Raw genomic sequence first — 219,211 nt, forward strand, 5'->3', positions numbered from 1 at the left:
TTAGTACTGTACGTCTTCAATAAATATTTCCCATAATGCGACCACTTGACCACTTAAATGGCAATATCCATCTTATAAACTCAAAAAAAGCTACTTTAAAACACCCGCTTAAACGCAGCTTCAAACTTAACATGAAAACTAAATAACGAACGATAACTCCATTCGCAGCTTTATCTAGATAAAGCGCAAACACAAACGTTGCCATATTGTGATAGATACGTCCGTTGTCATACCACGAGGGTCAGGCCGGGTGAAGACACGGGCCGTCACTCACGGGCCGAGGGCCGAGCACCGAGCGCCGAGGGCCCGCGTCACCTTATTCCCACACCTCGTTATTGTTTCAAATAAACCAAGCCATGATTTTATCTTCATATTAATTGGGTTACAGGATTCATTTTGATTAAACGAATTTTATAACTAACTTCCCAAAAGTTTCCCAATAGGTTCTCGTTTAGGATGTTTACATAAGCATTTTTAAGTACAGTTATTCACAACTTCATCAATTATCTGATGAGGGAAACCATCAGAAATCGAAGGCAACTATCACAATACCCACTAAAAACGATAAGCAATAAATCATAAAATTGAAATAATAATTAATTAAGTAAGCCGTAAGTAAAAGTTTAGTACGGGAACCTTGCCATAATTGAAAGAGTTTACCTACTGTCCTCTTTCATGAAACCATGGTGTACCTATTATATTAATTTATTTTAAATACTTAAACATACACTTCAGTTCCATACAATTTATGAAGCACTCCACCACTGACAATACAATTGTGTAAAAGTTTATGAAAGCAAATTATAAAGGGTAAGTTTTATTTTAAGAACTGAAGGAACAGTTCTGTACCTCGTTGCATTTAGCTAGCGGCGGTAATTAAGTATTCAAAATGCCTCTTTGTGATAGAGTTAAGTCGTTAACCCGCGACAAGATTTTACTCACTTTATTAAATTAACCAAGTTACGTATTGAGGTAACGAGGGATCCATAAGTTGGGTTAGAAAGCCAGTTACGTTTGTAATATCTTTGTCACGGCTACCTACATTTTGTAATCCAATTAATAAAATTCCACAAATTGGTATTCTTTATCGATATGGCCGGAAACTGTGAATAAATAAATGATGGTAGTCTTTAAAAAAAAATAGCAAAAGAGACATCAACTCTAAAAGATATACGGGATATGGAGTGACGAACATGAAAACATCTGCCTTAGGTACCTAAATACGAGTGAAGAAAATCAAACTCTATGAAATCATAAAATCATCGTCTAACGACACGAAAACCCTTAAAAAATCAAATCCTTATATCCATAATATGATTGCGACGATAGACACATGGATGAGGGTAGATAAAAACAGCCGTAAGCACGTAGCTAATGCGAAAGGGGCTCATTACATTGTGTTGACACCGACAAATGCCCCTTTACATATTCTCACTGAGATCCCGAAGATTGAGCCATGAAATTGAAAACGATCCCTCTGAAGAAATTTATTCCAGGCACGAACTGCTCTCCCACTCTGGCGAGGAGATTTGCTCGTTTATTTTTATGAAATTATTAAAGATACAACTCATTTTTCTTTCTAATGATCGATTCGGAATTGAAAAGAGATGTGTGAACTTGCTTATGAGCCGAAGTTTGTCAGAAGTTCGGTACGCAATACACGTTGGCTTAAGTATATAACTGACATAAAGGTAACAAAAAACTTAGCTCCTTATCCTAAGAGCCTAACCGATCATTACCCAAAAATGATGATAGTTCCCAAAATTTTATTTGGGATCACCGCAATATATTTTACGCTTTCATTCTATTTTGCCTGTTACTCTCATATTATTATTTTTTCATTCAATGTCATATAATCCGAAAATCTCTAAAAAAATGAGTGACCAGACTCAATTTTCCGTCCACAAAGAAACTTCAAAATAAAATTAAAAAATGGAACAAAGTACTTACTAGGTACTATTTTAAGCTTTTAACTTGCATTTAAGTTTTAAGAAGAATTATGAATCGGAATTGAAAGGAAGCAAAGTTGCGCCAAGTTTTATGAACTTATTTGAAGCTGAAAATATCAAACTTTTAATGTGTCGCTGTTAAAAATCCCATTCAAGTAAGGCTTCCATTGGAAAAAAAAAACTAGGCAGTTGAAAATTTTGAAAGCCGTTATCAAAACAGGAAGGCTCATAAAGTGATGTATTATTGCGGTAACACGTTTGTTCGCAGCTTGGTTTTAACGCGGGCGAACTCAACTTTTGTACTTTTTCACAGAGCCGCGCCGCAGCTTGCCAGCCACACGTTCTCTATTACTCGAAACTCGCGCTCTCCATTATCTCCACGACCGAATTTGTTTTAAAATTTCCTCGCCACTTAAAAAAAAAATACGCACTCATGTGTATTTAGCACGTTGCTGTTAAAGTTTTGTAAGCACTGTTGCACTTCAGCTGCAGGCTTTTCAGCAGACACGAGCGCTGTTTACTTTTCTAGTAGGTACAGCTTTAATCAGACACTATCTAATATTATATCCAAAGTATTCGGAAGCCATTACTTTCCGGCCTTTAGCGGCGTAACTGACGCGTAATGACCTCATCGTATAAAGAAGCAAAAATATCGCGAGCGCAATTCGTCATGTCATTATGCAAGGAAAGGGCGAACTTTACGAGTATAATAACGTGAGATGTCTGACTCGGTGCGCCTCATGAATGGTGAAACGTTCTTTATTGTGCCGTGTTTTATGTGAACGATTAACCTTTTAATGTTAGCCGGCCGCTCGATATGAAATCCCCTATCGAGACTCGTATCTATTCGCAGCTGAAAATTCATTATATGTGTGCTGGTCAAGAATACCTACATATATTTCCTAATTACAATTTTTATTTTTGAGGTATTGTCACAACATGCTACCGGAGTTTAAAAACGTAATAGGTAGGTAAGTATTGCTCCATGATGATAAATTGTACATAAATCATATAAACTCTTAGTGCCCCATAACTAGATAGATGACAAGTTTACATAGTTAAATATGCTTAGGTAATTTTAGATTTTAGGTAGAAATACTGGACCAACACCGTTATTAAAAGTGTCAAAAATCCCATTCATAATGAACGAACATCAAAAGCAACACACACAAGCAGGCACAATTAAAATACATATTTACATTATTTTTCGTAGATTTGTTAATAAGTTTATAACGAGTCCTTTTTATGTCCCGTAACTCGTACAACTACTGAAATATTAAATTGCAATTTACGCGTCGAGAAGCATTTTATAAAAGCGTATTATTTTCAGTTTACATGCGGCTAACGTTGTGATTATACAGCGTGCTTAAACAAATTTTCATGATATTACACTCGTATAAATCCTAAATTGTCCTGCAAATTCCTCCGGGAGGGCAGAACACGGCAACTTAATTTGTTTTTCATGAATACTGCTTAATCACGTTGTTCTTGTCAAATCATGCGGTTAATGAAGTTTCTTTACCCTTTCACAACGACCACTCCAGACAATACCAATTTGTAAAGAAATAGCCTCGGAAAATCTCAACAAAATTTAAAAATGTACCCACTCGTAAATACTCAAAGTGATTTTGAATTTCATAAAATTACTGAGAATTCGCCGAACATGGCTGCCCAAGTTCTCCGTAAAAGTTCTCATCAAAGTGCTCTTGAGATGTCACAATACCAGCAATCACGTTTTCAAGTTTTCTCACAACGTACACGTAGGTAAGTGGGTATCTAGACTAGACCACGATGAATCAATAGTTTTGAGAGGATCTCATTTTTTTTTAATTTTTATTCGGTGTTGATTTATTTTTATCTCGACTTCATATTATGAAGAATGAAATAACATGCTGATGCAATGTAGGTATAATAACTTTTTCATACTAGTATTTACGTGACTTGGAGTCGGTAACCAGAAATTTTGTTAGAATGTTATTGAATGTTAGGTAAATGAACATCAAAATTATGTATGTACACGCATCATCACACTGAGAAAACTTCATTAAGCCGAACATGTTCAATTAAACTGGCCAGCATAGGCCTCAGCACGTTATTGGCTGGATAGCACTGATACCGTGCAGTGTTCACGTTAACACGCCGATGGTGGGAATGTGATAGCCAATGTTCGAAATAATTACCTCCTTCAGATCTCCACTTCGTCATAAAAACTTTGATGGCGTATTTAGTGCACTGGTTTAATGATCATTTCAAGAAACAAGTGACAACTAAACATTTTATTTGCTTCACTAGGACGCCCCGTGCGATTCTTAAAGTTAGCAAGCTCGTAACGCTTCCTTTAATTGTTCTGTCTAGTGCTTACTGCTTGGATAGACACCTAAACGGAGTATGTAAGTAGTTAATTGAGTGAAGATGACTTGGAAATATACCCTACTTATCTGTAAGCAAAGTGAGAAGATAAAAGAAGTACCTATAAAAATTTGGTGTGGATTATAGGTAAAAATATTTTAATATTTCATTTATTTATTTATTTATGTCTTTCTTAATAAGGCTATCAAAAGTTAATTATATATGACTACCGACAAAAATAGATTCTCAAGAAGGTGGTCGCCCACTATGCGTCATAAATCTGTAGTTACAATAAGAGTCTGACATCTCATGTCGGTATCGCGATGTGTAATTTTCCGCTCCCTCGCTCGTAATATAGGCACAGCACTGGCCATTCAGAAAACTTCTTTATTTATCATCTGAAATTAAAGTAACTTTTATCGATGTTAATGATGATGTCCTCCTAACCGATTGTCGCCCCTGGCGGCTTGTCTAATACAAGGGTAAATATGAAAACTGAGTATGATGCATCTAATATAAAAACTGAAAACTTATTTTGAATATTATTTGGTGCAATATGATAGAGAAATTTCACAATTCAAATCAATCAATTCAAATTTCAGGAAGTAATAAATAGTTATAACTGCTACGATTTCTCTTCCCCTTAGAAATCACAATAAACAATTAGTCCTAGTTGCAGTTGTCTACAGTTTAGTTACTCGACAGTTTGTAGCCGCCAGTGACTCAGACTTAAAGAACAGTTTCCGTTCATGCATTAGAAATTAAAACTGAAACTAATTGTTGAAGGTTTTTTTTTTCAGTTGCAGAAGAAATCTTTCGATTGTTATGCCCACTGAGTATTTCAATAATTTCAGGGGTCAGATAGGTTGTCGTCTGTTGTATCATGTTAAACAGTCTACTCAGCTCAGCTGCATTTGGTTAGAATATAAACCCAACATAGTTCAAAGAAGTTGGCAAAGATTAAGAAATTGACGATGATGACGATAACCAACCTATAGTTTTTGTGTTGAATTTTGTAACCGCGCTTGAGCCCCTCTCTGTCGCCACCTCCACCAAGAGTCCCCATCGGATAAATAATTCTAGTCGCGCTTATCCACTTCAACTAGTACTAAATTACGTTAGTAGTGGGTGTCTCACCGCTCGTCCCTCGCCGGTGCAACGTACGATACGACACAGCGACCTGAGCACTTTTTGCTTAAGTCGAGCCAGTTAGTCTACCTATCTGCAAAATAGTATTAAAGTGCACTCGGAATGTATGTGAATGTGCTGAAAGCTAACAGAGTCTGTATAATTTTGTTGAACAACGGGTTTTTGTTGCAAGTCGCATTTCAGTTTTAGCACTTTTTAGCTATTCTTAGCAATAAGGTAAGTTCTGTAACGGTGAACTTTTTCTTAGAGAACAGAACAAGTTTATACCAAGATCGTGTGCCGATCTCGAAACCTCAAGAAAACGTCCTTCTGACTAAGCCAAATATTCAATAACCCTCCATAGATGGGTACCTATCTACTCCATGCTCTCCCGATCATAGAATTCTTTTAAATATTTTTACTTGGTTGGGGAGCTAAGGTATTTCAATAAAGCCAAGATGATTTTAGTCATTTATCTCATTGCGGCGGGGGTTAAAGGAGATATATGTTACTAAACCCGATTACCCCCTTGGAGTTTCCCTTGTGTTCAAAGTGGATGTATTGGAGCGGAATGTTCCACGTCAGAGGTAAAAGCAAGTATTCATGTTTAATTTCATCCCGTATGAGAGCACGTAAAAAATCTTTTATCTGGACCCGAATTCTTAACAATGAATTGTTTTATAAGTACCTCACATATTGCTACCCGCGTTGATATTTTGCAGTGACGTATTCGTTGATTTTCTTTGAAGTGATTGATAACACTAGTCTACAAAATTTTCCTTTTTTATTGTAACCAAGGTGAAACATATAAATTTTTGCACAGGACTGCTTTAGCAGTTCTAGTTTTGGAGAAAAACCAATCTGAAAATGCCTAAAAACGCTTTTTTAACGATATTTTTCTACAGACACTATTTTTTTTCGTATTTTCTAACTAAAGAATCATTTAGTACTGCTTTTCTCAATTCAAATCCAGTTTACTTTACATCAGTACGAGTTTCCATTCTCGTGATATATTTTTTCAGCTACGTCGTACGATTTTCCTTACATTACTTATTGACATTTTAGTATGGACAAAATACACCGTAAATGTAAAATGGTATCCCACCAAAAACATTAAATGTAAAAAAGAAGCCAATCCTCTACGCAATTCCTCCACCGTAAAAAGTTTTGAGATCGCATAGAAGCCAAGTCCTGTTCAACTTTGTTTGTAATAATAAATCAATATTTTGTGACTATATCAATAGTTTCGTTCATTTTACAATAATATTGACTTGGCCATGAGCTATATCTTGAGAAAGAAAACTCGTAATGATGTAAAGTAAACTGGATTTGAATTGAGAAGAGCAGTACTAAATGATTATTTAGTTAGAAAATACGAAAAAAAATTGTGTCTGTAGAAAAATGGCTTTAAATATCGTTAGAAAAGCGTTTTTAGGCATTTTCAGATTGGTTTCTCTCGAAAACTAGAACTGCTAGAGCAGTCCTGTGACAGACTTCGATTCTGTGATAGATAATCTGCAAAAAATTATATGTTTCACCTTGGTTACGAAAATGCTGTTGACTAGTGTAATACCTAAGTATTTTATCGAGTAAATATGCTATATAGTGTAATGTAGTTATTTTTAAAATAGACAAATATTTCTTAACGAGGCTAATTGTCCATATTGGGGTTTTCGTGAACGTCTTTCTTATAATTTCATTTTAAATTCTCAGTAACTATTTTTTTAACTTCAATTTAATATTATAACAATTGAAACAAATAAAAATAAAATAGATAATTTTTAGACCTATCGAACGTAAGACTGTTCTGATGTGCATAAGTTTAGTATTTTGTAAGTCTCCTTAAGGCAATTACTTGATAGGCAGGTAATCCCAATTCAACCACACGCCGTTAACACGATTTTATTGCAAAACAAAACAACAAGCAATCGTAATCCCGTAGGTGCGTGCCACGCTGTAGGGAATTAACAACTTAGATTGGTACAGCGCTGCTAATAAGACCAACTCTTTTATCCCGCATGCCTTTCACTATTTTGTTAGGATTGCACGACACCCACCGTAGCAGTAGATTAGCGTATTAATTTGTTGCGAGTACATATCTCTAAATTATAGTATGTATCATTAGTATATTTAATTGAAAATTAAACTCGGAAACTTAGGCTACATAACTCCTTCACGATTACCCGAAATTGGACAAGCAAACTAACATTTTGTATATGCAACTTACGTGCTTTAAAATCTATAAATATAGAAGGTTTTTGTAGATCAAAAGCCAACTGTTCTTAATAAATGCCCAGGATATATGTAAGCAACTCTATCGAACAATCCCGTAGCTTCGGCACTATTTGGCCATAAGGGGAGCCCAAGTGTGCTAAAATATCTTACCGTATTCGTCTTTGACCGTTTGTAACGGGTAGTCAGAAGCTAAAAACTCTGTTAACAGGAGATCCCATAATCAATCGTAACATGTAGAATGCAGATACTAAACTACATCTGATTAAATTAGAAGCTAGCAACCGACCCCAACATAGTTGGCTACAGGCTAGGCAGATGATATACAACAAAACTATTTTATTTTTTAATTTCCCTCTCTTGTCCTCACATTCGCCTATTTTTCAACCATGATATATGAACATTGGCAACACAGATCAAAAATGGCAATTTCATCAACTGTCATTTTTTTTTTTTTTTCAACTATCAAATGAGTTTCTGTCAGTCACTTGTCAATGTCATTGTCATTATAATATGCTATCACCAGCCAGAGTGCACCGTACTGATAAAATCTGATTCTGAAATTCATTCCTACAAGGAAACAGACAAACAGAAGCTTTATTTATTACAGTGAAAAATGATTTCACAATCGTTTGCAGTCATAGCGCTCCTGGGATTATTCAAATATGGGGTACTATTTTTATGTTACTCTTCCAATACTATGCAAAAGAAAATCCTCAAATTACAAAACTAATTGGATCGCATGTTCTATTACAGGCTTGTATTGACTATGATGGATGGCTGAACATAAAGATAGAACACTCATTAAACTGTGGAGATGAAAATTATTGCTCGAGGGGCAATATAGCTTTGAAGAGTATTCGAGCTGGTGCCTCAGTCATTGATCAAATTCCTTTTACGAAGCAGCATATAGAAGAATTGAAAGTATGTATTATTCAGTCAATCAATTAAAAACCTATTCATAAACTATACAAACCATGTGTTTTAAATAAATGAGCCCATTAACATTCTTAGTTGTATCAACAGCAGGAAAATGTGTGATTCATAAATTATGACACATTGTCTGTCATAATCACAATATTACTGAGAGAACAAATGTTCAATATAGTTTAAATAAAACTACTTTTACGGATTTTATCGCGGTTATATTATTATTATTTAATCCTGACGTTTCGGATCCTTTACAGCATCCATGGTCACGGGCAGACTAAGATGTTGGTTGTCTTGATATATTAGTTACAAACAGCTACCCTACATTTTGTTGATTATTATTGACAATCCAATTCCCGCAAAACGAGTTCACTGTATCCTTAGGTCGAGCAGTTGTAGGCTTGGATTTTAATTTAATAGTTTCTATGATGGGATTCCAAGCAAGTGGTATGCACCAGCCATCTTCTCTATTGAAATTTGGATGTTTTTTAATTTCAATAGCCTCGCGAATCATCCTAGGTAGGAATCGGTTTTCTTTTGCAAGGACTTGTGATTCATCAAATCTGATGTAATGCTGGGCCTTGTCTAGTGTGTGTTCACAAACTGCTGACTGTCTGGAACGGCGGTGTTTGACATCGGCGATGTGTTCTTTTACGCGGGTCCCTATGCTTCATTTACTTTGGCCTAGGTAAGAGAGACCACAATCACATTCAAGCTTGTATACACCCGTATCTTGTAGAGGTATGTGACACTTGACAGGTGGTAAGAATTGACTGATCTTCTTTAGCGGCTTGAAGTAGGTTTTGATTGAAGCTCGCTTCAAGATGTAGCCAATCTTGTCTGTGACTCCTCTTATGTATGGAAGAACAGCAGGTAGACGCTCAACTGTGGCTGGTTTCACACGGGTTCTGCGCACCCGCACCTTACACACCTTAATCTGCCCGTGACCATGGATGCTGTAAAGGATCCGAAACGTCGGGATTAAATAATATTAATATCATCATCATTAATTTAAGAGCCCAGCTCTTGTCGGTGCAGCTCCTTCCATTTACACCTATCTAGCGCCAACTCCTGAACTTCCTTATATGTCACGACCTTCACCTATTAATATAACCGCGATAAAATCCGTAAAAGTAGTTTTATTTAAATGTCTAATATTTGCGTAAGTGTCAGAAATCAATATGTTCAATATAGTTAATTTCGAGTTGTCAATCTGTCCAAAGATTATACCTTAGAAGACACCTTATTAGACTTAAAGTTTACCTAGAAATTCTACTCTTCTAATCTTTCATGCTTTATGCATGCAAAGCATGGTTTTTCATAAAATATTTAAAATTTCCAGAGTATTGCAGAAACTGATGGGTTCTACACCATAAGAACAGTGGTGACATCTGCTGAAAATAGTCATGGCACTGAATTCTTTTCATCAGTCAAGGCTGGAGCCTTCCTTGCAAATGGCCTGTCTGATGTAATTAATGCTTGGGTATTGCCCAATGGAGCAGTTATAGCTGTCAGTTTCCAAGTGACCAACTCCTCGCAGCCATTGCCCAGAGAAGGCAACAATTATAGAATTAACTCTAACTTCTACCTACGCTATGTTGAACAAGCCCCTGTGTAAGTTATAGTTCTGATAAATATTATATTAACTGTTTCCCATTGTAATATAAAATTCTAGCTTCCTACAGCAATTTCACTGACAACCTGACAGAACTTCTACCTAAAAATACATAAAAAGCAGCCTGTAGCCTTCTTCAGCAAATGAGCTATCTAAGACTGAATATTAATCAAATCAGACCAGTAATTCCTTAGATATTCTAATAAAGAGACCCTTCAGCTTAGTAATAATAATATACATAGAGATTAAGCTATACAAAATACTTTTTTCAACAGCCCTGACACAGCATCATACATCCAAAAACTAGAACGTGAAAGGGAAGCAAGAGAGAAGGGTGACATGAAAGACAACAAATCATTCTTAGCCAAATATGTAAGTATCTATTTAGTAAAGTATAATGCTGATTTAATGTTCTTGCAGTGTACCTGCGCTTCAGAGAAAACACATTCACTAGTCAATAAATTTATCAATTGTAAATCAGTAACTGAATTATAAGGACCCCCACAAATCTTTTATAAGAAACTAGCTTCTGCAAACGGTTTCACCCGCATCCCGTGGGAATCTCTGCACGAACCCGGATAAAAAGCCTATAGCCTTCCTCGATAAATTGGCTATCTAACACCGAAAGAATTGTTCAAATTGAACCAGTAGTTCCTGAGATTAGCGCGTTCAAACAAACAAACAAACTCTTCTGCTTTATAATATTAGTATAGATGACACGAAAATAATTCGTTATATGGATGGTAATTATTATACTATAACTACTAATCACCTCTCTCTCTTTTCAGTGGATGTACATTGTGCCTATTGCAATATTTGTCATGATATCTGGAGCAAGCAACCCAGAACCAGCTGCTCAAGGGGCACGATAAACCAAAGAACACTACAGTACATTATGAACTTCAATAACTACTAGAACACCTTTACTATTAAGTTTAATCTTATTCATGCAAGGTTATTATATTCAGCATTATTTAAGACTGGTCATTATTTAATGGTCTGAGACACATCCATAATCACCTGTCTAGCATTTTCCCTACGTTGGGTTCAGATATTAGTAAAGCAAACTGACGATTGCTGATATAATTTTTTATAATTAAGATGGTAGGATAAATTGGGTAAGGTTACATTGTAAACAATTATGTCATAGATTACAAACTTTAATGTGTTGGTCTAATCTAAAAGTACCTAAAAAGTACTTTTAGTTTTTTTGTGCTGTGTAGAATAATAGTATTATTTTCGGGTTATTCCCGCTCGGTAACACCCTTTCGTGAACACTGTGGACGATCGGGAAAAAACAGTTTCGTTCGTTCACAGTGTTGACGAACGCTAGTTATTATTTTTGTGTAAAATGGTTATTATGCACATGATAAGGCCACTTTTATTTTCTAGTTAATTGTGTTTTAAAAGATCTAACATCCATTAAAATATTTTAAAAATCCATGACATTTTATTTCCATATTTTAAAAATAAAAACCAGCATTCATGGACACTGCGAATGAATGAAACTTTTCTCGATCGTCAACAGTGTTGACGAAAAGGTGTTACTGACCGGGAATAACATTTATTTTCAGATTGTGTTGCAAATGTTACTAAATTATTTATGAACACCACTCTAACGTCCGTGGATAGTACAGTATCCAAGAAAAAAGTAGCGTCATACGCCCATGGATACTATAGTATCCAAAGCGACGAGTTGTGTTTAACTCCATCTATTTTAAAATACGGTATTATTTGTTGAGTTTTGACAGATTATCTATATAGCTGATGAAATAGTTCGACGAAAAAATAAGAGATGGTAGTGTAACAAGCTTTTGACAAAAAAAAAAAAATTTAAAATTCAGTTGACGCGTTTGACTTTCGTTTCGTTAAGTGTTTTTATAAGTGTCAACTATTATGTCGTTTTGTTTTATTTATTTTACAAGTGTTATACATCAAAATAAACTAGAAGATTTGGGCTTTACGATGATGTTTAAATATCACAGTTTTAACTGATAAATCTAGTCTAATTTTAACTTCAAACGATTGTTATTTCGAAAAAAGTCCGGTCAAGGTCATAGGCCAATCTTAGTTTTGTTTATACATATTTTACAAACTTTTCATTAAAATATTATATTTAATATCGTAATAAGCAAAATAATACATTTTTCAAACAGAAATATACTAAATTCATTGAAAATTTCGTAATAGCCTTCTCGAGCGCGGGAGACATCGCGGTAAAATTACGAAGAGTAGTGTTTTGTTTCGATTTAAATAAAATACTTAGAGTTAACCGAATATAATCAAATATACATCAGAAGAAAGGGTAATAAGCCTCGTTTGTTCTGAAAATATTTTATTGATAAAATATGCAACAGTTGTCCCTTATATTTTAAAATGGTAGAAATAAATGTGTTTTTTTCTCCTTAAAATCATGTTTAACCCGGATTTTAGTATCAAAGACTATAACTAACGATTTTAAAATATCATTAACTTTGATCTGTATTCTTTAACCATTTTTTTCGTATTTTTTTCTTTATTTTAGCCATTACGGTTCAGTAGCTGTATAGGTTTTTTGTTACGACGAAGTTGCGAGTCGCGCGTGGTTCGGGTGCCGCGCGCGGCTGGACGTTAGAGAGAGAAACGGTCGCGCGGCCCGGACGTTAGAGTGGTTATATTTCAAAAGTCTTTCACATGTGTTGGGTTATGCAAACAGTTGTGTGTAACTATTTATTAAAAATGTAATATTAATATGTTTCAGTTTTCATTTTTATTTATAAGTACCCAATATCCCTATATCATCTCAGTTGATAATATTGTCCATCTGCAACAAATATTAATGCAAAACTCATAAATACAAAATTAATTATTTATTCAAATATGTATGTTACTTAAACAATGTAGTACTTAAAATTTAAGCTTCAAGCAATCATAATAATCCTTAATATTATGATAACAAAACAAATGCTTCTCAAGCACCAATTTTTTCAATTTCTTCTGCATCTTCAATATCTAGCAATTGAATTTTCTTCCCAAAATGAGCTTCTATCTCTTTGCAAATATTCATGGTTTGAGAGGAGTCAATTAAATTTATTGCAATACCAGCTTTACCAAAACGACCAGTGCGCCCAATTCTGTGCAAGTAAGTTTCACAATCAGCTTTCTTTTCCATATCCATAGGCATGTCAAAGTTAACAACCAAAGTCACTTGTTCAACATCTATTCCTCGGGACAGCACATTTGTAGTTATCAGTACCTTTTCTAAACCAGCTCTGAAACGATCAAGTACTGCTATCCTTTGTTCAACTGTCAATTCACCAGATAATACAGCTACAGAGTGTCCATCTTTCGACATTTTCTCAGACAGCCAGCTAGCAGTTTTTCTTGTATGACAAAATATAATTGCTTGACCAATTGTTATTACACCATAAATGTTACAAATGGCTCTGTACTTCTCTTCTGGGTTCTTGCATTTAACATAATATTGCTTTATATTATCCAGAGACTCTTCTTCACGCAAAAGTCTGATAATGATGGGATTGGGAACAATAATTTCTGCAAATTCCATAACAGCAGCATCATAAGTAGCAGAGAAAAACATCATTTGACATGTTGAAGGTAAGCATTTGTGAATCCGAATACATTGGTCTTGATGGCCTTGTCTATCAATCATCACATCAGCTTCATCCAGTACAAATACTCTAATTTTAGTCATATCAAACATGCCAAATTTGACACCCCAATCAAGCATTTTCCCTGGTGTTCCAATTATAATGTGATCAGTGATCTTAGTTCCTCTAGGTACCTCTTCACCTCTCACAGCATACTTCAATTTGATCTCTGGACAGAATTTTGCCATTTTGGCAGCAACTTCTCCAGTTTGAATTGCTAACTCATAGGTAGGACTCAAACAAAGAACTTGAGGATAATTTTTACTGGAATCAACTCTGCTTAACATAGCTAACACAAAAGCTGCAGTCTTACCAGTACCTGACTGAGACTGAGCAATCATATTTTGTGGAGGGTCAGCTAACAGGGTTGGTAAGGCAGTCTCTTGAATTTTAGAAGGAGCATTGAAACCCATAGCATAGACACCTTTTAAAAGATTGGGTTTCAAGTGTAATGCTTCAAATGTCTTTACGGAATAAAGAGGAGAGTTTGGATCTTTTCTCTGAACTTCTATGTCCAACTTGGACTCAACTAAGCCTTGTCTTATAATTTTCATCAAAAGCGAAGTGTCGGCTGGGTTAGCTGCATCAGGGGATTCATCAGAGTCTGCAGACTGATTGAGAGGTTTTTTATTCAAACCGAGTCCAGCTATTTTATTTGAAACCTCCAACTCTTCAGCTTTTTGTCCCCATTGATTAGCCATTTTGAGAATCTGCAACAACATGAAATGTTTTTATCGTTTTCTTGTATCAATCAACAAAAACAATGATATGTAACATGATAGAAACATGCAACAATTTATTATTTAATACTGCATAAGGAGCAATTACAATTACTTCTAGAAATCAAGAATGACAATGTGAAATCAAATTTACAGTCACGGAAACTAAAAGTTTTCCGGTACGAAACACTGTGTTAAAAAAGTTAACCCAATCACCATAACTTAACTAAATCAACATCTTAGCTAGTCCAGTATACAAAAGAGACAAGTTGAAGTTGCGCTTACCTGTTAATTATTTGAGTGATATTAGAAAACAATATTCAACGGCCATTCAACTATAACACCTAAGCAATGCGTGCAACTGCAAATTTCTAGAATTTGACAATAGGATAGACAAAGACAAAAATTAAATGACATTGACGAGCGCGGCTGCGGCCGGCCACAGCTTATATAAGCTCTATCTCATTATATACAAATGTACTCTGTGGCTCTAGCTTCTTATTGCAAAATGCAGAGTATAAAAAGCTAATTAGAAGCTTTTACTGGACATCTCTAGTGCGATTAAAGAAAAGGAAAACGACCGCGACACAACCACCACGGTATTAGGCGCTCTCTAGACGTTCAATGATAGTGATCAATATTATTCGTTGTGCAAAATAATCGTTCCATTTTTTACAGAATTTCAATAAGTAAGTATCTGTCGTAAATAACGTTTAAAGAAACGGGAATAACGAGTTTTATCATATCGGGCGCAAACAAACTTTTTAACTTTATCTATACTAATATTGTAAAGCTGAAGAGTTTGTTTGTTTGTTTGAACACGCTATTCTCAGGAACTACTGGTCCAATTTGAAAAATTCTTTAAGTGTTAGATAGCCCATAATTATCGAGAAAGGCTATATATCATCAAGCTAAGACTAATAGGAGCAGAGCAGTAATTTTAACAAATAAGAATAAAAAATAACTTTCTTTGGGAAAGTTGTTTGGGTCAGTGGGTCGTCTTAGGGTAAATATATATATCATGGATAGAGTGACCTATTCAAGTATCGGTCTCTAATTACCAGTCAGCCTGTAGGTATATTCTATCTTCAACTAATATGTATGGACACAATGCAGAATTAAAAGCAACATGTATTTGTAAAGTATTTTATTATTAGATCAATAAAAAGTGAAAGAAATATTCACTAGACAGTCATATTTTTACATAATTCGTAGGCAGTTTATCTCCAGTTTTTACAAATCCGAGTCTTATAGCTGTTTATGAGTAGTTGGCGGGAATTTTGTCGTTGCTCCAGTCGATTTCGACAGATTGACCGGTGCGTGCGCTGTGTTCAGCAGCAGTTGCAATCTTACTGATGGCGAGGGTCTGGTAGTCAGTCACTTCCATTGGAACTCCACCTGTTGAATTGAAACAATTGTTTTACTATGACTACTTGAAAAACTGGGTATAAGAGTTAGTAATTAATACGGAATTAAAAAAAAATAAGAAAAAATGTGATAGGATAGGCGACGATCGCAAAAATACTTACGGGTAACGACGTCCAAGAAGTGTTCCAATTCATTTTTGTATCCTAGCTTGAAGCGCGATGGGAATGAGTAGTAGATGGGGGTCTTCTTGACTCCTTCGTGACCGAGGATCACCTCAGTTGAGTGGCAGGGTCGCTCGTTTTCAACCTTGATCATGCCTAGAAAGAAGATTAAGTTATTTATTTTGATGTATTTTACACTACTTAAGTTAACATTTAAACGAGTGTTCATTTTTAACAGTTTGATTGTATAACTAGCTAGGTACAAGTAGAACCGTTATAGCCCAAGTCGGTGAACTTGGACCTTAATATCTAGCTTTATAATTTTATAATAGAAATAGAAAACAAATGTGTGCAAAGGAAAAGTATTACCAACCTTTGTTTCCGAAAACTTCCAATCTCTGGTCATATCCATATGCAGAGTAGCGACTGTTGTCACCAAGCACGACAGTTCCAGACGGGAAGGTGAGTAGGAAGGCGATGGTGTCGAAGTCATCAATAGCCTTGACTTCGGGGATAAGGGCGGTAGCGGAGGCCTGTACGCGGATCGGCAGCTCGCCGAGCACCCAGCAGGCCATATCGAAGTCGTGCACCAAGCAATCGTGGAACACACCACCTTAAATAATGTGAAAAAAAACGTTGAACTAACTAGCGCCCTTAGATAATTTAGGGAGTTGGCATTGAATCGTGTGTAGTCAGGGCCAACGCGTATTTGTTATGAAAACTCGTAGCTTACTAATATGGTAATCTATGTATACTTCTACATACTAACATAATAAATAGAATTATTTTTCGTATGTCTTTACCTCCCACAAGACTCCGAAATTACTGAACCAATTTGAAAAAATATTTCACTGTTGAGAAACTTTACTATCTATGAGAAACACACACAGGCTATACTTTGTTCGGGCACGGGCAAAAGTTCCTCAGGACGCAGTGACATCATGAAAAAGAACTTGGACTAATCAAACAGTTTGTCAATTCCTTAACAGTCTAGCTACTTATATATATGTCGATGAAAATTTCCATACTGCGTCTGCTAATGACATAACAGCATCATGATAAGCTAGCTTTACATTATCTGCATAGTACTGTTGATGTTGGCATTGCCTACAAATAAATATCTAATTCTTTAATCTTGATGATTTGGTGATTTTTTTATGACCAATAATGTAATATATCATAAACATCAAAATAAATGTTTTATCTTTCGATATTGCTCTTTAACGCCTTTGGGCCAACACACATGATAACACATAAAGTCAACGCTGTGAGTCAGTTACCTATATGCGCCAGGTACCCTCTTAAAAGTCCTTCTTTAACTTTATTAAAAATACTATTTTGCCCACATCCCATAGTAACAAAGTCTACTAGCTACTTTGCACAATGGATAAATGAGCTGCCTAAAACTCAAAAAAAAAAAAACAAATTAGATCTGTACAGTTCCTAAGATGCATAACGTTCATCCAAGCAAAATCTTCAATATTATTATTAAAGGAACTTAGGTAGGTTTTTATATATCTTACCTGATGTTTTCAAGTAGTCAATGGACGGCAGCGGTGAGTCTCTGGCAGTAACTTTCAGGATTTGCACGTGTCCAACGTCTCCGTTCCTCACTCTTTCTTTCAAAGCCCTGTAGGCGGGGTCGAAACGGCGGTTGAAGGCGGAGAAAAGGACGCGGCCCTTGGCCTTGGCAGCCTCGTAGCACTTCTTGGTGTCCTCGATGTTTTCAGCAATGGGCTTCTCACAGAACACATCCTTGTTGTTAGCGATGGAGTTGACAACGATGTCGTGATGTGTCCATGTGGGGGAGCCGATGAACACAACGTTGACTCTATAAGGAATGCATAATCGTTGTTTAGAATACCCAGTCGTTTAATTATCGAATATTTTTTTTCCAAAATACAAAGGATATTCTGTATGTAGGTATATGGATGGTGTAGGTATAACGCGAGATGTGTAGGTATACAAGTGTCACCAGCACATGGTTAACGAAATAAGTACGAGTATAACTAAAAACTTACTCTTTGTCATTGTAGACGCGCTTCGCTTCAGATGATGGGATGAGAACAACTTTGTCGCTGAAGTTCCAGTATTTCTTGAGATCAGCAAATCTTTCGGTGCGGTCATCGACGATGTATTTGAGCACGATGCGGGGGCTGTTGATGATGCTAGACAAATGGATGGATCCAGCGCGGCCGAGCCCAAAGATAGCGGCGACCAACGGCTTACCCTGGGGCTTGACATCAAGGTTCAGAGTAACATTGTTCACGTACCTGTAAACAAAATATTCCATATTAAAATGACATAAATTAATAAATATTATCCACAGATCAGAAGTTAAAGAATTACTTGGGACATGCTCAATCGTCAATTTCGTGATGGACCTTTCCTGGCGGCCTCTTTAAATTGATTTCAGATATAAAATAGAGTTATAAGACTATTTAAAATAGACGTAAGTATTACTTATATAGAAAACTTAAAACTATTATAGGAAACATTAATAACTTACTCAGTGTGTAAGTAGTCGTCCTTCGGGTAAGTTTGAGGTAGGTTGTAAGGGGAAGGTCCGCTGAACTTTTTGGTTGCCATGTTTAACTGAAAAAATACAAAAAAAAATAGTTAATACCGTTAATCCCACTCGTCCATAGTCTTCTTTTATTTCTTTATTCACATCACTTCTCTTTTTTTTCAATTATGAAAATAATTAATATCTTTACGTATAAAAATGCGATTAATAAACTCCTTGTTGAATGTAAAATTGTCAATTTCTCAATTCGGATGTTTGTATATTTTTGAAATCTGAACAGTATCTAGTTAATGTATCTACATCATTTATGATAGATACCTACCGTAACACACTAGTTAGGTATCATTTATTTAAAAATTGGCCTGTTAGCCATTTCATTTTAAAGCGCTATAATTTATTTTAAAGAATGAGTTAGACTTCGAAATGGAACAAAAAAACTTTAGGCCCATTTTTATCGACAACATAAACAGCCGTTTTTTAAAAACAACTGTTTACTTTGAGAATTGGACGAAAACATTCATAGCCAACAGTTTATTTAGGAAAACTGACGTTTATGTTTTCGGTTTACTTGGGTCTTACCCATGAAAGCAAATAGGCCGATTAAAATTAATAAAAAATATATTGGTTTTGCTTACCAGAACGAATCGAAGGAACGATCTACTTACAACAGCCGCGCTGGGTATTGTGACATCTAATGTAGTACGATCTTGTTTTTATACTAACAACAGATACAGATATTCGCGATAACCGATGGGTCATCAAGACTATTATACTGTGGGGAGCAAATCTCTATCGAATTTTATAATAAACTCCATGGATAAGATAAACTGCAGAAATGAATCCACCTAGACCACCTGAATGTAGATATAATATGTATTACTATCTAAATCTAAACTAATAAATTACCTATACCTTACGATATCGGTGGAAAATAACTGTAATAAATTAATGCCTACATATCACCCCATATTTTGTTTAGCTTCGCTTGCTTCGCTTCGCTTGCTTCAATCGCTTGGCTTATTCGACAATCTTGAGTTTAAGCATGAGTTGAAGAACACTAAAAGGGATTTTAGGATTGTTTCACAATCTAAACACGTCTGAAAGATCTCTTGAAACCCATGCGGAAGAGATATTACAGATGCTCTCCACTGCCTGCGGCCTTGGAAAGAGAACATTGTACCGAGAGTAAAACAAAATAAGTAGAGGTACCTATATTCATCAATTGATTCAGTTTTACAATTGTTCATCTACACTTCTACAGTACCTAAGAGTTTTTCGTGGAAAGTTATATTTTTGTATAGTTTTTCAAACTTACACTAAAAAATCGCATTTATCACATCTTTTTCGTAAATACGAAAATTGCAGATCAGATTTTTTGTTCCTAATTCAGATCTGCCAGTACGTTCCTATAGCTAATCTCTACTAATATTATAAATGCGAATGTAACTCTGTCTGTCTGTCTGTTACGATCTTACGTCTAAACCACTGAACTGATTTTAATAAAATTTGGTACAGAGGTAGAGTTGACCTTGAGAAAGAACATAGGATGGTTTGTATCCCGAACTTTTGAAGAATTCTCTTGGAAACGCGATATAACCGAACTCTAAGCGGGTGAAGCCGCGGGCGGAAGCTAGTTGTATATGTAGTCCCTAAGTCTTCTGTCAGTCTATCAAGAATACTAAATATAGGGTGATGAGCTACTAAGCTGGCTAATAGACTCTACTTAGTACTTACGTAATATCTTACTATTCAATCATCTATGGTATCTCCTTTGTTGATTTTCTGCTTTATTCTGACTAGCGTAGGTACAGGTACTTACCTAAACAACGATCCGGAGAAGCTTTCAATAATCGAAAATGGGGAGGTTCTCAATTCACGGGATTGTTCGAAAGAGATACCGCGGCCCTGGTACATAAAAGACCTACGACAGAACACGGTGGTTTTTAGTCAGTTAGAGTCTGACACTCCCTCACCGCTGCTAACCCACAGCGGGAGGGGTCATTTGATGATTTTTGACGTCGTCAAAAAAAAAGACAGCTAATACGTAGCTACCTACCTATGAGCTTTTTATTTTATTTAACTTTACGCTACTAATCCCTTTCTTTCTATCTTGTCTTTCCTAGAGTTTGTTATCCGCATAACAATCCTTCTGATTTATAGATACCTACATAGGTATATAGGTAGGTAATAATAATATGTATTATGTAATTTTACGTAAGTACCTAATTGTAGTGATAACGGTTTGTTCTTAATTATTTTATGGTTGTTTTTCAAGTATGGTAGGTATGTTGATGTTTATAATTGTTATAGTGCTCCCTGATTTTGTATAAGGTTATCATGGCAAATGTAAACAATTGCCGATGACGGTGAACCGGTTAGCATCACCAGGGGCCCGATTCTCCTAATTTTACTTAAGCGACATACGATTCACGTTCGACTCGATTCGACTGAGATCCTGATCCCGACTCGATTACGATTGAAGCGTATGCGGCATTCCGCTATTTTTTCTTTGAAATAATCGTTTTTATCCTTTTCTGTCATTCAATAATGGATCATTTTGTCTGCAAATGATTTACGATTGCAAAATGATTGTACAGCAAACTACCGTATAGACCAAAATTACCAAAATAGCAGACCAATCGCACACCAATCAAATGTCAATCGAATACGATTGGTCTTTCATTAGTAGCAGAATGCCCGATATGGTTAAAACTGCTATTACGATCATATTGCGATTCGATTTCTATTCGATTTTGACATTATTAACTTAGGAGCATCGGGCCCCAGTTAACCATAGATATCAGTGTAAAGTGTAACCGATCAACTTAAGAAATACTCAATATTTGTCGTATATATTATCTTGTTATTAATTTTTGGTTATAATAAATGAGGAAACAAGTTGCTACTTAAGACCTGGCATATAGCCGCGGCAAGTTGTGGAGCTCCGCCCGAGCTCTGGCGCGATCTCATGGTGGCCTGGAGGGAGCGACTGTCGCAACCCAGTGCAGGGCACGCCACCATCGTGGCGGTAAGTCCCCTCTTTGAGGAGTGGCTCGGGAGGAGTCACGGCGCCCTCACGTACCGCATGACACAGGTCCTCACCGGACACGGTTGTTTCGGGAGGTACCTGCACCGAATCGGTCGTGACGAGGCGCCCGGGTGTCACCATTGTGCGGACAGACCCGAGGACACGGTGGACCACACAGTCCAGGTGTGCCCCGCATGGGAGGGGCACCGCCGGGTCCTCGTCGAGGCTTTGGGCGGCGGCGACCTCTCGCGTCCGGCCCTGGTTCAGGCCATGGTCCGGGGCGAGAGGGAATGGGATGCCGTCGCCTCCTTCTGCGAAGCGGTCATGCTCGAACGCCAGAGAGTTCGCACCTCTCATCCCGGCCGCCGCGCTGGACCAGGTAGACACCATGGGCGCCGGGTGTCGCGAGATGACTCCCGGCCACCGTAGGCGTGGGTCTGTGGACGGTGAGTTCGGGTGGCTCATCGTCCCTCTGTCTACTTAGACGACAGACCCGTGTCGACGGCGCGCGTTGTTCCACGCGCTCCTCAAAGAGATGTCAGCAACCCCAGCGGGGCCCAGCAGGGCCAAGGCCTGCCGAGGCTGCGGGTTGTTCGAAAGAGATACCGCGGCCCTGGTACATAAAATAGGCCTATGACGGAACACGACGGTTTTTAGTCAGTAAGAGTCTGACACTCCCTCTCCGCTGCTAACCTACAGGGGTCATTTGATGATTTTTGACGTCGTTAAAAAAAAAAAAAAGACCTGGCATATAAAATCACCGCAGAAATGCTACGTATGACGTTGTTTGGGTTAAGTGATTAGATACATTATTTTTCCATAAAAAAGTGGTAAGTAGGTATTCTTAAATCGTGTAATCTTGAAAAAACTACAGGGCTGTCAAAGAACAGACCCCGACTAACTAAAAACAAAAAATTACAGAATCGGAAATCGGAGTACGCGCCCTGGTACTACCCAAAAAAGAGTTTTTGAGTTTTGAGACCAGGTTCTGAATTTGGATGCTCGATTTTTTACTCGATTTCTCGAAGACGCCAGGGCCGATTTAGAAAATTGAGTCTTGAAAAACTGAAAGGTATTAAATAAAAATAAAACTTTTTACAAATTAATTCTTTTTTTATATAAAATGAATGATTTAAATGGATGATGTAGTGCGCGCCAGCCCTTAATTAAGTACCTTACTATATTAAATTAATTTGATTACGCCTGCCCTATTAGCCAGTCTGTGTTTACTGTTGATTATGATAACATGTCACGGTCTTAGTGCTCGCGATCCTAGTCCTAGTCACAATTTTAGACTTAACGTGCCCATTTTATTAAAGTGCGGCTGCAATTTCAAGTAATTCCGGTAATACATTTTCAGACTTCAGACCGTCAGCAAATTCCTTGTCTTTATCCATACACAACCTAAGCTGGTTTTCTTGTATCTTATTATAAACTTTAGGAGCGATCTTTTTATTCGGTATGTACAATAAATAGAGCCGTATTGATAAACTGTTTTTGTTTTGTGTTCCGTAGGTGAACATCATAGTCATAATTCTAGCTGGACTGGCCGTTTGGTATTCACTTGTCACCTAAGATGTGTAGGAATCATTAATTGCCAGTTGACCTTTTAATATAATATTTAAATTGAAGGTTAATATAATTAGAGACGTAGATACTGCCCGGCAGTAATTTACTACATCCCAACAATAATTTACGGCATATTTATACCTCTATACAATAAAGAGTACAACTATATCTACATAAGGTACCCTAAAAACATCGAAACTGCCGAACCGATTTGATGACGGCAGATAGAAGAATATGGAAGGAGTAAACACGCTGCGCCGATCCCAAATAAAATTAGGATAAGGACAGGAGGAGGATGATGATATACTATTGAAACTATCCCCGATCGACAGAGTATATATTGTTATTCCGGTACGGGAAATAATTCCCCTGAAATGCGAAAGTAACTCCTGTCTCTACGGCTTGCATACCAAACCTAAAGAACTTTTTTAAATGGGTACACTGAAAGTCTAGAACCTAAGAAAGGATATGCTACTTTTAATTCGAGAAAATCTAGAACCTAAGAAAGGATATGCAACTTTTTATTCGAGAAAAATCTTCAAAATATTTTTAATTTTCAAAACCTAAGAATTCATACATTTGTCTGTGTTTAGGTAATAAATGACCCCTCATAGTGGTTTTGTTTTTAATTCTAATGCTTGAACTTGCATAGGTACCTAAGTGTCTCACCTGTCAGATCATCAGAAGTTGTAACCTCCCCACTCAGAGGATTTGTATGACATTCCGTCACTAAGGAGTGACTTAAGTAATCATTAAATGTCTCTGAGTGGGGAGGTTTGTCTACAGTGCAATGAAAGCTTTGTTGTTGTTGCAAACGTGTTTACCTACATGTTTCGATAATAGTTTTTAATCTGAAATTTTGGGTTAAACAATCAAAAGGTTATGAGACCTCGGTCCACCAATCGAGACAGCAATCGATGGAATAATTGTTGCCTATTATGTAATTAGATTAGATAATAGGCTTGAAAAGTAAGTAGTCAATCTTTTTAATTAGCCTTTACTGGAGTTTGCATTTTCATTATCGCTAATTTTACTTAACACAGTTACGTACGCCCCCGCTCTCGAACTTTAATAGATTATTAGGGCCTTACTACAAAAACTTTAAACCCTGTTTTACACTTGTCTAATAAAATTTTGGCTGCAAAATGAACCATATGTCAACGTCATAATTTGACATTTTTTTAGACAAGGCATAAACTGACGTTTAAAAGTTTTTGTGGTAAGACGGTTTTAGTTTAGTTATTTTAGTAATGTATAGAACGCCAAGGTCCGGTTTCATTCACTGCCCGTCAATAAAGTGTCACTTATTTCACTGTTAATGCTAACTGGCAGATAAAGGCTGCTATAATTTTTATAATTTCTCCCAGGTAGGGACTGTTACCCAGGACCTGTGGGTGGATCCAAAAGTTATAGATTAGGTATCTGTCATATAAGTTCCTGACAGGCTGACAGCTATCAGAGACTTTATCAGTAACCGGTGAAACTGGCCATAACTGTTTCTTTCGTCGAGTCTCTCATAGCAAACCTACTGTAGAGTAGGTAGAAACTCTTTTGTCATAAGGTTTTATTCATTATATTTTAATACCTGACCGTAAATATATTGGATGTAAATAGAATAGGTTTTTATCCTGAAGTCGTCACTTCTCTGCCATCAGTCAATAAATCAAAGTTAAAGTTCTTTTAAATGTTTTCATTGAAATATCCCGACATCCCCGGTCCCTAGTGCGCCACGTCGCTACAGTACCTACCAAGGAACATTCTCCCAACTGCTGTGGTTCAATGGTTTCTATCTTTCCAGACGCAGTCGTTTTTGTTTTCGAAATAATATTTTTCTTTTTAACAAATCGGTTAAAATAAACAATTAATTTGTTATATCTTGGAGTTAAGTGATAAACGTGATAACTGTAACCCTATAACATAATATAATTTAATATAATTTGATAACGGACAGCTACTTACGTATAACTATAGCTATTCCATATCAAACAACAACATTTTATGTGTTTATGTGTTCTGTAAGCTATATTGTAAACAACGATGATAAAGTGTTATGCGATTGTCCAAAAATAATGGGAAAAATATTTTTTATCGTAACATTTTTTTACTGCTGATAATTTCAAGGTTCACCATATCTGCACCGACAGCCAAGCATCAAAAGCAGCAAAATTATAATACAAGAACGGAATTACCAACTCTGTTGCGATCGGCTTCCAGTTCCCATTTCTCTGCATAAACAAGTAGTCTTACTATGATCTATATCGGGTGTGTCGTACCTAATCACATTAAATCCGAATTGTAAAAAAAATAACCTAATCCATTTAGCGGTTTAACCACAGGAGTCATTTTTCGTTTTTATAATTTACATAATCATGTGCAAAGCAGATATAAAGTTAGGAGTATCGAATGTTTTGACCAGCTTTCAGCTTTCAAGGGAGAATTTCCGTTGTGTCTATTAACTGACTTTTAAATGGTGTTCTAATTTTCGCACATTTTTATTGCATTAATTTTGTTCGTAAAATGCATTTTTTTTGCGTATTTTCATTTCTTTAATTTCATTTTCTTAATTTAATGTGATTAGGTGCGACACACCCGATATAACATTTCATTATCAGCGTTCACCCGTCTCTGCCTGTCAGAAATAATCTACTCGTAATCACTAGGCATTTTGTTGGAAAAAAGTAGGCGTCAATTTTATTTTCCCGGTACATACCTTTCACCCCTCTGCTCGACAAGATTTTGACATATGACTTTACCGTTGATTCGGCGGGATATTTTGAATCGCGACATGGAAGTCAAAAATTTGTACTAACTTTCAACACATGAATTCTAAGTCCGTAATGCCTGATCAGAAGTATTTTAACTATAACTTTAGAGCTCACTTATTTGACAACAACGTGCAAAGGTCAAATGGGGTCAGTTAATTCAGAAAAAGATAATAATTACGGTGTTTTTAAGTCTATCGAAAAGTTAGGCATTTCAAATTTGGTGAAAACTTACCAATAAGTAATCGCATCACTTTCTCAAACACAACACAAACGTCATATTTATAACATTTTCAATCCGTTGCAATACATTTCGTGCACTTATTTATGTTCAATAACTAAAAAATCAGCACATAAAATACACAATAAAAATGAACAATTTACAACATCAGTCAAGTCACAGACAAGTAGAGTTTGGAATGGAGTTTTTTTTTTTTTCAATCAGCGGTGTGCATTCGATACCTAAATCGGAAATTTATTATAAATAATCGAATACCAATTTTATATATACCTATTTTTTAATAGCAACTTATTTCAATTTTATTTATTAATTTTAAATTATAGGTTCAATTTGTTTTTGTTGTTAAGAAAAAAGATATGTAAGTTTTTAGCATTAAATTTTTATATGTATTATTTATTTTGGTGTTGCGTCATTCGTAATAATTTTTAACTTTAATTGAATTTTTATTACCTATTACGGAATTTTAATTTATTCTTATATTATTTCTCAACAATTCTAACATTTTTGTTTCGGCGGAGGGTATGCGGGTGTTCTGAAATATAATGCAATTTGTAACTACCAAAGGTATGTACTTATTTGATGATGAGAAACAATAATAATAATTGATTGATTTGCCCCGCAGGGCATCTGAGGCGGATGACGGGGAGTAGCGACCCCGCGGGGCTATATATCCGAGTGCTCCAGGGAGAGTATACTGTCCCCCATCTCCGGCTTGCCGGAGTGAAGCATGACGGGGGAGAGGTCTCCCGCCTCTTGGCTTGCCTTCACCGGCCGGTCAGAGTGGAGTCGCTAGAGTAGGGTTAGCAGCCCGCTCGGAGGGTAGGTGCCTCGTGGTAAGTGGCGAGTGGGCCGGTGATGCTGGACCCACAGGGAGCGCGTGATCTGCGTTTAAAGTCCGCCGAGGTATCCTCACCCTTCAGCCGCTCATGTACCTGTTGCCCTCTTGTTGCGATTTAGCGACTGATTCCCGGGGGCCCAGTAAGTGAGTTGGCGAGTCTCCACCTGCCATTTTTACGTGTATTTATTACATTGTTATCGGCAGGTGCCATAGTTCCCGTAGTTTCCCCATTCCTAGTCCACTAGCATCCCATCACAATAGCCCAAGTAGTTTTCATCCATAGTTAGCAATAGTTTAGCACAGAACCGGGCATTGTCCTTGGGTACATTTCTATAGTGTATACAGGGATAATCGTCGGTTTTGTGTCACCATTTCATTAAAGTTGTCTCAAAAGGGCTTCAGCGTGTTGGCTTCGGCCCCACGTTCGCCTTCCAAAAATCCGGGACTCTGTAGTCCCGTGGTCGGTTAGAGACATAATAATTGATTGATTTTAAAGTCACCAAATATTTTTAACCGAATCCCAAAAAGGAGGTGGTTCTCAATTTGGATGTTTGTTTTTGGTCGAAAGGGTATATTCCCCATATTTGTTATTAGGTCCAGGATCTGATGATGGAAACCTTGAGAAATCGAGGGCAGCTCTCGAAAATTGTAAGCATAGATAAGGTTATAACTTGACACTCAGATGTATATCTGATAACACTATGAGACAGTAAAGGTTTGGAGCTGACCTGATGATGGAGACCAGAGAAGGTCGAGGGAACTCGACAACCGTACTTCTCTCGTCTCCATCTCCTTCACTGTTGCAGAGGCCTCGTAAATACGAATAATATAAGCACAAACACGAGAAAGTTTAAATATTCAGTTGTCGAGTTCCCTCGACCTTCACTGGTCTCCATCATCAGGTCAGCTCAAAGCCTTCACTGTTGAATAGTGCTACCAGGCAAACACCTGAGTGATAAGATTTCAACCTATGCATTTCTGCAACTTTCGAAAGTCGCCCTCGATTTCTCAAGGTTCCATCATCAGATCCTGACCTAATGATAATGGGACCACCTCGGAAGTACACGCTATCAAACAAAAAAAGAATCATCAAAATCGATAAATAAATGGCTGAGTAATCGCGTAACAAACATACAAAAAAAAACGGTCGAATTGAGAACCTCCGCTTTTTGGGAAGTCGGTTAAAAATAAGTCGGCGGCGGCCATCTTTCCATCTTGGACCAGCTTTCGATGAACAGCGAACTATTTGCCCTTCAAACAATAAAATCGTCATAAAATTTTGCGATAACTACACCTAACTACGGCTCTCGTCAAATAGCTTTGCCGCTCAGTTAAAAAGTTGGAAGTAACGAATCGCCATTAAGTTTGGCAGATCTACAGGAATCCTGCACATCAAACACCCGAAGAATAAGTCTTCATTTGCCGTCTTCAGAAACCCTAAAAACCGAAGATTTTTTTTATTCCGGCTACAACGTATTTTCTACCACTGATTTTCTAGCATTTTTTTTCAAAATAAATTAAGTCATTTTACTTTTCCTAATTTATTTTCAGATTATGGTAAGTATACAAAAGTGCAATTTAGTAATATTATAATATCAAATAATATAAAATTATTAAATCGATTCTTTATTTTAAGGAATCGGATCATTCGATGCAAAACTTCTATCACCGTCGCCATCTTGTCTATGCGTCTTCAAATTTAAAAAAACAACTAATGTAAACAAACATGGCGAGTTCGATCAGAATTCCCGGTAATTACGATTGGATTTTAAAAAGGTATATTTCTAACGGGATGCTAAATATGAAAGGTTTGAATGCGTAATAATAATTTAAATTTATTTAGTTATTTTATTTAGTACTCACAAATGTGGTTTGATTGGAAAGAAAATAAATATGAGCGTAAATAATTAGGAAAGTGTATGACTGATTCGCAGACCCCAATTGGGGTCTAAACCGAGCTTACGGTGACATTGATGTTCAGACCCCGATTGGGGTCCGCTACGGATTTGACGGTTAAAGAACTTATTCTATTTAAATTATTATGTCCATTCATGAATGTACATCTGCCACACAGTAAAGTTATAGTAGACATACATTTTTAAAGCGGATACATTCCTCGAGCAAGTTGAGGTCTTTTACGGGGCAGTTTTACAAGTACTAATTGTTTTTTAACAGTTTTATTATGTTAAAATTTTAAAAAGTGTTTAGGTATACATGACAACACTCAAAGGTTCACACACGGGTTCACACGACTCATTTGTTTGTGGGGTAAAATGTGACATAGACAAAGCGTAGCTCCGCGCCATGAATCAAGTAGGTTACGTCCGATAGATGCGCCGCTGTTATGCAATGGTTTTCTGTTTAGGAATTCAAAAAAAAAATAATTAACTAACTATAATAACCAAGAAAGTGATAGATGGCGTTGAACGTTTGCGAAAATACCAATGTTTGAAAAAAAACATTGCGCCGAACCCTTTACGTGGCTCGGTTCAAAAAAGTCAGATTTCTGGACATATTGGGCCTTGCTACAAAAACTTTAAACATCTGTTGAACACTTTATAGGATTTATTAGAACACTTTTCTAAAAATATTGTGTCAATTTTATTTTTGACAAAACTCATCACTCGAGTCATGACTCAAGTCTGGCAGATTCTTACGCGCTCTCTAGACGACCAATTAAATTGCGCGATACGTTACTATGCGTGGTGGTTGTCTGTTACTGTTATTATACTCTGTGGTTGTTGTCGATGTCGGGACGGGTTATTGACAATTGACATTGACATTTCAGTTAACCTATAAATAATTATTTATTTTATTCTGACGATATTTTTGCTGAAGTACCGAGTGTTTTTCACAGAATTAATATAAAAACTATTCCTCACAATGTTACGTAATTGTCGAAAAGTTTTTATTAGGAATAACATATTGTGTCCTGTCATTATTCAGAAGAAGAATTTCTTAACCAAAGAATACAAATGTACCGATGCTTGGAATAATATGAATTCTTCTCCTGTATTTAATAAAATAGTCATTCATGATTTCTACAACATACTCGATCAAAACTATGCTTCGAAAGGCGTAATCAGTGCAATAGATGTTGATTTGTTCGCAAATGCAATTAAAGATCCCAGCCACCTCGAAGAACTTAAGGACCTGCTCCATAAACTTAGGACAACTGCCGAGACAGGTAACATGTTAGACTCAACACATCAAGCCACTATAAGGCATTTTTTGGAGTTTGGTGATGTCAAAGAACTGATTGAAATATTAAAAGATCCTCTTAACTATGGTGTTTTTCTTGATGACTACACTGCAAATATGCTTTTGGACAAACTACTTACCATATCAGACTTCGAACTTGCTGCCAGAGTGGCTTCATTAGTAATGCTTCAAGAAGAATATAATAATGAAATAACATGCACTTTGTGTCAGTACGCTTGCTACAAGTACATCAATAGCTACACTCCCCCACCACCGGAAGAACCACCAGCGGAGAAAAGTAAAAAGGTTGAAGAAATTAAAATTAGAGTCAAATTCCTTCGAAACCCTTACTTTGATGATCATTTTGACATAAATGATACACTCACATTATCTGGTAAAACATTGGCATGGATCTCAGAAAGGGCTTCCAACAATTTAAACAATAACTTGCAACTTATCGGGTGGCTAATCTACAAAAAATATGATAAATTATCAGTTTTCTGTGAAAAAATTTGTACTGACAAATCATTTAAAGTTTACAAAGAAGTTATAGAACTTGTACAAAGTGCACATGATGCTGCAGAAGCTGAAATCAAGCCAACATTAGAAAATGTAATTTCAATATTGAGCAAAGTAGAACAGAATTCTGATGACAAATTGGAAAAGTCACTAGAAGTTGCTATTGAGAATGCTATCAACAAATCACATAAAAATGATGTATCTCAACAAAAACAGGTAACTGCTAATACTCTTCTCAAAAAAAGTATTAATAAAACTAACACATTACTAAAATATTACTTAATTATTTCAGCTGTTCCAATCATGGGCCAAATTAAGAGATGAAAAACTTGAAGAACAAGCTCAAAGACTGGACAGAGCACGGCGAATACAAGTAATCCAACAAAAACAAAATGAAATGAAGGATCAAGAACAAAAATTGTGGTTCTTTGAAAATGAAGACAAAATAGACCTTCAAATAGAAGAAAAAGAAAAACTAGTTGACAAGTCTACTACAAAGAAGACTGCATCTAAAAAGTCAGAAGAAAACTATATTCCACCAGAGATTTTGCCAAGAAGGAAGTAGTCATAAGTTGATAGAATAAAAGTTTAGAATACTTGAATATTAATTTTATTATATACAATAGATAATTTTAGCATACATAACATTTGATTTAGCAGATCATTTCTCATCATATTTATATCTAAAATCATATTAGAAAAGAATTTTTAAATTCAGAAAAAGCTTTACTTTCCAACTTATAACGTAAAATAAACGGTTTCACCAGCATTCTGGGGGAACTTCCTGTACCCAGATAAAATAAATGTAGTTTTAGGGTATCTCATATACACATAGATTTAAGATTCCACTACAGTTTGATAGACTGGCAATGCGTGACAGATAAATATATGTGGTATGTGTTACAAAAACAAAATCACTCAGCCCATATTTACACAGAAAAAGTCACTCAAAAATTACATGATTGCCAATCTATTTACTATTATATCTATGCTCATATACAACAAAATAATATACACTTCCTATTTTAACCTACTAATATTATATGGTGAGTAGATACCCTGGATAGACACATGGGCTACTTTCACACACCACGTGAGCAGAAGCTAGTAGATAAATATGTAAGAGGGAAATTATCAGTACATAAGCAACTTTAAAGTCTTATTTCTTTAAGCTAATCAAGATCAGTACTATGTCTGATGGATGCATAAGGAATAAATAAATTTCTTGATATCAATACTTAGCAATACAAGAACCAAAGAGAAAGGCCTGAGTAATAGTAGTGAAATGAAATGCTCCTTACACATCACAATTTTTGCACATGTGTTTAAAAAATAATTATCCCTCTTCCTGTATCTTAGCAAGATCAAGTTGTATTTTCCTTAGAGTATCTTCAGTTCTCTTGGCTGTCTCAGTCTGAATGTTCTCTTCTAAATCAACTATGTCCCTGGCCAACGTACCAGTATCATTGACAAGGGAAACAATAGTGTTGCACTCTGAATGAAGCAAGGCCAGCAACTTGTATGCCTTTTTAGCTTGGTCATCTTTTTTAGCATCCTTAAAAAAAAGAAAATAATTAATACTTATTTACTTTATGCACTTATTTCAAATAAATAATACTTACCCTAAAAAGAGTCTCATCAGCTATTGTAAAGCATCTATCAAGTTGACCTTCTAAGCTATTTATTTCTTTTTGCAACTGTCTTGTGTCATCAAGTATCTTCTTTATCTCCATGTTCTGCTTATCTACATTACTTATAATTTCTAAAATCCTTTTTGTGTATATGGACCTACAAAAATATATATAGTGTATGAAAAAACTGACAGAGGGTATCTGCAATTCAATAATTGTGTATATCCCACTACCAATTATGTCTTGACAAACCTTTTATTTCCGCCCCTTAGCTTGGCATAACTCTCCTTTAATTGGTTCCCTAATATTTCTTTCTTGTCATGTTCTTCTTTCAAAGCCTTAGCAGTCTCTTTCAAGGTACTCAAGATTTTTCTGCACCTGCTTCTCTCAGACTGAAATTGTAGTATGTTATTCAGCATATTACATGAATATTATTTATAGTGAATAATATAAGAACACAGAAAAATTAAACATACTTCTGTCAAGTTCATGCTATTAGTAATTTTGTCAATTTCAACCATAACAGACAAGTTTCTTGATGTTAGTTCCTCACTCTGTCTATGTAAGCTAGCGATGTTCATTTGTTCTTTTTCTATCAAACCTGCCACACCTTCAGCCTCAACATCAGTTATTCCAATACTATTGAGAATGTTCAGCACATTTTTTAGGTCTGCATCAGCTCTCTCAAATGACTTTTGTGCCTGAAACATAAAAGTGTAAATTGGTGATTATATTCTTATGTTTACAGTTATTTATAAAAAACTAAACAATATTACTTGACTGATAGGCTCATGTAGTAAAACCTACCTGTGATAACTCAACTTCCATCACATTCTTTTCGTTCTCAAGGGTATCCAACTTTTGCCTTAAAACAATAGCCGTTTCTTTTAACTCTTTCAGACTTTTAGTTGAATGTTCATTTATTTTAGCTGCAGGCTCTGTCTGAGTAATCTGTTGCTCTGTCTGTTTACTTGGTTGTTCATTAGAAAGCAGTGATACATTAGTTTTGCTGAGTTCTTTAATTTTTAACAGCTTTTCTATGACCTGTTCATCAGGTAGGCTTGTATAGCTACAGGTAGAAGTTATATCTAAAAACATTGAAAATTGTACTACCATTTCTTATTATTTTTAAGAGAGGTTTGTATAAAACTAATATGTATAAAGTTTCACCTGCAGAACTAAAGTCACCAATTTTATTAGAATTAGGCTTGCAACATGGTGTGATCCAAATAGACTTGAGTTCTTCTCCAATTTTATTGCTAATATTTCTTTTAAGTAATGATTTTCTGTTGGCAGATTGTATATTTGTTGGTGCTTGTTTCCCCTCATTTGGTAATCTTTCTATTAAAAACATAAACACTTGCCTCAACTCACACTCGTTGTGATATAAAAAAGTTTGATAACCAACATCATTCTTGTATCCAAGGTCCTGTAAAGAATAAAGTCATCCAAATAATTTCCACAAACTTTAGATCAATACATAATCAAGGTAATGAGAAATTACCTTACAAACAGAAGCAATCTGAGAAGCCACTTCTATTCTCTGCGATATACCCGGTGGCAGATTTTTTGTTACTTTAACAGACGGATTAATCGCGCTTAAACATGTCGACGCGGATTCGATAATGATGTGAACAGGTAGTTCATTAATGTTTTTGATCTCATCATCTATATTGCTGCAAAATAATCCAGAATTATGGTCGAGAGGTCAACAATTTCGTGGTTCTTTAAATTATAAGTACTTACATATTTAGCTGTCGAAGGAAATGTAAAATAATGGAATCAACTTCTTCCATTTTTAAGCTCACGTTCTTAATTTGTTTCAATTCTAAGCGGAAACTTAAATAAAAATAGCTAATCTAGATGAATGTATAACTTGGTTAGATATCAGAAAATAAGAGCAATAATATTACAATAAATAACTCAGAAATTATTATTTGGTACAACAATACAAACACTTCTGATAATGATTGATTCAATCACTTGACATTATTCTTGCTTGACAGATGTGACTGACAGGTTGAAATCGACCTGAATTATATTGAAGTCCAATGGGAATAAAAATTGTACAATTATTTTTTTATACTTGTAAACATTCTTTAATGAAATGTTTAATGATGATAGTATTGACTGTCACTTTAGTCATCAGTTAATCACACAGACTAGTTAATGTTAATCTGCAACTGAGAACTCAATAAAAAAAAAAGAGTAAAGTAGTCAAAAGACTCGTTCAGTGTTAACGAAACGTAGACAGACAGCTAACAAGGAGATTCGGTTGGTGACACTGTCAGACTGTCAGTGTCAATCAGTCAAAGAGTAAAGTAATATATAGGGAAAAGAGAGCCCACTCACGTGTTATTCTTGCAACCCAATTTGACAATGCGCCATCTTTCTCTAAATTGGCCCCGAACTACCTACATAGCTATAGCTATAAAAATATTATAATTATGCATCATATTCATAACATTTTATATTAGGGTAAGTAGCACCATATAACTATAACATTGGTTATCGTTATAGTTACATGGTGCTACTTACACTAATAGAAAATGTCATCGTTAATATAGTAAAAGTTCGAAGGAAAACAAATAATTATTATATATTACTTTTTATTTACGCGTGTATGCGGAATGCAAAAAACCGCCATATTGATATTATTATGATCGGTTTTGTTGTTACTTGGAATACTGACACCAGGTCTTTTTAGATGAAATTTGATATTTGTGCTTTTTTAAACCGTATTTAATTTATTCGCCTATTATATCTTTTTTTAAAGAGTCTAATATTTTCCTCATACTTTTCTCTAATTAATATTGCATAAATAATTTTATATTAACAAACAAAATCGATTATAGTGTAGTGCCATCTGTTGGTAATTTAAGGTATCTTTTAGATAGTAAATAGTTTCCGGGCCAAATAAAAGGTGGCGACTCTTCGTTTACTTAGCTGTCAAAATGTACGGAGTGTCCTCCCCCTGCAATCAGTGCTTGTTCGGGGTTGGATCGGATAGGACTTATTGTGTATATTGTTATTAAAATTTTGTATTTATAAAAATAATAATTTACTCTCTGACGAATCGGGAAAAACTGTCATACACTAAAGCCTGTGTTTAAAGAGCACATAAACAGTTTTTTGTTGGATAATAATATAACTGTTCAGTACTTTCAGGTCTTACAGTAACAATATATTTTATTACTTAGATTAAATTACAAATAAGCTATGTCGTCTGCTTGCCCAGCTTCTGGAGACATATTCGTACCAATTAAAATTGATGAAAATGATATTTATGCTGGTGTAACAAAACTTCTTAAAAATATAAGGCCAAAATGGAATGAAGAAAATATTAAACTTAAGGTAAGTCATATGGTACCTACTAGTAAACACATTGTAAATAATTTATTGTTTGAATCCAATTAATTTTACTATATACCTACAAGTTTCTAAAACACCCTTGAATTATAAGTACCTAGTATAAGTCTAAAATAGCATGGTAAATTAGGTAAAATGTTTACTCCAGATATTTTTTTTAGACTCTTACAGATGGGATAACTAATAAGTTAGTATCATGTCAATATTTGGAGCCGAATGAAAAACACGACATTGTGCTTGTTCGCGTATATGGAAATAAAACTGATTTATTTATTGATCGTACAGCTGAAATCAGGTAAATCTTTTTTTTTAATTTCAAACTTTTTGTACTTTCAGCCAGGTACTAATAAATAGAAAAAGTTGCATACTTCTTATTTGTGTTTTAGAAACATCAAAACTCTTAATGTGCTTGGGTTAGCACCTCAAGTTTACGGCGTATTTGAGAATGGACTTGCTTACCAATACTATCCGGGAATTACTTTGGATGTTGAATCTGTTACAAATAATAATATATGGCCTCTAGTGGCAACGCAAATGGCAAAAATGCACAGAGTTGAACTAGGAAAAGATGTATGTATATTTAAAAGTATTTTATTCATATTCATGGATAGAACAATACACTAAATCATTATTTTCATTTCAAGAAACCATTACAAGTCAGGGGTAAACATAATGCATAGGTTCTTGTAAAGTAATGTAGCAAACTTGGCTTGAAAAGAGTATAAATCAGGAGTGTCAAGTAAATAAATGGTTACCATTCAGGTATTGGCTGCATTGAACATAAGTTATCTGCATTGGATGGATCACCTGCCATCTTCACAAGCTTGTGTATGCTAAGGTATGATTTGTCCCATGTATGTTGCATATTCAGAATAACAAACATTTTTACAGTACAGCTATATCAAATTGAATATGTACAATTATGATATTTGATTGTACCATGCAAGTAGTGAATCCTATTTCCTAATTCAAATTATTATAAACTTATAGATGATTCTACATCAAAGTTTTAAGGGAACTACTTTCTTGTATCATACTATCATGGTTAAAAAGAGAGCCTATGACACTAATAAATTAAATGGCTTTCTGTTGCTACAAGAATTTAAAAAATAGGCTGAGTAGATCTGGAGGTTACCCCTACAACCTCGCAAACTCAAATTTTCGAAAAGCGAGGCTTGTGTGCGACAACGGAGTGCGGACCTCGCGAATGTAGGTACCTAGGATGCGTCCTGCGTGGGTGAATCGCCAACGCGAATGTGTTACGATCCGAAGCGCAACGTCACATTGGCCTTTTTGAACAGTCCTAAAATCTTGAGATGATATGGTAACCCTAATTATACTGGGTTATGTTTTGAAGTTTATTTTTACCATAATACAAGAAGTAGGTTATTGATTGTAAGTTAATAAAATTCCATTGATTCACCCGGTGGTGGGAGGAGCCTTCGGGAACGCACACCCACTTTACGTTAACGATTTCGGTTAGTTTGATCGCTTGTAGCAAACTCTGAAGCCTCCAAAGACTTAGACCAAGGAGGCAGAACTAGACCCACAACCCCAATTAAATGTGACTTTGAATTTATATGTACACACATCAAAAGTGTCTAGGGATCAAGCATTTTTATGCGGATTTCTTGAGATTGAGATGTGGCTTTGTAATAAATTTATGATTTTATAAATTTATATGGATCCTTTTTGGTGCATTTCATAATTTGAATCAGGAACTGTGAATCAAATTCGAGTAAAAGATGAAAATCAGCTGTCAATATTTTCCCTATAAACACATACAACGCATTGAAGACATTATTAGTGCTACTGTTTCCCTACTACTGATTAAAACCAACGTTATTATGGAGCGGCGACGTCATTTAAGCAGGGAAGAAATGCTCAGAGCCGTGGGAATGATAGAAGCTGGTTCCCGGCAACGTACTGTGGCTTTAGCTCTGAATACAAGTCAGAGTGTTATCAGTCGACTTTGGACACGTTACCGAAGCACTGGTACCGTAGCTGAGCGCCATGGAGGACGGTATCGCTGCACCACACGGAGACAAGACCGATACATTCAAATCTTAACTCGAAGAGCTCCAACAATAACCGCCATGATGTTAGCCGTGAGGCTTCATCACTCTTCAGGGAACTTAATTAGCGACCAAACAGTCAGAAACCGCTTGCATGAAGTGAACCTTCATTCCCGAAGACCGCTACGGGTACCACCTATAGCAATGCACAATCGTAGGATTCGATATCAATGGGCTCTTGAACACAGAAATTGGGCAGAAGAACAATGGCGTTTCGTGTGCTTTTCTGATGAGTCTCGTTTTGGTATGAGACCGGATACAAGACGTATACGACACTGGAGAACCCCTGGACGCCAACAGCGATTAAAATCCTGCCAGGAAGTCCATCCTTATAGTGGTGGAACCATCATGGTATGGGCGGGTATTTGGATCGGCGGAAGAACTGAGTTGATTTGGATCAGAAGCAACCTCAACGCTCAAATTTATGCTGAGACGATTGTATCAGACGTCATCGTTCCTCTACAAGTGCAAATCGGTCCCTTATTTCAGTTAATGCATGATAATGCACGACCGCACACCGCAAGAGTTGTAAGACAGACTCTCGCGGCAGCTAACATCAATGTCCTGCCCTGGCCTGCTCAGTCGCCAGACTTGAACCCGATTGAGCATGCATGGGATATGCTACAGAGAAGAGCTCTGCCGAATATGGAGGGTATCCAGTCGCAAGAAGACCTTTTTTTGTTGTTGCAACGAACATGGGCGGCCATTCCACATCGTGATTTGGATGAACTCATTTTGAGTATGCCAAACCGATGTTCTTGTGTTGTTAGTGTTCGCGGTAGAAACACGGATTATTAATTGTTTAAGTTACCCAATAAACTTTTAAAGAAAACTGTTATTTCAGTCTTTTTTTTCGAACTTTTGTGTTAGTGTTTCAAATGTCAAAAATCCCTTTATTAGGAAAATGGCAAATTTCTTTATTAGTGCAAAGGTGACTTGGTTTATCGTTACTGTGACAAACGAAAACACTTTATTTGATGAATCCTTAAAGAAAATTTTAATTAATATCAATCAGGAGAAAAGTTATTGCAAAAATATATGTTGATCCCTAGACACTTTTGATGTGTGTATTTTCGTCTTTTTATCGGGTCATTCGTCATCTCGACACACTTAACTCACCACGAATGTGTCCAGTTGGTGAAACTCAAAATTTTAACATTTATCATGTCGTCAACTTAAGATTTTGATTCGTCCAGTTAGTGAAACTTAAATTATAAATCTGTTATGTTTTTACCAACTCGACACGTTTTAGAATTTAACCCGATTTCAAGTAAAAAGTACAGTCAACTACATCCATTTTCTGTGTCACAAACATCATCATCGGCCACGCGAACATGGATTCCCAAACTACACTACAAGTACTAGGAAATCGGAAGTGCATTGAAGCCAGATGCATTAGCAACTTTTAATAATGTTCTACAATAAAATAATGGTACCTATTGAAATCGAATCATTGTTGTGTTGTTCCCTCCAAAAAGACGTGCTTTCGGATCTAAAATATTAAGTTTTGTAGTGGAGATAGTTTGAAACTTGAATATGGTTCACGGTTGTCTCTAGATAGGTTTATCCAAAATCGCGCACCACCTATGGCCTGTTATGTGTATGCCGAACATTGTTTGGCAAACAACCATATTGTGTCCCCGAATGTTTTTTTTGCCCTATGATGGAGGTTTTTATCTCTGTTTCCTCACGATTAGATACAGTTCTAAATTTCGAGCACAAGTCTACTTATGTGTCCACACCCCTCCGCAAGCCCCGCCACCCGCTGATACCTACAGGCTAGAATTAATTTCTGCGCATCTACTCGCGTAATGTGCAGTGACGATAAAAAGTTTGGGGAGAAATATGTAACCTATGCAATTTTCGGATTCGCATACCTCCCCTCGATTCCCTGTGACCATCCATCGGCTATACACATTAAATCCAAGGCCACTAACGACGACATGAAAACCGAATAGCGAGTAGGTGTATAACGTGTAAAAATAAACTCTCAAAAAGATTTTGTTAAGTCTATTATACCTACCTACTTATTTACATAAGCATTATGCCGATAACAACTAAGGTAAACGTACCAATAGTCGTCGGATTTCGGAAATCACTGACTTTGAAGCGCTACTGTGTGTTAAATATTCAATAGAAAGTGAAAATTTTTGCATGACGTGATAGAGTATTTATTCATTATTCTATGTAACTAATGTTTTTTTAATCATTTTGATGGGTTTATATACTTATTAAGGCAAAAGTAAAAAAAGGGCGATTTGTACCAATAGTCGTCTGATTTGTACGGATACTCGTCAAATATTCCCAGTACTCGTCAACTTTTAATGCTAATGTAAACTCTCTGCTCTTGAACATAAGGTTCAAGTTATGTACATTTTTTTTGTGCTTGAATTTGTTAAGCATAGTGCTTTTGAAATATTAGGTAGGTAGATAGATAAAAAACCAAATTCCTATTTAGAATAGCAGGTCATAATCTGTTAGAAGAGCAGGTATTCAATAAAACAGATACATGGTTGCATTTTAATTTATATTCCTATCTATCAAACGCTTGGAATTACAAAACCAGTCTATAAAATATCTATACTAATATTATAAAGCTGAAGAGTTTGTTTGTTTGAACGCGCTAATCTCAGGTACTACTGGTCCGATTTGAAAATTTATTTCAGTGTTAGATAGCCCATTTATCGAGGAAGGCTACAGGCTACTTTTTATCCCGGTACGGCAAGTAGTTCCCACGGGATGCGGGTGAAACCGCTGGCAGAAGCTAGTATGTTATATTTCTTAATCATAATAACGATGCAGTCATGTGCATATGTAGCACGAGTAAAATAATTACTTTTAAAATATTTAAATTGTAAAATAAAATAATTAGTATTCACAAAAAATAAAAGCCCCATTCATTTATATAGCTTTAAGCGAAATAATTACTAACATTCAGAGATATGTAGGTAAGGTTGTCATTTATCAAAACTTCTGAACTGCTTAGCGCATGCTAAGTACCATTTGCAAAAATCTCTATAGACAGTTTAAACTGTCTACTGTCTTAAAGGTATCAATCAAAAAATAAAATATGATTAGGTACAACTAACCGTTCAAACCCAATAATAAAAATATCTAATAAGCCTTACAGGGCATCTGAGGCGGATGACGGGGAGTAGCGACCCCGCGGGGCTATATATCCGAGTGCTCCAGGGAGAGTATACTGTCCCCCATCTCCGGCCTGCCGGAGTGAAGCATGACGGGGGATAGGTCTCCCGCCTCTTGGCTTGCCTTCATCGGCCGGTCAGAGAGGAGTCGCTAGAGCAGGGTTAGCAGCCCTGCTCGGAGGGTAGGTGCCTCGTGGTAAGTGGCGAGTGGGCCGGTGATGCTGGACCCACATGGAGCGCGTGATCTGCGTTTAAAGTCCGCCGAGTTATCCTCACCCTTCAGCCGCTCATGTACCTGTTACCCTCTTGTTGCGATTTAGCGACTGATTCCCGGGGGCCCAGTAAGTGAGGTGGCGAGTCTCCATCTGCCATTTTAACATGTATTTTATACATTGTCATCGGCAGGTGCCATAGTTCCTTATCATCATCATCCTCCGAGCCTTTTTTCCCAACTATGTTTGGGTCGGCTTCCAGTCTAACCGGATTCAGCTGAGTACCAGTACTTTACAAGAAGCGACGGCCTATCTGACCTCCTCAACCCAGTTACCCAGGCAACCCAATACCCCTTGGTTAGACTGCCGGGACCTACAGTTTAACGTGCCATCCGAAACACAGTCATTAGTGTCATTGCAGGATATACTTAGAAAGTACATACAAACTTAGAAAAGTTGCGTTGGTACTTGCCTGACCTGGAATCGAACCCGCGCCCTCATACTTGAGAGGTTGATTCTTGGCCCACCAGGCCACCACGACTTTTTTTCCAGGTGCCATAGTTCCTATAGTTTCCTATATCCTAATCCACTAACATCCCAACGCAATAGCCCAAGTAATTTTCCTCCATAGTTAGCAATACTTTAGCACAGAACCGGAGATTGTCCTTGGGTTCATTTCTATAGTATATATATACAGGGATAATCGTCGGTTTTGTGTCACCATTTCATTAAAGTTGTCTCAAAAGGGCGTTTTAAATTTTCTTGCTGCATCTGATGTTGTGGCCCTTTGATTTACAGCTTCTATGACTTTTGAAAGGCCCTCTTGCTTGTAGTTTCTTTCAGTCATGATCTGCTGTTAAAATTACGATCATGCAATCACTAAATACAGACAATTTTAAATAAAAAAATCTTACTTAAGATTACTCTTTACCCATCAATATCGAATACGACAAGCAAAGTGACAGCGATGGAAGCTATGTCATCTTAGTTTTAAAACTGGTTTAAATATTTTTTGCGTCAAAACTAGTTGAATGACATAATTTTTATACAGGCGCTATTAAGGCACGTTAAGAAGACGCGGTACAATACGCGTGACGAAATGCAGTTATTCCGAACAAAAAGCATAGTTTAAGAACAGTCAATTTTTGTTTGCCACAAATTGTAATCCAAGCGTAGTAGAAACAAAAGCTAGTGCTAGACCTACTTGTACCCAAAGCGGTAGATCTTAATCGAATGGCGGAGGCCTACAGCGGCCAATATATATCTGAAAAAACACTCGTAGAAAATGCATACTTATAGGAAACAGGAGATTTAACCATTAAGAAACATATTAATTGAATCGAATAACATGACTGTGTACGTGCATCTAGAACCAGGAGAGTAAAATGTACCCCTAAGAAAAAGCTTTAAAGAAACGCAGTTTTATCAACAAATGTAGTCTAAACCTTAAATATGTTTGTTCTAGAGAGATAACAATTTTGTAAAAGTCCCGATATTAGCTATTTATTCGCATTTTGTACTGTAAAACACAAAATATCCTCATTATGACGAGTTTAGGTGCAACTTTTGAGCATGTCCCAGTAGTCGTCAAAATAATTGTAAAATTGACGGGTTTTGGGTCAAATGGGAGTTTTGAAGTACCATTAGATGTCACATTGAAAAAATATATCTTCTATGTTAAAAGTATTCCAAATTGCATATTAAATCGATAGCAAATAAACTTAACTATCTAATTAAACAAAGAAACATACCACAGACCCTACTGGAGTTATGTAAATCAAAACACAAAACCACGTGCTGAGTTTCACTTTTGACAGCTGAACTTCACGAAAAAACGATTTTGTTAGGGCACACACGTTTCAAATAACATATCTTAGAAGCCGTGACTGTTAAAACCCCGTATTGTTATTTCAATTGTGCAAAATATTATCAACAATATGTTGATATATAAACCGGCCCATTTTAAGTTCAGTAGAAAATAATAATAAAAGTTTTAAGATTAATTGACGACTATTGGGGCATGACGACTTCACCCGCGTTTACCTTAGTCGTCGCCGTTATGACATAATAATCACTTTAGACTCATGTTCATTTCACAATTACAACAAATTTAGGTATTTTTGTGACGGTTATAACGTTTTCAGGGGGTTTCAGTTTACCGATTAAACGTTGCTTTATTTGAGTATATATCGTGAGCTTCAAATGATAGGGACATAACAAAAATACGATTCTGTTATACCTACCTACATAATGAAAAACTGAAGTCACGTAATGTTTAGCCTTTACCCAAGCATAACGTGACCTTAGTTTTTTCTTAAAATTTAATCTTAATTAGGCACTATTTGAATAAATAACTAAAATATTATTAAGTTCGATAGCTCAAATTTATTATCATATAGTCGTATGATATAATATAAATCACGGAGTGACGGAGCCAAGAGCCATATGTAATGTTATTTTGATTTTTCTACACAAACCAAACTAGACTTTTTCTTCAAATTTTAATTTCAAAATTGGGTTTAAAGGTCTGCGTCAGGACCCCTGTCACAACTCTCCGATCCTCTCAAAATACATATAGAGAGTTGCTACCTAATTGCTACCAGCTACCATTAGTTGCTACCAATTGCTACCCTCGTGGTCGAAGAGTTGTGACAGGGGTCCTGACGCAGACGTTTAAAGGCCTCATTTAATTCAAAATGTTTTTTTTTCAAAATCACTTAGATACTTAAATAAAGTTTGTTTGATAAGATGCTTGGATTTATATTCAAGCATTTACTGCCAATTAAATATAAATATTGTGTAGGTACATTGTATGTATCTTTTATAGTCCGTAAAAGTCGAGTGGTAACTAGGCTAAAAGAGTTTTAGCTCAAGGTTACAAATAATAAAAACAAAATCATTACTGAAATCGTTACCTACCTACTTACGTTTTAATTGTTTTAAGGCCTTTATGTTAACTGGACAAAACATTGGACTTATAGTAAGTAGGTTCATTATTATGTAGGCAGCGACAAGGTAATGAAACACGAGTATGTATGACTGAGAATAGAAGTGTTTGTCAATTAGGTACAGACATTAATATGATCTTCATATTTACATATTACTCTATCTCGTCATAGCATTGTGCGCTTCACAGTTGACATAATAATATTACACTGTAGAACTGTAGTATCACAATAAGGGGCCAAATTTGCGTAACGTTGACTGGCGGCTCGTTCTGCAGACGAGTCTGGTCCACGCGGTGGCATCGAAACGCAAATTTGTCACACGGCTTGCAAAATTTAGTTGGTTGATATTTTGATTGGTGGTGGATAGATAGGGTTTCCGATTTGATTTCAATTGAAAAAAAAATTGGTTGTTTGTAAAGTAGGTTTACGATCGAGATGTTTAGGTACGTGATAACGTCTTATTGGTGATATAAGTTTTTGGGAACTAAGGAATTAATGAAGGAAGATAACATTTTTTTCAAATTTTAAATTACATCTATCGTTTTATTCACACTTTTGATGATAAATTTCGGGTGTAAAATGACAAGTTTACTTATTCGACTATGATATACATTTTTCTTCATACATACATTCATACAAACATACTTTTATACATTTATCCGCACGAGAAAATCTCCATTCGTTTGTATGCCGCTAGAGTGAGAGAGACGGAAGATCGGTCCACTCACTCGAACGCTATGCCAGCCTCCGCTCGTGAGGATTCCGCGTGACAAGTTTCACGGAATGACTGGCAGCGCTCGAGATGAGACGGGAGATCGGTCCGTCTCTCTCTCGTTATACCTGTTATCGCGCTCGTGAGGTTTTGGTGTGACACAAGTTTCTGAACATGTCACCCGACTAAAACGATTTTAAAGACGTTATCACGTCAAAAATCGCCATGAACCGTATCAAGGTGCCTTTAGAAAACTTCGCCTTGGCCCAACTGCATATATATTAGCTGCGATTCGATGCAGTCGTCTTGCTGACGCGTGTAATTTACTCAACTCAAATTGTTAAGCCGTTGCTCATGGTTTTTAGTCGCGAATGAATTGCTGGCATTTTGGTTGTATCCCATCATAAGGTTTATTGGCTATTAGTCCTGTCTGTCATCACTAACACTTTGTTGTTTCATGTATTCTTTTCATTTTCCCTTAAAACTTAAAATTGATTAGTCACACATTCGCCACCGCAGACGGGGTAGGCTGCAAGATGGTGGGACGCGTATTTACAGAGTGTACATAGCCAAAACGCATCCATAGGAAACTGCTCGCTGATATTTTGTAATGCTGTTTTTTAATTTGTGATTTCAAAGTATACACGAATTTTGCGTACTGCTCGCGTATAATTCGTAGCTTAGACGTGCACATGCATCATTCCAATATATACACGGTCAAAGGACAATGGGCACAAATATATGGGACCTGGTATACCCCACCAATAGGAATGTCATATATATCATTGGTAGGCCTTTTTATGTAGGACAAGATTTACTATGACAGCTTTGCTGAAATGTTTGTCCGTTCTGAGATATAGATCAAAAACTGTGCTAAAGTTAGAACTAAGTAATCTATTGATACCTCAAGTTTTTAAAGGAAAATCTAAGTACTAATAACTTTAAGTCTTGTAAGTACTACTGTGCCCGTTAGGATCCATAATTGTTACTATTATGTAGCATTTCAACCTTTTATTGTATAGTAAGTTCAACTCAGTCTTGCGCGCGGCCTTATGTGTGGGTAACCCTTGTACATACACAGTGACTTTGTGTGCGTGACAAGAGGTACAGTCGGGTACAAATACAGTTATTTAGGGGTTACGGCTGTTTAAAGAAAAACAGTTATTACGTAATTTAATGTTTATTTATTTATAATGATTCTGAATCGCTACTTGAAAAATCAAATGATGAATTTTCGGATTCGCTACTCTCACCGAGGTAAATTATAAATTTTGACTCCATGTCAAAATGTCTATAGTATTTTTCTTTTTTCTTTTGTACATGTCGACAAGTATTACCCAACATCCCTTCATCAATATGACTTAAACGTTCATTTATGAGTTTCATTATTTCCGTCTTATTTTGGTCGACATTATGCGAAGCAATATTATTTTTTAAAATTCCTCACACATTTTGTTTACATTATTATACTAGATTATACGTCTTTTTACATTCTTAGTCCACACTTTTATTTATTGTCAGCGTATCCCGAGATCTAGAAAATATGTAAGGAGTATTTAATTCATCTTAGATAGTCAATTTGAAAAAACTTATGAGAAAATAATGAAAAACTGTAAAATGTAATAATAAAAAGCTTTGAATGTTGTTTCATTTTTTGAAACGCTACCTGACTCCTTAAACATTTTCTCCGTGAAGAACTAGACATTTTCGTAAACGACTGTACCCATAACAAAAAGCGATAAGAACACGTCATGCTCGGACGACGTCACTGTCACACGAATGAAAGTTGTATATTTACAAGCCGACGCACACATAGGGTCGCGCGCAAATCTGAGTTGAACTATGTATACCAACTGGATGTTGGGCGTAGTGAGAAACCGCACCAATAGGAAAGTCATACATATCATTGGATAGGTCTTTTTAACTGGTACAACATTTACTATGACAGCTTTGTTCTATTGTTTGTCCGTTCTGAGATATAGATAACAAACAATCTTAAAACTGATGCTAATCAATACTGTAATCTGATTTTCTTTCATATACAAGACTTACACTTAGTAGTTCTTAGATTTTCCTTTAAAAACTTGAGTTATCAATAGATTACTTAGTTCTAACTTTTGCACAGTTTTTGATCTATATCTCAGAACGGACAAACATTTCAGCAAAGCTGTCATAGTAAATATTGTTCTACATAAAAAGGCCTATCCAATGATATATATGACATTGCTATTGGTGGGGTATACCAATCTGCCCATTGTCCTTTAACTATACAAAATTTTTATTAGGTAAAGCATTAAATAAAAATGGCTTTGAATCTGAGTTTGTTTATTAAAAATGCTAATTAAACAAAAATGTATGTTGCCTTCTAAATTATTAAGTCAGCCACAATTAACGAGCATCTAAATAATACTATCTTAGCCACTATAGTTATCTTCTAAGTAAAACTCAGCATGATGGTTATTTTTTAGCATATTTTGTAGCAGGCATTCTAACAGTAAACTTCTAAAATACTATTAAATGACATCATAAAATATATTTAATTAGCTTCTAATTTTTTAACTCAGTACGTTTAAAATGTAAGCAAGCAACATGCAGCAAGCATAGCTTCTGTCACGGCTCCGGTGCTGCGGGGCTCCGGCGGTCCCATGCGAGCTTATCGTCGCAGATGGTTTTCACGCTCACCACCGCAGCTTCGGCTTGCTGGCCGGCTCTGCCGGCCAGCCTCAGCCGCGTCGGCGGGCGTTAAAACTACCTGCGCTTCAGCTCCGCGCCGCCTCGCCCCTCCGCGCCTACGCGGTTTTGAATTGCACTCTAGGGTAGGGCAGACAAGACTACGTGGAGTCGGTTTTGCAGCGATTCGTTTTCGTCACTATAGTTCGGCCATTCAGAGAATGCGTTCCTGACACGTCGCGATTGAACTGACGACGTAACTACATTCATTGATTATTGATATAATAATGTTGTTTTAATGCTCCTCAATTGTTAAAACGGTAAACAACCAGCAAAAATATTTTTATCGTAACTGCAACGCCATTGCAAAGTTACGTCGTCAGTTCAATCGCGACGTGTCAGGAACGCATTCTCTGAATGGCGAACTATAACTTCAATTTTTAATACAATGTTTTTTAATTGAACGAGCATTATTAATATTTAAATTAACATTAAATGCTAGGTCGTGTTTTAATCAAAATGGCGGGCATGCAACTGCTCGCGAATAGATTGGAATCGTAAAGTTTTTCGCGCCTATTCCAATGTATACACGATTAGTTTGCATGCGGACTAGCACTGTATATTATGGAACAAAGCAAGATACTTTGGCCACTACAAAATATATGCGAGTATTTGCGTACTGCTGCTGTATACATCGGAAGACTTTGTATAAAAAGTGAATTCCAATCTATTCGCGACTAGTTTCACACGCTTGCGTACTAGCCATGTATATGTTATGGACCAAGTGATAAATTGAGCAGTATACATAATGCCCGGTCATTATGAAAAATGCCCAATGTGAGAGCGCAATTTGATAATAATTATTCAAATAATCAAATTGACCGGGCACTATACATATTGCCCGTGACCTTTTGGGCAAAGTAATACAAGCAAAGTAATAACATATTTATATTCATTTTTTTATTGTTATTGCCATTTAATTTAAAATAAACTAAATATTAAACCACTTAAATAATCAGCCTCATGATTTGGATTAATTATGAAGGACTTCTGCCTTAAAAATCCACTAGTTTTTGCATTTAAAAGTTAAGGAAAGTCATATTTAAAGGGTGCTTATTAAACAGGCTCCTTTTTAATATAATTATTCGCCCCGAATAATGTATGTTGCCTTCTAAATTACTAAGTCAGCCACAATTAACGAGCATCTAAATAATACTATCTCAGCCACTCGTTATCTTCTAAGTAAACCGCTCTAAATACAACTCCGCATGATGGTTATTTTTTAGCATCTAAATTTGTAGCATGCGTTCTAACAGTAAACTTCTAAAATACTATTAAATGACATCATAAAATTTATTTATTTAGCTTCTAATTTTTTAACTCAGTACGTTTAAAATGTAAGCAAGCAACATGCAGCAAGCATGGCTTCTGTCACGGCTCCGGTGCTGCGGGGCTCCGGCGGTTCCATGCGAGCAGGCCGCCTCGCCCCTCCACACTTACGCGGTTTTGAATTGCACTCTAGGGGTAGGACAGACAAGACTACGTGGAGTCGGTTTTGCAGCGATACGTTTTCGTCACATCATCCTCCGAGCCTTTTTCCCAAACTATGTTGGGGTCGGCTTCCAGTCTAACCGGATGTAGCTGAGTACCAGTGCTTTACATGGAGCGACTGCCCTATCTGACCTCCTCAACCCAGTTACCCGGGCAACTGTTACGTGGGATACGTTTTCGTCACTAACTTCAATTTTTTGGTTTATTATCAAATTGCCCAACTGTCATGTAGCAATATAATAATGCCCGTGCAATGTGATAAATAATGAAGTTAAGATAGTTATTAATCACTTGGCCCGATAAAGCTAGACATTATTCATAATGCTCGGGCATTATTAATAATGCCCGAATTAATCACATGGTCCATAACATATATACTGTAAATACGCTGGTGGGACGACCTGGGCGCATACCTACAAACGCGATTTGTGGGCGCGAAAAATCCAGGATATAAGACATGAAGAGGCCTTGACCAGCAGTGTGACACAGTTCAGACTAGTTTTTTTTTCTTATATAACTGCCCAGAAAACTCTTAATCCAGGGCGAATCCTGACTTCTTTGTTCTATTATAGATAATTTAAGGTATTGACTACTGCGACCAAATTGCAGACCATTATCATTCCCTCGGGCCGTATAACTGTTCACTTATTCAATCATGGTCTGACTAGAAAAGATCTCGTTGGTAGTTTTCCGTCATTTTATTTAATCAATTGCCGGACGTAGGTATATCTTACTAGCTTTATATGGGAATGTAACATACGTAGATTTACAACTTAGAAGGTACCTAATGCTAATGTATTCGTGCAGTCTCAGGTCTAGGTGCCTACTTCAGACAAATACGTTGGTAATTAATTACTAGACAAAGTACTTATTACAATAAGTAAAATTAATATGAGATAGGTTTATCTCGCTGTACCTAATTATGTAAGTAGCTTTCAAATAGTTTCATTGTCTTATCAACAACGGCTACAAAAGTGTTAAAACATTATTAACCATGTTATCAAATGTAGAAACATTATCTAATGTAGAAACAACACAATCTAATGTTTTAGAAACTCTTGAAATCGACGTTTGATAAATCATCTTGCAAAAAAACAGGATTAACCTTTTTTCCAAACAAAACATGCAAGTAGGTAAGTATGTAAATATAAATAGATGGGGGTGTTAATGTACAACATATACACATGGCTATTTAGCACAGTATCTCTACCTATCTATAAGAAATTTTGACTACACTTTGAAGCTAACTTTTGGACCATTTCCAAAGTAAGAAGAAATGTGTCTTTGACTCCTTAGTTGTTTAGACTCGCGATCGTCGCCGTAAATTCCGAGAGTTTCAAAGCGCTCTAATGCCTTTATCGATAACGCTATTTCACAGCTCTAGCCCCTAAGCACGTCTTCCAAGCGCGCTCATGTCTTGCACAATAATACAAGAACGATTTGATTATTGTCGCCACGGTAATAATATCTTTCATGTAGTAGCTACGTGACGAACAAAGTCCGGCAACAACGCTCTCGTTATTTATCTAAAACTCTGAATAGTAGGTAACTACTAACTATACCTACTGCATTTCAGTGCAGTAAACTAAAGTTAAAATCATCTTTAAGAACTTTTAACACAAAGCTTAGGTATATGAAACAAATTATACAGTTACCGCTTAAATTATTGATTTAATTGATTAAGTAACTGTGAATATTGTGTTAGCAATGTTTTTTATCCATCCCTCTAATATTTTTTTATAAAAAGTCATAGGTACCTTTTTTTTTTAACGACGTCAAAAATCCTCAAATAACCCCTCCCGCTGTGGATTAGCAGCGGCGAGGGAGTGTCAGACTCTTACTGACTAAAAACCGTCGTGTCCGTCGTAGGCCTTTCATGTGCCAGGGCCGCGGTATCTCTTTCGAACAACCCGCAGCCCCGGCATAGGTACCCACTATCAACTAGTTAAGGGCAGCGAGTGAACAAATGATTAATACAGTACCTAGTACATAAGTAAATAGGTATTTTGTAAATATAAATGTATTTAAGAAAAACCTTTTGAACGATAAACAGAGTTTCGTCGGAAAACTACATACCTATTGGACATTTTAAATAAGTCAAAAATGTTTTTTTTTGCATAACTATAGTAGCTAAATAAGTCAAGCTACTATAGTTATGCAAAAAAAAACTTCAAAAATGTATCCAGTGGTAGATTAGTAATAATTTAAAACAAATAAGATTGTTAGACGATGAAGGTACTTACGATTATAATAAAGATCAACATTGTCTTAAATTACAGGTACCGAAAGAACCATTCGTATGGGATAAGATTGAACAATTTTTGAGTTTGCTACCCGATCCGTATTCATCTGAAGATAAGCAAGCCAGGTAACTATGTATATTATACCGACCCACAATAAATTCCAAAAAAATTACAAGGAGTTTAGACCTAGAATATATCAATAACACTTTGGTTGGCCCCAGCCGTTTCACTTCTTTTCTTGGAGGCGTTGTAAGGCCGGTTGCTTGATGAACGGCGTTCGGCCGGATTGGTCGAGGCTCGTAGCTCTGTGACGGCTTGTTTTGTATAGCATTCTAGCCAGTTCAACTGAGTTCCCAGTTTCAACTCTGTTCTATTAACAAAGGCAAAGAAACGGTAGGTCTGGGCTGGGCCCAGCCTTCTTTCTTGAGTGAATGTGAGCCTATTTTGGGCTCCCCGCAAACATTCTACCTAAAAAAAACATGATATGAAATTACTCTTCCAAAGCATATTACCTATATATTTCAACATACTATACTTAATTACTAGTATAAAAAATATATATTCTTTTCTCAATCCATACAAGTAGATAGCTGCGCCTTCTTCGGCTCCAATCAACTTTCGGAGTACCTCGCCGAGGAAATTCGCAAATAGTGTGGAAGTAACTACATTATATTGTTAGTATAAAAATGGACAATCACCTCCACTTAGAACGAAAATGATCCTCCAGTGTATTGATATCATTGATGACTCTTAATCCTACACATAATCCATTCAATCGCACGATATTGTTGATACTAAAAAACAATGTTTTTTTTTATAGATTCGCAAATAGTTTCGGCTCGTTAACAAAACTAAGGATAGAGTACGAGCGTCTTAAATCGCACTTAACAAAAACTGAAAGTCCTGTTGTGTTTGCTCACAATGATTTGCTTCTAGGAAACGTAATATACAACAAAGATGAAGGGACAATATCTTTCATTGATTATGAATATGCTGCGTACGGCTATCAAGCGTACGATATAGCCAATCACTTCAATGAGTTCGTTGGTGAGTACAAATTATTATTATGGCTATCTATTTGTATCTATACCTCTTTTACTACTATTGATTGGCACACCGTGCAATTGGACTAATCATAAATCTATGCGATTAGTCCAATTGTCCAATTCACTGCTAAAAGTCGCGTTTTTACTCTATTTATTTATAACTCGAGAACGGTTGAACCGATTGTGCTGAAATTTGATGGGGAGGACAATTATCAAGTTAGCAGAATCAAGCCCCTCCCCACCCTATATTAACAAGTTAATATATTATTTTATATAATCAGTAAATAAAATATTTTTATCGCATTTTAGGCCTGACTGTGGAAGACATCGACTACGACAAATATCCCTGCGAAGAATTTCAGTTTGAGTGGATCAAAGTATACCTAGCTATATACTTGGATATAAACCACCCTTCTGATGCGCATGTGTATAAAGTTTACACTGAAGTTCAGCAAATGTCACTGCTGTCTCATTTCCTTTGGGGAATATGGTCACTTGTACAATATGAACACTCCGATATCGACTTCGATTTTGGAAGGTAAATTTAATTCAATTGTATTCGTTAGATACTAAATAATTTTATTTTACGTCGGTACCTTAGTACCTGCATGCAAGCAGTGCCGTAGGCAGCTTTTCAAGCGACTTCTCAAAAAGGCGCAAGTTCTCAATAGGCATGATGACTGAAAAAAAGTAATTAGTGCGTCATTTTGATAACCCTAAAATAATGGACAGGTATTTTTTATTTTTTCTCACAAAAAATCTAACAACGAAGATATAACACGATTGAATTTTGTATTACGTCACTTCTGAGTAAAAGTTTGACACAGACGTGACGTCGCGAGCCCCCATTCTCAATCTTTGTAGAAAAAAAAATGTTTTGTTAAAATAAAAAAAACGTGTCTAATATTTTTGACCAATCTAAAATGCGGACTAATTAGAATCACTATTGATGACGGATAATTCTCAGAATTCCTAATTTGGTCCTATTTTCTGAGGTCTTATTTTAAATTATATTTCTTTTCAGATATGCTGAAATAAGATTGAACAGATATTATGAGCTGAAAGATAAGATCTACAAACAACTTAGTTGACTGAACGTTATTTAGCCATCAAGATGCTCCATTCATTTTAGTCGCTAGTTCATAAGATGCAAAATTATATTATATTAGGAGTTAAGATGAAAAGTACAATTATTATGTAAAGTAGAAAAAAATATTTATTTATAAATATTAGGAAATCTACCTACTTATTTAAATACCTACATTCCTACTTATATTTTTCTGTAATACGTATTATCAATTTGTAGTTATGTATTAAAATTTACTATTACAGTCATTTTTCTTTGTATTTTACCTTTTCCCTAATGCCCGTGGACCGCTCGCGATGGCCGCGAAAATCGCGAACGCCAAGTGTGGAGCCGCAGCCGTTTCGCATATTCTTCGAAACGCATTTCGCGGCCATCGCGTGCGGTCCGCCGGCTAAGGCCTCGGCCTCGAATTTTGCGGGCAGCGGGGCGGCAGCGGCGGCGGCGCGGGAGCGGGGCGGGCAACGCATACCTGTTCTCGAAACTAGCGGGCAGATCGCGCGTAGACATGGGAAAAACGTATTATTGAAAAGAAAAGATTGATATGTATCTTTTGATCACTGGGATATGTATCACTCTTTGGTATCTCTATATCCTTTCGAATCCGCGAGTGACATTGTACTGTTGCTCAGAGTGACTAGCTTCGTTCAATTCAATCCAATGTATCACTAAATCAATACGAACTAAGAGTGATAGATTCGTTTAGGATAGATAGATTCGTATATCAGTTTATAATATTTTTAAGTTTATTTTTTTTTTATTTTTAAGTTTCTATTTTTCATTTTGAATTTAAGTTTACGATTTATGCAATTGGCTGTTAAAGCCGTGTAAAACGAATAAATAAATAAAAATAATGGTCAAACACTTATTCTCGGTATCGAGAAAGTGAGACAGAACATTCTAAGTAGGGAAGTGCGAAAGAGATGTCTGAACTTTCCGATGAGAAACCGTAACGCCAGCCGCTCAAAGCTGCGTGTGCGAGTGAAACACAGATACAAACGGACGACGGATTGAATGAGTTGTTAAAGATACACTGATACATTCGGATTTGAACTGATACAAAGAGTGAGTGATAAGAACGGAAAGATACATATCTTTTTTATCTATCACTCCTGAGTTACCCATCTCTAATCGCGCGGCACTATAGCAGTGTAGTGTTGTGTTCTGTTGTGTTTGCTGTTCCATATGGGTGTCCTCGCAAAGATGGCCGAAATAATTAGCTCTTGCACGTCCGAAGACATTTTGATACGTCACAAAAAAAAATGTATAACACTATGCCTACAATGCAGACGCCCAACGCGGGCGGTCACCGCTTGACGAGCGCACCGCTCGTTGCCCGCGCCCGCGCCGCTGTATTCGAGGGCCGGTCCATTTGATTATACGCGTAAGATCCTGCCGCTCCCGCGCCGCACAGTGGTCCGGATTTTCAAAAAGGTGGACATAGGATCGAAAATGCATATTTAACTAAACTAAAAATTGTTTCGTATAGGAAATTTAACACTGATTAATACTTATTACTACAACTTTTCAAAAAAACTGCTCCTTCACGTAAAAAAAAATATCGAAAATAAAAATGTATGGGAGAAAATCTATTTTATTTTTTTTTCTCCGTTCAGTATCAAAGTATAGCAACCAAATCTTATATTCTAGTAAGTACCTATTGTTCTTAATATGACAAAATATAAATTGCTTGCGTATCCCTGCGGCCTTGACGCCTTACGATGCTTCAAAGTTTACAATTTTAAAGTTGAATTATCTTACATTATTAACGAGTTTATCTGAGTGTTTCTATTGAAATTAATACAAAATATCATTTTTAATAAAAAAAAATCTGCCGCGCGCCCCAAGGGCCCCAACCGTGTGTTAGGCTCGCCCCTACTACTTGGGACTTAAATATACTACTGGCCAAAACCACCTGGATGCACCCGCGTTCTAAACACTGGCACCTCCTCGATTACGCGATAACGCGACGAAGGGACATCTCCCAGGTGCATATCACACGCGTTATGCGTGGCGCGCACTGCTGGACAGACCACAGGCTTTTGGTAACTAAGTTGAGACTCCGCCTTCGTGAACCACGAAGACCCTGCAGGGCTAAACCAATATCTCTCAACTTAGATCGACTGGATTGTAAAGATCTTCAAGAAAAATACCGGAAAGGCCTAACAGATGCGCTAGATGTGTTTGATGCCCAGCAAGGTGACTTAATATCAAAATGGAAACAGATCTCATCCACCGTACTGACTGTGGCTACGGAAACCATAGGATACAAAAAACGAAACAACGAGGACTGGTTTGACCAGAATGATAGGGCCCTAACTGAAGCATTCAAACAGCATCGTGCACTCATAAAGCGTAATGAAGGAAATCATAAATCCAGTCAAGAAGTCCGAAGTAGTGGTGATTCCTTAAGGAAATTAACGAGGAAGATGAAAGATAGATGGTGGCTTGAAAAGGCAAAAAAGATACAGTGGCTTGCAGATACCCACCAACTAGGCGCTTTCTATGAAGAAATGCGTAAGTTGATTGGCGTTTCCATAAAGAACTGCACTCCGTTAAGATCCCTAGATGGTTCCCAAAAGCTCACTGCTAAGCAGGATATACTTGATCGTTGGGCAGAGCACTTTAATCACCTGCTCAATGTAGATCGATCAGCAGATCTTGAGCATATAAGGCGTATCCATCCTCTGCCGCCGAATGAGTCGCTTGCTGAACCACTAACTTTTGCTGAAGTTGTTCAAGCCATCAAAGAGCAGAAAAATAAAAAAGCAGTTGGCGTTGACAACATCGCCGGAGAACTGCTGAAATACGGAGGGGAGCAACTTCATACTTACATCTGGCAAATTTTTGATCGCATTTGGAACGAGGAAACAATACCACCTGAATTTAAAATATCCCGTATACAGACACTGTATAAAAACAAAGGAGACCGTTCCGACTGCAGCTCCTACCGGGGTATATCGCTCCTCTCTGTCCCTGGGAAGATATTTGCCAGAGTTCTTCTCAACCGGCTTTTACCAGTCTCCGAAGCCATATTGCCAGAAACTCAGTTTGGGTTTCGACCTAACAGGGGCACCGGCGAAGCCATCTTTTCCATCAGGCAACTCCAGGAAAAAAGCCGAGAACAAGGCCAACCTTTGTGTATGTGCTTCGTGGACTTAGAAAAAGCTTTTGACTGCGTGCCGAGGGAAGCCCTCTGGACTTTACTGGCAAAATTAGGTTGTCCTGAGAAGTTTGTGAGAATGATTCGCCTTCTGCACGACGAGATGACCTGCTGTGTTACCTATAATGGTGACCAGTCAGAGTTCTTTCCTGTCACCTGTGGGGTCAAACAAGGTTGTGTGCTTGCGCCAACACTGTTTGCTCTCTACTTTTCTGTCGTTGTCAGTGAAGCGCTCAAACAAACTTCTGCTGGAATCAAAATACGTTTCAGGACTGATGGGGGACTTTTCAACCTGGCCAGATTAAAAGCATATACTAAAGTATCTCATGCTCTTATAACGGAGATCATGTACGCTGATGATCTGTGTTTTGTTACCAACTCTGCACAAGAGCTCCAGAACCTGATGACTAACCTTCAGGGAGTCTGTTGTCGTTTCGGTCTAAGAAAACTGAGGTAATGGCAAGCGACTCTCAAGGAGCTACAGAACCTGTCAAGGTAAACATTGGCGATACTGAGCTGAAGCAAGTGAATACCTTCAAATATCTGGGCAGCACAATTACATCCAAGTGTGACCTTGATACCGAAATAAACCATCGCATTGGCGCTGCATCAGCTGCCTTCGGTAAATTACGAGCCAAGGTCTTACACACACATGATTTGAAGCTTTCGACAAAAATCTCCGTTTACAAGGCCATAGTCCTCCCAAATCTTTTATACTCGGCTGAAACATGGGTCCTCTATCGGAAACATATACGGGCGCTGGACCGATTTCATCTAAAGTGCATAAGAGACATTCTGAAAATCAAATGGTCGGATCGGATTAGAAATACCGAAGTGCTACGACGCGCGAATGTCTGCGGCATAGAAGCGTACCTGATGCGGCGACAGCTCAGATGGTGCGGTCATGTTTTACGCATGGATGATGATAGGGTGGCCAAGCGCATCTTCTTTTCTGAACTCCAGAACGGCAGACGGAAACAAGGTGGCCAGTTCTTACGCTTCAAGGATGTTCAGAAAAGACACATGAAAAGGTGCAACATTGATCCTCAGAACTGGGAGACAAAAGCCATTTGCCGCCCTGAATGGAGAGGCCTACTTAAAAATGCGATCAAAGATTTCGAAGAGCAAAGGAAATCCACACTGGATGCGAAGCGTGATGCTCTTAAGGCTAAAACACCAGTAGCCATTCATTATAACTACGTGGACGGTATCCTAACGTGCAGCCAATGCTCGCGCACGTTTACACATAAAATAGGGTACTGCAGCCATCAAAGGGCGCATAGAAGAGCTGATCATCCTAGTTCTTCTCTCAATGATAACTGAAAGCAGTCACCATAGCCGAAATCGGCTGGGAAGTATATATATACTACTGGCGAAATGACAGTATACTTTTGTGCAGTAAACTACTTTGCCGAACCCTTCGGGGAATATAAAGCGTGATGTTATGACAAAATAAGCATATATGTATTTTGTTATATTACAAGAAATACATTACATTTTTTATATAACAATCATCATCTTCCGAGCCTTTTCCCAACTATGTTGGGGTCGGCTTCCAGTCTAATCGGATGTAACAGAGTACCAGTGTTTGTTTTACAAGGAGCGACTGCCCTAATTGACCTCCTCAGGGGGTCTACCCTAATTCACCGAAAAACGAAGTTTCGTACGAAATTTCGCGAACTTCTTACCACGGTTCCATTTCGTTCCGAAATTTCGTACGAACGAAGATTGTTTGACGTTTATTGTCTATAAACCTACTCTAATTCGAAATGCTACGAACGAATATTTGAGTTTGACAGACGAAACTTCGGAATTTTAACCTCAAATTCAACGAAACCAAAAGAGTTATCGTTTGATTTTCGTGTTACTTTTCGTTTTGTGAATTTTGTGTGAAAATTATTGGCAAAGGCTACAATAATGCTTTTAATCAAAGCAGCTTTACGTGAAGATCATGTAGAGCGAAGAAGGAACCGGCAGTGCTTGCGCAATCAATTAAATATTAGCGAAATTCCCGACGTAGAGTTTGTAGGAAATCACAGACTCAGTCGGCAATTTTTCGAAGGGTTGTGCCAGGAATTCGTGCCTTTATTACCTCCAAACAATGCACATTGCAATTGCTAGACCTTCTGGAATCGAAAATATTTCCATTCTCTTAACACCCAAGTTGTAAGTATAAGAACTAAACATTAATGATTTAATTGAGGCATTGACTGTTGTTTATTATGATGCTGATCAATCCTTTATTATTTTCCAGATATTATGTGACAGCGATACTATATAACAAATGTGGATGTGTCATTTGGTGGAGCAACACACATGATGCTTATATTTGGAGAGAGTATGATATTAGAAGCCACTTGGAGGGTCTCCAGAATGAAACAGTTTATCTGTTAGGTATGTTTAACTTTATTGCATTTTGAATATACTTGTACAAGTTGGGACAAAAGCGGTACCCCAAACTTTCACATTTATATTATTAATATTGTGTAGTAGTGTTATTCACATATTTTCATATACATGTGTATTTTAGGTGACTCTGGGTATTCTCTCTAAGGGAGCATATGATGACACCGATAGATAAAGCTGTTGAAGATTCTCTTGAAGGCAGATACAACTTTGCAGAGCTTTGTTAGTGCAAATTTTGGAAAGGAATAGGTAGGACAAAGTTCTACTCAAGCACATCATAACATGCTCCAGAAAATATGTATGTTTATTGATTTTAAGTATTTGACATGATGTTATTTATTTCCTGTAGAGTTTAATAAAAGAATAAATTATATACTTAAAGTTTTATTTACTATTACCCTGTTTAAACATTACAAATTAATAACAAAGAAATATTAAACACAATTAATGACTAACAAAACACTAACAAAATCTTAATTCCTATCCACATATTTCCTTATTGTGTTATGCAGCTGCAACAGGGTAGGACTGATGCCTGCCAATTCGCCCCTGATGCCTGCAAGCTCTGCGTTTTGCACCGTCTCTCTCTGTGCACGCTCCTCTTCATATTGATACAATCTGCTTCTTACACCTGTGCTGGCAGATCCTCTGTAATCTCCTAGTAGTAGGCAGTCTCCTTGTAGAGTGTGTATGTCGAGAGGCTGCAAAACAATATTCCAATTTTAGTCAATAGCTCAGAACAACAGTGTAAACAAAATATGGCTAAGACACTTGAACGGGTTAAGTAACAACAAAAAGTTCTCAACTTAACACTTGACCCATTTAATACCATATGTAAATAAAATAAAAAAGATGCAATCATTATTCAATAGTATAAAGTTAATCTGTATTCTTTATGAAGAGTATTTCTTATAAATACACTAAAAAAATGTTATCTATATTGTGCACAATTTATTTACAATAGCATTACTCAATATATCACAGTAAAATACTTACAAGGTGTGAAAGTCGGCATTTTTGTGTCAATGGTGGTGGTACTTAGGCAGCTTTTACAGTTGGACTCTCAGGTTATCTTCCTGGCTGGGTTCAACTATTCAATCTCCCGCGAGCTAAATCTCTATGTTCGTCCAGGAAATTGAGAACGGTTTCGATTTGTTGAGGATTTGCCGAACCCCATATATGGAGCCATTTTAAACTGAAAATATAAATGATTAGTATTAGAAAAGGCAATGGTGTTAGAGCGAAACCAAATATTGCATTTGTATAATATGATATCTACTCACGAAGTTTTTAAATCCAAAACAAAATTTGTTGTGAACCAAAATACAGCAGACGTACGTAGAAGTCGGAGTACGTAAAGTACGACATAATACTTCCTTAGGGAACTCGTACCTTGGTATAAAAACACTTGGAAACATGATTTATTAAATACGACACTTGAGAAACACACTTCAGAAAACTTATTAAAGTATTCAAACAAAAAATCTTAAGTCGACTTGTTATGATTAGATTGTATTATGTAGCTATTTTTGGTTGTCATCCGTGATTACCCATTTTTGGCATGAAATAGTACTCTTCAAATTAGTTGGTTAGCAATGACTGTCAAAGGGTTTTTTATAGTGTCGAGTCGAAAGTAGTTGAAAATATATTTTTTGCCTGAAAGTTTAGATTGTTTGCATGAATATTACAAGAAATATGAAATGAATCACATTTATAATGTTACATGAATAAATAAAGCTGAAAAGTTTAATAATTTCAAGTTAAAGTAAAAACCGTAACTTAGTTTAGTCGACATCATAAAAGCCCCACACAATATCATAGATTCCATTCGTTCACGAAAATTGTCTATGGTTCCGAACTTCGTATGCGCATCCGAAAATGAAATAGAGTAGGGTCACTAACGAAACTTCGTTTGAATTTCGTTCGATATCGAAGTTTCGTTTCGTTGAATTAGAGTAGACCCCAGGGGGTCTACCCTAATTCACCGAAAAACGAAGTTTCGTACGAAATTTCGCGAACTTCTTACCACGGTTCCATTTCGTTCCGAAATTTCGTACGAACGAAGATTGTTTGACGTTTATTGTCTATAAACCTACTCTAATTCGAAATGCTACGAACGAATATTTGAGTTTGACAGACGAAACTTCGGAATTTTAACCTCAAATTCAACGAAACCAAAAGAGTTATCGTTTGATTTTCGTGTTACTTTTCGTTTTGTGAATTTTGTGTGAAAATTATTGGCAAAGGCTACAATAATGCTTTTAATCAAAGCAGCTTTACGTGAAGATCATGTAGAGCGAAGAAGGAACCGGCAGTGCTTGCGCAATCAATTAAATATTAGCGAAATTCCCGACGTAGAGTTTGTAGGAAATCACAGACTCAGTCGGCAATTTTTCGAAGGGTTGTGCCAGGAATTCGTGCCTTTATTACCTCCAAACAATGCACATTGCAATTGCTAGACCTTCTGGAATCGAAAATATTTCCATTCTCTTAACACCCAAGTTGTAAGTATAAGAACTAAACATTAATGATTTAATTGAGGCATTGACTGTTGTTTATTATGATGCTGATCAATCCTTTATTATTTTCCAGATATTATGTGACAGCGATACTATATAACAAATGTGGATGTGTCATTTGGTGGAGCAACACACATGATGCTTATATTTGGAGAGAGTATGATATTAGAAGCCACTTGGAGGGTCTCCAGAATGAAACAGTTTATCTGTTAGGTATGTTTAACTTTATTGCATTTTGAATATACTTGTACAAGTTGGGACAAAAGCGGTACCCCAAACTTTCACATTTATATTATTAATATTGTGTAGTAGTGTTATTCACATATTTTCATATACATGTGTATTTTAGGTGACTCTGGGTATTCTCTCTAAGGGAGCATATGATGACACCGATAGATAAAGCTGTTGAAGATTCTCTTGAAGGCAGATACAACTTTGCAGAGCTTTGTTAGTGCAAATTTTGGAAAGGAATAGGTAGGACAAAGTTCTACTCAAGCACATCATAACATGCTCCAGAAAATATGTATGTTTATTGATTTTAAGTATTTGACATGATGTTATTTATTTCCTGTAGAGTTTAATAAAAGAATAAATTATATACTTAAAGTTTTATTTACTATTACCCTGTTTAAACATTACAAATTAATAACAAAGAAATATTAAACACAATTAATGACTAACAAAACACTAACAAAATCTTAATTCCTATCCACATATTTCCTTATTGTGTTATGCAGCTGCAACAGGGTAGGACTGATGCCTGCCAATTCGCCCCTGATGCCTGCAAGCTCTGCGTTTTGCACCGTCTCTCTCTGTGCACGCTCCTCTTCATATTGATACAATCTGCTTCTTACACCTGTGCTGGCAGATCCTCTGTAATCTCCTAGTAGTAGGCAGTCTCCTTGTAGAGTGTGTATGTCGAGAGGCTGCAAAACAATATTCCAATTTTAGTCAATAGCTCAGAACAACAGTGTAAACAAAATATGGCTAAGACACTTGAACGGGTTAAGTAACAACAAAAAGTTCTCAACTTAACACTTGACCCATTTAATACCATATGTAAATAAAATAAAAAAGATGCAATCATTATTCAATAGTATAAAGTTAATCTGTATTCTTTATGAAGAGTATTTCTTATAAATACACTAAAAAAATGTTATCTATATTGTGCACAATTTATTTACAATAGCATTACTCAATATATCACAGTAAAATACTTACAAGGTGTGAAAGTCGGCATTTTTGTGTCAATGGTGGTGGTACTTAGGCAGCTTTTACAGTTGGACTCTCAGGTTATCTTCCTGGCTGGGTTCAACTATTCAATCTCCCGCGAGCTAAATCTCTATGTTCGTCCAGGAAATTGAGAACGGTTTCGATTTGTTGAGGATTTGCCGAACCCCATATATGGAGCCATTTTAAACTGAAAATATAAATGATTAGTATTAGAAAAGGCAATGGTGTTAGAGCGAAACCAAATATTGCATTTGTATAATATGATATCTACTCACGAAGTTTTTAAATCCAAAACAAAATTTGTTGTGAACCAAAATACAGCAGACGTACGTAGAAGTCGGAGTACGTAAAGTACGACATAATACTTCCTTAGGGAACTCGTACCTTGGTATAAAAACACTTGGAAACATGATTTATTAAATACGACACTTGAGAAACACACTTCAGAAAACTTATTAAAGTATTCAAACAAAAAATCTTAAGTCGACTTGTTATGATTAGATTGTATTATGTAGCTATTTTTGGTTGTCATCCGTGATTACCCATTTTTGGCATGAAATAGTACTCTTCAAATTAGTTGGTTAGCAATGACTGTCAAAGGGTTTTTTATAGTGTCGAGTCGAAAGTAGTTGAAAATATATTTTTTGCCTGAAAGTTTAGATTGTTTGCATGAATATTACAAGAAATATGAAATGAATCACATTTATAATGTTACATGAATAAATAAAGCTGAAAAGTTTAATAATTTCAAGTTAAAGTAAAAACCGTAACTTAGTTTAGTCGACATCATAAAAGCCCCACACAATATCATAGATTCCATTCGTTCACGAAAATTGTCTATGGTTCCGAACTTCGTATGCGCATCCGAAAATGAAATAGAGTAGGGTCACTAACGAAACTTCGTTTGAATTTCGTTCGATATCGAAGTTTCGTTTCGTTGAATTAGAGTAGACCCCTAGTTTTCGTTTTGTGAATTTTGTATGAAAATTATTGGCAAAGGCTACAATAATGCTTTAAATCAAAGCAGCTTTACGTGAAGATCGTGTAGACAGAAGAAGGAACCGGCAGTGCTTGCGCAATCAATTAAATATTAGCAAAATTCCCGACGTAGTGTTTGTAGGAAATCACACGACTCAGTCGGCAATTTTTCGAAGAGTTGTGCCAGGAATTCGTGCCTTTATTATCTCCAAACAACGCATATTGTAATTGTTAGACCTTCTGGAGCATGAGGAACAATATTTTAATCGAAAATCATTCTCTTAACACCCAAGTTGTAAGTACCTATAAGAACTAAACATCAATGATTTAATTGAGGCATTGACTGTTGTTTATTATGATGCTGATCAATCCTTTATTATTTTGCAGATATGTGACAGTGATTGCTATACCCATAACAAATGTGAATGTGTCATTTGGTGGAGCAACACATGATGCTTATATTCGGAGAGAGTGTGATGTTAGAAGCCACTTGGAAGGTCTCCAGAATTAAACAGTTTATCTATTAGGTACGTTTGACTTTATTGCATTTTAAATATATTTTGTTCAAGTTGGGATAAAAGCGGTACCCCAAACTTTCCTATTTATATCATTATCATTAATTAAGTAGTAGTGTTATTCACATATTTTCATATTTATTTTAGGTGACTCTGGGTATGCTCTAAGGGAGCATATGATGACACCTATAGATAAAGCTCTTGAAGGCAGATACAACTTTGCAGAGCTTTGTTAGTGCACATTTTGAAAGGAATAGGTAGGACAAAGTTCTACTCGAGCACATCATAACATGTTCAACTAGAACTATATTAATTATCGATTTTAAGAATTTGACATGATATTATTACTTTTAATAAAAGAGAGTTTAATAAAAGAATAAAATATATGCTTAAAGTTTTATTTATTTTAACCCTGACATAACAAATTAATAACAAAGAAATACTAAACACAAATAACTAACAATACACTAACAAAATCTTAATTGCTATCCAGATATTCCTTTATTGTGTTATGTAGGGTTAGGACTGATGCCTGCCAATTCACCCCTTATGCCTGCAAGCTCTGCGGTTTTCACCGTCTCTATCTCTGTGCACGCTCCTCTTCTTATTGATACAATCTGCTTCTTACACGTGTGCTGGCAGATCGTCTCCTTGTACAGTGTTGAGAGGCTGCAAAACAACATTCCAATTTAAGTCAATAGCTCCGAACAACAGTGTAAACAAAATATGCCTAAGACACTTGAAAGGGTTAAGTAACAACAAAAAGTTCTCAACTTAACACTTGACCCCTTTAATACCATATGTAAATAAAATAAAAAAGATGCAATCATTATTCAATAGTATAAAGTTAATCTGTATTCTTTATGAAGAGTATTTCTTATAAATACACTCAAAAAAATGTTATCTATATTGTGTACAATTTATTTACAATAGTAAAATACTTACAAGGTGTGAAAGTCAGGCATTCTTGTGTCAATGGTGGTGGTACATAGGCAGCTATTACAGGTGGACTCTCAGGTTATCGTCCTGGCTGGGCTCAACTATTCAACCTCCCGCGAGCTAAATCTCTATGTTCGTCCAGGAAATTGAGAATGGTTTCGATTTGTTGAGGAGTTGCCGAACCCCGTATATGGAGCCATTTTAAACTGAAAATATAAATGATTAGTATTAGAAAAGGCAATGGTGTTAGAGCGAAACCAAATATTGCATTGGTATAATATGATATCTACTCACGAAGTTTTTAAATCCAAAACTTGTTGCGAACCAAAATACAGCAGACGTACCTACGTAGAAGTCGGACTGTAGTAAAGTACGACATAATACTTCCTTAGGGAACTCGTACCTTGGTATAAAAGCACTTGGAAACATGATTTATTAAATACGACACTTGAGAAACACACTTCAGAATACTTATCAAAGTATTCAAACAAAAAATCTTAAGTCGACATGTTATGATTAGATTGTATTATGCAGCTATTTTTGGTTGTCATACGTGATTACCCATTTTTGGCATGGAATAGTACTCTTGAAATTAGTTGGTTAGCAATGACTGTCAAAGGGCTTTTTATAGTGTCGAGTCGAAAGTAGTTGAAAATATATTTTTTGCCTGAAAGTTTAGATTGTTTGCATGAATCTTAGAAGAAATATGTAATGAATCACATTTATAATGTTACATGAATAAGTAAAGCTGAAAATTTTAATAATTTCAAGTTAAAGTAAAAACCGTAACTTAGTTTAGTCGACATCATAAAAGCCCCACACAATATTATAGATTCCATTCGTTCACGATAATTGTCTATGATTCCGAACTTCGTATGCGCATCCGAAAATGAAATAGAGTAGGGTCACTAACGAAACTTCGTTTGAATTTCGTTCGATATCGAAGTTTCGTTTCGTTGAATTAGAGTAGACCCCCAGACCTCAACCCAGTTACCCGGGCAACACAATACCCCTTGGTAAGACTGGTGTCAGACTTACTGGCTTCTGACTACCCGTAACGAAGTTCACAAAGGAGTGAAGATGTAGACTTCAGTGATTCAACGGTTTTCATGTCAAGTCTTGTCCCTCGTTTCTAATAATAGCACCATATGGGAAAACCCAGCACCTTCTTCAACACATTATTCCAGGCCCATTAAGTTCGAGTTTTGTAAAGAAACAGCAGAATACACCAAGCAAGAAGAAGCTGCATTGAAGGAAGAAATAATTAAAACCGGCCAAGTGCGTGTCGGACTCGCGCACGAAGGGTTCCGTACCATCCAAACTGATATTATACACATATTCTTATCGAAATCGAGCAAAAATGAGCAAAAAAATCACGTTTGTTGTATGGGAGTCCTCCAAAATATTCATTAGATTCTAGTTTTCAGTATTTTTTGTTATAGCGGCAACAGAAATACATCATCTGTGAAAATTTCAACTCTCTAACTATTACGGTTCATGAGATACAGCCTGGTGACAGACGGACGGACGGACAGGGGAGCGAAAACATTAGGGTCCCATTTTACCCTTTGGGTACGGAACCCTAAAAACATCGATTCTACACATCGATATATATGTACTACGTACTAGATAGAACGTTCCGAACAAAAAGCTTACCACACTGAAATGCACTGCAGACTGTGCATAGCAAATCAGATCGATTTTGACACTTGCGTCAGATGGATGTCTATGAAACGAAAATTGTAAAATAGAAAAAACATATTAAGGTATAAACTTACATATATTAACTATTCGATAGTCAAGTAAGTAAAATTACACGCTGTTCATGCAATTACAACGATCGTATATCACACTTTTCATTTATAATTCAATTTTACAAATATAAATTAATTTATTGTTCCCGCCATCTTAAAGAGTTTAAAAGAGTTACGAAATTTAAGTACTTGGGCCACTGGGTGTGTGATGATCTCAAGGATAACTTAGATGTGGAAAGGGAGCGCAGGGGCCCGATTCTCCTAATTTTACTTAAGCGCCATACGATTCACGTTCGACTCGATTCGACTGATATCCAATCCCGACTCGATTACGATTGAAACGTATGTGGCATTCCGCTATTTTTTCTTTGAAATAAACGTTTTTATCCTTTTCTGTCATTCAATAATGAATCATTTTGTCTGCAAATGATTTGCGATTGCAAAATGATTGTACAGCAAACTACCGTATTGACCAAAATCACCAAAATAGCAGACCAATCGCACACCAATCAAATGTCAATCGAATACGATTGGTCTTTTATTAGTAGCAGAATGCCTGATATGGTTAAAACTGCTATTGCTATCATATTGCGATTCGATTTCTATTCGATTTTGACATTATTAACTTAGGAGAATCGGGCCCCTGGTCGCTGGCTGTCCGATGCTGTATGCTGGCCCGTAGGTTCGCTCGATGTACTGCACGAGTTAAGGTAACACTTTTTAAAGCCTTCTGCCAATCTTTTTACACGTGCAGCCTATGGGTGAACTACACGCAGAAGGCATATAGTGACCTGCGCATCCAATACAACAACGCTTTCCGGGTGTTGTTGGGGCTGCCGCGATTTTGTAGCGCGTCCGGCATGTTTGCCGACGCAGACGTAGATAGTTTCTCGGCGATCATGCGGAAGAGATGTGCATCTCTGCTTCGCCGGTTTCGCGCCAGCCCCAACATCATTCTCGGAACGTTGGCTGAAAGGTGGGACTCTCCGATCTTGGGGCGGTGGATACGACTGCATGCAGTCAAGTAGACATTCCCAGGGTCGGCGAGCCTCACGCTTGTAGGTTAGATAAATAATGTTACTATATAGTTTATAAGTTTGTACTGTTACTAACAAATATGGAATTTATTCCGAAATAAAAATGTTTATTATTATTATTTATTATTAAAAATAGATTATGCAAATCATGCAGAAACAGATGTGCCATAAAACTGGTAGTAGGTAAAATATCAATGAAAACAGGCTTTACTTTGTCATGGTTCTTACTTTCAAGAAAATAATATGACGTCGTATGTATTTCGCTAATGTAAAAACATAGGCTATATTTTATCCCGGTGCGGGCTTCCCCACATTCTTAAAAACTCTACATATGTAGTTCTGACATATAAGCCATACCTCTCATAAACATCGATATCCATTCATTTCATCCAATAACAAACATGCATCACACTCGAAGTGCATTTCATGTCTACTTTATTAGTTTGAAGAAAAAAAACCTCGTAATTAATATTCAAAGATTCTTAACAATAAGTTCCTGGTTTTAATATATTACATGATTTTGAATTCACTAAGATATAAATAAACTTTTTGAGTAATGAAGAGTGTAGGCAAAATACGAGCGAAAATATTATGTAACTTCTGCAATTCATATCAATGAGGATGACTACATGTCACAATACGTCAACAAGATGTCAACAGGCGACATAAGCGGGTACATTATTTGTATGGATGTTCTTGTCTATCGTTAGAATATATGTCAATGATTCTACAAAATGGGCAGGGCTAAAGATTAGTCACGAGCTTCATATGACAATGATCGACGGAAAAGTGGCCACTATTATAACAGATACTTCGTCTGCATCTGCCTGCAATATTTGCCTTGCTAAGCCGACCGAGATGAACAAGCTGTCAGAAGTATTTTCAAGACCTGTTCGAGGTAGTAGTAGTAGTTCGAGGGTGAGGGTTCGATTCCAGGTTAGGCAAGTACCAAAGCAACTTTTCTAAGTTTGTATGTACTTTCTAAGTACCTATATCTTGGACACCAACGACTGTGTTTCGGATGGCACGTTAAACTGTAGGTCCCGGCTGTTATTGAACATCTTTGGCAGTCGTTACGGGTAGTCAGAAGCCAGTAAGTCTGACACCAGTCTTACCAAGGGGTATTGTGTTGCCCGGGTAACTGGGTTGAGGTCTGAGGAGGTCAATTAGGGCAGTCGCTCCTTGTAAAACAAACACTGGTACTCTGTTACATCCGATTAGACTGGAAGCCGACCCCAACATAGTTGGGAAAAGGCTCGGAAGATGATGATTGTTATATAAAAAATGTATGTAATTGTAATATAACAAAATACAAATATGCTTATTTTGTCATAACATCACGCTTTATATTCCCCGAAGGGTTCGGCAAAGTAGTTTACTGCACAAAAGTATACTGTCATTTCGCCAGTAGTATATTTAAGTCCCAAGTAGTAGGGGCGAGCCTAACACACGGTTGGGGCCCTTGGGGCGCGTGGCGGGTTTTTTTTTATTAAAAATGATATTTTGTATTTATTTCAATAGAAAAACTCAGATAAACTCGTTAATAATGTGAGATAATTCAACTTTAAAATTGTAAACTTTGAAGCATCGTAGGCGTCAAGGCCGCAGGGATACGCAAGCAATTTATATTTTGTCGTATTAAGAACAATAGGTACTTACTAGAATATAAGATTTGGTTGCTATACTTTGATACTGAACGGAGAAAAAAAATAAAATAGATTTTCTCCCATACATTTTTATTTTCGATATTTTTTTTTTACATGAAGGAGCAGTTTTTTTTGAAAAGTTGTAGTAATAAGTATTAATCAGTGTTAAATTTCCTATACGAAACAATTTTTAGTTTAGTTAAATATGCATTTTCGATCCTATGTCCACCTTTTTGAAAATGACCGGACCACTGTGCGCCGCCGCCGCTGCCGCCCCGCTGCCCGCAAAATTCGAGGCCGAGGCCTAAGTGTAGAGCGGGCTTAAAATCCATATCAACCTAGGGTAGATCAGATATAGTCACAAAATAAAATTTCTGCATTGTCCCGAGTCCACCGCACCGCTGAATCGCCTGAACATGTAGGTAGGTACGAAACGAAACTAGATTGTGATCAATGTCAATGGTTAATCGACTCACCAAGCACAATATCTAAAAATATATGCAAACTAACTTTTGTATGGGCAGGTACCTACCTACCCAGGCAAACTCGCATCAAGAGATACCTGCGTACTTGTTACCTACTGTGCTACGTATTTGTTTTTTGTAGTGTTTCTTGATTTTGATCATAGAACATTAAAATCATTTTTCAAAATCGCGTCCTCTCGTTTTTGGACTCATATCGCATATGGTTATCTATGCATTGGCGATCTATCAAACGGCTGTAGGAAACTGTGTACCTGTGTAAAAATAACATTCGCGGCCCACGGGTTCCACAAAGTGGGCTCGTAGGGTTATCATATCAGGATTTTGGGACTCACGTCGGCCCTTCTTCAGAATTTTGACCGGTTTTTTGAATTTTCAATTAAAAACTTATATTTAATAACCGGTTTTTTAGATACGGGATGCCTAAGGTGGTTGGATTGGCTGCAACTGGGGGAGTCGTTCAGCAGTGATATTTTATAGGTAGGTATTCCTTTGGCAAAAAGACCAATCCTTATAATAATTTGTATTTAGGTATTTGTATGTAGGTAAGTCGATGCATAATTAGTTCTGTAATGTAATGTCACCCTTGAACAGGTAGGTCTATCTTCACTCATTATGTGAAGAATCAATCTCAGATACGGAAATCGGTTTTTCGATTTTTCCATCTGATAATCCTACCAGCGGGCCGTTGTTTAGTTAGACAGCCAAAAGCAGATTTACGAAAATCAGCAAATAGTATAGACGCCGGCAGGGGCCCGATTCTCCTAAGTTAATAATGTCAAAATCGAATAGAAATCGAATCGCAATATGATCGCAATAGCAGTTTTAACCATATCGGACATTCTGCTACTAATATAAGACTTTAGATGGTGGGGTGTCGTGTCCAGAGATAAGTAAATAAATCGAATACTAATTAATACACTTTTATTTTCTGACTCCAGATAGGTTACATACGATTTGGTACGGTCACAATATTTAGTAGCGTGCGTTGGTAGTGCGATATACGGGACATATAGATGCGTCAACAATTAGTGTAGGTCCCACTACAAAACCAATCGGATTCCAACGACATTCGATTGGTCTGCTATTTTGGTGATTTTGGTCTATACGGTAGTTTGCTCTATAATCATATTGCAATAGTTATGAATGACAGAAAAGGATAAAACCTTTAATTCAAAGAAAAAACAGTGGAATGCCACATACGTTTCAATCGTAATCGAGTCGGGATTGGATCGCAGTCGAACGTAAATCGTATGTTGCTTAAATAAAATTAGGAGAATCGGGCCCCAGGTCAACCTACCCGACTTCCAATCAAACATTAACCTTCCACTATTGTGATAAGGTTAAAAATCTATTGAAGAACATTTGGGATAGAAATTCGGAAAAAATGAATAAAATAAATATAAAAAACCTTTTTATCCTTTTATAAGAATCAAAACACACATTTACAGATAAATTCATTAATGAATATTATGGACATTTTTAGTCTTCATACATGGAACTTAAAATTTTATTCAGTTCACTATGGTAAGTGTATAAATATTTACAACAAGAATTGCTGCTCGAACAAACTTGTGTATGTAGTATAAAAGACAATAAAAATTAACTCATGTGGATTTGCTTTTTAGCTTACAACAGATCAAACTGTTTTTTAAATTAATGAACTGGTCACTTTATTGGTATATTAGCAGATAACTTGTTCAAAAACAATGTTACCTTTGCTTTACATATTGAGTTCTTATTCATTAAAAGATCAGGGGCCCGATTCTCCTAAGTTAATAATGTCAAAATCGAATAGAAATCGAGTCGCAATATGATCGCAATAGCAGTTTTAACCATATCGGGCATTCTGCTACTAATAAAAGACGGCTTATGTTTAACTGATCACCAGATATAGTAACAAACAGCAGACAAAAATAGTAAATGATCACCAAAATGAAACTCGCATTTTAATGTAAAACTATCACCAAAGTTTTAACACTTTGCTATCCTATTTAAGTGAAATTACTCCAAAATAAATCATGCGTAAGCCAAAAATAGTAAATGATCACCAAAATTAAACCACCATTTTAAAGTAAGATTATAACCGAAGTTTTTAAATTCTGCTATCCTATTTAAGCAAAATGAGTCCAAAAAAATCATTGTTATCCCAAAAGTAGTAAATGATCACCAAAAGTAGTAAATGATCATCAAAAAAGTTTTTACATCTTGCTATCCTGTTTAAGTAAACTGACTCCAAAAAAATAAGTTCGGCCTGATAAAATAAATGTAATAACATTATGGGGACCCTTTTCCTGCACTAGCGTGGAAAATTGTCTATTGCATGCCTCTAAACAGTGCGATAAGAGTGTATTGAGAAACACATTCTTCTTCTTCTTTCTCCTGCCCTGTTCCCAATTTTACTTGGCGTCGGCGCAATATGTCATTTTCTTCCATTTTCCCCTGTCACTCGTCATACTGACACTCACGCATGCATTGCAAGCCGGACACATAACTTAATATGGCATCATAATACTTTATTTGGTAATAAGCCTACATTTTATGGCAATCACAGTGACTTATTTAGGCAAAAATAATACATTAATTTGGTCGTCAAGAGTTGGTGATCATTTACTAAATTTGGTGGTCGAATACAATTTAAAGTGAAGTCGTGACTAAAATAGCTGGTACTATTACATTTTTAGACTTTATTTTTCTGGTGTTCAGTAGATATTTCTGGTTGCAAAACTTAGGGTATCAAAGCATTTTATGGTGGTCATTATATTTGTTCCCATAAAAGACCAATCGTATTCGATTGACATTTGATTGGTGTGCGATTGGTCTGCTATTTTGGTAATTTTGGTCTATACGGTAGTTTGCTGTACAATCATTTTGCAATCGTAAATCATTTGCAGACAAAATGATTCATTATTGAATGACAGAAAAGGATAAAAACGTTTAGTTCAAAGAAAAAATAGCGGAATGCCACATACGCTTCAATCGTAATCGAGTCGGGATCGGATCTCAGTCGAATCGAGTCGAACGTCAATCGAATGTTGCTTAAGTAAAATTAGGAGAATCGGGCCCCTGGATTTTCTAAATCGAAATATAAACTTCTCGTAAAAATGCTTACAAAATGAGAAGGCATTGTGAGTATACATCAACATTTTTGAAAATATTAATCTGCTTATGAATACAGTGATAGTATTCATTATATTCACAGCATTGTCAATCATTTTTAAATTGGAAGCATATTCTTTAAATAAATTTGGCTGGTATGTTAATAAAACATTATACAATTAAGAATTGGCCGGTGACATTTTCCTTCAAACTCATGCAAAAGTTCATCAATATCATTATCTAAATCGTCACTTTGAGCCATCTTTGTGACCATGTCACTTATTAAAAATGCACCAATGGTAGCTTCTTCATGGTTATCTTGAATATCCATATTCACAACATGGACTGGTTGATTATAAACTGATCTTTTTGAACCAAACCATTCTATGACTTGATCGTATACTCTTTCCTCACAAGTTATTATAACATCAAACCGCTCAGTTGATATCTGGAACTTCTCTGGACAGGGTTTAATTCTTCTGTTCCTATCTAACATGTGCAGAATACCATTTTGTGTGTAGTAAACTTTATCCTTTTCCATTAAATCGTTATATATATCGTCATATGGGACTCCAAATTCATAACAATTCGGTCGATCAGCAGATGCACCTGGTAACTTAACCTTTTCTCCTGTGCCATAAGACTTAACTTTAAAGCCTTTCTTCGCAAGAAATGCATGAGCTTCCATACTACGGTTCATGTTCGAGGAACATACAACCGCGATGTAAATATCGCACATTGTGTTTTAACAATATTTTTCAACTAAAGATTGACAAAATTAAAGAAAACATATTCATCAGCCTTCAGCTATATATTCGAACGAATTGTACAGGAGACTATTCGCATTTTTCACTGTACTGTCTTTAGTTTACGTCACCCACAATAAATTCTCTTGTAGAATTTACGCCATACGCAATTTTACAAAAAGCAGAGAAGTTTCTTTAAAAAAATCCTCTGGATCTTCAACAACAAAAATACGGAACAGTCGACATCGACATACCACAGATGTCATGTCACCAACAGCCAATTTTTTTGTAAAGGCCCCAGTACACGTTGGCCCAAGTGCGGCCAATACACGCCATCACCAATGTGTACACGGGGTATTGGTGCAGGTTGGCGGACATTTGTCAAGGTTGGCGCGCATTCGGCGAGTTGTCGGTTTTTTGGGCACACATCAAAGGAATCGTGGCCCAGCTTGGCGAGGGGTGTTTACACATTCGGCCAATGTTTAGTTCGTCACCGACCGCTGAGGATAAAGTACACTTTTGTGTTGCTTGTAAAAATAAATATAGTAGTAAATATAGTAGTGTAGTATAATATAAATATATATAGTAGTGTAGTATAATATAAATATATATAATAGTGTACAAATAAATAGCCCAAGCCTTAATTACTTCGACGTCCATCGCAAGTGGTTTGCCAGGCAGGAATGAGCCATGCGCCAATGTGTAAACACCATTTGATCGAGGCCTACATTTGTGCATTGCAAAGCTTGGCCCAACACAGGCCAATGTGTACTGGGGGCTTAAGGTCAGCACACACGGCACATTTATGAGAGGATAGTCTATGGTATTTAACAGAGAATCGGAGTTTTTCTTTTTAGAATAAAATATATTGTTTCCAAGAACTCGTTCCATGGTGTTGTACCTACTACGTTTAATATAATTTCTTTGACTACGTAACTAGGCCTTTCTTAAATGCCAAAGCTAAAAAAACGTAATCTAATCTAATTTTCTCCTTTTATTCCATTGACTAGTTTTATTCCCTAATAGAATAATTAATGAACACTATTCTGTAGTTGATAATTTACTGTGTATAGTCTGTTTTTTAATCTCGTAGACTAAATTGACACTTGCAAAATGTCAAACTTACAAATAATGTTGCTAGCTCTTTGCTGCAGTGTTGTAACTTTTTATCTATAATAGACGAATTTAATATTCATTCAAAGTTTTATATTTAAAATTCACGCACGTACACACGGCTGTACGACGTGCTACAAACTGCCAGGTATATCTGACCACGCAAAGCCATGCGTAATCATCAAGGATAAGTCCATTATTTCAGGATGACTTATTGTAAAAAAACGATACTTGATTTTATTAACGCTAAGTTTCGGTCGTGCCACATCACTATTTAAGAATTGGCAATAAACTGACAACACTCGTAATGTCAGTTTAGTCTACGAGATTAAAAAACAGACTATAGTTTGAATTGTCATTCAATAATGAATCATTTTGTCTTGATTCGTAAAGGATAAAAACGTTTATTTCAATGAAAAATAGCGGAATGCCACATACCCTTCAATAGTAATCGAGTCGGGATCGGATCTCAGTCGAATCGAGTCGAACGTGAATCGTATGACGCTTAAGTAAAATTAGGAGAATCGCGGCCCTGTTGCTCCAAAGCATGGCGCAGTGGTCGATCAACATCGCCGTGGTCGCTGAGCCGTACTTTGTCCTTCCCAGGGATGACTGGATTAAGGACCTTAACGGCTCAGTGACCATCATATCGTCGGCCGCCGCTGGTACTCCTTCCCTCGAAGGGGTGAAGAGTGGAAGGGGTTGCGTCGCAGCACGGTTCGGGGAGATAGTCGTCGTGGGGGTGTACTTCTCTCCGAGCCGAACTCTCGCCGAGTTCCACAACTCCCTCTTGGAGTTGTCCGTCGTCGTCGGAAATTATTCACTCCCTGTGCTAGTGTTAGGGGACTTCAACGACAAGAACTTGGCCTGGGGTTCCCGACGCACAGATGCACGGGGTAGGATGGTGGAGGACTGGGCGCTGGAAGCAGGCCTGGTCGTCCTCAATCGGGGTTCTGTCCCCACGTGCGTACGGATGCGAGGCGAGTCAACGAGCGCAACGTTAATGTTGATATAGTTATCGGCACGGATATCGAGCCATGACCTTCACCTGCGCAGAAGCGATTTATTGGTTTATTGCCTTATGTGTACAGTGCGCAAAGCGATCCCCACTCTTCCGCCGAGAGCTCAATATCCGTGCCGGTAACTAACGGATGTCAGCGCCCCATGTCCGCTAGTAGCTAAGAAAAAAAAAAAACAAAAAAAACCCGTCGTTAACCGTTATGACTGTCTAGTATGCGCTTTACTCTCTAGCTTACAGTAATCTGTGCATACTTTATCTGTGGTTGAATAAAATAAAAAACTAAACCTCGGATAATCTATGAGAATTGTTTTATTATATAGGTTATGTTATGTTACAGAATAGTGTTTAACTAATTACAAATTTGTTTCAACTACTTCTATATTAACTGGGAAAATGCATAAATTATTTAAGAATCTATGTCTCAGTAGCTCGAAAGCAAATCTGACTAGGAATATACACAACAGCTCGTCAGTCCTGGCATGGTCAAAATCAGATGTACCGCGAAGATTTCTCGAGTATAACAAGAAAATCTATCCTCCACAATCATCTGATGAAGAGCCAAGGCCAGCGGTGAGTACACCAGTTTACTAGGTGATGGACGGATTAAAATGTATAAGCTTTATCTCTCTAGTGTAGATATTCTTTTAAAAACTCATGCTTAATAAAAAATAAGTAACAGGCTAATGTATGAGATATTGTTGTTAAAAGGCAGGATTTATGAGAACTCTTAATACATGCACGCCCTGAAACAATATACATATCTCTAAATGTAATAAAATATTTATGATTATTATATTATTTAGAATTCGGTTCCAATGAAAGCATACAAAAAAGCAGTACAAAATAATGTCTTAATAATATAATGGGTTATACTTATTGATAATAAATCTACCACCATGGGACTACAAAGTCCCAGATTTCTCTAAGGTGAACGTGGGGCTAAAGCCAACACGCCGAAGCCCTTTTGAGATAGTGTGAAAGAAATGGTGGAGTGCACATGGATAATAGTTATTATTATTCGATCTTGATGTCAAATCTTCTCAATATTTCGCTGCATTACTTTTATCTTGTTCCTGAAATAATAAGAACATATAAATTGCCAAAAATTTTGTTGCATATGAATATTGTAAAGTATACTGCCATAACTGCCATTTATATTTAAATATGTATGCTTGTCTAATAAGTAGTAGATGATCAGTTTATGCTAGCACCCATAGCACCAACAACTAGCATCACTAGCTTAATTTGGAGTCTTAACCAACAGTGTATAAAAGGTGTGACAATATTATATCGTAATATTAACCAATATACCAACTAAAATAAAAATTAAAGAAGTAACAATAATTAGTACACAATGATTTACTAAGTGTTTATTTTTAGTTTGTATGTCATCAGAAGACCAATATAAAGTATAGTCCTGAGAAGCTGTGGTATATTGCTAGTTTTGTCAGAGGAATGACAGTAGATGAGGCTGTAAAACAACTCAGCTTTGTTAATAAAAAAGGAGCAATATTTGTCAAGGAAGCCATACTTGAAGCTCAAGATTTAGCTGTAAAAGAGCATAATGTAGAATTTAGGAGCAATTTGTGGATTGGTAAGTAAATAACTCAAAAGCCTCAACAACTCTCCAAGTATTGATTAAAGTCAGTTTGCTACCATTTCCCAAATACACCCATATTTTATGTTTTTGAATTAGCTTTATTTACACCTCTGCATATAAATAAATATAGGTAGTTATAGTTAAAATACTTTAGCAATTAAATAACCAAGTTCACCTATGTTATAACAATGCATTGTCCTTTTTCAGCTGAATCATTTTCTGGTCAAGGAATGGTGATTAAAGGAATAAGAAGACATGCAAGGGGACGTATGGGAGAAGTGAGATACCAATTCAGTCATTATTTTGTAAGATTGGAGGAAGGAAAGCCACCTGCAGACTATTACAAACGGAGTCCACTAACTCCTCAACAACAACTTGCTAATTGGCTGGAACAAATGAGGAAGAGAAAGATTATAAATTCATATTAAGTTGAAAATAATTTATTAACATATTTACTTATAAATATAAGATAGCATAGATTCTGCTTTTGATTCATATTTAATTCTTACTTACCATTACGAAAATATTTTAAATGCCATTAGACATTTTATAAAACTTAATTAGCAAAACAATCATAATTAACTTATTATAGTTATGTACCAAAAATAGGTTTATTATTTCACAAATTGATTATGAATTGATTATTATTTATAATTATAAAATAATTTGTATTGTTAAAATGTTAAGTATCCATTGTGAAAATATCAGCTACAAACTCAGCCACTGCTTATCATAGCATTTTTGAACATTTCCTGTTTAGGGATGTTTAAAAAATCCTTGACTAATACTCGAATAAATTCATTGTTTTTAGCAGTTCCTATCAAAATTAATAATTTATACTTGCTAGGGTACACTTTATATTACCCTGATCATTCTTAATGAATATCTATTTGTAAGTCTTATGAAAATAGGCAAGCTTATTATAAACAAGCACTGATAAAATACTTTAAATAAAAAGGACTTAATTTAAATAAAGCACAGAAATGATCATACATTTAGAGACGTCCTTGGCTCAGGTTTCTTGGGTACATAACCATATAGGAAAATTGAGACGATAACAAACAGTGTGCCAACAGCAAACTGTACAGTGAGGTTGAAATCAAATATGTAAATTGATGCTATGCAGGAAATGATGATTGCAACAGATGTTGCAAAACCTTTTAGTATATTATCTGCATATTTGACAACTACAGCAACTATAAGGCCTCCTGCTGCTTGTAATATGACTAGATACCAAACAAAACCATCAAAGCCTTTAAGCAAATTATTTTGAGTTCCTTCATTTACAAGATAAGTAATGGTTCCAAATGGTAAAGACAGTAAACTCAACTGTACATTTCTCATCCACACCTGAAACAAGTAAACAAAATGAATTGAAGTCATTACAAACACATCTTTTGTTCTTTCATAACATATAAACATGTTGGCCCTGAGCTCATTCTTATGTTAAATAACATGTAAATTGAAACTGTTAGTGAACATGAATTAAATAGAAGTAAATAACAGGCTAGAATACTCATTGAATTAGTGTTAGGCTAAGTAAGCTACTTTGTAGCCCCATTATTATTAGTTAGTTTTTACAATACATAATGCAAATTTGCCTTAAAAAGGAAACAATTTTTTAATTTAGGAACAGCATTACATTTTGAAGAGAGAATTTAACTTACAGAAATGTCAGATTCTTTAAGTACTTTTTCAAAGTATATTCCTGCAAAACCAGATATAAAGCAAGCTGCCAATGCTGCACTAAATCCTAATATTTTGGACTGCTCTGGTAAATGTGGTTTAGCAACATTTGTTTTTTCAGTAGAGGACAGCTGTACAAGAGCTACTCCAGCTGCTAAAATTGCTAATGCAAACCACTGCCACTTCTTGAGCTGTCTTTTCAATACAAGAACAGCAAAAAATGCTGTTGTCAGTATCTTTAGTTGATATGTGACCTGAAAATAACATATTTAGGTTTTAGAATTATAGTTAGGCTTCATTATTATGTTCTTTATAACAGGTCAGTTTCATTCTCTAGAATATAAAATCCAGTCAATAAGTGCTTTCAAAGTCAAAGTCAAAATGTTTTACCTGGTAAGTGGCTGCATCTAAGTTAGATGCTGATACATAAAGCAAATTATTTTGTACAATATATAAAAATGATGGCACACAGACTCGTAATGTGTCTCTGACATTTAATATTACTACACTGTACATTGAGTGTGCACCCTTTTCAACACCACCAGACTCTTGCATAACAAGGCACACACATATGATTAATTTAAATACTTCTGCCATTAAAACGGCTGAAAAGAAATACATAATTGATTAGCCATGTTGCTGATAAGCGTGAATTTAAACTCGAATGATAAACAAATTATAGTGTGTATAATCATATAATACATAATACTTTACCTGCTGCAGATGAGAACATTTCCACATCTCTTGTGCGAGCATATCGCATACTTAGACCTAATGCTGCATTTTGCAATGTCAATATCACCAAGCTTACATATTTTATATAGCCTGAAAATAGCATTACTTAATTATTTCTGGAGCCAATTTAGCAATGTTTGACAACGGTTTCTTAAAAAATAATTTTACCATAATTATTCACTCTTCTGTTGTGTGCATAGGATTGTGCTTTTTTTGAGTCACCGTCCATATCTTCTTCAATATTTAGTTGTGTGTCAACAACTGCCAGCTCTTGTGCGATGTCCGGCTCAACAACTTCTCCAACAAGATCTGTGTTTACTGAAGGTTCTCCAATCGAGTCAGTAGACTTCATAGGAAGCTTATGAAAAGGAATTTTTTTAGTAAAACACAACTAAAGATAAGTAATATGATAATCTCAACACAAAATTGATTTTAGTTAAGATATCTAATTACATTGCTTTTAAATTCTAATTAAGGATACAAACTGATCACAAGTTAAAAGTATTTCGATAACAGATTGCAACGATAATATTCACTGATTAATTATTACTTATTATTAAACTACAGAATTAAACACATAAGTGAAAGTACTTACAACAACGTTAACATTTTGTTAATAGACTAAATTGTTATATTAAGTTTGTAAGTTGAAGATACCTGGGTAAATAAAATTATGTTAATCCACTAGGTTTAAATTGTTAACATGTTAATAAATTATAAAGAAATGTAAACCTAATATTACCAGTTCCCGTAGGGCCACATAAACATTAAAAAATCCACTGAAGATACTAATTCATTTGAAATCGCTTTGGAGTTGCGCTATTTCATTGAAAAATTCGATTAAAATATAATTATATATCTTGTCTAAGTTAGGTTCACAATCACAATAAAATTTTATTGTTGACGTCGGCACGGCAAGCAAAGCCAATGAACTGTTGACGTTCGGCCACAGACAGAGTGTAAAGCCAGAAACACATTATTGACACCCGACGCGACGTGCATCGTTTACAATTTGTAATGTCAAGGGCCGCCTTAAACCATGACTCACGAATATCTGTTTAAAGTTTAAAGTATTATAACGCTGGTCTTGTCCATTCCAAAATGTTTTCATGAAGCCGCACTCGCATCTCTACCTCTAGCAGTGCAGGCATATTCTCGTACTCGATTTTAAACGTGTTAAGAATTTGCTCTTAATGTCACCCACCTCTATTGAATGTTTTGTTTAGGCGCTCCCTAGATGTCAATAAAATTGCGCAATATTACGTTAAGCCCCCAGTACGCATTGGCCTGTGTTGGGCCAAGCTTTCCAATGCACAAATGTAGGCTACGACCAAATGGTGTTTACACATTGGCATGGCTCATTGCTGCCTGACAAACCACTTGCGATGGACGTCGAAGTAACTAAGGCTGCGGCTATTTATTTGTATACTATATACAGTACTATATTTACTACTATATTTATTTTTACACGCAATACAAAAGTGTACTATCCTCAGCGGCCGGTGACGAACTAAACATTGGCTGAATGTGTAAACACCACAGGCCACGCTGGGCCACGATTCCTTTGATCTGTGCCCAAAAAACCGACAACTCGCCGAATGCACGCCAACATTGACAAACGTGCACCAATACCCCGTGTTCACATTGGTAATGGCGTGTATTGGCCACGCTTGGGCCAATGTGTACTGGGGGCTTTACGCATTGTGCAGCCCAGTCTCGACGTTGACGGTATTAAGGCCTATTCAGACCTAAGCGGTATTCGCTACCGTCTGCAGCAGACAAAACCCTGTGGGTATGCGGTAATATTACTGTCAAAACGGATTTCGCTATCCTTGTGGGTAGAATAACGCACGGTAGTCGAGTTTCGCTCAGAGAGGTAAGAAATTTTCACGGAGTGAGGGGCGGGATGCATGCCGCTGCTCCCGCGCGGTATGTACTTCTACCCACAGCGGCAGCGAATATCGCTCAGGTCGCTCTAGCCGCGGTACTTGATACTAAATACCTGAGCGAAATCCGCGCCGTACGTACCTCTACCCACAGCGGCAGCGAATATCGCTCAGGTTTGAATAGGCCTTTAATGTTACACCCCTGTCACCCGTGCCTGAGAGGGCACGTAAAGACCCAAGACGGTGTCCACAAATGCTACTCAATTGCAGTTTCAGTTATAATACTACGTCAGAGGCCGTTAGGCCGGATTTGAGAAAGGCTTGTTAGAAGCTAAGCTACCTACTTTTGGATTTATTAGCTTATGGTGACTTTTGCCACCATATTATAAGGTAGTGGTGGTAAACCAGACTGAAGATGTCTTGGTTAGTTACGGTACTTATGATACTTTAAGCTGGTTTAAAGGTAGTACAAAAGCCGATACTTGTTTGATACCACATTTTATAATAAGAGGGTTGGAGTTCTGGTTGATAAGCAAGTAGCTTAGTCAGTAATAAGTAGGTACGATCAGTGGCGGATTTACAAATTGGCCGCTAGTAGGCCATTCAATTTTTGCCGCCCCTAATGATTGTGAACTTAATGATACTTCTGTCAGTTACCAGATTTTTTTGCAACCCGCTATGTATCGAAGAGTTTAATGTTGACCTAACAAGTTTATTTGACAGCGACTTTAAAGCGTAAAACCTCTGTAACTTTTAAACGGCTCAATCGATTTTCATCAAACATGTCTAAGAACCAAAGAGTAAAGTAATATACAGGGTTACTGGTAACTCGACGTATTCCTTGCAGGACATCATAGTAGGGTTAAAATGCAACAAATTAAGCCACTAAATGTTCTACCGAAATTCAGTAGTTTTTGAGTTAGTAAGGGTTTTACATTTTTTGTGAAAAATCCCAGATTAAATTATTTGAAGCCAATTTGAAAATTATTCACGGGGCGACTGTACTGAAATTGAAGTTATTATCATAGTTGACACCGTAGCGGATCGTTTTTAATAACTAAAAGTTCAAAATGACTAAAACTTTGGTGAAGATCACTAATCAAACATTTTTTTTTTTGTAATTTTTGCTATTACTTCATAAAAAATGTTGTCTTGGCACAAAAAAAATACACTACACCAGGTGTACAAATTATTAGAAAAATATCCTTGTCTTATCAGCTATCCAAAATAGTATGAAAGTTAATACAAAGTCTTGGATTGCATTATGAAAATCGTTGTTGCTTTAGTACAAGAAGGTGTTTATTCGGAAAATCAAATTAAACAATTTCGTGAACATTATCATTATTTTTAATCAATATGAGTTTGTGGTCTTTAATAACATTATTTCACACGTCTTGTTCGAAGTGCTGTCCTCGGTTTCGAATACATGCTCTTATTCGCTTCCTCACTTCGGTTTTTGTGATTGTGGTTCTCATCTGATTCGCCGCATCTGTTATTCTCTCCCTTAGTTCTTCAATTGAATTTACGGGGGTGACATAAACTAGGTCTTTCATATGACCCCAGACGTAAAAGTCTAGCGGCGTCAGATCAGGGCTTCGTGCAGGCCACGGAATCGGCCCACCGCGCCCAATCCATCGGTTTGGATAGTTTTCATCCAGCAATTGTCGAATTGTGATGCGGAAGTGGGCTGGACATCCATCATGTTGGTATATCATGTTTGCCCTTCTTTCTTCGGGTACATCCGTGAGCAGTGCTGCTAAATGATTTCTTAGGAAATCTTCATAAAGTTCCCCATTTAATGTTCGGGGTAAAATATGTGGGCCTATTAACTTATCGTCGACAATACCCATCCAAACATTAAGCGAGAACTTACGCTGCGATGCGGTTGGTTTCAGTTTCTTAGGGTTTCCTTCTCCCTTCGGTGCCCAGTAATGTAAATTGTGGTAATTTGTGATACCATCACGGTCAAAACATGACTCATCGGTCCACAGAATGTTTTTCAAAAAGTTTTCGCTTTCGGCATCGGCATTAAGCATGAAACGACAAAATTCAAGCCGTCTCTGCGGATCTCCCTCTTCTAATGACTGCACGGGTTGGTAGTGGTATGGATGTCGGCCTGACAAGTGAACTACAGACCAGACTTTCCACTGTGACATACCAAGCTCACGCGCTACCATGTTTGTAGATATGTTGGGGTTGTCAATAAAACGCTGAAGAATCGGCTCCTCGTCCTCAGCCGTGTATCTCCGAGAACGACCAGTGTCAATTTGCCTGCTTCTTTGAACACTGCCAGTTTCAGATAATCGCCGATAAGTCGATCCGAAGACACTAACGTGGGGGAGTCGGCGGTTTGGAAAGCGCAGTTGATAGGATCTTCGTGCCTCAGCAGCGTTACCGTCACAAAGTCCGTAACAGTACAATATGTCAGCGTATTCTTGATTAGAATATGCAGCCATAGTCAGCACTTATGAACGCACAGAACAACACAAGAGCAAGATATGGAGCAACAGTCAAGGATATAGCCAGATTACAAAACACGAACTTGCGCGACGTAGAGTTGTAACTAACTAACGCTGACGACCAGATTTTGTGTAGTCGCACCCTGTCTCGTACCGAGGGAACAATAGTGACCAATCCTAAAGCTTGCCGAGTGTTTGGAATTCAAACGCAGGTAAAAACTACGAATAATAGGAATTTAAAACAATAGGTTGACCGTCTCGCAATTTTAGCTGCTCCCCATAAACCTTCTATCTTTCCCTGTCACACACGCAAAAGTATTGACCATCATACCTTTTTGGATAGCTGATAAGACAAGGATATTTTTCTAATAATTTGTACACCTGGTGTAGTGTATTTTTTTGTGCTAAGACAACATTTTGTATGAAGTAATAGCAAAAATTACAAAAAAAAAAATGTTTGATTAGTGATCTTCACCAAAGTTTTAGTCATTTTGAACTTTTAGTTATTAAAAACGATCCGCTACGGTGTCAACTATGATAATAACTTCAATTTCAATACAGTCGCCCCGTGAATAATTTTCAAATTGGCTTCAAATAATTTAATCTGGGATTTTTCACAAAAAATGTAAAACCCTTACTAACTCAAAAACTACTGAATTTCGGTAGAACATTTAGTGGCTTAATTTGTTGCATTTTAACCCTACTATGATGTCCTGCAAGGAATACGTCGAGTTACCAGTAACCCTGTATAGGGAAAAGAGAGCCCACTCACGTGTTATTCTTGCAACCCAATAGGCATGATGACAGTAATCAAAAATCATTAAAATAATATATTTATTAAATTAAACTTGAAGCTTGGAATATAAAACGCGCATTGTTTTCTTTATTAATAATGTGATTAATATGTATTTTTATAAAATAAAATTACGAAATAAGGCAATCCGCCATGATATCTTGAACACCAATCAGAGCTCGTGACGTCATCTCTCAAAACAACTCGCGTGAAAGCGCGCGAACGTCACATTTCGTTATTGTGAACTTCCACTGCGATCTTTGTTTTTAATTAATTAATTGTTTATAACACGAGTTATGGAGCCCGGATTTATCAAGGCAAACAGCGCTAATTTGCCTAGAATTGATATCATAATGCTGGGAGAGTTTTTGGCATCAAATAAAGATTTTTGTTCAGCTGAATTTAGAAAATGTTAAAACTTCCATTTAAGTATACTAGTTTAATTAAAAAAACTTCCATGTAAGGGTATTAGTTTAATTAAAAAAACTTCTATGTTAGAATCTAGAGAACTATGTAATAACTTACATCAAAGTGATCTTCACAAAAATAAAGTTGTACCCTGGGCAATATTGCTTTTGAATCTCGCCTTGCAAGTTTAAGCCACTTGTTTCGTATTTTTTTATTGTGAGGAACGTACACAAATAACTTATCAGGAGTTGTTTTGGATGTGTTCTTACACTGGGGGACCCCACAACACCTATGCACTTTCGAATTCATATTTATATACACAAAAAACTTAATTATTGCACGAGCGTTGTTTACTTGCGTCTTGTAATTTCAGTCGTGACGTCACAAGTGACGACATGACACTGACAAGCGTTTTCGCGCCTGATTCAAAGTGGACAGAGAAAAATGCAATTATTTGATAAAAAAACTTCGCATTTTCTTAAAATTAATAATTTTTCATATAAAATAGACGTATACCTACATCATACAAAGGAATTTAAAATTTTGTCATCATGCCTATTTGACAATGCGCCATCTTTCTCTAAATTGGCCCCGAACTACCTACATAGCTATAGCTATAAAAATATTATAATTATGCATCATATTCATAACATTTTCTATTAGGGTAAGTAGCACCATATAACTATAACATTGGTTATCGTTATAGTTACATGGTGCTATTTACCCTAATAGAAAATGTCATCGTTAATATAGTAAAAGGTCGAAGGAAAACAAATAATTATTATATATTACTTTTTATTTACGCGTGTATGCGGAATGCAAAAAACCGCCATATTGATATTATTATGATCGGTTTTGTTAAGTTACTTGGAATACTAACACCAGGTCTTTTTAGATGAAATTTGATATTTGTGCTTTTTTAAACCGTATTTAATTTATTCGCCTATTTTATCTTTTTTTAAAGTGTCTAATATTTTCCTCATACTTTTCTCTAATTAATATTGCATAAATAATTTTATATTAACAAACAAAATCGATTATAGTGTAGTGCCATCTGTTGGTAATTTAAGGTATCTTTTAGATAGTAAATAGTTTCCGGGCCAAATAAAAGGTGGCGACTCTTCGTTTACTTAGCTGTCAAAATGTACGGAGTGTCCCCCCCCTGCTAAGAACACTCGCCCGTAAAACACCTGTAATACAAAAAAAAATACTAAATTGAAATCGGTTCATTCGTTCGGGTGCTATGATCAGTGGCGGCGTAGCATCTTGTGGCACCCGGGGCGGACTACCTATAAAACACCCCCCCAAGAAAAACGACAAAATATAATCACGGACTAAAATTGTAATTGAAGTACTTAAAAATCGTGTAGAAATCATTCATGGTGCTAGGACACAAAAGTACCCAAACGAGTGTGAAAAAAATACCACTGCAGAAAGAAGAAAGCCGCGAGCGTAGCGAGCGCGAAATTTTGATTTTTGGGACGCAGTGATACCTAAAGAAATTAGAGAAAGGGCACTGTCAAGTGAAAGGCGCGAGCGCAGCGAGCGCGAGCTTTTTGAGTCACACAAAAATACTCAAACAAGTTTAAATAAAAAAAAAACCAGTGTAACCTGAAAAAAATGCGAGCGCAGCGAGCGCGAAATTTTTCGAGTTCTGGGATACAAAAGTCCTCCACCTCCTAAAAGCTTAGAAATTGTCAGCGTAGAGCGTCAGTTATTTTTGCTACTTCGGTGCTTTAACTCTTTTTTGCTCGCGGTTTTTTATATTATTTTTATTGAAACGCTATTGGAATAGGTATTTTCAAATTCATGATCACATAAGCCTAAGTATGTAGTACAGTGCGTTTATCGATCGTATATATGGATTGTGTACTCGTAATTATATTTAAAAAAAAAAACTTAAAAAAAATAGCTAAATTTGCCGCCCCTCTAAATCTGCCGCCCTAGGCACTGGCCTACTTGGCCTATTGGTAAATCCGCCACTGGGTACGATGTAGTAATTATTACTCAAGTTAGAGTTTAGCTACTTCAAAACTTTAAGAATGTGTACTTCATTTTGTCAAGCAATTCATGAACTCTACATTGTGTGGCAGTTTTGGATGTTTGTATGTGTATAGCCGTATAGCCAGTTTGGCTTTGACTGTACCAGTAAGCATTGGAAGTAAAATGCCCCCATGGTAATGGTCTGTGGCTAATAACGGAAGCAGTTCCCCCAGGCTGTGAGATGCAGCTAAGTACAATCTGTACAATTTACATCACAGTCTCTCAAATCTGGTTATTAAAATAATATCTGTGCTTTTACATACTTTTAATTAACAACTAAAACATAAATATTGAAATATTGTTGCTTAATTAATACATCTATTTATTGATCATTTTCAAAATCAGCAGGATTCTTGCGTGCTAGACGAGTATGTTCTCGTTCAGTTCCCTCGTAGACTAAGTAACCAATGATGAAGGCTGAAAAAAGGAAATAAATTTATATATCATGTTGCACAATTTAAAAATAATGTTATAACCTAACAATGATCTAAGAGGGAGGCCTATGTTCAGCAGTGGACGTCCTATGGCTGAGATGATGATGATGAACCTAACAAAAGGACAATGGGCGATTCCGGTCCAAATGTCCACCACGAACGAGACCTATATGGCTAGATAGCCCGTTAAATATGGAACATTTTTTGTCATGAAAGTAAAAAAAATATAACGCCAGAAAAAAGTTATAGCAAAATCAAATAAAACATTTTATAGATTTTTTCAATTTCATTTTTTCAATTACTTTTCGTGATGTTCGATTATCGTACTTTCTTTAACTTCTGACAAAAAAGAATTGTTCATTATTAGAGAGAAGACACTACCCACCAGTTACATCGAACTTTCTTAGATCCAGGATCCGCTGAGTATATTCAAGCACTTCTGGCGCCTCAATTGGTTAGTGATTCGTACATCCATTGGGCAAAAAAATATGGGCTGTTTATATGCAAATGTGTCTTACTCATCTTAGTTTTAGATAAAATGCGGAAATGGAAGTGGAATAAAATTAAAAATAATAATGATAACATACAAAAACTACCGAAAATTAAGAATACATTTTTGGCTATAACTTTTTTTTGGCATTGTTTTTTTTTTACTTTCTTAGTAAAAGTTACTCTAAATTAAGTGGACTATTTAATTATATAGGTCTCGTTCGTGGTGGACATTTGGACCAAACTTCATACATTCTTGCCCAATCTCCTTTGCCCTATTGTTTTATAGTATTAGTTGGCAAAAAGAAATCAGAATGGTTGATTTTAAAAATGCTTAATTCTTTGTATTGATTTCTAGGGTTCTGTAACCAAAAGGGTAAAACGGAGCTCTATTACTACGATTTTAGATTATTGTCAATGATTTTCAATGTAACTTACTTCAAATCCGAATATTAAGAAACTACTTTTTAGTAACAGGTTTGTAGGGATAACTACACAAACAACAAGAGCTTAAGATATTTTGCCACTTCCTTATATTAGGACAGTGATAAAATTCACTAATTGGAGACCTCTAGTTACAATGATGATTACATTACTAAACTTTGCATGAAACCCATCCCAGATGTTGCATAATTGTCAGACTCAATCAAGCTTTCTGAATATGCACTATATCTTGATCTTATTTAGTTTTAATACTTACGTGGGGCCCACTTGAATACGCTTTCGCGGAATCTGCGGAATATATTGGGCAATCCAACAGAAACAGCATTAGCGTAAGCACGTTGTTCATGGGGCGATAGCTTGTAAGTTATCAATCCTCGGATTTTAGCAAGTTCCCCAAAGTGCTTGCCCATTTTTTTTATTGAATTAATTCACTCTAAACGTTGAATTATATAATCGCTTGTCTACTACTTACATGCATGCAGTAAGTAAAATACTCAAGTGTCAAAAATGTCAATGAATGACAGTCATGACAATTGACAGATTCAAATAGATAGGATAGACTCAAAAACTACTGGACCGATTTTAAATATTCTTTCACCATTAGAAAGCTATATTATCTGCGAGTCTGCGTAACATAGGCTACATTTTATCCCGTTGCGGGCAGTAGCTCCCACGGGACGCGGGTGGAACCGCGGGAAAACGGCTATATAGTAATGTAATATAAACAAAAAGTTAATCTAATCTAATATTTTAGAATTCATTTAAAAAACCGCGGCCGCCTCATCCCACCTGTAGTGATGGTGGGGAGGTTAGATGATGTAAATAGTTCTATCGATACTATTTTTTGCACCACGTTATATCGGATTGGCCCGTGATTGACCATTAATCACGTTTTAAAAATAAATGTGAATTGAAATGTCAATTTTTCTATTGTATGACACCATTTTGTTATATTCTCAGTAATTTTGGTACAATTCTTGCGTTATTGATAATCGTGATTATTTAAATTAATTAAAGATGGGGAGAACATTCGGTGATTTAGCTGTAATTCGTGGGATTATTTATTATAAAATATCGCCACACGAACAAAAACCTTTTGCTACTGCTTTTGCACATGGAATACCTAACTTTATACCAAGGACTTTAGCAACTATGCCCACCTGGTTGCCAGGTAAAATCAAATGGATTTTTATATAAAACTAATGATTTGATTGCTTTTTTGTCTCCATTATCAAACCCGACTCTGTAAAGGCGCAGGCCCACCGCGGTGCACGGAGAGGCTACGCGCGTGTATTAAGCTGTGCTTTGGAAGAAAATCTATGAGGTTGTGTCCACTGCAACCCACGGAGATTCTAAACATGAATTGACGTCATTGATACATGCGTGGCTTGCTTGAATAGGCGGTTACATAGCTCAACGCTATCGACGTGGGTCTACGTTTCCATTGGAGTACACGAAACCAAGTAGCCACGTAACCAGTAGAAACGCAACGCAGACCCACGATATCAAACAAATTAATACACGCAGCTAAAATGTGCGCCGCGGTGGGCCAGAGTAAGAGGGAAAACTCGTTAAGCTGCGAAAATTGAAAACTTCTTTCACTCTTCGGAAGTTACACTATTCTGTTTTTACATTCCTTGTTTTGCCAACCTGCCTCTGTCTTAGGGTCAATTCCCACTGAAAGAGCAGCGGCCGGCAGCGGCCGTAACGCATCCGCACGGAAAATGTAAGAGCGCGGCGCCGCGCGGCCCGCCGCGCTCGCACTCAATCCCTTGCAATTACGGCCGCTGCCGGCCGCTGCCGGCCGCTGCTCTTTCAGTGGGAATTGACCCTTAATATTCAAGTCGCGTTTACGATATGTACAAATACCTACATTTTTTCAGTTTTCATTGTGGGTTACATCACTTATATATCTATTGAAGAAACTTACCGCAGATCGCAAAGAAAGAACCCAAGAGACTTTATGTTTGAAACTCCCCCTGAAGAGCAACCTTTATGTCGTCCGAGATAAAGCAACGATATACCCAGTCATGTTTCTCTTAACGATATTATTATTACCGAATAAAATATTTTTTGTTACTCAGAACTTCTCATTTTCAACCGGCTTCCCCTTAAGTGCTTCTTCCTCCTTAAGGTTGTCTTTGAGAATTAAAAAAAAAAGAAACTGATGGATGGCATTGTACCTACTACATTTCTTCTTTTTCTCCTTTTATTCCATTTTTATTCACTATTTTTTAAAATTGTTGATAAGTACGTAAGATAAATGACGCTCTGTTCCTTGCAGTAACCGTAACAAAATCAACGCCATCTACGCATCAGCTAGGAAAATAATAAAAACAAAATCCCTCATTCCGCATTTTGTTGTTTTAGATAAAAGTTTTTATCCTTTTCACTATATTTACATGTCAACAATTCGTTCCATTTATCTCAGGGGCCCAATTCTCCTAAGTTAATAATGTCAAAATCTAATAGAAATCGAATTGCAATATGATCGCAATAGCAGTTTTAACCATGTCGGACATTCTGCTACTAATAAAAGACCAATCGTCTTCGATTGATATTTGATTGGTGTGCGACTGGTCTGCTATTTTGGTGATTTTGGTCTATACGGTAGTTTGCTGTACAATCATTTGCAATCGTAAATCATTTGCAAACAAAATGATTCATTATTGAATGACAGAAAGGGATAAAAACATTTATTTTAAACAAAAAATAGCGGAATGCCACATACGCTTCAATCGTAATCGAGTCGGGATTGGATCGCAGTCGAACGTGAATCGAATGGCGCTTAAGTAAAATTAGGAGAATCGGGCCCAGTGATCGGGCCCCAGGGGCCCGATTCTCCTAAGTTAATAATGTCAAAATTGAATAGAAATCGAATCGCAATATGATCGCAATAGCAGTTTTAACCATATCGGGCATTCTGCTACTAATATAAGACCAATCGTATTCCAACGACATTCGATTGGTTTGCGACTGGTCTGCTGTTTTGGTGATTTTGGTCTATAACGGTAGTTTGCTCTTCAATCATATTGCAATCGTAAATCATATGCAGACAAAATGATTCATTATATTATCCAAGTATAAGTGATCTTATTATAGGGAAATATTAAAACTAAGTATCAAAATATTCATCCGCAACACAACGTCGTCGCAAAATTTCCAGTTTAAGTCTACCGGCGTTCCTATCCTCGGTCTGCGGCACTAAGGAGTTGACCAGAAAAATTTTAGCCCCTTCACTGGTCGATTCTGAGGTGCCGTGTCTGACTGATGGCATGAACGCCTGGGGCCCGATTCTCCTAATTTTACTTAAGCAACATACGATTCACGTTCGACTCGATTCGACTGATATCCAATCCCGACTCGATTACGATTGAAACGTATGTGGCATTTTTTCTTTGAAATAAACGTTTTTATCCTTTTCTGTCATTCAATAATGAATCATTTTGTCTGCAAATGATTTACGATTGCAAAATGATTGTACAGCAAACTACCGTATTGACCAAAATCACCAAAATAGCAGACCAATCGCACACCAATCAAATGTCAATCGAATACGATTGGTCTTTTATTAGTAGCAGAATGCCTGATATGGTTAAAACTGCTATTGCGATCATATTGCGATTAGATTGCTATTCGATTTTGACATTATTAACTTAGGAGAATCGGGCCCCTGGAAAGTGGCTTGCCCAAACACAGCCTTCCCTGACAACCCGGCTTCCCAGAGACAGTGGGACGAGCCGCTCTGCAGATTGACGAGAAATAAACTAATTGAAACATCTGTCAATACTGCTGAGCGTGCCCGCCTACTGGCTGTGGGAGAGTGGGAGTCAGGGTTATGGCTTCACGCACTGCCGTCATCCAGCGTTGGGACCATGCTGGGTGACACTACATTCCGGCTCGCTACATGCCTACGCCTCGGCGCTCCCACTGCGGCTCCGCATCGCTGCCAGTGCGGTGAATCTGTGGACCGCCTTGGGCACCATGGTCTTTCCTGTAGCAAAAGTGCTGGTCGCATGGCACGACACGCCAGCATAAATGACATTATCCGTCGTGCTCTTGTCACCGCCGGAGTGCCAGCCATTTTAGAACCCAGAGGCTTGGCACGCGACGATGGCAAGAGACCAGACGGGATGTCTATAATGCCTTGGAAGATGGGAAGGTCTTTGGTGTGGGACGCAACCTGCGTCGACACCCTTGCACCTTCCCACCTTCCCAGTACGGTGAGCTGTGTCGGTGCAGCTGCTGCAGCCGCGGAAAACCTCAAGCGGCACAAATATGTAAACCTCACCGGCAATTGCATTTTTGAGCCGTTTGGGGTTGAAACCCTGGGACCATGGGGCCTAAGTGCCCACAGACTCTTTCGAGAAATTAGTAAGCGATTAGTGGAGTCCACTCGTGACCAAAGGGCTGGCCTATACTTCGGTCAAAGGATATGCATTGCCATCCAGCGTGGCAATGCAGCCAGCCTTTTGGGCACGATCCCAGCTGACAGCGATGCGGATGAATATTTTGATACTTAGTTTTAATATTTCCCTATAATAAGATCATTCATTATTGAATGACAGAAAAGGATAAAAACGTTTATTTCGAATAAAAAATAGCGGAATGCCACATACACTTCAATCGTAATCGAGTCGGGATCGGATCGCAGTCGAATGTGAATCGTACGTTGCTTAACTAAAATTAGGAGAATCGGGCCCCTGTTTGAGATTCAATTGATATCCAATTGACACATTACAGTAGCGTTATTGAGTCCCGAACTCTACGGTCCTAACAAAACAAAGCACAAAACTACTGTAAATAGCAGGGGGGGCGATTCTGCTAAGTTAATAATGTCAGAATCGAATCGCAATAGCAGTTTTAACCATAGCGGGCATTCTGCTACTAATATAAGAGCTCAGCCTCATTGAGACGCCATGGCGACGTCGCTAGCGGCGCAGGCCTGGCATCCAAAGGTCGCCAATTCGAGTGGCCATGGCGTCTCGGCAGTCAATTGTTTACGTCGTCGCTGAAGAAATCGCACGCTGACTGGCGACTGAGTGAGGGAGGTGCACTTTACCGCGCGTACATAAAGCTGGGTACTCACTTATCAGTGTAGCACGTAACGTATCAGATACGGGATCAAGTGAGTACGTAGGCTTGAGCCCGCTGCGAGCCGCTCGCGCGTGGAGCGCTGTAAGCTCGCAGTCACCCGCCGAGTGGCGGTTTCACTGCGAACACAAAGGCGGCTCGCAGTGTGCTCGTGAGGACTGTGGACGAGCCGTACCCACTTGCAGGTTGATACCGTATCTGATACCTTACGTGCTGCACTGCTAAGTGAGTACCCAGCTTTATACTGTGGCAACCGCGGCAACCTCTCACCAAGCTGCCAGAGTAGCCAGAAGCCGAGTAGGGAACTGTAGCTCGTGGCCACGCTTCCAATTTGGCCACGTTGCCAAACCGTGGCCAAGTGAGTAAGGGTCGATTTATACTAGCGCAGAGTCGAAGCGCATCGCGCGGCTTCGCTTTAGTTGTAAGAAATAACTGATTGGATACGCAGCCCGCGACGTCGCCATTGGCTTCCTAATGAGGCAGAGCTCTAAGACCAATCATATTCCAATGATATTCGATTGGTCTTCCATTTGGTCTATACTATACGGTAGTTTGCTCTACAATCATATTGCAATCGTAAATCATTTGCAGACAATATGATTCATTAATGGATCACAGAAACTGATGAAAACATTTATTTAAAAGAAAAAATAGAGGAATGCCACATACGCTTCAATCGTCGTTATTGGATCTCAGTCGGATGTGAATCGTCTGTCGCGTAAGTAAAAATAAGTAGAATCGCGCCCCTGGAATCGAACCCATGCACTCAGAGGTTGGTGCTTTACCCACTAACCCACCATGACTTTTTTTTTTTATATACAAAACCTACATTAATGCCTAAATATTTAATGTACCTTTTGAGTGCAAAAACGTCGTCAGTTTGTAGTTTTCTTTAAAACTATAGGACTGGGGGGCCTCATGATTGTGGCAGTGAAGTATAAAAAGAGTATGGTATGTTAAATTATCCATTTACTAAGCTTTAATGCACAAATAACAGTAATGGTTGGACCATTTATATTAGCAAATGTACAATAGGCCAGATGAACCAATCATTAAACAGCAGATACAACACTGTCTCAACTCGATGAAATTACATCAGTAAAATAGAAAGAATCATTAAGGTAACTGTCAGAACAACAATTTATCCTTAAAACCAGGTCATCCTTTTGTAAAACCAGGAGTTAAATACGAGATAAACAAAGTTTTGAAAAAAACAACGAAACAACAAAGGTAGGAACGAACTTATGGCTTAAAAAGTCCCATATACAGCATCTTTCAATTAGGTATGGAATGATTTTATCTAGTATTTAAGTTATTTACTAATTAGAAATTTGAAAATGTTGGAATTATGACACTAAACGCACTAAGGATCAGTTTTTTTTTCTTTTTTAACGTTCGTAGAACTATAGTGACAACAACACACAGTGATATGGCAATACTGAAGTGTGAGAGTGCACGCAAAAAAAAAATACAACTTATAAACAATTTACGTCTGGCCCAAATACGTACACGTCATCGCTAATAAGGTTCTTTCGCGATGTGATGTGATGATCTCTACCTGGCAGTTATTTCCCATTAATGAAAAAGATTTCAAACCCATTCAGTAGTTAAGGAGCTAATAATCAATTCTTTATAATATTAAAGTTAAGAGGACGAATTGGAATTTTTGGCGCCAAGGATCTCAATTTTTCTCAGTAAATACAAAACGGATCAAAATACAACTTGGTTACCTGAAAGTTCATGATATAAACCTTATTTTGTTAGACGTAGAAACATGATTAGGTAACTTTTATAACAGAGAAAAATATATCAAACATACCTCTTTTTAAAAAGAGATTCACATATTATGGGCAAACTGGACCGATTTAAGCCTCTTGACTTTTTTAGTAGTTGAGTATATACATACTCTTTAAAATTGTAGAAGGAATGTTTATCAAATTATCATTTCTAAATAATAAAATTACAAAACCATTTTGTCGCTTACGACTTTTAGTTATAAGCTAGCGCGCGTATTGTTATCCTCGCCCCGCTCAGACGCTCCGACCCCTTTTGGCGCCTTAGATGCGCGTGCCGGTTATGGAATCATTGTTGACCAATTCGTCGCCTTAAGCTGTTAAGGTGCGCAGTAGTATTGCCAAAGATTTGCACTTATGATTAAACAACAGTGATGAAAACAAAAATCAAGACTACTCAGTCGTAGTATAGGAAGTGGTCGGTTAGTCCGCACCCAGGATCATAATCTCAGCATTCTCAGCTACCTCAGGCCAAATTAGGAGTTGGATGACGATGTTCAATAAAAATGGTTCGATTTTGCCTCAGCATGTTCTGCACAGTAAATAAATTGTTGTACTTTTTAAACCATGGGGTTTTATCTTACGAGACAAAAAAAAAACAAATATTTTGTAGTGAGTGGCAAAATTAATGTATATTTGAGAAATTACTGAGTGTAAGTATTTCAAATGTACCTTTAATGTATTGACTTCTGCGAGGATCGATGAATATAGTTTTCTACTTATAGCATGTGCATTTTGTTCGCATTAAGAACACAGCAGAAGTGATAATATATTTAATCTTCTTATGCTTTTGCCAGTAATACCAACTATTATAGAGAAGAAAATTAAAAGTATTCGTTATTTAAGGCTCTATTCAAAGTCGAAACCAAGATTTCGAATCGTGTAGTACAACACACATTTATTCTCATCAACTACCAAAATGCGAGATTTCTCAACTAATCACCAAGATAACAATAAGTGAATGTTTAGTACCAAAATCTCCAATAACAGAAGTGAAATAAATGTATGTAGAATACAGCTATATCATATAAATCAGCAAACATACCCTTAAACATTTGTAAGTATTGTTACGGTTGTTTTTTTATTATACCATTTAAACAACACAAAAACCTTAATTAAACTCTAGTACATGAGCACACAGGTGGAATTAAAACTATAGGAGTCATCAATAAAGCAGTCAAGAAGTAAAATTTAACAAATAGTTACTACTTATGACAAACGCTGTTATTACTAAAAGGTTTAATATCCACTCGATGTGTGTTTGTTTAACCACGCATCAAAAGTCTGTTTAAACTGTTTGTAATAACTCTGTTAAATTCTAATTTCACCTTTATATTCAATATATGCTCATGTGTATTAATTTATTGGCTATATATTTATTCACTACATTCAATTTTATCACATCACATGAAATAAAATTGTAGTAACCGCACAAAAATGCATTAATTAGGTGTACAAATTGTAACCAAAATATAAATTAGGTTAATACTATTTATTACTCAGATTATATGCCTAGACTTTGAAATGCGCTATTAATCAAGTTATTGGCCTGCAAAAAATATGTAAAAAAAGTAGCATATTAGACAATAACAACAAAGTTACCAGATATTTCATCATTTGAATAAAAATAAATATTCACTATAATTTAACTGTGTTCTTTCAGGGTGAACATTGCGGTTTAATCATAAAACTAAATAAGAACACCAGGTGAATGTGTTTAAACGCAGTTAATAATATCGCTGCAGTTTACATCGACGACAGGGCAATTATTTAGTGTCATGATCTAGTATATTATATGTGCAGGTAGGATGAAGAAGTGGTTGACGTTCATTCGACATCCATTTGTTCTTGTGTTTGTTGCGCGTCAGAAGGCGCGGAGCCGGCGTCGGGCTGGCCGTCGCCAGCTGTGGGGTTGGCCGGGGGTGGCGTCTTCTCTTTAGGTTTCGGTTTGTTTAACACTGGGTTAACAGTGTTCTCAAACGTCTGAAATAGATATTTAATAATTATAACTATAACGTCGTATTACTCTTAATTATTCAACATATATATCCTTATGTGTAGAAGTCAATATTGTGGTAAGTACAATCAGTACGTTGTGTGTACCTGTCGCTCCTGGCGGATGTGGTGCGTGGAGTGCGGCGGCGGCGCGTGCGGCGGCGCGCGCGCGAGCGCCTGGCGCGCCGCCTCCAGCCACGCCAGCGCGCGCGCCGCCGCCTCCGCCACCTTCTGCACCTCCGCCTCCGACAGGTGCGAGTACTTCGCGTCGCCCGCCCTGAAACAATCAAAATATTCATTAAAAATTCATGTGACTACTAGCGATGGAAAGTACAATAACTGATTATATTGCTGTAAATGTGAGTAATTCTGTCACAATGGTGTGAATATTACTGTGTTGCAAGCTATCAGTCCTAAAGGTCCTAAAATATTAGTACAAAACAGATAACATACTTGTACAAGTCGACAGCCTTGTTCGCCAACTGTATTGCTCTAGAGAAATCATCTAATGCGCCAGGACGAAGTTCGAACTCCAGACGTCGCTGCTTGATAGGCTCGCCTTCAGTTTTCAGCTCCGTCAATTTATCGCTGTATACCTGGAATTAACAAAAATAACGTAAAAAACATTCTTAGTTCTCCTTCAGGTAAAAACTTAAAATTGTGTGAATGTCAATTAATATTACCTGTCTGTGTTGATCTTCTCCTTCATCATACAGCCATTGTTCTAGGGCGTCTAACTGATTAACAAGTCTGTTACGATTATCTTCCGCAATGAAGTCATGCAGGCTTTCTCCCTCTGAGAGTTTGCCCCGCAGTTCATACACGTATTCCTCCAAAGCGTTACGAGCATCAGCCCTTTCTTTTTCCTGTCTGTCTTGAGCTTGCATTTTACCCTGAAAATTTAAAAATATAAGAGAGAGATTATTATCTATCTTTCCAACTATTTAATTCGCATGATAAATGTCTAATTTTATATTTAACTAATATTAATTACCTCTTGCTCCAAATAAGCATTGAGTTCATTCTTAGCAAGTCCATGTGTTTGGGCATCAATTGGGAGCTCAATAGTTTTGACGAGAACCTTCTTGGTCTTGTCCTTTGATTTATCCTTTTTATCATCAGGGTTATCCTGCGAATAAGCACACAAGTTCAAATCTAAAAAAAACATTTTTCCCCACTACCATCACTGCTTGGATAGTATTTTTAAGTTTTTTCTTTAAATTTTATTTCCAAGCAATGAGGTGACCCATTTGCATTTATTTCAACATTTAATAAAATACAATAATAAAAATAACTTAAGCTTCACAAGTCCTCCATACTCCAGGGTTTCTGCAGAACGAAAAATATGAAAAAACGAAACAATCAACTTCAAGCTTGACAAAAACATGCGTGGACACAGAGATAAGTTTAAAAGAACAAAAACAAGTAGAAATCGCATGAGGCGGTACTAACCTCATCAAACTAGAAATTTGTGCAAATGGACCTCAAGATGAGGGTGGGGACGAAATGTAACATTGTGATGTCTGCTGCCAGAAGTTTATAATAACGAGGGCTGAGATAACAAAATAGCGTTAGATTGTAAAACTAGGCGTTATGAAGAGAAGGCGGGCAACAAACAACACGGGACTGGACACACGCGCTACCGACACGTACCCCGCTGAACCACTGTCCTACTTTCTGTGTCCACGACTGTTTTTGTTGAGGCTCCCCCTTCATTTCGTCGTCTCTCACCTCTTGGTTCTCAGGACCATTTTGTTGTTGATCTTGGGCGGCGCCATTTGTGTCCATAGCAGCATCTTGTCCCTGAGAATTTTCATTCGCATTCTCCATCTCTATATTATCATTTTGAGCAGCATCTTGCTTCTTTTCAACAAGGGAGGCAGAGGCGACTGTGATTATGCCATGAATGTTCACTCTCACTTTGAGTTTCACTTTTTGTGACTCGCCTTCAGCTGTAGGCTGGACATCTCTTATATGCCACTGACCTGGAATTATTTATTTAAGTAGTTAGAAATTATTTATTTTTGTCTTGACCATTACGTTATATTAGCACAATTGAGACTGTGATACATACCAATAAAGGTGTCTGGGTAGGGCACTTGATCAGAGTAGTAAGCACTAACAGAGAAGGGCTCCTTCCTGTAGAATGTCAACATCTTGGAGAATGGAGCAGCGTGGAATGCAGAGAACACCTGTAATTAAAAGATTTTACCAATTAAATGTCACTGTCCATTTTAGTAGTAGTGTAAATCTAAAGGAAATCTTTCTATCTCTGTATGCTTTCAGACTGAAACCATTTAATGAACAAGATGGTTTAAACTGACTTTAAATAAAAAGATTTATCAAGATTAGTCTTTGGTAAGTACATAGGTACACAAATAAGTGAAACAAGTAATTACTATCTAACCATGTATAAACTTTTTTTTTACAATAAGGTTTGCTGTAAGAAAACCCAATTCTGGGTTAAGCTTGCCTTTGCATATCATCTTTTGAAAATTATTTATGTATTTATATTGTCTGCAATAGAGGATAATAATCAACACGAATATTATAAACAAAAGAACAGATTTGATTATTTGTTTGACATGATTTAACTTCATGACAGCTTTGAAAAATTATTTTACTGTTGGGAAGCTACATTATCGCTGGTGAACATAAGCTTTATTTTATCCGGGTACGGATAAAACCGCGGGAAGACTGGAATAAAGGCTAGTATTTGTTGCTGACCTCCATGTCACCGTCCTCGCCCTTGGCGGCGTCCCAGGCGAGGCGCACGGCGTAGGGCGTGACGTCGGTGACGCTGAACTCGCGCACGCGCACGGCCGGGCTCAGCATGGCGCACTGCAGCGCGCAGCCGCGCGACACCGCCTCGTCCTGTACAACACGTAAGCGTCACTTCTGTCCTTTCAAGGCCTTTTTTTGTTGGAAATCATCAAATAATCCCTCACGCTGCGGGTGCAGCATAGGGGAGTGTCAGTCTTACTGACGAAAACCAACCATGTTTTCTCGTAAGCCCTTTGCGTTCCAGGGCCGAGTTATCTCTTTCAAACAATCTCTTATGCAGGAATGCACAGCCCATGCATAAGTTTAAGTACATTTGTATTTCTTTGTATAGTATGTATGTAGTCAGATATAAATGGTGTTATTACAACCAGTTTGTAATCAGCTGGTGATATATATGTCAGTGGAAAGAAATAAATGTTAGGAAGTATGTAAAAACCATATCTATGCTAATGTTACCTGATTTAATGTGGTTGAAGCATGCTTGTTAAAGACTTGTTCAATCAAGTTTTTGACTGCAGGAATTCTAGTAGAACCTCCAACAATCTCCACAGAATGAATGTCTTCAGGTCTAAGCTCTGAAACAATGATGTTAATGTTAACATGGCATGTGTTGTTGTGCATGAAGATATAAAGCTACAGAGATAAGAATGCAGTAATAATGTTACTCACTGGCATTATGCAATATGGCCCTCATAGTTCTTTCGATGCGTGTGAAGGTCTCAGCACAGATTTGCTCCATTTGCGATCGCTGCATCTCACTTGAGACATCGCGCTCCTCCATGAAGCACTCAATATTGATTGGCAGACGGGTGCTGTTAGCTGACATCTGTTTCTTGAGTTTCTCCACTTCTTGAAGAAGCCGAAGGAAAGCCCTGCAAGGAAATATTATGTGTGTAAGATTCATGATGAACTAGAGCAACTTAATCTATACATATAATAAATCTGTAAAAAAACTGTGTCTGTACATTGAATATATTAAAAAAATAATAATTGGGTGGGGTTTAGAAACAGTAATGGAGCACAAATCCAAAAAAAAAATTCTGTCTGTATGTCTGTTTGTTTGTACACGCTAATCTTCCGAACTACTGAACGGATTTCAATGATTTTTTCTTTGTTGCGTCAGTATTAAGCCTGGTCAACATATAGGCTATAATTTATCTTCGAAACTTGAAGACCTGATGCAGAACACCATCAGACCAACAAAACTATAAGAGATACAAAAATGGTGTCATGGCAAAAATTGTTTCATGTGATGAGCATTTTCAGCTGAGATAATAAATTTGAAGATCTGGAACACCTGATGTGGAACCCCAAGAGCCCAGCTTCTCTGTACCATATACAGGTATGCCGTTTTAGCAAAAGTTGTTCAATTTGATAAGCACTTTCTATTGACTTATACAAATTGAAGATCTAAAACACCTGATGTGGAACTCCAGGGGCCCAGCTAGACTATAGCATATAGAGGTATGACGTTTTAGCAAAAGTTGTTCAATCTGATAAGCACTCTCTGTTGACTTATAAAAATTGAAGATGTACAACACCTGATGTGGAAACCCAGGAGCCCAGCTAGACTATAGCTTATAAAGATATGACGTTTTAGCAAAAGTGGTTCAATCTGATAAGCACTCTCTATTTTGACGTATAAACATCGAAGATCTGGAACACCTGATGTGGAACTTCAAGAGCAATACTACACTTGAAATGTATAGAAATGAATGTTATGAAATAGGTATGGTGAATCAAAAAAAGTAATTAGTCCGTCTTTTAGATAACCCTAAAATAATGGACACGTATTTTTTCTTTTCTCCTTCTCACAAACAAATAATAACGAAGATATAACACGCTTGAATTTTGTGTTAAGTCACTGCTTAGTACAAATTTTACATACCTAGACGTGGCGTCACGAGCCCCCACTCTCCGATTTTTTTGCGTTATATATATCTAATCAAATCAAATCAAATCAAAAAACATTTATTCGCGTTCGTGACGCACAAACATAAACGAATATACATATAAAATCAAACAAAAACAAAACAAGAATAAAAAAGAAGAACAGAGGAATATGGTGAAAGGAAAATATGCGTCACAATCACGCGAAATGGCCCTCGCTCAGCATATGCAGCGACCCTATCCGAAACAGAGTCGCGGCGCTGGTTTTCAGCTATGGCCACCACTGACATGTGACATCTCATTATTATTTTGTATGTCTCTTCCAGACCTCGGGACTACAGAGTTCCGAATTTTTGGGAGGCAAACGTGAGGCCAAAGCCAACACGCTGAAGCCCTTTTGAGACAACTTTAATGAAATGGTGACACAAAACCGACAATTATCCCTTTATACACTATAGAAATGAACCCAAGGACAATCCCCGGTGAACGTCGTTAAAAAAAAAGACAATCTGTGCTATACCATTGCAAACTGTGGATGAATACTACTTGGGCTATTGTGATGGGATGCTAATAGACTAGGAATGGGGAAACTACGGGAACTATGGCTCCTGCCGATGACAATGTATTAGATACATGTAAAAATGGCAGGTGGAGACTCGCCAGCTCACTTACTGGGCCCCCGGGAATCTGTCACTGAATAGCAACAAATGGGCAACAGGGACATGAGTGGCTGAAGTGTGAGGATACCTCGGCGGATTTTAAACGCAGATTACGCGCTCCCTGTGGGTCACTTACCACGAGGCACCTATCCTCCGAGCAGGGCTACTAACCCTGCTCAAGCGACTCCACTCTGGATGGTCAAGCCAAGCCAGAGGCGTGAGACCTACCCCCGTCATGGTTCACTCCGACCGGCCGGAGATGGGGGACAGTATACTCTCCGTGGAGAACTCAGTATATAGCCCCGCGGGGTCGCTACTCCCCGTCATCAGCCTCAGATATCCTGCGATGCTTATATCTCATTATTATTGTCGTTATTATCTCAAGAGCCTTTGTCCCAATTATGTTAGGGTCGACTTCCAGTCACGATGCAACTGAGTACCAGTGTTTTAAAAGGAGCGACTGCCTATTTGACCTCCACAACCCGGTTAACCGCTCAACCCCCAACACCCCTCGGTAAAACTGGTCAGACATACTGGGTTCTGACTACCCATAACGACTGCCAAGAATTTTCAATGACAGCCGGAACCTACAGTTTAACATCCCCTCCAAATAACGGTCATCCAAAATATACGTAGAAAGTACATACGAACTTAGAAAAGTTGCATTGGCAGGTACTTGCCAGACCTGGAATTAAAGACGCACGCTCATACTTGAGAGACTGGTTCTCTACCCACTAAACCACCACGACTTCCACTAAGTCACCACGACTTTGTCATCTATTTAATGTTTTTTTACGTAATAATACGTGTAATATTTTTGCCACACACAACTTAAATGCGGACTAATTAGAATCACTACTTTTATCCCTATGGTCACGTCTATTGCGGTTCAGTTCTCAGCGTTTTGTTTAGTCTGCTGTGCTTTTGCCGTTAAAGTACAAAAATTAAATATATGGAACATTTAATATCAGTATCAGACGATTCAGATCTTTGATTTTGCTGACCCCGTAGTCGCAGGCATAAGGGACAGGGTCCGCGTACGAAGTCGCGGGCAGAAGCTAGTGAATAATAAAACAGTAAAGGATGTCAATAGCACTAAAGCATATTTTTTTTTCAAATATGAGTTATACAACTATTTAATTGCAAACTAATATATTATATGCACAAATGATAATATAACTGTGAGTAACCTTTGATTTTTTCTGGCATCCAGCTTTAATCTGCTGAAGATGTCTTGACAGAAATAGTCAGCCAGAGCCATGTCAATGTCCCGTCCACCACATTGGGCATCCGTTGATGTAGCCAAGACACGCAGTTTGCCCTTGTTGAAGGCACATGCTGACACCTACACAATTAATGATCCAAAGTTTAGTTTAAAACATATGTATAGTAAACATACATGTATAACACAAAACAGGTAATAACATACCTGCAGTGAACTATGTCCAAAGTCAACAAACACCACATTCTTAGGCTTCTCTTCAGGTGCAGGTAAGTCCTGCTTATAAATACCATAAGCCAAAGCAGTGGCTGTTGTTTCATTCATAAGGCGCAATACATTCAGTCCTGAAAATAATAAATATGCACCAAATTAACTATGGCTATGTTACCTTATATGCTAACAAATGTGCAGTATCAAATATCAATAGCAGATAAATAGAATTTCATGCCATACAACTTTAGTGAAAAAACTTATAGTTGTTCTTACCTGCAATACTAGCAGCATCCAATAGAGCATTTCTCTCAGAGTTTGTAAAGTAACTAGGCACAGATATGACACAGTCATTAATTGGGGTCTGCAAAGCTATTGTTGCACTATCTTTCAACTTTGTAAACAGCATAGCCGTTATCTGAAAATTAGACATGTTATATTTTTTTTTTTTTTTAATATATCATATTATCTTATTTTTTACTATTACACAAGACTGTACCTGCTCTGGAGTAAAGACATTATCTTCTCCCAGGTAATTCACTCTGATACCAATTCCATCATCAGGTCTTTGTTCCACTTTGAATGGGAAATATTTCAACTCCTTTTGAACATAAGGGTCAGAGAATTTTCTACCTAATAGTCTCTTGAAACCAAAAACAGTATTTTTCATATTTGTAACCATCTGGTTCTTTGCAGCCACACCTAATATTCGATTTTTCGATGAAAATGCCACACATGATCTGAAAATATAATTCCTCAATTGGAATACAAATCATCACAAGTAGACAGGATACTTATAAGGACATAATTTGAAGTGATCCTATATTTGTAAGAGATTTAAATACATTGCCAACCAACAATAATACCTAGCCTTGTACCAAAAAGTATTACTTTTTATGAAGAAAAAAAGATTACCGGTGAAATATTCAATGCCATCTACATTAATTATTTGTTGTAATTGTAACTTTTAATTACTAAGTGATGGTATTTTTTTAGACACTATTTGCCATTTGAAAACTTGATAAAAATAAAATTCATCGAATGATATTAGTTTATGACAAATAGCTGTATTTAGAGATACTGAATATCATAGATTTTTCTACTATGAATTAGAGATGGGTAACTCAGGAGTGATAGATAAAAAAGATATGTATCTTTCCGTTCTTATCACTCACTCTTTGTATCAGTTCAAATCCGAATGTATCAGTGTATCTTTAACAACTCATTCAATCCGTCGTCCGTATCTGTGTTGCACTCGCACACACAGCGTTGAGCGGCTGGCGTCACGGTTTCTCATCGGAAAGTCCAGACATCTCTTTCGCACTTCCCTACTTAGAATGTTCTGTCTCACTTTCTCGATACCGAGAATAAGTGTTTGACCATTATTTTTATTTATTTATTCGTTTTACACGGCTTTAACAGCTAATTACATAATTGTATACTTAAATTTAAAATGAAAAATAGAAACTTAAAAATAAAAAAAATAAACTTAAAAATATTATAAACTGATATACGAATCTATCTATCCTAAACGAATCTATCACTCTTAGTTCGTACTGATTTAGTGATACATTGGATTGAATTGAACGAAGCGAGTCACTCTGAGCAACAGTCACTCGCGGATTCGAAAGGATATAGAGATACAAAAGAGTAATACATATCCCAGTGATCAAAAGATACATATCAATCTTTTCTTTTCAATGATACGTTTTTCCCATGTCTACTATGAATTATGATAACCTTTTATCAAATGTTGGCTAACCACAAACATGGAAGCAATGACATTCATTCCTAAAATGAATTTTCCAAGTTATGAATGAATTTTAACTATGTTACTGATTTTTACAGACAGTTCCATTCATTGTGAACTCATTTTTATTTTTTTTTGTACAGTGAATTATTACTAAACATGCAATAGTATGGTGAGTTGCACCATCAAACTATAAAACTGTAATCAGCTGTCTGCCACCCTTTCGTCAAGTCAGCAATGTCACAATTGCAAATGGTTTGGTGATCATTATAGTTAAATGGTGTAAATCACTGTTACAATTAACATGACCTATGGGTATCGGATTTATTGGTTAAATCCTGTTTTTATGAAGACTGTTAGTATTTATTAGATTAGAGTAACAAATAAAATGATAGACAGGAAAGGATCAACCTTTGATGCTGATGAGGGGGGATGGAAAACAGTAATAGTAATGACACAATGTAGCTTGGCATCATAGATTTGTGTGCATCAGAATAGCTGGTTGTCTATGGTGTTGGTCTATGAGAGTTGCAGTTATTAGTGACATAATTATATCAAGTTTGAATTGAAACTTTTGAATTTTGGCTTTAATGGCGTTGAGTCTGTAAAAAGATGACTGTAGGTAAATCATATTAGTGCCATTCAAACTGTTACAATGTTGTGATTAATTTCCATCCGCTAGCACAGACACAAGTAACTTAGCCTATTTTCTCTACAATAAATAGTATGTTTTGTTTTCAAAGCTTGCTCTTCAACTTACATAATGCTATAATGGTATGCTCATTACATCATAATAATTATGTTCCATATAATCTTATATTTATTGCTACAGCCTGAGTCTACACATAAATTTAACCTATGTCTCTGTAAAAGTATATATTTTTATGTCATGATCTCTTACCATATTTTCAGAATACAAGGCTTACAAATGATTTACATCAGGATGCATATAAAAAAATATATAAATACATACTCATTATAGAAATTAGGTCAATCTGTCAGTTACATGGATCGTTAAATCATTACTATTTGGGAATCTGACAAATATGTGAGTGAAATTAAAACTATAATTGCATATAGGTGATATTCTGGATAAGTGTGACTAACCTACAATGATAAATCGAATTGTTGCAAGGACATTGAAACGAAAACTGTTGATCACGGAAAAGTTTACTGTCAGAATAGGTCAATTATATCTTCCAAGGGCTAGATGATTTGAGAATACAAAAAATCTTAACTGCTAAGGAATTGAATAGTGAGCCTACAAGAAAATTATCCCGTAGCTCGAACATGACAAGCAGATAATCAAATCAGATGTTTTAAGGTTTTAGGTTTGTCAATGGGCGAGACATGATGACAGCATGATGAGAAATTATTTTACCCTCATATAGAAATAAAAACACTGTTTAGTACTTACGGAGTCCCGCGGAGGCTATAATCGTTGGCTATTGTCTCAATACCACCTGCTTTAGCCACAGCGATATAACATGATTCATTACCGAAATCAATACCAATGACGGACATAGCGGCCATCGTTAACTGAAATTTGTCTTAATTTCTTACAAGAATTGTTAAATCTTGCTTATCTTCCGAATCACACGAACAGAGAAACACGTTGCTGTAGTCGACAATCGATCAATCTATCGTACAAACGCCGGTTTATTGCCGCATAGTTCCTTCATTCGTGCTTGTACGCGAATTTTCTAGAAGTGTGGCCAGTAGTGTTGTATTTAGTATTCTTATTCGATTTGGTCATTAGTCGATTTGGCTAAGTTCATTTTTTTTCTAATAATGTTTCCATTCATAAATTAATAATCAACTTACACAACACTCCAATTCTTTGGAATTTTATTGATTTTTAGAGGGTGATTTTAATTAAAAAAAAAAATCGTAAAATTGCACAATTTTATTGATCGTCTAGGAAGCTCCTACGGCTTGGCCGTGACTTAACCATGAACGCGCGACGGAGGTGCGCGGTGCTCCAATGGAGGCTAATACTTATAGTCTTCTGCTTGAAAATTAGCCACAAGACACTATCAAATTTCGCGTAAACTGTAGCAAAATGTTTGAGAATTCACTGACCCTTTTAAATTTTACTTATAAGGAACTCCCTAGACGACGAACGTTTACCTATTTTGCTCTATCGACAGATCCGACTAGTGTTAGCAATCTGTGTTGAAGACAGCACAGTGATTTTTTGCGATTATGGCACAATATTTGTGTTTGGTCTAAGATTTCACGCAGCTCGCAATAAATCAATATTTTTTAAGAACCTATATTTTGATCATAATAAATAAATGTCATAGGTTATCACTATCCTATCAGTGTTGCAAGGCGTGACAGTGTGTGTTCCAAAATATAGATCTACTAATTTATTTTTGCTAGAAAAGACATATAATATCCTAATATAAGGGTAAGATGAGTATCCGTCAGTTGCAGAAAGCTCCATTAAAGTTAAAGCTTCTTTAAATCTATTACTGACTCTTTCTTTGTCAACAAGATAAAAAGTGTTGATTTAATGAAGCTTTAATTTTAATGGACCTTTGTGCAACTGACGGTAAGTCATGCAAGTATGACGACGCACGCACGTACGCGACATATGTTAGGTGTACTCGGTGTTACCCAAATCAGTAATAAATAAAAGCTAAAAACATAGCTAATCATCTAAATAGAGTTAGGTTGATAGTTAAGATTATTAACATTGGAGCAGCAGCTTGTCTTGTCTGTATATCGGAACACACACTGAAAAATCCGCTTCAAGTTTTTTTTGCTATGCCGAGGTCACCTTCACCGATTTTAAGGCTGATTTACATTGAGTCAGTAACTGACGTCAGTCCACTGACAAGTCAGTGCTGACCCGGCACTGCCATCGTGTAAATTGGTTTGAAGTCAGTACAGTACTACTGACGGAACACTGACACTACACTGACTTCGTGTAAATTGCACGCGTCAGTTTTCGGCGCCTACACTGACGTCAGTTACTGACTCAATGTAAATCAGCCTTTATGATTGTGTGTATGACGTTTATATAGTCAATTCAATCGTTTTTATTCACGCTCCACTTATTAGCGTCGAGTGATTGTATTAACACTTTCAGGTTCCGTTCAGGTAAAATCTTCAGTATGAGTGGTGAACCCCAAGCGAAACGTACCAAAATGAGCGCCCTAGAGCAGTTAAAACAATATTGTACGGTGGTGGCCGATACCGGTGATTTTGAAGGTTAGAAATAATTATATTGTTTTCTTTATTTTATGAAAGTTAGAATTTCGGAGCAGGTCAAGTTCCCCATGACTTGTTTATAATAACGACACACGATCTGACCTCGTAATAGGTTATTGAAAGTTCCGACCCGTAATGTTGGGAAGGTAGAATAATGTAATTTTTTATGTTCTATATAAAAATATGATATGGAATTTGATTTATAAGTCTAAATACTTCTTATTATAAGCTCGCATTGAGTGAAAATGCTTTTAAAAAGATACCTTCATATTAAGCAAGATTCAACAAGGAGAGGTCAGGGTCATCCACATGTTTCAATTAAGTTTCTTACAGATATAATAGATTTTTTAATGAGAATAAATATAATATTTTTTATAATGTCTGGGCCATAGTTTAATTAAATGTCAAATGTTGCAGCAATGAAGGAGTACAAACCAACAGATGCTACTACAAATCCAAGTTTGATATTGTCTGCGGCTGCCATGGAGCAGTACCAGCATATACTTGATAAAGCCATCAAATATGCGAAGGAGGTTGGCAGGTATGTGGTACTGTTTCTTTTGAGTTCTCTTTGAAATAAGTAGAATAATTTATTGAGCAAGGCATGCATATTTATGTTCAACTTGTAGGAATGTCATTGCCAACAATTTAATATCTAAGTTATTCTACATTATACTTTCAGCACTGTGGAAGAGCAAGTAGCAGAGACCCTGGACATGCTCAGTGTATTGTTTGGTTGTGAGATACTTAAGATCATTCCTGGGAGAGTCTCTGTGGAAGTTGACGCCAGGTAATTAAATATTTATGTACCTGAAATATAAATATTTCTTTGTTAGAAACTTATTTAACCAATTTCTTATTATTAGCCTAGTTTTTAAAATTACTTTTACATTAATACAAAATGCAAAATATTCTTAATACCACAATACAGTTTTAATCAGTATATTACTACTACTAATTATCATTGATATCTTATCTAAATGCTTATTAGAAAATAACATTGTATTATGTAATCAATTATTTACATTGCATGCTGATTGCATTCTTCATTAAAATGTTAGTATAGTAGCAAGATACAAGTTTGCTATAACGCTGCAACATCTTTGTTTTCAGATTGTCCTTTGATAAGGATGCCAGCATATCCAAGGCTATCAAGCTGATCAACATGTTTGCTGAATATGGCATTAAGAAGGAACGCATTCTAATAAAGTTGGCTTCAACTTGGGAAGGCATCCAAGCAGCAAGGTAACAATTGGTATTTGAATTAGAAAAATGTTTTAAAATGTCTTATGTGTACTAAATGTGTGTAGTTCTTCCTGTGTATTTAGTTCTTTCAACTATTGACAGAAGTTTTGTTCCCACCTACAACAAGAAATGAGAGCTGACATCCCCAACAGCTTTCAATCATACAGCAAAATAACTCACTTGTTTGCTTCCTTTCTGTGTAATATTATGCCCCATTTTAAGATATAAACTATCATAACATAAACTATTGACCTGATAATACTTATGTATCAATAACAAGAACTTAAGTTGTAGTTTATAAAATGTTATCCAAACACGGGATCAATCTTTTAATTTTATATTTTTACTTTATAGAGAATTAGAGAAAAAACATGGAATCCACTGTAATTTGACCTTGCTGTTCTCTTTGTACCAAGCTATTGCTTGTGCTGAAGCTAATGTCACCCTTATATCACCATTTGTTGGAAGAATTCTGGATTGGTAAGTTTAATTTATTCAGCACACAAGATTTAAGTTTTTACATTTTATACTTGGATGTACAGAATTTTACCATTAAAGTATTTTGAAGGATTTGCTGTGCTTAACTCTCACTCTGTAATAATGTTCTGAGCCAGTTGGACACACAAACAGCGATCATATATGACTAGCTAAATTGTGTTGTACATACTCAGTGGTGCGATGATAAGATAGGACATAACATGTTGTAGGTATGTTGAGCACACAAAGAAGACATATGAAGGTAAAGAAGACCCTGGCGTCGTGTCAGTCACTCGCGTATACAATTACTACAAGAAATTTGGCTACAAGACTCAAGTGATGGGAGCATCTTTCCGTAACACTGGCGAGATTCGCGAGCTAGCCGGCTGCGACCTGCTTACCATCAGCCCTAAGCTTTTACAAGAGTTGGCATCCAGTGAGCAACCACTGAAGAGAGTGAGTTTAATACCTTTTTGATTCATTATAAGAGAGCATCATGAAGTCATTAGTTTATCTTCAATCTATGAAATCTTGCATAGTAACATTACTTTGCGATTTTTGTATTAACGTCAGAATTTCGTTTACTGCTTCGTCATAAGCGTATTTTTGCATTTGAATGTCTCTCTAAATGCATGGTTGAGGATAATTTTGTACTTTTATTGATGCATAAAAACAAAGAAAAACTATCTTGAACATTAAATTAACCACATTGTAACAAAATTAATTATATTTTGTCTGTTTACAGGTTCTGGACCCAAAGTTTGCTGCTCAGTGTGACATGGAAAAGATTTCCCTAAGCGAGTCGCAGTTCCGTTGGCATCTTAATGAAGATCAGATGGCTACTGACAAACTTTCGGACGGAATCAGGAAATTTGCTGCTGACACAAGAAAACTTGAGACTCTTATCAAAGCTCTATTGGCTAAGAAGTAAATATGAAAAAGAAAAATGCACACTAACTGGGGTTAAGAGGCACAATTAGGCTAAGCTTAAATTTAAGCATAAGGAGTGATTTAAATAAATTGTTTTTCATATATTTTTACGAGGTTTTCTTGAGGTTTTTTTATATGTGTTATTTTTACATTGTTAATTAGATAACTTCCTATTGTATTCCATTTTCTATTACTAACCTGTTGTGTGTGTGTGTGTAACACACCTGTTGTGTTGTAAAAAGGGACCGCAAAATTAGTACATTCCAGTACAAATTGTTGTATAAATCTTTATTGGAGGGTTTAGAAGATACCTATTAAACTATTTTCAAAAATTGCAATATTTTTTTTTGAATCAAAACGTTCCTTCGTGTGGATTGTCTGTATTTTACACGTTCTGCAGGGCCGATTCTAGGAAAATTGGCAATAAATAGCTATTGTAACATAGAGCTATCAAAAGATAGACATTATCATTTCCCAGTACATTTTTAATTTTTTAAAGGAAAGGAAATATCAATTTACGATTTCGAGAAATTTTAACGTTTACGCAGCGTAGGTGTTTAGCGGAAGCTAAAGTAATATAATTATGTGGCTAATTTGCTTCCAACATTTTGAAAACAATTTAACATTTAAGCTAGCTTCAAGTTAGTTCCAGAGTTTAGCGCCAAAAAAACTTAATAGGTACTCTCTTCGGCTGAATTATATCAGTACAGATTTTTTATATATCCAGTAAGTATTTTTTACAATGACAAAGTTTGATACAAATATTCTTACTGGATATTGAGTTCTCCGAATATTGCATTTCTCGCACGCATTGTCCTTAATAAAATCATTGCAACGCCATCTATCGGGTATGGAGCTAACTGTCAACTGATAGTGTTGCTAGTTATATAGTGTGTTGTGTTGTGATATGTTACTTCTTTAACTCATTAAATTAATTAATTAGATATATCTTTTGATTGAATGAACTTATTCTGACGAAACTAAGATTAAGTTATAGAATATCCCAAGATGGTGACATTTTCCTTATAAACGCTGTCTACATTGAATTCGTGGAATTTACGTGACTTATGCACAAACATATAAACACAAAAAAAAAAATGCTGGAGATTAGGAAATTGTTGAAAGTGTTCAAAGCTCAGGAAGAGGTAGTGGCATCCTTATTCCTTGGTGCCTGTGTGCCGCACACTTGGTACACGGAGGCGGCTCGGCCCTGACGACAGTTTAGGAACAAGATCTTAATATGTATAGAGATTCTAAGACTTTTTGAATGGAAATCAACATAGAGTCAATAAAGAAAAGAGAGGAGGAAAATACGCAAAAATCAATTCAAATATTTTTCCAATAAAAATGCGAAGAATAATTAGACAAACATTTCAATTGAAATAACTTTCGGAATCTTCTTCCTGACCTATTCCCAATTTATTCCCATCTTTCTTGTCACTCGACATACTGACCACTAATGGAATACAACGAAAAAAAATACTTAGGGGTATTCAGATATTAGGTACCTACCGCGAATCTTGATACTGATGATACTCGTAATTGATCGTTAACCTAGCTGGATAATAAATAAATATATTTGAATCGACTGCTATTTCATTATTCATTTTCGAAAAGCTGTATCTTGAAGGAAATTCGTTGTATGTACGTACAGTACGAAAGAAAATCCAGCAATTTGTAGCGAAATAATTTTTTTCAAAGAAAAAGTTAAAATAAAATGCACCCTGAAGAAGAAGTACTTGGAAATTTTATTTAATTTTCAAATCTGCCTAGCCTATTCCCAACTATGTATATTGAGGTTGGTTTCAAGTCTAACCAGATGCAAACTGAGTACCAGTGTTTTATATGGAGCGACTCTGACCTCCATGACTCGTTTGTATACCCGGGCAACCTGATATGCCTTGGCAAGACTGTTTGTCAGACTTTCTGGCTTCTGAGTACCCGTAACGACTGCCAATCTTGTTCAAATGGGTAAATGAAGGATATGTGTTATTAAAGCATCCCCGAAAATCTGAGAAATACAAACCACCGCAATTTGTGTTTTTCTGCACCGCAATAATCGCTCGTTTCTGAATTGTATGTAGGTAGTTTTTGGTTTCGTAAAAAGTTTTTCTCTAGGTCGCCTAATATGTTTTATTTCTTTTAAATATAGTATAGTTCTCTTCTACCCTATGTATGTTTACAACTTACGACAGTAGCCCGCAGATTTTCAGGGTTCCCATCATCAGACCCTGGACCGCTTGGGAAGTTCCATTGCAACAAAAAAAAAATCGAATTGGTTGGTAAACGAGTACCTAGATGGAGATACGCGGGAACAAACATCTGAATTGAGACCCTCCTTCTCTTTTTGAGCAGTCGGTTAAAAATGAAAATCAGTATAAGAAAATAATATTATGTAGGTAGAATTATGTAATACATTATCTGAAATTGAACCGAAGTTAATATTGCCGTCGTTTCTTGCTACGCCTCGCTACGAAATATGCTACGAAAGCTTACGGCTACAGATGTATTGATTAAGTTAAATAATAATGGGATTTTGGTGATTTGTTTTTAATATAAATAATTATGTATGTATGTACTTTCGATCATTATGTTTGTCGATTCTTTACCCTACATAAGTAGATATGCATAGCGTAGTGTTACTTTTATTTCCTAGGTGACGATCGTAATCCTGGTGGATATGTAATTATTTTTACAGGACTGTAAAATTACTTGTACGGTTTCAGATAACAGTACTTCTAATTTTCGATGTGCGGTTCGCATGAAGGTACTCGTACCCATTGTATATTTGTACATGGACAGACTCCTGTAAGTTGTATTTCACCGCCATGGTAATTTCATATCAAATGAGCGTTAACTATGTTCCTATGAGTGATAATCAAGAAAATTTCCATATTATTATGTATTAGTGAAGAAAATGTTCACAAGGGGGTGAAGAAGCGCGCGGGGGCGGCGGGGGCGGAGGCTTGATATTGACCTAGATGTTCATTCAGAGTTCGGTCGATGCGAAACTTGACATCTGCGCGTTCCTGCGTTTTGTATTTTTCGATTTAATGTTCACTTAACTCGCTCGGTTTTTGATTAATTTCCTCTAAACTACTTGGTTCTAGTATCCACTCGACTTGTAAAGTATTCAATGGTATTCGTAGTTCAGTTGTAGTGAGTGTGATGTTCAGTGCGAGACTCGGTGTTCCTTGTGTCATTGGCGTGCTGCTGACTGCCGATGTAAAGCCTGAGCAGCGATGTTTGTTCAAATAGTTTCCTTTTCTATTTAGTTTAACATGTCTAAGTCATCTAAAACACCAAAGACCCAGATACCTGCAGTGGCAAAGGATATTTCAGCAATGGATACAAAAATCGCTGATGTGAGTTTCTATTGCCCTGTCTTAGAAGTAGATTCCTTAAACGGGACCTTTTTCTAAAAGTAATGATATGGGAAAAATGTTTGTTAATTACAGTTTAATTATTACAAACTCGAAAAGGTTTATAGGTCTTTTCGATATGTAGGTCATATGGTACATGGAGGTATCTACTTACATATATCTTTCATATACTTGCTTATGTCTCGTAACAATGACGATGTTGAGTGGAGACGGCGCATCATGCTTGCCATCAGCTGATTCACGTTATGAATTAAATAAATGGTTTCACTGGTTTATTATTTAGTTTGCTTTGGCATAGCTACGTTTGAATGTAATAATTGACTCTTATGAACAATAGTGGCCATTATAGTCTTATAGAAACCTACTTGTTTTACAGTGCAAACATTTTTTTCATATTATTTTACCATTAATTTCATTGATTTGTCAAAAGAAAGTCTCAAATCCGAAACTTTATGATTACCTTTTGGAGCAAATCAAATTAGAATAGTCAAGAAGTTAAATATATACTGACTTTTGACGGAGGGCACCCCGTTCGGTTATATGAACGTGTTTATTACACAGGTAAAATTATACATCGTTTCATTTGTGTGTAAAGTAGGCCATGTGGTCCCCGGCGAAGAATGAAATGAACCACTCCACAACTTCCCGTGTATAAGAGTCTACCTACACGAGTAGGTATATAAGAGGCATCTAATTGGTTCCATTAGCATTCACTTTACACTAATACTTCCATAAAGGCTTTGGTTATTGCTGTTTCGTCTCAATATTAAACAATTTAAAACAATTTTTCGGAGTTTGATATAGCGTGATGAATAAAAATATTTTGTCGTTGACCAGAGCAAAGATGAATTAAATCCAGAGCCAGCGGCAGAGGATGCAGAACCAGCACGTGGCAACTGGACTGGAAGATTTGACTTCTTATTGTCACTGCTGGGCTACAGTGTGGGCTTGGGCAACGTTTGGCGGTTCCCCTACTTGTGCTATAACAACGGAGGAGGTATTTAATTTTGTTCCGAACAGCTCTAACTGTTTCTGAAAAGTCGCGTGAAATGAACGATCCGCAGGACGCACCGTTGTCTATATTGTATTGTTTGGTGTTTATGAGACAGATAACTAAAAAATGATTCCTTTTTAAACAAATGCATATTTTTGCAAAATTATTTGAAAGTTTTTATTAAATCTCAATTGAAAATCGTATATTTTACGAATAAACTTGAAGTAAGACAACATCTATCCAAAATCACTTTACACGTTTAGTATTGTAGAAATGTCGTATGACTATCTAACATTTTCATTTGTTTCAGGCGCTTTTCTCATTCCGTTTACTGTGATGCTTATAATTGCTGGTTTGCCTCTGATGTTTATGGAGCTATCATTTGGGCAGTATGCCGCGTTGGGTCCTGTGGCCGTGTACAACAAATTCTGTCCACTCTTCCAAGGACTTGGTTATGGCATGGTGATAGTCTCCAGCATCGTCATGCTGTACTATAATCTGATCATAGCATGGACAATTTACTACATGGCTGTGTCCTTCATGAGCATTTTCTATCAACTGCCGTGGCAGAATTGTGATGCAGAATGGAGTACTGAACGTAAGTAGAGTTTCTTTTTTCTAGTTGGATCAAAAATATTTAAGAAAAGCTCAATTTTACAAAAGGATAAAAAGTAATTGCTGTTCAAGTCTGCGCAATATAGACTACAAAGTAGAGACTACTAGAAATAGTATTTCTGTTAGACTGTTAAGTATTATGTAGGCTCAACAGATTTGCGAGGTTTGAGATCGTTTGTTATTTATTTCAGATTGTTATTCTTATGAGGAGGCAGACAGCTGTGAAGCGATTAATGGAACATACTACCTGAGAAAGTGCTTCAATCAAACCTATGCTCTATTACACAATATTAACGCGCTAGCTGAAGGGGCACTTCGACGACCTCCAGCCGAAGAATATTTCACGTAAGTAGCTTCGTCGTAGATAAAGGTGCTACCTTTATCTATAAAAATATAGAGCACTAGAGGTCCAGAATAGAGTTTCAATAGATATTCTTTAGCAGCTGTGTTTGCCAATTAATCTGTTGAAGATGGCAAGGAAGACCTTTTTAACCGACATCCCATAAGGCAGGACGTTCTCAGCTCTGTTGATTATATTTACCACGTATTCACGTATTTAGATATTTGTTCTTTTTATATGTTCCGACTTCTTGAGTGATGTAGATAATACGTATTTTTTTTGTTTACAATTTCATTCTTTTAGAAATCGTTTTTCTTTTGGAAAATTTATTTATTTGTTTGTTTGTAGAAATCAAGTACTGGGGCTTTCCTCCGGAATAGAAGAAACTGGTCAAATCCGTTGGGGTATGGCAGTTTGTTTGCTGGCAGCTTGGCTGATCGTGTTTCTTTGTTTGTGTAAGGGGGTACAGTCTTCTGGAAAGGTGAGACCAGCCAAAATATACAATTAACATTTGAGGCTTTTCAACTTTTAGAGAACATGACAAAAGCGGGTGAGAGAAAGCTGATAGTTGATGTATTGTTGTCAGTTACAGCAACGAGTATCACTGATCGTAACAATAACATATCGAGTTAATAGTAGCTAAATTGTTTTGGGAAGATATCAAACGTCATTTTTTCAAAATAATTTAGGTGAAAAAGAATGAAGGTTGCCTAGCTTTATCCTTTTTTTATGATAAAATCACGTTACATTGGCAATTTTCTAAACAGTGAACAGAAATCAAGATTTATGTGTATGTGTATGTAAGATAAAATAGCCTCCGCTTTTTTTAGGTTGTCTATTTCACCGCCCTTTTCCCGTACGTGGTACTGGTGATACTATTTTTCCGGGGAGTAACTTTACCTGGCGCATCGACCGGAATCCTTTTTTACCTGACTCCAGATTTCAGTCAACTACTCAATGCTCAGGTACTTACTATTTTTTTACTTGACTGCCAAAAAAGGTTAATGTTTATTTGCACGATATTCCATTATATTATAGCTTGTTTCAGCTGAAATGATTAGCCTCACTAACGCTTCCGCACTAAATTCGGTAGTGGGGAGCGTCATTTCAGCTTAGACGAGCTCGAGATATCAGTACTTCAAAACGTCCGAACTTTCATATCAGATCCAGTAGTTCACGAGGTTAGCGCCTTGAAGAAAACAAAGGAATACTTCGGCTTTATAATATTAGAATAGATACTGTTGTGGAGGTAGACCACAAAGATTTTAATGGTTTTCTTCAGGAGAACATCATTTTTCTGAAACAAATTTCAGGTTTGGGGTGACGCCGCTGTTCAAATATTCTTTGCCTTAAGTCCTGCATGGGGCGGTTTAATTACGTTGTCCTCTTACAACAAGTTTTCCAACAACTGCTACATGTAAGCCTCATTCATTATTTATTTTTCAAAAGTGACATCAATTGTTGAGGAAGTTTTATTTATATTTATCATTATTTTGCAGAGATTCGTTGATCGTTGCCGTGTCAAACATAGCGACATCGTTTTTTGCTGGGCTGGTAATATTTTCTGTCATAGGATTTCTGGCACATGAACTGAATGTTGAGGTTGACCGAGTGGTCGATCAGGGCGCTGGACTTGCCTTCATCGTTTATCCTGAAGTAGTGACAAGACTACCAGTGTCACCTCTTTGGTCTATATTATTTTTTGTCATGTTATTAACGCTTGGACTTGACTCGCAGGTATGAACCTATTTTTTTTTTCTAATAGTAATTTAATATTTTTCATCCTAAATGTTATGTGCCTAAATCTGACTCTGTTTTTTTTTTAGTTTGCGTTAATGGAAACTGTAACAACTGCCATACTGGACAGATTTCCCAATTTTCGTCAAAAGAAAGTTTGGGTCGTGTTGACGGTGGCTGTGTTTGGCTATCTTGGTGGCCTTATCTTCACAACAAATGTAAGACCAATAATAATAATAACTTGAAAAACAACTAACAACATGGAATAATGTTATAAATAATAAGATGTTTATATATTTTCTAGAGTGGTATGTACTGGCTACAATTGATGGATAAATATGCTGCTAATTGGTCGGTACTTATCATAGCTATTGGGGAGTGCATTCTAATAGCTTGGATCTATGGCGCAGAAAAGTTTTGCGGAGACATTCAGAGAATGATTGGTCGGCAGACCAAGCTCTGGGTGTTCTTCTGGAGTGCCATGTGGCGCATTATTACACCTGCTGCTTTAGTGGTAAGTTCTTGTATATTACCGTACACATTACTTGTAGAATTTCTTTATTTTATTTTTATATTTTGGTATATTTGGTCATCAGTTCATCCTGGTGTTCAACTGGATCGAGTATAAGCCGGCTTCTTATGGATACTATGTGTATCCGATGTGGGCAGATGCAGTCGGCTGGATCTTGGGTGTGCTGCCTGTAGTCGTGGTCGTGTTGATGGCTATCGATCAGATCTGCAGTGGGCCTGATGATTTGACCATTATGGAGGTATGTTAAACATGAGATATAATTATTTTGAATCTCATGTGTAAAATGTGAGCTTTTTTTTAAAAAAATGTATTTTTTTATATTGTAAATTATAAATCTGGTAACAATTACGATAACAGAAAGCAAGAGCGCTCTCGCGTCCTACAGAAGAGTGGGGGCCATCAGCGACAGCAGTGATGAGACACGAGTCGGAGCTGTCGCCGCCGGTGCTGCTGCTTCACGGCCGCCCGGTGCTTCGTGAGCGAGGTGCTTGACCCCCGCACACGCATCCGCTTGTTGCTATGCGGAAGGTAAATACCACCTGTGTCATACCATGGTGGAGCAAAAAAAAAACCATTTAGATAGATTTGTTTGTTGGTACATGAGTAGGTACTATTTATGAGCAGCTGTCCCGTCAGGTAAGCACTAAACTTAAACTTTTAATTTTTTCCAGACGTCACAAGATGGTGGAGATTCTTCTTCTATTACTAGTGGGATAGAAAATGAAATTAAAAAATCTGGAGCAATAATAAAAACCAAAAGAAATTCTATTAAACGAAAGGTTCAGAACTTTAGCCACGAATCTGATGACGCTGTTATAGAACCTCTCTTGCAAAAAGACAAAGAAAAAACCGAAACAATAAAGCCCCAAAGTGCCAAATTTAACCTTTTGACAAAAACAAAGACCGATACTGATGGAAAAGGAAGTGACAAAGATAAATTAATAACAGATAAGAGTTCAGGGCTTTCTGATACTTCTGACATCAAGGATAGAGTTGTAGAAAGTTCTAACGTAAAAGACAATTCTGTTTCAAAATTCACAAGTTCTAATGCTCCCATACATAACCACATGAATACTAATGTCTTTAACAGTCATGATGGTCTTAAGGGTTACGTTGCACCTAAAAGTCAAATTCTTGTGGAAATTGATAATTCTAGGCAAGTTGGTTATAATCCAAGTCCATTAATATTTACAACGGCAAAAATACACACTGATGGTAAAACTAAGCAAATGGAACCGGTTCAAATGACTCCAGTGCCCATATTATCAACAATCGAAGTAAGCGTAATTAAAAGTGGAATTAACACCGGTGAAACTTCGGGGCAAGTCAGTTCAAATATTAGTACAGGGTATTCAACTATTTCTCATAATGCTAAACCAATAACAGAACAGATTATGAAACCTTTGCTTAATACACTGCAAAATAAAGAAATAGACTCAAAAATATTAATTTCAACAGAAAAGAAAACTGTTACAACTAATGCGCCAGATAAAATATCTCTATCATCTTTATCTAATAAGGAATCTACACTAACTCAGCCTAAATCTATCACAACTAGTAGTAAAGACAATGCAACAGAAAATAAGAATACTAGCAAAAAAGATCAATCCGGTACAGAGTGTCCACCTAAAACATCAGGGTCACAACCTGCTAATTCTATATCATCAAATAAAATTAAAACAACACTTCCGCAGGTATTGCAAATTGGAGCGGTTGCACTAAGCACGACAAAAGTGACTTCAGCAAATAATAATGGTAAGAGTGAAGTAATCGAACAACCACTAACAATAATGTCAGATAAATCACCCCGATATCCGGTAAAGAAAAGCGATTTGAATAAGATTGTTAAACCAGATTCACAAAAAACTGATGCATGCGGTAGTGTTAAATCTGAAGACAAAGCCAGTGCTGATAAAGATTATAATAACACATCCTTTAATAATAAACAACTGCAACGTCAAAGTGTTGTAAACGATAAGGACGGTACAATGCCAAAATTAAAATCGAATATGGTAACATCTCCTCAATCTAATGAAGGAATGAGTTTAAATAAGTCAGGTGAAAAATCGATTTCTAATGAAGCAGATGAAATAGGTGATAAAACAAAATTGCCAAAACATAGTGCCAATAATGTGCCAACAACTATTATTACGACACTACCAATAAGCGCCAATACAGCTGATAATAAAATACCTGCTTCCTTAACTACTAGTTCGACTGCTAGCAAAAAACTTACCCAAACGACTTCCTCCGTTCCTGTTTCTAAAATACACAACGTCGACCTAAGAAAATCTTTAACCGACGATTTATATTGCGCTGTAACTTGTAGTAAAACATCTGTTGCTACGACTGCAAATTCAACTACCAGCAAAACCGTTGCTCCTACAAAAACTACATCTGTGAATAACCCACCTGCAATCGGCATACAGGTAACGACAACACAAACTAATACTGCAACCGCTACTATCAAGACCACTTCTGTTACTGTACCTAAAACTGTTAAAGAATCATCTACGTCCATAAATGCACCCAATGCTGCCAAAACATCTGTTCTAATGAGTACAACTGTAACATCTGCACCATCTACAACTATTGCTGCTGGAAACAAAATATCTGCTCCGATATCAACGGTTGTGACGACAAGTAAACTTTCTGATGACGTTGTTACTGCCCCAGCCACAAAAATTCCATCTAAAACAACGGGGGCAATTGCCGATAAAATATCTACACCTTCAGTGGCGATGAATTCATCTGATAACCCTTTAACATCATCTAGCAGTTCGAAAATATGCACGCCGATTACGAAGGTTGGTACAGTAACGCCTACTACAGTCTCCAAGCCACTGAATACAGAAAATAAATCTGGTAGTGCTTCAAGTTCTGTGCACGTCAAAACTACAAATGACGGCTCAAGAGAAAAACCTCAAGGAACTGGTACTTTAATTACAAAACCTACGAGTTCTGCAATAAGTACGAAGTCGGCAAAAGTTTCAACCATGGTCACGCCGACGACTAATTCTCAGAGGACGATGATGACTAAGCCACAAACTACAGCGAAAACGACAGCTACTAAAACAACATCACAATCATCTGAAATCACACCAATGAGTTCATCAAGCAAAGAAAAATCCTCTGTGGCCAAAAATAGCACAACTTCAATCAGTTCTACAACGAGTGGAAAGTCTGCAGCTCCAAATTCTACGTTAGTTTCGTCAGGTTCATCATCGAAGTCTACTGACACTAGTAAGCGAAATGACTCAAAATCCAAAGAATTAAGTAATGGTAACAAAAGTTTAAAAGCTTAACAATTGTTACAGTTTGAGTTTCTAGGAGATAAACAAGCCGCTCAATCCATAGTTGTAATGATAATAATATTAATTTATATAAATAACTATTCCAAGTTTCATCACAAGGTAAAATGTACAATCTAGCCATCAAGATGCTTGAATCCTAGGTTGCACGGTCACATTTTCTTATGAGATAGACAATTCCTTACTCCTCGCTCAGCGTAGTGGAATAGTAGGTATGTTATAAATAGCTGTAAATACCTATAATAGAAACTTGTGAACTGAATGGTCAATATGTCTAATCTTCTGTATGTATGACGTAATAATAATTATTATGTTAGGCAGTTAGTTAAAAATGCGTGTTGGAGTAGATTATGTTAGTGAAGTTTGACCTATGTAACACACTAATTGATTGCTCATAGAATAATAAAATGAAAGGAATTGACAAAATACTAAGTACATTGAAAAATGGTAATTTTATTAAATTGATGATAATTTAATCCTGAATGTGTTAACTACATATAAATTATTCCAAGTGCCATTTAAAAACTCGTGCGACTAACATGCATAGCAATATTACCTACTAGTGATCAAATCATGGAATGTACTTTGAATGACATGCGTATGGTAGGCTAGTGGTGCTAAGAAATACATATTTTTCATAGACAATATTATTATTATTATATTTTCGATACCATTTAGAGATGATTACCTAGTTTCATCTCACAGTGTCAATTTATATCAATATTAAATTGATGTGTATCATTGATATCCAGAAATCAAGTTATAAACATATTCTGTATCTATATATAGGTGTTCTGTAAATTTATTTATCAAAATGTCGAGAGAAAATTATAAAAACGCAGGGTAGAATCGGATAATACAAGAATTATTTAATGTTAACATTTCATCGATGTGAACATTGCGATATTTGATAGTATTTTTTAAGACAAAGCAATGTCGGGACGGATTTAAGTACCTATATTATTCTTTACAATGAAATGATTAATTATCCGAAATTGTATAATGTGATTATACTTATTTCATTTCGTCATGTTTACTTTACATAAGATGTGACAAAGTTTTTGGTGCCGATAATTTTCAAGAATAAGACGTATTGGGCCCAGATTAATAAGCCTCAAGGCTCCAATTCTTTATGAATTACTACTACGAGTATTAATATTTAATAATATTTTTCTTAAACATGGAGCCAAGTCCATTTGCTCAGTAAAAGGTGTCATAGAGACTTAAGGGCATTATGACTGTTCAACTAAGTATGATATCTGCCTTTATGTCTTCACGAAGCAGTGTAAATTAATGAATTTGTGTATGAAAAAGGTACCCTATACCTACAACTATGGTATGCTTTACCGTTCAAAAGTAAAAGGCATTGAAAATGTAAGTTTAATATCTGGAGAGATTGATGTTTGTCTGCCTTAAAATGCTTACCTATTACAATATTTTGTGACCGAAATGTTAATGTAATGGTGACAAACGAATGGCTATATACAAATGTTCACTTTTGATTGTACCTATGACTTGTTTTGTTTTCACCGTAATATCTTTTTAAACACATAGCCGTACAGTAGTATATATAACATCATAATCTAGCACAATACCTTATTTATTGTAAAGTAGGGAGTCTAATCTACAATGGATTCCGTCTGATTTAATTATAAGCACAATTTTTGTTCTTGTTATGCCAATATTATAGCATATCTACCTAAGACGCCTATAGGATTTTATGACGGTCATAATCAGGGATTTTTGTTCGAACCAATACACTAAAGTAGGATAAGCTTAGTAAAGCTGAACGTCTATGTTAGTAAATTCAGGTTCAGTCGACGAATCTGGCTTGTGCCAAATTTTATCAGTCAGGATTACGTCTACGTTGTCTCTCCGGTGTGTTGCTAGATTTCCCGGATAATTTTCGTACTTTATCACATCCAAATCAAAGTACTTATACATATTACAAATTCTTTTTGACTTCCATCAAAAGCCAAAATTATCTTATATAAGAAATTCTCATTTTTGACATCGCTGCAAAAATCGATGGCTACCCACAGGCCCGCCGTAAGCGGGCGTGCATGGCGTGCACCGCACGCGGGCGGCACGTCCTAGGGGGCGGCAAATCGAAATATCTTTTTACCAATTATTTCATTTCAATATTTCCGAAAACAGCAATAGCGCAAACTATTTAAGATCAATAATGCTCCAGCAGAGACTAAGTAATTTAGCTATAGTTTCAATCACGGACGTCAGTAGCGGCGTAAGGGGGAGGCGGGGGCGGTCCGCCCCGGGTACCACGTCTAGGGGGCGCCATCTCGGTCGGCACATATCTGCACGACCAGGATGGCACGGGCAAAAGGGACCATCCACGGAGAGTGCTTTTGTAATCTGCAAAGCCTAGGTTCACTACCAGTCGCAGTGCAGGCCCGAGACACGCATCGCCACGGGACTGAGCGAGGTGACACAGTCCGACTGTCAACCCTCTCCCCTCTGAATTCCTTAAAGTTGGAAAAAAAGCGCTCGCTTCGCTCGCGGCTTTTCCAATTTACCTACAGTGCTTTTTTTTACCGCTTTGGGTACTTTTGTGCCCCAAAACTCAAAAAATTTCGCGTTCGCTACGCTCGCGGCTTTTCCAATTTACCTATAGTGTTTTTCTTTAACCGCTTTGGGTACTTTTGTGTCCCAATACTCAAAAAAATTCGCGCTCGCTACGCTCGCGGCTTTTCCAATTTACCTATAGTGCTTTTCTTTAACCGCTTTGGGTACTTTTGTGTCCCAAAACTCAAAAAATTTCGCGCTCGCTGCGCTCGCGGTTTTTTCCGCTACTTTCTTTTAATTTGCTGGGGTATTTTTGTGTGCTTAACGATTTTTTCATTTTTGACAAAGCCCAGTGTAATATGTAGTTGTAGGGCGGCATAATCAATTCTGCACGCGGGCGAACAAACTGCTAGCGGCGGGCCTGGCTACCCATATATTAAGTATTCCTTCTACTGCCATTATAATTACTCTATGAATTGAGCCCTTAGCACACAGTCCTAGCAACCACTAGACCATCGAGTAGGTAAGTCAGTATCTAAAGTTGAACATGAGAAAGATTAATTAGTAGGTTCCGAACTGACGACACAAATCTATTCAGTATTTCTGCTAGGATTGTTCAGGAATACAGAGAAGAAAGAATGACAAAATTCCACATTAAAATTTGTGGTATGATTTGATGTACACCCATACCTATTACTAGGTAGGTACAATTCCTGTCACCTATGATATGATGCCAAACCATAATATTAATCAAAAATTTATGAACTGCCATAGAAATAGTTTTCTTATTTTTACGTGCGCCTAGTAATTAGTATACAACGTTTAGTTTTTCGTTTATACATATTTCATCCTGTCTGTATGTAGGTACGAGTACAGTTAGGCCGATTTTAACACATGAAATTTTATTAAGATTTATATCATGTCATTAAATTGGTTAAATAGTTTTAACCCTTTTTCTTAATCCTGTATTGAGGCTGTTCTTGTAGTTACTTAGTGAATAGTGTTACACCACGAATACGTGAGAGTAAGAAATCTTGTGATAAGGCAACACTGTAAACAAATTACGAATAATACGTCGATTTTAATTTTAAATTTAAAGTTATTTGAGTCCTAGTATATCCCATAATTAAATATCTTGTAATAGATCGTTTCTTCGAAGGTATACAAATAGCTTCATTAACTCAACGTTTACATATCTCTTTTCCCCTTAATAATTGTCAAGCATACTAAGGTTATTTTTTTTAGGAAATCTGTGTGTAATATCTTTCTAAATGTTGTACTTGCCACCAATTTGCACAAAACATTATGTTGCACCAAAACTTACAAAGTTACGAGTAAATACGTTGTCATGTAGATAAGTAGAGTATTTTGTTATGTAATTAGTAATTAGAGGAGTTAGGAAAAGTTCACACCGATTAAACCTTATAAACATACGTGTAGTCATATATTTTTATTTAAATCTATTTCTCTGTATGTTATCTACTTACTTACAAAATATGCATTCGAGGTTGATATTATCTCATACCTAATATTCGAAAATAATAATTTATTAGACAAAAATAAGTAATGGTTCGTTTGTAGAAGCTTTGGAAGTATAAAGGGTTCTTTGCACTGCTAAGGAATATTTAAATTTCAATTATTAAAGAAGGATTGTGTAAGTAGGTACCTTAACTTAAACTGTAGTCTATATCAAGTTTGTAGATTACATTTGTCGTTTAGATACTTTACTCAAATTGTAGATTTATAGCATTTAAGAAAATAAGTACCTATATTTAAATTAAGTTGTTATAATTTTTTAGATAACTTTATTTTGATAACTATCATGTTTTATCCCGTAGCACCGAATTTATAAATGAACCTACCTGAAATTTGTATGATATTGGAATAGTAGTTGACCTATTTGTTTTTAAATAGGTACCTACCCGTTTAGTTGTCCAAACATACATAGGGTTGTTGGTACAGTACTGTAGGTCGATATAATTGAGTAGAGGCGCGCGGGTGCTCGGCACTGCGGCCACGGCTGCAGCCAGGAGCGGTGACAGACGACACTTGACACTCACCGATACAGGGCAATATGGATATTGTGTATTTCCAAAATACGTATGTTTCTACGTGACAATTAAACGCCTAAATTGATTAGCATATTGTTGTTGAACTTGATGTATTTTAGAGAATTATTGATCAAATCGATGTTATATAGATGTTTATTGTAAATATTAGCTTTAATTGAAGCCAAAGAAGTATGGAATGGTCTAGAGTGTTATAGAAGGCTGTATTTTTGGGTGATATTTTAGAACGAAGGCATCATATCTTTCATACAATATATAAAAAAATAACATGATATACCTAATAACAGATATGAGATGAGATGGACATAGAAAAGGTAATGATGTGATAAATGCAAATGGATTTTAGTTTTAGTGTTGTTGTGCTATTAATAAAATATGTTCAAATGTGGTTATTCGTTGTTTTATTGGCTGTCCCGTGGTAATTTCTCATATAATATCTATTGCGGAATCAGTAACTTATGTATAGGTACTTGGGTAAGTGGGTAAGATATTTACCGTCAGTTGTATAAAGCTCCATTAAAGTTAAAGCTTCATTAAATCTATTGCTGACTCTTTCTTTGTCAACAAGATAAAAAGCGTTAGCAATAGATTTAATGAAGCTTTAATTTGAATGGAGCTTTGTGCAACTGACGGATAGCCTACTTATAACAATAAAGTGACCATTAGAGGCTTACATCTTTTCTTTATATATTTCTGTTGATATACTCGCAAATAGTTCTTGAAGTCTAAATAACGTTATTTCGAATCCCCTACTAAAGTACTGGGATAGTTAGGCGTACCGCAGGGTAAAGGACAATGGGCACAAATATATGGGACCTGGTATACCCCACCAATAGGAATGTCATATATACCATTGGATAGGTCTTTTTATGTAGAACAATATTTACTATGACAGCTTTGTTGAAATGTTTGTCCGTTCTGAGATATAGATCAAAAACTGTGCAAAAGTTAGAACTAAATAATCTATTGATAACTCAAGTTTTTAAAGGAAAATCTAAGTACTACCAAGTGTAAGTCTTGTAAGTGCTACCTGCTGTGCCCGTTAGGGTCCATAATTGTTACTATTAGGTATGTAGCATTTCAACCTTTTATAACGGACAAACAATAGAACAAAGCTGTCATTGTAAATATTGTTCCAATTAAAAAGACCTATCCAACGATATATATGACTTTGCTATTGGTGCGGTTTCTCATTACGCCCAAAATCCAGTTGATACAATAAAAGGTTGAAATGCTACATAATAGTAACAATTATGGACCCTAACGGGCACAGCAGGTAGCACTTACAAGACTTACACTTGGTAGTACTTAGATTTTCCTTTAAAAACTTGAGTTATCAATAGATTACTTAGTTCTAACTTCTGCACAGTTTTTGATCTATATCTCAGAACGGACAAACATTTCAGCAAAGCTGTCATAGTAAATGTTGTTCTACATAAAAAGGCCTATCCAATGATATATATGACATTGCTATTGGTGGGGTATACCAATCTGCCCATTGTCCTTTCTTGGACCTTTCCGAAAAATAACTGGTACATTACAATATTAATTGCATTAATCATCGCATATATAAGTCCTTTACGTGGACACGTACCTAAATACATCAACTATAAACTACTTTCCTACTTTTCTACACCTACATGCATAGGGAAGTAATCGTTCACGTTCAATGTATCAGGTTGGCTTTACAGAATTTTAATAAGCATTGAAACGTGTTATACACATATTTGAACGAAGAGTAGAAATGCGTATCATGGATATTTGCAAAAGTTTATGGTCTACCTTCATTTCTGTCTGGTAAATCTTACTATTTTCTCTAGGTATTATCTAGGTAGGTCCGACAGTCCTCTTAGTAACATAGATTCGTACCATCCGCCCCTGGAATTCGAACTGCTGTGTAACTTGCATGAGGAAACCTTACGTCCTAACCAGCAGCCCATATTTAAATTCTATAAAGCTGACTACAGTAAGATTATTCAAGAACTAAGTGAAATATCTTGGCAAGGCTTATTCTCACAATGTTGCGACGTCGACGCAATGGTAGATACATTTTACAAAGTTATTCATGACCTTATTGAGAAATACGTACCTAAGACTAAACCTAAAACTTCCAAATATCCCGTTTGGTTTAGCAGGAACCTTGTACGACTTTTACATGAAAAAAATAAGTATCATACACGGTATTCGAAATTTAAAAACCCTCTAGATAAAATCTCATATATTACGCTAAAAGACAGAGCTTCCAAATTAATGAACGTTAACTATAGGCTATATATCAAGTCGATTGAATCTTCGATCACTTATAACCCTAAGCTCTTCTGGTCATTTCTTAAGCATAAACGTAACGGAAATAGTACTTACCCTTCCTCAATTCATCACGACGACCTCAAGGGGCGTAATGGAGCAGAGAATTGCAACATATTTGCTTCATGTTTTGCATCTGCTTACAATCCTCATAACATCAACAATGTTAATGTTACGTCTAAACATGTAGCTGCGCAATGGCAGAATACCGATTTCCCGACCCAATTGACATTAACCACGGATACTGTTATTAAAGCGTTAAAAAGACTTGACCCTTATAAGGGGCCAGGGCCCGACGGACTGCCCTCCATTTTTGTAATAAAATGTTGTGACGCCTTGGGAAAACCTCTCTCTGTGATTTATAATGAATCGCTAAGCACAGGTTGTTTTCCGAAGGCTTGGAAAGAAGCGCGAGTAGTACCAATTTTTAAGGCTGGTGACAAGTCCGCTGCGAACAACTATAGGCCAGTGTCTATTTTGTCTATTTTTGGAAAGGTGTTCGAAGCTTTAGTATTTCCTATACTATCGTGGCATGTAAAACAAATATTGATGCCTGAACAACACGGTTTCATGAAGGGCCGCTCGACTGGAACCAATCTTGCGTGCTTTATTTCAGATTTAGTGGACGCCGTAGATCGTGGATCACCTGTAGACGTAATCTACACTGATTTTAGCAAGGCGTTTGACAGGGTGGATCACAAATTGTTAATCAACAAGTTACAAGCGATCGGAATTGCAGGAAAGTTGTTGCAATGGTGTGAGTCGTACCTTGTTAAACGCACGGCTAAAGTTGTGGTTAATGGTTATTCGTCGAACACGTATCTCACTCCATCAGGTGTACCCCAAGGCTCCCATTTGGGCCCGTTATTTTTCAATATATTCATAAACGACGTGGCGTCTTGTTTTGTACACTCGAAAATATACCTATACGCGGACGATCTAAAAATCATTAAACGAATAGATGGCACTCAAGATCATCATAAACTTCAGGAAGACTTAGATCGTTTTTCCATATGGTGTTTAGATAATAATATGATACTTAATGCTGAAAAATGTAATCACGTACACTTTTCGAGGAAAAAAGGACCGTACTTTTGTAGTTACAATATCAATGGCCAAATTATATGCGAGAAAGAAGTTATCCGAGATTTGGGTGTTTATATTGACAACAAGCTTCGCTTTAACGTTCATGTTGATAAAATTGCTACTAAAGGTTTTAAAATGTTGGGTTTTATACTTCGCAACTGCAAAAATTTCAAACGCGCCTCAACTAAAATTGCAATATTTAACTCAATAGTCAGGTCAGGCTTGGAATATTGCAGTATAGCTTGGACTCCATTCTACGAGATACATAAACAACGTTTAGAATCAGTGCAAAAAAGATTTCTTTGGCACTTGTCATATCACTGCAATATAGGCAGAAACAAATCTAGCTACGGTTCACGTTTGAAACACTTCAAACTTCTGAGTCTAGAAAATCGCCGTATAATCCTAGATCATCTGTTCCTGTATAAAATAATAAATACTCACATTGATTGTCCACGGTTACTGGATCAAATAAATATTAACGTGCCTTACAAAATCGCTCGAAAGTCTCGATATCGGTTGTTTAGCGCTAAGAACTTTAAGACCAATCTGGGCCATTTTTCTACTGTAAATAGAATGCAGGTACAATTTAGTCGTCTGTCAAGCTCACCCAACGTAGATATCGACATGTCTTACTCTTTACATAAATTCAAGTCTACCCTGCACGGGGCATTATCATAACGGTAAAATTGGTAAATTATTGTTATTGTTTTTTTTATTATTGTTGTTTTTTTTATAAGACTTTTTTTATATAAGACTTTGAAACTTATAAAATGTTTAGGTTTTGTTTTTCCTTTTTGTGATTAATTGTTGGATGGCACAAGTCAGCACAATATTCTTAGCTAGTAACATGGCAAATGATTTTTTTATTGTTTTTTTTCTTACTCCTATGTTTAATGCATGCCGTGGCAGCCTTTAATTAAGGCTACACTACAAAATGTAATTATTATGTAAGTGCTATAACATGTTCTTTTCTGGTGTATGCTTTGTTGGTTGTCCTTAAATAAATAAATAAATAAATAAATATTTTGGATTACAGCCCCGTGACTAAGTTATATCCGCTAAGGTGAATCGATGATAAGGATAATTGACGCCTAGAGCGGTGACCATCTGTCATCATGTCACAAAGTTCCTTCGTTCTCTGACGGCACGTATTTATAGATCCTGGCTGCTATTTGTACATCATTGGCAGTAGTCACTATAGGAAGTCAGGAGCCATAGTCAGACAAGAAATCTTACTTAAGTTAAATCAAGCGCAGTTGTTAGAGTAATTCGAAAAGTGGAAATAACGATCAGTATGAGGTTAAACGAAACGCTAAAAGGACCTCAAAAAATGTTGTCTGAGTCTGGACATTGGGTCCATTGTCAATAGGTTCAGATCGGGGACACGCAGTTAGACACTATTACATGCGTAACATGAGTTATTAGCTTGGACTCGAGCAGCTACGCAAAGGCTTTTATCGCGTTGACGTCGAACTTTCTTAAACTGCTTTTATTTTTGCTGACATTCGTGTCGGTGAGCCGTCGTGAGCGCACGCCGCGGTCGCTCCGGTCGCGCCCTCCCTTGCTCGCCAGTGTGGAACTCGCAGCCAGCGCGGCTGCCTCGCCAGCCACTGACGTTGCCGCCACAAACCAACCGTGAATACATGATATACCGTAAAATCTTCTCAACGAGTTTCGTGTGTAATATTTTGTAAAAACAGTGAGCCAGTGAAGTAAATCCATTCAATTCTGTACACTCAAGTGAAATGAAACTGAGCGATGCGATAATGTTGCGTTGTTTTAATTTTATCCGAAGTGAAACACTGATAGTTTAACTTCGTTCCGTACACAGGTGAGTTGCCACTCAGTTATTTCTTTTTAAACATTTAATGATAGGTTGCAGAATATTTTTAATTGCGGTTTTTTCATATAAGCAGATACTTAAACCTAACTTGAAATTATAATTGCAGTATAAACGAAATGTTAAAATAGATGGAAGGGTCCTTTAACGTTATAATGAAAAATGCCTATTCTAAGCTTCTAGTAAAACCGTAGAACCATTATCTTTTGCGTTATCCATATCCACATCGTCTGCCCTTGGTCATCCCGTGCTCTCGTATCAATCTAGCTAGGTGTGTACTTGATCTCCCGTCAAGATAAAAAATCTTGATCAATCCTTATCAACCGATATTTGTTGTAAAATTGTATAATTTATGAAAGTGGAAAAAATGGATCCACTTCTGTTAACTAAGGGTCACTATCTAGTTCTTCGAGATAAATTTAATTGAGAACGAGTTTAATATCCTGGCTGAGTTGCCTCTCCTACTTAACAAACAAGCTAATAAACTCACCGTTATTCGATAATAACATAAATCACTTCTATTCCTCAGAAATCAGATCTAAATGCCATTTCTACATAGGTAGGACCTACCTATTCATAGGAGTTTGCTATATTGAATGTTTGCATTGCACATTGTTTATTTGCGTTTATAAGCGTTAATTCAATGATAAGGAGAATCCAGATGATTCAAGAATGATATGTCATTATTTAGGTATTAAGAATAATGAACATTTTTGATAACAGTTATTACTTACTAGTTTAGTAGGTAGTTAGCAATAGCCTAAGACAGTGAGTCAGTAAAGTTATTGTAATTTCAGTGTTCACTGATCTGCGGGCCTAGTTCGAATTGTAAGAAACTTGTTTGAGTTGGTATTGCACCGGGCCTATTCTACAGCCTACATTCCTGGAAGTACTAAAGACATTGCCTTATTAACCATTGCCATTATTAACATAATATGTATTGTAAGTAGGTATGTACCAAGCTGGTGATAAAGGTACAATAAAAGGTGTTACATGCAATAATAATTAAAAATATTCAGTTAGAAAATAAAGCGAGCATCTTGTATGGGAGCGTGTGAACTGAAACCTCGGTGCAGCGGCGTCTAGTCCGTCAGCTCACTTTCTATCCATTCATGGAGTCTCCAACTTTTTCCAACGATTTCTTTCGGCCTTCTCTGTTTAAGTTGGATTTCCAGCTTTCTTCTTTGTTTGCAGCATTCACCCGTGTGTGCAATATTGTACAATTACCTGCTCCTCAGAAAAAATGCATAACCATATAAAACTAGATTCTCATCAGCGATTGTTGTATTCAAGAACAGTTACAAGAAAATTCTTAGATTACAAATGCCTCCATAACATTCAATTTGGAAAATATGCTCATTCATATCCAAGAAATAGAAAAAATACATGACTTGATATGACAGAAAGATACCTGAACAGTCCCGAACGAACAGAGTAGAAACAATTACCTTGTGATTAAGATACTATACTTTTCATTTCTTGATAACGGAGATTTTATAAACTTGAGGCAGAATCAACAGTAGGTACCCGATTGTGTAAGATTGCACACATTGCGTTGCAAACACGGTAAAACACGTGTAGCTATATTTACCAGGCATTATTTATCAGTATTACATTGTTGAGGAAACAAATCTGTGTATCGAGTGATCCTGGATTGATCAGTAGCCGCTTTTACGTATCTATGAGGAGTATCGGCCGGAATAATCGGTCAGGCATGCGGCCCAGAGGTCGGAGGCGGTTAATTGGCGAAGAGTCGCCACGGCCGGTTTGTCCGCCGGGCGTTGTTTTACGACATTCCTAGTCTTGTAAGCGAGCTGCGCTACACTCCAACACCATTGCTAATTCTGTTAACTAGCACATCCTTTTCTTTGTCATAAAAATATTTTTTGGTCATATTTATCGCACTATACGCTGTTTTATCGCCGTCGAAAATCCAGTTGTTTTTATGATACCTGCCTTTATTGCCCTAGGGTTGTAATTTGTAATACAATACAGTCGCGTGTAAGCTGTCCACAGTGAGGCTTCCTTCCCAGTTTAGCCGGAAATTAAGAATCCCCTCGCTAGTAAGCATGTTCGACTCCCCAAAGTTTTGGTTGTGTTCCCTAGCAATATCGATCCGTTATTATTTATGTTCCGTTCAGGAATATTGTGGTTGTAACACTACGTAGTAGGCTCGCAGTTGGGGTTTGTTATCTATTGATTTATCTAGAAATACGTTTTACTTATCTAATGTTATATTATGTTGGTATACTGGTAGACAGGACTATATTTAGATTGCATGTTCTCAAGGATGAAACCGCAATAAAGGCAGATTATCCATGATCTTGTAATGCTTACGTGGATTCGTTCGGCCATTGATCTCGAGCTGTTGGAAAAAACGAGGAACAGTTGTCGACCGGGGCGGCGGGGATTCACGGTTGAGCGCCCTCGCCACCTGCGTCACCGTGCTACCCGCACCGGCCGCACCATCAGCAACTAGCCGATATTGCGCACACACCACACGCCACTTGCTCTATTTCACTGTTACAACAATGCTATCTAAAAAGTTAAACAAATGCGACACTGAGTCACGAACACTTGTGGACAAATGGCATAATATTGCTTTTACTATATTAGCTGAGGAGTAAGTCTCTGAAGAATTTATTTTATCGCTTAAGCATCAGTTAATACCTAACGTTTTAATGCCCACAATTACATGCATTTTTTACACATATAGGGTTTTGGCATATTAATAAATGATAAAAACTTTTAATAAATAAAAAGCGTGTGTCATCCTCATCAGTTAATCGTATTCAAAATGAATACTTCATTTATAAGAGTTTCGAGTTAAAGAAGGTTACGTGGATAGTACATTTTGTAGCAAGTGTACCTTTATGCAATTCCATTAAACTTTCACTTGCACGATTCTGTCATATTGTTGAATAGTTAGCTCTGTCAGTTCTAGTCGGAGGAGACGGTGATATGTATTTACTATTGAGCATAATTGGGAGTCTTTTAGATCTCCTCTAATAAACATGCAGGTATTTCTTCAGTCCGAGATTTTTTCTATTTTTTGTTTCGGTTAATATCGGCTGGGTATGTAGACATTATCACTACCTATCCGGTGTAAATTTTTTCATAGCTCTATTACCTACCTAATTAGAAACGTAAATATTCCTATAAAAATATTATTTACGAACAAAACCTGCTGGGCGATCAGAAAATTAAAAATAGTACCTAAGTTTGTCTGTTGCGTTACCAAATCACATACTTCGTTTATGGACTCTAAACATGTTGATGTTTAAATCTTCCTATGTAAACAAAACGAATGCTAATTAATTCACTAATCAGCCTTGCTAAAATAGGTATTTCTGGTATTAAATAATCTTGGCACAATTTGCGAACGGATCTCGTAATCCACTTATTGACTTGCTAATACGCCTTAAAATAACGAAGATAACTAGATATTATAATAAGTGGGTACAAACAATTAGCTTTTTATGCATAGGACAAGTTAATTAAGGTTAATATCACTTGCGTCTTGTGCAGTGTCAATGAGTGTTGCGAACATTTGCAGCGGAGCAAGTTGCCGCAGGCTGCGCAGGCGCGGGTCATTGTACCGCTCGCCCGAGGAGGCTGCACTTGCCCCCTGCCCCCCTCACCGTGACACCCGCAAACCCGCATCCTTTATAACTCATACAAATAACAAGGACAATGACTAGTCCTTCGTGAGGTAACAACTAGATTTGAAAAAACTTTGATAGTAGCCAGATACGAGCATGTTACATTACTTTTATCATTTATCATGATTTCTTGAGAACGTGTTTGGAATCAAAATTAAAGACGTTGGATGAAAACCAGTCCTAAGCTTGTGCAGGCAGATGTAACTTCCCGTGGCAAGTGGCATCCATAAACAAAGAAAAACCACAGCAACGATTTAAATGTCGCCTCACATAACATAAGATCTTCATATAGGTACTTAAGTACGATCTACTATTTCTTAGGGTCAAACAGTAATCCAGGAACAGTAGAAAGCTGTAATACTTCTCTAAGTACTTGTTCTATGTAAAGGGCTTATCCTAAATCACCTAAAATACAAAAACTATACGAGCATGGAAACAGTTAACCGAGTGGCCTCATTGTGTACTCAATTTGTTGGCCCAGCAATTTTTGAAAATACCTGTTTATGCTTTGTTATGACTTTGAGGTACAAATAGAATACAATTTGACCTTTGCTAAGCGGTATTGTTGTATGATAATGTCAAGGGAAATACCGGAGATCGTCTCTTAATGCCCTTAGCTCAGGATGGGACGGGAATAGTGAAATCTGTTTTAATGCAATTTTAAAGTGAGAAGTAAAAATATGACACGGCACAACATGGGAAAACTGCGGAAAGACGATTGTTGTTTGTAAACTAAAAGACTCTTTGAAAAGGAGAAGACTCATTGATAACTTACAATCATTTCGAAACAACAATAAAATGTTCACCGGTGTTAGGTACCTAGTATTTTGCTGGTGTTATACCTATTCCGTTTTACAGTTGGTATGATTTTAGATCTAACAGCAACAGTCTTTCATTACCAAATTATTGTATTTGTTCTTTCTCACTTAACTATACCTACAACAGAAGTAACACCAGTCTCAGTTTCTATATAATTGACATAGAGAACTAATATTAACCCATACCATCAATATTTACGAAACCTTACCTGGAATAACTGAATATAAATAATTTCATTAATATGTAAACGTGCTAATTTGGTATACTCCGCTTTTGGATTAATTACAAGTTTGGTATTATGACAAATAAGGTGTACGATCCACATAGCTTAACAGAAGTAGGTACATACTTATAATGGCAATGATCAGAAACTTGACCATGCTCGCATTCTATTCTAAAGACATTCATAATTAATTATTCAATCTCATAAATATTAATTCATGAACATAGTATAAATGGAATAAAATAAGTAAATCACTTAGCTCCTTCTTAATAAATGGTTTTAAAACAAAAGTCAGTAAAAATACCTACTGTATTTTTCATCTCCTTAGCGAATTAATACACATTTGGCATGGTTTTTTTTCTAATAGACGTATGAGGTTCAGATATATATAACTTTGACGCAAACTAGGCAGATTATGTTTTAGGTATATCAAAACGATTATTAACGCTTATAATATTTCTTTTTAAATAACTACTCGATAAGACTCTGAATATTGTTTTAAAAAGTACCTGTAACAATTCACATTGTATGTACACTGGCATTTATACATAGTTTCGCTTTAACTTTCTGTTCATTTTGGTACGTTAATCCAAGTTATGATATTGAAAATAATCTTGTTTTTGACAGATACAGATAGTGTTATTGCATAATATTTCAATAAATGAATATCTAAGCAGATAAAATGTATAGGTACCTATATCGCAGTCATCTGGTTGAAGCTGCTATATTTGATTGAACGACTTCCCTATTAAAAAAAATAACTAGTATCACCTGACTGATTTTATGTCCGCTCTGTTCAAAGGGCTATGTTACAATCCCAAAACTAGTTGGACGTTGAGAGACGTTCGGTCAACGTTCCGCATAGTAATTCAATTAAATTCACTGAAGATTCAAGTCGTTTCAAATAGTAGCTTTAACCAGATGACTGCGATATATATATATACAACACCATATGTTATTATTTACGTTTATGTAATAGGGCGCGAACCTATTGCCATTAACCAACCAGAAATCCCCACTCTATACGGTCCTTGTCTGCATTTCTAGAGAAAAGTCCTTATACTCGGTGATGTGAATTTATAAAACAATCACTCGAACATGTTTACTGTAAACAACTAAGCTTAGCAGGGTTTCCAGGGCTTATTTAGCGAAAATATAGAAAACCAGTTTGTATCTGAGATCGGGTTTGCATACCAATTCAATATCCAACTAATTAATAACAATTTTGCATAATGCGGTGGGCCTCAACCAATTATCTGTTTATTTATCTGAATATTTACATGCGGAGGTTCTGTAACGGCACATTGACACAAAAAGTTTTACAATGAATTAGGTAAAGAGTGATGAGTAGAAAGGTTTTATGAATGTTTACGCTGTCTTTGATTTCAAACACTTTTAAGTAAAATGAATAAATCATCCATGTAAAGTAAGTTCTTATGGTACACTTGGAAATAGATGTTTTTAAAGTCCAAGTCCTCAATTTTTTTTCGGAATCATGTGCCAGCACAGCATGTCCAGCATGTTCTTCCGTACCTACTCCATCGGACGTCACTTCACAAGTAAAAAACATAAGACTTTTGGGATAAAGTTTTGATTACTTACCATTTGTTTTTCGTGGTTTCAGTGTTATCTACTTTATATTAAATAAAGCATATCTTACTTTGTGTAAGTGTAGGCCTCTTTGCAGCCATTATCATCGTAGAAGCACCTCTTTCTTGGATAGTTACTATGTATTTTATTTTCAACGTTTGTGGTCATACAAGTATTTTTATAATTCCTTGCAGGGTGAAAATGTACGCGACATCAACAGCGTCCACAACGACCTCAGGGTCTGGCCGGGCAGTGGGTGCTGTGGCGGGAGACCGACGCGTGCGCGCCGTGCGCCTGGTGCGCCCGCGCAGAACCGCGCCTGCCTTCGGCTTCGCGCTCAGGGGCGGCAGAGAGTACGCCACCGGATTCTTCATATCCAAAGTTGACTTTAACTCTGAAGCTCACGTCCAGGGATTGAAGGTTAGTGTTAGATACCGCTTTTTTCTACAACAAAGGAAGTTCAATTAGAATTGAAGAGATTTCAGTTGCAACATTTACATCGCCAACAAAAAAGTTTTATTACCTACTGACCTACTTAAATATAACATTAATAACTTCCCTGTCCCATGAGTCATATGTGATACACACCGATTTTTTAACTATTGTGTCTGCATCATGGACAGTGAAGTGGTTAAAAAGAAATTGCATCCCCGTCTTCATCAGAATCGAGTGACGAAGGTTCAGTTACTTATCATAGGTACTCACTATTACACAAATACGGAAAGCCATAACTCCTCTGAGAACATGAGTATTCCATCTTGAGAGTAATCGAGAGATTTTAGTGTCGTCATGAATTAGATGTGTGCAACTGCGTTCATGCGTTGGTTTATAGTTCATGCTCAACATCAAAAGTGGCGTAACCTATGGGAGATATTCTCAGAGCTCTTGCTTGGTATTCTCTATTATTATACAAACATATTCCGATGAGACGAATTTGTAATAATTCAAGTAATTCACAATTGGTTTTATTAGGTAGGTACTCCAACGAAGCATAGAAAGAAATTCTTACTGTTTCGTAATGTTCTTTCTATTTCACTCATCAATGACTATCCAAGGATCATTAAATTCGTCTTATGCAATATCAGTAATTTTTTAGTTATGGCATTTGAAACACCATAATAAAGCTTGTTATCCACAAAATAACCGAGTAACCGTGGTTACGTGGAATGCCACAATGTTCAATACGTGGAAACATTGTGTCAGAGAGTTCTTGTACTAAGTATTATAAGTTCTTTGTCTATTAGGCAATATATTATTTCATTGTTTCGTGTGTTCCTTTCGTTCTTACATGAGCAAAGGGAAGATTTAATCTCCATTGACACTTTTTGTAGTTGTTACCTATTACATGTTCTCACGGTCCCTGAGTGTCCCAGCGCGGTGGGCGCGTGCGAACAACTTTGCTCACAATTAAACCACCAACTAAGCTGCTTGCTTCTGTGCAATTACCCACATCCGAGGCTGAACTACTGTCGCAACACGCATTCTATTCTTTCCGAGCGCACACGTAACCACTGCTAGTATCTTTGGTACAATTTAATCTCATGCGTGAGTCCATTCACCATGATGATCACCTCGTTGTCTCATGCATGTGGGTCAAGCACTTCATTGCTCTGTTGTCGTGAGCCGCACTTGATGCGTCGGACAACAGGTGATGCAGCAAATTACATGGCGCTTTGTTAAGTTAAAGACATCATTGTACTTCATCGATATGAAAAGAACTCGTGACTGTTTATTTTAAAATCTATTACACTTTTTTCGTTCTCCGTCTCGACGTTTTAAAATACATATGTACATATACGTAAGTAATTTAAATGATGCAATTAGTTTTACTGTTGTAACTATGTTCTTAGGTACAAGCATGGACGCCATGCTCGTTCCCTACGCTGCAACTAAGTTAAACGCATGAACTAAATATATGAGATACAGGCCTACAGATGAAGCTACAAATCAAAACATTAATAATTATACAACACTGTAATGTGTTATGATATGAATCATCAGTCGTTGATTATAATGGCATTGTCCATTAGAAAAGGTTAGGAGTTATTAAACGTTAATTGTTATAGCACTATCGAATTTACGTGTTCCGAAAGTCCCATCAATTCACTCTGGAAGTAAACAAAGATGATACGAGAAATCCTACTTTCTATCAAATACTTTGACATAGACAAAGAATCCTTAGAAGTTTGGCGACTCGAATTATAATTGAACAAGAATGCACATATTTTGCAAACATTACAAAACTTTCACACGATCACTTCCTTGACAAAAGAGTTACGAAAAATTCACGTAGGTACATCCGCTATTATTTAAATAACACAATGAGTTGTTTTGAGAAATTACGAAGATATATGAGAAGGGAACAGACATATTGCAGCTTAGATGAACTGTATCTGGTGTCGTTGACTTGTGCTAAACACTAATACAACATGAGAAACTCACGTCAAGTCAACAAAACGTGTCAATAAAACTGATGGCGCACACTCACTATTGACTATCTAATTTATGCTTTTACTCCAGACTTTTCTTTCAAGAACTGGTGGTATGAGTGTAATGTTGGAAATGTTGTAACCACTTCCAATTATTCTTATAACAACTTGGGTGCACACTGCATAAATTGCCACTAGGCATGCAACAGGATTTGAAACTTAACTAATTATAATATGGTAGAAACTGTAGACTACACTTATATTGGAACGGATTATTTTCTATATTCAGTGTCAAGCTAAGTGCCGGAAGGTTGTGGTTAATCTTAGCAATTATATGACAATTTGTAAATAGTCCATGTTCCCATGAGGCGGGTCGCGTACGTGTCCAGTGCGTGAGTCACTCAATTACTCTGGCCGGCGACTTTCTACAGCTTTCCGTTCGCGTGCGCCTCTTCCACTAAATACTTCTTGTATAACGTTTGCTAAAATAGAAAAGCGTTAATGCAGTCCTTCATAAAAGGCCACACGGTCAAACAGTTACTATCTGTTACCTTTTCATGTAGATAAACCTACTTGCTATAAGTTATGTATCACGTCTCGCTTAAACTAACTAGGGGTCAATTTTCACGGGCAACGTAGGTAAACGTCGTTTTCATAAAATCACTTTTTACTTTGAAAATTGAAGGTGGAAATTCATAGGGTTGCTCAAATGATCACATCAGAAAAGCAGTTGTGAAACAATAATGTTTCTTTTTCATGATGAAATATCAACAAGGTTATGTCGCGCTGTAAAAAGTAAACAAGGAGCTATTGTATTGAAAATATATCGACACTATGAGTCACTTGATTACTTTTACAATGTGAATAGTGTTCAGGCGAATGTGGCGTCATAAGATGTAGCGTCATTAGTCTATGAACACAGTTGAACTCAAATAACACTTGCAGTACGTACATTATATGGTACAGTTGATTTCGTGTCTAACCTACTCGTTAGTAAAGTAACAATAATATTTTATGATGCAGTTATTTATTGTATACTCTAATAGGGTAGCCAGGTCCACAGCGGCATTTAGTACCGAAATTAAGATTGTAAATAAGCCAAATGTTACTGAAGCAGCTATGTTTGTTTTTGCGAAAATGTTAAAGTCTGTAGGTTATTGCTCACCCATAGCAGTAAAGTAAAAGACATCAATCACACCCATTCCAAAACGAAAGTGAATTCATTGGGAGGGCCGGGCCACGCCGGGCGTCGTTGAGTCTGGCGTTCTTTTGCGTCACTGGTAAAAAAGACGACTTGTGTGTAACGAAAGTCTGATCGAAAGTTGTCCGATATGTGGGGCACTGCGCGACTTGTCCGGCTTCTTTGACTGCGCTCGCCATCGCCAACTACGTGAGGAAACTGACGAAAGTTCTACCCTATGTCCTGGAGCTGACCCATAAGAGTATCGTTACATTGCAATGTTAATAATTTGTTTATAACCAATAGCTTTGTAGGAAAACTTTGCTTGCTATGGTTACGGATTATGGAGACATTTCGTTAAGATTCATGATACCTAAGTAGGTATTTCAGGAATAATAAAATTCATGAATTCATTCAAGACAGTAAAAATCTCTACATCATAAATACGTATTACATAATAAGGTTGTATTAAAATGAAACATCCTGAATCCCAATAAATTAAGGATGTGGATATTGGAATGTTGCAGTAACCGCGGCGGAAGTTAGTTTAAAATAATTTCAATAAGCAGAGGGCAGACGTAATTGATACTAACAATAATATAATCAAATCACGTTTAGCGTTTCTTTAGACTTTTCCATTAGACATTTGTCAATAAGTAAGTTCCATAAGAATATCACCCGGAATCCCATAGTACAACTGGCGGCCAAGAAAAGTAGGCCACTGCTTCTGGCCCTGAGTTGTGAGCCGAATTTTACATAACAACTTACGACAAATTGTTCGCTTAGAAACTCGGAACTGCGAATAATTCTCACTTTTTAGACAATGGTTTACTACATAAATTAAAATGTAGATTTTTTTTAAGTTCAAATAAATAAAAATGATATGTCAATTACCAGTTTTCCTAGCAAAGGTAGTAAATTGGATAACAATGGCAAATGTTTGTAATTTTATCATCAAAACCATCACGAGTAAGGCCTTGCTCTTCTTTTTGTGCTGTACAAGTTGGGAGTAATTGAGCAGGTGTTCTTGAGTCGTAAATCATGTACCACAAGTAGGTACCTAGTTGCATAGCTGCGTAATCATCAATGTTTATTTTTTTTGCATTTTCATGTTGTTTCTCCGACAAGCATTCTTGGTCATTTTTTTTTCATAAAAATACGTACGTATCTACGACTGAAAATTAATTATGTATGCATTTATTTATTAGATAAACCATGTGATGTTATGATTTTTAGTTGTGAATACCTACACTAATTTGTATCCACAACATTAAATAACTTGGAATATGAGAACACTATATTGATAAGATATCACGTTAATTGAAGACACTAAGTGCCTAAGTAGTGGCGTTGCATCAAGCTGCTACCCGCTGTCGGACCGCCAGTGTACTTCGCCGTCATGGCGCAATCCGGCTTCAAAGCAATAACTACATATGTCTAGTCCATTGTTGTTTCAACACCTGAGAAATTCTTTACGAACCTGCTACAATTTTCTCGGTGTTCGAGTAAATTATGTTTTCACGACTACCGTTTTGTTATTGCACCTAAATAAGCAGCTGGCATTGAGAGGACATTTATTTTAGCTATTTACGAAAAACATGGCACCTATTGAAAACTTTTTGTTGGAACCAAAAATTGTTGTTGCAATGTGGAAATTGGTGCGCATTACCTGCTTGTTTTTCTTTTGCTTACCCTAAAGAAAACATAGTTTTATTGACTTATTTCCAAAGTTACCAAAGTGTTAATTTCCATGGTTGCAGGTGGGAGACCAGGTGGTGAGTGTGAACGGCTACCGAGTGGACGACGCTGTGCATGCGGAGCTAGTGCACTACCTCGCCGCGCAGTCACGACTCAAGATCAAAGTTAGACGTGAGTGCACTTGCTCTTTTGTTTGATATGTCTTTATGTCAGATCATATGATATAACTTTACTGTTATGCGGTTAGAACGCTGGTTATGACAAGAAACTGGAGCTATCATCATAATTTGGTCAGCACAGAGCAGCTTAACGTAGCTTAGTACTCGTAGCTAGCTAAAGTAGGAAAGTTACGGCAACTCGTAAACCACAACAATCGACTCTTCTGAATCTTCCTTGTTATTCATGACTAATACAGAATTTTATATCTTAATCTATATGACACAATCGTATGTCCAAAATGTATTTTTGTTTCGTTTATCCGAATAATCCAATCTTTGCCGTTAGGTAACTCGGATAAGATAAGAAATGGTAACAGTAGGACGTACAGCAGCATCCAACTTGAATTATGTGCGAGTTACGTAACATCAAGTCATGATATTATTTAATACAGAACTTATTATTTGTTTCTACTTCTTGGAATGGACCTACATTTGTAATATAAGGAAGTATTTCTAGATGTGGTATGAACTGTTATGATACTCGTATAATGGATAACTGATGACCTATGTGTAGCGTTGCATTACCTAGGAATGCCATTATCACCTATTAAAGATTCCTTTTTACATTTTGATTTAAAGTGATTTAATTTAGTTACCTTTTATTTGGAATTTAAGGACTTCGGAATCTTTCTGGTTACAAACACTAAAATTAGCTTTGGAATTTAAGGACTAGTTAGTTAATGTTCGTAGCATTTGTTGAAAAACTTTCCATACCTACCTTTTACGATCCCGACAATATTTACTCACGTAGATAGGTTACAAATATTTTGAAATATAGGGACCAAAATATAGCTAGTTTTCAAGTGTCCATAGTAAAGGAAATAAAATATTCTTAATCATACACGTCTTCAACGTCACCATGGAACGTCATGGCTGATATGAGTTAAATACTCTTGTACTGGGCACTAGACAGTAATCGTCACCACGTGGGTGTGTTGTCTGACGAAGTTACATTCAGTGAATAAAATTATGATAATTAATCAAATCGTATGAGCTTGTAACGGTGATAGAAGCCGCAGAGATTTTATAACAGTCGTGAAAGCGCGTGGGCGGGTGCCTATGAACGTAATCTATTAGATAGAGTTGCGTAAAACGAATTATGACAGATGAAATGAGGCCCGGTGCCCAGCGATTGTTGAGAATTCCGAAACGTTTCATAAATGACCGGCTTGGTAATATTGTTTCAACATACCTACTCAGTACCATAAAAAACTACAATTGAAAGCTTTTACTTAGTCTCTGTGGAACATATTGAAATCCCCTTCCTAATATCGACGCTACGGCGGCATTAACATTCTCGTAGTTAACTTTTCTCTTTTCAACATCCGATATGTTTCATTTGTTACAGATGTTGGCATGCTTCCTGTCAAAGAGTAAGTATATTTAACCGTGAAAATTTGGTTGTGTGCATAAGTGTACAGTTGTTTGATCACGTTGTCCGCATTTCAGCAAGGCACATGAGCCATTGTCATGGCAGTTCGTGTCGGAACGCGCGTCGCTGAGCTCCGACGTGTCGTCGTCGCCGACTCTATGTCACGACAACGAGAGATTGACGGACTTGAGACTATCTATACTCGTGCCTCCCAGAGCCAAGCTGGGTTGCGGGTCAGTATTTTATTTTCAACGATGAAAGAAAGAAGAAAGAAAGAAAGAAAGAAAGGCTCTCTTTTAGAACATAAAATCTGATTAGAATTTAGTATTAAAATAAACTAATTTAATAATTAAAATTAGTACCTAATAAATATATCCTTACCCAACCAGCAAAAGTTAGTTGTATAGAAGGCCATAGAACGTTTTGTAAAAACTAATCGATGGTCAAATAAAAGGCCAAAGAAGGTGCACCTACAAAGAAAGTGGCGCAATTATATCTCCATTCAGTCTTAAAGTACAACTATAACGATATCAGGCATGACAATTTGGGCCCGTTGCAGTGATGTAAATGAAATGACGATGCTAGCCAAACTGACGTCCGCTTATTATCGTTTCGACGAGTTATGGAGTATTTTTAATTTAAAATGAGTTTTAATGAGAATAAAATGTTCTGGGAAGAATTTATAGCTGAATACAAAACTTATCCATGTTTATGGAAGGTAAAAAGCAAGGAATTTATGAATAGTGAAATGCGTAATACCGCCTTTCAACATTTGATTGAAAAATGTAAAGAAATTTATCCCGGAGCTGATTTAGCGTATGTTAAAAAGAAAATAGAATCCCTAAGGAATTCCTACAGGCGTGAATTGCGCAAAATACGTAAATCAACTAGAACGGGTTCATCAACAGACGAGGTTTATGTACCTTCTCTTTGGTACTTCAATCTGCTTCAGTTCACTTCTGATCAAGAGGAAGCCCGAGCTGGAATATCTTCCTTAAACTCTCCGCCTGATTCTTTGACAGATGAGTCATTGGTAAGTATCGTACCGACATACCTACTTAATATTTTTAGATACATATTTAATATCTAGCTTCTGCCAGCGGTTTCACCCGCATCCCGCGGGAACCTCTGCGCGAATCCAGTTAAAAAGTAGCCTATAGCCTTCCTCGATAAATGGGCCGTCTAATACTGAAAGGATTTTTCAAATCAGACCAGTAGTTCCTGAGATTAGCGCGTTCAAGCAAACAAACAAACAAACTCTTCAGCTTTATAATATTAGTATAGATTAGTACAGATAGTTAGGTATTTCAATAAAACATAATTATTATCACAGTTGAATTTATATTATATTTATTTGAACATAATGTATAATTGTATGTATTATATAAATTGACTTTGAAACGCCACTTGACCTTCGTTATTATAATACTCTGTAAACAGTTTTCTTATAACTTTAGCTCTCTCTTCACAATTGCGTCCTCTGTTCAACAAGCCATGTAGCTGATGTGATTGCTCTTGTCGCCATTCTCCAGGAGTAACTGTGTGATTATGATTTTCGTGATCCATGCATTGAATTGTCATATAGTTAGAAGAATTGCGCCTCAAAAAATTGTGCAAAGCACAACAAGCCATTACAACATAATCAATATTATTCACGTTTTCTAGACTTATAGTGGATAGTAAAACTCGAAACCTACAAGCGGTTATGCCAAAGGCGTTTTCAACAGTTCGCCGTGCCCTGCACAAACGATAGTTAAAAATTCTTTCATTTCTCGGAGTATTAATATCTTTGCGGTATGGTTTCATTACGTGATCAGACAATTGAAACGCATCATCTCCTATAAAAACATATGGGGCAACAATTTGAGAGTTTCTAAGGATACTCGGGGGTGGTAAATTTAACAGTCCGTTTTCTAATTTGTCATAAAAATCTGTTTCCTGTATTACGCCTCCATCAGATACTCTACCGTTTGTGCCAGTGTGAATATATAAATATTCATAATTAGCATTAACAACTGCAAATAATACAATGCTGTAATAAGATTTGTAATTGAAGTAGTAAGAACCACTATGTGGAGGTTGTTTAATAGCGATGTGTTTGCCATCCATCGCTCCTAAGCAATGTTCGAAATTCCATGTATTTGCGAAACCACGCGCAACTTCCAACCAATCCTCAGTAGTTGACGGAAACTGCAACAAAGAAAGTTAAATAGTTATTGAGATAAGTACATATATCTTTATTTTCAGATGACTGAGCCTCCTACTCCCAGTAATTCATCGGATGCGCCATCTCAAAAGTCAACATCCACCGTAAGAAATAAAAAAGAAACTACAACCCTTGCTCAAAAAAAAGCTAAATTTTTAGATATCGCCAGCAACGAACTCCAAAACCGTTATACGAGTAAAGAGCAAGCGTTTGGGGACAGCGTAGCCCATGATCTCGAGAAAATGGAAGAGCTACAAGGCATCATCGCGAAAAAATTGATTTCCGAAATTTTATTTAATGGAAGAATGGGCCTTTTAAATGTCGGTTCATCGATAACTGTTCAACCCGTAGTTCAACCTCAAAATATATCGTCGTATTCAGGCCCACAACCCGTTCCAAGATTCCAACCAACTGCTATGCAGCCACCAAATATAATTACGTTGTATCCACGAAATCGTCAACCATATGTAAACCAAGGAGAATTATCTGAGCAAGTGTCTGTTCCTAACTTAAATATAATTGATGATGTTACAATAAATGATATTGATAATTTAAATAAATATCTCAAATTCAATAATAATAATAATTGTTAAGTTTTACTCTACGTATTTTATAATAATAAATAACTTACCTTAATGAAGTCATCTTTTAATGCCATAAATAATTCCTTACAGGTTTCCGGTATAATTTTACCTAGTAGTTGTGGCGATATAGCACACGTGAATTTCATATCTGCATAAGTTCTGCCTGTAGCTAAATATCTCAGCGTAGCAATTAATCTTTCTCTTGCAGTCACTGACTGTCTCATCCTCGTATTTTGTTTTGTAATTTTGGGTTCGATAAGTTGTAGTAAAAATTCAAATGACGCTATATCCATCCGTAAGTAGTTGTATAGATCTGCTGGTTCTTCAATTTCAATTTCATTGAGCAAATTGATATGGCTGTACTTATTTCTATATTTATACCATTTTTTGCACCAAATTCTCTTCCTTTTCTTTTCATCCAAGAATATTAACGCAGCACCGGTAACTATTGCAATTTTCCGCCTTTGCATTGCCATCTTGCAACACAACTAATAGCGAAGCCGTTCTAAAACAAACTGAAGAGTCTGTGAAGTGTATTGCGTCGAAAGGCATGCCCGGACAGACTGCCCGCGGACATGCCCGTCTAGTGAATTCCCCGCTTAACAGTAACGCAATCTCTATATTTGGTGACATACAAGCCACCGCAACACTACTAAACACTTTTTAAGAACTGTAGAAGAGTTCATGAATCCATTACAATATTCATCATTCATTCATTTTACATTCGTTCACTCTGCTGCAGTGGCTCAGTGTTTTATTTAGAAGAGAAATAAAAGATAAATCAGAAGAGACGAGGAGACCGTGGTAAGTTAGATATTATTTTGTAATCGAATTATTCGTCTCTTACGGGGAAAATGACGTGCGCCTGTAATTTTACTGATAAACTATGTATGGGTTTACGACAATATTTGAATGCCCCCTTCGAATTAATGAGCTTTAACTAAAACAATTACGAATTTTAAGTCATAAACATACTTCCAGCTTCCTAAACTCTATTATAGTACTCGTTATCATAGATATTACAACCACCATTACATGAAATTAGGGTTCCTTTTGAGCTTGTTTCTTTGTTTTGTTTTTTGTCTTTATTCCATAATGTGATGAATACTTTTTATTAAACTTATAAAAATACCACGTCAGAAAATATGGGTTTATACTATACAGCTGCAGGTACTACGACGTCAGAGTTATACTTTTTCGTTATTATTTAATACTGTGAGGTTGTCAATTTTTTTTTAAATTAGCTTGTGTTGTCCCACTGCTGGGCAAAGGCCTCCCCCAAAGGTTGTCAATATAGTGTTGTTTTTTTTTCTTTTTCAGTGTAATGTTCTGCAAAATGGTAGTCATTATAGACATCGATAAGTTTTTGACTCGTGACGATTTCAAGCTACTTGCAGAAGTGGAATGGCCGTGGGAAATTACACATTTTGTGTTAAATAAGAATTGTGTTAACTGTGGTTTACATACCAATTCATCTTTACCAAGGCACTTCATCATGCGCAAAAAATATATGATATCTTTACCAAGCTTCATTTTCTTCTGGTGTCGGGGCTGCGGTATTATGTCTATTTATGACCACTACATCCCTGATGAATGTTATTATTGTGATTAATTATTCTACCTATGGGCTGAAACTTTTCGTTTTATAGAAAAAATAAATATCTCTTATTAATTACGTTGTTTTGAAGTTTACATAGCAAGACAAGCATTAAACCTACGTACCTACATGTCTCCATCCGATTAATTTTGTTTCCCACACTGCGCCTCGCGCCGCCTCACTCACTACTGTCCCACTGCTGGGCACAGGCCTCCTCATACACGGAGAAGGATTGAGCATTAATCACCACTTGATGTTTTCGGTTGGTGATTTCAGACTTTATAGTCCAGGTTTCCTCAAGATGTTTTCCTTCACCTTTTTTATCAGCCATTTTGGTGTCCAAGATATACTTAGAAAGTGCATATAAACTTAGAAAAGTTGCATTGGTACTTGCCTGACCTGAAAAACTGTCACATCTAGAATCATTGTAACCATTTGAATAATTCTCCATTTCTTCATTGACGTGAACTATATTTTGTACGGAACCATTTTCTATAATTGGGTCTTCAAAAAATATTGGTTGTCGCATTAATTACGCTGCATCAAAACGTCAATATTGTTGTAGAAGAGCGATAGAAGTGCCTTTACGAAACTGAATTAGCATTTAAAAGAATTGCTAGCCTGCTTTTATACACAGTAATAATGTTTTAAAAGAGATAAGAGCTCCGTTATACTACTATTGTGTAATAGAGGGACTATAATAGTTATAAAAAAACAATACTCTTCTAAAAAAGTGTCTTTGTGATAAGTTTATCACTACAACTATAACGAGCGTTAACAACCTTATATATGGCAATTAAGCTACATAAATATAATTTGAAACTCAGCTATATCACCAAATCACTCTGTTGTAGACTTTTTGTGCCCACTATAGTACTATGTACTGTAACGACGATCTAAAATGTCTCAATATCACAATATCGTCCTATTCTTGAGTTGTCATCTCTACTACAACGAAAGACACATTATAGTTCGTTTCGAACCTTAATTGCGCAAATCAGGCGCATTAGGGCGACAGTAAACACTGTTATAAAGTTCTATCGTTGTATACCAGTAACAATGGAGGTTGCTATAACGCCTGACTATAACAGCTATATAATGTTGTGAAGTAAACCTTTACATCAATTCTTAATAGGTCGTTTTTGCTGTATAAACTTATAAAGCCAAAATGTGTTGTCAAACGCTTTTACACAACAATCAGTCACCACCGAATCCTTTATACATCGTTCACCCAGCTTTTTTGAGATATAAGGTTTGGTTATAGGGCAAAATTGTTGGTTGGGTTAAGGGCTTATAATTACAGACAACAGCTCCGATTTCAGTCAAACGGATAGATTGCCATTTTAACGCAGATTGCTAGGTTTCTCGCTATTAAATTGCATTACTAATATTAGACATTAACAGTCCAATCAATTTGTTTCAGAATTTGCAAAGGTCCGGAGTGGAAGCCGGGCATATTTGTGCAGTTCGTGCGGGAAGGCGGTATTGCACGCGAGGCAGGGCTTCGGCCCGGCGATCAGATCTTATCGTGTAACGGCTTGGATTTCTCCAATGTTACCTTCAACCAGGTAATTATTTTCGCGGTTGTTGGTCAAAACAATAGCATACAAATGACATTAAACTGAAAATGTATAATTAAACGATTAGAACGGGCCACTGAAAACCTGGGCTAATCTAGGCAAATGCGAAAGCAAAATCCATAGTCTAATTAATCTTAGAAGATAGATATGGTGGTACTTATAAGGAATTTGATATCCACCTACGTGGATCAATTTACAACTTACTTAGCAGAAGCAGTAGGAATCAGCAAGATATGAGGACCAGACTACTATATGATCACTAAGTAGTAGGTATCCTTGTTGCGAAGGAGAAAAACGCGTGTAGTTTTTCTATTTCGAACCACTCAACGATAAAATTAGGGAAGTATATTCCATTAAATACTGCAAGGTTTATTGTATTTGAAGTCGTAAAAAAACTCATTACAAGTGTGACTGTATGCTGATGTAATACTTACACTTTCGCGTTTTACTTTCTCGGTAGTGTTGCCTTACATGGACGTATAGATTTAGTTACATTATTACATTTATAGTTTTTTTATATTTTTTATAACACTCTTCTTTCAACAAAACTCTCTAAATAGCTGAACGGGTGAAGCAATCAATCTTAGGCTTCTCCTGTAATCTGTTAATTTGACTCTATTGCATCAGGCAGGAAGTATTTCATATTTTACGAGAAGGCTTTGATCCTGGCTGACTCTTTAATTTATATGTCTGACCGTCATAACGAGCTGTAAAAATTAGGATATCCGATAAGGAAGCTCTAACCAAGTGGTACCTAAATTGTGACCCAGAAACAGATAGTGTTGTACCTTAGATATAGTCATTTCTTCTACGTAGAACACGTATCACTACGTGATATATTGAGCATCACTATTACCATAAAGCATGACTATAACCGGATCATTAAACACTTAGGAAAAGGATCTTCAAATGATGACGCAATTTATTAAAAAAAAAAAACAATTATCCTTATCATGACCATAAAGCATGACTATAACCGGACCATTAAACACTTAGGAAAATGATCTTCAAATGATGACGCAATTTATTAAAAAAAAAAAAACAATTATCCTTATCATGACAAGGTTTCCAAATAAAATTTTACATACATATTGTTCGCAGGCAATATCAGCAATGAAAGCGACAGGCCGACTCGAGCTGGTTGTAAGGGAGGGTGCAGGCACTGACCTCGTGTCTCCCGAGAGCTCGGGGTACAACAGCTCAGCGTCGTCAGCTGCCGGGGAGCGCAGCCCCGCGCCCACTGCGCCGCACGTGCCACTGGCACCACCGGCCGCGCTGCGCAGGCGCCTCGCTAGCGTCGCTGAGGAGGCTGCTGACCGCGCAGATAGGTGAGGATTGCAATCATTAAGACTATACGTACTCAAAGTCTCCTACCCCAAAACCGGCTTTTAAAATTTGATGTAGATAAAACTCGTGGTTAAATCGCTGATCGATTCATTATTAGGTCCGTCCGTAAGTTTGTGTATGGATGACCATCTTGTCATGAGGACCGCCGGCGTCGGTTTATGGATGGATGACCATTCTGTGTTCTTCCGTGTTTCGGGGGCACAATAAATTGGTGGATCCCGGCTGTCATGTGAACATCTTTGGCAGTCGTTAAGGTTAAATAGAAGCCAGAAAGACAACCAGTCTTTCAAAGGGTATCGTATATAACTGGATTGAGGAGATACTCAGCTCCATGCAGTTCGACTGGAAGCCTACTTCACTGGGAAAAGGCTAAGCATAATATCAAAAAGTGATAAAATCTAATGCAACTTTATTTTGTTCCAGATTAACGATGAACCGACTGAAAAGAAGAACATGGGATAGCTTAGATTTCGATTGGAAGAACGATGACATACATAACTTTGATGCGCCCTCTGACATAGAACCCGATTATGACTGTCCTAGTATTCCGAACAATCCTCATTCGTATGAAAATAAAAGTAATTTGCGATCCAAAAATAAGAAAGAATACGTCACTAGCCCATCGAATAGAACTATAATCAATTTAACCGAAGACGGTGCTACAATACAATGTAGTTACGACAACCAGTCCCCTAGGAAAAATGCATTCACTGCAAATCATACAAATCGAGACAACGACAAAAAAACCATAGTAGTGGAAGTGCATCATACTAGTACGACGACGTGCGGAAAAAATGCATGCAGCTATCCACCACCTTTAAAAAACGATTGTAATTCGGATTCTGTCAGTTTGTCTAGTTCAGCTACGTTATCAAGTGCCATCGCCGAGGAAATACAACGACGTATGATGGTAAGTATGCAGGGTGATATCACTATGATAAAATGGCGAACATGCGCATTAAACATGTCATCTCTTTTACTTTCTCTTCCGTGAATAACTGATAACACTGAAACTGAAAATTGAGATAATGTCAGAAATTATTTTGATTAGATTTGCGTTACCTTGCATCAAATCTAAAGCTAACCTTGAAATAACAAAAATAAATTAAGTATATAGAAGCAACATTGTATTCTTAAAATGAATTAACTGACAGCAAAAAACTGTAACACATTGCAAAAGAAAACACTTCCTGAACCGCAATGAATAAGCATTTTCTATTATCGAATTAATTCATTTTAGTATCAGTTTAAGTTTAACATAAAACAAAGATCTTTTGTTGCCATATACGTTATTATGAAATTACCTATCTCCAGAACAAGAAAAAATCAAATCCTGATTGTAACGCTCCACCACCTCCCGCTAAGAAGCCACCGCCACCAAAGCCTGCAGACGATAAGAAGAAGCAGCACGATGCCTTAATGGATGAATTCAAAAAAGTCCACAGAAAAATGTTTGCAAGTATAGAAAACAATGAAAAAAACACACAAAACAACGAAGATGAATCATTGGTAAGTACATATTTAATTTATTAAGAGGCGGAAGATCCGTAAATTAATGCAACAATTCGCTTATCGCATATGATGAAATCATAATTAATTAAACATTTGTTAATCTGATTTGCTAAATTAATGTAAAGTTCTAAGAATTTAATTATTTTTACGTTTTGATAGCTATCATTGGAAATATGTCGATTGGACATATTTTCTAATCAATATTAGATAGATGGGACGTATCATATTTTCCTTGTTTTCTTGTTAATCGTTCCTCTGCACGCTAGGCTGCTAACCTAACATAACATCTAACATGTTTCTTGTATTCGGGCTATTTTTATATGTAGGTAATAAACAGAAGGTCTCCACGAAAAGGCTGAGAAAAATAAAAAGGCTATCGTCAGTCGCCATTAGGAATTTCCATGAATATTTTTGGAATCCCCCGCTCCAAATCTTTCCTTGGTTCAGACTTCCATTTCCTTAATGATTGTTATACTCGGACCTATTAATAAACTTTTTATACGTGTAAACTACTGATAGTGATTCGCGTTCCTTTTTAAAATTTCTTTCTCTCTTTCGATTCTACAACTTTCTAAGGAATAGGTACTATGAGTCTATGAATACAAAAACAAATATTTATCTGAATCATACGAGCACAACATAACTCAAATAAGAGGCAGTCACTTAACACTTATTAACTATCACTTATTTTAGTAGTAGTGCTGCGGATACCTCCCGCTTTATACGTAGAATCTGCCCCGGCGAAGATGGCACACCAACGCTGATAGGCAACCGGTAGTGGCGGATTCGGCGGGGCAGTGAAGTCTTGTGATAGGCTTAGGGCGACGACAGAGGTCAAAAGTGCTCGTCGGCCATTCACTGCATCCGAAACCTTCTTCAGTCGTGGCGGCTCTCCGTTCCACTGGGAATAGAGGGTGGAGGACGAGAGAGTGCGTCTGTGTCTGCGCAAACACTTACGCACTTAAATATTTCACGCGCAACTGACTGCTTCTGGTTACTGGATCCTGATAAAAGACCTGCGGCGATGGGCTGAAGTAGAGAGGTTGGGTGGTGGTGCACACCCGGCTTTGTCTGAAGCCTGCACGTATGGCAGCCTAAGGAAAGTGGTCGTTTCTGCACTGCACTTGGGACAACAGTGTGGATTGGGCAGCACCTTAGGTGATGAAGCAGCCCTATTTAGGGAGGCACTGCTTCCCCCGCTCAGCCGGGGAGGGGGCTAGAAAAGGTGTCCTAAAAAATGCTTGTCCCGTCAAATTGGGGGAGTAGCAACCGCGGCTGCTTAGGCACCCCATTACTCGCGGTCGACGTAACAAGAAAAATAAGATAAAAACATCATTTATGACATTTGGCGCATGGAACGTGCGTACATTAATCGATAATGACGGAAACCTTTGCCCGGAGCGTAAAACTGCTGTCGTAGCACGTGAACTTGCTCGATACAATGTAGACGTGGCAGCTTTAAGCGAAACACGCTTAGCTGACCAAGGCGAACTTGAGGAAATCGGCGGTGGTTATACATTCTTCTGGAAAGGAAGACCCCAAAGTGAACGAAGGTTAGCTGGCGTAGGGTTTGCACTCAAATCCACCATCGTAAAAAAGCTGCCAGAATGTCCACAATACATCTCGGACCGCATTATCACATTACGCCTTCACCTACCAAACGACAACTACCTGAATGTGATAAGCGTATACGCACCAACAATGAGTAACGAGGACAGTGTCAAAGATCAGTTTTATGAAGAACTTTGCCAATGCCTTACCAGCATACGTTCAAGCGAACAAATACTGCTGCTAGGCGATTTCAACGCGAGGGTTGGCAGAGATTCTGAGTCGTGGCCGGGCGTGATTGGAAATAATGGTGTGGGCAATATGAATAGTAACGGACAATTACTACTCACACTCTGTGCCCAATTCGACCTCACCATCACAAACACTCTGTTTAGGCTTCGCGACAAATTCAAAACCACCTGGATGCACCCGCGTTCTAAACACTGGCACCTCCTCGATTACGCGATAACGCGACGAAGGGACATCTCCCAGGTGCATATCACACGCGTTATGCGTGGCGCGCACTGCTGGACAGACCACAGGCTTTTGGTAACTAAGTTGAGACTCCGCCTTCGTGAACCACGAAGACCCTGCAGGGCTAAACCAATATCTCTCAACTTAGATCGACTGGATTGTAAAGATCTTCAAGAAAAATACCAGAAAGGCCTAACAGATGCGCTAGATGTGTTTGATGCCCAGCAAGGTGACTTAATATCAAAATGGAAACAGATCTCATCCACCGTACTGACTGTGGCTACGGAAACCATAGGATACAAAAAACGAAACAACGAGGACTGGTTTGACCAGTATGATAGGGCCCTAACTGAAGCATTCAAACAGCATCGTGCACTCATAAAGCGTAATGAAGGAAATCATAAATCCAGTCAAGAAGTCCGAAGTAGTGGTGATTCCTTAAGGAAATTAACGAGGAAGATGAAAGATAGATGGTGGCTTGAAAAGGCAAAAAAGATACAGTGGCTTGCAGATACCCACCAACTAGGCGCTTTCTATGAAGAAATGCGTAAGTTGATTGGCGTTTCCATAAAAAACTGCACTCCGTTAAGATCCCTAGATGGTTCCCAAAAGCTCACTGCTAAGCAGGATATACTTGATCGTTGGGCAGAGCACTTTAATCACCTGCTCAATGTAGATCGATCAGCAGATCTTGAGCATATAAGGCGTATCCATCCTCTGCCGCCGAATGAGTCGCTTGCTGAACCACTAACTTTTGCTGAAGTTGTTCAAGCCATCAAAGAGCAGAAAAATAAAAAAGCAGTTGGCGTTGACAACATCGCCGGAGAACTGCTGAAATACGGAGGGGAGCAACTTCATACTTACATCTGGCAAATTTTGATCGCATTTGGAACGACGAAACAATACCACCTGAATTTAAAATATCCCGTATACAGACACTGTATAAAAACAAAGGAGACCGTTCCGACTGCAACTCCTACCGGGGTATATCGCTCCTCTCTGTCCCTGGGAAGATATTTGCCAGAGTTCTTCTCAACCGGCTTTTACCAGTCTCCGAAGCCATATTGCCAGAAACTCAGTTTGGGTTTCGACCTAACAGGGGCACCGGTGAAGCCATCTTTTCCATCAGGCAACTCCAGGAAAAAAGCCGAGAACAAGGCCAACCTTTGTGTATGTGCTTCGTGGACTTAGAAAAAGCTTTTGACTGCGTGCCGAGGGAAGCCCTCTGGACTTTACTGGCAAAATTAGGTTGTCCTGAGAAGTTTGTGAGAATGATTCGCCTTCTGCACGACGAGATGACCTGCTGTGTTACCTATAATGGTGACCAGTCAGAGTTCTTTCCTGTCACCTGTGGGGTCAAACAAGGTTGTGTGCTTGCGCCAACACTGTTTGCTCTCTACTTTTCTGTCGTTGTCAGTGAAGCGGTCAAACAAACTTCTGCTGGAATCAAAATACGTTTCAGGACTGATGGGGGACTTTTCAACCTGGCCAGATTAAAAGCATATACTAAAGTATCTCATGCTCTTATAACGGAGATCATGTACGCTGATGATCTGTGTTTTGTTACCAACTCTGCACAAGAGCTCCAGAACCTGATGACTAACCTTCAGGGAGTCTGTTGTCGTTTCGGTCTAAAAATCAGTGTTAAGAAAACTGAGGTAATGGCAAGCGACTCTCAAGGAGTTACAGAACCTGTCAAGGTAAACATTGGCGATACTGAGCTGAAGCAAGTGAATACCTTCAAATATCTGGGCAGCACAATTACATCCAAGTGTGACCTTGATACCGAAATAAACCATCGCATTGGCGCTGCATCAGCTGCTTTCGGTAAATTACGAGCCAAGGTCTTACACACACATGATTTGAAGCTTTCGACAAAAATCTCCGTTTACAAGGCCATAGTCCTCCCAAATCTTTTATACTCGGCTGAAACATGGGTCCTCTATCGGAAACATATACGGGCGCTGGACCGATTTCATCTAAAGTGCATAAGAGACATTCTGAAAATCAAATGGTCGGATCGGATTAGAAATACCGAAGTGCTACGACGCGCGAATGTCTGCGGCATAGAAGCGTACCTGATGCGGCGACAGCTCAGATGGTGCGGTCATGTTTTACGCATGGATGATGATAGGGTGGCCAAGCGCATCTTCTTTTCTGAACTCCAGAACGGCAGACGGAAACAAGGTGGCCAGTTCTTACGCTTCAAGGATGTTCAGAAAAGACACATGAAAAGGTGCAACATTGATCCTCAGAACTGGGAGACAAAAGCCATTTGCCGCCCTGAATGGAGAGGCCTACTTAAAAATGCGATCAAAGATTTCGAAGAGCAAAGGAAATCCGCACTGGATGCGAAGCGTGATGCTCTTAAGGCTAAAACACCAGTAGCCATTCATTATAACTACGTGGACGGTATCCTAACGTGCAGCCAATGCTCGCGCACGTTTACACATAAAATAGGGTACTGCAGCCATCAAAGGGCGCATAGAAGAGCTGATCATCCTAGTTCTTCTCTCAATGATAACTGAAAGCAGTCATCATAGCCGAAATCGGCAGGGAAGTATATATTAACTATAAAGAAATATTTATGGTTTTGATAGACTGTCATAAAAAGGTGAGTAGTGAATTTCTTGAATCCCATTTCTTTAGGTAAGGGTTCACAAAAATACTCAAAATCTTAGGTATCCAACTTTTCTTAAAGTATTAACCAGCCAGTTCATTAAGCCGTCCAGGTATACCGCATAACTCCACTAATGTAGTTAATACATACTAGTATATTATTTCTACGTAAAGAGTCCATTATCGACAGCAGTTAATATAACAGATCGTTGAAGGGAAATATGAAAGCCATAAAATATAACACCTGTTTCGCAAAGAGTGAGTTAAGTAATTTCACTGAAATATTTAAGTATGTAATGTATTTAATACATAAATTTAGTCTTTCCTGTTATAGAGCTTACTATAACAGACGACCCATGTATGCATGGAAATACGTTTACTTTTACGTGTACTTTTATTGTATAAATAAATATTTATGTATTATACAAGGTGTTGATTTGCATTTGTGCCATAGCTTAGGAGGAGGACATACAATACGTAAATAATCCATTGGAATTACAGTAGATGGGAAATAACTAATATGCACTGCTTTTTTTGTCATTGTAATGTCGTGGTATTTCCGAAGTAATCCAATTTTATGAATGAAATTTATGAGTGATCGTTGCGCATGCTTTGTGTTTGCGTTTGTGTGAGGGTGCAGCACGGTTTTAACGCCAGTAACATACGCACCAAGTTTAAATAAGGCTAGATGACATTTACGGAATTCCGAAAAAAAAATAAAGAAAAAAAATTACGTACCAATTTTTTTATTGATTTGGGTCGAGAATCATTAGCATAATTACCTCCTTGAATATGGCACGGATGCAAATCAACAGCTTGTAGATTTTAACTAACATTTTTCAACTGGGTGTATCATTAATTTTTGCCATGCGCACGGGGCTATATACCTACATATTCCCGGACTTTTGGAAAGCGAAAAAATATATTTCCTACAGAAGCAAGAGACAAATACAAGCAAAAAAATCGTTTGTATTATATTATGATTAATTAACGCATACTTTACCTTGTTTTGGTAAAAAGTTCTCACTAGCCACGCAATTTATTCTTTGTATAAAGTTATCTAGCTTATGTAACATTAATTTTCGAGACAATTGCCTTACGAAATTAATTGGGTCACTTCGGCACGAATCATTTGTTACTACGTGATTACGTAAACTTTAAATAGTTATTGGAGCATTCAATTTTTTATAAAGTGCTCCATACAAAACACACGACAGCATCCAGTGATCAGTTAATTTGTGTTCAAAATATTAAGTTGTCAACTACATAATTATTTTGAGAGTACTAGTACACACTAGTGCCTAATGCAAAAGGTCGTGGCGGCCTATTGGGTATAGAACCAACCAAGTATGAGTCTATGGGTCCGATTCCAGGTATATCATGGACACCAATTACTGTGTTTCGGAGGGCAAGGTAAACTAACGTTAGGGGTAGTCAGAAGCCAGTAAGTCTGACAATCAGTCTTATCATGTGGTATTGGGTTGGCCAGGTAACTGGGTTTAATCCCAACATACTTAGTTGAGAAAAGGCTCGGGAGATGATGACACTAGTACCTAGGTACCTAATGCATTTATATCGATCATTTTCTCCAGTCAGCCCCAAGATTGGATTATTTTTATATGATTTTTGCTCTATATTTGTTACCGCTATTCAATTAAATACTTGAAAATAATGTGAAGAAATAGTTAACTAGATAGGTGGATGTCTTAAAGCCAGTCTTAGTCACATTACGTTTCGATCTTGATAACACGACAATAGCTTTTGTTGTAAGACTCGGGTGATCTGGAGATATTTCGTGCTTATCTAATTACACGGACAATAGTTAGGTGCAGCTGTGATGAAAATCGTCTTGGTTTTATAGACTTTCTTATACAAGGTGTGTTGTTGACCAAATACCCATCCGCTTGCACGCGATGGACATGGGTATAAATGATCGAAATCAATAATTGTCCGTGTTCCATCGTCAAATCGAAAATCGACTTGGTAGTTTCTACGTTAATCCAATCACCGAACAAGCCAAGGTCTACGTAACAAAACAAAAATGTTAATAACAGCAAAATATTCAAATTAGTCTCGGTTCTACGGCCATCGTTAACTTCGATGATTTGGTCTAATGATCGCGTCTCAGAACAAGGTACAAATGATTACTGCACTTAGAAACTAGACAAACGGCTTGCGTTGCTGCTGGTTGATAAGGTGTTTTTTATGGTAAAAGTATTCATAGGCAGGTATTGTCGGAGGCGTCCGAGACGGCTCGGCCGCTGTTTCGCTGGATTCAGTTTGCACTGATAACGGCAGTGAGTAAGCGGTCGGCGAGGGCACACGCCATCGCCGTCCGTGTGATTGCTGCTCGGTCGCACAGTCTCGCTGCACTCCGCCGCCGCGCGCCACACATCCGCGATCACAACTCGCAATACATTTTCCTGCGATTTTCCATGCTACGGGGAAAATATATGTGTGCGACCTTGACGCGCTCTATAATCATTATTTTCGTGATTTTCACGCTATATTCGAATACTAATTGTAATATCAGTAAAATGAATTCCTATGTTATTCTACAGTGAACATTTGAAATAAGTGTGATGTGGTGATTTTTTTTGTTATTTAAATTGTTTTTGCATAAGCGACTACGGAGAAAATGAAGAACGTCAGTAAATCGAAACCCTTGGTCATTATACAGTGCTATGAAGTAAGTTGAGTGTGGATAATGTTTTAATATTATTAGAGCGAAACAAAATAAGTAACTACATCTATAGGTACCTACCTAGCTACAAATTTGAACCTTCTTTAACGAGTTATAATGTATTAATAATGTTTTTTCATGATAACAATGATGAATTCTTGAATTGCCCTTAAAATATTGCATTTTTGTAGTGTTCACATTTTTTCTCGATTTTCCTTAGCCGCGCTCTATGACGTCATGGCTCTCAAAATATCAACAGTCGCAAAAAGTGTTCACAGAGCAAAACATAGGCAGGTTGATATGAAATATCGAGATTGCCATAGTGACGATTACGGCGAACATGTTTTTAGGAGTTATCTCTCTCCGAATTGACTGATTGCTAAGTATCGATAACGAGTTTTGATTGCTGATGATATTATCTCGTCCCCAAACATCTATGTATTGGGTAGTGTTGTTTGATATCGTAAAACCTTAAATACTTTATATTGTTTTCTTTTTCAACATTGCGCATTTTCTTTTGATGGGTGCAGAAGGATGCTTATATTTCAGTACCTTCTTACCTATGTATGTAGGTACTACATTCATTCATCATTTTTAGTAAAGTACCTTGGTATCTACTGACTGAGACTTGTCAAAACCAAGAAATTAAATTACGACAGAATGTCTTAAATGTTATAACATAATGTTAACTAATTACCTAGGAATCTTTGCTAACTATTCTCAACTAAGTAATTACCTGATCAATAAATCGATAACAAAATTGTTTGAAATGAACAAATGAACCATCCATATTTCTTGGTAAAGCTGATTAGACTAATTCATAACCCGAGAGGTATAATTTAGAAGTACTTATACACAGGTATACCTTCACTATTATGTTCAGAGGATGCACTTAAATTAAAAACTAACGAGAAGGCCGCTAGAGCACACGCAGTCAAAACATAAGATCTGTATAACATGCATGCTTGTACCTACATTGCTAGGTATTTCCATAACATTATGGGCAATTATCCTCACAGTTATCATTAGATGATCTCATCGTGCACGGATGAGGCTTAGGTGCAGTACTTATAATCAAAAGATTTACTATCAAATATTACATGAGCATATTACTGTTATTATGCGAATAACAGCAATAAGTATTACATCTGTAGATAATTTATTTACAGGTGATATAATTTGCTTCTGTTTATGTACAATCTTTGCTTTCCCACGTGACTGATTATTCCGTGTTACCTTAACTCATTTTTATTTGTTTTCATCTGTTTATGCAACTATTTTGATTACCTGTACCTATAAAAATACCATTTTGCCGTGGGACTTACTGTAGTTACGTATTTTTTTATTTTTCAAAGTAGTTAAATTAAAATGAAGTAAATGTACCTAAATCCGCTAAAATTTCATTTCCCTAATTAAACAACGGAAATATATGCAGTGTTTTTATACTTAAAACATATTAATCTTAGCCGAGAAATAGTTAGACAGGCATTCCGAGGCTATTCTTAAGGCTAATACATATTCTGACAGTATGTATGTACATATAATATCATGAGTAGATACTTAAGTGTACTTACATCAGATTTTTTTGCCGTTAGTCTATGTTGTCCGAATCCCATAAAATACGCAAGGTTATCTCAGTATCTGAGAAACAAATGGTATGATGATTGTGTTAAATCTTGTAGCACCAAGTATGGAACACCTAAATAATGTCTATGCTAAATATAAAGCTAAATATGTATGTGGATGTCTAAGTATTGAATGAAAGGATTTAGTACAACTGTAATTGTGAAATAGAGAACAAGAAATAATATTATCAATCCTTATCTGAAAATATGACAACTTAATGCTTGTGATTAACACCACTTATAGGTAAATTAAGGGAGTGCCTCATACATGAATCATTATTAGTGTTTAATTAAACTAATATTATTGTATCGGTATCAATGGCCTAACAACCTTCACTCTTGGCGAAGCACGTTATCGTTCGCGTGATTACGTATCCTTCAGTACAGATTATGTCTACCTGGCATCGACGCCACTTGGGGTTCGGTCAGGTAACACTTGGCTAATGCGACGACGTAAATAAGTCATTCATCTTTTCCGAAGTCGGCATTTTCCGGATTGTAATACATATTTACTTGGCGCAACTATCCAAAAATAATACCGACTTATTCATTATCTATTTATTCCATAGCATAACCATAGTGCAAATGTGTGAAATTCTTTGTTAAAAGCGGCAGTATCTATCTGCCTTTTATTTTAATTTCTCGGATATTAAATCACAGAAGAAAAATGAAAAGTAGTACTTAATGAACTACATAGATGTTCATACGTATCTATCTTAGTATATACTTACAACACGGGCCTTCGTTTCTGTTCACGTATATACTACGTAGATGAACATATTTTTTTGTGTTAGCCTCTACTTAAACATTACCTACTTCCTTTAGTTAATGATGTGTTTTGTCAAAGGTCAATGTCGATGCCAATGAGATTACATACATACCTAATATTTGTTTTACATTTTCCTATTTTTTTCAAAACACAATATTAAAGTTAATAACGTAGGTGGTCGGCCTAACTCTGTTAGATTTCTTATTACTGATCCCATAAATTCTTGAGAATTCGTAATGAAAGTAGACAATATCTTAAATCCACCTATAAAACATAGAAAGCCTTATTTACCCACTACTTTTGCTCCTTTTATCTCGGTCGGTACGGTTTTTAAATAAGACCTCTTGTTCATTTGGTCTTAACTAATTATTACACTTTTGCCCTTATCTCTGGGGTTCACAATGCAAAACATTAATTCTAATGCTGTAGCAAAATAACACTAAACTATGTAGGAACCTATGTATTAATAAAACTGGACATTCTAATGAAAAAATAACACTAAACTATGTAGGAACCTATGTATTAATAAAACTGGACATTCTAATGAAAAAATAACACTAAACTATGTAGGAACCTATGTATTAATAAAACTGGACCTTCTAATGAAAAAATAACACTAAACTATGTAGGAACCTATGTATTAATAAAACTGGACATTCTAATGAAAAAATAACACTAAACTATGTAGGAACCTATGTATTAATAAAACTGGACCTTCTAATGAAAAAATAACACTAAACTATGTAGGAACCTATGTATTAATAAAACTGGACATTCTAATGAAAAAATATGGATTATGTTACTACTTTTTCAATGCTTATTTAAAAAATAACTCATTCAATAAGAATGATATCATGCAAATTCATAATAGGGATACCTTATTCTTTATGGAATGAATAATGAATAGAGAAAATATTTCCTTTTATTTCTGTATTCCATGAAAAAAAAACAGTCCCATTCAGGTCATTGTTTCGAATACCCTCCCACTTACACAAGTGAATGCAATTGCAATGCTATGTAAACAAACTAACATAAACATTATTCTTTCCCTCAGGACCGTCAGCAAACATTACCTCTGAGGAAGGCCGATCAACCGGCAGAAATAACAAACGGTAACCACGAGCCACCGAAGAGGGAAGCCACGGATAATCCCCCTCCTCCACCACCAGTAAGTAAACTTCCACAGTAAGAAAAAAACAAAAACTTTTTAGAATAAAATCTAACATTGAAAAGCAAAATAAAATTTCCTCTAAGTTCATCGATCTAGAAATCCAAAATAACCATACTTGTATCCACCAGACTATCGCTTATAGATCGATGCACCTAAAAGATTTTTTCTCGGTCTTTCAAGTCAAGTTTAAATAGTTTTTTTTATTTTTAGCTTTTTTAGTCGGTCAATTTACGGAAAACCTTCTCCTAAATCTGACAAACACTTACTAGTTGAAAAACGTGAGATGTCGCGTAAAAACATACATCCATGCGGGTCAAACTCAGAACCGCCTTCTTGAAGTCTGTTAATATGGTTATCGGATAGCGACACGATATTATTGATCATAGTTTTTGATAACTATTACTGAAAAGTTCTTATACAAAGCCTCTCTTTGCTTTCAGATGCCGTCAATGAATGGACACCAAAACGGAACTCACAAAATCATCGAAAACAAAGATAAACCAGTTCCAAAACCAATTACAGCAGAACTTCTCACCAATTCAAATTTTAGGAAAAATAACAACCTAACAAGAACACCAACGCCTGATTATAGTAAGAAAACTGAACCAGCCCCACAAATTAAAAGTATTAAAGACGAAAAGGCTGACATGGAGTCACTAGAATCTTATAAGTTAAAAAATCCTTCGAATGTACTACCAAAGCCACCATCAAATTATTTTGTTAAAGCTCCGAACGGCACGGCAACAATGAAGAAGCATTCACGCCCTGTATCGGTAACTATTGGTGAATACGCGTACGGAGGTGCAAGCAGACGGGAACCAACGAAGCTCGATTTCCTTAATGGAGATAAAACCGATGGTGTTCATAAAGCCGATGAAGAAGTTTCTATATCTAATAGACTACAGTCAGAACTGGCTTTGACGTTATCTAGATCGAATTTACGTAAGAAGACTGAAGCTCTGGTAAGTAAAACTCGGCTCTTTAATTCTAATGTTACCTACATGCCAAGTAGGTAATTTAGACAAAAAATACAGAAAAACCTAACAAATAAAATGATTTATATAATAATTATAAATTAACACGATGCATATATTAAGTATGTAGACAGACAGAAAATAATACATGTTTGTTTCGGTACCAAGAGCTGTTTACCTTGCGTATGCTTCAAAGGCGTTTCTTTTCTAATTTTGGTATTTAGATAGCGTATTTAAGATTAAGAAAATGTCGTCTCAGCAGTATAATTACGAAAATTTATTTCAGGATCATGGGAATGTTACTAGAAGTTTGAATGTTAATGAAGATAGTGATGCTTCTGTAGATAAAATTTTCCACGTTAGATATGGACACAATCTTTTACCGTTACCACCCTGTATTACGATACCAAAAGTCTCCGTATCAAAAATAAAGTCATGAAGTTTCAAGTCACACAGTGAGACTGTTTAGATAAATAAATAAGTTACAGTTAAATAAAATAAAGCACACTATAATTCAATCGTCTTTTTGTATGGTATTGGCATGGTCACGAGTTTAACTAACATTATTTTTTTTGAGGTGGTGGGTGTTTTCGAACCTTTACGTTCCATGTTTTGTATGTTTTTTACTTTTTACCCGAATAATGAATATTTTCTTTTCAGGCGGACGCCAGCCGATAAGTAATGAAAACGAATTTTAATATAATTTAGATAACATACTAGTTACTCCTCTATTTTAGACAATTAGTGAAATGTAGAACATTTGGTTAGAATTTAATTAGTCAACCAAAGTTAGTTAAGTATTTAATTTATGTACTAAAAGGACTTAAAAGTATAGCATAGTGCCACTTTTGAAATTAGAGACTTAAGTGTGTAATTTTAGCTAATGTGAAAAAAATTACGAGTTTGTTGGTAATTAATATTAATAGTCCTGAAACCATGTTTAATTATTATTGGTTATATAATAATGTATATCTGTGGAATACCTAAGTCATACATAATACATGCTGGTTTAGAATAAAAATGTTCGTTTTATTTTTTACTAATAGACATGCAGCCATCGATATATATGTACTACGTACTATATAGATAGAACGTTCCGAACAAAAAGCTTACCACACTGAACTGCACTGCAGACTATGCAGTGCCCAAAATGGCAAATCAGAGCGATTTTGACACCTGCGTCAGATGGATGTCTATGAAACTACAATTATAAAATAGAAAATACATATCAAGGTATAAACTTACACATATAAACTATTCGAGAGTCAAGTTAGTAAAATTACACGCTGTTCATGCTATTACAACGCTTGTATATCATACTTTTCATTTACAATTCAATTTTACAAATATGCATTAATTTGTTCCCGCCCGCCATCTTGAATTATGGATTAAGAAAATCGTGCAGAAACAGATGTGCCATAAAACTAGCAGTAGGTAAAATATCAATGAAAACAGACTTCACTTTGTCATGGTATGTTCTTACTTTCAAGAAAAAATAATTAAATTCGCGAAAATTTGTGATAGCCCTCTTAAGAAAAAAAACATCGTAATTAATATTAAAAACCCTAAAAATAAGTTCCTGGTTTTAATATATTACATGATTTTGCATTCAATTAGATATAAATAAACTTTTTGATATATTACATGATTTTGAATTCACTTAGATATAAACTTTTTGAGTAATGAAAAATGTAGGCAAAATACGAGCGACACTTCTGCAATTAACATCAATGAGGATGACTACATGTCACAATACGTCAACGAAATGTCAACAGACGACATAGCGGGTAAATTATTTGTATGGATGTTCTTGTCTATCGCTAGAATATATGTCAATGCATGCAGCAGAAGGAGCCCATTAGGCTATGAATTTTTGTTGACGTGTCAATACTTTAACAATTGGTGACAATACTTTTTTCATGCTCTTCTGTTTTACTGCAACTGCAAGTTTTTAAAAAGCTTAATTTTCTGAAAATCGTGGTCAACGAGGTGGGCCACATCCCATCAGTGTCCCATTAAGAAGCTATGGTTTGACATCACTAACATAGATGACTGATTGAAAAACATGTTACAAGTCATAGGGTATCAAAGATTTTCGTAGTAAAGGACAATTTCTAAAACTGTATGGATCAGTGGCGTAGCATTGGGGGGGAGGGGTGTTGTCTTTGTTTAATTATTCCGCAAAAAATCGCCCTCATCCGTTGGTTACCTCATGAACATTACGAAAGTTGCCAAGGAGGTTGAAACGCAACAACAAAACAATGAACCAGTTATTAAACGCACATGGCCCGATGTCATTCTTATTGTCAATAATATAAAAATGCTGACTTGGTGGTTTTATTTAATGCAATTTTTGGATCATTTCATATCTACAATGTTTCATAACTGGTCTTATGTGTCTTGTGTGTATGTGTGGTCTTAAGTGTTGTAATATTGCCATGCTTTTTGGCACTATCAAAAAATTATTATCTAGTGAATATCAAGAATTTGACGATACAATTTTAATTGAAAGCCCATTTAAAGAAACAACGCGAGATGGCAGGCACATGTTGCGATTTGTGCAGCTAGGTACGAGTATGTTTATTTAATAACTTTACCACCTAAACGTTAGCCTACGTGGATGCATTGTACCTATCTGAAAGAGTCTGAATCAAAATCCCGTGTAGGAACTGTCGGATTCGTTTTGTACAGACCTACATCCCGAGATAAACCTACCTACTCGGCGACTGGCTCGGAGACACGAGAGATACTCCACAGATTATAGTACTTTTGTATTATTTACACTAAATTTTCCTGGTCGGAACAATTAGCTAATTTAAATATTATTTGTTATTATTATTTGACATGAGGTGGGTACCAACAGGTACCAACCTCATACAATAACCTAATAATGATAACTTTTTTTAGTACAATCTCGGTTATCTCGCTTTGATCCATAATTTCCACAAGGTTTTTTTAAAGAAAAGAATGGCTAAGAAACAAATACTTACAACTTTCTGTGAAATTATTTAAAGGTTTGAGCTCAAGAGCTTTTATAGTTGCTTCTGAACATGATATAACTGGAAAAAATACTACAACAAGTGAAGGTACTCCACTATGTCGGGAATCTAGCGTTATAGAAATACTTTCACTGTACCCCTGGGAATCAATAAAATTGACTGTTTTCAAAAGAACCAAAAAGCAGACACTTAAAGCTTCATTCATTAATAAAGGTATAAGATATTTTGAACTGCGAGACATACCAAAAAAGAAGGTAAATACTTTTTTAACGTATTATACATATGCATACCTACCTGCAATAATTGCAAACAGACTTTTTTTTTGTTTAATAACACACTACTAGACTTCCCTATTTTCAACCACAACAATAAGTAGTGATAAGCATTTAAGGTCTGGACTTCAGAATCTGCAACTATTTATATATCTATTGGTACACACAAACGTGTGCATAATTTTCATTTCTCGCGCAAACGGCTGGAAGGATGTTGGTGAAACGTGGCAGTACTGTAGCAGAATAATATTATTGACTAAGTTTTTTTTTTATTCTGGTGCAGAATATAAATAGTCACTCTGAACCATATGAACACGGATAAAACTGCGGGCCCAAGTTATTATATCGAAATTTGAATTCCCAGATATTTTGGACTCTATGGTGCAATAATATAAAAGAAGTAAATAGTTCGAAGAGAAAATGGCCCTTTTCACTATCGCCTCATGCAAAGGCCAATTGGAGTAAAAAAACAGAAGGTCGAGTTGCTGAATGCATAGAATTACGTTTCATAAAACATGGTGAAAAGGTAACACGTCTTTGAATATGGGTATAATTTAGACGGTCACCAAAAATATTTTTAAGACTCTAAGCAGAGGCACCAAATAAAATAAACAACTCCAAAAAAAATAAATTGACTTTATTAAAAGGGCACTAAAGTATATAATATTATGATCCAAAAAAAATAAAATAACACCAGAAAAATCGCAAATCTCGCACTCATATTATTTTTGGTTCCCAAAATGGATTAATGGTCACCAAATTCTATCCAACTAAAAGATTAATATTACCACCAAAAATCAAAGTTAGTGACGAAAACGAATCGCTGCAAAACCGACTCCACGTAGTCTTGTCTGCCCTACCCCTAGAGTGCAATTCAAAACCGCGTAGGCGCGGAGGGGCGAGGCGGCCTGCGAGCTGAGGCGCAGGTAGTTTTAAGGCTCGCCACTGCGGCTGAGGCTGGCCGGCGGAGCCGGCCAGCAAGCCGAAGCTGCGGTGGTGAGCGTGAAAACCATCTGCGACGATAAGCTTGCATGGGACCGCCGGAGCCCTGCAGCGCCGGAGCCGTGACAGAAGCCATGCTTGCTGCATGTTGCGTGCTTACATTTTAAACGCACTGAGTTACACACAAATTCATATAACAATAAATAAGCGACGTACGTTTGGGAACCCTAGTATATTAATTGGTATTTGGGAAATATTCTAGCGATCGTTAGCTTTTTTAGTCTAACAAAAATGACCAAATTAGGAGTCATGGTATTACATAATTGGTAACATCTAAGTAGTGACAATATATAATATTTGGTCTAAAGTGTATTTTAAAGGCGTCCATATATTTTTTTAGTAGTCAATAATATGAAAAAATGGTTTTATCTAATAATATTTTTGGAAACGTTATTTGGTGACCATTTATCCATTTTGGTAACCGTTTAGAATTTTTTTGGTTGTAAAATAGGTACTTTTTTGGGTGGTGTTTAAACACAAGCCTTTGAATATTTAGGCCCAGGCTCTTTTACGACTTGATAACTACCGATATTTTTTCCACAGAAACATTCTAAATGGAAAGACAAATACTTATATTTAGGATCCCAAAGGGAAGCTGAAGACAAAGTTCGACCTGTACCAATACCCGGTCTAGGGCGCGCTGAAGAGATAAAACTGTTATACCTGAAACCGCGATATTTTGGATGTTGGGAGCAATCCGAACACTGGGTACAATGTGGCAATAGCTCATTAGATATAATCAGTCAAAATTAATGGCGTAGCAACAAGTTTTACCATGGAGCCGAGTAGAATATTTAGGCCTGTTTTCTCCGACAACATAAACGTCAGATTGTCGTAAAACAACCGTTTACTTTGAAAATTGAACGTTAAAATTCGTTGTCAACATCTGTTTAAAGAAAACTGACGTTCGAGTTGTCGATAACTTGAGCCTTACTTTCTCTCATCGATGATTTTTTATTGTAATTTAAGTGGGTACCATTATTATTGTAGATTAGATACTTAAGTCATCCATCACAATAAAATGTGGTATATCCTTCGAGTTGATTGATTCTGCTAATTACTTTTTTAAAGGTCCTCGTATTTGTTTATTTTACGACTAGCTGTTTTCGGCCGCGGTTTCACCCGTCCGGTACCCGAATATAGCTCGAATTTCTTCCAGTCTAGTACTCGAATATAGCTCGTGTGCACCGGGGATAATGTTATCACGAAAGTGAAATAATTTTTCTCTTTATAATATTAGTGTAGAAAAAATTACCATCCTTCTTCCTACTAATAATATAAATGTGAAAGTTTGTGAGAATGTATGGATGTATCTTTGTTATTCTTTCACGCAAAAACGGCTAGGGCATTTTATTTGAAACTTGGTACTTATGTCATGTAGGTAAGTTATACACTGGATTAACACATAGACTGCTTTTTATCATCACACCATGTGGGCGAAGCCGCGGGTGGAAGCCGGTGTTAAATATTTAAAACAAATTATAATAAATAAAAAAAATATGGTTATATCGAAGAATATTTGCATCTTGTTTTATTTAAAATCCGTTTCCGTAAGTATCGATAGCAATGAGAGATTTTCTTTCTTTTAATTAATTCGTCTCCCATTACTAAGCAATTGCAACAATGGCATAAACACTATACTCTATCCACGGAAGCAAGACCTAAAAGGTAAACAAAGAATGACACTTTTTCAAGATGGCGGTATAACCCGACCGATGACAAAACGTCACATTTTATTACAAGCTTTTATTTAACTTGCAATGTATGTATGTATGTATGTAACTATGTGTGTTCGGGTGGAATTTTACAACTCAATTTTAAGGCCCTCAACCGATTGAGCTGCAATTTTGCATACATGTTTAGTTTGGATGACAATGCATGTTAAGCTATGTGACGTCATCCTAAATCCAACATGGCTAAATATACAAGATGGCGGACTAGTTATTTTTAAAGTACCTATACAATATGGGTATCAAATGAAAGGGATTGACTAGTAGAACACATTGACGAAATAAAAATCCAAGATGGCCGCCGCTACAAAATGGTGAATAACCTATTTTTTTCAATCCCATCCATATTAGTCCCCAGGCCGGCGAACAAATTTTTTTTTGATACATATATGTTTAAGACTTTGTGAGTATCTTCCTTACGATGAGTCCGACAAACTTTTCGAATGCGCAAATTTTGGTGCCGCTGCGTTTTTTAATGCTTGACTCCTGAAATTGTCGATATGACGTCACTATGGCTCTTCGTACATACACGTTTCATTTTTTGAGATTCGTTTAATAAAGTTAACTAGAGAATGGTGGTCAACTTGTCCGATAAAGATCGTGCTGCGTTTGGAGTGTCCACCATCCTGAAAATGTCGGTATGACGTCACTACGACTCTTCGTACATACACGTTTCATTTTTTGAGGTTTGTTTAATAAAGTTAACTAGAAAATTGTGGTCAACTTGTCCGATAAAGATCATGCTGCGTTTGGAGTGTCCACCATCCGAAACATGTCGATATGACGTCACTGTGTCTCCCCATACATACATGTCGGTCAAATACAACAATGATAGATAATACTATTCTTATTGCAAATATCGACTTGTCCGACAAATGTAGTGAGGCAAATAGTCAGTTCGACAAGAAAATGAGAAAAAAATATTACAATTGGAAGAAGTATATTCTTTTTGTCAATTTCTAACTTAAATATTCACGTGCATTATTTAAGTATATTAAATTGGCATACTACTTACCAATTTTAATTACTATTTTAGAAAAAGTAGCCTGACTAAGACGTATTGTTGATAGTTTATATTATGTTAAGGAATAATATCCCACATCTATTAATGGACTATATATCAATCAAAAGTGCAACATTTTGTCTCAACATACCACTTATCAATTCTTAGTATTTTAGAAGATATAGCCCAAATAAGGCGTATTATCGATAGGTTTTACTATGTTAGGGAATAATGTCCCACCTCTAGGTATGAACCATATGTCAATCGAAAGATCTTTTTAAGCGCTATATTCCGTCTTAACATACCACTTACCGATTCTTAGTATTTTGGAAGACATAACTGACCTAAGGCATATTATTGATACTTTACATTGTGTTAAGGAATAACATCTCACTTGAAGTTATGAGCCATATTTCAATCAAAAGATCTTTTTAAGCGCAAGGTTGTATTAGCATAACTCCGACAAATTGTTAGTACTTTAAAAGCTAGAGCTTTTCTAAGATTATATTATCGGTAGGTTCTGTCAAGCTAATCCATTACTTCTTTAGTAACAAATTATATATTATTTGAAAAACCTTTCCAAATGAAACATTTCGTGTTAACATACTTCCGACAAATTGTTAGTAGTTTAGAAGCTAGAGCTTATTTAAAATTATAATTATTGATAGATGTTTTCAATTAAATAAATCCCAACTCTAGTAATGAGTTATACATAATTCAAAAGACGTTTTTAAATGCAACATTTCATATTAAAAAAACTTCGGCGAATTGTTAGTATTTCAGAAGCTAGAGCTTAAATAAGAATATTTTATCGATAGGTGTTTTCGAGTTAATAAATCCCTCCTGTAGTAATGATACATATACCATTCGAAACGACTTTCTAAATGCAACAATTACTATTAACATACTTCACACCACTTGTCAGTACTTTATACCAAATCTTAAAATATATCTATATTTTCCGGACGGTGGACACTCCATATGCAGCATGATCTTTGTCGGACAAGCTTACCACAATTTTCTAGTTAACTTTATTAAACAAATCTCAAAAAATGAAACTTGTATGTACGAAGAGTCTTAGTGACGTCATACCGACATGTTTCGGATGGTGGACACTCCAAACGCAGCATGATCTTTATCGGACAAGTTGACCACAATTTTCTAGTTAACATTATTAAACAAACCTCAAAAAATGAAACGTGTATGTACGAAGAGTCGTAGTGACGTCATACCGACATTTTCAGGATGGTGGACACTCCAAACGCAGCACGATCTTTATCGGACAAGTTGACCACCATTCTCTAGTTAACTTTATTAAACGAATCTCAAAAAATGAAACGTGTATGTACGAAGAGCCATAGTGACGTCATATCGACAATTTCAGGAGTCAAGCATTAAAAAACGCAGCGGCACCAAAATTTGCGCATTCGAAAAGTTTGTCGGACTCATCGTAAGGAAGGCACTCACAAAGTCTTAAATGTATATGTATCAAAAAAAAAATTGTTCGCCGGCCTGGGGACTATATAGGTATCCAATGACAGGCAAGTAAAATAAAGTGCACTTTACCAAATCAAAACTAAAAAGTATAAAATAAATTGAGGTAAAAAAATCTTTAAAAACAAGCTTTTATTTAAATGCGCTAAAAATAAAAAAATAAACTTTTACTGTAACTTTACTGATTTATGTTTTAAAAGCTTGTCGCGATTTTACTAAGAAAAAACATAAATCAGTAAAGTTACAGTAAAACTTTATTTTTAGCGCATTTAAATAAAAGCTTGTTTTTAAAGATTTTTTTACCTCAATTTTTTGTGTAAAATGTTCGCAGTATCTGTGATTTTGTCATCGGTCGGGTTATACCGCCATCTTGAAAAAGTGTCATTCTTTGTTTACATTTTAGCCATTGACATATAACTATAGGGACAGGAAATGTCACGAAAAAAACGTGCACACCTACTGTCAGTCTGCAGTAGTAACTAAAATGGCTGCCATTACTAGGGTTGTACCGCTACCGGATTCAACAAATATCGATATTGTATTCTAGTTATAGTTCGGCCATTCAGAGAATGCGTTCCTGACACGTCGCGATTGAACTGACGACGTAACTTTGCAATGGCGTTGCAGTTACGATAAAAATATTTTTGCTGGTTGTTTACCGTTTTAACAATTGAGGAGCATTAAAACAACATTATTATATCAATAATCAATGAATGTTATAATTTTGTGCCAAACTGAGTGTCAAATAACTTGGTAAACAATATTTTTCTAAATCTATACTGCGCTATTACAAGGTTATGTCAGCGGTTTATATTTTGTAGTGCTGTGCTAAAAATAACAGGCAAGTATCGTAATCTGTTCTTATACAGTTATAATATAAAATAATACGTTTTGATTTTCTTTTTAAGAATTGGAAAATAATGGACTATAAGACTTAATTATAACGTTTATGAAATATAAAAATAAAACTATGACCAAACCGCATTTTTATACTTAGATTAAAAATGGTAACCCCAAATGGCGTTATGGGCCGCCATTTTGTGACGCTAAAACAGTCGTCCGTTGTCGTTTCGTGCGCATAGACCACGTTTTTCAAGTGTTTTCGATCTGTTTTTATTTGATTACCCGGCTTTTGTTAGACCGAGATATCAGGATTGATTCTGTTATTGATAATAATATAATTATACATGTAGGCGAAGATGATGATGAAGACACCACCTCCTCAAGCAAATCGGAGTCTGATTAATATTCTGTTCGCACATTCAATTCAATGTACTTGTAACAAAGAATAAATAAAACAATTTTATTATATGAATATTACCTTTTTTTGGTTTCCACTTAAATAACTAAAATATAAAACAAATGATTCCGCCAATTTAAAACGAAAATAATCTTAAAATAATGCGGCGGTTCATTTTGAAGGAACGGTAACGAACTCAGTGTTATGTTGTGCCCATCACTAGTCGTGACTAACTGATAGGTGTCAGGAACGCATTCTCTGAACGGCCGAAGAAGTATGTACGAGCAGGCCTCTGTCACTCGACGTACTTGCGCGCGATAAATGCCTACCGCTCGTTGGGTTACCGGTAACCCCACGCGGCTCAGGGCTTTCAATAGTCACACGCGCCGCGCGGGTTCCAATATTATTATTTTTATTTCGTGGCATGTTATGCTGTTCGTTTTTATTATAGTCTGTTTTTTAATCTCGTAGACTAAATTGACACTTGCAAAATGTCAAACTTCCAAATAATTTTGCTAGCTCTGTGGTGCAGTGTTGTACTTACGATACCGGTACGTTGAATCGTAACTTTTTACAATAAGTCATCCTGAAATAATGGGCTTATCCTTGATGATTACGCATGGCTTTGCGTGGTCAGATATCCCTGGCAGTTTGTAGCACGTCGTACAGCCATGTGTACGTACGTGAATTTTAAATATAAAACTTTGAATGAATATTAAATTCGTCTATTATAGATAAAAAGTTACGATTCAACGAACCGGTATCGTAAGTACAACACTGCACCACAGAGCTAGCAAAATTATTAGAAAGTTTGACATTTTGCAAGTGTCAATTTAGTCTACGAGATTAAAAAACAGACTATAGGTTTTTTAAGCTACCTAACAAACTGATGGAGTATTTTGAGTTGTGTTAGTTTATATGCGACTATTGTAAGATTTAGAAACATTTTATATTTATGAACTTATCTAGTAATTCAATTTTTTTTTAAATAAATTAATACTTATCTACTTTATGACTTTAACAACAGAGATCATTAGGTACTTATTTTACTTTAGATACCTACTTAGTTATATGAACTGTATTGTGAATTTGTGAGTTTTGTAGCTCAAAACACATCTCGAGTGTAAGTAGGTATAGTTCTGGTCTAACTTAATGACGACTCGGAACATTACGCGTGTCGCTACGCAGAAACCAATTTTAGGTATGTATCAACACTCGACGGAGTTGTACCATATGGGGTATGGCACTTGTGCTCGAAAAATAGTTGGAAACCGCCTTTGATTTTGACGAAAGCTTTACTTAAGTACTTACCTATGCTAACGTATTAGGTAATATTTAGTAATATGTACCCATACTCCATTTTAGTAGGCAATACAATAGTTAACTAAAGAAAAATATTCTTGATATTACTTTTTATTTAAAAACTCAGTTTTAAAAAAGGCTATCTTAAAATAAGCGTAACTTTGTTTTCCTACTTAAATATTAATAAATTGTAAGAAGCAACCCTAAGCACGGCCACGGCACGGTTGCGGTCACTGAACTGTGCGCTATCGCATTGGAATAACAATCAAGCGGTCGAGCTTTTAAGGTTCATTTTATAACGCAGCTAGGAATTTGTAGGTAGTTGGGAACTTGTAGGTGCTTATAACAGTAGGTATGGACTTTTTTGTATGGAGTGATTTATCTGTTACGTAGTAACTATTATATAATCTGTGGTACGAGTCTTACTGGGTGCATAAAAATAACCGAGTATAAATAATCTCTTCGTCATAGAACTAACTATCACATTAACTTCACTGATACTAATAACCTCAACAACATCAACCAAATGGGAGGAGTAATTTCAGTAGGGTGATACCTTTGAAAAAAAAAAAACAGGCAAAGTAATTATTTATTATTTCAAATAGCCCTATGAAAGTTCTTTTACGACAGACTAGTTGCAGGGTGCCAAAGATTCGGTCCTATGAAGAAGAATCCGCAAGAAACGCCATAAGGAGATACTCTCTTAAAAAAAATACAATAATTTAAAATCGTTTTCAAGCTATTCATGAGAAAGTTATATAATGCAAATGGAGCTAATTATGTATTATAGTTCGGCCATTCAGAGAATGCGTTCCTGACACGTCGCGATTGAACTGACGACGTAACTACATTCATTGATTATTGATATAATAATGTTGTTTTAATGCTCCTCAATTGTTAAAACGGTAAACAACCAGCAAAAATATTTTTATCGTAACTGCAACGCCATTGCAAAGTTACGTCGTCAGTTCAATCGCGACGTGTCAGGAACGCATTCTCTGAATGGCCGAACTATAATCGATTGTACAAAACAATTTTAGTGCTAAGAAAAAAATATTTATACAATTCGAAACCTATATTCGGTAACTAAGTTCTGAAGCAAATATTGCAACTTGCATTCCGATTTGCTCGTCTGTGCGGAAGCACTGCCGTGCCCGTGGTCGCCGTAGAAGCATCATGTGAAAATAAAAAGGCAAAACATATTATTTTCAATAAAATATGTCTTTAAAATCCTGAATTTTATAATACGCCTTTTTAATCAAAATGTTTTTAACTGATGTTTTGTTGAAAATAATACACAACTCTGAGGGCTCAGTGTCTTAGGGACAGTAAGTTCTGATGTTAAAATTTGTAAAAGCAGACTTATTAAGTGGATATTATATCGATACTATTATGACAACTGCACAGCACTATGCCAATATAACATGTTATTGTAAACAACATTTATTTCTAAATATAGGTTTTTATACAGAAATAAACCAAAATATAAGTACTTTCACCATCAATTCATGTTCCCGTAACATATTTTTTATAAAATGTGAATTATTTTATGTAGTTTCTAGCAAAAATAGGTTCCTAACCTGTGTAAAGACAATCCAGCTTGATTTTGGTGCTTCCTAGCACCACACTTCACAATACAACACATAGGCATATTCGTTGATTATTTCACTATTGAAATAGTAAAGTCTTAAAAGTAAACACGAGTGATATTCTATAAAATAGCAAAAATAAGTCACGAAGAGCACCTATTTGACAGCACAACTACCATGACATATATGGCCAGATATGGCACGCACCTACAAACAGGAGGTTTTCAAAAGTAAATGTCACCATTTTACGCAATCACAAAAATATTGTTGTCCCTGTTTTCAAATACACTTATCTGCTTAGAAAGAGTGAGACAGAACTATGTTGCATAGTTTGTTTCATATTTATATAACTATAGATACGTCAATATCAAAACGGCGTCTCCTTATAATTCTAAGCTCGATGATTTTAGCTCTTGCTTCCGTGGATAGAGTATAGAGTGCCGTGTTGTGTCTGTCGAGCTGTCGAGTGCCTCGATAGCTCGATAGGCGGACTTAAAAAGAACGGATATCGATATTGGAATTTGACATTGACACTAGTTGGCGGTGACACTGACGTACAGTACATAACCTATCTTTAACTAAGCAAAATAAAAGCGCGCAGCGCGCAATTTATAATAAGAACAAAAAACATTGTATTAATTTTATTGGAGACTCGTGCAGTGAGAAATATACAAAATGTTTTTGCGGCAAATTGTGCGCATTTTTACGTATCCAAAATCCTCTGTTTCACTAAACCTAGATCATAGTTTACGAAAATGTAGCAGAAACTTCCATCGTGCTTCAAATTTGTGTATTAGAATGTTCATGGAACATGAAAACAAATATGCATATAGTATTCTAGAAAACAAAGGATACGCTATCAGTTTAAGTAATAACATCTACATCAATAATCGTCCGAAACTGACTTTAAGTGAACAAGAATTTAAGGAAATGCTCCTAACAGATTGGTCCAAAAAGTCACATATTGAATTGTTCAATTATTTTCCTAAATTTGGGTTATATTGTTCAGAACACAATTTGAGCATTTCCAATGAGATATTTGATACATACATAGACTATCTCACGGACTCTTTCAAATTGGCTACTGACAAAGAACTGGAATCCATATTTCATGCATTAAATAATTGGCCTGAAGTAGAATCAATAAGGACTAGAAATTTTATAGAAGTTTGGACTGCTCTAGATGATGAATGCTTAAAGCGCTATAAGAACTGGTCACACAGTGAATTATTATCCTATATACCACTTTTTTATATGGTGAATGTTACAAAATATAGTGACTTTTTTGTTAAAAGCTTGCAGAAACTGGCAACCAAAGCAAAACAGTTAACACCAGGCCAACTTGTACAAACTATGTTCTTTATTGGAATCTGGAGGAAATCACCATTTGATATGCATAATTTAGAAATAGAAATAAAAAGAAATTATGACCTATTCACTATTGATGACCTGGCTATCATGTCTATGGGTTTCTTCAAGAGTAAAACACCAATAAGAGATATGGACTTAGTCCTCAAAATGATTGATACAATAATAACAAACTCTAAAATTGTACATGAAGTATCTCTCGCTGCTTTATTGAAACTTATTCGTTATTCAACAAAACTAACCACTGATGATAGAATTTATAGACTACTGGATGCATTACAGCATGAAGTTCCCCGATTGTCTATTATGTGTAATGTGCATTTAGCTTTAGTTGGGACTTCTACATTGAATTTACATGAAGAATGTTTGCATAAAATAGCCAAAACTGTAATAAAATCTATTTCTCTAACAAGAATGAAAGACCTCGAAAGATTAGTGTTAACTTATAGCACATTTAATTTGGTACCCAAAACAGAAGAATGTTTCTTTCTTAAAGTAATAGAAGAATTAAGAAAGCCTGAGAGGATTCCAGAAATTAATAGTCATGGGAGATCATTTGCATGCTGCATAGCATATTTAGGGCTAGCAGGCTTCTATCCTGTGGATCTCATAGATAAAGTTTTTAATAAAGATTTTTTGAAATTGACTTATGGAACCTATTGTTATAACTATGGACGTGAAATCCTTACATTGAGTAATGTCTCCAAAATATTTTGCCCTGATGTCAATGATCATCTACAGGACAAACATGTTCAAATAATGGCCAAAAAATACACAGACTATATGCCAAGTGAAGAGTATATAAAACAGTATAATATAACGGAACGGATGGTCTTGGATGTCATGAAAGTATTGAGAGAAACTCGTGGTGGCTATGACTATGTAGTTGGTGAACATATTTTATCTCATTATCAAAGAGGAGGTAATCATACTGTTGTTAAATATAGCATCAATTTAGTAATAAGTTAACATACTTATACAATTTTATTTTTTTATTGAGTGTTTCAGACTTAACAAAAAAATTTTATATATTTTTTTCAGATATAGTCATTTGTAATGATTTAAGTGGAGCTCCAGTAGTCGTTAAAGATAAGTTTCCAGCTAGGGATTTTGGTTTACTGCGAAGGCCCCCTGATGGTTACACCTGGATAGTGTTAGTGATAGCTGGAAGAAATGCCATAATAAATGGCACTGACAATGCAACAGGATTTTTTACAAGTAAAGTTAGAGAACTTGAAGCAATGGGTTATCACGCAACATTGGTGAGTGTACTTGTTAACTTATTTATAAAGTTGAGTACCTACCTACTCAAAACTAAAAAAAACTGATTAGGTGGTAAAAATATACTAAGCCTGAATTAGATCGGTGCTCTTCAGTGTCATGAGAATCAATTTTGCACGAGCGTATTCTGCCGGTTTGTTCAGTTATACATATTTATCAGAAGTCAGCAGAACCAAAAAAAAAAAAAAAACTACCGCGCTTATTGATGGTAAACAACTGACATTGACAGATTGTTTAATCCACACATTTCAGCAGCAGCTCCACATTTGTAAAATGTATAATTATTGATACATAACCAGAAAATCGATTCTACATATAAAATCAAAAGCAAAAATAAGCAAGCAAAATAAATATTTTTTTTTTTTTATAAATAAATAAATAAATAGTTTATTTCACACAGAGTTTACAATGTTGAACTATGACTATATACAGTACACTCTTCCCGATTGAAATTCATTTTTATTTCGAACGCTAAAGGTAGAATTCCGTGGATCGCGGCTGTCGCAGCCGCGCGCGGCCTACGACCGTCGTCGGCCGCGCGCGACAATAGTCAACCTATGAAATTGTATGGCACCGCTGCCGAGGTCCGTGAAAGTCGCGCGCGGCCGACGAATTTCGTAAGCCAATTTTATGAATTAAATTTATGATTAATCGTTGCGTATGCTTTGTGTTTGCGTTTGTGTGAGGGCGCAGCACGGTTTTAAGGCCAGGAACACACGCGCACAGGTTTAAATACGGCTAGATGACATTGACGGAATTCCGAAAAAAAAAAAAATTACGTACCAATTTTTTTATTGATTTGGGTCGAGAATCATTAGCATAATTACGTCCTTGAATATGGCACGAATGCAAATCAACAGCTTTTATTTCACCTTTGCACCAAAAAAATTATAATAATTTGTTGACCAGTGTAATAGATACATGGGTATTTAACACGTCATTTTTTTAATTTTTCAGGTGCCGTGGAGTAAATATTCCAAATTAACTAAATTGGAGGAAAAGGCGGAGTTTTTGAATAATTTGATCACTTATTCCTTAAGAAAAACAAAATAAATCCTATACAAATGATATAACTTAGTTTTATTTAACGCCTATATTATTAGGTACTTTCCCTTCATCCCCAACACCCTCTGAAACCTAGTGGTTTCTGCGCAGCGACTCGCGCAATGTTGCTGACGACCAAAACTTTACCAAAAACTTATACCTGGGTAACCCACACCTACCCCTTGAAATTGAAATACTGTGCCCATTGGTACCTATTCATTTGAGTAGGAACGATTATCGAAGTAATTTTTAAGGTAATTAATGCTATTATTGACTGGAGGCTAGAGATAAAAGATATTATAGTTCGGCCATTCAGAGAATGCGTTCCTGACACGTCGCGATTGAACTGACGACGTAACTACATTCATTGATTATTGATATAATAATGTTGTTTTAATGCTCCTCAATTGTTAAAACGGTAAACAACCAGCAAAAATATTTTTATCGTAACTGCAACGCCATTGCAAAGTTACGTCGTCAGTTCAATCGCGACGTGTCAGGAACGCATTCTCTGAATGGCCGAACTATATATCTCTTAATTAACGCAAATACCTATCAAATAAAGTACTGCTTAAAGTAAGGATTCAATTAATGTATTTTATTTTTTACTTGAGATTTTAAATAATAAGTCAATTCAGGATTGATCCCGGTAGTCCTCCGGTAGAGACCGGAAGTCGGCCCCAACTTGGGGTTTAGAGTGGACTAGGCTAGGCAGATGGTGATTTGGAAGCCTCTTATGGATTTCATATAATTAAAGATTCGTGAGTGCGGTTATACCCTTACAAAATCATTGGGATTTATCATTTATTGATATACCTGCAATACGGTATTTTTCCAGCCTGGTAAATTCCAGTTGTAATCAACTGTCAAAAACTGTATGATACTATTTACTATACTCTGTGCTGTATGAAAGTATGAAAATGCATGACGTCACAGGTTTTTTACATCAACCTGTATACTTATTTTCCTTATCACAAATAACAATAATATGCAGTTAAAATATTTTTTCTATCCAAATGATAAATGAAAGTGTCATTATTTTAAGATGTCCGATCAAATAACTATGCTATGACAAAAGATATAATAATAGTCAATATTTTTTTTTACACTTATTATTAGTCGCTCCCTATACTGTCAATTAAATTGTACAATATTACGAGACAGTTATTCCATCACGATCGCTCGAAATCATTGCACAATCCTTAAAATTAACCAGGCAATTAATTAGAATTCGCCTTTTAGGGAAAACCCAGAGACGAATACTACAGCAGCTGTGTTTTACAGTTTTTACACTATGGCAACATTGCTTCTGTGTCCGCCCGATGATTTCCAAAGCAATTAATTTTACTCTATGGTAACGCATCAGCCAGCCAGCAGCTTGCAGACATAATAACGGATTGGGATATTTTCGCGCCCGGTTCTCGTGCGAAGGAAAAGATCTCTACGTTATGTATTATTCTTCAAACTGCTAATATAAATTATTTATAAGTAATATTTATTCTGTGTCATCATGTCTCAAACAGAGGAACCTATGGACGTTGCTGCAGATGTTGGGGAAAATTCAGTATGTAGTGATTCCTTTTTTATGCTGTATAAGTTCTGAGGATAAATTCTTTATCGATTAATCGATTTTTTCGTCATAGAATGGATCATCAAGCGACACTACTTCCTCGAGAGGCAAAGAAGGGGATTTCGAAAGTAAAATTGAAACTGATCGTTCAAAAAGATTTGAGTTTCTGTTGAAACAAACTGAGATTTTCTCTCATTTCATGACAAATACTCCCAAATCTGGCAGCAGTCCACCAAAACCAAAAGCCGGCAGACCTAAGAAGATCAAACAAGACGTGGAGCCGGGCGGAGGGTCAGCGGGAGAGTAAGTAACAATGAAACTAACCTTTACCTTGGCTGTAACAAACAATAAACATGTGTTTCGATACAAATGTTTATTGTACTCGGTTTTAGTTTCGTGACACGGAGTCACATACACGAATGGCAGTGTTACACTAAAAGAGTATTAATTATTTTATAAAAATAAATAAATGATTTCTTTAAATGTCTCTAGCCACCGCCACCGAAAGACTGAACAGGAAGAAGACGAAGAGCTACTTGCAGAAACAAACACTAAAGTAAAATCAATATTCCGTTTTGAAGCTTCCCCGCATTATATTAAAAATGGAGAAATGCGTGATTATCAAGTAAGAGGTCTTAACTGGATGATCTCCCTGTATGAAAATGGCATCAATGGTATCTTGGCAGATGAGATGGGTCTTGGTAAAACATTACAGACTATTTCTTTGCTTGGATACATGAAGCATTTCAAGTAAGATTCATTACATTTTAAAATCTAAAATCAATTAAATTGAGTTAATTTATAAAAACGAATTTTGTTTAAGTTGTGAATTTATATATTTTTTTGTAATTTCTTATCAGAAATGTCCCAGGACCGCACATTGTTATTGTTCCAAAATCAACATTAACAAATTGGATGAATGAATTTAAGAAATGGTGTCCATCCCTGAGAGCTGTATGCCTAATTGGTGACCAAGAAACTAGGGTATGTTTCACAGTTTTTTTCTTATCATTTAGAATTTACTGTTTCATCAAATTACATTTTAAATTTCCCAAAGTATACATACAGAGGCAGATCTGCCATAGTGAGCTCTGAAGGCATGCTGTATCCATCAACCCTAATTTATTAATGACATCACACATCTTCTTTTTATGTACTCTCTTTTGTAACTATGTATGTAGTTCCTTATATATTTTCCCTCTTTAATCGCTTATGTAGGAGAACACCCTATATATTCTTTCCTCTCGTATAATCATTGGCAAGGATATTGAGCCCTGACCTTCACCAGAAGTGATTTATTGCCATAATTGTACGGTGCACAAAGCGATCCCCACTCTTCCACCAAGAGCTCATTATCCGTGCCGATAACTATAACAGTCTCTCTTGTGTAATCCCTTATGAATACACCTAATTGTTGAATTTATGTGTATTTCCAACCATATTGGATATGAAGCATATGTTAACCTTTTCACTCATATAAATACAAGAAATATGTATGTTTTTTACTGTAAAATGTTGCACAAATTATTGAACACAATTATTTTTATCAGAGCACATTCATTCGAGAAGTCCTGATGCCTGGTAACTGGGATGTTTGTATTACATCTTACGAGATGATAATTCGGGAGAGATCAGTATTCAAGAAATTTAACTGGAGATACATGGTGATTGACGAAGCTCATCGAATCAAGAATGAAAAGTCAAAACTTTCGGAACTGCTTAGAGAGTTCAAGAGTATGAATCGGCTGCTGCTCACTGGTACCCCACTGCAAAACAATCTCCATGAGCTGTGGGCCCTGCTCAACTTCCTGTTGCCTGATGTATTTAACAGTTCTGATGTAAGTGGCATTACTTATTTTAGCTTGTACAATTATAGCTACATTGGTGAGCTCTTTTGGTAAAATAATTTAAATTGCAGGACTTTGATTCTTGGTTCAACACTAATGCAGCTCTCGGTGACAATCAACTAGTGTCTCGGTTGCATGCAGTGTTAAGACCATTCTTACTTCGTCGCCTGAAGTCTGAGGTGGAAAGGAAACTTAAACCGAAAAAGGAGGTGAAAGTGTATGTAGGTTTGAGCAAAATGCAAAGAGAATGGTATACTAAGGTCCTGATGAAAGACATTGACGTTGGTAAGTACAACATAATTTTTGTTAATGAGTTTATAAATCCTATGATAAATCAAACATGATATTCTTTTTAGTAAATGGTGCTGGCAAGGTTGAAAAGATGCGACTGCAGAACATTCTTATGCAACTGCGCAAATGCTGCAACCATCCTTACCTATTTGACGGTGCAGAGCCTGGCCCACCCTACACAACTGACTTGCACCTTGTGTACAACTGTGGAAAACTTGCCATCCTTGACAAATTGTTGCCAAAACTCCAAGAGCAGGATTCTAGAGTACTGATATTTTCCCAAATGACCAGGATGTTGGACATTCTAGAAGATTATTGTCTTTGGCGGCAGTATAAGGTAACTATTCTTGAACAAATATTGCAGAAATATTAACTTAATAATTTTATAAGCTTGAAGCATTTGATTTGTGTATCTAGCATGGAGACTAAACAGAAACGGTAAGCATGTGTAAATTTTTCAGTACTGCCGTTTAGATGGCCAAACACCACATGAAGATAGAAATAGGCAAATCGAAGAGTATAATGCAGAAGGAAGTGAGAAATTTGTCTTCATGCTGTCGACGCGCGCTGGAGGTTTGGGTATTAACTTGACGTCGGCCGATGTCGTCATAATTTACGATTCCGATTGGAATCCGCAAATGGATTTGCAGGCTATGGACAGAGCACATCGTATTGGGCAGAAAAAACAAGTTAGTAGATAATCTAATAAATATATAAATATAAAAATAGGCTTAAACAATCACATAAGAGAATAAAATGCTCTCATAATCCTTAATTACACTTATTGTGGGCCACATAAAAATATACCTATCTAACTGTACATACTTCTTAAACAGGTAAGAGTATTCAGACTCATTACGGAAAATACGGTGGAAGAGAAGATTGTAGAACGAGCTGAAGTGAAGCTCAGGTTAGACAAACTCGTGATACAATCTGGTCGCTTAGTTGATCAGAAGAGTCAGCTCAATAAGGACGAAATGCTCAACATGATCAGACACGGTGCCAACCACGTGTTCTCGTCTAAAGATTCTGAAATCACTGAAGAAGATATTGACGTCATATTAGCTAAAGGAGAGCACAAGGTAATGTTTTTACTATTCTCTGTTTCTTTAAAATATTAAATATCGAGATTATTATTTCCTTTTAACGTATTTTCTAGACTGAAGAGTTGAAGCAAAAACTGGAGAGTCTAGGAGAATCTTCACTACGAGCCTTTTCCATGGACACACCTGGCGCCACAACAGATTCGGTCTACCAGTTTGAAGGTTTATTCTAATTAATAGCAATATAATTTCAAAATGAGAGATAGAGGGTATAATATTAATCATGCAAAACACTACTATATAATCGCGAATATTCTATTTAGGGGAGGATTACAGAGAGAAGCAGAAAGTGTTACCCATTGGTAATTGGATAGAACCGCCTAAACGCGAGCGTAAAGCTAACTATGCAGTGGACGCGTACTTCCGAGAGGCACTGCGCGTGTCCGAACCGAAGGCGCCTAAGGTACAGGTAAATAAGTGTAAAGAGCTAAATGCGGAGGTCAGCGCAGCACTCTACTTGGTGGTGGTTCTATGGCATTACAATTATCAACTAATTCATGTACTCGTATTATTTAAATTGATTAGCTCTTTATACTGGCATTATGTAGTTCATACTGTTTCTGCTGTTTAATATTTATTTATTGTGCCTTATTACTTATTTAGAACTAGAATATCACTATCAATTCACATACATTATGTTATATACTATTCATATCACTTTCCTACAATATATCTATTGCTTTATGTCGTAGTTAGTTTTCTATAAATGGCATTTGATTGTATGGATAATGTATACTTTTCTGATGTGTAGGCACCTCGTCCTCCAAAGCAACCGATTGTGCAAGATTTCCAGTTCTTCCCGCCACGACTTTTCGAACTTCTGGATCAAGAAATATATCACTACCGCAAAACACTGGGGTAAGGTTACTTCAAGAGAATATTACTTAAAGTTTGTCAAGATACTGCCTCTCAGTGTCCGTTCAGGTAGACCGGGTCGGAGAGCATCGGCGCGCATTTTTCTTTTCACACAGACCGGAGCCGATCGGCTGCGCGAGCATTAAAGAGCATGCAAACGGAGCCAAACGTCAAGAAAAAATACACGATCGGAGCCGGTCGGCTCCTCTTATTATTTCACACCGACCGAGCGCATTCGAGCATTCTCAATGACAAAAGCAGTGCGCATGCAAAAATAAACCTTACTTCAAATACTAAGTACTTAATTTTCAACGTGTTAAGAATTTGCTCTGCTCTCCGAGCCGGTCTGTCTGAACGGGCCCTTATACAATATTTTTACTAGGTACAAAGTTCCTCGGAATCCCGAGTTGGGTCCCGATGCTGCCAAGATTCAAAGAGAAGAACAACGGAAGATAGATGACGCTGAAGCTCTTACTGAAGAAGAAATACAGGAGAAAGAACAGTTGTTAACTCAAGGTAAAGTGTCATTGTTTTAATTTTTAATAACTGATTGTTGTCCAGTTATGGTCATCATAATTATCAGTTCACTCAATAAAACACTCTAATTTTACAGGGTTTACCAACTGGACGAAGCGAGACTTCAACCAATTCATTAAAGCAAATGAAAAATATGGTCGAGATGACATTGAAAACATTGCCAAAGATGTTGAAGGCAAAACTCCTGAAGAAGTTCGTAAAATATATTGGTTTAAAAATTAGGACTCAAGTTATGACTCACTAATACTCAATTAAAATTTCTCACAGGTTATGGAATATTCTGCAGTTTTTTGGGAGAGGTGTCACGAACTTCAAGATATAGACAGAATAATGGGACAAATTGAAAGAGGAGAGGCCAAAATACAAAGAAGAGCGTCTATCAAAAAAGCGCTGGATGCTAAGATGGCGCGGTATCGAGCTCCATTCCATCAATTAAGAATCTCGTATGGAACGAATAAAGGAAAAAATTACGTTGAGGAAGAGGACAGGTGATGTTATTTTTAAAAAATCTGCCTTAATTATTTTTTTATAGTGATCTTTGTGTCAAACTCTTGTGAATTCCTGTGTAACCGCACATAGCTTGGTACTACACTGTTGGAAGGAGGAACATTGCCGCATTTAATGCCATTGGCATATATAAGCAGAAAATGTATACCCGTCGGCTTGTGGGCGTTATTACCCTACCACCAGCCGACTCACATACAGTGCACTCACTATGTGTAAATATGTTCCAAATTATATATTTTTTGTTACTGCTGGAATCAAGAATATAGCAAAGTATGTACTAACTTGTAAACTTTTATAGGTTCCTCGTGTGCATGTTGCATAAATTAGGCTTCGATAAAGAAAACGTGTATGAAGAACTTCGAGCATCAGTACATGCTGCACCACAATTCAGATTTGATTGGTTCCTCAAGTCCAGAACAGCCGTAGAATTGCAACGCAGGTCGGCATTAAATTATATTTTATTTTGATTGAGTTGTACAAATATTTACAAAGTATTTACTAAATTGGAATTTGATCTTTGTTTTGCAGATGTAATACTCTTATAACTTTGATCGAAAGAGAAAATCAAGAACTTGAAGAAAAAGAAAGAGCTGAAAAGAAGAAAAAGAGTGGTGCCGCCAATCAAAATACACCTGGCGGAAATGCGACTGGCAAAGGCGCTAATACAAGTAAACGCAAAGCCGACAACACACCTGATACCGCCCAAAAGCACAAAAAGAAGAAAAAGTGAACCTAATGTGGTTCAACACGCAATTGAATGATTATAATTTCTTAAGTAATGATTAAGATGATTAACATTGCAATGGTAAATAAACCTATTGTCATGAATGTCTACCACATTTGTTTTAATGGATATTACTAATATAAAACCTTTAAATGAAATAGTCTAGCTGTTTCACCCGCATCGTCCTGGAGAACCACTTTCCCGTACCTTTAAAACCTGGGGAATAAATAATAGCTAGTAATAAAAAAAATATTTTAAATAAAAATACAAAGGAATAGATAAAAGAATTTATTAGCGCAGGCTTTTAACACACACTGTTGGTGTTTTATTAAGAAATATTTGGATACCCAATAACAGCCAGTTTCATCATCAAAACTAAAGCCAAAGTAATGTCGTAAAGTAAAAGGAACGGTCAAATTTCCTTTTTTCGCGATTTTATCTATTAGTTTTGCTGTTACTTTAGCCGGGAAAAAACTAATTACACCGTTACTTTTACTTTATGACATTACTTTGGGTTTTACGTTTGATGAAGAATCTGGCTGTTAGTAATTGCACAAAACTACAATCATAACAACTGTACATCTCTTAAAAGAACTCGATGTCGTCAACGTCCGCTGAATGCCAAGCACAAGATCGTACGTATCCCTCCTCTGCCCCTGCCACCCGCTGATACCAATAATTCCATTTGAGTAGGCGCTAAACAATCTCGATCATCCTCAGAGTTTTATCCCAACTATGTTGGGGTAGGCTTCCCGTCTAAAAAAAATCGCGCTCGCTCGCCTCGCACCTGTACAAACCCAATCTATTTCTTTTTGCGTTTACTTTGTCAGTCTTCAAACTGAAAACTATTCACATAATACACAAAGTTAAGGGCGGCTAAATTGTTTTCTGGCCGGTGTGGCAGATAGCCATGCCACGCCGCTGAGTATAATGAATATGTCCCTAACCATTTGGTGCACTACCACACGCCACGAACCTTACCTAAGTGTATTTACGTCTTACTTAAGCTAAGGTTCCGCCGAAAAATGGTGAAACGAAAAGGGTTCCGAAGCCAAAAAAATTCGGGAACCGCTGGTCTAAGCAGACAGAGGGACGATGAGCCACCCGAACTCACCCCCCACAGACCCACGCCTACGGTGGCCGGGAGTCATCTCGCGACACCCGGCGCCCATGGTGTCTACCTGGTCCAGCGCGGCGGCCGGGATGAGAGGTGCGAACTCTCTGGCGTTCCGCCTCCTCCTTTTCGAGCATGATCGCTTCGCAGAAGGAAGCGACGGCATCCCATTCCCTCTCGCCCCGGACCATGGCCTGAACCAGGGCCGGACGCGAGAGGTCGCCGCCGCCCAAAGCCTCGACGAGGACCCGGCGGTGCCCTTCCCACGCAGGGCACTCCTGGACTGTGTGGTCCACCGTGTCCTCGGGGCTGTCCGCACAGTGGTGACACCCGGGCGCCTCCTCACGACCGATTCGGTGCAGGTACCTCCCGAAACAACCGTGTCCGGTGAGGACCTGCGTCATGCGGTACGTGAGGGCGCCGTGACTCCTCCCGAGCCACTCCTCAAAGAGGGGACTTACCGCCACGATGGTGGCGTGCCCTGCACTGGGTTGCGACAGTCGCTCCCTCCAGGCCACCATGAGATCGCGCCGGAGCTCCGCCCGCTGCGCGACAACTTGCCGCGGTAGCGGAGTTTTCCCCCGGCGCTGAGCCTCCTCGCGCCAGTCGTACAGGCGCAAGAAGACCTTCGCCTCCAGATCCCACGGTGGCAGTCCAGCAAGTAGGCCAGCTCCTTCGCGGGAGATCGTGCGGTACCCCCGGATTAGCCTAATGGCTATCACCCTTTGGGGTACGTTCAGGTAGTGTACAGCCCGCGGCCGTACCGAACGTGCCCATACCGGGGCCCCGTAAAGGGCCATGGACCGCATGACCCCCGCGTAGAGTTTACGGCAGGGGGCATCGATAAAAACTTAAATCTTTTTTACTTGATTTGAATCTTTTTTACTTGATAGTATGACATAGACACCTCATAAATATTATTGGATGGCGGTATTCTTTTGGGGCACTATTTAGGGGGTGTCAAGAGGATTACTTTATATATTTTTTTAATACCCTTAATTTTTGGGTCTTTGAAAATTTTTGAGAGAAAGTGTCATTCTTGACCAACACGATGCAATAAAAAAATCGGGGACACGATACCTACCTCAAAAAATAAATTTCGTCAGTTTTGCCCACTGAGAACTAATCGATAATAAAAAGTTTTATCGCGGACAACACTATTTTGCACTCACACATAGACATGCACCCACACCTACACACATAATTTTTTCGACATGTCTCTAAGCCGCCTTTGTGTATCTTGTACATCCTATATCTATGTCAATGACAGACAAATTGACTAGAGAATTTGATACATTATTCATTTTACCTGTGTTCATTATAGCTGCTTAAAGTTAGCCAAAGTAATAAGTAGATACATATGGTATATATAACCAACTTACTACTTACCTACTTAATTTAAAAAAACGGCTCATGTTATTATCAAATGACTCTTCCCGCTGTGGGTTAGCAGCGTGAGGAAGTGTCAGACTGTTAGTGACTTAAAGCCACTGGGGTTTGCTGAATCTCTATGAGGAGCGCGTGGAACAACGCGCGCCACCGAGACGGGCTCGTGTCGTGTCTCCTAGGAGACGGAAGGACGATGAGCCACCCGAACTCACCACACAGACACCCGGTGGCCGGGAGTCGTCTGTCGAAACCCGGCGCCAGTGGTGTCTTCCACGTCCACGGCAGCAGCTGGGATGAGAGATCTGAACCTCTCTAGCATTTCTGCTTCGTAGAAGGAGACGATGGCATCCCATTACCTCTCACCCTGGACCATGGCTTGAACCAGGGCCGAGCAGGAGAGGTCGCCGCTGCCAATTGCCTCGACGAAGACACGACAGTGCCCTTTCTATTAAAACTGAGTTTTATTAATTTAAAAAGTCATCAATATTGTTTATTTTTAGCAAGTGCCTACTCAAATTGAGTATACATATCACATAGTATACAATTTTTCATACTACTTTAATTAATTATTCCGTGTTATATTTAAAGTAGGTACATGCTAATACACTCTTTTGCAAAAAAAGCGGGCACCTATGCGAAATCTTAGTTTTAAGGACTTTACGTGTATTTCAAAGGGTTTTTATGATTATAGTATGTTTCTAGCATCAAAAGGGTTAGCCAAGCATGCGTGAGAGTGTATTCTAAATTTGAATTTTGTACAATTGCTAAGAAATTAGTTAAACCTTGTTTTGGACTAATTGCTGGCAGAAAGTTCGTCGGTGTTTTGAGAAGTTTTTGAAGTGATTTTCAGAAAAATGATAATGCAGTTTTAATTAATGATTAATGAACCTTTTTGTTAGATCAAAACATTTTTCAAAAACTATGCGTATTTGATAAAATTGTCACCTGCTCTAAATGGGCTATACTGATGATTGATGGCAATGTTAAGAGTTTCGGTATTTTAGTGTGAAGCGTTCTATTGTTTAGATATTATACCCACGTGTTCTAAAATATCGCTTTTTCATAAATAAACACTATTTAGAGGAGTATCAGTACTTTGGGCTGCGACAAAACTAATTAAAAGTAAGCAGTGCCGGCAGAAAGGTTCTGCCAGCAATTAGTCCAAAACAAGGTTTAACCAATTTCTTAGCAATTTTACAAAATTCAAATTTAGAATACACTCCCACGCACGCCTGGCTAACCTTATTGATGCTAGTAACATACTATTGTCATTAAAATCCTCTGAAATACACGTAAAGTCCTTAAAACTAACATTTCGCTTAGGTGCCCGCTTTTTTTGCAAAAGAGTTTAGTTATATTTACTTAATTACAAAACTAACAAAAATATTTCCTAACAGCACCTATTACAAATGCTTTCAGTATGTACTTAGGTACCAGTTTTTAATGCATGCTAAGATATATATTAATGATAGAGATAGAATATTAATGAAATATGTCAAAATTACAGATTATTTAGGTATATTAAAATGTTTAATTGCAGGTTTTACAAATCTGATACTAGTATTTTTTGACTATAAATAAAATCACTTTCAACTATTATCAATTAAAACCTATTATAATATTATAAATTAAAAACAATTTAAAATATATGATTAATCAATTAAAAATAATGATTAGATAGATAGTTTTGGTACCTTAATTAAATTAGTCACAGAGTAGGATGTGAAGCAATGGAAAACAGAAAAAAATATAAAAGCCTATCACAAAATAATTTTACAATGTTTTATGAAACTGATAAAAACTATTTCATTTTTGATAAGTTGCATATTAAGAAACAAATATACCTAATTGATCAAGATCGCCAGATACCTATTACCTAATTTTTCACGAAATTTTGGATGTTGACTGTTTTATAAATTAGTAAAGTGCTGTTGCAAATTAAGAACTAATGGATACAACTTAAAACTACAAATCTTACTGTTTATTGTGAATTTTAATCTTCATTAGTGAGAAAATCATCACAAAAAGTGAAACGCGTCAGTTACAACTTCCGATAATTATTTCGAAAAAAAAACATTAAAGTTATCAATTTTGGTTTAAATTGTTGTATCAAGTTTGGTTTAAACAACAAGTCTTGGAGATAACGCACAGTCTTGAGGTGACTTGATTGAAATTTGGCGTAATTCAGCATTACCAACTAACGATCCTATTTGTAATCTCAATTGAACTTGTTCGTAAGGTGGCAGCCTCTTAACTATTTTTGCCATTGAACCAAAAAACAGATCGTTTTCATCTAATCCACTTTGAGTATAATTCCGATCAACAATTTTCTTAAGTAGGTTTAGACGTTCTTGACTGTGTGTATGTATATGTTTCCGTTTCTTATCGCTGCTTTTAGCTTTATTTTCTTTGTGAATATCTTCTTTTCCCTGAGTGTTTGATAGTGTTTCTTCGCTGTTGTGAGTATTTTCCATTATTTTAGTTCCGTCTTCTGGGGTTTGTATTCCTTCGCTGATATCATGAGTGTTTTCCATTTTCACACTACTATCTCCTATGTTTTCATCTACAACATTAGTAATACTGCCTCTTTGGGATGAAGGAAGGCTGTCCAAGAATGACAGGAGATCAGATCTTTTCTTTGCTGCTTCTCCGCTTGAACCAGTACCTGGTTTTCCTCTACGTCGAATATAATAGTCTCGTATGTAGCACCATCTTTTGGAGCAATCGGAAGCTGTAAAAAGTTTATGTAAATTGTAACTATTGCAAAACAATTATAGAGTCAAAACAAATAATCTTTTAGTAATGTAAAAGGTAACTATAGTAGTAACAAACCCGAACTAAGACTAATTACATTCATTATTTATTTCAGGAACTTGGCCACAGGAGTCTTATCGCTTGCTTGCCTTTCAATATCGAGTAAGCTATAGCTGGATAAGCGCTATAGCAAAAGAAGTTAGTACTGCCATTGTCAAAACTATGCTTCAATTATATAGTTATACCATTACCAAAACATCATCAACTCAAAAAAATCAGTAACCAGTATTTATTAAAGTGGAATTTTCCAAACTGCGAAAACATATAAGATTGAAAGCTCCCATCAATAGTGGATCATTATATTACAATTACAAGGAGTATTATTCAATGGTATTGCTAGCAGTCGTTGATGCGGATTGTAAATTTATTGCCATAGATTTTGGTTCTTATGGAAGAGAAGGAGATGCTGGTATTTACTTAAAAAGTAAAATCGGGCAAAACATAAGAAATCAAACATTCAATATACCAGAATCGAAGGCCCTACCTGGAACAAATGATGTGATACCACATGTTTTAGTGGGAGATGAAGCTTTTGCTCTCCATGAAAACTTGATGAAACCCTATCCAAGACAGCAACCAATCCAAGATTCATCAAAAGCCGTATATGTATAATTACCGATTGTCACGAGCTCGAAGAACTACAGAAAATATTTTGGAATTGTATGTGGTTACTTCAGATTATTTTTCGTACCTATTGCTACTGCCCCAGCTGTGACAGATAAACTAGTAGTGAGTGCTTGTATTTTATATAACATATTACGGGAAGCAAAAGTACTGGCACCTGGACAAAAACATGTTGATGACCCACTTTCACTACCTACTGAAAATTTAATATCTCTGGTAAATCGCAATGTTCGAGCCCAAACGAATCCTATTCAAATAGGTACGAGAAAAGTTGAAAAATTACTTCAATCGATCAGGGGCTATTGAGTGGCAACATAATTATGCGACACAACATTAGGCTGTTCTTAAATAAGATAAATGTAGTTAATTAAGTATATATGAAAATTAGATTACAATAAACTATATGTTAGTTGTATATACTTACTAACCTGTTTTATTTAATATTTCTCCAATTTCACGCCACCAATTCTGTTTTAATTGACTTTTTCTATAGTCTTTACTTTTTATATTATATATTGCTTCGTGGTTTCGAACGAAATCTATTAAAATTTCGTCATCCTCGCTGCTCCAAGAGTTGGAACTCATTTTTTTCGTTATCACGAAAAAAAACAAATTCGTATTAAAATAGGTTCACCGCTTTCAATAAAATGTTCACCAAACTATCTGACACCGTCAAGACGGCCGTCATGCAAATGGCGGCACCGCTTTTTGAAGTTACGGTGACAATTACCGCTCTCTAGGAAACATGAGGAAACCGCCCCATTTGGTTTACATAGACAACGTTCTAGTGTCGTCATTCACCGCTGTATTACGGCCGATATATATCTTCACCGCTTTCAATAAAACGTCCACCAAACTATCTGACACCGTCCCGTCTTGACGCCGACGGAAAGCTTACGCGGTGTCCTGCGTGAGCGACGAACGCGACGCGACGCGACGTAACACGACGCGATGCTATACGCGACAAATGTCCTACGTGATTTTGGTAATTACTTCTCAAATCATGGAGAAGTACAGTACAATTTTGTTCATATTTAAAGTACAGAACTTTAAATATGAACTTTCAAGCAAAATTGTGAACAACAGCAACGTTCTTTGTACTAATAAACGATTTCTATAATGTTTATTTTTTTTGTCCCACAACAATCTTTATTCACGCACTGCAGCGATCAACGCTTCTGAATAGTTCATGGTGTCGCATCTGGTCGCCCTTAAAACAAGTTCCCGTTACGTCGCGTCTCGCCGCAGACTGTCACATAGGCCGCATGTAGGGTATGCCGTTGAGTTGATCGGGTTCGTCGCGTTCGCAGCGTCGCGTCACGTCGCGTTCGTCGCTCACGCAGGACACCGCGTTAAAGCTTTGGTTTCCTAGGAAAGCGGTGCCGTAATACAGCGGTGAATGACGTCATCAGAACGTTGTCTATGTAAACAAAATGGGGTGGTTTCCTAGAGAGCGGTAACTGATGCCGTAATTTCAAAAAGCGGTGCCGCCATTTGCATGACGGCCGTCTTGACGGTGTCAGATAGTTTGGTGAACGTTTTATTGAAAGCGGTGAACCTATTTTAATACGAATTTGTGTTTTTTTTTCGTGATAACGAAAAAAATGAGTTCCAACTCTTGGAGCAGCGAGGACGACGAAATTTTAATAGATTTCGTTCGAAACCACGAAGCATTATATAATATAAAAAGTAAAGACTAACGACTACGACTGTAACGACGGAAACACAGCCACAGAAGAAACAGAGAAAATGGATCTACAGGAGTTGCAGTCTGAACATGATCCATTAATGTAAACGTGTCAGATTTAGTAATGTTGTTATTGTGGGAATTAGTTTGTTAGTTAGTAAAAATATATATATTTTTTAAATCTATTTCTTGTTACATAAACCAAAGGGTAAAGAACCAGCCTTTCGAGTATGAGGGTGTGGGTTCGATTCCAGGTTAGGCATGTACCAATGCAACTTTTCTAAGTTTGTATGTATTTTCTAAGTATATCTTAGACACCAACGACTGTGTTTCGTTTGGTACGTTAAACTGTAGGTCCCGGCTGTCATTGAACATCTTTGACAGTCGTTAAGGGTAGTCAGAGCCTAGTAAGTCTGACACCAGTCTTACCAAGGGGTATTGTGTTGCCCGGGTAACTGGGTTGAGGAGGTCAGGCAGGGCAGTCGCTCCTTGTAAAACAAACACTGGCACTCTGCTACATCCGATTAGACTGGAAGCCGACCCCAAGATAGTTGGGAAAAGGCTCAGAAAATGATTGTTATATAAAAAATGTAATATATTTCTTGTAATATAACAAAATATAATGCTTATTTTGTCATAACATCACGCTTTATATTCCCCGAAGGGTTCGGCAAAGTTGTATACTGCACAAAAGTATACTTTCATTTCGCCAGTAGTATATTTAAGTCCCAAGTAGTAGGGGCGAGCCTAACACACGGTTGGTGCGCGCGGGGGATTTTTTTATTTAAAATTATATTCTGTATTAATTTCAATAGAAAAACTCGTTAATAATGTAAGATAATTCAACTTTAAAATTTTAAACTTTGAAGCATCGTAGGCGTCAAGGCCGCAGGGATACGCAAGCAATTTATATTTTGTCCTATTAAGAACAATAGGTACTTACTAGAATATAAGATTTGGTTGCTATACTTTGATACTGAACGGAGAAAAAAAAAAAATAGATTTTCTCCCATACATTTTTATTTTCGATATTTTTTTTTTACGTGACGGAGCAGTTTTTTTGAAAAGTTGTAGTAATAAGTATTAATCAGTGTTAAATTTCCTATACGAAACAATTTTTAGTTGAGTTAAATATGCATTTTCGATCCTATGTCCACCTTTTTAAAAATCCGGACCACTGTGCGACGCCGTGCTGCAGCCGTGCTGCTGTTACGGTGCCGCTATAATGTGCCATGACCTTAAAGCTCTACTACCAAACTGTAAGAGTTTGGTAGTACATGGTACTGAAATCATATCCGCTGGGTAGGAAATTTCAAGTTAAGCTAGGTGATGATGTGATTACTAAGCTGTGACATCAGAGCCTCTGTACCCCAAGGCTCCGTACTTGGTCCTGTCCTTTATTCAATTAATACAGCTGACCAACCTTGCAGTGAGAATGTGTAACAGCAACAGACGCATTTGACACTGCCTGCTTAGCAAGTCACAATAACCCTACTGTGGCAGCAGAAGCGCTGCAAACTCATCTGCATAAAATAGTCGGGTGGCTTGAAAAGTGGAGAATCAAACCAAGCGTCAAAATACAAAAAAATGAGAGAAAATAAGAGGTTTCTGGCAGCCCTGGGGTCTTACACTGTAAAGGCTCATTCAAGGCATGCGGAGTTTTTTAAAATATCAGAAGATTTCAAAGAGAGAATACTTCTGGTTACGTTTGTCCGTTGTATAGTCAACTTCAGGTCAGTGGAGCTGGGTCTGTGGGCGGTGAGTGGGTCTGTGGGCGGTGAGTTCGGGTGGCTCATCGTCCCTCTGTCTTTCTAGACGACAGACCCGTGTCGACGGCGCGCGTTGTTCCACGCGCTCCTCAAAGAGATGTCAGCAACCCCAGCGGGGCCCAGCAGGGCCAAGGCCTGCCGGGGCTGCGGGTTGTTCGAAAGAGATACCGCGGCCCTGGTACATAAAAGGCCTATGACGGAACACGACGATTTTAGTCAGTAAGAGTCTGACACTCCCTCACCGCTGCTAACCCACAGCGGGAGGGGTCATTTGATGATTTTACGTCGATAAAAAAAAAAAAAAAAAAAGGTCAGTGGAGCTTATTTTTTATTTGTGTTAACATGTGTTAACTTCGTTTTTTAAAAAAAACTCTAATTTATGGCAACTATGGTTTATTTTTAAATAGTGTATAGATTGAAATTAACGAAAATTAAGTTAGAACGCCAAAAATATAGCTATAGTCTGTTTTTTAATCTCGTAGACTAAATTGACACTTGCAAAATGTCAAACTTTCTAATAATTTTGCTAGCTCTGTGGTGCAGTGTTGTACTTACGATACCGGTTCGTTGAATCGTAACTTTTTATCTATAATAGACGAATTTAATATTCATTCAAAGTTTTATATTTAAAATTCACGTACGTACACATGGCTGTACGACGTGCTACAAACTGCCAGGGATATCTGACCACGCAAAGCCATGCGTAATCATCAAGGATAAGCCCATTATTTCAGGATGACTTATTGTAAAAAGTTACGATTCAACGAACCGGTATCGTAAGTACAACACTGCACCACAGAGCTAGCAAAATTATTAGAAAGTTTGACATTTTGCAAGTGTCAATTTAGTCTACGAGATTAAAAAACAGACTATAGAATAAAAATATCCGAATACATAATGGAAAAGCTATGTGATCACTTCCAAAATGTGACTCTATTGAGTATGATATTACCAAAAAACTACACAAAATATTATTAATATTTTTACTACTAATTAAAGAAAACAATCTTGTCAAAAGAAAAAAAAAACACAAAACACGACAATTCTTTGAACGTTTTATAACAAAAATCAAACTTCAATTTCAGTTATGGGACTTTTGATGCACATCGGATATTAATTTTTAAAATATTAAGCTATAATAAAAATATATTTCTGCAGTGATCCCTAGTTATGAATCAAAATTAAATTCCTGTCCATCGAGCGAAAACAGAACAAAACAGTATTTTATAAAGAATTTTAAATATTTTTTTGTTTAAAATAGAAAACAGGGTCTGTCACACCACTGAACGCCTAAAAAGGATAAAGCTTCATCTACATGGACGCTATTATTATAATTATGTAATATTCCAGATCAACATTTAATAATAATCAAGAAATACTATATAATACTATACCTTTTCAATAATGGAACAAATAATAACAAAAAAATATTGTACCTCGTTTACATAAAGATTGTAAACATGAATAAAATAAAATTGATCCCTACAGAAAACTATTATTCTGAATTTCTGAAACAACATCACTGTTTCCATGTAAACTTAACTTTATAGGATCAGTCATGTTGTGACTTTGAGCTCAGCCCGTATGTGACCATAGATTTGGTCACAAAACGGAAGTCACATTTTCATACTTGCCGATTAAAAAAAAATATAAATAATTATTTGTGGTTCTTTTCCATTTGATGTCATTTTAAACAGTACCTAACTTAAAGAAATGGCGGTTTCTAGAAATAAACAGCAATCCTAATATTTGGTTACGCTGTAGTAAAATTCAAACACATCTGAACATAAATTCCGTTCTTGTACGGAGCCAGCAACAAAACGTCTACGTTCCTCAAAGTCCTTTTGACTTTAATAGTAAAGTAAAACGCAGTAGTATGTTTAAGTAGCGCCTGTTTCAAAGTATTAGGACCGAAAAATTGTGGCTTAAAGTACTATAAAATGCGGTCACAATACTGAATGTTCAGGGTGGATCAAAATTTCATCATCGTAATTTTATACGTTTTTTATGTAAATAAGCCAGAATATTACAAATGAATTGATGAATATTATCAAATGATGACATTTAGAAACTAAACCCCTTAAAAAAAAAATATCGTCCGTAGAAAAATCGCTAAATATTCTTGATCCAATCATACAAATTCAGCTGGGGACAAGCAAAAAAAGCCTACTCCTGTTTAATTAAATGCTGTTAAAACAAAATAATGGATAATTAAAACCTAAACTAATATAATTAAATGTATTTTCTTTGGTCCACTACCTTTAAAAACTCAAATAGTTAATGGGTTTATGAATAAAATTAGGTCAAATCCTAGGGACAAGCAAAAAACGGACTTAACACAAATAAAAAAAAAAGCTCAGTGGTAACTGTTCTATAGGAAAATCGTACTTATTGAGTTAAGGTGCATGACAGTGACCACTGATGTGCAGTCTACCATACCTATAGAATTCTTAGTTCAACATAAGTTTTTATAGCGTACGGCATACCTACCTGCACTTTTGAACATCGTTAAAAGCCGACGTTGTTTAGCTCAGTACGAGGCGTTAGGCGTCCCCGGCTGAGCACGTCCTGACTGGCTGTGGATTTGCCTTCCGAGGTTGCTCGCTCAGTTACCATGCGGTTACTAGACCATGCGTGTTATATTATTAGGTTCACCAATAAAGTTCTAGTCTTGTTTTAAAACCAGAAAGACTAAATTGTTACTATAATTAAGAATTTGGATTAGATTTTCTCTGTAGATTGTAAAATTTTTCTTTATCACTTATAAGTAACTTTTCATTCAGTCATGAAAATGCAATCAAATATACTATTTTATTATTTGAAAAAATGTGGCAGCTAAACCAATTTCAAAATATTGACAAAAATTGCATGCCCTAATAAGCCTTAACAGTGTAGTTCATGCTTTAGACAAACATCACAGGCTTTGCTCAATAATTTCTTTTGCACATTATCAGGTACAAACATATAACACTTTGTTTGAATATCTTCATAATACGAGACAGAAAAATAGCTGTGTGTGGTTCACAACACAGAGCTTTTTCTCATCAAGGTGAATTGCCATTCTCCATATTATCTTGGAAACTGTTCACATTACTGGCAAATGGTGCCCCCAAGCCATACAAATGACCACTAGTACTTTCAATATTGCCATCAAAGAATATCTGTAAGAATATAATAACACATAATAAGTACAATAATTCAAACATATGGGGTTTCATAACACATTAACCAAATAAGTAGAAACATACTTCTTTGATTTTGAAGAAAGCCATTCCTGTGAGATGTGAATCAGATCCAGCTTGGTGCTGTGGTCCCACTCGGCGCAATTCCAACTGATCTGCTACTTCTTGTAGACCACCTTTTAGGTTCTTACACAACTTCATCAAGTACTGTTGATAAGCATCAAAACTTTTAATGAAATAAAGAATGGGTCAAGATATTCTAAAACAGATTATAAGTGACACTTACTTTTACATCATAAACAGTAGGAAAATACAATCTCAGACTTTCAAAGAAGTCATTTTCTTCTTGTGGCAAATTCTGATCAGTGAGGATTTTTAGTAAATATCCAAAATCATAACCAGAATGAAAACTCAACCAATTGATATTGTCCATCAGCACTATTCCTAAAAGAAAAGATTATGGATTTATTAAATAAGAAGATTATTTACTTGTATTTTACAGGATATAGTCTTACAACTCAAAAAAATATTTGTATTACCGGAAGACATCAGGAGTTCTGCAAATTCTAATGGTTCAATCCCATGTTCTTCATGTTCTCTAAATTGGAGTCCAGAATTTTGAAGCAAATCAATTGAGTCTTGGGCATACATGTCTTCCCTGTGCCAAAGATAAAAATAATTTCAATTTTTTGCTTGATGTTATGCCTGCAGTTTACCCCAGCCTTGGAAGAACTACTTCCCACACATGAATAAACAGTAGCATAAGTGTTGATTATATGAACTAACTGGTGGGTATGGCTGTTCAAATAACTGGTTTGTTCAGATAATTAGATGAACGAAAATAAGATTTGTCCAATACGTCAGAATTGTTTTTATTGACAGAGGTAAACACATGCAGGCAAGGAGTCAAGTGTTCAGTAAGTTAGTCTAATTTATTAGCTACATTACTAACAACAAGTAAAATACATACTCTTAAGAACTTTGGCTTTAAAGAACAATGTCAGACGTCCATGGTAACTTAGGCTCAATAAAAATATTTCATGTACAGTGAAAATTCTTAGTTTTTTGTGTAGTTTAATGTCAGAAGCTTTTCTATGTTTTCCACTTTTGCATTGAACTTCTCAAAACCAAATTATTCCAAATTATTATAACGAAAAACCTGAATAAAAATAATTACTTATTAAAATGATTTTTTTTTTGGGAAAGATCAGATAACAATTAAATATTTTATAAGAAGTAAGTATTTTATATTTAAATTGTTGTAGTAAAGAACTTTGTGTCCGTGAGAATTTAGTTTTAAAAGTTGATTGGGTGGGCCGAAACCTGACATTGTTCTTTGTTAATAATGTAAGTTAAGTAGATTATGTGATATGTATTTTGCACACTTACTGTAAGTTGAACTTAAAATTAAATTGCCAAGTAGTGCAGCCCGGTGGAGTTTTACCATTTTCATCCATAAATGTGAGACCAAGCTGTATAATTCTTAAAAGATCCACATTACACCTGTAAGTATTATAAAAAAATAATATATGTAATATGCATCTTATTAGCAGTCAAACAACTGTCCAAATAAATGTTAGAAGCATATAATTTAATTTCCATAAAATATCAAGTTATGAACTCGTAAAATAGGCTGGTTACCTCAATAGCTGATACTGGTAGTCAGCAGTAGATCTGAATTCCCCGATTGGTCTTGCTACAACCCCAGGAAATTCAGTATCCATGGCCACCCAGTGAAACTTCTGTACGATCTAACATCGTGAAAAAAGACGATTCATTTTCATTTTAGAAACAAAAACTTATGTTATAGATGTAGCTATGAAACAGTAATTTCGGTTAATATTACTGTAACATTAAATTATCATGTAAATATATTTTTACAATTTTATATTTTATATACGAACGAAGTATACTAACCTGTCTAATAACATGAAACTCTTCATGTAGATTGTGATTCCAAACATTTTTTATGGAACAATCTTCTTTGATGGTACTCGCTAAAATGGATCCAAAACTAGCTGCCGGCATTTGGATATTGTGAATTTATTGAATCTTAGAAAAGAAAATTATCTGCTTTTGTTTATAATTTTAATTCGGCAGTTGACTAACAGCCGTATAAATCATATCAATGACAGCAGACAGCTCTCTATTTTTTTTATGACGTTACGGTTTGTATCATAGAGTGCTGCCAATATCATTTACTGAGTTTCCCGCACCCATTTTTGGTTATTAAAAGATTTTACAAACGAATATATCGAGAAATCGAATGAAAATTAAGACTAGCAATTGAACACATTTATTTTTTGGATTTGAGCTTGGTTCTCTTCAATTCTTTTATTGGCCATTTGTCGGCGAGGACCGCTCGCATCAAAAAAGAGGGTACCTCAGACGAGGGGGTCCCAAGTAGTGACTAACGCGGCCACACGCGGTTAGGCGCGCGCCCAGTTTTATTGCGTAGAAACAAAATTGTAAATATTAGATTAAGTTGAATATTTTTAATGTGTAATTTGATAATTGAATTGTTAACATTGTCTATTTAATATCTTGACAAGTTGAATTAATTGTGATATTGTTTACCTTACTTTATTGAATGTATAAAGTTAAGATGGTTTAGAATAGATAACGTCGCATTGTGAAATACGTATAACGTTGTAAAGAAATAATTACGGGATTGGTTTTATTTTAGTCTGCATAGGATACCTAGGGCTAAGTCACCTGCTGTATGCTATGGATGGGCCTAGCCCTGCTACTGCCAAGGTGGCTTAGTCACAGGAATAAGCATCGGCGACCTGCTCATCACCATGAGACGTGATGGGTAGGGTTAGGAGATCCAGGCAGTGCCACCACCCTATGGTAAAACGTCGAGGTGTGTCAGAGCGAGAGAGCCAGGGCACAATCTCGTGACCACGAATAGTTCAAAGGGTGGTTGGTACATACGGATCACAGCCGTGTGCTGAGCCTGCAAGACTGAAGGTTAGGATCACCATTTAACATTCCTAAATTAGGTTTGACCTACAAAATGGTGATCCAACTGAGGCTCAGTATAAACACTATATAGGTAGATTCTTATGGGGAAAGTAAGTGTACCAATCTAATTAGAACTTGATAAGAATATAATAAGAACGTTATTAGATTACTAAGTTAGTAAATAAGAATTATCTAGGATAAATAAAACCACCCATACAAACCAGGAGCCCGTGTACCTACTTTTCGAGCGAGACCCGCGACTTGCCAATAAAATGCAAAGCAATAAAAATAAAAGGCGACGCCTACGCAGTCACTTCGCATCGAGTCTCCGCCGAAACGACTTGTCGCGTCCGGGCTGTGGAAAGAATCAACCACAAGCAAGTCTGTTTTATTGATCCTGTTCCCGAAAATACCGCAAGAATTGAAAAACACCGCAAGAGGTGAAACCGGCTGTCATCTACTGTTTCTTTAAGCGCGCCGGCGAACAATATCTCAATACGTCGCACCACCCAGAGAGACTGTCCCTGCCACCGATCAACATCCACGGGAGGCCCAAACACCATTCATAACACACTCCGACAAATTCCAGAATTATTGCCTTTCCCCCCCTCTCAGCTCTAATTCCCAATTTCTCTAGAATCTGGATTCGCCAGAACTGGCAACTTCACATTACATGCGCTGCGGTTTTATCAAATACTACCATCCGCCCGCGGTTTCACCCGCATCCTGAGATAACTGCTTCCCGTACCCGAATGGTGACAAAAACTCCTTTGTCCTCCTCCTGGCTCTAAACTACGTCCCTACCAATTTTCAGCTAAATCGGTTCAACCGTTCTTGAGTTATACTGGAGTAACTAACACGACTTTCTATATAGATTTTACAAACCAATATTGCAAAAATTTATTATAAACATTTTGTTCGCAACAAAACATAGCGCAATTTGTGAGCATGTGTCGGGTTTGAGATGGGGAATAAAAAATGCTTCAGGAAATAAAATCATCTTTAAAAAATTAACATTAATTATATTTTAACATTACAAAATCTTAATATGTATTAGGATATAAAATAAACCAGTAAAACCTTAAATGAAATAATAATAGTCTTAAGTCTATAATTTCTATAAAATATAAGTACTAAATTAATAAATCTAAGTAAAATTATTTTGACATTATGTATTGTAATATCAACCTAAATTATATAATAATTATAATTACTAAATTAATGTGGATGTATGCAATTTATTTACATACATAATAGAGTTGTCTCCAATTTTCGAAAATCTATTTAAAAAGCTTCTAAATAATTTAAAGATCACCCTCCCTATAATTTTTCGTCTTAAATCTCTTTACTTTTATGTGTTCTATTTTTTAATTAAAACATTGCCCAGAAAACGTTCGATGACGTGACTGTGACGTCAGTATACATTGTGTCTAACGAGAGAAGACTAAGAACTAATTGATTTTTAAATTTCAATAATGTTTTCTAATATTATAGATACAAAAAACTCATATTTTAAACATTTAGCACAAAAGAAAATACCTCAAATGTTTTGAGCAAAGTTGATTACAGTAAAACAGTAAAATATTCCAGGAAACCGAAGTCTACTTGGTTTTAGATTAAAGCGTGTATACAACTGTTCTAACTTTTAATGTCTGAAATAGGTACTGATATTGAAGCATACCCGTGGGAAGTAAAAGTCATGATATATGATGCAAGTAAAAGTTATTATTACATTACATTTTTATTAGTTTCTGTATTACCACTAAAAATAATATTTTCAATATAGTGTTACAGTTAATAAGTACCACAGTCTATGAAATATGAAAGGTAATTTATGAATTAATAGTAGGCAAGTAAAGATAAAAATTACAAAGCATAGTTTCAGTAGAACGTAATTTATGCTGGTAGAAAAGTATTATAGCAATAAACGGTCACGTTTACTTTTAGAAGATTTCAGTATCTCATTCGGTCGTTTCGTAATTTTTATTCGGACAAAAGTAGTCAGAAAGTTAGTATTGTAGGCAGTAGATTTAGTATTTTGAGTAAGGTTAATTCTTCTTTTATTTTTTTGTCGGAGCTTTTATTACTAACCTAAATCAAATAGTGGACCAGACACGGAACAGGCATATTCACAGATGAGGGAGACATGATCACTTAAATAACGACAATTGTCACACACAGTTGTAAACATTATATACACTGCACACATTTAACTGTTACATTCACTCTGAAATGTGAAACACTCGAGGTTGTGGCGTCAGGCTTATGACATGCCCGTTTTCTAAGGATCAAGAGGAGTTTCCGTTTTCGCCATTGTCTTGGAAATTATTGACATTCACCGAAAACGGTGCACCCAATCCATACAAATGTCCGCTAGAACTCTCGATGTTATCATCAAAGAATATCTGAAAATAAATAAATTTTCAGTGTTATTTGTAGGTTCACAGTCAAGCATTTATTTCAATTAGGCCTTTACAAATACTTGTGAATGTCAAAAATGTAACTAAGGTTGATTCTATTTGCCCATTCCAAAGTAGCTTTCTATTGAGAAGAACGGGCAAGAAACTCCATGGTTAACACAACATTGCCAGTCCTAAATTCCTAATTTTATCTCAGCTTTCCTTATAGTACAAAGTTTGACTTAAAAATGGTTACCTCTTTTATTTTAAAGAAAGCCATTCCTGTTAGATGTGAGTCAGAGCCAGCCTGGTGCTGTGGTCCCACTCGACGTAGTTCCAATTGGTCTGCCACCTCCTGCAGTCCACCCTTCAAGTTTTTGCATAGCTTCATCAGGTACTGAAATGTCAAAATAAATGAAAAATAGTTTAATAGTTGCCATAGCTGTTTAATATTGAGCAAAGGATCATTACCTGGTAATGGGACTTACCTTTACATCATAAACTGTAGGGAAGTACAACCTTAGGCTTTCAAAGAAATCATTTTCATCCTGAGGTAGGTTCTGGTCTGTGAGTAGCTTGAGAAGGTAGCCAAAGTCATAACCAGAGTGGAAACTGAGCCATTTGATATTGTCCATTAGCACCAGTCCTGTAAATAAATTTGTTGCCTTCATTATATATTTATGTTATTTTGAGAGAAATCATGTTCAAAATAAAAGGGAGGCAGTTCAGCAGTGGACGTCCTATGGCTGAGATGATGATGATGATGATGATGATGTTCAAAATATGTTAACCTGGGTTGGTAATACTGCCCAAGATAGTTAAAAAGACGTATCTACTAGCAAAAAGTAAAAATGGAGAAAAAAAAAATGTTTAGTGAACAATACAAGAAATTGTGTGCTGTCCTTGAATAAATTCAAATATTTACATGGTAAAAACTGAAAATAATACCTACTAATATAGGCTTTAACTTGGTTTTATGAAAAATTTAAATTAACTAAATTAAAAACAATAAAAAAACATTTTCTTCTTAGTAGAAAAAATGCTGAAAAATATTACATATTTAATTAATGGACGTAAATAGTTACATGCGCCCTTTATATTTCAAACGCTTTTCTATTAGTACATGCTTTAACTGATATGGGCGCATTTACGTATTTCCGCCTTTTTTTCTTAGAATTAAATGTTATGTGGAGAACCAGGCAATGACAATTTTAGGAAGTAAATAGGACGCAAATGAGCAGATGTGACTTTTTTCTTAATGAGAAAGATTATTAAATTTTTATTACGTGCGTTAGGACTCAAATGGGCATTTGCGTCTTTAAAACTTATCCTTAAAAATATGCGTATTTTATATTACTGATCTTAAAATAAATCTACAAAATATAAAAAAAAACATTATCTATTTAAATACGACTTTTCAATTAAGTTTCAGATAAATAGACTTTGTCATCTTCAATTGTGTGTAAAAAAGTGTACAGAAGCGCCCTATTTTTTTAGTGGTAAAACCGCATTGGAGGAAGATATCAAAATTTAAAAAATACAGGCATATTTTCCTGATTCTGGCAATATATATAACTCATTAGATGCGCCCTTTTTACTATCGGGGCAGAATACTACAAGCTCAAAAAAGTTACATATTATCAATATTATACCAGATGACATCAACAACTCTGCAAACTCCAGTGGCTCAATACCATCCTCTTCGTGTTTTCTGAATTGAAGGCCTGAATTTTGCAGCAAGTCTATTGAATCCTGTGCATACATGTCTTCTCTAAAACAAAGAAATCAGTTACAATACAATACAGAAGGTTTTTTAGATAGTAAGCTATAATAATTTTCCACAAAAATCTTGTGTTATGATTCATAATCCGGTCTACAGCTGTCCATTAGTATTACAGCATTTACACAATATTGTAAAACCTTTCAATTAGTATCAATATTACGAAAATATTGATTTCCTAATTACAGATAAGTATTTCTTTGAAACAGTAATCTATACTAATATTATAAAGCTGAAGAGTTTGTTTGTTTGTTTGAAAGCGCTAATCTCAGGAACTACTGGTCCGATTTGAAAATTTCTTTCAGTGTTAGATAGCCCATTTATCGAGGAAGGCTATAGGCTACTTTTTATCCCGGTACGGGAAGTAGTTCCCACGGGATGCGGGTGAAACCGCTGGCAGAAGCTAGTCATTTATACTTACTGTAGATTAAATTTAAAGTTGAATTGCCATGTGGTGTAACCAGGTGGAGTCTTGCCATTTTCATCCATGAATGTGAGACCCAACTGAATGATTCTCAACAGATCAACATTACACCTGAAAAATACAAAAGTAACTTTATCTGCCTTTTCGGCTTTCACACTACAATTAGGGCCAGGCCACAACAGTGCGTTGCGGCGTCGCATCGCAAAAATCAACGACGCATATCATATTAATCGCATAGCTGTGCAATGTTGTTTTTGCGATGCGACGCCGCAACGCACTGTTGTGGCCTGGCCCTAACTGAATAGATAAAAAATAAATAGGCTACTTTTTATCCATGTGCAGGAAGTACTTACCTCAAGATATGGATGAAACCATAAATTTGGATTCACTGAGAGAGGCATGCCCCAAATCATATTTAAAATTCTATGATCCAGTGGCGGATTTACCAATAGGCCAAGTAGGCCAGTGCCTAGAGCGGCAGATTTAGAGGGGCGGCAAATTTTGCGAATTTTTTTACAGTTTTTTTTTTATAATTATACGAGTACACAATCCATATATAAATAAACGATTAATAAACTCACTGTAATATATGCTTAGGTTTATGTGATCATGAATTTTAAAATATTCCAATAGCGTTTCAATAAAAATAAATTGAAAAATCCGCTCGCTTCGCTCGCGGTTTCTTCATCTTTTCTGGTTTATTCTGCGCTCTTTGAGTCCAATCTAACAAAAAGTTAAAGCACCGAAGTAGCAAAAACAACTGACGCTCTACGCTGACGATTTCTAAGCTGTTCAGGAGGTGGAGGACTTTTGTGTCCCAAATAATTTCGCTTTTGTGTCCTCAAAACTCAACAAATTAAATATTAAAATTCCTCCAAAACAGGAAATATGGTCTATAGTGCAAGCTTACTCACCAACAGAGCAGTCATTTACTTTAGAAATCGATGCATTTTACTCAACTCTCAACATCGCCCTAAAAAAGTACACATACAAACACTGCATAGTAATGGGAGATTTCAATGCTCAGATTGGAAGTCCACGAATTGGAGAAGATATTGTACTTGGCCCTTACATCAGAGGGAAAAGAACAAGGAACGGACAAAAACTAATAGAAATGGCGATGGAAAATAACATGAGGATAATGAACAGCCTATTCAAGAAAAGAACTTCAAAAAGATGGACTTGGGAATCGCCAGGCGGCAGTTTCAAAAACGAAATTGATTACATCTTAACAAATAGACCAAAATTAATTGACGACTGCGGCACCATTTATCTAAATTTTAATAGCGACCACCGAGTCCTCAGAGCACGTCTGAGCAGGTCAATGGGCACTATTAAAAGTCGACCCTTCAAAGTCAGAAGACCAACACCAAATAACAAACAAATGTTAAACACCATCAAAGACAAACTGAAATTAGTGACAGAATCATCCTTTGAGGGTATAAATACTCAGCAGAAGTACAACATACTATACATGAAATATTGACATTGAGACCAGAACCTGATACTAAATATAATACGAAGGATAAGAAAAACTTGTCAGAGAAAGTAATTACACTCCTAGAAGCAAGATCAAAACTGTTAAATACTACAAAGAAAACAAAAATTATCAGAAACAAAATAAGCGAAATAAGTAAAGAAATCAAAAACCAAATAAGAAAAGACAGAGAACGCACTAGGCGTGAAACTTTTGAAAAATACATAAGCAAAACCGGAGGTATTAAAAAGCTCTAAAAACTTTAAAAGAAAAGAAAAACTGGATACCCAATATGAAAGACCGACTTTCGAAAACGAAAACAAAAAGATATGATATACTGTCAATAGCAACTACATTCTACGAAAACCTTTACTCCAGCAAGAACCAAATAGTAAACACCGACTTAAATAACACCGACGCGGTTCCACCTATACTAATAGAAGAAATATACAAGGCAATAGAAACACAGAAGAAGGATAAAGCTCCCGGCCCTGATAATATCAGCAACGAATTACTTACAGATTGTAAAAACGAGCTAGTACCACTACTTAAACACATTTTCAACGACATATTGCACACCGAGGAAATTCCTGCACAGTGGACTACATCAACAATAATCCTACTCCATAAAAAGGGGGACAAAGGAGAAATTAACAACTACAGACCAATAAGCCTAATGTCGAACATTACAAAATTTTTGCAAAAATTGTCCTAAGGCGAATAACCAAAACTCTTGATGAAAACCAGCCCAAGGAACAGGCTGGCTTCCGGTCAGGCTATTCAACATTGGACCATATACTAACGGTAAGACAACTTTTTGAAAAAGCCAAAGAGTTTAAAGTGCCCTTCTACTGTTGCTTCATCGATTTCAACAAGGCATTTGACTCAATAGAACACAACAGTATCTGGCAATGTCTGAAGAAACAAGGAGTCGACCAGAAATACATTAGGATTTTAAAAAAAGCATATACACTAACAGTACAGCAAAAATAAAACTAGAGAAACAAGGGAAACAAATAAACATAAACAGAGGCGTACGCCAGGGAGATCCACTGTCACCTAAATTATTCACAGCTGTACTGGAAGATATCTTTCGGAGACTGGAATGGGACCACTACGGACTTAACATAAATGGCGAAAATCTTACACACTTGAGGTTCGCTGATGACATAATAATATACTGGCAAGGAGCAAAGACCAACTACAATACATGATCACTGATCTGGATAGAGAAAGCCGCAGGGTAGGTCTGACGATGAACACTTCAAAAACCAAAGCTATGACAAACGCATTGGAAGACAATATTCTTTTAAACGGCGAACCAGTAGAGTTTGTAAAAGAATACACTTACTTGGGCCAACAAATCTCGGTCACTGATATAATGACAAAAGAAATCGACACAAGGATTGGAAATGCATGGAAACGCTACTGGGGGTTTAAGGAAATAATGAAGAATACAGAAATCAAAACGTACGTGAAAACAAAACTGTATAACACTTGTATACTCCCAGTCTTGACATATGGCTGCGAGACATGGGCTCTCACCAAAGCGCAATATAAGAAACTTGAAACGTGTCAGACGGCAATGCAAAGAAGCATGCTAAATATAAGAAAATCTGATAGAATAAGAAACACCACTATCCGAAGGCGCATGAAAATTGAGAATGTCACAACTAGAATAAGGAAACTAAAGTGGAAATGGTCCGGCCACATAGTCAGAGGCAATGACAAGTGGAACAAAAACATAATATCTTGGTACCCTAGGGACAAGAAAAGAAATCGAGAAAGACAGTACCGAAGATGGGATGACGAAATTAAAAGCATAGCAGGGAATATATGGACTAGAAGAGCCCAATACAGAGCAGAGTGGAAGGAAATGGAGGAGGCCTTTGCCAAAGTTGGGCAAACAGACCAGGTCGTTGGTGTCATCAACTCGTCAGAGTTGTTAGATTAAGATTGTATACTGTAAACAAGGTCTGAATAAAGGCTATTTTTATTTTATTTAATATATGCTTAGGTTTATGTGATCATGAATTTTAAAATATTCCAATAGCGTTTCAATAAAAATAAATTGAAAAATCCGCTCGCTTCGCTCGCGGTTTCTTCATCTTTTCTGGTTTATTCTGCGCTCTTTGAGTCCAATCTAACAAAAAGTTAAAGCACCGAAGTAGCAAAAACAACTGACGCTCTACGCTGACGATTTCTAAGCTGTTCAGGAGGTGGAGGACTTTTGTGTCCCAAATAATTTCGCTTTTGTGTCCTCAAAACTCAAAAAATTTGGCGCTCGCTACGCTCGCGACTTTTTCACTTTAGGCCGGTTTTATAAACTCGTTTTGGTACTTTACTGTTCTAAATCTTAAAAATTTTGCGCTCGCTGCGCTCGCGGCTTTTTTACTTGACACTGGTTTCTATAAAACTAGTTAGCGCTTTATAACTTTGCAGTGGTATGACTCCGGTTTCTTTATGTTAAACCTAGCAAAAAGCACCATGAATGATTTCTACACAATTTTTAAGTACTTCAATTACAATTTTAGTCCGTGATTATATTGTGTCGTTTTTTTGGGGGGGTGCCACCCGATGGGTGCGCCTCTGATATAGTACCTACCCGAACGAATGAACCGATTTTAATTTAGTTTTTTTTTTGTATTACAGGTGTTTTACAGGCGAGTTTCATGAAAATCAATTGAGCCGTTTAAAAGTTACAGAGGTTTTACGCTTTAAAGTCGCTGTCAGATAAACTTGTTAGGTCAACATTAAACTCTTCGGTACATAGCGGGTTGCAAAAATAATCTAGTAACTGACAGAAATATCATTAAGTTCACAATCATTAGGGGCGGCAAAAATTGAATGGCCTACTAGCGGCAAATTTGTAAATCCGCCACTGCTATGATCACCCAGAAACCAGTAAGTAAAAACATAATGCATAAAAAATTACCTAAGCAATTGATACTGGTAATCAGCCGTGGATCTGAATTCTCCAATAGGTCGAGCAACCACTCCAGGAAATTCTGTGTCCATTGCCACCCAATGGTACTTTTGGACAACCTAAAGATTATACATATCTCTTGGTTATTTAAAATTCCAGTACAAGTTGTGGTTCTCGTAATAATAAGTTACTAATTTACTAGGTTCATATGATTCTTCACATTGATAGTAATACTCACTTGTCTTATTATTTGAAATTCTTCATGCAAGTTGTGATTCCATACATCCTTAATGCCACAGTCTCCCGTTCCAGGAAGCTGTGACAGTGATCCAAAACTAGCTGCTGGCATCTGTGTGGAAGTTGGAATTCTAATTAGTATAAATATGTAGAATTAAGGTTATGACCTTTATGAATTCAAATTCATCTTCTGCTATCTCTTGGTAACATTTGATGCGAGGTCATTTATAGCAACAAAATAATAACATTAAAGCAACTGTGTGAATTTGATTATGACAACTTTACCTTGTGATCTAACTGTTTCATAACATTGTTGTCACAACCTCTAGAATTTCTAGTTTTGAACCAATTACCCTTCTTTAAGTGATTTACATAATATTACCCCAATCGATATTATGGAGTTTAACATAAGCATGCATAAACAAACATAAGTCTTTACCAATGGTCTTTACTAACCTTATAGCGGTTATCTGCTTCCAGATGGGCAGATTCTTCAGTTTTTTTCGACGCCGTGGTTTACGATTTGTTGCGAACTTCAAAAAATTGAGCGCCAGCGCTTTTGTTCAAAATGCTTGTTGATGTTTATAGAGTACACTTGGTTTCTAAAAACATCCCAGCGACTTCTGTCGCCAACTGGTTGTCAAGCAGTTGAATTAGACGATCACTCGGAAAATGTTAAAAAACAATACCTTCACCTACTTCGATCGATGACCTCAAATATTTACTTTAGTATTTGTTACTGAATGTTAAAGTCTACGAATCTATGGAAACAAAAAATATGAGAAAATTTTATCGAAACAAGAACCTCCAAAGCAATACAATCCATTTTTTTGTTTTTTTTTTTATTATGTCCTAGGCACCAGTCTTTTCGCCTTCGGGCTGTGTTGCCATGTCTTTGTGTAATAAGAATCTTTCTTTATGAGCACGCACACGGAGCTCGTGTAATTATAATATATTAAATTTTGTATAATATCGGATATTATACTAATCATGGACGACGATGGTGAACATTTTTAACCCTAACATGCTCAAGCAGAAGGATTTTTCGTTGGTCACATCTTCAGATCCGATGTTAAAAATATTTCAGCGGAAGGAGGTTCCTATATAGACGATTAATTGAATTGTGCAATTTTATGTATTGTGTCAATATCGACTGGTTAAGATTGCGATTGCGACTGGTAGCGGAAAATTAAAAAAATATATATTTTTTTGGATGTTTTACTTGATTGATTGAAGTTAACATTCGTCGGGACATATGAGACATGATTTTATCTCACTTTATTTTATATTTCTTCTTTATGTTAGACCCATTCCGAGTGTGAAGTTTGAATATTAGGGCCCGTTCAGACAGACCGGCTTGGAGAAGAGCGCAAATTCTTAACACGTTCAAAATCAAGTACTTAGTATTTTTGTCACCATCCGGCTACGGGACGCGGGTGAAACCGCGGGCGAAAGCTAGTTAATATTAAAAATGTAAACCATAATTGTAATAAACAGAATTGTAATAAATGTAAACGCAAAAACGACGGGGTGTTATAAGTTTGACGTGTCTGTGTGTGTGTGTGTGTGTGTGTGTGTGTGAGGGTGTGTGTGTGTGTGTGTATGTGGCATCGTAGCTCCCAAACGGATGATCCGATTGTAATGCGGTTTTTTTTTGTTTGAAAGGAATGTCATTCGGGAGTGTTCTTAGCTATGTTTGGTGGAAATCGGTTCAGGTCCTCAAGGTCATCAGCTCGTTTGTTAGGTGTGATAGGAATGTTACCCGCTCAGTTTACTTGCAAGCATATGTGGGATCTGAAATTTGAAATACTAATGTCTTCTGGAACCACTGAGCTGGTCTGCTGTTAGGACACGAAGATAGGAGACGTAACCCTGAACTGCCTCTTAGTAAACCCATCGAGTTTGGGCTCGTTAAATTTGTCATGACGAGTTCTCTTCATGTTTCTGATTGACGAGAACCTGATGCTGGAAATGGGATGTGGCGGATGAAACCCTGAAATGCCGGAATGAAACGGATAAACCGATTTATATTTTTGCTGAAAATCTCGAATGACCAAAGGTTAATCTTTGTTGTTTCTCAATCTGTGCAATTCTCCCAGAGCCAGTTTGTCATGAGGATTGTTAAACAGCTTCTTTTGGCCGAGATCGCATATAGCGACCCCATCTTAAAATAAAAGAAATTAAATGAAAGAAAGAAAAATTAAGGAGCTCCTTCAAAAAGCATGAAATAAAATTAAATTATAAATTTTAAAAAACCCCCGACCCAAAAAAAACACGCAATTATTATGACAAAAGGTTAAAAACGCTAAACCCTATAAAAAGCAAAAAATAACTTTTAACACTACGTAAGTACCAACTAAAGCATGTCAGACTAAACTAAATTTTGACGTGTCGGGGGACCGCTTTTTACCTTTAAAAATACTTACATAAATCAAATGATACCTACCTAATTACAACATTCGTATAAAAAAAAACACGTATATAAACAAATTTATATAAAAAGTTATAAGAAGTATATGTAATGTAGTAGTATATAATTACTTCTAACGTTAGGCTAATAAATTAGAGCGGTCCCCGGACACGACAAAATTTAGTTTAGTCTGACATGCTTTAGTTGGTACTTACGTAGTGTTAAAAGTTATTTTTTGCTTTTTATAGGGTTTAGCATTTTTAACCTTTTGTCATAATAATTGCGTGCTTTTTATAAACAAAAATAAGGCAAACTGGAGTCAAGTCTTCGTACAGAGCGTGTTGTTTGTATACAGCAAATCAAATATGCAAAACTTCGGCCTCGTAAGTTAGGGTCAAAAAATCCTTTATGTCTACGTAATAAGGGTGTTATTGATACCATTCGTATCGACTCGTTTCGGACGATGCGTTGTGACAACTTCTTTGGAAGAAGAGCCCTTGGCCAAGTCAAAGTCGCACGGATCGATCGATCATAAGGTTAAGCAAGGTTTGGCGCGGTGGGCCCCTGGATGGGTGACCATCGTTGGCAGTCGTTACGTGTAGTCAGAAGCCAAAAAGTGTGACAACCAGTCTTACGTAGGGTTATTGGGTTGCGATGGGGGAGAAACTGAGTTGAGAAGCCCTGAAGAAGTCAGATGAGATTTACAAGGAGTGACTGCACAAGGAGTCCAGTAAAACACTGGTACACAGCTACATCCGGATAGACTGAAAGCCTACCTAACCTACTTTTGGACTAGGTTCTATTACTTACCATGCTGTCTTGTACATTGTTAGAAATAAGACTTAAGGATTTTATTAGTTGAATTTAGCTTGTCTTGTTTATAACTTAGAATCCGAAATCAGTTAAGTTGTTTGGAAGGATAAATTGCTAGCTTCACATTTCTTCAGAATAATTTGGACAAGTTATTTCAACGCATCACGCCTTGATTTGGGTAATTTTATTTTAATTTAAGAAATATGTACATTATATTAGGTAACTGGTTTGTGTTTTTTTTTGTTATATAGGCAACCGTTAATTATAAGTTCGTTGGCTAATTGATGCTTCTGTTTTCCTACATGGAATAAGGAAAATCTATGTGACTCAACCCAGGATTAATGACAGAGCGCTTCTAAACTTTAGTGATGTCGTTAATTGAGTTCTTGCAATTTTGCTTTCCAAGCAGAATTACTTATGGCTTTCATCGTAGATTCTTATTTCATTAGATTGTT

At 36.5% G+C, this 219,211-nt stretch overlaps 21 protein-coding genes and 9 long non-coding RNA genes across 41 annotated transcripts; 15 read left to right on the forward strand and 15 right to left on the reverse strand.

The window, feature by feature from the left end:
* The first annotated feature begins 8,164 nt into the window (after window positions 1-8,164).
* Window positions 8,165-12,933, forward strand: LOC124632349 (ER membrane protein complex subunit 10). 2 transcript variants are annotated; one of them, XR_006984613.1, is made up of 6 exons: window positions 8,165-8,328; window positions 8,415-8,582; window positions 9,931-10,202; window positions 10,479-10,575; window positions 10,992-11,813; window positions 12,855-12,933. XR_006984613.1 is itself a non-coding variant. In XM_047167148.1 (5 exons), the coding sequence occupies exons 1-5, from the start codon at window positions 8,275-8,277 to the stop codon at window positions 11,073-11,075; spliced, it is 675 nt and encodes a 224-aa protein (XP_047023104.1). In that variant the 5' UTR covers window positions 8,165-8,274; the 3' UTR covers window positions 11,076-12,933. The 2 variants fall into 2 exon arrangements, 1 of the variants encoding a protein (XP_047023104.1); XM_047167148.1 differs by having other exon boundaries at window positions 10,992-12,933.
* A 104-nt stretch (window positions 12,934-13,037) lies between these two features.
* LOC124632348 (DEAD-box helicase Dbp80) lies at window positions 13,038-15,012 on the reverse strand. The gene is made up of 2 exons (XM_047167147.1): window positions 14,858-15,012; window positions 13,038-14,563 (listed from the first exon to the last, which is right to left on the reverse strand). The coding sequence occupies exon 2, from the start codon at window positions 14,552-14,554 to the stop codon at window positions 13,154-13,156; it is 1,401 nt and encodes a 466-aa protein (XP_047023103.1). The 5' UTR covers window positions 14,555-14,563; window positions 14,858-15,012; the 3' UTR covers window positions 13,038-13,153.
* A 692-nt stretch (window positions 15,013-15,704) lies between these two features.
* On the reverse strand, window positions 15,705-19,391 carry LOC124632765 (uncharacterized oxidoreductase YrbE-like). The gene is made up of 7 exons (XM_047167723.1): window positions 19,264-19,391; window positions 18,611-18,696; window positions 18,123-18,374; window positions 17,625-17,932; window positions 16,475-16,714; window positions 16,102-16,257; window positions 15,705-15,970 (listed from the first exon to the last, which is right to left on the reverse strand). Exons 2-7 carry the CDS (start codon window positions 18,688-18,690, stop codon window positions 15,831-15,833), a joined length of 1,176 nt encoding a protein of 391 aa, XP_047023679.1. The 5' UTR covers window positions 18,691-18,696; window positions 19,264-19,391; the 3' UTR covers window positions 15,705-15,830.
* Window positions 19,392-29,844: 10,453 nt separating this feature from the next.
* LOC124632442 (28S ribosomal protein S27, mitochondrial) lies at window positions 29,845-31,388 on the forward strand. The gene is made up of 2 exons (XM_047167288.1): window positions 29,845-31,002; window positions 31,079-31,388. Exons 1-2 carry the CDS (start codon window positions 29,950-29,952, stop codon window positions 31,349-31,351), a joined length of 1,326 nt encoding a protein of 441 aa, XP_047023244.1. The 5' UTR covers window positions 29,845-29,949; the 3' UTR covers window positions 31,352-31,388.
* On the reverse strand, window positions 31,381-34,391 carry LOC124632441 (coiled-coil domain-containing protein 22). 2 transcript variants are annotated; one of them, XM_047167285.1, is made up of 8 exons: window positions 34,164-34,391; window positions 33,922-34,093; window positions 33,588-33,846; window positions 33,225-33,505; window positions 32,894-33,118; window positions 32,670-32,809; window positions 32,409-32,574; window positions 31,381-32,341 (listed from the first exon to the last, which is right to left on the reverse strand). In XM_047167285.1, exons 1-8 carry the CDS (start codon window positions 34,211-34,213, stop codon window positions 32,123-32,125), a joined length of 1,512 nt encoding a protein of 503 aa, XP_047023241.1. In that variant the 5' UTR covers window positions 34,214-34,391; the 3' UTR covers window positions 31,381-32,122. The 2 variants fall into 2 exon arrangements, with proteins under 2 accessions (XP_047023241.1, XP_047023242.1); XM_047167286.1 differs by lacking the exon at window positions 33,922-34,093 and having other exon boundaries at window positions 34,164-34,360.
* Window positions 34,392-35,402: 1,011 nt separating this feature from the next.
* LOC124632575 (ethanolamine kinase) lies at window positions 35,403-53,724 on the forward strand. Its single transcript, XM_047167450.1, has 7 exons — window positions 35,403-35,771; window positions 35,948-36,081; window positions 36,173-36,356; window positions 51,380-51,468; window positions 52,164-52,390; window positions 52,699-52,927; window positions 53,414-53,724. Exons 1-7 carry the CDS (start codon window positions 35,637-35,639, stop codon window positions 53,478-53,480), a joined length of 1,065 nt encoding a protein of 354 aa, XP_047023406.1. The 5' UTR covers window positions 35,403-35,636; the 3' UTR covers window positions 53,481-53,724.
* A 4,556-nt stretch (window positions 53,725-58,280) lies between these two features.
* On the forward strand, window positions 58,281-59,415 carry LOC124632636. The gene is made up of 3 exons (XR_006984645.1): window positions 58,281-58,802; window positions 58,891-59,030; window positions 59,167-59,415. It is a non-coding gene; the product is annotated as an uncharacterized LOC124632636 (long non-coding RNA).
* On the reverse strand, window positions 59,411-61,009 carry LOC124632638. Its single transcript, XR_006984647.1, has 3 exons — window positions 60,326-61,009; window positions 60,039-60,237; window positions 59,411-59,743 (listed from the first exon to the last, which is right to left on the reverse strand). It is a non-coding gene; the product is annotated as an uncharacterized LOC124632638 (long non-coding RNA).
* A 15-nt stretch (window positions 61,010-61,024) lies between these two features.
* Window positions 61,025-62,159, forward strand: LOC124632637. Its single transcript, XR_006984646.1, has 3 exons — window positions 61,025-61,546; window positions 61,635-61,774; window positions 61,911-62,159. It is a non-coding gene; the product is annotated as an uncharacterized LOC124632637 (long non-coding RNA).
* LOC124632639 lies at window positions 62,155-63,482 on the reverse strand. Its single transcript, XR_006984648.1, has 3 exons — window positions 63,070-63,482; window positions 62,783-62,981; window positions 62,155-62,487 (listed from the first exon to the last, which is right to left on the reverse strand). It is a non-coding gene; the product is annotated as an uncharacterized LOC124632639 (long non-coding RNA).
* Window positions 63,483-63,571: 89 nt separating this feature from the next.
* On the forward strand, window positions 63,572-64,681 carry LOC124632640. Of its 2 annotated transcripts, XR_006984650.1 has the most exons (3): window positions 63,572-64,067; window positions 64,160-64,299; window positions 64,435-64,681. It is a non-coding gene; the product is annotated as an uncharacterized LOC124632640 (long non-coding RNA). The 2 variants fall into 2 exon arrangements; XR_006984649.1 differs by lacking the exon at window positions 63,572-64,067 and having other exon boundaries at window positions 64,075-64,299.
* A 17-nt stretch (window positions 64,682-64,698) lies between these two features.
* LOC124632641 lies at window positions 64,699-65,549 on the reverse strand. The gene is made up of 3 exons (XR_006984651.1): window positions 65,521-65,549; window positions 65,233-65,432; window positions 64,699-64,956 (listed from the first exon to the last, which is right to left on the reverse strand). It is a non-coding gene; the product is annotated as an uncharacterized LOC124632641 (long non-coding RNA).
* Window positions 65,550-73,215: 7,666 nt separating this feature from the next.
* LOC124632724 (RNA polymerase II subunit A C-terminal domain phosphatase SSU72) lies at window positions 73,216-74,302 on the reverse strand. Its single transcript, XM_047167677.1, has one exon. It carries the CDS (start codon window positions 73,981-73,983, stop codon window positions 73,405-73,407), a length of 579 nt encoding a protein of 192 aa, XP_047023633.1. The 5' UTR covers window positions 73,984-74,302; the 3' UTR covers window positions 73,216-73,404.
* Window positions 74,303-76,399: 2,097 nt separating this feature from the next.
* LOC124632378 (39S ribosomal protein L22, mitochondrial) lies at window positions 76,400-78,203 on the forward strand. The gene is made up of 3 exons (XM_047167200.1): window positions 76,400-76,694; window positions 77,505-77,718; window positions 77,932-78,203. Exons 1-3 carry the CDS (start codon window positions 76,518-76,520, stop codon window positions 78,150-78,152), a joined length of 612 nt encoding a protein of 203 aa, XP_047023156.1. The 5' UTR covers window positions 76,400-76,517; the 3' UTR covers window positions 78,153-78,203.
* LOC124632377 (UDP-N-acetylglucosamine transporter) lies at window positions 78,149-81,087 on the reverse strand. 3 transcript variants are annotated; one of them, XM_047167197.1, is made up of 7 exons: window positions 80,888-81,087; window positions 80,741-80,802; window positions 80,314-80,503; window positions 80,125-80,235; window positions 79,801-80,015; window positions 79,392-79,664; window positions 78,149-79,074 (listed from the first exon to the last, which is right to left on the reverse strand). In XM_047167197.1, exons 3-7 carry the CDS (start codon window positions 80,495-80,497, stop codon window positions 78,712-78,714), a joined length of 1,146 nt encoding a protein of 381 aa, XP_047023153.1. In that variant the 5' UTR covers window positions 80,498-80,503; window positions 80,741-80,802; window positions 80,888-81,087; the 3' UTR covers window positions 78,149-78,711. The 3 variants fall into 3 exon arrangements, with proteins under 3 accessions (XP_047023153.1, XP_047023152.1, XP_047023154.1); XM_047167196.1 differs by lacking the exon at window positions 80,741-80,802; XM_047167198.1 differs by lacking the exon at window positions 80,741-80,802 and having other exon boundaries at window positions 80,878-81,087.
* Window positions 81,088-87,982: 6,895 nt separating this feature from the next.
* Window positions 87,983-89,612, reverse strand: LOC124632774 (cytochrome b-c1 complex subunit 8). Its single transcript, XM_047167735.1, has 2 exons — window positions 89,358-89,612; window positions 87,983-88,151 (listed from the first exon to the last, which is right to left on the reverse strand). The coding sequence occupies exons 1-2, from the start codon at window positions 89,509-89,511 to the stop codon at window positions 88,057-88,059; spliced, it is 249 nt and encodes an 82-aa protein (XP_047023691.1). The 5' UTR covers window positions 89,512-89,612; the 3' UTR covers window positions 87,983-88,056.
* Window positions 89,613-96,593: 6,981 nt separating this feature from the next.
* LOC124632259 (97 kDa heat shock protein) lies at window positions 96,594-108,206 on the reverse strand. 3 transcript variants are annotated; one of them, XM_047167024.1, is made up of 15 exons: window positions 107,916-108,206; window positions 105,248-105,488; window positions 105,025-105,166; window positions 104,746-104,882; window positions 104,507-104,661; window positions 101,437-101,639; window positions 101,224-101,342; window positions 100,711-100,857; window positions 100,058-100,175; window positions 99,715-99,968; window positions 98,978-99,091; window positions 98,667-98,876; window positions 98,437-98,579; window positions 98,092-98,260; window positions 96,594-97,971 (listed from the first exon to the last, which is right to left on the reverse strand). In XM_047167024.1, exons 1-15 carry the CDS (start codon window positions 108,029-108,031, stop codon window positions 97,816-97,818), a joined length of 2,424 nt encoding a protein of 807 aa, XP_047022980.1. In that variant the 5' UTR covers window positions 108,032-108,206; the 3' UTR covers window positions 96,594-97,815. The 3 variants fall into 3 exon arrangements, with proteins under 3 accessions (XP_047022980.1, XP_047022978.1, XP_047022979.1); XM_047167022.1 differs by having other exon boundaries at window positions 99,637-99,968; XM_047167023.1 differs by having other exon boundaries at window positions 98,978-99,112; window positions 107,916-108,205.
* A 1,297-nt stretch (window positions 108,207-109,503) lies between these two features.
* On the forward strand, window positions 109,504-112,701 carry LOC124632571 (probable transaldolase). The gene is made up of 7 exons (XM_047167444.1): window positions 109,504-109,717; window positions 110,135-110,258; window positions 110,400-110,507; window positions 110,831-110,962; window positions 111,317-111,442; window positions 111,670-111,895; window positions 112,185-112,701. Exons 1-7 carry the CDS (start codon window positions 109,621-109,623, stop codon window positions 112,368-112,370), a joined length of 999 nt encoding a protein of 332 aa, XP_047023400.1. The 5' UTR covers window positions 109,504-109,620; the 3' UTR covers window positions 112,371-112,701.
* A 2,715-nt stretch (window positions 112,702-115,416) lies between these two features.
* LOC124632799 (sodium- and chloride-dependent glycine transporter 1-like) lies at window positions 115,417-125,802 on the forward strand. Of its 2 annotated transcripts, XM_047167767.1 has the most exons (12): window positions 115,417-115,734; window positions 116,590-116,749; window positions 117,057-117,344; window positions 117,553-117,706; window positions 118,050-118,182; window positions 118,532-118,666; window positions 119,015-119,118; window positions 119,201-119,438; window positions 119,528-119,656; window positions 119,743-119,952; window positions 120,035-120,208; window positions 120,328-120,492. In XM_047167767.1, exons 1-12 carry the CDS (start codon window positions 115,651-115,653, stop codon window positions 120,460-120,462), a joined length of 1,944 nt encoding a protein of 647 aa, XP_047023723.1. In that variant the 5' UTR covers window positions 115,417-115,650; the 3' UTR covers window positions 120,463-120,492. The 2 variants fall into 2 exon arrangements, with proteins under 2 accessions (XP_047023723.1, XP_047023722.1); XM_047167766.1 differs by lacking the exons at window positions 115,417-115,734; window positions 116,590-116,749; window positions 117,057-117,344; ... (4 more) ...; window positions 119,201-119,438; window positions 119,528-119,656 and adding an exon at window positions 120,642-125,802 and having other exon boundaries at window positions 119,950-120,208; window positions 120,328-120,498.
* A 430-nt stretch (window positions 125,803-126,232) lies between these two features.
* Window positions 126,233-128,265, forward strand: LOC124632445. The gene is made up of 2 exons (XR_006984625.1): window positions 126,233-126,636; window positions 126,669-128,265. It is a non-coding gene; the product is annotated as an uncharacterized LOC124632445 (long non-coding RNA).
* A 4,511-nt stretch (window positions 128,266-132,776) lies between these two features.
* On the forward strand, window positions 132,777-168,007 carry LOC124632273. Of its 2 annotated transcripts, XM_047167048.1 has the most exons (13): window positions 132,777-133,097; window positions 139,595-139,820; window positions 144,770-144,878; window positions 146,274-146,298; window positions 146,375-146,530; window positions 152,108-152,252; window positions 153,366-153,592; window positions 154,035-154,521; window positions 154,926-155,120; window positions 165,896-166,009; window positions 166,453-166,974; window positions 167,273-167,441; window positions 167,647-168,007. In XM_047167048.1, exons 2-12 carry the CDS (start codon window positions 139,602-139,604, stop codon window positions 167,423-167,425), a joined length of 2,352 nt encoding a protein of 783 aa, XP_047023004.1. In that variant the 5' UTR covers window positions 132,777-133,097; window positions 139,595-139,601; the 3' UTR covers window positions 167,426-167,441; window positions 167,647-168,007. The 2 variants fall into 2 exon arrangements, with proteins under 2 accessions (XP_047023004.1, XP_047023005.1); XM_047167049.1 differs by lacking the exon at window positions 167,273-167,441 and having other exon boundaries at window positions 132,782-133,097.
* Window positions 139,034-164,297, reverse strand: LOC124632276. The gene is made up of 2 exons (XR_006984605.1): window positions 164,018-164,297; window positions 139,034-139,844 (listed from the first exon to the last, which is right to left on the reverse strand). It is a non-coding gene; the product is annotated as an uncharacterized LOC124632276 (long non-coding RNA).
* On the reverse strand, window positions 147,622-149,688 carry LOC124632274 (putative nuclease HARBI1). The gene is made up of 2 exons (XM_047167050.1): window positions 149,135-149,688; window positions 147,622-148,487 (listed from the first exon to the last, which is right to left on the reverse strand). Exons 1-2 carry the CDS (start codon window positions 149,561-149,563, stop codon window positions 147,678-147,680), a joined length of 1,239 nt encoding a protein of 412 aa, XP_047023006.1. The 5' UTR covers window positions 149,564-149,688; the 3' UTR covers window positions 147,622-147,677.
* Window positions 149,718-150,498, forward strand: LOC124632275. Its single transcript, XR_006984604.1, has 2 exons — window positions 149,718-149,891; window positions 150,408-150,498. It is a non-coding gene; the product is annotated as an uncharacterized LOC124632275 (long non-coding RNA).
* Window positions 168,008-169,424: 1,417 nt separating the features above from the next.
* Window positions 169,425-172,071, forward strand: LOC124632753. The gene is made up of 4 exons (XM_047167713.1): window positions 169,425-169,554; window positions 170,001-170,239; window positions 170,622-170,783; window positions 171,803-172,071. The coding sequence occupies exons 1-4, from the start codon at window positions 169,425-169,427 to the stop codon at window positions 172,010-172,012; spliced, it is 741 nt and encodes a 246-aa protein (XP_047023669.1). The 3' UTR covers window positions 172,013-172,071.
* Window positions 172,072-180,112: 8,041 nt separating this feature from the next.
* Window positions 180,113-183,336, forward strand: LOC124632619 (FAST kinase domain-containing protein 5, mitochondrial). The gene is made up of 3 exons (XM_047167513.1): window positions 180,113-181,907; window positions 182,027-182,247; window positions 183,224-183,336. Exons 1-3 carry the CDS (start codon window positions 180,293-180,295, stop codon window positions 183,317-183,319), a joined length of 1,932 nt encoding a protein of 643 aa, XP_047023469.1. The 5' UTR covers window positions 180,113-180,292; the 3' UTR covers window positions 183,320-183,336.
* A 1,329-nt stretch (window positions 183,337-184,665) lies between these two features.
* Window positions 184,666-190,854, forward strand: LOC124632301 (chromatin-remodeling complex ATPase chain Iswi). Of its 2 annotated transcripts, none has more exons than XM_047167083.1 (17): window positions 184,666-184,874; window positions 184,954-185,183; window positions 185,373-185,630; window positions 185,741-185,864; window positions 186,431-186,718; window positions 186,799-187,012; window positions 187,084-187,355; window positions 187,480-187,707; window positions 187,855-188,100; window positions 188,178-188,283; window positions 188,385-188,530; window positions 188,873-188,979; window positions 189,359-189,492; window positions 189,590-189,705; window positions 189,781-190,001; window positions 190,319-190,459; window positions 190,549-190,854. In XM_047167083.1, the coding sequence occupies exons 1-17, from the start codon at window positions 184,821-184,823 to the stop codon at window positions 190,748-190,750; spliced, it is 3,087 nt and encodes a 1,028-aa protein (XP_047023039.1). In that variant the 5' UTR covers window positions 184,666-184,820; the 3' UTR covers window positions 190,751-190,854. The 2 variants fall into 2 exon arrangements, with proteins under 2 accessions (XP_047023039.1, XP_047023040.1); XM_047167084.1 differs by having other exon boundaries at window positions 188,385-188,524.
* Window positions 190,855-194,748: 3,894 nt separating this feature from the next.
* LOC124632303 lies at window positions 194,749-197,270 on the reverse strand. The gene is made up of 2 exons (XM_047167085.1): window positions 197,114-197,270; window positions 194,749-195,978 (listed from the first exon to the last, which is right to left on the reverse strand). Exons 1-2 carry the CDS (start codon window positions 197,268-197,270, stop codon window positions 195,368-195,370), a joined length of 768 nt encoding a protein of 255 aa, XP_047023041.1. The 3' UTR covers window positions 194,749-195,367.
* Window positions 197,271-202,933: 5,663 nt separating this feature from the next.
* On the reverse strand, window positions 202,934-205,481 carry LOC124632752 (CCR4-NOT transcription complex subunit 7-like). 2 transcript variants are annotated; one of them, XM_047167712.1, is made up of 7 exons: window positions 205,241-205,481; window positions 204,965-205,074; window positions 204,713-204,826; window positions 203,863-203,981; window positions 203,610-203,767; window positions 203,390-203,518; window positions 202,934-203,302 (listed from the first exon to the last, which is right to left on the reverse strand). In XM_047167712.1, exons 1-7 carry the CDS (start codon window positions 205,349-205,351, stop codon window positions 203,186-203,188), a joined length of 858 nt encoding a protein of 285 aa, XP_047023668.1. In that variant the 5' UTR covers window positions 205,352-205,481; the 3' UTR covers window positions 202,934-203,185. The 2 variants fall into 2 exon arrangements, with proteins under 2 accessions (XP_047023668.1, XP_047023667.1); XM_047167711.1 differs by having other exon boundaries at window positions 203,390-203,530; window positions 205,241-205,480.
* Window positions 205,482-207,291: 1,810 nt separating this feature from the next.
* On the reverse strand, window positions 207,292-216,383 carry LOC124632528 (CCR4-NOT transcription complex subunit 7-like). The gene is made up of 8 exons (XM_047167391.1): window positions 215,990-216,383; window positions 215,535-215,645; window positions 215,306-215,415; window positions 210,891-211,004; window positions 210,342-210,460; window positions 209,178-209,335; window positions 208,946-209,086; window positions 207,292-208,695 (listed from the first exon to the last, which is right to left on the reverse strand). The coding sequence occupies exons 2-8, from the start codon at window positions 215,643-215,645 to the stop codon at window positions 208,579-208,581; spliced, it is 870 nt and encodes a 289-aa protein (XP_047023347.1). The 5' UTR covers window positions 215,990-216,383; the 3' UTR covers window positions 207,292-208,578.
* Between the last annotated feature and the right edge of the window lie 2,828 nt (window positions 216,384-219,211).

Source organism: Helicoverpa zea, chromosome 8 (genome assembly GCF_022581195.2).
Source record: "Helicoverpa zea isolate HzStark_Cry1AcR chromosome 8, ilHelZeax1.1, whole genome shotgun sequence".
Lineage (NCBI taxonomy): Eukaryota > Metazoa > Arthropoda > Insecta > Lepidoptera > Noctuidae > Helicoverpa > Helicoverpa zea.

What these genes read in the sequence shown, in the direction of transcription:
- LOC124632348 (XM_047167147.1), bottom strand. Translation starts at nt 14,554, where the DNA reads ATGGCTAATCAATGGGGACAAAAAGCTGAAGAGTTGGAGGTTTCAAAT.
- LOC124632377 (XM_047167196.1), bottom strand. Translation starts at nt 80,497, where the DNA reads ATGAAGTCTACTGACTCGATTGGAGAACCTTCAGTAAACACAGATCTT. An exon ending in CAGAAGAGTGAATAATTATG is followed by an intron (nt 80,236 to 80,313) that starts GTAAAATTATTT and finishes TGCTATTTTCAG; the next exon opens with GCTATATAAAATATGTAAGC. An exon ending in TAGATGCAGCCACTTACCAG is followed by an intron (nt 79,665 to 79,800) that starts GTAAAACATTTT and finishes TGTTATTTTCAG; the next exon opens with GTCACATATCAACTAAAGAT.
- LOC124632724 (XM_047167677.1), bottom strand. Translation starts at nt 73,983, where the DNA reads ATGTGCGATATTTACATCGCGGTTGTATGTTCCTCGAACATGAACCGT.
- LOC124632259 (XM_047167022.1), bottom strand. Translation starts at nt 108,031, where the DNA reads ATGGCCGCTATGTCCGTCATTGGTATTGATTTCGGTAATGAATCATGT. An exon ending in TAGGACAGTGGTTCAGCGGG is followed by an intron (nt 99,092 to 99,636) that starts GTACGTGTCGGT and finishes GATGATAAAAAG; the next exon opens with GATAAATCAAAGGACAAGAC. An exon ending in AAGGCTGTCGACTTGTACAA is followed by an intron (nt 98,261 to 98,436) that starts GTATGTTATCTG and finishes TGATTGTTTCAG; the next exon opens with GGCGGGCGACGCGAAGTACT.
- LOC124632765 (XM_047167723.1), bottom strand. Translation starts at nt 18,690, where the DNA reads ATGGCAACCAAAAAGTTCAGCGGACCTTCCCCTTACAACCTACCTCAA. An exon ending in CGCGTCTACAATGACAAAGA is followed by an intron (nt 17,933 to 18,122) that starts GTAAGTTTTTAG and finishes CATTCCTTATAG; the next exon opens with AGTCAACGTTGTGTTCATCG. An exon ending in GGAAGTTTTCGGAAACAAAG is followed by an intron (nt 16,258 to 16,474) that starts GTTGGTAATACT and finishes TCTTCTTTCTAG; the next exon opens with GCATGATCAAGGTTGAAAAC.
- LOC124632442 (XM_047167288.1), top strand. Translation starts at nt 29,950, where the DNA reads ATGTTACGTAATTGTCGAAAAGTTTTTATTAGGAATAACATATTGTGT. An exon ending in ATGTATCTCAACAAAAACAG is followed by an intron (nt 31,003 to 31,078) that starts GTAACTGCTAAT and finishes TAATTATTTCAG; the next exon opens with CTGTTCCAATCATGGGCCAA.
- LOC124632303 (XM_047167085.1), bottom strand. Translation starts at nt 197,270, where the DNA reads ATGAGTTCCAACTCTTGGAGCAGCGAGGATGACGAAATTTTAATAGAT. An exon ending in AGAAATATTAAATAAAACAG is followed by an intron (nt 195,979 to 197,113) that starts GTTAGTAAGTAT and finishes AACTTTTTACAG; the next exon opens with CTTCCGATTGCTCCAAAAGA.
- LOC124632774 (XM_047167735.1), bottom strand. Translation starts at nt 89,511, where the DNA reads ATGGGCAAGCACTTTGGGGAACTTGCTAAAATCCGAGGATTGATAACT. An exon ending in CGTATTCAAGTGGGCCCCAC is followed by an intron (nt 88,152 to 89,357) that starts GTAAGTATTAAA and finishes TCCTTTTTTCAG; the next exon opens with CCTTCATCATTGGTTACTTA.
- LOC124632349 (XM_047167148.1), top strand. Translation starts at nt 8,275, where the DNA reads ATGATTTCACAATCGTTTGCAGTCATAGCGCTCCTGGGATTATTCAAA. An exon ending in TGGGATTATTCAAATATGGG is followed by an intron (nt 8,329 to 8,414) that starts GTACTATTTTTA and finishes GTTCTATTACAG; the next exon opens with GCTTGTATTGACTATGATGG. An exon ending in AATCATTCTTAGCCAAATAT is followed by an intron (nt 10,576 to 10,991) that starts GTAAGTATCTAT and finishes CTCTCTTTTCAG; the next exon opens with TGGATGTACATTGTGCCTAT.
- LOC124632528 (XM_047167391.1), bottom strand. Translation starts at nt 215,645, where the DNA reads ATGCCAGCAGCTAGTTTTGGATCACTGTCACAGCTTCCTGGAACGGGA. An exon ending in AATTTCAAATAATAAGACAA is followed by an intron (nt 215,416 to 215,534) that starts GTGAGTATTACT and finishes TATAATCTTTAG; the next exon opens with GTTGTCCAAAAGTACCATTG. An exon ending in CTACAGTTTATGATGTAAAG is followed by an intron (nt 209,087 to 209,177) that starts GTAAGTCCCATT and finishes TTGACATTTCAG; the next exon opens with TACCTGATGAAGCTATGCAA.
- LOC124632571 (XM_047167444.1), top strand. Translation starts at nt 109,621, where the DNA reads ATGAGTGGTGAACCCCAAGCGAAACGTACCAAAATGAGCGCCCTAGAG. An exon ending in TCTGTGGAAGTTGACGCCAG is followed by an intron (nt 110,508 to 110,830) that starts GTAATTAAATAT and finishes CTTTGTTTTCAG; the next exon opens with ATTGTCCTTTGATAAGGATG. An exon ending in GAAGGCATCCAAGCAGCAAG is followed by an intron (nt 110,963 to 111,316) that starts GTAACAATTGGT and finishes TTTACTTTATAG; the next exon opens with AGAATTAGAGAAAAAACATG.
- LOC124632619 (XM_047167513.1), top strand. Translation starts at nt 180,293, where the DNA reads ATGTTTTTGCGGCAAATTGTGCGCATTTTTACGTATCCAAAATCCTCT. An exon ending in ATCTCATTATCAAAGAGGAG is followed by an intron (nt 181,908 to 182,026) that starts GTAATCATACTG and finishes TATTTTTTTCAG; the next exon opens with ATATAGTCATTTGTAATGAT. An exon ending in TGGGTTATCACGCAACATTG is followed by an intron (nt 182,248 to 183,223) that starts GTGAGTGTACTT and finishes TTAATTTTTCAG; the next exon opens with GTGCCGTGGAGTAAATATTC.
- LOC124632441 (XM_047167285.1), bottom strand. Translation starts at nt 34,213, where the DNA reads ATGGAAGAAGTTGATTCCATTATTTTACATTTCCTTCGACAGCTAAAT. An exon ending in TGGTGACTTTAGTTCTGCAG is followed by an intron (nt 33,506 to 33,587) that starts GTGAAACTTTAT and finishes CAATGTTTTTAG; the next exon opens with ATATAACTTCTACCTGTAGC. An exon ending in CTAAGGGGCGGAAATAAAAG is followed by an intron (nt 32,575 to 32,669) that starts GTTTGTCAAGAC and finishes ATATTTTTGTAG; the next exon opens with GTCCATATACACAAAAAGGA.
- LOC124632274 (XM_047167050.1), bottom strand. Translation starts at nt 149,563, where the DNA reads ATGGCAATGCAAAGGCGGAAAATTGCAATAGTTACCGGTGCTGCGTTA. An exon ending in TAAAAGATGACTTCATTAAG is followed by an intron (nt 148,488 to 149,134) that starts GTAAGTTATTTA and finishes TCTTTGTTGCAG; the next exon opens with TTTCCGTCAACTACTGAGGA.
- LOC124632273 (XM_047167048.1), top strand. Translation starts at nt 139,602, where the DNA reads ATGTACGCGACATCAACAGCGTCCACAACGACCTCAGGGTCTGGCCGG. An exon ending in GGCATGCTTCCTGTCAAAGA is followed by an intron (nt 146,299 to 146,374) that starts GTAAGTATATTT and finishes TCCGCATTTCAG; the next exon opens with CAAGGCACATGAGCCATTGT. An exon ending in AAATACAACGACGTATGATG is followed by an intron (nt 154,522 to 154,925) that starts GTAAGTATGCAG and finishes ACCTATCTCCAG; the next exon opens with AACAAGAAAAAATCAAATCC.
- LOC124632301 (XM_047167083.1), top strand. Translation starts at nt 184,821, where the DNA reads ATGTCTCAAACAGAGGAACCTATGGACGTTGCTGCAGATGTTGGGGAA. An exon ending in TTCGGTCTACCAGTTTGAAG is followed by an intron (nt 188,284 to 188,384) that starts GTTTATTCTAAT and finishes TATTCTATTTAG; the next exon opens with GGGAGGATTACAGAGAGAAG. An exon ending in AAGGCAAAACTCCTGAAGAA is followed by an intron (nt 189,706 to 189,780) that starts GTTCGTAAAATA and finishes AATTTCTCACAG; the next exon opens with GTTATGGAATATTCTGCAGT.
- LOC124632752 (XM_047167711.1), bottom strand. Translation starts at nt 205,351, where the DNA reads ATGCCGGCAGCTAGTTTTGGATCCATTTTAGCGAGTACCATCAAAGAA. An exon ending in AGAACTCCTGATGTCTTCCG is followed by an intron (nt 203,768 to 203,862) that starts GTAATACAAATA and finishes CTTTTCTTTTAG; the next exon opens with GAATAGTGCTGATGGACAAT. An exon ending in CTTTCTTCAAAATCAAAGAA is followed by an intron (nt 203,303 to 203,389) that starts GTATGTTTCTAC and finishes ATATTCTTACAG; the next exon opens with ATATTCTTTGATGGCAATAT.
- LOC124632575 (XM_047167450.1), top strand. Translation starts at nt 35,637, where the DNA reads ATGTCGTCTGCTTGCCCAGCTTCTGGAGACATATTCGTACCAATTAAA. An exon ending in AAGAAAATATTAAACTTAAG is followed by an intron (nt 35,772 to 35,947) that starts GTAAGTCATATG and finishes TATTTTTTTTAG; the next exon opens with ACTCTTACAGATGGGATAAC. An exon ending in ATCGACTTCGATTTTGGAAG is followed by an intron (nt 52,928 to 53,413) that starts GTAAATTTAATT and finishes ATTTCTTTTCAG; the next exon opens with ATATGCTGAAATAAGATTGA.
- LOC124632753 (XM_047167713.1), top strand. Translation starts at nt 169,425, where the DNA reads ATGCTTTTTGGCACTATCAAAAAATTATTATCTAGTGAATATCAAGAA. An exon ending in GAGACATACCAAAAAAGAAG is followed by an intron (nt 170,240 to 170,621) that starts GTAAATACTTTT and finishes TTGAATTCCCAG; the next exon opens with ATATTTTGGACTCTATGGTG. An exon ending in TCATAAAACATGGTGAAAAG is followed by an intron (nt 170,784 to 171,802) that starts GTAACACGTCTT and finishes TTTTTTCCACAG; the next exon opens with AAACATTCTAAATGGAAAGA.
- LOC124632378 (XM_047167200.1), top strand. Translation starts at nt 76,518, where the DNA reads ATGCATAAATTATTTAAGAATCTATGTCTCAGTAGCTCGAAAGCAAAT. An exon ending in ATGAAGAGCCAAGGCCAGCG is followed by an intron (nt 76,695 to 77,504) that starts GTGAGTACACCA and finishes GTTTATTTTTAG; the next exon opens with TTTGTATGTCATCAGAAGAC. An exon ending in TAGGAGCAATTTGTGGATTG is followed by an intron (nt 77,719 to 77,931) that starts GTAAGTAAATAA and finishes GTCCTTTTTCAG; the next exon opens with CTGAATCATTTTCTGGTCAA.